The sequence below is a fragment of the Cynocephalus volans genome, chromosome 3, assembly GCF_027409185.1.
Source record: "Cynocephalus volans isolate mCynVol1 chromosome 3, mCynVol1.pri, whole genome shotgun sequence".
Classification (NCBI taxonomy): domain Eukaryota; kingdom Metazoa; phylum Chordata; class Mammalia; order Dermoptera; family Cynocephalidae; genus Cynocephalus; species Cynocephalus volans.
In genome coordinates, this window is record NC_084462.1 from 139460160 (window position 1) to 139748517 (window position 288358).

Genomic DNA, 288358 nt, shown 5'->3' on the forward strand with positions numbered 1-288358 from the left:
GCAGAATGTGTAGGACTAAGGAAAAAATGTGTGGATTTAACCCTGCAGGGAGTGGAGTGCAACCTGAAACTTACAGTAGCTAATGTAAGAATGGGTTCAATAGTCTTAAAACACCTGCCTTTACAGACAGAAGATGTCTACATGACATTTTTCCGCAAGTCAAAATTCACTGGTTGGTTGTCCTCCAGGGCAATTCATGGACTTACATCAATTTCTCAAGTGTTAATCAGTAAGATAAGCATTCTATTGATTCTGACAAAATTAAAACCTTCCCCAAATGGTTAATTTGTGGCAACTGGTTAGGACTGAGCATACTGGTGAGCCTTGCTGGTAATGTGGGCAGTCTTCATCTATGGCTTGAGCACAAAGAAAAAAAGTGATGACACCACAGTCTAGATGATAAAAGCCTCAAAGGCAAGAAAGAGCAGGATGGTTAATGACTTTCTTATAACTGCTGTACCTTGCTCCCTGAACCAGGGATAGATGTGTCCCTTAGTCTAGTGGCTTGACTTCATATCTGAGAAGCTCTGTGAAGTGGGCCTACAACTAATAAAGCCCATCTCACAAATTAGCAGGCTCTGGGAGAAACAGCATCATTTTAACTGCTCCCAAATGTTATCAAAATCCAGGGACCTTTGTAGGAAGGGAAGACACCTATATATTAAGGCAGGCATAAGGGAAGTCAAACCTAGTCCTCAATGTTCGTACCATCTGTTTGGTGGTACCTGGTATTCCTTTTGCACTGGATCATGCCTTTTATTCCACAGTACAGACACAGCTTATATTAGTAGGGCAATACTAGCTTTTGTAACAAATAAACACTAAATTTCTTTCTTTCTCTTATAATACTCTAGGCATATATTAGATCAGAGGTAGCTCTATTCCATAGCCATTTAGGGGACCCAAGCTGACACAGGTTCTGCCATCGTCAACACTTGACTTCCAAAGTCACTTTGAGCATTCTCCATCACACTCGGCCAGAATAGGGGAAAATCTAGAGAAGCATGGATGTCACCCTGAGTCAGTCACATGGTGTGGCATATTTATAAGCTAAGTCATTCACATTCTCGGATCCCAGGCCTCTTGGGGTTTTATGAAGGCTTCATAACTTGATTGATTAAATTATTGGCCATTGGTGATTAACTCAACCTTCAGCCCTTCTCCCCTCCTGGAGATTGGGGGGTAGACTGAAAGTCCCACCTGCGACCAGCCCCCATCCTGAAGCCAATGAGGGGCTGCCAGCCATCATTAGCATATGAAAAGAGTCTTACCGCTTTGGAGAGTCTAAGGATTTTAAGAGTTGTATGCCAGGAGATGGGGACAAAGACCAAATACATATTTTCACAATATCACAGGTACCAAGCAAGAAGAAAAAACAGATTCTTGGTGAACAGCTGGTAGTCTCTGTTCCATAGCTGATAAGTCAGAGAACCCTGGCGTAAAGCTCTTTTACCTGCCCATAATCCTGCCGACTGGGCCGATTGTCAAGCTAGGGCTGGGTCTGGAGCTTACAGACCCCTCAAGCCCATTCACAGACTGGGTCACAAACCCTTCACACGCCAGGCTGGGTCCCCAGACCTGTCACACGCAGGTCTATGAGCTAGGTAACCAGCAAACAGGTCCTTGGAAGCCATAGGTTGGAAAGCATGGCTGTGCGAAGCGGCGTCCGACCGAGGCAGTCACCAGCCAAGGTGGCGGCACCATGCATGCACACCAACTCCACCCCCCCCCACACACAATTTACTGAACCACCCCCAACCAGCCCTGAGGTGAGGGGAGCCTGATAAAATTATTATATTTTCCTAACAATCCACCCCTTCAGGGTCCCTCACGGTACAATCTACTCGTCCAGAATCTTCCACGATATTCCCTTAGTGAGGATAAATGACCCTTACATTCACATATTACACATTCCATCCCAGTCCCAAAAGTCTTTAGCTCATTGCAGCACCAACTCAAAAGTCCAAAGTCTCATCTGAGACTAAAGGCAAAACTCCTTTCAGCCATGAACCTGTAAAGAGTCAAAAACAAGTTTATCTACTTCCAAGATACAGTGGGACAGACATTGGGTACACATTCCCATTCCAGAAGGGAGGAATAGAAAGGAAAAAAGGTCCCAAACAAATCTGAAACCCAAACAGGGCAAACATTAAGCACACTGGGGCACCTGGACCCCTAAAGCATTGGGCAACCTCGCTCCAACAGCTCCACCAGGTGCAGCCCATTGAGCTGCCTGGTGCCTGCAGCTTTTCCAGGCTGGTGCTGCACACTGCCAGCAGCCCCATGTTTCTGGGCTCCTGGTGGCAGTCCCACCATCCTGGCTCCACTAGACATTTCCTCAGTGGGGGTTCTTTGTGAGTGCTCCTACCCCACTTTTCTGCTCCACATTGCTCCATAGATAACCTCCGCAGCGGCTCCACCCCTGCAGCAGGTCTCCGCCTAAATCTCCTGGCTTTTTCATACATCTTCCAAAATCTAGGTGGAGACTGCCATGTCTTCACTGCTCTTACATACTGCTGGCCTGCCAACTTAACACAACGTGAACACCACCAAGGTTTTTGGCTTTTGCTCTTCGGAGGTGCTGAGGCAGGATTGCTCCAGCCAGAGCAGCTGGGATGCAGGGAGCAGGTTCCCGAGGGCCGCTGTGCCCCATGTCTGTCCTCCAGGACAACTCAGTCCTTCTAGGATACGAGGGGTACTCTCCCAAACTCCTCAAATGCCCTCAGGGCCTGTGACGAGTGGGGCCCCCATCCAGACTTCTCAAATTCCTTTTGGGCATTTTTTCCATTGTCCTGGTTTTTAGCATCTGGCTGCCTCACTGCCAAGATAATGTCTTTAGCAAATAGTTTATCTGCTTCACCCTTGCGTTTTTCTCCTGCTCTCTGCTTTTCTAACTCATGGACAGGCTGCAAATTTTCCAAATTATGCTCTGCTTCCCTTTTACATTCTGGCTTTTGAATTACTTCAGTCAGCTTGGCTTACACCAGCTACTCACTCAGTCTCAGGCAGTTCAGCAGTGTTTGCCCACACAGTTCAAACAGCTGCATTTGCCCAGTCCATCAAGGAGTGGCTGCCCTGCCCCTGTGCATATCTGCAGCTCTCCTGTAACCACTGCCACCGAGACAGGTGCATAGTGACAGAGAGTAACTTTTCCACCTTTTAACCCAGTGAAAACATACTTGAAATTCTGCAGGGGCACCCATCTTTGGGTCATCTGCCCATCTGCATGTGGCACTTTTTTCTCGGGTTTATACAGCACCAGGCTGGCCATCGGGTTTAAGTGGCACCCTCTGAGCCTTCTTGGGTTTAAGTGGCACCCGTTGAGCCATCAGGTTTAAGTGGCACTTTCCGAGTCTTTTCCCTTCAGACAAACACAACATATGTTTACTATATTGTCTCTAAAGCACATTACACCATCCACCCCTAGATCACATAGTTGCAGCAGCCAGGGGCTCTCCCTGTTTCTGCTACTTTACTGTCTCAAATTCCTCATGCACAACAGGTCATGCCTGGAGATGCATGGTGTTGGCAAAATAGAATAATTTAATCAGGCTCCCCTTGCCTCAGGGCCAGTTGGGGGTGGTTCAGTAAACAAACTCTGTGTGTGTGTGTGTGTGTGTGTGTGTGTGTGTGTGTGTGTGTGTGTGTGTGTGTGTGTGTGTGTGTGTGTGTGTGTGTGTGTGTGTGGAGTTGGTGCGCATGCGTGGCACTGTGGCTTTTGTTGGCGTCTTCTCCAGCATCTGCCCGTGTGGCCATGCTTTCCAACCTACAGCTTCCAAGGACCTGTTTCCCAGTTACCTAGCTCATAGACCTGCGTGTGAGGGGTCTAGTGACCCAGCCTGGTGTGTGAGGGGTCTGGGGACCCAGCCTGGCATGTGAAGGGTTTGTGACCCAGTCTGTTAATGGGCTTGAGGGGTCTGTGAGCTCCAGACCCAGCCCTAGCTCAACAATTGGCATCGTTGAGGATTATGGGCAGGTAAGAGCTAGACAATTGGCCCAGTTGGCAGGATTATGGGCAAGTAAAAGAGCGTGACAATTGATGATGTTGGCAGGATGCCAACATTTGACATAGTGCTACACGTGGTTTTCCCCAACTCACCACTGGATTGGTCATCTTCCCTGGTGTGAGAGGCGGGAGTGGCTAATCGCTGCACATCATCCTCCAGGACATTTATCTGTGCTTCCAACAACTCTGCTTTCTGCTGCAAATCTCAATTGGTTTGCAGTGTATTGAGCAGCAGCCAGGCTCCAGTCAGTGGAAAAGTGGCCACCGGGCACCACATGCTCAAGGATAGCCACATTTCCTCCCCTTCCCAAGGGGTTTTGCATTGTAGTACCTGGTCTATGCTGCCTTGCAGTATGGTATGCAGCAACCAGATCCCGGTCAGCAGGAAGGTGGCCTTAGGGCAGAGCATATTCAAAAGTATCCACATTTCTTCCTTCTTCCAAGGGCTTTTGGCTCCTGTACCTGCTCAGAATCCTGTCTCAGACTATGCCAATTAGAAAGCTCTTTTACCTGCCCATAATCCTGCCAACTGGGCCAATTGTCAAGCTAGGGCTGGGTCTGGAGCTCACAGACCCCTCAAGCTCATTCACAGACTGGGTCACAGACCCTTCACATGCCAGGCTGGGTCCCCAGACCCCTCACATGCAGGTCTATGAGCTAGGTAACTGGCAAACAGGTCCTTGAAAGCCGTAGGTTGGAGAAACAAGGCTGCACAGTGTCCGCCTGAGGCAGTCGCCAGCCAAGGTGGTGGCACCGTGCATGTGCCCTAACTCCACCCCCACACACAATTTATTTACTGAACCACTCCCAAGTGGCCCAGAGGTGAGGGGAGGCTGATTAAATTATTCTATTTTCCCAACACCTAGGAAAAGTAAAACACTGGCTGTTAATGTTAGTGATTAGCATCAGGTTTTGTCAGGAAGGAAAGGAAAAGGGTACTAGAAATATGAAGAGGAAGGTGAAAGAACAACATCCCAGATGATGGTGGTGGAGGTGACAGTGCTATAGCTGATGGTCCATCATGTTCTTTAAGATGACTTCCCAGCAGGATGATGCTGCCCTAAACCACTCACTCAGTCTGACAAGGCCCTGCTTGTAGCCAATGGTATGATGGCTGGCAGGAGAGGGGCCAGAATCCATGGCCAGGTGTATATCTAAATGACCCACATGAGAAAAAGAAACTGTGAGCCTCAACCACAGACATCACAAAGATCGCAAAACTGACTTCCTTGCAGAATTATTTCTGAAAGGAATGATGAAAATGGTCAATTTTAGTTCAGGGAGCTATGCCAAGCTATGGTTAGAAATAACATATAGAAAAATCCAGATGTCTGCATTTCCAAGCATTCACCCCAAAGGCTAAAAGTACCATTGTCCTTCATGATCAAAGATGGCATCAGAAGGTTCTGAGTATGGCCAATCAGATTGACTAGTAAACTCTTGTTTACTTTGTGTGCAACATACACTTACAGACTGACCTGAAGTTGGACCCAAAATACTGTAGGACTTTTGACCTAAAAAAGCCACTCTATAGCTTAAGGTGAACGACAAACTGGCCTCTTAGCAGCTGCATTCTTCCACTTCTCTAATATAAGGCTTTGAAGTTTGATTTGTAATTCAATGTCCCCTTACTTTTTTTCTTTTGTTGACCCTATTTTTGACTACTTGACTTCAATTGACTGTGTAGCACTTTCCTGATGATTTTATCGCCCATTCTCTCCACATGTCCACCCCAGGATCATGGTGAGACAGCAATTCAATGCTGGCAAACCACAATCCACAACATGGTGGGAGATTCATTGTTGCCATGCTATATGCTTAGTGTAGCTTCTGAAACTACCTAACTTACTTATAGGGGCTGGTTTAAGTACTGCAGAATCAGTGTCATCAAGCCACATCTATTCAGATAACATATCCTTTGAATAGTCAGATGTAATGGAGAAAGCCTGAGGTTTGGAGTCAGGCTGCTCTTTTCAACACTTGCAAGCTCTGTAAGCTTGGGAAAATTATTTGACCTTTCTGAGTCTCAAATATCCATTCTTTAAAATGGCAATTATACTGCTTTTTATATACTTTATATAATGCTACTTTATATACCATTATAATATATAAAGTAATATAACTACTTGTTTGACTGCCTACCATATGCCAGATATATTAGACATCTTATTTAATCCTTACAACCATTTAATGAGTTAGGCATTATTCCCACACCCTTCATTTTATAGATGAGAAAGCTGAGGCTTATAACAGTTACATAATTTGGCCAAGGACATACAACTAGTAAGAAGTAGAATTGTGATTTGGATCCAGAGCTTTCTCATCCAAAGTCCACCGTCTTAGTTATTACATTACTCTTCTAAGAAGATAAAATGAGATAATTTAGGTAAACTTATAGTACTTGGCCTTCAGAAGGTACTCAAGAAATACTAGTTTTCATCCTTTTTTCCTTCCACTTTTGTTTTTGATTTCCTAAGTTATAGCTTTCCTTGCTGTGCTCAGATAATTCATACTTTACTTGTATTTGGCTTACTTTCATTCACATTCACTTAGTCAATAAATATTTACTGAGTATCCACTATGTGTCCTGCCCTATATCAGACACTGGATATTCAGTCAAAAATACAAAAGACACATTCCTCCAACCTCAATGCACTTACAGCAATGCCAACAGCATCCTCCAGGAGTCTCAGAATATGGAGGCTGAGCCACAATGCACTTCTTTAAGATGGATTAATACCACAGCATTTGCAACTATAATATTATGTTACCTTGGACACCAGGCAATTAGCAAGTAATTAAATCTCCCTTGGTCTGAACACACCTGCAAACAAACTGTCTGCTAAAGTTGTGTTACACTCACTAATTAGCATGAGTTGAATGACAGGATAATCAGAAAGAAAATACCTCCTCTTGGCCAACAAGAGTAAATGATTAAAAAGTGGAATGTGCTTTTAACACTTTTTGTTTGGGTTTATATTAACGTAGAGTAGGTGGGCTCATTATTTACCAATATTAATGTCTCCAGCAATGAATGTGCCTAAGGAGAACTGACATATGCTGATATTTATGTTCATCCTTTTGACCTCACAAAAACTTTGAAAATAACTGTTGCTTAGTCACTATATGAATGCTTCAACAGTAACAAGTAATCATCTTTAGAGCTAATAATGACTAACACCTGATTAAGTACTGGGATATACATTCTTATTCAAGAAGTCACAATTTTATTTTTATGATCACCTACTACAAGATACTATAAAAAATGGAGGACTCTCACCCAATTTCCCTCTGATCCATTATATAACCTGTTTGAAAGGAGTCTGACATCAGCCTAAATTAGTCAGGATAAATTAACTTTTTGACTATGGAATACTGTTTTTAATAAATGGAGAGAAATATCCAGCTGATCTTTAGAAATTATGTTTCTCCCTTTTAAAATTCCTTGGCTCTTCGATTCGTAAATTGCTTTAAAACTTCAGTGAGAAGTATCATATCATTCCTGTGTTATCCCCCATTTAGGAGTCTACGAATGTCTCTCAATTGGGGACAAAAAGTCACCACCTGGGCTGGGTGGCTGTCTCATTGTGCATGCACTGCTGGACCTGTCAGTGTTGAGTCAGTGGTTCTCATCCTTCCCCCCAGGGCCCAGACAGGCTTCAGCCTTCCTGCCTTCTAGAAAAGCCATGAGTCAGGGCTGCTGCAGTAACAGAAAGTTAGAACAGACTGAGGACAAAGTAGGACGTCCTGAGAGCACACTCTGGGTTTTTAAATGTCTATTATTCCAGACATTTGCCAGCCTTTAAAAAAAAAACTCAATGGACAAACTTCAGTGTTCCAAGCTCTAAAGGAATTTACCTTAATGCTAATGCAAAAAAATTCCCCAGCCACTCATGAAACCTTATTAGACAAAGTGGAGCATGCCTGCTCTCAAAGAAGAAGAAAAAAGACATTATTTTCTTTTTTGGAGATTGTGTTACCCTAGAAAGGGAATGCATTTGAAGTAGCAAATGTAGACATTTCAGGCAAATGTGTACTTTGTCTTCAAATGAACAGCTTTCAAAATGATCTTGGTTAAGCTCCCTTTTATTTTTATCTTTTATTCCTCTACAATGCCAGCTGAGGTTACCCATCTCCCAACAGCTACCAAATGGACCAGTAATTGTAAGGCTCGGTGATTTAATTAGACTCATTCTAAACACTCACATTTTTATCAATTAGTTAATGGGCTAAAGAGAGTCTCTTTGTTGGAGCCAGGTCATTTGGAAGCTAGAGGCTTCTTGAGGGCAAGAAGCTGAAGAACAGCAGCGTTAATATCTGTAATTAACCTCACCAGTCCTAGGTTGTTCAATTAGGAATGACCTCCCTTCCCTTCCATATGCCTTTCGTCACATGGGGTTCTAAAGTGAAATAATCACTGAAGAAAAGTGAACCAAAAAGAATGCTTCCAAAAAAATCAGACCTGGATAAAAACAAAACAAAACAAAAAGTTCCCCATCTCAAGTACTTCTCAGTTATTTATTCAACTAGAGTTGTTAATTGGTGGCATTACTAAAAATAATAATGCTTAGTTTTTCAGATCAGCAATGTTCCCAGTAACAGATATTAGGAAATCTTTTAAAATAGGGTTTTGTTTTATCACACAGGCCAGTTCTAAAATGGGAATGACCTGCTGTGCTTCTGAAAAATTTTAACCTTTGATTACATTTTGTAAATTATTGCCTTCAACTTTTTTGGCTTGAAGAATTCCGATTCCTATTCCCCTGTGAAAGAAGGCTTCCATCTTCTGTTTATGGTTACAATAAATAAATACTAGATGCATTAAAGCAAAGATTTTTTGCTTCTTAACAAGCTAGGCATCTCCTACTCTTGTAAGAAATACATGAGCAATCCACAAATTGTAAATACTTATTCCCATTTGCTGATTACTGATAAAATTTGAAGCAGCCTTACACATAAAGACTAGTATTGACAAAACAAAATTAATCTGTGAGGAAGGGATAAAACAATTTACAAATTAAAATATACAAAAGAACACATGAATGATCTATCACACAAAAAAATCCACACTTTCAAAGAATACACCATTATTTTTCATTTCTAACTAAATCTTTAAATCTCTATTGTTCAGCATCATCACCATTTTGAATTTAGAAGAAAAAGATATATTCACTTTGAAGCCAAACACATCAAAATAGTAGCAGTTACAAAGATAATTTACTTGTTTTCTGCCTGGTTAGAAACCATTCACAGACAAGAAAATAAAGGACTGAATTTTTGAGAAACATGCAAAACAGAGAGAAAATGACACTCGTTTTGAGGATTTTAACAAGAAAGGAGCATGGACTGTCATTTGAGAAAATCGAATTCTTTCAGACATTCATCACAAACTTTGAGTCCTATCTATTGCTCCCAATCATCAAAATTAAAGACAACAGCTGGTAAAAAGTAGCAATTCCTTGCTCCTACTGTAATTGTATGCATGTATCAGTGATGGTGACCAGTAGCAGTTTACGTTTATTGTTATGGTCAACAATAATATTGTGCATGGTCAGTAAATACGCTGCTCTGCTGTGCTTCATAAATGTGCCCTTTGTTTCCTTCATCATTAGGCAGTCACTCACTCTGTACAATGTCCAACTTCCAGACAGGTGGAATAAGGAGGTGGCATCTGTCTAAATATTGAATGCCACGCTTCCCCCATCTGCTGTAATAACAGTGCTGGGTCTGCTTGGCTTCAATTATCCTCTTCTGCATACAACCAGTCAGCCATATGCCCTATATACTGCACGTGCCACCAGAGCGACAGGGCCTGTTTTGCAGCCTTTGAGCTAGTAGCCAAACAAGTGAGGAAAAGATGAGAGGAAAGACAAGAAGTAGAGGTTGGAGATCAAGCAAGTGCAGGAATCAGCAGGTGATGGTCAATACATCCACTGAGAGCTGCTCAAAGAACCAATAGAAAAGGCCTTCAAAAGTCAATGGCCAGCATAGAACACATTGCCAATCAAATTTTACAGGGCATACCTTCCAGGCTAGGCAAATAAGAAGATTTAGAGCACATGGCAGTTCATCGTTTATAATCCTGTCTTAACCCAGCATGGCTTAGTGATAGTTCAGTGACAGATGATGAGCACATGACAGCTGCAGGATCTTATACAAACGCATACAGTAAAATTAAAATTAAATTAGTGACACACATGTACACATTGGTTGTGCAACAGTTACACAATCTGTTCAGCACTCCTCGCAGACTCTGCCACTAGGTCTTCAATACAGGGTACCGATAATGCACTTTCAGAAGGCACTCAGGAGTTGGTCCTGGCTAGGCAAAGCCCTTGCCTTGGGCAAAGGTGGAATTCAAAAGGACTCTAAGGCAGATAAAGATGTTCAGGTTCCCACCCACAAAAATGGCTAAGTTTAACGATGTTTCCAATTGGCCTAATTAAAATTGACTGAAGGTTTTGAGTACTTGAAGGAAGAGAAGGAAGGCTAGCAAGTGTATTGGGCCTGGATTAAATCATTAACTCTCTTGCTCCTTTCATCTGTAATCTGCTGATTTTATTACTGACAAATTTTATATGCCTTTTAAAAACATGAAAGCCTATACTTGAGAGTTCTAATTTGACTGTAACTTCTATTAGTTTAAATGTCTGGATCCTTTGCTACAAATCATGAGTATTCTTTCATTCATTCGTCTGAAGATTTGTTTTAGGTAATTTATCATAACAAAGGATCTCCCAAATTGTGTTTTTCCATGAAACCTTACAAAGATGTTATATATTTTTAGAAATTTAAGTTTTATTTTACTATTTTTATTCTTTCTTTAGCTCAACCCATTTCAAAAGGATTTGTGGTGGCTATGTTTTATATTCACATTTGCTTCAATTCAGATTTTAGTAAAAACCACCATGTTGGCAAGCGAAAATGTTAGATAAAAGAAGAAAACAGCTTTAGTTCTTGAGCTGCTTGTCACACCTCTGTAAAATATTCTGTTTGCACCTCATGAAGTCCAAACAAGAGTTCTGAATGTTTATAATCATTTTCTCTATACATAATTATTTTATAAATCATTTCTATATTTTAATGTATAAAATAACTCATGAAGGTTTTTTTAGGTTAAGGAAGTTTATAAAAAGTATTAGTCGAATATGAATACCTGTGTACAATATGTGATGATCAAATCAATTCAACTCTATACCACAAAAATATGTATAATCAATTGTTTCAATTTAAACAATTATTAGAACATTATATCAAAATACATCTTTGTAAGTAATTATTGTTAGTCCCACAGCACCTCTTTGAACACTGTGATTGACTAATGTAATAAAGCACCAAAGGGATAAGCAATTTGACCAGTCACATGTAAAGAAAACGTCAGTGCAGTTAAGACGCAAACAAAGGACTTAGTACTTTGCCTTTCATATTTTTATTATAGACCCAAAACCTCACCTAATTTAAAGTTCCTATCTCCCCTTTTGGGTCTGCTCCTCTGCTTTAAATCATCTCTGTCTCCCACCCTGCTACACATGAAGGAAACCTCAGGATGAGTGTAAATATGTCTATGAATAAAGAAAAAGCCAACAAGTGTGAAAGCCTGACTTCTAGATGGCTTTGGGGCCATTTCTAAAAACTTGAAAGAACATATTTTCCTACATGAAATCTTACCTATTAATTGTAATGATGTTTCAGATATGGGATTTATTAAAGAATTTCAAATCCCCGTGAGGTAGCAATAAAATCACCTATTTTCCAATTGAAGAACCTTTGGACATTTCCTCCTCGATTTCTATGATATGCAGTTTCCCTTGAGGTCAAGTTCTATTGAGTTTATATACAAATTATTACATGCCCCAGTTAAAGAGATTTCCTGGAGTCATTCTTAAAAAAAAAAAAAGAAAACCAAAACAACAAAAACCCCCACTTTCATAAGTAACTGTTTTGTTTTTATTGTTACTGTTGTTTAAACAAAGTTGAATCCCAATTCTCTGTCCTGTTCCCAGAAGGGTAGTCAAATAAGTTTTAGTATTGGTTATATGTGTTGTGTGGGGGTATAGTATAAAGTATGGAAAACATTTAATTCTACGACATTTCTACATTTAGTATAACATTGTAGAGCCCCTTATTTGAAAGTGAAAAACAGATGACAATTTAAAATCTATATCACTAAGCCTTTCTTTTGTACACGCAAGCAACAGGCTGAAAATCTGCCTCCTCCAGGGCCAAATATTCAAATTAGATTTCTAGTTCATCCAAATCATGAGTGTAGTCTGTGTACCTGTGAGCACAAAAACCGTTTAAGGATTATAGTCCTAACCTGTGCAAGGCCTTGAGATCTCCAGACAATCAGCAATAAGGATGTGCACAGGAGGAAGTATGTTTTTCTTTCAAAGGGTGGAAAAAGTAGAAAATAAACACTGATAGTAATTAATATGCACATCCAATTAAAAAAATACACAAGTACATTTTTGATAAATAACAGTCACAGAAAGAGAGCATCTAGGTGTCAGACGTCATCAGATTGTTGTAAATGTTGTTCACGGGACTGAAAGTCAGAGTTTCAGAGATGAAATGCCCTACCTATAATGGGAAATAATAGCAGTCACTGTGGGTAGTCTCAAATGTACTGAAAAATGATACAAATCATGAAAATTACCAAAAGAAATCATAAACACACATCATTAGGTTGATTATATTGGGTTGATGAAGTAGCCACCTATGGCATTGCTAAGACCAATAGGGACAATAGTTTCCTTTGGAGGGAGTTCTGTGTTCAGGTTCCTCTACAGCCCACTCCTTAGGATGAAGCTCAAATCTTTACTGGGTAGGCAGTGGTGGGAGGAAAAGGGAGGGTAGAGCATGATCTAAGTCACTAAGCAAATCTTTTTTTTTAAAAAAAACCCTCCTCATTATTATTATTATTTCCAGCCCCAGTTCTTCATTAGAAATAAAAGAGTTGTATTTAGGAGCCAAATCTGAAATGATGAAAATCTTTAGAGGAAAAGAAGAAAGAAAGATTTAGCAGTTCACCCTTTTATTACTGTTATGATTACTCTTTATTACTTAGCACTTACACGGCACTTTATTTTTTCCAAGTGCTTTACAATCCTTAATTACTTAATCTTGAAATATATTTAGAAAGGCACTTGAATTTATTTGATGCTGCTATTCAAAACCTATTTTGCCCCATTTTCAGCCCCTACTCGTGGCAGTATCTTCCTGCTGATAATTGAGGTGCTGGAAGGGGTGGCTGATAAGAGGGAACTCCTGAAGAAAAATGGAGGGGGAGAAAGGAGAGGAGAAACCAGCCTGTGTTAAAATAACAATAATCAGCACCGACTACTACTCTCTGCTTCTCTTTGGCATTCTTTGCCAATCCTGCGTCTTTAAAATTTTTAAATAATCAGTAATTTAAAAAATGCAATAAATATAGATTATGTATACCATACACATAACAGATTTTTCTAACTGAATTATGTTGCTTGTCATGCAAATAAGTAGTCCTTAACCAATTAAAAAACAAAGGCACGTTGTAATGTAGTAATGGAAATTTCTGGAGGCCAGCTCTTAGGTACGGGGTCCTTAAAGACAGAGAAGAAGAAAGAAAAAGAAACACCGAGAACAATATCATCATTCTATCAGCAGTTAACTTGAGTCTACTTATGCATGATCAAAGACTACAAATATGGTTTAAACAGCATGAAATAATCTCTGGGTTTACAATATGAAATGATTTTTAAAAGCAAAACCGACAACAATCCTGGTGCCACTATGTTCGGAAACTAGAGCCTAATTTTGTGATGCACAGCCAAGCTGAGGTAGTGGTAGGGAAATTAGGGTTAAGAGGCTAACCTACCTCCCGGGTTCTCTTTGAAGATTTCTATATTCTGGGGGAGATGGTAATGAAAATATTTTACCTCCCCTATTGCAATTAGGTCAGTGGGCCAAAGAAAAAAGCTGCTCACACCACCACATGCAAATGCAATTGCAATTCCAAAAGAGGCAGAAGAGACAGGATTCAGCTCTATCGGCTGCACTGGAAAGGACAAGTCCAACGGTAGTGAACAAACTTCCTTCAGAACAGGTTCTTCCTCTGGCACGTTGACAAGGGAGTGAGCGATTAAAAGAAGCAAGTCTTCCCTTCCTCCTTAAGCTTCTCACACATGAGGAGTACCCCCACAAACAATGAGAATGAGAAACCCAAAACAAACCATGCCCAAAACTTGGAGATGAGGGTCAGTATTTATAAAGATGACAATTATGACCTTTGCATCTAGATTTCTCTGGTAAGAAAAGAAAGTTGCAACTGGAAAGATCCATCTACTTGGTTGCTTTGTTGTTTGTTTTTCTATTTTCATTTCTGACAGTGATGAAGCAAAGGAGTGACACATAGAAAATTTAGAAACCAGAAATTTAATAAAACAGTTTTAAACATGACAGCATTTATGAAAAAGATTAATTACTAGGAGTAAAGAGGCCTGATGCCAGGAATTTATTGGATTGATACAAATACGATACCCTGCTGGGCTGCTAGGCCCATAAAATGCAACCCTAATCTTCAGGCCTATTATTGTTTTTGCAGAAACAACAGGATTCAGCCATGACAACAAAAGGGTATACAACCGAGTTTCAGTAGGGGGAAAAAATCACTACAGCCATGGAAAATAAACACAGTTAGAGAATCTGTTTGTGAACACCTAACCCTGCCTTCTCTTAAAGCACCAGTGTCTACGGAGTTGAAGGTGCCATTGTTTTGTTTATCTCAGAGGGCTGAAGGAAAGAACCAATTAGTAAGAAGAAATGGGGCCACTAACTGCATAGCCTGTAGTTCTGATTGGCAGTGGACAGAGAGTTTGTCCTGTATTTGGGAAATAATCCAGCTGCTTTCTTAAATAAGAGACTTACTCTTGTAAACACAGTAGAAGACTTTTGCCTACATTCACTATTTTAGTTCCTTGTAAACAGTTTTTAAGCCCCTCTCCCCCTTATGGTCCTCCTTATGCATCTTGCCCATCTCTTATAATTGATGTGTCTGACATTCAGAAACAATTTGTGAAACCACAAATTAGTCATGGCAGGAACAAGAAAAGAAGCTCAACTGGGCAATTGGATTATACTAACCAATCAGACTGGTGTCTGCCTTTGTGTTCGCCACATTGATGGTAAAGAGAAAGATAACTTTCATAACTAGTAATTTGAAGTTTACACCACTTTCACATTTAAAATCATACACATTTTCTGGGGACCAAGTATAGATGACCAGTGTGTCATCTATATTTGTGTGTCATAGCATCTTTGAATTGTATGAATGGGCATATGTAAAATCACCTACCCTGAGTGCAACCTGTGTTTACATATGAATTATCTTCACATTCTTCATCATCCAAAGGGTTTGTTTATAACATATGGTGTCTATTTCACACACTAACAGTGACTTTTTAATTTGAAGTCAGCCACAATCAGTGGTCCTAAATCCTCACTGTCTCTGGGATTAATTATGGGCACTAGACAGCAATAGCAATCCTCTCTTCCTGATAAGCTCCATAGACGAGTTGGCAAGAGGAGAAAATAGGCCTTTCAAGGTTAAAGAGTAACCAGAGTTGACATACACAGGCCTTTTATGGCACCCATTTGAAACTGGAATATTAATGATAAAACTGCCTCCATTATTAGGGCATCTTAGCAAGACATACATGTATGAAATGTCATTTCTAAATGCTTGCTTACTTTTCTTTACAAAGGTTTCTACTCTTTTCTCTCAGTAGAACAATTTATTTATTTATTTATTTATTTTTTAATTTATTTTTTTTAATTTTTATTTTGTCAGTATACATTGTGGCTGATTATTGCTCCCCATCACCAAAACAGTAGAACAATTTAAAGAGTCACATAGCTCTGCTTCTGCAATTGTTAAAGAAACAAATAAACAAAACAACAACAAAAACCTATAATCAGAATATTGGACCAAGTAGCAGCCTGTGTGTTTCCACACATGAGTGGCGTCACACCTTAAACCGGAAACCTACAGGAACTCAGAGTATATTCAGGACACATTGTCTCACTGTGGATACAAGGAATTCACTGAGGTCTCTGCCCACAGACAAATAGAGCTGCCACAGTGTAACTTACAATGTACCTATGTATGTTCCCTGAAATTTCCAAACTACAGATGGAATTCCTTGTCACAATCTCTCAAGCAGACTTGTTCACATACTAAATGTTCTAACCAACTTACTGTATTAGGAATGTTCTATTCTACCTGCTCATCACCTACTGGAAGGGGTCAAATGATTTCTAGTGATCCTTTCCAGTCCTGTTTTTTAAAATCTAAAATGTTTTATTGAAGCAGGCTGATTGTATCATGGGTATCTTGTGTGTGTATTCACCTACAACATGCTGGGCACTGCACTGGGACTGATAGTACAGTGGTGTGAGAAACATTGGGGTTCCTGCCTTCAGGGATGCCAGATGAGAAAGGGCGCCAGATCATTCAGGGGATTGGGGAAAGTTTTGTTGAGGAAGTGACTTTTGGGTTGAAATCTTGAGGAGTAGGAATTACCTGGATGAAGGAGAGGAGAGAAAATGAAAGTCAGCTCTCTGTAGGCCAAGGGCACAGCATGGACAAAGTTCCTGAGGTGGGTCAAGGCAAATTCTTTTAAGGAACTGAAAGAAGACTGGTCGCTGGAATGCTGGGAGTGAGCAGTGCCTGGTGCGAGATGAAGCCACAGATGTGGGCAGGGGTCCAGCTACAGGGTCTTCATTGATTACAGAATCCCAGAGCCTTTTTTCTTACTAAGTCATCTACTCTGTAGAGTCTTTCCAATTACATTGTGAACAAATTTAACTATCCCAAAATACAAATAATGTAGAACACAGAAGCCTAGGGTTTATAGTCTGAGCTGTTCAGACACCCAATTCCTGCTTTGCAATTTACACCAAACTTTAAAGGCTTAATCATCTAATAAATTTAGAACTGTAGCCTAAATGTTCTCCTTGTGTGTACAGCAGGTAAGTCTCTTTGAGTTAGGGACTTTGTAACATGCAGATAAATAAACTCCTTTATAATTGGACTATTTTCAATAGAATTTTGGTCTTTTGTGAAAAAGACTTTGGTTCTGTCATAGCTAAGAAATTGTTTCTGTGTCTTCTTGTTAAAATAAAACACCCAAGAGATATTTTTAAAGGTAAATACCAGCAATGAGATACTGTCCCACTAAAAATGGGCTAACCTCTTACGAGATTGAATTAGCCTGCCAATGTGGACAAAAGGATTGAACTAGTTATACATACACAATTATGTAAGGAATAGTTTTATGGGTCTTTGGAAAGTTGACTCCTTGGAGGGCAACACAAGGAAGCATCATAAATAAGGATGTGCTGACTGTTACGCTTGATTCGAACATCACTAAAGAAAACATCTTTGTTTTTCATAGCCTAATTATATATGGACATTTCTAATGTACAAGACAATATTCAGCACTAAATTTTGCTGTTTCTCAATTCATAAATAGCCTCCAAAGCATTGACTCTTCACTCTTTATTGATTCTTCTAGGCCTCTCCTAAGCTCTTCCAGTTCTTTCTGAGGTTGGAGTTCTTGTCTCCCATTGTTGACTATATCTTAGTAATGAATATGTATTCAGGATTTTTAATAAATTGTTTTCTTGCCCTACATTCTGTTTTCTCTTATTCAACCCTCCTCATTTTTAAAAAACATGGTTTTGTTTGTTTTTCCTGAGCCAAATACTGCTTTTGCATAAAGGTAATGTTCTTTTTGTCTATCAAATAGGCACTCCTGTCCCTTTCTGTCATCTCTTCAGCACTGGCACAGGTAGCAGCAACTGAACAGTCCTTTGGACTTTGTATTAGTTTTTAAAGTTCATCAGTGATTCTTAGCACCCTTTCTCTCAAGAGTGGGCTTAATTTTCAGAAATAGGAACACAAACGTCATTCTTCAGTTCCTAAAGAGTAACCATAACAGTATGAAGTCATTCTTCAGTTCCTGAAGAGGAACCATAACAATAAAACCCATTCAATTTATCCACAAGCCACATTTACAGCTTGTTAATTACATAGCTCTACAGCAACCATCCAGGCTATGGGCTTTTTGGCCATTTCACTTTTTATTGGCACTTTCAGCAGAAAAAGAACAAAAAAACCCAGAAGGTCTAAATTCCCAGACAGAAGCCTTGGCTCTTCCCCTGTGTATTCAGAATCTTATAATTTTTGGAATTGGAAAAGGTTTTAGGGATTACTTAGCCTATCCCACACATAAGGAAACTGAGGCCTGGGACCCCATGTGACCCCCGAGGACACAGGGCTGACACGGTGGCAGTGTGGATTAGACCTAGACCACTGACTCCTGGTCTGTACGGGAAGTACTTAAAAAATCTGTAAAGAGCTTGTGTTTTTTTTGGAGGGCAGAAGAAAATATATTTGAAATACTGTAGTGAAAGAAGTCTGGTTCCCAACAAGATGGCAAGCAACACAGAATACTGTCTTTCTGCATGGAAACTCAAACCCTGGAGGTGCCACTGAAGTGAGAGGGAGACTGATGAATCAAGAACTTGAATCCCCTATTTCCCCCCTGGATAGATCAGTAAAGGGAATGGAGGGAAGGGAAAGCAGACAGGTCAGGTATCACAAACACATGACAGGCTTGGGAGGGAGCACTTTGCTGCTGTGCACTTTTTCTTCCCCACAGTGTCCTGGGGAGGTTCTGTGCACAAGCCATCACTAACTACCCAGGGAAGAAGAATATCAGTGGCAGCCCAGCACCAGCTGGAGGCAGTAAGGATAATATCAGGACAGTCTGGAAGCCTGGTTGCAGTGAGGAGCTAAAACATAACTTAATCTATAATTTTCTTGAAATTCCAATCAAAATTCCAGGAGGACTTTTTGAAAACTTTAACAAACTTATTCTCACTTGAATATGGGAGAATAAAAATCTGTGAATGACTAAGATACTTTTGAAAAAGAAGAGCAAAGAAAGAGAAGCATGATTCACCCTAGAGATGTATAAACGTGCAATAAAGCCTTGGTAATAATAATTTTTGTTTTAAAAAAATAGTTGTGTGATAAAGGAATAGATCAATGGTTCAGAATAGAGTCTAAAAATAAATAGTTAAATAAATATGTAATAAAGTTGTACATAAATATATGTATTAGTCCACATTTCTGTTGCTTTTAACAGAATACCTGGAACTGGGTAATTTATAAGAAAACAAAATTTATTGTTTACAGTTTCAGAGGCTGGGAAATCAAAAGTCCAGGGAACACATATGGTGAGGGTCTTGGTGGTGATGACAGTGACCCAGGGGTCTTACATGGCAGAGAACGGTGGAGCAGAGAGAAGCTAACCTCTCACATGCTCTTTTTAAAGCCCTCAGAACTATGCCCATGACCACCATTTTTAATCCATTCATTACAGCATGGTCCTACAACCTAATCACCTCTTCAAGGTACCACCTTTCAAATAACATAATAGGATTTCCCACACTCTTAACACTGTCACAGTGGAGGTCAAGTTTTGAAGGGACACTCAATCCAAAGCAATACATGATACCTCTTACAAACTGAGAACTTTGTATATAAGAAAAATGTCATCACAAATCAGTGAAGAAAAATGGGTCATTTAGAATATGATATAGTGTTGGAAAACTGATTCACTATTTGAAGAAAAATAAAACTGGATTTCTACCTAAAAAGATGAACTTCAGAGAGAATTAGAGATCTCAATGTGAAAGATAAAACTAAAAAATAAAATAAGAAAAATGTTAAAGAATATCTTTGTGAACTAGAGTGAGAAAAGGTTTATTTAAAAAAATTTAAAGGTATAAACCATAAGAGAAAAAATTGAAGGACTTGACAAAAAACATTTAAATTGGAAATTTTTATTTAACAAAAGACCCCACAGACAAAGTTAACAATTGGGTGACATATAGGTAAAATATATTTGTACTGAGTAAAACCAAGATATTAATTTCTAGACTATACAAAGAATTCCTGCAGATCAATATGAAAAAAGATGAATCCCAATAGAAAAATGGTCCAAAGATATATAAATATTCATTCACAGTAAATAAAATTCAAGAGCTAATAAATGCATGGGAAAGAAGGCAACAACACTAGTAACTAGGGATATATAAATTAAAACAGCAATAAAATAACTTTCATATTCATCAGATTAGCACAACATTGGAAAGTAAGATAATACCAGGTGTTGGAGGCTATATGGGGAATTATGAATCTTCATGCATTGCTGGTTGGGAGTGTAGACCAGTACAGTTAAGCTAGAATATAACCTGACACTATTTATGATATATACCTGAGAGAAATTTTGACATGGGCCCCAAAATGATCATATACAAGGATGTTATGGCAGCATTTTCATAACAATGAAGAGTTGGAACAAGGTATACAAAAATAAGGTAGATGCATATAATATAATACTATGTAGTGAACAAAAGCAATGAGCTATAAGTACTTACAGCAACACGGACAGATCTTAACAACAGCGTGGAGGGAAAAATTTGAAGTGGAATGAGATCTATAGTACTACATCATTTATTTATAATAAAATCATACATATATATTTTTAAAAAACCCACACTGCATATCTTTCAAAGATACATGCATATCCAAGGAAAAACATGATCTGCATCAGAGAGGGTGCCAATGAAAATGGAGGGATAAATGGGAACGAGGTTGGGGGTGATGATGGTGCAATGTGAACTGAAGAGTAAGATTAACTCAACTGTTTGCACCTGAGGTTAAAAATAAACTTCGTCTAGTAGAAAAGTTTAACTTTTGTTTTTAAATATGCTAAGAACAACAAGGAAAGGCATGTTGTAAAAATTAAATAAAAGAATCATTTTGGACTTTTATCTAAAAACTAATGTTCTCAAGTATAGACAACCCCTACAGCCTCATAAATTCAGCATCATCTAAGGAGTGAATCTAAATGTTAAGCATTTCTTTATAAAGTCTATCTTGTGGCACTGGTGTAGGGAAACTTTACATCTCTAAAAAAGTGTGCTGAACATTTTAACAGCTGGAATAAAAACTTATGTCTGTTCTTCAGGGCTAGCATCAGAGAAAACCACTAGAAGAGTGACATAGCAGTTTAGGAATGTGACTAAATGCCATTCATGGTGCATATAGCTACTCTAGGAGATTCAGCATATTTGCACCAGGGACAATTCTAAAGGTCTAAAATATTAGAATAAAAAATTTGGGAATCCATCTCTCTATTCACTTTACTTCTAATTTTGCTATTAGCATAACATACAATGCTTAAATAAAGTATCATTTGAAAAGTACTTTCTATTTCAGTGATTCGCAGCTATTACCATAAAGCTGTTCAAATATAGATAGTATAGTTATAACTTCATTTCAAAAAGACTTTATTTCTGAAGGAATTTCATGGTACATGCAGCATGGCCCCTGTATCTACAGAAGGGACTGAAAATGAATTACAGGCCTGTGAGTTCTGCCCCTTGTAGCTCTGAAGTCATTTGCATGGTATTGGGTGGTGTCATACGGCAGGGTTATAGATCCCTGAATAGCATTCGGCTGCTCTTCTCCTTCCAGCCCTGCATGGACTGTCACCAGTGCATTACTAATTGAACATGATGGGCAGTAGGTTGATTAAAGAGAAAATTGCATTCTACTTATCAAATGCTGATTAGCATAAGTAGCACATGGGCTTGCTTTCTCTTGTCCTATTCAATAAACATTTCATTAGAAAAATGAATTCTGTCACTTGGGACATAGGGCTTTTACTCATAAACTTCTTACTTGGCCTGTAATATTCAGAGGAACTTGATATATAGTCCACAGTTTGTGTGTTGCCATATTTATTTGAAAAATTCCCCCAAGCAAATCTTGGCCAATCTTTCCCTTTTAAATCTGGAGAAATAAACAAGAGAAATTATGTGAGGTCCTGGCTGTGAAGAGCAGCTGACCCAGGCTCTCTGGGCAACAGACCAGGGCCCTACTGTGTGGAGACCCAGGAGCCGAGGTGAACTCCTCTCAGAAGACCTTGATGCAGGCCAGCTGCAAAAAACCCAGGAGAACTCAGCACCCTGCTGTAGCTGCCTGTGCTCAAGGCCTAGTCTGGATATAGCTGTAGCAACTTTCCAAAGCGGCTGTGAATGCTTCCCAATCCCTGCCTCCCATTTCCTCTAAACAGACTTGGAGAGAAGGAAGTACAAAGGAAATTAGAGGAGTAAATAATTGACTGTTTCCCATCTGTTGTAGCCAGTATGTTTTGGTGTTTCTGCCCAGCTCACAATGGTTCCCCCACTTCTGGAAACAGTTCTCCTATCATACCTACCTGCATAGTAACATGGATTATACTTCATTACTCACCAGGATCTTCGTTGATTGGATTTTAGGGGGTGGGGCACCTGTCTCAAGCTGGACCAATTTAAGTCATTCCTCAGAACTTGGAACTGGGTCAGAGGCAGCAAGCTAAATTCCACTGGTACTTAGAATCATAGCCGGTACACTCAGAAACTGTGAGGAGGCTGAATTCCACCACATGGACCACAGACACACAGAGAGAAAGAGCTGTCAGAGAAAAAGCAAACAAGAAAGGAAGTATAAAAACCCAGAAGAAAAAAGAAACATAGAAATCCCCTAGGCTTTACACTTCAGCTTCATGAATGCCTCCTGTATTGCTGAACTTGAGTGTAAAAGAAAACCCATGGATCTTGAAATATTCTTCCAACTTTTGCTTAAACCAGTTTGAGTGATTTCTTTTCCATGCAACCAATGAGTCTTGATTAATCAATATAACATTTTTCTTCCAAGCAGCACAAAGTGACTGAAAGAGGGTACCATAAATTATTGATATCCTTAAGAAGCTAGTGCCAAGATGTCCACAAAAGTCTGGAAGATGGAAAGCAGATGGCCAGGCAGTAACTGTCTCAGCAAAGCAATGAAAGTAAAAATGTTAGCACCTGCAAAGGAGAAAGACTGAAAACAAGATCAAACAAAACAAAAGCAAATGGATTTGTGCCACAGAACCCAAAAAGGACGCAGGATTCAGAGGCACAAGATATTATTAAAAAGAATGAATTAGTGGTGAGGCTTTTACACTAAAGAATACAGTCCTGCATGTGGCTGCTCATCTAGGAGTCAAGTGACCAGCCTTCTCTCACACTGGCAGGAGACAGAAGGGCTACTCTCTGAAGAAATCCAACCAGGGGGCTGTGGACATGGGCTCACCAGGCAAGGAGGAAGGCAAGGTGCATTAAAAGACAGAAGGGATAATTGACAGTTTCATGCTGAATCGAGACCACTCACCCCCTTTTCCTGCTCTGCCAGAATGCCAGGTGTATGCCTTGTTTTTAATACGTTAAATATAGTCAGTATAGCATGGGCACCAACTAACTGGAAGGGACACTGGCCTTTGCATTGAGGCAGGGTCCTGCAGGCTTTCACACCTTTGTTACTAGATTGTGGGAAGTAGGGGCTTAGATGGGTCAGTGTGGCTGAAATGAGGGGCAGTCTGGGAGCTCAGGGCAGTGGCTACATGCCACTAATAATATGAATTTCAATATTTTAACAACCAATATGGCTGCACTGGTGTGTACCAGCTGAACATCATTCCTGTTCATACTCAACAGGCAGCGGCTGGCAGATTTACTCAGAGGGTTAGAGCACAGCCTTGTAACACCAAGGTTAAGGGTTCAGATCCCCCTACTGGCCAGCCACAAAAAAACAAAAGAGTAAAAATTAACACTTTTTGATTTAAACATACTCAACAGGCAGGAAATCAGAGAATTCATCTCTGCAGAAACTGAATAGACCCAGAAATAAACACTGAAAACTTAGGATCCTCCAATACAAAGACCAAGTAATGCCCAATCATCCTACAGTGAACCCTAGTAGTCAGTAAAACTCTACCCATGCACATAGAGCTTCCAATCAGTCTTTAGTATCTCATGTTTAAACATAAATGGACATCCAAAGATCACTGTGCTTTTGAGTAAGACCTCTGCCATTAAAGATGAAGATCAAACAACAAAAGTATAAAACTCAGAGGAAACAGAGCCAAGGCAGAAAACGGGGGAAAAACTTCTCCCCAAAAGTTTGATTACCATCTTTAGAGAGCTAAGTGAGGAAATTGCAGCCATAAAACAAAAACAACTGAAAAGGCACATTTATTCATTTACTCATTCATTCAACAATTATTTATTGAGCATGCATTAGACATTCTTCTAGTGATTACATCCTATTTTCTACTTCTTAGGTTTTTCTCTAATTGGATGGCTGCCTGTCCCCCACCTCCCATCCATAGCCCTAGAGAAGCCCTCATCACCTCTCAGCTGAACTTTAGCAGCTAATTTCTAATTCACCTCCTTGCCTCCAGTCTTATACTCCTACAGCCCACCATTTACATTTAGCATGTAAACTCCCAGGGTCTATGGGATCTCCACACTCCAGGAGAAAAGAGCAGAAGCCTTAGCTCCACATACACAGCCCCTTTTTATCTGGCCTCTATCACTGTTCCAGCCTTATTTACCACCCCCTCTCCTCAACTCAACAATACCAAAGCACTTAAAGTTCCCCTTACATCTTTTTACATTTCATAGTTCCATGCCTTGTAGTTCTACCTGAAATCATCTTCCCAACCTTGTCCATCCTTCAAGCCTCACTTTGAGAGGCACCTTCTCTCATCTCACCCTCACACCAGACAGCACTGAATACCCTCTACACTATACTCACTATACTGTTGACATATGCTATTCCCCTTGCATGGCATAGGTGGTTTACATGTCTGTTGCTGCTCCTCAACAATGTACTCCCTGAGGTCCAGGCTTTGTCTCATTTGTGCTTTGGATCCTTATGACTAAGTCCAGGCCTCAACACCTGGAAGAGAAATGTTTTTGACTGGATAAATAGATTGTTGGATGAGTAAATTTAGGAAATGAGCTAGGTCTTATGTGATGAGTAGAATCTGAACTGGTAGAAAGAGGAAGGCATTCCAAACAGGGAGAGTGTAATGAGTCCAGAAACAGAGGTAGGAATGGGCACAGTGAAAACACTACCCTACCTAGGACACAGGATGGATGTTAAACAGAAGCGAATCATAAAGGTCTGGAATAAGGAGTTTGGTTTAGATATGGGAGAGAATAAAAAGCCATTTTTTAAATGATGGTTTGTAGGTCTTTAAGTAATTAAAGCTATGAGTTAGACTTATGTGTCTGTCATGAATCCAGTGTGTTTCCAAAAAAGTAAAGTGGGAAGGGTGGCGAGAGCAACATGTATGAACCTTTACTGTGTGCATGGTTCTTCATTCAGTATCTTAGCTAAGATTCATTTCAATCTGATGAGATATGAGTCATTATCCCCATTTGAGAGATGAAATAGTAAAGAACTTGACCAATATCGTGGTAAATGACAGTAAATTGAACTCCAGATATAGCTTGCCATGAAGGTCATATTCTTTTTGTAGCGCTGACTGATATAAAAATCTAAGCTTTCCATACCTGACCAAATATATGGAAAATCCTCTGAAATAAACAATATTTAAATTATTTTCTGGGTTTTAGATTTGGTTTATTTCAATTACAAGTAAGCAAGAAAAACACATGGCATGATAGAATTAGTTTACTTCTTTGGCCTTAGTTTTCTCATCTGTAAACAAATGAGCTAATAGTGATTATCTCATAGAGTTGTTATATGGACTAATAAGTTAGTAAATTTAAAGTACTTGATATGTATCAATATTTGATAAATACTAGCTACTGTTTTTATATTTCTTTTACTAAACCAATAATAACATAATATCATTTATGTAATAATTTTAAATAATCATTTAAAATGTTCTTTTCTGGGCACAAAATTCCTTCATACCTCACATTATATATAAGAATTATTTTGTAATTTGACATTTTAAAATAAATTACAAGCAATATATAACTGAATCTCCTTTAATACTCTTACTATAAATAGCTGTACTACAGTCAAATATATTAAAATTACTCACTAGAAATCAGACCAACTGTTTCCATCATAGTGATTTTCTAAGATACTGCATGAAATATAAAATCAGACACATAGTGATGCACTGTTTTTGAACTTATAAGCCCAAAAGGTGTCACAACTTGTTTACTTGACAGCTCAGCCATCAATTTCAGAAAGGCTAAAATGAAAAACCACCCAGGTTACAGTTGCCTTGCAGGAATCCCTCTGCTATAATCTCATAGTTTTTTCACCTAATTAATTTCCCCTTTCCTTGTACCAGAGTTTCATGAGTGTATCTTGTTTGGAGGAGATTAAGAGTCACACGCTTCATTAGCAAGGTGTAAATTATCAGTGAGGCCCTCTCCATCCACCTGCTTAATCGGGTTAATGAAGCACCTCTGCAGGGCCTTCCTAGGGCCGCCCTCACCGAGCTCTCTGCAGGGTTTACCTCCCTTGGCTGCTTGAAAAGCAGGGAAGCGTTTAAAGGTGCTATTGGCTCACTCTGTTTCCAACAAGGGAAATCCTGTCTCTAAAGTTCAGCCTAGCTTCGGTCTTTTGAAAGACAAAAATGTTGCTTGGGGAAAATTACCAACAGGTGTTTTTGCTTTTTCCTTTCTGTCCCCTGCTTTTTCAGAGAATTTACCACAAATGGGGCTTGAGTCAACTCTTGAGATTAGGGTTGTGACCATCTAGTATAGAGTCCCAACTTCCTTCTAGGCCTCTGGAATATCAGTGCGAATGTCAGGAAGGTAGCTTTTGTCATTGTTTCTTCTGATCATCTCAGTTTTTGAGATTATCAGGATAGCTTTGCTTTTACATTACTTTTTTTTTTTTTTTTCGTGACCGGCACTCAGCCAGTGAGTGCACCGGCCATTCCTATATAGGATCCAAACCCACGGCGGGAGCGTTGCCGAGCTCCCAGCGCTGCACTCTCCTGAGTGCGCCACGGGCTCGGCCTGCTTTTACATTACTTTTAAGTGCTTGAGTGTTGACTTAAAACCTCTGCTAAGAAATTTTTTAAATTGTGATACTTCATGGTTATCTATGTTTAAGCTGGTCATTTCTACATTATCTTTACTCATAAAGGAATATTCATAGTAGTTTTTCCAGGCTCTCTGGGAAATCTGCAAACTGACCTGGGGCATTCTTGCATTAAACCTGTAAAGAAAAAGAACTACAAGTGTCTAATGTAAACATTTACTGGACGACTCTTAGGCTCTGGTCTACTCTCCACTGTAGTCTTTTCTGATAGGTAAAGCTGGCAGCTTCACAGTTTCCTCAGGGCCACACATAGGCTGAGTGGGACAAATGTGGGAATAACCCTTGGGATCCTTCTTTGGCATCCCCTCAGGCCAAATTTTCAATGAACTTAAAATTAATTAGAAGCCAAATTTGGATGTTAGTGACAATCTTGGGAATTTTATCAGAAAAAGCAGCTCATTGTGCTTAAATCCCTTAGCCTTCTGAATTAAATCTCTTCTCAGAATTCACCGTTATCAGTTCACTGAATTGCCCAACCCCAATGGCCAATAAGAAATGTTCTTGTTCCTGTTTTCTGAAACTCCATAAAATGCAAGAAAACATGCATGGAGGAAAAAATCCTTTACTAGATCAAGTTCTCCCTTTCACCATCTGTGTACACCTTGATTCAAAGTGAACTGTGGGGGAGGGGGAAGAAAAAAGACATGAGTAGAAGGAGACCTGTAAATACATTCAACGTGTGTGCTTGTTTTGATTACTCAGGAGGAAACCACTAAGAACAAGCATGCTAAAAGGTTTAGTTCCTTCTGTGGTATTTATGCTCTTCAGTTTATCTAACCTTTAGCACATTGAAATTTGAGCTTTTAAGACCATGTCTCATTTGGTTAACAGCATCTCTTAAACATAAACATACACACACGGATCATATACCTAAACATACACGCACATGGACCACACACACATGCACAGACACACATATACAGTCCTGTGCTTCACAGAAATCTTTTCTTCAGTCTCTTATAATAGGGCCATTTAAGGTGAATTATATGAATGAGCAGATTGGTCCATCTGTAATGTCAACACTGATAATGCAAATATAGTAGGTGATTTTAGACATGTACAATTTTTCTTTTATTATTAATGGAAAGTTAATCAAATGACAGCTGAATCTGTTTCCATTCAGCCTTGTAAGACAGTGTTAATGTTGAGATCTGTTTATCTTCACTCTCAGTCATGGTTACAATTATTATGTTGTTAAGATAAGAAACCTTTACATTTGCAGTAGGTACCTCGTTCTTCCTTTATAATCACTCCCATTAGTCACACTATCCACTTCTGATGTAATAATTCTCTTTGTAGCTGTGTAATCTCTAGAACAACATTCATTAAATGCACCACACTAACCTGAGTGTACACAAGGCACCAAGAAGCATCTGGGGCTGCTCAGTGGTCACAGGAATAATGGATAGCTCTGCCACCCAAACATGCTACAAAGCAATGAATTGCCTCTTCTTCCCATAAGAAGACTTTTGCCTTTCTTTCCTCATAAACAAATAAATTCTCATTAGCTCCAGCATAAATCTAAGAAGAGAATATAGCCTTAAATTCCGTATCTAGATAATGGCTTCACATGGGACATGCTCTCTGATTTGCAGCTTTTTCACATAATGTTTTTGAAGGCAAAAACCAGCATCTCCACTAAAATTAAATTTCCTAAACCTGCAAGCACTGGCCATATTTGGACCATTCCCTACACAGGAAACCATATATTTCAGCTCCATAGTAATTTCAGCAACTGTTAACACAGACTGACAATTATGGGCATTATAATCACTGTGCAAATAATATCAAAGGATAGGTGAGAAACTGGATATTTTGGGAGAACCACCTGCAATGTCAGATGATTCCCAAGAATGTGAGTGTGATCACATGATGTTCAACTGCTCAGAAGCTATGTAAGTTGACTCCATACTGTTCTTTTTCATATATACCTTGGTATGTTTCTAGTCATTGAACTTTTGATAGCTACTCATGTTTTTATGCTTTTAAATTTTTATTAATTAATTAAAAAGCAAATGCAACTTTGAAGTCTTTTGATTTTCCACTATCCTGAAAACACACACTGACTTTTCAGGTAAGATTATTTCATTCAATTATGATAAAACTCCATATTTCTAAGTCTGCACTAGGAAAGAAGAGAGAAAGAAAGCATATGATTTATGAGAATGGGACTTGCACACTGAAGGTAATTTTGAAAACTGAAACTTTCCAGCTTTAGATACTTTTACCAAAATTTTATAGTGGTTGAACCCAAATCACCTTCATTCATTTATTTATTCAACATTTGATAAATATTTACTGAATGCTAATACTCTGTGCCAGACACTTCACTAGTCATATATAGATAAAAGACAATCCCTACCCTCAAAGAGATGGCAATCTAACAAGGAAGACAGATAAGCTGTTACCACAATGTGTGGGACCAGTGACAGGGGTAGCCCCAGGATGCTGCATGAGCACAGGGAAGGGTGCTCACTCTGACCAGGGCAGGTTAGAAATGATTAGGTTTCCTTGGAGAATAGAAGTAGAGGATTTTAGAGTAGAAAGATATCTTAAACTTCCTGTAATTCAACCTCCTTTCTATAGACTATGGAAATTCCTTCTACAAAACACATGACCAAAGTTTCATCCTGTTTCTGCTTGACTAGTTCGTAGATGAATTGCTCACTACTCTGCAAATCTCTTTATCACAGTATTTGGAGGCTCTCATTGTTAATAAATTATTTCTTAGAATAACTCAAAATTTTTTCTCCTTCTTAATTCCATCTATCACCACCCTACCACCTTTCACTCCAGAAAATAATTTAATTCTCTTTTCTTTTTCTATATCTCACATATTTGAAGATAGTGATCATATCCTCCCTATTTTTTTTTCTTCAGATTTAAATATTCCCAGTTTCTTTTGATATTTCTCAGATGAAAGAATTTGCAGGTCACCATATTTGTCAAAGTCTTTCATAAAGTGTGAATCCAGACCTGGTTGCAACTCTGAAGTTATGACCGGTACACTATATTTCTACTTATTTAGTCTACCATTGCATTTAATGTTTGTTTCTTGGTGGGAAGCTCTGATTTTTCCTGTATCCCAACAGCTTTTACTTTTTCTTTAAAAAAAATTTTTTTATAACTCTTTAGGTGATCCCATCAAGAGCTTTTCAAGTCAAAACCATTCTTTTCCTGCAACTGCTCCCAAAATCTTCTCTTCTTACTACGTACTCTCTCTTAAAGGTGTCAATAAACTCCCAAGCACCTAGACTTGAAAACTTGAAGTCCTCATATGGGTACTTATTATACCAAAAGGTCTTCAGAAAGTTCATGGAAAGATTCATATTATTAATTCCATTTTTCCACAAACTTTTTGATGTACCCTTGGTATCTCACTTGGAATAGTTAAACGGCTGCCAACTGGTATTTCTGCCTTAAATCTCTCTCTGCTATAATCCATTTTTTAGTAGCCACAAAGTAATCTTCATAAGGTCAGCCCTGATCATGTTACTCAAAGCTCATATATACTGTATCTTCTTAAACTTTCCCTGCACTTCTAATGGAAAAAATTTTTCCTAACCAAATATACATATTTACTTGCCACATTATATTTGTAATCCTATCACACTATTTGGGTAAAATCTGCAATTATATTTACAACCTCAGTTAATACTTCAAGTTAACTTTGTTTATTACTCATATTCTGTGTATTGATATTTAACAATGTAGGGCCCAAAGTATTGTTTTTTACTCTCAGTCCTTCTTTTCCTCCCATTATTGGGCACTTTTTCCAGTGAGACTTTTCTTCTAAGGCCACAACTGTTGTTCTCCATAGTAACAAGGAAGTTTTATATCATAAGAGAAATAGAGAGAGGTGCCACAGAAGATGCAGAGTGAAATAGATTGCTTCTAGCTTGGGGGCTGTGACAGACAGGAGGAAGGCCCAGAGTAATCTTCATGGAAAAGGCAGAATTTGGGTTGACCCATAAAGGATGGACAGGATTTGGGGACAAGAGAAAGGACATTATTGGTGTTGGGATTTGCAAAGAAGAATGAGAGTGGGCAAATAATTTTTTTTTTTTTTTTTTTGTCTTTTTGTGACTGGTAAGGGGACCGCAACCCTTGGCTTGGTGTTGCCCACACCGCGCTCAGCCAGTGAGCACACCGGCCATTCCTATATAGGATCTGAACCCACAGCGGGAGCGCCGCTGCACTCCCAAGCGCCGCACTCTCCCGAGTGCGCCACGGGGCGGCCCAGGCAAAGAATTTTGATAGGTCCCATTGCCAAGAATATAAAGTGCAATGAGAAAAGGGAGATAAGGCCCTGTGAGGAAAAAAGGGATCAGATTATGGTGTACCTGAACACCAGAAGGATATGTTTGATGCCATTAGAATGACAAATTTTCAATTTAGAGTGATCAGAATACCATCTGTGCCTCCAAACGTTGGATTGCCTGTTTCTTCAATGTCAATAAAAATATGAGGGTACTTCAAAAAATTCATGAAAAAACAGAATTAAAAGATAATACAAATCTTTCCAAGAACTTTTGGAAGTATCCTCATATACACAGTTGTCCCTTGATATCCGTGGGGGATTGGTTCCAGGAAGTCCCATGGATACCAAAATCCGCAGATGCTCGAGTCCCTTAAAATGGGGTAGTATTTGCATACAACCTATGCATATCCTCCTGTATACTTTAAACCATCTTCAGATTATAGTACCTAATAAATGTGAATACTACATAAGTAGTTGTTATACTGTATTATTTAGGGAACGACAAGAAAAAAGTCTGTACATGTTCAATACAGATGCAATTTACAAAAGAATATTTTCTATCCAGTTGGTTGAATCCATGGATGGGAAACCCACAGATATGGAGGGCTGACTGTACTAGGTTTGGGTTTAAACTGTGTAATTTGTTCCCATTTGGATCAGTTGAAGTATGTAGCAGATAGTGGGTTTGATGACCCTTGCCATACATCAGTGTATAATATAGGAAGACGAGAACACCTCCCAATTTGCCATCACATGATGACCCCAGGTACAGACCCCTTTGTACTCCTTAGTACAATGTCACTAACCATCACAATGTGTCTATTCCTCCTGGGGACGGTTACAGAATTTCTCCCAAATGCTAAGGTTTTTATGTACCTTTTAAGATTCCTCCAAGCATGCTTTTTGCATCCTCTTCTGAAAACCTCTGGGTTCACCCTTTAAAGGAAGAGCTTCTTACCTGTTGTATGGCTCTAATACTGCCAAGTTTCTCCTTCTCCCCCTCATCCCCTTAATTGTACTCTTTCACTACATACCTCTTGCCACTGACTTTTTGGCATTTCTGTGTACGTGGCAATGTTTTCCACCTGACTGACTCCTATCTATGAACACTCCAACCTCTCTAAAAAGGCTGACAAGTTTTTTTTTCCTTAGATCATGGATTTTGAACCTGAAGTTCACAGAGCCATCCCCTCCACCCCCCACACATACATATACAATGTGTTTGCACATAGAATTCTGGGGGTTCATGAACTTGGATGGAAAAAAAATAACATCTATAATTGAATTAACTTCTCATGGAAGTTTAGCATTTTCTTCCATTGTGAATATAGGCAACAAAGTACAATATCTTAAATACCTGTGACTTTGTCTTGAACAGAGAAAGATCACAGATATTTTCATCATATTTCAGTTGTTGCATATATGTCAAATATTGTTTAGACTCATCAATACTTCAAAATTAAAGTTATTGTTATACTCTCATTACTATAGTTTATTATTTAAAGCATTAATTTAAAAAGGCATATTTTACTATATCATCCTTTGGTTTTTATTATTTTGACAGCTGTATTTCAATACAATTGGTTTCCTTTGTAAATTCTATGTAATTTTTTGCCTTTAAAAACATAAATCTGAGGAGGAGTCTATAAGCATCACCATACTGCCAAAAGAGTCCAAGGCATAGAAAGGGATTAGAGTTCCTGCCCTGGAAGGAGACCCTTCTGTATTTAGAGTACATATAATTGGTGAATACCCTCGGCAGGAAGACACACTTAGCAGATTCCTAGAACAGGACCATTCTTCCACCATCAGAAAAATGGCTAAGAGCACGGGCTGGATCTGAGAGTCAGGTTTCAAATTCCAGTGCTATCTTTTCCTGGGGAGATAGCTTTGGATCCATTCCCTAAATTCTTTGTCTATGTCCTTGTCTAAAAAACAGGTTGTTGTAAATATTAAATGAAGCTTTATATCTAGGTAATTAGCGTGGTGCCTGTTATATAGTAAGCATTCAATAGATAAATAACAGCTATTATTAATGATAATTGTCAATTATCATAGTTGATAATAATATTATATAATAATAGCTGTGATCCTTTGTAACTTCCTCCTTAATTCTGTTAAGATAAACATTTTTTTAAAGTTTCTGATAGACTATTTTTTAGAGCAGTTTTAGGTTGACAGCGAAATTGAGCAGAAGGTATAGAGATTACCCTCAAGATATGTTGTTGTCTAAAAACATTATTAAAAGTCTTCTGCAAAAGAGTAATAATGAAAAATTCAGTTCAACTCAATTCAATATATATTTTTAAGAAATTATTGTGTGCTGGGCTCTATACTGGATGCTGAGATTATCAAATGGATGAGGTCTGGCCCCCTGCCCTTCATAGCTCATGGTCTAATTGGAAAGACAATTACATAAACAAACAGTTATAATAACTTGTAATAAGTGCTAAACATCAGCACTTGTAAAGTGCTGTGAGAACTTGGTAGACAAGGATTAGTTGGCCAAGGAAGGGGTTGGCTGAGCTGGAAGGCTTCACAGAGATGGTGATATTTGAGCTGTCTGGAAGGATGAGTAATGCTTTAGCAGGCAGAAAGAGTATAACATGAATCAAAGCACAAGTCAGAGAAGTGCCAGGGAATGCTAAGAATGACATTTTTGCTAGAATGTAGGGTATACGGTGGGGAGTAAATAGAGATGAAGCTAAAAAGGCATTTAACATCTGGGCTGGCCAACTCTTATAGAAACTTGCTACTCAAAGTACGGTCTCAGGATCAGCAGTATCTGTATCATCTGGGAGATTGTTAAAAATGGAAATTCTTGGGCTCTACTCCCAGACCTACTAGATCAGAATCAGCATTAATGAAGACCCCAGTTGCTTTACATGCACACTAAAGTTTGAAAAGCAATATTTTAAAATCTTCAAGGCCAGGATATGATGTTAAACCTTTATTTTGTGGTCCTTATGTGTTACATTGATCTGGTTTCTAGAAGGTAAATCTAATAGCAGCATAAACAGATTGGAAGGTGGAGAGCAAAAAGCAAGGAGGTTGGATAAGAGATGCTGCCTTCCACTATACCCTATGATGAAGTTTTTACTGGTCATCCTCTCCAAGTGAAACTGGCAACCAGTCCTAGCTTCATGGCTATGTTCATCTACTCTGAAGACATTTCCCATCCTATCTGACCCAGGAAGAGTAGGAGAATAAGGAGAACTAGAACTTAGCCACTAAACTAACAAGTCCTAAATATACTGCCATTACCACCACACACACACGGACCTCTTTTCTTCAGGAATTTCTTCATGGAGTAAATTGTGAACAAAGGCAGCGAAACAGCAGATGCAGAAGAAGCAAGGATTTGAGACTAAATTAAAGAAAGTGACAAAAATATAATCTCACTTTATTATTAAAGAAAATATGAACATTTATATAGAAAACTATTTTGTAACTTGATTCGAACATTCAATTTCATTGTTACATAACAATGTGTTGGGAGTGTGCTGACAGCATTGGCTATTGACAAGATTTAGGAATGTCACTATAGATTGTACCATTCTGAGAAAGATTTGGGAACAGTCTGGGCACTCCCTCTCAGACACAGCTATAGAAGCTAGACAAAGCTTTCCAATGCCAGTAGCATGTCTGGTTTTTTAAGACATGTATTTTCACTTTTTTTTTCCCCTAGTAGGATTATTACTAGTAGAATCTGCTAGGATTACTACTAGACCATGAAAAATAAAACAAAACCAAAAAACCCTCTACTATTTTCCTCAAGCCAACTAGTTTCTAAGTTTAACTAACTAGCAGGTAAGAACTTGGGCACTCACCTGGCATATAACTCATGTTTTCTTCTAGCTTTAAATACAACAAACAAACAAACAAAAAACACCATAACCACCACCACACAGATTAGTAGATTAGTTAAAACATCTTCCATATTTTACCAAGTCAGCTCACTTCCAATAAATCAAGGACCTAATAGTGACCACTGAAGTTTAAATTGGGACCTGACAACAGTACTTTTTTCAATTAACTTTTTAAAGATAAAGCTGTTTACCATTCTTCTCCTGTCCCTATCTCCCCTGCCTTTGTGACCAGGGGAAATGCTGGCCATCCTCTGGTCCTGACAAAGACAGAGTATCAAAAATATGGTGAGCTTCATATGGACTTCCAAGTTCATACCAGCTGTAAAAAGGGAAATATTAAAGCCACGGCAGTCTTTTTGCGAACACATTGATGCCAGGCATTACAAGAAGGAAATCTGCATTGGCAGGTTTTGTTATTTTTAAACTTGACCCTGACAATACCTGCTGAGCTACCTGTGCTTTCTGCCAAAGATGTGTCAGATGAGGCAGGAAGTTTGCACACCTGGTGAATTCAACCTCATAATACCATTTGGAGGTAGGAAAGAGAGAGAGAAAGACAACTACAGAAAAAGAACAGGGCCAAGAAACAGAAACTGGGTAGGAGGAGGAAGAATAAAGAAACAAACTATTTGGAGGAATTCTTTTATGACATTTTTCAAGATCACGTTACACCACAGGGACAGTAATAATTAAGTATAATAGCAGACCCAGAGTGTGATAACAAACCACTCTGGGTTTGAATTTTTGTACCTGGAACTCAAAAGGAAACACTGCATCAGCCACTGTATCTCTTAGATTTTGGTAACCTATTTGGCTGGACTGATATTCTGAGGAATTTCCAATTGCATGTAATTAAACATTAAGTGTTCTCTTAATAGACTGTTTTTCCAAAACGGCATTTCTTTAATTTACAATCAGTACATCTGTAGAAAACACTAAGTAATTGCTTTTGCTCATTCCAGTGAAAATTTGGCCTTTCCTTTAACAGCCCTGGGTTTTTTGTTTGTTTGTTTGTTTGTTTTTAGTAGGAGTCAGTTTGATTGAGGCAATTGGAGAGGGTGAGTGAGGGGCTGTTTCAAAGACATTCAAGCCAAAGCCACGCTTGTTAGCAGCAACTGTCACATAACAAGGCCAGGACACGTGACACCATATGGAGCTTCAGCAGCCACAGAACTTGAGATCCACGTATGTTCTCAGCACAGAGCACCTTGTGTGCTCTAACCTCCCTCCACACACCCAGAGAGGAACTGGGAGACTTGGGTAAGTAGTATTACAAATTGTGCCTCCATTCTTTAGAGTGCCGAATTCTATTCAAAAATGTTTTGGAAAAAAAATGTGCTTTCATTCATTAGGGTGCTGACAATCATTAAGCTTCTGGTGTCATTTCCATTTCCACACACCCTTAAACCCATCAGTGTTTACCTTTCGACTCAGAAGTTTCTGGTTCCTATAATCAACACTCATCATTATGTTCTCCCTTAAAAACAAATGCGAGCTCCATGGAAGCTAAACCTTGTGTGTTCCAGACGTAGAGTGGACCCTCAAATATTTGCTAAATGAATAGATGCATCTTTATGACAATTCTAGTTTTCCTAAATTCTAAAAAAAAGTTCCACTTAAGTGGAAACTTAATTTTTAAGTCTGACATCTGAGGACCCTTTCCTGTAGCCATTCTAACGTACACTTTAATATCTCTTGGGCCAAAAAAAAAATTATGACTTTATTATTCATGTAATTGTTAGTAATGCAGTTAGTGTCTGCTGTTTGGAGAAATTTACAGCAGACATGAGAGGCTGGCAGTGTTCTTGGTTATTCTTTCAGTCTCCTAAGGAGGTCAAAGCTCAAGTGTCTTCAAGGCAAATACTGACACTTATTAAGTAACTACATTTCCTCGTGGAACAAATGCAAATCCACATGAACCTACAGAAATCCCTTTGGCAATAACACCATTAGTGACATAACTGGAGACAAAATTGAAAAATAAGAGTGGTGTTTAATAAGCATATAGTTAGATAAATTATAGATGGAAACTCAAACTTAACAGATCATTTAGTAGTAAGTCCATTCATTAGCTAATGCTGGACAGTTCCCCAAGGTTTAATTCCAAGTGTATTTCCTTCCCTAGCTTTGAGGGAGGTTTTGGTGATGGGGAGCAATAATCAGCCACAATGTATATCGACAAAATAAAATTTAAAAAAAAATAAAATAAATAAAATAAAATAAAACTTTGAAAAAATAAAAAATAAAAAAATAAATGTGCTACACAGAAATATCTGCCACTCCCCTTGAGGGACTCTTCTTGTGAGAGGTCATTGAGAGATTTCTTGTTTTCATCTCTGTACTCCAAATTAGCCCTTTGGATGACCCTGGAAAATTCTTCTGCCTGCCTGGTAGGTGATGGGCTTTTCAGACACTTGTAGGTGGTTGTCAGGTCCTTGCTCTGTCGCAGACATCACAAAGGAAGTCTCACCTCCCTGCCTGTGTCCTGAGACACATTTTGATTTTGCAATCTTAAACAAATTGCTTGCTTGCACAGGCCTGTGTGCTGAAGTACTGTCGAAGCCGCTGAATAAAGAAGGCCTTGCTCTTTGTAAATGTGGTCCATTTTACCTATTCAGGCTTTCTTAAGATATCAGCCCCTCTAGCCACTTACTCATTTTCTTCATAATTCCTTAGAGAACTGAATTGCCGTCTTCAGTAAATTCATTTCAACAAATTCATTAGCCTATTCTCTTCTCTTTCTGCCATCATCCATACTGGTTGGTTTGTATAAAGTCTTTTTTATTCCCAATCATTTTCTTACTTCTTTTTTAAACCATAGCCCAATTTACAAGGTCTTCCTTACTTTATTATTATTAAACTGCTTTACCTTGTCTTTCTTATTAAATGCCAGTGTTTAGGCGGGAAAGTGTGAAATGCATCGGCATCTCTGTTTGAGCCATATTTAAAAGGAAATTAAAACCATGTTTTGACAGTATTTTTAGAGATGGGGGCACAATAAACATTGCCCACAGACTGAATTAACCTACATTATATGGTAATAAATAAGCTAGTATCATTCTCGATGACAGTGAAAGCAGGTTGGTGATCAGAGTGCTTGGAAGTGAGAAAGAACTACTGCAGTGAGGCAAAAATATTTTAAATCTCAAATGGATAAGACGTGAAATATGATTTAAAGACTGTAAGGTGGTTTGTTATGTTACAACTTGATTCCCTTGTCAAATATGTCTTTGTTCTTACTTCCTTCTTGCAGATTTCTAAATTCTTATGGTTTCTTTGATTATTGAATAAAAGATATGGACTATTTGTGACAAAGGCAAGCACAATACAAAATGAATTTAACCATGCAGATATGGTTAAATATTTATAGTTTGATATGTGGTATACAGTATAATCTTTCTTCTTGAATTTTTCCTATTATATCTGTGTTTCTGTCCTTTTTAGTAGAATAGTCAGCATTAGTTTATCGAGGCTTCTGACTCTCACTCAGTTTTGCCATCCTGGAACTGACTAAAATAACAGTGACAATAATGATGATAACACTAGCAGAGAACATGGATTGGGTACTTCCTACCTGCCAGACACTGAGCTAATCCTCATAACAATCTAGGAAGTAGAAAGTGTTACTTTTCATATTCTATAGTTGAGGACACTAAGGCACAGAGGGCTTAAATAACCTTCATAAACACACATACCTACAATATTATAGAGCGCCTTGGATTTAAACCTGGGCAACAATAGAGGTTGAATGCTTCACCACTATCCTAAACTACTCCCCTGGTGAAACTAGTGGCCATTTTCTTACACGACAAAATATGTACTAATTTAAATTTTCTAAGTCACTGAAAGTCGTATCTCTTTAGTTAATAATGTTGTATGAGGGTTTCTATAATATTGGGAGAGCTGTATACATAGGCAAAAAAAAAAAAAAAAAATCCAATTTGTATATGAGGTTGGGGTAAAATGAACCAAAGCTCAGAAAAGCTCAAAACACTCATAAAAGATAAGCAGGATGAGCACAGATTGCACTTCTGCAGGGGGAGGTACAGATTTCCTTCGGCACCAAATCTACTCAAGTTATTAATGAAACACACAAATGTAAAAGTTCTAGACCTAAAATGAAAACTGACCTCTGGGAAGTAGTAAATTTGCCAGTTTGGACAGATCTTTGAAAGGCCGAGTAAATCACCTAGACCAATGCCCTGTTTATTAGTTTAAGATACATGCAAGTCATTTCAGTATGGGACATCAATCCTATCACCATCATTATCATCATCAGCATCATCATCGTCATCATAAAGATGTGGCAGTGCTAGGCCACAAGAACTCAGGCCTTGTCTCCTCCCCTTCTAGGCTCCGGGCTCTACCCAGACCACCTCATGGAGCAGAGACTAAGGAAAGATAGTCCTGAAATTGTAATCTCTTCCAAATACTCTAACTGCAATAGTTTACCTATTATCTGACCAGGCAAATGCTGTGACTCTCTTTATGCTGTCTGAAGTTTACATCAGCAAGACACTGAAGCCAAAGCCAGTCTGAAGCAATAACAATACTTCAATGTTTATTCCATGCCCTATTTCCCCACAATCACTTAGATAATCATACAGTGTTACAAAATGCACCACTTTATCAGTCAATTAGTGACTTTTTATCATGTCCCTTTATCAACTGTATATAATATACCCATCCTGTGACTACTGTTTCCCCATTAGTAATTATAGCTTGTGTTTATTTAGTGTATCATTTTTGGGAGAAGATACCAAACAATGGAGTAGGGTTTGCAAATACCAGTTAATTAAAAAGGTAGGGCAGGGGCCATTCAGTTAACTCAGCTGGCTAGAGAATGGTGCCGATAACACCAAGGTCAAGGGTTCGGATCCCTTTACTGGCTAGCCACCAAAAAAAAAAAAAAAAAGGCAGCAACAAAGGATCTAGGAATGAAGTTATGGAACAACATAGTGGAATGGCTCTTTGACATTTTTATTGAAGACCAAAATTCTGCATATGTCAAGTTGGTTTTTGACCTGTTCAAAGAAGCTTATTGCTAAAAAAATCTAAAATAATTTGTTTTTATTTTTACCATCAATAACCCACTTCCAACATATGAACCTTAAAAAATGTATTATTAAAATAGCTGCAGTATTCTGAAACCTCTTCAATGCTTTTTTTTAATCTGTAAATCCTTTCGAGGGTGATCCAGCAAAATCAAATAGAATCATTATGATTAGGATATTGGTGTAGCAGGGGCAAAATAATTCCACCAAGCAGTAAAAGCACATTTCTATGACTTCAGGCTAGAGCTGAATACACTGGGATATGAAGCTAAAACTGTTCACTCTACATATTTGCGAAGTGTAAATAGTTCCCCCACAGGCCATGTAGTATGGTTTCCCTCTGGACACCAACACACAGGATAGCTTTTGTCTACCAGTACACCCTTTTCCTTTACTCTCCATTGTTCCCTCCCACTTTCCCCTGCCCCTTCTAGCCCTGAACTGATGCCAAATGAGTATATGGTGAACTTTACCTACCTTACAAATTGCAAACATAAAGCCATTTTCAAAACAATAAAACCAATTCTAGATAGGACTTTTTTTTTTATGTTTTAAAGGTGTATTTTCCCTGTACTGTTTGGCAAAAACACCCATTTCCAGAGGCTTTTTCTAGTCATAGTCACAGTGATGTTATTCAAAGTTTATTGGGCAGGGAACACATACAGTTACCTTTCCAACCTTTCTAATTTGTATTGGATTCTAAGCTCCCACATCTTGGCTCTCGGGCATTTTCCTTGATAAAGCCCTCCTACCTTCCAGTCCAACAAAGACCAAAGACTTTGGATATGAAATTTTTAAAGTAACCACTGGAGAAGAGGCTTCAATTGTATTGGCCCAACTGGCAATCTGTGGAAGGCCACATGAATTGTTCAGAGATAAAACACCCTTGCCTTTCACCTTGCGGTCACCAGTTTGAATCAAGCAGAGATTAACAGTGTCCAAGGGTTGTTATCATCTGATGATGGCTTGGGAGCTGATATGAAATAAATTGCTAGTATCTTGCGTCTACTTGCCTGGGGTCGCCCAGTTCAGTCTATTTGAGGGACCAGATCCAAATCTTAGCTGCAATGGTTACTCTAAATAGAAGCTTCTGCACAAGGATCAAATGCTAAATAAACCCACAGATTATGCTTCCTTTTGCACTAATGGAAGATATCCTTTCAGACAAGGTTGGAAGCAAGCTGGGGAGTTATGGATGGGGAAAATAGGCAAGGTCTGTGTATTCTGAACAACAGGCCTCTGAGTAATGTAAATTCTATCTTGGGTCCCTTGTAGGTTATTATACCATCTGATCTTGAATTCCTCACTTGGATGGTACACTATGCCTTCCTTTTGACTCAGTCAGAAGGTCTCACCTACCTTTTTTTTTTTTTTTATCCACCTTTGACAGTTATCAAGCATTAAGAGAAATAAAAAACTTTCCAGCAGAAAATTTGCACACCTAGAGAGAGAGAGAGAGAGAGAAGACAGAGAGAGAACAAATTCAGACTAAGTTTTTCTAATTTTTAAGGCCAGATGCTTGCTTTTTTGTTGCTGTTGTTGTTTGTTTTGGCTTGGTTAAAGAGGCTTTTTGTTCTAAATCATTAAGATATTTGATTACGTTTTCTACCTTACATTTTATGTATAGATATTACTAAGGGTTGGAAGGTTAGCTCACTTGGTTAGAGCATGGTGTTGATAACACCAAGGTCAAGGGTTCAGATCCCCATACTGGCCAGCTGCGAAAACAACAACAACAACAAACAAACAAAAACTATAAAAATCATTCTTGTTTAGTTCTTCTATTAATTTAGAATTTGTCATATATAAACAGCCTCATGGACAATAATTCAAATTAGGCCTAACTGGATAGAATTTAGAAATAAAAGGAACTTTGGGGATTATTTTGTTTTAAAAAAATCAAAGTTTCAGAAACTTAAGGGTACATTTAAATTTTATAGAGCTGCCATCTTGTCCAGTTGTTACCCAAGTTCACCGTTCACTAACAACATAAGCATCATAAAGACCAAATGGCTCTTAATTCTGGCTGGTTACAGATCCTTTTGTGAATTTGATTAAAGCTGTTGATCTTCTGCCCAGAAAAACTACACTGCATGCACAGACACAAAAAAATTGCATACAATTGAAGGAATTCATCTATCCATAGACAACTACCTCCAATGGATGCCTGAACCACAGGTTAAGAATCTCTGAAAAAGATATCAACTCTGGAACCTTTTATCAAAAGTGTGTATTACATACTCCACATCCTTATCAATACATATGAAGGAAAAGAAAAAAAAGGACAAAGCAATAAAGATGAATGTTTTATCAACTCAAATTTGTCCTTGAAAACAGTGAATGAATGTTTGTACCAAATTTTCCACTTTTCTCCCATCTCAAAATCAGAGGGCCCTAACAAATGGACAGTTTGAAGACGAAACAAAGGCTATGCTTTTGGTAAGAATGAACAAGTAGACTGTTAGCCTTCTAAAGCATCAAGTGGTCAATAAAGCATCAAGTGGTCAACTTAGACTAGAATTAAAAATAGCATCAATTTAATCAGCAAGAAGAGCTCTGTTGAAAGATGCATTTTAATTAGAGACTTGCAAACCATTTAAAATTAATAATATTAATGTGATTCCTTTTCTAAAAATTATCTAATTTCATTTTAGACTGCAATTTAAATATATATATATAATATATATATTATATATTATATATATATATTTATATTTTATTTTTGCCCAAACATTTGCCTCCCATAGAAACATTTCCCTAGCATTAAACAACAGCGATAAGGTTGGTTGGAAATCTGGAACCAAATATAACTCAAAGGTCATCAAACTTACTTGGATTAGTGGCCAAGAAGGATGGGGGGGAGGGGAACTCTATACGAGTATGTGCAACCATAGTGTTCAAAAGCTCTAACTCAAAATTCATTTTCGGCCAATCGTTAAACCAGCCATCTAAACGGGCCCTGGCTCAGGGTATCCCACCTTGCGTGTCACACGCCAGGTGAGGCCTCGACTTGGCACCGGAAGCTGCCCACAGCGGGTCGCCTAGGTCCCAGGTGCCGGCGTGGACGCACTTCCGCAAGGGCCCAGGGACAGCGCCGGCTACGTCTTGCGGGCCCCCGCACACTCGGTTCCGGGGTGCAGGCCCAGCCCGGATCCCAGATGTAGGATTACGCCAGGCCTGGAGCCCTGAGGTCATGTTCCCGCGTCTTTTTACCACAAGGAGCTGGAGGAAGGAAGCGTGGACTTCCGACAAGCCCAGCATGGGGTCGCGGTCCCAGCGTGCGTCGAGAAGAGCCCTCCCGTCGGCCTGAGCGAGGGAGAATCGTTGCCTTCCGGAGTCTCTACACCCACACACATCACACTCATCCTCGTAGAGACCACGGAATTGGTTGAAGGAGGCCTGTCCCGGTGTTCCCCGGGCCTCCCCGCTTCCGAGCGCGGCGGCGCGGTGCTCTGGGGCCCAAGCCTTTGCCTCCGGTAGGCCGGCGCGACCCCAGTCTGCCGCTCCGCAGGGGACCTGGCGGCCCTGCCACGTGCGGCCGCGAGCGGGGCTCCGGGTGCATAGGTTCGAGGCCCGTTTCCCAGCGCGGTGCGTGTCGGAGGCGCGGTTGGGGGTCGTGATCCCGGTGTTTCACACAGCTGGCCAGAAAGCTGCCCCTCAGCCTTTCCAGTCGCACCATGTCTCTCCTCCCCCGCCTCCCCGTACATTATCTGGACTCTCCAAATGACATTGGTCTGGGGGCACCACACACGGGAAAGGGAGGTCCCAGGGGCGATGCAGGTATGTACTTTGCAGCCAAAGAAGGCCCAGCTTTCAAAGACTTTTCGCTTAGGTGGTTTGTTGGGTGAGAGGTGGGTGAAGAATGAGAACGCGGTGTCTTTGCCAAGTTTTCGGAGAAACCCAGGAGCCCGCTCCCTCCCGAGTGCCGCGGCCGCTGCCAGCGGGCCCTCAGCCCTGTCGACAGCGCGGAACCGGGACCGCAGGCTTCCCGGTCGCGGGGAGGAGAGCACCCCCCCCCGAGTTTTCCCACACGTGGGGGTCCGGTAGGGGCGAGCCGAGCAGCCACTGAGGGGTTGCGCTCGGAGATGGCCCGAGGCAGAGAGGCGCGGAAGTGCAGCTTGGGAGCCCCGCACTTTAGGGCAGCATGGGCATCCGGGGCGAGGGCCGCGGTCTGCCAGCGCCACCGCCTTTAGGGCATCGCTCCATTAGAACCAGGGAGGGGAGGGGCAGTGGCCGGTGACCCTCCCCCTTACGTCTAGAGGTGACCTTACGACAACGGGAAGGTTTTTCTCTGTCCAGACACCATGCGGTTGTTAAGTCGGTGAAATGCAGAACAACACAGAGGTCTCAGGCTCTGCCGGGACGAACGCCTCTTCTTAAGAGCATCGCAGCTAAAAAGTGGTTTGGCTGTAAGCCGATAATCGGGTAGATGTGGTCGGACAACCACTCCAGAACCTCGCTATTCAGAGACCATGCTATCACACACGACATCCATTAGGCCCTAGTAATCGGCTATAAACACACTTTAGAGCCATTTGAATGTTAAGGAGATTTTTATTAATGGTCCATGATCCTAAAGTGTGACTATTGGTTCTAGGAACAGATTTTAACAACTCAAGGCTTTGATGAGTAATTTTCTGGTTGCCGTGTAGCCCAAGGCCTCTGGAGATTCCACTTGGGAGATTGGGGGTAGTGCCAAAGGGAGAAACTTCACCCCACCAAGGACCTGTCTCTAACAGGTGCTTTGAGGCCTTTACCTTGGAAACTTGGGATGGAGACTGAGCAGTCACCCAGAGAGCAGTCGCTGCTGCTCCTGTGGTTCCCAAAGTCTCATTTGCTGATCCCTCCATGGGTAGTTCAATGGGGGTTTAAAAAAAAAAAAAAAAAAAGCAATCGGCAATTGTATGGCTGCTAGAACCTGGCATCTTATTTTTAAAGGCTTCGTCTGGAAATATCTTCCAGTGATGTCAAGTACACTAAGAAATCCTTAATCGGAAGGCCCCGTTCCCACCCTGCAGTAGGCAAATTAAGGCGGGACATAGACATTTTTGTGTGTGTGTGTGTGTGGTGCTGAAATAGACTTCGATTCGAATTTTGCCTACTTACCATTATATTTGCTGTGGGATTCTTTTTTGTTTTCTTTGTTTTTTTCCCAAATACCATGTTTCCACTAAGAATTAAAGGTAAAGGGTGGGGAGATTAAGGAATAAAAGTGAGTCATAGACCTCACACTGTTTGACTTTCCCTCTAGGAGAAAAACAAAATTTGAAGTGACCTTCCCCCTAGTGATATAGCCTGGCAGCCCTGGCACCTGCAGTTGTCTTTGACCAAATGGGGTGGACTTGGTAGGGCTCTTTTATTTGAATTTGCTTATTGTTTGTTTGCAGTCAGCAGCAGGTTGGTTTTAAAACATAAAACACACTGCTTGCAAGAAGGGAAGTCTAGCAGATTCTCTTTAGCATTGGGGGGCCTCCCTTGGTTGTGAAAACTATTGCGTAGCAGAGAGACTTTCAAACCCTCGTCTGATTCCTCTTCTCCAGCCACTGCTGCATACAGAAGCTTCTTCCAGTTCCCAATTTGGTTCCGTTTCCTTCGAACTGCTTCCGTCAGAAAAACTACCCTTTCCAAATAGTACTTACATTTCGTTTTAATCAAGTAAAAAAAAAAAAAAAAAAAAATTAAGGTGTCATATTGCTATTAACAGGCAGTTTGGAAGAGATGCTCCAAGCAATCCTATACAACGTGTCTCAATACACCGGAGCACTACGGTTTCACATGTAATGTTAATTCTGTCCGAGGCAAATCCTATAATCTGTGCAGTTTCAGAGCCTAATACCGAAAAACACCGGGGTGGTTTTGTTTGGCGTTTTCCTCTCCCCAACCCAGGGGAAGTCCCAAGGGCTCCCCATCTTTTGTATCATACTAACCCAAGGATCAAATGGGGTGACTAGGAGAATCCCGTTTTGTCAGAGCACCCTGTGCTGACAGGGTGCAGACAGTTTAGGAGAGAAAAACAGAGGTGCTCAGGGCACTGGTTACAGATCTGGGCATGCAGATGCGTAATGGGGCCTTGGATTCTTTATTGGCCCGAAAAGGAGAGAGATAGCTGTGCTTCCTAAAGGTTCCGAAGGAAGGCAAGAACCCAGGAGGACGTCGTGACTGAATCCAATCCAACATCTTCCCGTTCTGCTTGTTTTCTACCACGTCCGCTTTCATATGCGTGGGATACCCAACTCCTTTGTGTTCCTCTTTTGAATGATTAAAAACATGTCTCTGTACGCAATAAACCACTACCTAACACTGGCACGCCTGGTTTTGGGTTACAGTTTTGTCGGGGTAACAACAGCGAGGTTCTCAGTGGGTGTGAGATGCTGGTTCGAACGTGTGGTGTGCGCGCCAAGGCGGGCAGCAGCTACGCCCGCTTCTGGTTAAGTGGAGGCGGGCACTTGACTGCAGCCCCTGCCCTGCAGTTAACCGGAATGAGCTGCCTGGCGAGTTGGCGCTGCCCCGGACGCGGAAGGGACATTCCCAGTCCAGAACCGGCCTCTGGCCTTCAGGGCAGTTGGGTGCTGCGCCCGGCCCGAAGATAAAAAGAGAGGGCGCTCGGTTAAAAATGAAATGTAGGAGGGTGGGAGAAAAGGGATGAACCAAAAGTAACTGAGAATCCCTCAGGCTTCCCGCCAAAGCTTCGGCTCGGTGCCGGGGCCCCCAGCGGAGAGCCGAACTCTTCCAGACCCGCCAGCAACTGGCTTTCGTGGGAGGATCCCCGGGGGCCCAAGGCAGGCCCAGCTGGGCCCCGTCTGCTCGGCACGCAGGAGGCCGCGGCCGTGGCGGGGGCCCCGCGGCGGCGGAGGCGGCCTCGCCCTACGCAGCCGGGAGGAACGGTTCCCTCCTCAGCCGTGTGCGGCGCGTCCTCTCGGGAGACGTGGAAAGCGAGCGGCCGCGGGCCGCCCTCTCCTCCGATTTCAGCTTTAAGTTCTTCGGGCGCAAGGAGCTCGCCTCCCGGCCGGGCCATCCCCCCAGCCTCCGGCGCCGGCCTGACCCCTGAGCTCCGCCAGGCCGTGAAGTTCCCTAGCCATGGGCGCCCCAGCCCGCGGCTGACGCGGAGGCCTGACCGCAGGGCTGCGGCGTGGGTGCGTGGGGTGGAGGCCGCCCTCCCGTCCCCTCCCGTCCCGTCCCCGCCGGCGGCGCCGGGGCCTGCCGACCAGGCCGAGTGCGGCGGGCCGCGGCCCTGGAGAGGTGCTGGGTTCCGACCCGGGCCGGAGTCAGACCAGACAGAAGGAGGGAAACCCGGCAGACGAGAGCCTGGCCTGCAGGGCTGCGAGCGGGGCCCGAGGGCGGCAAAGCCTGGGCAGCTGACTCCGGCCTCGGCCCAGCTCGGGCTCTCCCTGGCAGAGATGTGAGTGCTTTTCCCACCTGACTCCAAACGGGCGTCCGACCTTAGAATACACGGCCCGTGAGAAAGAGCGCGGGGGACTCGGCGGAGGGCACGGCCGCTCTCCGGGCGCCGCCTCGGCCCGCATCCCCGCACCACGCTCTGCCCCGCAGGCCCGCCCTGGCCTCCCTGGCGTCTCCCGCCTTTGGCGGCGGCCTTGCGGAGCCGAGGTGGGGACACCCACAGGAACGGTGAGATTAGAGGGGCGGTGTGGGACAGAAGTTGAGGAAACTGACCACTATCTAAAACCTGGAGGTTTCGAAAGCCGGAACTTCATTGATTTGATTTTTTCTTCTTATCTGTGAAGGGAAGAAACAACTCCCAAGGTGAAATACAAAGGGCCAAGAATCTTTGTGGGAAAGATAAAGGTTTGGGGCAACAGATCACTGTAAAGCAGACCACCCCCACCCTCACCTCTGCCCTCCCAAAAGAAGATTATGTTGCCGTCTCACTTCTTGGGAATTGCCAATATGCGGTTGACCCCGCTGGAGGACGGCGTCATTTTTGTACCAGGTATCACCATTCCTGGGCTTATCATCTTCATTAGATCTGGTCTTGACTAGGGGTGGTGATCGTCTTTAAGCCAGTGCTTGGCACCCGGCCCCTTTCCCTCCCTCCGTTGCCTTCGGTCTGGGAGAATTCATTTCCGTTTCGCCATCAATTCCAGGGGATTTAACTGCGTGGTCTCAGTTAAACGAAGTTGTAAAGATGATAGAAAAATTAGTTTCAGAGGGTGCTCAACGCCTCTTCTTTCTGACTTTCTCCTTTTTTTAAGTTTCAGGAGAGAAATTGCAAACTGCTTGTTTGCTAAGTAGTCTGATGTTTTGTTCTCATTATTGTTTTTAAAGAAAGGGTAATCTTTCCCGACACTTTGTGGGGGCATCCTGAGAAGTGAAGGCATTGTAACAAATTGGATATTTTGAATCTACTTACGGTTGCATGAGAGAAGCTGGGAAAATCATAAAGCAAAGACTCTCTTGGGCACCCATTTCACTTTGGTGTAAACTACAGTAGGATGAATGTTATCAGCAGTTACTGGAAAATCTTGCCATCAGATTGTGCCTGAAGTGTTGGTTGTAACCTACTGCATTTCCTTTAGCAATAAAACTATATATTTATTAGGCTATTTATTTATTTTTATAAATAAAAACTATTCATTTATTAGATTACGTGGGTTCAAGAGAGCATGCGCAGCCAGGGACAAAAAAAAAAAAAAAAAAAAAAAAAAAAAAAAAAAAAAAAAAAATCAAATCTCCAGAAAACAAAATGGTTGCAACTGTTAACCTTCATTTAAAAAGTTACAATCAAGAATCACTTAATTTTGGTCAAATTTAAGAGTATAAGAAATTTAAAATGAAACCAAATATTGCTTAACTTGAAAAGCACCATGATCATTGGCACATTTGTCTTTCCTGATGACTGGTTTACAAAATGCAGGTACAACTGAAAGGGGTCTTCCCTCCCCCCCCCCCCCAGCACTTTCTTTAAAAACAAAAACAAAAACAAAAACAAAAAAATTGACCAGGGTGCCTTATGTTCAACTACTAAAATTATAGGTTTTAAAACTTTTCTGAAACTCTTTTGTTCAGAAATCATTTCTGCCTGAATTGCTTTCAGATTCTTATTACATGGCCTCTCATGTTTACCTCAGATTTTTTGGAAGTTTAAAAAAAAAATGCCCTTAACCAAATAAGAGAATAGAAACACAAAATTCTTGTCATTTTCATTTTCTCAGACACTCCAGTTCTTCTCCTCCCTCTTAAAAAAAATTGATCTATTTAAAAACATAAAGTGCCTAAGAAATCATTTAAGTTTGCAGCAACTAGGTGAAAGCTAGGAGAACAAGATCTTAATGATTGTTAGGCTCTCTAAATTCAATTTCAGAGCAATCCTGATGAAAGTCACAAAAAGTTTTCATATTACTGTTATTCATATTTAGTTCATCCATAGATTAGCCAAAAAAAAGTGAAAATAAATAAAGTTTGCTAATTTCACCTCTGCCCTAAGAAAAATATGTTTTGGGAAGGAGAGGCTTAATGTCGGCTTCTCATTCATAAATAGTGGTGTAAAATTAAACTGGACCCAATGTTGTGCTAGAACCATTTTAATATAATTATACATATCTGCCAAATCCAGGAAGGAAAGTTTTATGCATATATAACTTTTCCAGTTAACATCTGCAAGCATAAACAATAATGATCTCAGTTTAAAAATTCATCAGGGTCAGAGCAATTGACCAATGTCTCTTTACTGCTAGGCTTACCAACAGTAAATTACAGATGAATTAGTGTCCTTTCGTTTCTCTTCTCTTACTCTCCTTGTCCAGACACATTTTGTCATAAAGTTTCAGTGCAGCTCACCTCCAGCCAAAGGTAATCTTTTTAGATCAGTACTCAGTTGCTCTGAATTTTGTTTATAATTATAACCTATTTAATCACAGAAGAACCCCTGAAGAGGTGGAGTTCAAGGTTGCATACAATAACAGGAGATCACAGTTTTGAAGTCTAGCACAGATTAAAAACCACAGATGTACCATTTATAAGACACACACTGATTGTCTCTTAAACTACATATTGACTCCTTATGAACATTATTTTTTAAATAAAGTAGTGCATCTAGGACAATCAGTCACACAATTCACACAGCCCTGAAAAGTTTTTCAGTGCCAACTACCAGTTGGTCATGAAACGTGAATGAGCTTGAGACACTGTTCATTCCTAAGATTCAACCAAGGATTGGCTAAAACATTGTAACACCTCTGCTTAAGAAGGCTATGACCTTCCCTCCCTTCCCTCTTGACTTAGTTTTGTTTGATTTTGTTTATTTTTGGTGGTGTTTGGTTGCACATGGCTAGAATATTTTTCATCACTTTGCAAATTAGGAAAACCAATGACCTAAAACTATGACAGGATCATAAGTAGATTGATTTGTCCATATTGGGTTGCTGGTTGGTAGGCCCCTCTAAGGCCCTTCATTTTTTCTTCTATGCCTCCCGGAACTTTGATCAGATGAGTCTGAGCATCATCCCACCTAACTCTTTTAACCAATGCCTGGCTAAAACTGGAATGTCCAGCCCAGTATATTTAAAAATCACCCACAAAAAGAGGTTCTACAGGTCTTCACAAAACCTGGAATTTCCATGAGGATGTCTGATCTTTATAATCCAAGCAGTCAGCATTGAAGTTAAGCTTCCAGGAGGCTGTTTGGTCCTTATAATCCAAGCAATCAGTGGTTGAGTTAAAACCCAAGCTTGAAGCTCCATATCCCTGGGTGGAAAGAGAAGCTGGGGATTGATTGAGATGGCTGGTGACTGCATTGGTACCCATGGGACTGAGTGTGGCCCCTGGTCCAGGAAGCTGGTGATGCATAGGGGTCAAATAAGATCCACAGTCCATGCCCCCAAAGTAGGAAGTTGAGCCAGCATATCCTTGACTATAACCTGAAGCCTGAGTATAGGTCATGGGATAGGACCTCTGCATGCAGGAAGAGGAGGTGGACAAGGGATCTGACAGTGGGGAGATGGAAGCTGGGCTCCAGATAGACACAGGAGCACTGCTGCTGGCAATGGTCAGGACTGAGGTGCTAGAGGGGGGAGTGAATTGGCCACTTGTTCCACTCTCTGAACTCACTTCCCGAGCTGGAGATGTCTTCTTTTTGGCAGGTCTCACTTTGTTTTGACCTCCATTCTGCTGTTGCTGCTGCTGTTGGCGGCACTTGGCTCTTCGATTCTTGAACCATACCTTGAAAGGGAAAGAAACTTCTTTAACATGATTTCAGTAATTCCTCAAGGACAAGACTGGCCTCCAGATTATAGATCTGTCCTACATGGACAAATCAGCTAAGCAATCTCCCCTGCCACTGAAGACCTATTATGTGGCACTCTCATATATGCTCCTGGAATCATAAGAAAGTTGGGGAGGCTCTGTCTAAAAGCACTTTGCCCAGCCTTATTCCTAGCTCAGAACAATAAAAGTTAAAAGAATCCCCCAAATCATATGGCTAAAAATTCTACACCTCACTTTCCTACCTTATTTTACTTCTAATACACACAGACACATAGACCCAACTATATTTTGGGACACTCTCACAGTAAAATGAATGTATGTATGTCTTTTGGAGGGAAACACAAAAGAAGTGTGGGAAACAATTCTGCTACTACACGCCAACAAGAATAGCCTAAATTCAAATGGTTTACAGTTCATCTTCCAGGAGCAACTGCTAGCGTGGAGGCTGGTTCCGTCACCCTACTTTCTGTCTCTCCTAGAAAGGCTCACTTACAAAAGAAAACTCCAAGGAAAAGACATGATCCAGTTCATGAAATAGATCTGAAAGCCGCTGTTTGCTCAAATCTTCTTTGCGGTAAGCAGAGTGACTTGCATGTACTGTGCTTTGAGCTCCAGCACAGACCTCCCTACTAGTCTCCAAGACTCAAGTCTGTGGCCTTCAGGACATTGCCACTCAGTGCATAGATTCAGTTGCCTGTACTATGTTCACCGGCTTGTCAACCTAATCATCTGCCTGCAACTTTGAAAATTCTCTTTACCGGCCCTGTTTATGTTCTCAAGTGAAGGGGCTGTGTTTGGTATGTGAGGGGGCTTATCAGAGAAACTATTGGCATTTTCTAGGATATGAGTCCTTAGTTGTTGTCTTCTTGAATAGGCTTTCTGTGTGGGTGTAGTAACTGTGGTAAAATTGGTGCTTCCAAGGCTAAGCTCAACACCACCAACCATCCAGAGCCATTTGTTTTCTTCTAGTGAGGACTCTGGCTCAAGCCTCATGTGTACTAAAATGTCCTCCAACCCACTTTGAAAAAGCCTCTTTCCTGATTCACACTCTTTGCCATTCACACTGATGTCTGGCACTTTCACAAACATGGCCTAGCTGAAGGAGAATCCCATGTGTGTATGTGATCCAGACAACTGAGTAAGGGGCATGCTCTCCAGGCAAGTTGGGGTTGACTTTTCCTCTCCAGCTTAGGGTCAAGTTTAGGGAGACTAAAGCAAGGGGGCAGTTGTCACTAGGAATATTATGTAGACACTTTATCTCTTAAATGGCCCAGAGCTAGCAAATTCTATTTAATCCCTAAGAAGTCAAAGAAAACACACTCTTATTGTGTTGACTTATTTGGTAAAAGCACCAGCTGCTTCTGTAGCCTGGCTCTGCCACCAAACTTAGGTATGACCTTGAGCAAGTCATTTACTCTATTTCTTCATCTGTAAAAGTATTTGGACTGTCCAGGAACTAAGGTGCTTTCAGCCCCTAAAAAGTCCATGAAAAAAGGGAGGATTTCCACATGGGGAAGGGAAGGGTTAAAAATTCCATCTGACTACTCTTGAAACCTGCCCAAGGCTGGATCTGTCTACCAACAAAACAAGTGTTCTAGGACTTTGCTTTACACTGCAGCTAAATTACCACTCTTACCTTGCAGTGTGGAGGGTCTTACCAGAAGACCGTTGCTTATAGGATTAGGTGGGGATGGGGAGGCAGAAAATGGTGCAAGAAGAATAGTTTACAGGCCCCGAATGAGCGTCTAGAATGAGTTTCAAGCCTTCCTTTAGGTCTCCTGGGTTCTCAACATGCACCACGCTTGGGGGAGGGTTGGCACAGTCAGGAAGGTGGCTCGGTCTACATCTGCCCTACCTGCACCCTGGACTCGGGCAAGTTGATTTTCAGCGCTACCTCCTCCCGCATGAAGATGTCTGGGTACCGGGTCTTGGCAAACAGCGCTTCCAGAACGTCTAGCTGCGCCCGAGTGAACGTCGTCCTCTCCCGACGCTGTTTCCGGGGGGTGGCTGCGGGACAAGAAGCCCAGGGCCCTTTAGGGTGGGGGAGCAGTTTCTCAGTCATAGGGGTTTCCGCGGATCTTCTGACTCCCCGGTCCTCCGCCCCGCAGCACTCCCCCGATGCTCCCAGCCCTTCAACTCAGAGCCTACCAATGCTCTCCCTACTCCGGGTCCCCTGACACACACTGCCCCTTCCAGAGTAGATCTCCCACTCTGCCTCACGTCGGATATCCCTCCAACCAGGGCGTCACTTGGAAAGTTAACAAAACAAACAAAATAAAAGGAAGCCAAAAACCAAAATCCTCCAAAAGTATCTCCCAAACACAACAAGAACAAAAAAGTCATCAGTGAAGTCAAAGGACCTCCGAGGACAGGCAGCTTAGACTGACGTGGAGAATCTCGATTTTGCTCCCGTGGTTTTTAGCACTCCAAAGGCCTTTGTTCCTCCATCTTTAAAATGGGACATTGTTCATAGGGGTCTTCAGGAAGTGCGTGGAAAGATTCATCTTATCTTTTCATTCAATTTTTTTCACGAACTTTTTGAAGTACCCTCGCACTTCTACAAAGATTTTTTTAAGAAACCAGATCTGATCGGAAAAGAAAGCACCCGCACCTGGGGGAAGTCAGACCTCCCGGGATTTAAAGGCGCAGGGCCTAGAGGTCAGAGGGGAAGGCCCAGCTTGGTGGGGACAACTGCAAAGCCCAGGACGTTAAGGATTTATGGAGAGAAAACCCAGCTTCTCCAAGAAGGCACTTCCGAGGAACTGGACATCGAGATTGTGTAGGAGCCTCTCGCTCAAGTGACAAGGGCAGTAACCTTTCTCGCCCCACTCCAATGCGTGTCCCTTATTCATTCGCATTAAGCATACAGCGATGTGATTTTCTGCAACTGTTGCAGACCCAACCACTCATTTCGTCCCAACCCCTGTTCTTTCCTCCGTCACAAATACCTGGTGGCTTTGAGCTGCTTCTTTGGAAGGAAAACCCAGTGGGGACCTCGCCTAGAGCTGGAGTGAGGCCAGCGTGACCGTCAACCCCGTGCTTGGTGCTCGGAGGTAAAACAGTGTCACGTCCCCGCGGGGCGAGCGTGGGGAAGGGTGAGGGGGGAATGCCGCAGGGCTCACTTACCCGGGTAGCCCACGGAGGGGTGCAGCAAGTCCATACCCGAAGTGGTCAGACTCAGCCCATTGACTGCGTAAGGCGGTTGCTTAAGATAAGACATCATGCTAAGGTTGTTTGGAGGCGCAAAGTCGGCCCAAATCGGGGGGACCCAGCCAGAAGGTTTCGATTCTCCCGGGGTGGACAGGTTCAGTGTCCTTGGTGGGTGGGTTTGGAGTGGTGGAACTAAGGGCAAAGCAAACAAACAAGCAGAGGCACTGGTTTACTGCTTCGGAGGCAGCAGCTCTTCCACGTTCCACCACTAACTTAAAAAGAGCCGGGCTAGGCAAGGCAGAGGCTTTTAAGGACTTGCAGACCCCCCCCACCCCCAGCTGCTCTGGAACTAGGGGGGTGGAGGGAGACCAGATAAACCTGTCTTCCCCACCCCCACCCTGAACTTTAAAAAAAAAAAAAGTACCCGAAGAAAGCAATTACAATCTGCCTTCCCCAAGAACAAAACCCCATGCCTTCAAATGCACACATTGCATTCCTATCCCTACATTTGCATAGGACTCATTGGCTGGCACTAGCTAATTGTCTCAAACAAAACTTGATTGGGGCCATTTGCAGAGACAAAGAACTCTTTGGCTAAATAAATAATGCTGATAACAAAGCCCATTGGTGAGAAACAAAGAAACAATTCAAGAAATCTACCTCTCCCCAGACTGTTGCCTTTCCACGGCAGAGATTTTAATTATCTTAGCTTTTTACCACTTTCAACTACTGGGAACCTAAAATGTCAGTGCATTTAACATCTAAAATACCAACTTACTAAACAACAAACTTGGGAAAACTGCTCAAACACTATTATTCCACATTTGAAGTCATTTCCAGTAATCATTTTCACCTAATTAGTAGTCTGGGTAATTAGATTTCTAGGTAAGTAACAGATTTATTAGGGTTTTGAACAACCTTGATCATATGTGTTTAAAGAACTAAAGCTAAACAAACAAGTATTTAACTTTTAATAGACACCCATCAAATATTTAAACATATCGCAGAAAAAGTCTTCAAGATTGGCACAGGGCTTGCCAGAAATTCTGAAGTAAAGTTAGAATCCCACCAATCAGATAATGACAGGACTCCACATTTGCAAGTAGAAAGGGTGCGCATTTGTAGTGCAAGCCGCTCCCATGTTGATTTTGATGTGTGGAGGCTGCAGATCCTGCGGAGGCAAATTTTCAGACATTTGGGTCCTCAGCAGCTGCAGCAGAGTTTCCTGTTAACTCTAACTGCCTTTTGCACATTTTAGTTTTGAAGAAAGTAGATACACAAACACCCAGAGTTGTGAAACTGATAGAATTCTCCCTACCTTTCAAGTTTCCTACAATCCTATAAGAAAAAGAGCTTGGGGAGGGAAAGAAAGGAAGAAAAAGAAAAGTTATTTACTTTCTTCAGCTGAGTTCCTCCCCCCATCCTCCCCAGCAAAGAGATCCAAAATAGACATTAATACAGGCTGGCAGTCTGCAAGTCTTGGCTTTTATTTTCCTAAAGTGTGGCACTTATCCTGCAAGGATCTCTACTTTGAAACTTTGACACTATAAGAGATTGCTTCAAAATGGCGGATACAAGATTAGTTCTCTCCTACTTTTACAAAGGTCTTACTGAATTTTGAGGACTCTGAGTTTTCATATGTACATTGCTTAAGACATCAAGGCACCAAGTTCCACAAATGGAACTCGGTAACCGAAACTTCTTTCTGATTTAAATTCAGAGCACAAAAGTCATGCTTTTCCACCCTAAAATCTAATTTAATGTAATTTTATAAATGTCCTTCTTGGAGGAGTTAGTATTATTCAACAGTAAAACTAATTTAAATTGCTCTTACAACAAAGAGTTCATATTTTGTATTCTTTTCTATTCTTTTCAAGATGCAGTTATTTAGTGGCTGTCAAAATGATACTGCTTTAAAATACTGTTATTTATTTGTTTAAATAGTCTCTAAGCTGGAGTTCTTTTTTTGCTTAATACAGTCTTACTACTTTGGAAAGTTCCAAACTGCTATAGAGAAATCTAAAATCATATCAGATGTACACATGAGAAATATGGAAGTGTTCTTACATGTCGAGCTCTCACCCAATTAGAAATGCTTGACACATCATACAATAAAGTTGCATATTCCAACATAAAAGCAAGTAACAGACAGAAAGCACCAGGACCAAGACCCTTCTTGGAGCTCCTTTGCCTTTACCATCACAAAATGCCTAAAATTCTCAGGACAGACTATTTTCACTTTTACTCCTGCATCCACTTTAAAAGAAAAAAAGCAAAAACGAAAACAAAACCACGGGTGCTCTCCACAGCCAGCCTAGGTATGCACTCCCTGAAGGAGGGACCATGGGCCGGCCCTTCATCTAACTTTCAAAGCCCTTGAAAGGACGCTTTTCTCCTTCGCTCTCGAAGCCGAGTCCAGAGGGGGAAAAAGAAATACCTTTCCCCAAAATAGAAGCCTCAACACGGCTCCTTAAGAGGGGGCCTCTGCAGATCTCATACCTAGCAGCGGACGAAGGTGGCGCGGCGGGTCCCCGCGGCAGGTCGGCGCGCGCACCTCCGGGCGCGAGTGGCTCGGTCCGGCGTCCCCGCCCGGCAGCCCCGCAGCCCCGGCGCCCGAGGTGCCGCTCCACTGCCCGCGTCGGGCCGCGCAGCCTTATATCTAACGGTCACTTCGTGCAATCTGTCGCTTCCCCCCTCCTCCCCCCTTGTTTTCTTTTCTTTTCTTTTCTTTTTTTTTTTTTCAAGGAGCCCATCTACCAGTTGCTGTGTTCTCGCTCAACAATAATTACCTCGTCCGAGAATTAATTATAATAAATGTTTTCTTGATAAACTAACGAGATAATCCGAGGGGCACACGTCCCTTAATTACAGGCCGCCGTGCTCAGCTCTGCTTCTCGTCCGGCCTGATTAATTTTCTGCATGATGGAAAGGAAACAAAGTCGCGCACTGGCGACCGGCCCGCGGCTGGGCAGAGCGCGCAGAGGAGGAGTCAGGAAAGGAAAAGCTGTGTGGGCTCCGCGGAGCGCGGCCGGCGCCCGCCTCCCTCCGGAGAACTCCAGGGAAAGTTTCGGGCCTCGGGGAATCAAACGACTGTGCCACCCGCGAGGGAGGGACGCAGGAACGTGCCAAAAGGGTTGGCCGTGACCATTAATATCGTTAGGAGAAAGCCCCGGTGTTAGCTCTACGCGGAGCTGTCCGGCTGTCTACCTTACTCTAGGGGAGGAGTTTCCTCCCCGACTCCCCTCTTGTGCTGCTAAGTTTTTGTGACTGGAAAAAGTCCCGAGGGGAGCAGGAGAAATCCCGATCCCCGAAGCTCTAGGACGGAGGGGACAATTTCCAGGAGCCACTTCCCCGTCCCCTCCCCAAGTAATCCAGCACCGCAGGGTCCCCGCAGCTCCGCCTGCTCTCCCCGCACGCCGCTTCTGTCTGCAAGAAGCCAACTCGGAGGGTTCTGCTGAGAAACTGGGGTTTCAAAACCCGTGTCCTGAAATCGGACACAGGATTTCAGTAGTCACTTGAACGCATCAACACGCAGACTCCAGAGCTGGCGGCGCGACCCGTCGCCCAGGCCCGGTGCTGGCAGAGAACTTCCGATGGTTCTCACTGCACAGGCCGACAGCAGAGGCCGAGCCTCGGAGCACCCCTCGACCCCAGCCCGGCCCCGAGCCAGGACACCTCAGTGTCCCCGATCCTGGGAAGGGAGTGTGAGAGGGTGCCCCTCGGCTGCCCCAGGCCGACAACAGATAAGGGGCCGCTGTCCTCAGAGAAAGGATTCCTGTCCCTGGCTCAGCCGCGGCCTCGGGAGGAACGGGGGCCACTCGCCGCCACTTCTGCCCGCCCCAGATGCGCACGGAGGGCTGCATGGGGCGGTCCCCGAACCGTCCACGGCAAAGTCACATGGAAAAACGACTCTTCTACGCTCACTCGGTCTAGTGACCCGGGTCTGGGATCGCGACAACCGTGGAGGGTGCGGGTAATTGCACTCCCAGGTTTTTTGTGGTTTTGGGGTGGTGGGGGGTGGGGGTGGGGGCATTAAAAAGAAAAAGGAGACCTGGAGGCCTTTGGAAAAGGCCGAGGACAGAGCTCCTCTTGGCCGGAGGAGACGCCCGCGCTGCCCGCCTCCTCGGTTATCCGCTCGGGTTTCCTCCGGCCCCCGCCAAGCCACCAGCCAGCCGGCCTTCCGGCGCGCGGGCCCAAGGAGGCGCCTACCTTTCATTATTGTTTTAATCTGTCCATCTGGCTATCTGCATCTTTTTGTCTCGGACTCTAGAAACATCCCGGGGATCAATCCAAACAACCCCAACCAAATCTGGGGACCAAACGCAAAGATCGCAAGGAGAAGCCCGGAACGGCGTTGACATGAAAACAAAACCACAAACAAAACCTCTCAAAAACACCCCCGATTGGCCTCGCAGGGTTTCGACGACGTTTTCCAGAAGCGGCGCGACCCCCAGGAGGACTCGCTCTTCCTCCCGCCCACTCCCGCCCTCCTCTCCAGATCGCACATTTTTCACAATGATCGTTATTACACCTCAAAATTTGTAAAAGAAAAATATACATCAGCATTCGGAAGAACTCCACGTTGGCAGAGGTGCAGCGGCCGCTCCATTTGGAGGTACTCGGGTGATGGTAGACAGACAGAGGGACACACAGATAGGGATATAGTTGGACAGGACAGACGGACACTTACCTTACAGCCGCATGCGAAGTTAGAAAAAAAAAAAAAATCAAGTTATCCTTCAAAATTCCAAATAGCCAGCTATCCTAAAAGAAATCAAGAGTATTGAGTTAGAAACCTTGCAGTCTTCACCCTTCCATCAGAAGTCAAACGCGACCAAAAAAAATGTTTTTAAAGAACAGAAAAAGAGGAAAGTGGCTAGAGTTCGAAACACGCGTGGGCCCCTCTGCAATACATACAAGGTAGACGTGGTGAGTGAGGGCTGCTCTAGCGATTTTTATTTTTAATAACAGTGGAGGCTGACTTGGAGCTGAGGTCGGTTCCGCTCTCAGGGAGATTTGCTGAGAAAGCGCCTCTCTGGCAACTTTTTGACGCAAACTCTCCAACCAATGGCAGGGAGAGAATGATTGACACATCTAAGCCAGAGGGAAAATAATAAAAACACACAACAGGGGGAGGAAAACAGGCCGCTGCTGCACGGGGGGACGAGCAGGCAACAAATCCAGGCCTCCAACATTACCAGAATGTTCTTGAAAGACACTGGGCTCCGCTTAAAATACACATTATGGACCGGAGCATGTGAACTAATTGTTTAATTAAAATGATAGACAGGGAAGCCTGTCCTTACCTTCTTTTCCTTTTCTTCCTTTACTCTTTCCTTTCCCTCTCTCTTTTTTGTTTTTATTTTAGGAAAAGGGAGAAAGAAAACCCATACAATGTAAGATGGAAAGATATTTTTAAGTGAAGGCTGGAGAGGGCTGTGGTTGGGGGGTAACTGGGCTATGGCATTCAACCTAGCATAAGTATGTAGATCACAGGCAGAAAGCAAGTCAGGCTGAAGCTTAAAAACAGGACTGTGCCGTCTCAAACAGGGCCAGACCACGCTGGGACCCAGACAGGGTCAAGGAAGGAGGCCTGGGAGTGAGGTGTGGACATGTAGGGGGTAGAGAGAGAGATACACAAGTCCAAGAACAAACTATTTTTAAAAACTCAGTATCCATTCTTTACGCCCTTAAGAATATCCCCTGATCTGCAAGCAGGAGACCCAGGCTCCCGGTATCTGCGCAGGGTTTTTGGAGTTGAGCAGCCCAGGGCTGGCTGCAAACAACACGAACCCTCGAATCTAACCCCAGGGCCGGTTTGGGGGAAGCAGCTGGGGCCAGGTCAGGCCTCGCGGATGCGAATGTGCGGTCGACAAGATATCGGGGACGAACGGGGGAGGCCCCCGTTGGAAACAGAGTTTCTGCGTTAGGACAAACGCCACCAAACCGCCCAACGCGGCGAGGCCTGGAGCTAACTGGGCTGGCGCCGCCCGAGCTCAAGGCTGAGAGCTTGGAGGCTGGGAAGCGTCGGGACCAGGGACCTGAGCCGGAGACAGCGAACCCCAGCTCAACTTTTCCTCCAGGCACAGAGAGAGGGGACCGGACAGCTTTCAAAACGGATCTGAGTCCCTAGAAAAGCAGAAACAGATTGGGCGGAGTATGGGGTTGGGGGTGGCAAGTGGAACTGCAGAGTGTGTGTGAATGGAGGTGGGGGTGGGGAGGAGGGTGGGGGTGGTGGGAGCCGAAGACAGCTCTCCCCTCACAACTCCAGGGCAGGGAAAGAAAAATACAATCCCTTCCTACCCCCCACCCCCACCCCACCACCGCGGCAAGTGGGCCCAAAGAAACAGCTCGCTGCCTTTAATTTGGGGACCTATGTTAATGAAGTTGGTAATTAATTCGTCGCTTTGTTGTCGATTCTTATACTGTATGTGTAATCAAATGTGGCCGTCCTTGGGATTTACAGCAATTAACGAATTACGGGAGTGCGCACAAGGCAGCAAGCTCTCGGCAGCCGGGCTGGGCTCCGGCTCGGTCTCGGCCCGGGGCTGCCGCACTCGGCCGCCGAGGCCCCCTCGCAGGTGTCTCTAGAGCTTTGGGCCCCGGCGGCCCCACGAGTCCCGGAGCGGCCCAGGGCCCGCCCAGCTCTTCCCGGGCCCTCCGCAGCAGCGCCAGTACGAGGAGAACCCCTGGCTGTCGCGTTCCCAGGAGTCAGGACTTTCTGGGGGCCTGGGCTGGGGGGAGGGTGAGTACGGACCTTTTCTTTCTCACCCCACCCCCACTGCACAGAAACACCTGGCGACCGCCCCCGAGCCTTTAATTTGGGGTGTGTGTGTGTGGGGTGGGGGAGAACAAGTGTCCCCAGGCGGTCTGGCCCGCGTCGGAGGCACTGGTCGGGTGCGCCTGGTCAGAGTCACGATGCTTTCCATGAAAGAAGCCAAATCCACCCCAGTGCTCTGAAGCGGAGTCTCCTTCCTAGCCCGAGAAAAGACAGTGTTTCCCCCAGTCTGATCACAATGATGTTTAAAGCATCAAAGAGCGAAAAAGAGAAATAGACGTTGTGGGTCTGGCGGAGGGGAAGGGCCGGAGGGAGGCCTTGAGAACAGTGTGTGGGGGGTGGGGGGTGGAGAAATAACAGGGCGCCCGCCTGTGATCTTCACGAAATAAATGAACAATTTTGCGCCGGGCGATACATCGGCTGTAGGGTCCAGTGTCGTGGGAAAGCCCGATGTAGAGGTTTGCGATGTCCTCCCACATGGGCGGGGGGGGGGGGCGTTGAATCTCCCGGAAAACGTCCCCATTCGACAGGGGCAGATTTCTGAGCGGTGGGGCGTGGAGGGCTTTTCCCCTTCTGGAGGCCTGAGGCAAACTCCCGCTTCTCCTATGCCCTCTAGTCTAATAACTTCGCAGAAATACGGGGCCAATAAACTACGAGTTGGAAATGGACAGTGTTAAATAAACAAGGGTCTCTTTAAAATTCTCATCCACTTCAGATGTCTAAAGTAAGATTGTGATGATTTTGTCACGGTTTGGTAAATTTACCCCTTTAAGAGGCTTTCATAAATCCCAGAACACACCTTCAGCCAGATTTGAATATAGATTTAGGTTTTAAAACCCAGAAGCTGGAAACACCGCTTTATCAAAGAGAATTTCCCTTTAGCTTAGCAATGTGCTGAAGCTCTTAAAAGATTGGATCTGAGAGAGAGAGACAGAGAGCAGAAAGAGAACTAGAGAAAGAGAGATGCAGATGGGGGGAAAAAAGACTTTCTTTTTCTTTCTAGAGGAATTCTGCCCAGACTCTGCAGCAGTTGGTAGCAGGCAAGCTTTCTCCTGGGTGTCGCCTGGAAAAGTTGCAAAATTGCTCTTCACCTGTAAGAACATGCTCTTTATCTTCCAGTTTCTTCTTGTCAGTTCGGAAATTGCAGACAGCCTGGCTCAGGTACAGTCCCACAAACCCTACTCTAGGTCAGGACAAAAGCCACTGGCTTTGGGGGGGGGGGGGGTTGGGGTGTTTTGCTGAAAACCTTAGATGCTTGCTGGGAGAAAAAGACTCCTTGGATGAAAAGTATAACTCATGATTTTTAGTAAGTTCTTGAACTTCTAATATGATTATTATCTATTTGTTGTATTTCCTCTATCTGTATTAACTTTTTGTGTGTGTCCCGTGTCTTTAAAATTCTTTTTCTATGAATCTAATTTATGGTAGCATGCTTTGTGTTTTTAAATAATTTTTATTAACAAGTGGATGGTTCTTAATTGCCGCATGTACAATTATCTTGCTGTGCTATAAGATGTAAGTATTCAGAAGCTAAATTAAGAAAACCAATACACAGAGACTCAAATTATTTGTCAGAGCTTGCATGCAATTTCCAGAATACGGCTAATAATCATATTTTCAAATCTAGATTCACGTCTGGCACTAACTGGGCTTACTTTATCCAATTCACATGCCAGGCCAGTTTAAAATATTCCAAACTTTCCTCCAAGTTTATTAACTATGGGGGGGGGGAACAAATGAGGGGGAGGGGAGTGGAGAGAGAGATCTCTGGATTCTTCCAGGCTAATTAAAAAAGAAGAACAAAACCCATATTCCGTGAGAACACAGCCTCTCCGGGGGAAAGGAGCCAGTGAGACTCCCTGAACACTCACTTCAGAAATATGAAGATTAATTTTCAATCTTTTCAGTGATTCAGTGGACAGTGGGGGACCACATTTTGCTTTAGAACCACCACAATATTTAGAAAGAAATCATTTTTCATTAGGTTTTTAGATATGTCTGTATTACAAATTTGCCCAAGATTAACTTTAATTAATTTTTTTAAACTAGGATTTAAGATTGGCAATGCAGACAGAATTTGGGGGAAAATATAAGGCAACAGATCACTTATGAATTAAGCTTGGGTTGCTCATTCCCCGCATTGCGGTCGCCTCAGAAAAGAGGGTAAGGGAGAAAGAAACAACTTCAAAGATAGGATTGTGCTGTCTCGATAAAAGAGTAGGAGGCAAACTCCAAATGCGAAAAAGAGGAAAAGAGGACCATGTTGTTCCGGAATGAAATGGATTAAGATTGTGTGACAAGTGCGAGATGTGGGGCTGTGAGACATTTATGAGCTGAGTGAGCTGGGAGCTATGTGTCTATCCCTGAGAGTATGGGGACAAGGGTGTGTGCAGAGCAAGGCTAGGGTAAGGGGAGGAAGGGCATGTGTGAGTGTGAGAGATAGAGAGAAGTGTGTGTGTGTGTGTGTGTGTGTGTGTGTGTGTGTGTGTGTGTGTGTGTGTGTGTGTTGGGAGAGTGTGGATGGGAATGTGGATGGATTGATGAAGGGTGGTAGCTGTCAGTTTACATAATTTTCATCTCCTGGTCCTGAAGTTTCCTTGAAATCAATTCTACTGCAGGCAGCAGCCTTGAGCTTACAGAGTTGATATAAAACAACCATTACAGTCCAATATCTTGCCTGTTTGCAAACTTCATTTAAAACTGGAGGAAAAAAGACCCAGGAACGGTTTTGTAAGGAAGGAGAAAAAGAAGAAAAGAAAACCACAGTGAAGCTTTAAACTAGTTTGGATAAATCTCTAATCTTTTATTTGTAACCTTTTACAAGCTTTATTTCCCGTATATGAAAAGCTTCTTTTATATGGGCACGACAGACTTTTCCTTTGGATTTTTAATTAGAACCCATCAATTGTAGCCATATTTAAGAATCAATATAAAGTAATCCTTCGAGATGGGATAAGGTTTTAATCGAAAATCTAATTTCCCACTCTTTGCAGATCATTTTAAGGGGCGGTTGATTAAGAAAAAGAGAGTTCAATTTTTAAAAGACATAACACCTAAAACCTGGAAAAGATCATGTCTGCAAGAAACCAACTGATGTTGCCTTAGAAAGAAAAAGTCTGGCCGTTGTCGGGAACTTTTTTCTTCTACTGAAAATAATTTGACTCGTTTTTCTCAACCACTATTCTCTAATGTGGCTCTTATGAAGTATTCACATTAAATGTGGGAGAGAAAAAGAGATAAATTATTTGAAACAGTATTTCATATACAAAAAATAGCAGCTTAAAATTTTTATTAACAAAGAAAACAGATCTTAACAGATCTCTTTCACTACATGCTCCCAAATTCCTAAGATTAGAGAATGAATAACATGTACTTTTCATTTTTGCTCATGGGTGCAAACTTTCCACTTTCATATCCAGGAATGAATATTTCTGACCAATTTTAAAATTTCAAAATAAGGATTTTGCAGTTTAATTTTTTTCTTTACAATTGAAAAGTTGTGTATTACAAAGGCATAGAATTTTAAACAGTTCTATCAGACTCACTGGCTTTCAACTTGTCTTTTTAAAATAAGGAAAATTAAAGCAAGGAAGAAAGGAAGGAAACAAACACATAAATAAAAACTAATTTTAGATGCACAGTCCAATCACTTTTTGTTCCTGATTTATTCTAGCACATTACCTAAATATGAATAGTGCATTTTCAACATTCACTCCAATAGTTTGAGATAAAAAAAAAAAAAATCTGTAAACTAGAAGGGACCCCCGCCCACCAAAGTTTATAGGTGTATTTTCAGACAGTCAGTATACTTGTTTTTATTGTTGTATCTGTTAAGTGCATTTGAAAAAATGAACTCATCGTGTTTGCTTTTAAAAATCTGAAAGGAGCGGGTTTGAACATGTGTGATACCCATGCTTTTATTTACAGAAATTTCAATTTATTTAAAAGCCTGGCATTTAATGTACTACATGACCGCATGAATTGTAGAGAAACCCTCTTGTATTTCTCCATAATCGCGTCTAATGAAAACCTGGGATTTTCCATTATTAAAAAAAAAAAAAGTGAAAATATAATGTATCTTCATTAGGAAAATTGACTGCTGTGCTCACGACAGTTCTTAATTGAAAAGGCAACCTATTTTAATGGTGTGGTTGAGAAGAAGATTACATACTTTATCCAAACACAAAGACAATTAATAATGAGAAGCAGGCTGCTGCCATTAACTCTAATGCAGTTGCATCAATGTCAGTGAAAAGTGCTCATACCTGAGATACACGGTGCAAACTCCCCGGCTCCCTCCTTCCCCAATTCACTCACTCCTTAATTTGGGTTTCTTAACGTGCAGGCGCCAGGGCCGGCTGTGGTCGGGCGGGCTATTTTCGGGCAAGTGCAGCGCGGGGCCGCACGCCCCTGCCTGCGGGTCGCTGGGTCCCGGGCGGCGTCGCCCCGCCCGAGCCGCCGGGGCAGCCCGGCTCTGCTCGCAAACCTCGCGTCCTCCTGCCTGAGCGCGCGGAGCCGGGTGAGGGCGGCCGCGGCCCCTGCGCGCTGGAGGATTTGGAGGCTCAGAGCCACCTGGTACATTTTGAGAAGTTCAGCAAACCGGACTGGGCTGCCGCGGAGGCTGGGCTTTGCTCTGATTCATTTACGGAAAAGTTAGCGAGGAAAGTCTTGTAAAATTGAGGGTATGTGTGGCGGGGACTGTCTAAGCGCACATCGTGATCCGGCGGAGCATCCACGTTTTCCAGTGCGCCCCCTCTCCAGCTCTCGGGCCAGGGGAGCAAGGCGTGCGTGTGCGCGCGCGCGCGTGTCGCTGTGTCTGCGTGTGTGCTCGCGAGCGCGTGTGTGTCCGGGGAGGGGGACATCCCGACCTTTCCTAGACCTTAGCACGTCCCGGCTGCAGCCTGGGAGGAAACTGCGCCGGCCTCTGGGTTTTTCCTCTTGTGGGCGAGGCGCGGCCGGCTGAGAACTCGCGCCGGCCTCCTCGGAACTGGGGCGACGAGCTGGGGGAGCCAGCGCGGGAAGGGAGACCCCAGGCTCCCGCCCTCGGGGCGGAACGAGCAGCGATGCTTGATGCCGGGCCTGGTCCTGCGGTCGCTGGCGCTCCCGGGTGCGCGGACTCGAGGGCGCGATCTGCCCTCGAAATCCCCAGGCCTCTGGGGCGGGTACAGGTGGGGGAAGGGGCAGATTCTCAGTTTGGGTCTTTCTGAGGTGCTTCAGAGCTTGAGAGGGACTGGGCCCTTCTTATTGTCCTACAGCCCTCTGAATGGGCTCTGCCCCTGTCCCTTCCCCAGAGCGGTCTTCCAGACGAGGCTCAGGCAGCCGGGAAAGGGGAGTCCCCCATCAGTATGGCTCCCCACTCCCTGCACCCCAATGTGGGCTAGGGCGCGACCAGGCCTTCACTTCCCTTTGGTGAACCAAAGGGTGGGTGGGGAGCGCGCACCTTCGGGGAGTTCCTGAGGCTTCTCGCTTTGACCAACCATGCGCAGCGCTGGGAAGACACTTACTGCGGAGGTCTGAGCCCATGGGAGGTGTCTAAGAGAGAAGAGAGGCGCACGTAGTCAGACTTCTGAGGCTGCCCTGGGGACACTGGCACACATCCAGCCTCGTCGAGTAGGCAGAAGCGAGGACCCCATCCTCCAAGGCCCGACTGGATACATCCCCCACCCTTGAGGTAGCTTCAGGAAAGCTCCTTCCACAAATACATGCTTCCCTCTGCAGCCCTCAGTGCCCCTCAATCAACCGTACCCCACTTTCCCTCTGCTTCCGTCCATTTATCTACAGGCCTCCTGCAGACTTGCCACTTTTATGCTTCTGCCCAGGGGTTAGGGAGCCTCTCAAAGTCTCTAAAGACAAGAAGGCCTGGAGTTTTCCCTGAAGTCCAGAACTTCTGCTTTCCCTTCCCTAGGCCAGGTGGGTCCCTGGAGCATTTTAACCTTCCTTTGATGAGAATCAGCTATCAGCTACTTGATTTGGCCTAAGAACTTTCTCCCCTCCTTCCCCGCCTCAATCTATAACCAGCTTCCCTGCCTGATGTTATCTGGAGTTTTTCCTGTTCCTTTCAAATGCCTTTTTCAGATCGCAAAATTTGAGGTGCTCCAGTTACTGTTTATCAACCAAGCCCTAGTTTCTGCTTTTGGTGAGACCATGTGTCAGTTGGGTGTTAAGGAGGGGACCGGGTCTCCTAGATCAGTAAGAAGTGGTTCTTTTTTAGGGGGGGAGGGGGTGGATAGCTTAAACCATAGATAATCTTACTTGCCCAACAACATAAGAGCAACAACAGACTCTCTTGTATTTGTGGATCTGTTTCTTGGCATTTAACCTATGGATGCTTGGAGGCATCTTTATTAGCATGTATCTGACTTTGGATAGCCACTCAATAATGACATTCCTAATCATTTATTGAATACCATTTAAGCTAGTTCAGCAACAGACACTAACTTAGCCTAAATGGCAGTTTTCTGGCAGCTTGTTCAACTAATGAACAAGCAAAAAGTGAGAGATACAATTACTTTTAATACTTAGCTCCTGAATTTGACCATTAGAGTCATCACTTAAAGGACACACAGACCACACTAAATGTAGATGGTATGTTCTGGGTTACTTTCGGAAAGGCAGTTTCTTTTCGGTTGTGCTCTTGTATTTGATGTACAAAATATGTCAGAGAAATACAGAAGAAACATCACAGTCTGTAGATATTGAGTAACAGAATCATGGGCTTTAGTTTATCCTAACGTTTTCTTACTGTTTCAATAACAGAAGCAACAACAACAACAACAATAGAAGTAGCAAAGACCTGGGTGAAGGCTTTTTCTAACAATGAGACATTCTGTAGACACAAGATATTCACCAAGGAATTGTCATCGCAAGTAAGCCTTTCTCTATGCTAAACAATTGGAGGAAAACCAACCAATCCCTTTATCATTAAGAAATATTTTTAAATGTCCTGGTAGTTGGCACTGGGTAATCATCTCTGGAGTCCTAATGAAGACATTTTAATAAAAGCAAAAAACACCTTACATTAGACCATATACTCTTAAATCTGATTGTACATTTGGATCAATTTGGTCTAGTAACCACGGCAAACATCTTACGTTAGACCATATAGTCTTAAATCTGATTATACATTTGGATCAAATTGATCTGTACAATCAGATTTAAGATTATATGGTCAAATTTATCCACCTCATTTATCTACATTTGTCTATTTTTCATGTGCAAAAATTTCCACCAAAGTCTCTGATTTATCTAAAGATGTGCGATTATCAATTATCCAGAGCATAAGAATTTTTTAAAAAGTTGACTGTAACATGAACACACATTCATTCATTTATTCATTCAACAAGTGTATTTGGGGGCCTAGTATATATATGCAATTTTCAGGAACTGATCATGTCTAGAGACTCATTCTCAGGACTCAGAACTGAGTTATTTTTTTTTCTCATTTCACAGAAGCAGATAGTTATAATAAATATTTGATCTAAAAGTTTACATCAGTCACTCTCTTCTGGACACAAATTAATCCTGGAGAGATTTGTCAGTTGCTTGGAGTTGTAAGTACTTGTGTTTATCATCCACAGCAGTGTTCCTAGGGAAAGCTGTAGGAGTCGTTTGTATGAACTGACAGAACTATATGACTCTTTATGTCCAAATTTGATTTGTTTCTAAAAAATGAAATCAGAAGACAACTGAGTGTATGATTTTTTTGTGAGTTTAGATAGATTATGTGCTCTTCAGTAGATATTTTTTTGGTAGGAATAAAAATAAACTTCAAATTTAACTCTATATTCTTTTAGCCAATATCTAAATGATACAGAGACTATATGTGTGCATACTGTCATTACATTCTTATTTCTATTTTTTCTAATGCAAAAAATGTATCCAAAATAATTATAAATATGATTTACTTTTTAAAGCCCCCTTTCTGGGCTACAAACAATTATTGTTTATTTATTTGTTTGTTTTGGGCCCTTTTAGCTTCAGCTCCTTGCCAGTCCTGGAAGTTGATGTGTTAAAATTTACTTCCCTTAGAATTTAGGTCTTCCCAAGTAACAACTTACACTCAAATACAGTCTTTCTTATCAAGATTCTCTCCCCCCAACTTTCTTAACTTTTTCCCCATCTATGAAACGTTGTCATGATTTTTTCCATAGGTGATTGATGAAGTTATTGAATGTGGTGATCAAATGACAGATTAGAAGTGAGTCCCCATAGAGGTGGCTGATGAACTCTGGCAGGAAGAATTAAATGCTACCTTTTATAAAGCAATCTTACTGTTCTATCTGTTTTTGGACACACTAGTCTTTGAGCCATGTCCTCGTCAATAGTTATTTTATCTTTTAGGTATAATTTGTGGGTCATGGCACTCATGTATAGCCTATGGTCTATAGAGAGGGCATATTGATTAATGCTCTTTATGCAAATTATTCAGAAGATTGAGGGTTTTTTCCCTCTAAAAACATTCAAAAACTCATTCTTTACTTTCCAAACTTGTTCTTTTTAATTTCTTTCACAGCTAAGAGGATATGAGAGCCCCTTTGTTCTGGAGCTGCTGATTCTGGTGTTCAAGGTGTTTATTTGTTCCAGGGACTGAACTTATGATTTTAAAGTGCCATAAATTCTTCAAACTAAGCTCCTATAGTCCTTATACCACCTTACCAGCTTAGATTGTGTGATCTCAGGAATGAAAAAAAAGTTTCCATGAGATTAGGTAGCTATTCATATTATAAATATGAATTTATTAAATTTAACTGGCAAAGAGATCTATAGCAAACAAAGAAGGTAAAAACACAGGCTTAAAATATTCAGGACTGAAAATAGAACATTTAATTTCTGATTCTCTCTGCAGGTGGGGTATGAAATAAAATGCTGTCATTGCTGATGCCAGACTGCTTGCCTATTTTTACACTTCCATAAGGAGTGTGGGCAATGAAAAGGGATACTTATTGAAGTATAACTGGGCTTATGTAAAAATCCACTAGGCTTAAGGAGGGCAGTATTTGCCTTATGAAAGAGAGTGGGTTTCTTGGTGCCCAAAAGGTGTATGAGGAAGATGGTGAAATGAAAAGGAGATGATAATTCAGACACTCTATCACAGCCCTACCCTGTGACAGACCCAGAGGCAACTCCAAAGCCACCAGGGCAACTGCCTGTTTGGTTTGCCAAAGAGCCAGATGCTGTTGCTTGGAAGAATCTCTTCCACAGCTTGATGTCTGGGTCCTGTGATTGCCATCCAAAGAACAGTGGTGGGGCATGCTGGGATGAATGCAATCCCAGCATCCCACTACGGTGTTTTCTTTTTAAAAAGAGTCATTTCAAATTAAATAAGTTTTTTAACTTACATGTTATTTTTGAAAATTTAAAAAAGGAAATTGGAGGATAATAGTACAAATCAAAGCTGCAAATTTGAATAAAAAATTCTCTTAAAACTTAATTTTGTTTATGGGTCAATTTAATTATCCTATGAGGACTGGGACATTTAGAAGAAACAAAAGACCATCTACCATTCACAGTGATGAAAAAAAATCACTGCAGTCTAGAAGAATGGTGATGCAGATAATATTTATTATTTATGTGATTAGCTATGATCACTTTTAATATTTATTTACATGAAATAAACATAAGATATTCAATGTTAGTTATGCAATAGAATTATGATTGTGAGCACCAACGAACATGTGTTTAAATAAGAAAGGCAATAAGAAGAATAATTGGTGACATTTAAGGGAAAAAATCATGCCTGACTGAGTGTCTGATGAGTTTCTAACATCTCTTCTTAAATATCAACAGTATTGTCACATGAAGCAACATCTCTCCTTTTCAAAATATGTTCTGATATTTGCTGTGTTATAGCTGAGTGAATAATAGCTGGTATATGTCTTTGAGTCATCCAGACCACTTCAACAAATAAATGTAATTTGATTCCAGTGCACAACCAAAATCTTTGCTCTTTTTGTGTAATTTTTTTTAATTATAGGATTTTTTCCTGTTAATATTTTCAGACTTTGCCTAATAACCTGATAGTAAGTGCCTGAAGGCCATACTAAATCTGTAATTTCTTTAATCATTGTGATCAGGGTGAACCATGGCATGATTAATGTGGCTAGGGTAATAGGTAATGGTTAAAAAGATAATCAAAATATTTGGATAGTAACAACTTACTAAAGAGTAATGTTTTTCAACCTGGAGTGATTTTTCTGCCCAGGGGACATTTGGCAATGTCTGGAGACATTTTTTATTTGTCACAACTGTCACCTACTGGGTAGAGACCAGGGATGCTGCTAAACATCTTGCAATACACAGAACAGCCCCCACAACAAAGAATTGTCTGATCCAAAATTTCAATAGTGTCAAGGTTGAAAAGTCCTGATGTGGAGAAATGGATAACATATATAATAATGTTGACATTTTTAAAAGTTTGATGACTACCAAAATGTAGACAATTATATAGTATCAGTAATCCAGATGAAAAGTAAAAATACTCAATCGCTCAAATATTTTTAAACATTTTATGTTTGAGATTGTATAGACAAAGCATAAAGGCATAATGTTATTGTCATTTTTTTGTAAAATATATTTCTCATCCTCATTTCAATTCTTAGTTAAGCACACAGTTAGCAACATTTTGATGAAATCAACAACAGCTGTGAGTTGTCATGCTCATGTTTCACGAACAGGATAATAATCCAGCAGGAAAAAAATATTAAAGAGTTTTAGTTTTTAACCTTTTTTTCTATTTCTAAAAGTGTTTTCCAAAAAACCTGGAAAATACACAAACTTATAAAAAGGAAAATGAAAATAATTTTTAATCCTACCATCTTAAGTTTTTAGTTTCTTTACACTCAAACTTGTGCATGTGGGCATTGAATTCTTTCTGGGGGGTCGGGGCACAAGAATCGAGGCATTGATTTCTTAATACCGGAACAAATACTGCTTACCGAAATATTTCATTATAAATAAGTTTTCATTATATGAACTCCCTGTCTAGCATATAAAGAGTAAAATTTTGGGTTGTTTTCATAATTGTTCTGCTGATACCAGTTTGCCTTTTGTGTGTGTGTGTGTGTGTGAATTTGTTGAAATATTTCTTTTTCTCTTTCTTGCTTGCTTGCTTTCTTAGTAATGTGTTCAGTTGTACTAAATGGAAGGCATCTCCCCATGGAGAAGCTTGCTTGTACCACACCTGCCTTATCTGTTTATATCTCATAGACGGCCAGTGACAAAACTCATTTTGAGATCCTGTTCTGCTGTTATGGAGGAAGGGGCCTATCCATTCACCCCAATGTTGATAGGAGGAGAATGGTAACTACTCTGGGCACCATCTGGAGGAGTTTTCCTTTTCTTCCAATCACTTATACTCTCATAGATATAAACAGATCTGCAGGGCTAGTATTCTCCAACATTACATATGACTTGTCTCCATATAATTTTTCCTTAACTTAGATGTTTATAAAGCAGAGCTAAAGTTGTTCAAGAGGTAATAATTTTGCCTCAGTTAGATTTTTGTGTGAAGATACTGCTTGTGCAAGACTATGGGAGTAATTAGTTACCAGTGGGCCTTATGGGTCCAGCAGGGGGACACAGGCACAGAGCCCTTGTCAGGAAATGAAAACAAGAGAGAAGGATGAGGAGGATTGCCAGAAGGTGAGAGCAGTCCAGTACGAACAAGTTACAGAAGCAAAGAGGACAAATAGAACTTAATGGAATAAAGCACAGCCTTTAGATAACAAATTGAGCACCCATCAGTTTGTGTTAACATTTGGGCAGTGCTAAGGTCTGAATGTTTGTGTCTACCCCCTTGCCCCCACAAATTTACTTGTTGAAATTCTAACCCCCAAGGGGATGTGGTGTTAGGAGGTAGGGCCTTTGGGAAATGATTAGGTCATGAGGGCAGAGCCCTCATGAATGGGATTAGTGCCCATATAAACGAGACCCCAGACAGACTCTTGCTGTTTCCATCTTGCTGTGAGGACAGCAAGATGGTTCAGTCTCTGAGCCAGAAAGCATTTCATCAGCAGACACCAAATCTGCCTTAATCTTGGGCTTCCCAGCCTTCAGAATGGTAAGAAATAAATTTTTGTTGTTTTTAATCTACCCAGTTTATAGTACTTTGTTATAGTAGCCTGAATGGATAAAGGCAGGCAGTTACATAAGATAGGACTTTCGCTTTATTTAAGCCATTAATTTTTAGGTTCCTCCTCAATCCTACATTACTTCATGTCAGGGAAGCAGAGGGAAACTTGGAAGTGTCCCATAATCTTCAGGGTTTATCTTCCCCAGGATTTTAAAACAGGGACTAGCCAGCTCTCAGGTTACCAAAAGTTCTGTCTTATGCAGTCGATAGTGACAATGTTATGGAACCCTCCCCCGACTTTGATATAAAGCAAAAGCTCCACTGAACAGTTTCTAGAGCAAAACCTCTTCCCTTTTTCATGAAATAGATCTCACTCTTGGGTGATTAATAGATGGCAGACTCAAACAATAACAGTCCTGTCTGGGGGTGCTGCTTATTATTATTATTTTTTTAACATGCTCTGACCAACAGGATTTAGAAGACACCCACCCTCTTATGTCTATTTCTACCCTCTTAGGAAAAAGAGCATTAAGTAGACTTTCTAAAGGTTACAAAAGAATCAACTGAAGAGAAATAAAACATACTACAGAATGAATAATATGTCAGTAAAAGATAATATAAAGGTACGATTGAAGTATGGATCCTTTCATTACCATAAGGAAAGGATGAACCCTTTTGCCAGGAAGACTACAGAATTATCTGTCTGGGTTCTGTTTTGAGTCTTCTTCCTCATCAAATTATTATGGGTCTCTGCTGGGCCTCCTCTAGGTCCTGTACTGTCCTGGTTATATCTGAAGTTAGCCCATGCCAGCTTGTCCACTTTGAATCAGGGCTGACTTAGAAATTACAGAGAAATCTCAGTTTCTGGATGTTACTTGAAGTTTGGAATTTAATGCTGAGTATCTTCATCAACTTCATTTCTACATCTTGAACCATTTCTGTTTCTATTTACGTATGCAAATGTCAGGGATGGACTGCTCGTTTAAGTCTGTAGTTGTCATTAAATTTCTATGACTGCCAATGACAAAGCTCATTTTATCTTGTTCTGCTCTTATGGAGGAAGGGGTCTATCCATGCAACCCAGCGTTGATAGGAAGAGAATGGTAACTACTCTGGGCACCACCTAGAGGAGTTTTCCTTTTCTTTCAATCACTTATATATCCTTGACTTAAGGCTACTTCTTGTCATATTCTTATAACAACACACACTTTCATCATTAACTAAAAAAGTAACTGAGGAACCGTGTGCTTACTTTTCTACTGGTGTTTTGCATTTTATATGAGGCCCATTTGTATGTGGTCTATATAGATGACATCTAACTTCTTCCCAGAATGTTTAAAAAAAAAAAAAAAGGAAAGAAAAAAATAGAGCACGGCATACATGGCCCAGGAAGCACTCTACTCGCAGGATTGAGGCTGAGTATTAATGAAAGTACAGAATCTACTTTGGTCACTGCTCTTTAAAATACAAAGGATGTGGAGAACCCAAAGTGAACAGGGAGAGCTATTAAGATAGAAATGTTTTACAGGCATTTCTATGAGCATAGCACATAGTTAAAGGACAGGTTTGTTAAACTTGAAGAACAGCTAAAGTGATGACCCAATTAATGTCTTTACAAGTGTAGATGTTTTCTATAAGAGGAATTTTGATAGTAGTTCTTTATGCCTTGAGAGACCAAAGATAGTGAAAGAACTTAGCATAAGAGCTATTTCTGCTGAACACACAAACTCACATTTTCAAACTTAACCATCCCAGTGGTAAAACACAGGAATAATTTGTTGGTGGCCATTATGGAATCTCTCTGTTTGAAGATCTCTGAGAAGAGACTTGAAAGCTGTGGTTAAATAGTTTTATTTACACTTGCCTGAAGGTAATCAGATGATTCCTTAGGTTTCCTTCCAGTTCTTATTCTATGATGCAAGCACTATTTTAAAATTAATTTTATTAATACCAGAGGGAAATATTTACTCCAAACTAGTAAATCTTAGGAAGGCCTTCTCATGTTTTGAGGCTATATAAGAAGTTTATGTTGTAAAGATTTACTAGCCTTGAAACTCTCCCTTGAGAAAGTTCAGAATCCCAGATTGCATAGTTTTATGATATTTTTTGTTTGTACTTTAAAACATTTTTCCTTGTTCCTTATAGTCTTAACATTGTTTACAATTTATTTACACTTTTATTACATGCCATAGGTTATATTTTATCCTTCAGATATGAACACAAATATTTTTTAAAAAATCTCAACCATTTGTTATATCCTGAACTCTTTTTAAAAAGTTAATTTTATTGTTTGAATTATCATACAGTACAATTGACATTTTTTAGTGAACAGTTCAGTGAGTTTTTTAACATACATATAGATTCATGTAACTACTACCACAATCTGGATACACTGAACTCTTTTAATGTAATACACCCTCCACATTTTCACCCTTTTGCCACTGAAATCAGTTCTCTAATGTAATTGCTCAATGAGTTTATATCCAGCAAAACACATAGTGGAATACATTTACTAAAAAAAATGTGAAGTGATGAGTTTATGCATGATAAACTGGATCCCAAAAGATCCAAGTTGCTGAAACAGGCCCATTATGTTCAAATGAATTTTATACAGTTCCTTGTTATAATAGCTGTCACATTAACAGATAACAACACATGTACATATATATATCAATATTAATATCAATTCTTTGTAGTTGTGAAGACTTCATAGTGTCTCGTAAGGTTTTTAACTTTCTAAAATCTTACTTGAACTATGACAAGGATTTACAATCAGATTATAATTTAGGGTATTTTTACTTATTTACTTGGTGTAAAACCTACCCTGATTATGTTTTATTTTATTCTTTCTTTAAAAGTTGCTTAGGACAGATTGTAGAAGATATGACTTCTAGCATAAGTCATCAAAACAAAAGAAACACTTTACTATACCAGATTTATGTAGCCTAAAAATACTACATTCATGATGAAAGAAATTGATTTGGGGATTCTAACCGTATTTTTATGGTTGAATTCAATACAATAAAAAGTTTTCATCATTCTGACTTGTGTTAACTTCCTAGGAGGAATTAATACTATATGCAGTGACTTTTTGATAGGCCATGATGAGTCACATCTTTTAGCAATGTCAAATTTGCTTACTTGTTTATAGATATATTTGTATAGCATGCTAACAATTTGCTATAAGCTGACTTTGTATATACATACAGAAATAATGATAAAGATAAGATAGCATTGATTTTTGGTTATGCTGTCTCTACAGATAGAGGAAAAGATGCATTTGTAATTTTCAGATAGCTAAATTGAAAAAGTCAAGGATTTAAGCTTCAACAATTACAGTCAACACCTTGAATTGTATTCGGTTAAACATGCTCCTTTCTATCTTTTCTTCAGAAAGCAAGGTTATTATAAGACTGTAAACATAATACGGTTAAAAATACCTGGAAATTTAGTACTGGTGTCAGAAAAGATACCACATAGTCAAATGTAATGAGGTTGGATTGTGCGTATTCCTCCAATTTCAGTCATTTGCTTTCAAAGCTATTATTTCACCCTTAGTGATAACCTCTCTTCAGTTTAAAAAAAAAATTACCATTAACATTCACTCACTTTTTGCAGGTTTTGAACAATTTTTAATCCAACAAGCTATTTTGCTTTACACAATAGATGTGGTCTTAGCCAATAATCTTCATTGTTAACAACATCCAATGGCTTTTTAACAATTATATGACATCCATTGTATTCCATTTTCTTTCTATAGCAGTAATGCTCTCTAAAGCACTCCAACTAGTAAGGTACACAAGGTATTGCTTTCATAAAGCTATTCTAGCTGTCTCTGATTCAATTATTCAACTCAAAGACTTCCTTCAATGCTTCAAAATTGTCCTGATAACTTCTCCATTTCTGATGTTAACCTGAGCTGTCTGCAGTTGTTTGGATTGTAAAATGTTTACCTATTTTGCTTGTCTTTTAAAACCATTTTACTTGTCAGAAAAAAATGTTTTCAGATTTTTTTAATCGTTAAGAATGACCATAGAAGTTATAAGTGGTTGTCACTTGTATAAGTGTAAAGAAGAGCAGCTTGGGGGGAAAACTGTTGGCATCTCTACCCATGAATAAAGCCACATATTAAAGCTCAAACTGTGCACCCCGTGCCACTGGTTTCTGTTGCTCACCACCCTCCATCTCCTTGTTTCCAGGAGTAAATCATATTTGGGTCATTTGATTATTTACTTATTATCTCTAGAGGGTAGGTTTGCTAGTACTATCTGAACTCCAAATACACTCGAAATGTGATAAAGGTCAGAAACTAGAGAGGATTAAACCCCTCTACATTTTATAGTGACTATTATATTTACCTTTTGAAAACCCACCTGGCTGGAAATAGTGTTGAAGAATAGTAGAAATAATGTTGACTACATTATCAAAAGGGAGTCAGTATGTAGTTCTTTGTCACTAATTATTCACAAGTTATTTCTTATCTTATAAAATAAAAATTTGGAGTTAGTTTGTGGTAGTTTTTTTTTTTTTTTCCCTTTCTTCCTGAATTTTTAGGTATGGAAGCCATAAAATCTCTCTGATAAATTAAATTCTATAATGACTGAAATGATGAATCATTTGGCTGAAATGATTTTTTGCCTTTTCATATCCCTCAGGGTTGGTAGTTATAACTCTCAATCTGGCCACACCATGGTTGAGGTTACAAACAGTAAGACCCTGGCATTCCCACCACAATCAACCTACTGTTGCTGTCATGGACCTAGCAAACTACCAAACAGTAGTTTTTTTTTTGTGGTCATTTTTGTGACCGGCCCCACCGCGCTCAGCCAGTGAGCGCACCGGCCATCCTTATATAGGATCCGAACCCACGGCGGGAGCGCTGCTGGGCTCCCAGCGCCGCACTCTCCCGAGTGCGCCACAGGGTCGGCCCCCAAACAGTAGTTTTTCATGGAATATCGGCTATCCATTCACTAATTCACCATTATTCTTGGTGAACACTAAAAGTTATGCTAAAAGGATGCTAATGAGATAATGGTGCTGCTCAAGCAAGCATGGCTCAAGGAGCACATCTTTTGTGGACATCTCTTGAGTCTAAAGGGCAAGGCAGAAGAGTCTGAGTGTTACTTAAGGAAGACCACTGAGGAACCAAGATCAGGCTGCACATATCTGTGTTAAGTGAGTTGAGGGAGATGTGCTGCTCTGCCCTTTAGAAAGACAACTACTCAGGGAGTCATCTAACCTGTTCTTGAGGTTATCTGTGTACACCTATCTTTTCATCTTCACTTCATAGAGGTAACACACTTCTTTTCTCACCAACATGTGATAGGCATATGTCAGCTGGCACCCAGGATGTTCAGTAGGACAGGGAGTAGATAAGCAGGTGGAAAAGCTGGGACTTTCTGAAGAGATTGACAGCTTGTCTATTCATCCAATTTATTTAATTTTTTTGCCAGTCTGATTGAGGTATGCAAAAATATATCCAGAAAAAAGATTGAGAGTGGGTAGGGGTAGAGTCTGATATGACTGGGTCATCAGAAAAGAAACTCAATAATAAGTGAAAAAGAGAAAAGGAAGAAAAAAATGAAAATGAAAATTTCAGTTCAACTAATCCAATTTTTCTTTGAGTTCAACTAATTTTTCCCAGAAGAATATGTGGGTTTAAATATATAAACTATTTTAATATAGACAAATTAATATTATAAATATAGGTTCAAGGTGAAACACTGTGAGAGTAAAAGAATGATGAGTACTATACTTGGTTATGTATAAGTACCAAATGAAGTTGAATTTTCTTAGTTGAGGAACCATAATGCATAGAGATTTTTTTCTTCTGTGAATTATAAAATGTTAATTCAGGTATGGTAGTTCATGCTTGGTTTTACCCCTTCTTTAGCAAATGCTTACTAAGCACCCAAAGTGAGCTAGATGCTGTGGGGGCTATTCAGAGGCATTACCCATGGGAATACATAGAGGCAAAATCCACAGTTGCTGCCCCTGTCAGTCAGAGGGGATATATGGTGCACTCAAGCATGGTAATTGAGGAGAGTTTAAGGAAGGGACTATTTACAAATGTGTTGGCAAGGGTAAGAGAAACCACAAAGGATGGTGAAGCACATGAGACTAGCAAAACTCGGGAGTCATGACCACACCTAAACCTGAAGAGGTAAAGCGAAGGGGTAGCTACTGGAACCCACAGTGAGCTGTAGCTGTAGTTGTGTCTGTAGCTGCAGGAGAGGGCTGCTTGGTGGGAGCTGTGGCCTTCAGGAGATGAATGCTGACACACTGTGTCCCAGCAGGGAGGGGACTGGACAACAAATGCTACACACTTCTCCCGTCCTCTGATTTCCTGCTGGTGGCTTTCATTGGTTAAACTCAACCAAAAGCCACAGAACAAGGAAACCCATTGACATAATTCACAAAGGTCTGCATCCTGCTCTACAGAGCAGGGTGGAGAAGGTAGAGGATGTTTCTAGAGGGACAAACAGCATTTCCAGCACACTGACTGGAGACACACATGGAAAGAAAGTTAGCCACAAAATAAGGTGACAATATAATAGATGTCACAGATAACAAATGATGAGTGGTATAGACAATAGATTCTGCATGTGGTATAACTTATGGAAGACCCCTCAAAAGGAAGGAATACTTCTTTGTTTGGGCCCTTAAGAATGGGTAAGAATTAGGTTAGCAGAGAGGAATGTGGAGGGTAGGGAGAACAGTTAGGGAGAACAGTGGAAACCAAGGCACAGAATCAGGAATAAATGGGGTACGGTTGGGAACCAACTGGTTGAAGCACAGACTAGGCAGATGCAGGAATGAAAATACCAGGGACCTTCTGTGAAGATAGTGATCCATGTTCACTTATCAAATTTTTTTTCAGTATTTTTATTAGAATACCTGCCATATGCCTTGTACTTTACAAAACTTTTGGAGAGAAGAAGACATCAAAGACAGTATATCTGGCCCCAAGAACTTTCCACTTTCACTTGGCATGAACATGAAATAGTGAGCTAGTTAACTGCAAACAGCCAAAATGCCAAAGTGAATGGTACTTGGGGTTCAAAAAAAGAGTGATCCAGAATGTGCAGTTCCTGAAGTATGATAACATTATTATTATTATTATTATTATTATTATTATTATTATTATTATTATTATTATTATTATTATTATTATTATTAATTCAATAAACATTTCTGGAGTGTTTACCATGTACCAGGCACTAGCCATTAAAGATACAGTTCCTTGGGGTGATCCAGTTCCAGAAACCAACAATTAACTTTGACTCAGCCTGAATGTCTCCTAGTTAGACAAGCACTAAATGGAGTGTATTCTTCCAAAGTATATCCTAATGAATCCACAGCAGGTGCTCACTAGATATTTGTTGACCAAGTGAATGAGATAAGTAATTAAAATGAAAAAGTGTTATAAATTTCTATGGTATTCTGAAACAGTGCATAAGATGGTCCTTTATATTGATTTCCACTATGAAGGCAGGAAACTGATCTGTCTTGTTTACTGAAATAATGCCAGGTCCTAGCACAGAGCTGGGCTCAGAGCTACAGCACAATCTATAACTGCTGAACAAATGCTGGGATAAATTTTAAAATGAATGCATACTTGAATAGAGCACTTCTACAGTAAGGTTGCTGGGGGTGGTGAGCCCATGGGGAGTGTAGTTAGAATACTTTTAATGACTACCTGTCAGAAGTGCTTCTTAACTTTTCCTCAGTTTAATTTCCTGTGAGTCCCAGATGTGCAATTGTTTAAATAGCTTAAACATAAAGGTGGAAGAAAATCACCTCCTGCATCACCTGTGAAGAGCAACGCATGGCAGATGCAGGGCTCTGTCTCCACCCTGCTGTCCAAGTTGTGCATACCTGTGGCCAGCCTCAGTGCCACTCACTGCGGTGTAGGTGGCTCTTGGGCTCCTTTTACCTTTGTTCTTTTCTTTGACTGCTCTAACTTCTTTTTCCACCACCATTAAAATCATATTAAGTCCTTCTGAAGTGCTTCTCATAAACACCAAATGGGAAGTACAACTGTGAGAACAATTATCTACCTGTGTGGAATAGGTTATTATTTTAACTTGTAATCTGAGTGACATTCATTTTAGAGAAGAGAATACTGGGGTGTGCACCCTCCTCACATGCCCTATTTACTCAACAAGGACCATAGTGCCTTTTATTTCCCCTTAATAGGTAGCTTTAACCCCACCCTTGTTAATTATGATACCTGAGCATATATTCCTAGTTACTGGCTTTTAAACATTACATTTTTTGTTTTCCATTGGACACAAATAGGGATCTAAGTTTAAACATTTTCTGGCTTATAGAAGCTGAAAGTCAGACAAAATTAGTATTGTCAGAGGATGGATATGTGATTATTTTAACCTTAAAGTGGGTGGGCCTCTTTGTACAGTGAATTTCAGTTTAACAATTCCTGCCTCTGTGAGGAGATCCAAGGCTTTCAGGTGTCTCTAAGATCTGGGAATACCCACTGCCATCCAATTGTGGGTGAGGTGCTGCGTGCAACAAATCCTTGTGTTTATATTTAGAAAGAAATAGAAAATGATTGTTAGTGCTGATGGCACCCTACTGGCCCGAAGAGGGAATTTGTGATGAGGGGGTTTTCAGAATCTTGTGCCTGAGACAGGATGAATTCTTTTCACTTGAACAAAAGATTATTTATGATGAAAACCTTAACCCATACACTCTAAGACAGACTGAAATATAAAAGAGGCAAAAGAAGTCTGAAACACATGGATGAAAAAAATATTTTAAACATGTGTGCTAGGAATAGAGTTATGCATATGCTACTTTCAGTTCTGGGTATTTGTTCCAATTTGTGAAATTTTTTTCATGTTTTAAAGATTTTTTTCCTGCTAAATATACCTAGATATCAATATGTTGATGTCTCTGCCAGTTCAGTTTCTAATTATATATATAATGTTCTAAGTGAGTTTTTTTTTTTTTTTTTTACTGTAGATTATAAAACTAAACTGACACATTTAGGTTTTTTTCCCCATAATGTTTATTGAGGAAGCTATATAAAAATAAAAGTACATGTTTTGAACATAGTGAACATAGCTGATACCACTGTAGCATTCCAATTTGTGGAAAACCGATATTTTTTTTCTTTTGAAAGTTTGTACAGAGATTAAAAAATCTGCTCTGGGCTGAACTATGAGACATGAAATCTTAATTGAGAAGTATAATTGGGAATTATTTAAACATTTAAAAAATGTCTTCTGAACTTCAAGAAATTACCAATTTGTAAACAATAAGATTAACTAGATTTTTGTTATTTCCCATCACTTTAATCAATATGTAAGAAATAAAGATGGTTACTTTTTTGACTGTCATTGGGCAAGCCCTAGACATTTTAGCAAATAAGAAAAAAAAAAGGGGTGACTTTATGATATGATGGTTTAGGCCTTTTGAATTTAATTTATAGTATATAATAATATTAAATAGAAATTTTAAAATAATTATTTCAAAAATTATCTCTAATTCTATATATGTTTAGAGAAGGCAAGATGGCAGTAATAATAGATCCAAAGAAGTAATGGCTTAACACAACAGAAGTCTATTTCTTGCTTATATCAGAGTCCTGGGCAGATGAACAGACTGGTCAGTAGCTCTCCTCTCTGCACTCGTTTAGGGTACCAGGTTGACAGAGTTTCTTGTCATCTTCAAATTGTGGCTTCTGTAGTCATTATGTTATCTCTATCACAACCAGCTGGAAAGAAGAAAAGGTGCAAAAGAGTGAGAATGGGAGTGGATTATAGGCCAGGCCTGGTAATGGCACAAAGGACTTTTGTCCCCATTTCATTGGCTGGAGCTCAGGCACGTGGCCACCTAACTGCAAGTGTAGTCGACTCTTTTCCTAAGAAAAAGTGGATACAGATTTTGGTGAATGGCCAATAGCCTCTGCCACAGTCTAGCACCTTCTAGCCCAGCAGAGGGTGTGATGCAGAGTATTCCCTCCATTAACATTTGTTGAATTGAGTATGTGCACATTTCCTTCTTGCACATGTGTATGTGTTTCTATCATGTAGTGATAGACTAGCCACGGTATTTCCTGTTTTGCTACTGACTTCACAGTTTATCATTTGCTTAGGTAGTTAATTTATATCCCAATTTGTTACAAAAAGCATTAAAGATACAATAATGTGGCAAGATGAAATAATTTGTCATTAAGTAATAAATATTTTTCTATGCTTCTGAATAGCCTTCATAATTGCAATGCTGCTGTTGAATTTATTAATTCTTGCTCCAATGGTGAACATACTTTTGCTTTCATACATATGATATAACTTACCATAACTTTAAAGTGAATATTTTTGTGCACATCGATGTTTATTTCATTGAAGTAATTTCTTAGGATAAGTTTCTAGAAGTGAAAATATTGGATCAAAAGGAATAAACAATTGCAAAATTTTTTTGAAGTATTTACAGTAATGGTAGAAATGAGTGCAAAGCTCAGTGAGGTGGCAACCTCATCAACCTGAATGATATTTGAAAGATGTTTCACTGCCTAAAATGTGCAAAGTGGTACTAATTGTTTTAATCTTGATTTCTTTGATTGTTAGTGACATTTCCTTGTACTTTTCTCCTCTTTTGGGAAGTAGTTCTTACCTATTTAGGCTCGATGACTTGTTGGATGCCATCATTAAAATGCTACTTGGAAATAAAATTTATTTTACAAATTTTAGGAATTTAGGGTTCTTTATCTAGAGTCTGGGTGTTTCCAAGAGTCCACAGATATGCTTCAAGTCATTGTGATCCCCCCCAGAATTTTGGACAAAATGTTGTGAATAGACACTTTTATACCTTTCCTGGGTATAGAATACATATATTTTATCAGATAAAATATTACTTCCTTCTGCTTCCATTTTACTTCCTTTCTATGAGCAGCATAAGAATTTGGGTCTTTCAGAAATAGAAATATTAAATTCTGGCTTAATTTTACTGTTGGACTTTAGATTCCATTGGATACTACTTATATATCAGAGATGCCAGATTTCTGAGTTTTAAGCAGAATTAAGTGCTAGTTCAAAAAACTCCTTGACATTGTTCTTGGAAATGATTTCTTGGATATGACACCAAAAGCACAGGCAACAAAAGCAAAAATAAACAATTGGGACTATCTCAAACTAAAAAAATTCTGCACCAGTAAAAGAAACAATCAACAAAATGAAAAGGCAACCTGTGGAATGGGAGAAAATGCAAGGGTACTTCAAAAAGTTTATGGAAAGATTCATATTATCTTTTGGTTCTATTTTTCCATGAACTTTTTGAAGTGCCCTCGTATTTGCAAACCCTATATCTGATAAGGGGTTGATATCCAAAATATATAAGGAAATCACACAACTTAATAATAACAACAGAAACAACAAAAAACAAATAACCCAGTTAAAAAAAATGGGGAAAGAACCTGAATAGACACTTTCCCAAAGACGACATACAAATGGCCAATGGGTATATGAAGAGGTGTTCAACATCATTCATCATCAGAGAAATGCAAATCAAAACCACACGAGATATTGCCTCACACTTATTAGGATGACCATTATCAAAAAGACGAGAGATAGCAAGTGTTGGCGAGGCTGTGGAGAAAGGGGAACTCTTGTACACTGTTGGTGGGAATGTAAGTTGGTACAGTCATTACGGAAATCAGTATGCAGGTTCCTCAAAAAATTAAAAATAGAAATACTGTATGATCCAGCAATCTCACTTCTGGGTATATATCCAAAGGAAATGAAATCAGTATCTCAGAGAAATATCCACACCCTCATGTTTACCACAGCATTATTCATAATAGTCAGGATATGAAAACAACATAAGTGTCCATCAATAAAGGAATGGGTAAAGAAAATTTCATTATATATACATGTAAGTCCATTATATGTATGTGTGTATATATATGTATACATATAAAATATTATTCATCCATAAAAAAGAAAGAAATCCTGCCATTTCTGACACCATGGATGAACCTAGAAGACATTATATTAAGTGAAATAAGCCAGAAACATAAAGACAAATACTGTATGATCTCACTGATATGTGAAATCTAAAAAAGTCAAACCCATAGAAGCAGAGAGTGGTTGCCTGGGGCTGGGGGTTGGTGAAGTGGGGAGATATGTTAGTCAAAGGATATAAACTTTCAGTTATAAGATGAATAAATTCGGAGGATCTAATGTACAGTGTGGTGGTTATAGTTAATAATGCTGTATGGTATACTTGAAATTTTCTAAGAGAGTAGATCTTAAGTGTTCACACACACACACAATGGTAGCTATGTGTGGTAATGGATATGTTAACTAACTTGATTGCGGCAATTATTTCATGATGTATATAAATATCAAATCATCATTTTGTGCACTTTGAATTTTTACAATTTTTGGCAAAACCTCAATAAAGCTAGAAAAAATAATTTGCTTTAAGTGAGATTTATGTAAAGTCCATTTGTTTTGCTTGGTTATTAAAAAAAGTGCTAGTTCAGTGGAAGCTCTTCTTTTAAATTTTATTTTATTTAGATCCTATGGCTCTGACTCACAGATACTGACTGTATGTGACTAATATTTCTGAGCTTTAGGAACTTTTGACAAAAGTTTTGACAATAATGTGTTGTTATTTTTGAAGGATATTTCAAACATCAGAAGACAAAGAAAAAAATAGTGGAGGAAAAAAGACAAACAAACAAACAAACAAACAATATGCCAACAAGAGAAAGCTCTGGGTTCACAGTAAATTTTAGAAATAAACCAAGCTTGGAGGTGGAAGTAAAGAAGAGTTAGAAACATGAAGTGACATAGGAGAAAGATGTACATTTATTGGTCCTACGCTTATAATAAATGAGGAGGTGAATGATTACATAGTGATTTCATCTCTGAGTAGAAATATGTCCCATTAAGATGCAAGCTCTGTGGTGGCAGAAATCTTGTCTGATCATTAATATATCCCCAGCACTTAGAATAGTGCCCATATAGTGGTGAACATTTAATGATTATTTATTGAAAAAAAAATTAGTAAGCTAAATAATTTCCAAGGCAAAAAATATATACCTTGACATCTCATTGGAAAGGCAGCAAAAGAAAAATGAAACAAGATGGTGCAGGGACCATTGACTGACTGATTGATTCAACACATGTATTGGGTACGCACAAGTATTCTAACATGGAGATTACAAATGGCTCACAGTCTTTTAAGGTCAGCGGCCACACCAAAAGGAGGCTTGGAAGAGGAGGGAGAATTTTATCCCACTGTAATCTCCAATACTATCTTTCCCTTAAATAAGTATTCTCTGAAAAGAAAAATTGATGTCTTTATTAATCTTGAATAAAGCATGAATAAAAGCAACTTTAGAAAACTTTGTTTCCTTATGGATTTTTAAATGTACTCCTACAATCTAAATAAAAAGAAAACATTTACTATTCCTACAAAGATTTATTATAAGTCCCTTATATTTCTTTCCTTCTACCCTGGTTGCTCCTCCTGTACAGAATTCTGGAACTGTCATTGTGTAAGACAAAAAAAAAAAAATAATGACATGAATAATTATTAGGTAGGAATATAGAAGATAGGAAACATTAGGGGCCCTATGAAATATTTAGGTAAGGTATTATGAGGGTTTGGAAAAAGGAATGATCATCCCTTCTATCAGTCAGTGTCTTTGGTTGCAAACAATAGAAACTGGCAGTGGCTAATTTCACAAAGGACTTCACTGGGAGGGTAGGAAGTTCTTTATTAAAATCAAAAGATAGAACAAAGATAAATTAAAATCACAAGATAGGACATTGGCAAGGACTGGAGCAAAGCTGCTGCAGAGATCCAGGAGCAGCAATGATGGATGAGTTCTTCAGGGCATCAGTGAGCTCCAGCTATTTCCCATGCTTACATTACTCAAGAATCAAACTGGAGGGAGGGAGGGAGGGAGGGAGGGAGAGAGAGAGTGTACAATTCTGTCTGGCTTAGTGAGTGTCACATCTCCATTCCCTTACCAGGCAGAAGGCTGGGACATTGTGAGTTGTAGTTCCACCAAGATTTGCATGCATCCCCAAGTTGTAGTTCCACCAAGATTGCATGCATCCCCAAGATTGATTTCATCCCCAAAGAAAATCAGTTTATTCTAGAAGAATCAAAATCATTCTAGAAGAATGGTGAATGAAAGATGCCAGGCTGGAAACATGTCATAGAAATCCTCACAAAAGAATTAGCATTGGAATTAGGCCTTAAAAATAAATAGCATTTGAATGTGCAGAGATGGGGAGAAGGGTTAAATTTGCAGGCAAGAGATCATGTTATGAACAGAGACCAGAAAACGAGGTCTGTCCTATAGAGGTATACAGGGAAGAGAGAATGGTTCAGTTTGGATAGAGTATGGGGTAAGAACATACCACAAAGAACCATGAATGCCAGCCTAAGGAGTTCTGTTCTGTAAGCAATGGATTTTATTCTGTAAGCAATGGATGGACTGAAATTTTTAAGATGTAATTAGATATTGGAATTAGCTGTGTAATTTTTCTTTTTTTTAAAGGAAGTTTCCTTCAGTGATAGGGGAATAGGTGGGAGAAGAGAAGAGATCGGATGCAGGAAGACCAGTTCGGACATTATTTCAAAAGTTTTGTCTAGAATTACTAAGGAATTGAACTAGTAAAATGGCCATGGGAGTGTAGCTGAGGAGAAAGGCACAGGAAACGTAGTAAGGGGAGCATTTAGTAACAAAAGCTTCCTCTCAGCCAGTCCCACATGAAGTAAAGCTAAATGTGGGACTGAAGATTCAGTTATCAAAATCCAGGAAATATTGTTCACAGAAACACTAACAATGCAATTTAGCCACTGTTGCTTTCCAAATTCTTTATCAGTTAATCAAATATTCTTCACGATTAAAGTCGAGTTATTTGAGAAAATTCCTAAATGCGGGAATGTGATGATATTGCTTCACTCTTCAAAGTGGAGGAAATGAGTTTGAGCAATATCTTCCTTCTCCTAAAAACAACAGGAAAGATACTATAGGGCAGGGTTTGGCAATTTTTTTTTTTGTAAAAGGTTATATAGTAAACATTTTAGACTTTGTGGACCATACAGTTTCTGATGTAACTACTCAGCTCTGTGTGAAAGCAGCTGTGACTAATATTTAAATGCATGAATGTGGCTGTGTTCCAATAATATTTTATTTATGGACACTGAAATTTAAATTTCATATAATGTTCTTTCTTTTTAAAAAAATTTTAATTGTACATATTTGTGGAATATTGTGTGTTGTTTCAATACACACATATATTGTACAATGATTCACTTAGGGTAGATAGCATAACTATCACCATAAATTTCATATAATTTTCACATGCCATGAAATATTCTTCTTTTGCTTTTTCTCTACAACTTAAAAGTGTAAAAACCATTCTTAGCTCATAGGCCATAAAAAAAAAATTTTTAAAAACCCACAAACAAACCAGGCAACAGACTGGATTTTGCACTTGGTATGGTGTCATTGTCTACTACCACAGCTCTAGAAACCACAACCAACATATCTTTCATGAGTCAACAACAATATGAACCTATTCTGAAAATAGTAGTTAAACTAGGAGAGGGAAAATATGAGAATAAATTAACATGTCAATAATTTATTCTGCTCTATTTGTTTTTGTTTCAAATGAATGAAGTTTTCCTTTTAGCTTTCCTTCCTAATGTAGTATGGTACTAATATTTGTTGAAATACAGCTTAGGCTAAAGCAATGGAGGCATTCTAAAACACAATGGTTTGAACAAGGTAAAAGTTTATTTCTCTCTCAAGTAACAGTGTGAGTATAAGTAGTCTAAGGCTCTCAGGGAGGCTTGGTGGTGTCAAAGGCACAGGCCACTTCTATCTTTTGGTCTAATGTCCTCAACCCATAACTTTCAACCCACAGTCTAATAAGACAGCTCCTCCAGCACCTAACATCACATTTGCATCCCAGCCAGTGGGAAGGAGAGAAGGAAGAGACAAAGGCCACACCCTTTTCCTTTAAGCACATGACCTGGAAGTTGTATATATTATTTCTGTTCACTTCCCACTGGCCAGAACGTAGTGATATACCTACAGCAAGCTGCAGAGGAGATGAGGGTTGGAAGTGATCTTTATCTGGAAAGCCATGTACCCAGCTAAAGTTTGGAATTCCATTCTTAAAGGAAGATGAATAGACTAGATATTGTAGGGATACTGGAAGACAGCATTCAGTCTCTGCCAAGTGGGTTGTGTATTACCAAATAACATATATATTCTATACAGAGATCATTTCATTGCTTCAATCAGGGGAAAGGAGTCATTCTAAATATTTTTAATGATTAATTTAAATCCTCAAAATGGAAATCATTTATTCTTTTGGCAGCTTCTTTTCCAGGGCCTTTACCTAGTGGCTTCCATAAAATGAGAAATTCATTAAACAAATATTTTTGAGCACCTATCGTGCCAGGTATCTTTCTATGCAAATAAGCACCCCCGTTTCTTATACTACACACAACTTTATTCTAACATACCATCTCTATTGAAGACATTGCCTTAAATGTGTAGTAAAGGCTCCTAAAAGCACCGGGAATGAGAGTTGAGAGCCATGCTGTTAGAATACAAAGTGACGGATGGTTGGAGTGGGAGGTGGGAGGTTCCAGCTTTTCAAAATCTCCGTCAGCCCTACAAATTCACCCACAGTAAACATTGACTCCAAACAACAGCTTACTTTTCTGTGCAAATGTAGTTTCAAGATTGCCACCCTTGCACCTGTCCTTTCTAGAAATTCTAGATGACTACTAGTGTATTGGGTGAATTGAGACTGATATTAAGGTGCAAACTCCCAACTCTTCTAAAGGGAAGATACAGCAGACCTTGAAATAAGCGCCCACCTGCATGTGTCACTGTCTTTCCCAAGCTGTAATTTCTAAAAAGGAAGAAAAGCAAGCCAGCAAACACGAAGCACTCCACTGGCATAACTTCAGCCTGCTTGTGATTAAGATATTCTGCTTATTGTTAGTCAAAGATCTAGCCTGCCTTGCAACACATAAATAGATGCTCTCTTTCTCAGCTGCCGGTGCGCATCCTCTTACATGTCCTTAGGGTGCTAGAACAGCAGGACTTCTCTAAATGGTTCTAAGACTTGAAGAACATGAAAAGAACCAGCGAAGGGCTCCTGAAAGCATTTACAGTGATGAGTAATATGTATCGACAGTACATTTTTCCTTTTCTTGCCATAAAGTGAAAGTCTTTGTGCATCGCTTTCCGTTGTTAACACCAAGGGTAATCGAGGCAGTGGCAGCGTGGCCAGCAGCAGGAGATGGCTGAAATTAATTAAGTGAGGCAGTTTGGACTGCACGGTCCTCTCTCCTCAGCCACTCCCTTATACTTTAACTGGCTGGGATTTGAGGGGCATGGAGCTGGAGGGAAGAGTGATGTGGCCACGCATGGTAGAAAAAGTGAGAAGTATTCGTTTGGGGTTTAGTTGCTAGTCACGTGGTTGGAGAAGAAGCCATCGATTAAAAAAAAAAAATCCTTCTGGTTTTTACAGCAAGAATCAGAGCAATTGTGTACCTATACCAGCTAACACTTACTGAGCGCCTGATATATACCAGTCACTGTTCTATGGGCTTTACATCTCATTATCTTATTTGATTCTTACAGTATCTTTCTGTGGTAGGTGCTCTTATTATGTCCATCTTACAGCTTATGAAACTGAGGCTGGGAGAGGTTAAAGCTTTAAGCAGTAGGCTCAGAATTCTATCCTTGGCAGTCTGACTCCAGAGCTGGTTTGCTATCTATTATGCTACACTGCCTTGTAGATAGTCAAATGCCTGATTGTCATTTCTCTCTAGATTTACATTTTCGATTTTTGTCACAAAGGATGTTATAGATTTATATTTCCTAATTGAAAAGGAAATGAAGTTAAATCATAAACAAGACAATGCTTGAAAAGTATGATGTTTAAAAACTGCAAAGAGTTTGTGCCTTTTTTCCCTGACCGCCTGCTAGCACATTTCTTGCTATAGGGTAGTACAGTATGACAGTACTAGATTCTACGTAAAGCAATTTATTATTTTTTTAGAAGTCATAATGGCCTTGTTTTCATCTTAAGAGTTGAGAGTGGCAAAAGACTGATAGCACCCTCAGAAGCATGCACTCAGCAAGATTCCCTAAATAGTTCTTTCCCCTCCAGTCCTGACCCAGTAACCTCTGGGCCATTCTATTCCCTGGAAACTCCTGTATAGGGCCCTGAAGAGTATGCTGATGCCTGCAACATCCTTTTAGGATTTGAAGACCTATAGACAAATGGCTCCTGGGGACAGGGAACATATCAAAACGTAATCCTTACTCATAACAGAATTGAGTTTGGTTAACCCAGCAATCAGGGAATGAAAGGTGAATGCATTAACCTACCATGTTATCTGTATAGGAGTTTTATATCTTAAATGGAACAGACATCCCTGCAAAACAATAACGGACTGAGATTAATGAGTTACAGGTGACCCTCAGACATGGGAAGGTTGACTTTGGATAAGCACCCACAAAGGTCAAGTGCTTATCTGAATTAACCACAAGTCTTGGATCTGGGGTAAAAATAAAGGAAGAGAAATACCCTAGAGAGAGGTTTTCTTCAACCTGAATTTTCTGTTCTTTCTTACCTTCTGCTACATTCTGCATTGCACTGGACCAGCCTTTTTCTTGTAGCACTGCCACATACATCTCTGGCCCAAACTAGATCTCAGCATTGTGGAAATAGTATGAAAACCCACAGCAACGTTTTTCAGGCTTTTAGGGTTTCAAGATGTGTGTTGTAGACCAATTATTTTTGCTAACATAGCATTGAGTCTTTTTGACAGAAGCTTTATAAAGGCAGGATGGAATCTTTACAACTGTAGTCACTTTTGCCTGGTACTGATTGGAGGATTTGCATTTTGCAGTGCAAATGTGTGGTGGTCACGATAACTTCCTGTGTTTATTGCTCTCGTCCTTGTGCCAGTTTTAATATTTCCATTTAAGATAGAATAATTTAGCTTGGTTAATTAAGTGGAGTTGTATACCTACTTCGTGTATTCCCCACAAACAGTATCTGCTGGGCCCTAACTCAGGATCTTGCCAGGAGGGTGAATAGACTGGGAGAGGCCCATGGGGGTAGGGGTGGACCCAGCTCAGACTTTAGGAAAAGTCTAGTGTAGAAAGTTGACTGTTCACATGGGAAGGTGAGCACACACTCACCTAGATACAAAACACCAGGGCATCTCTACTGACAGAATCTCAGTCCAGGTGTGTTGTCAATAATAGAGTGATACAATGATGCAATCCTCAAGTACCCCACCCCTGCCAGAACCTGGAAATGAGGGAAATAAGAAGACAACTGAGAGCAAACCTTTAAAAACAGCATAAACTAAAACAGAGCATAGGTATGTAAAGTTATCTTAGGGCCCTAAGAAACCTGATCAAAAGCATGAACACAAGCAATGAAAGAATACGTTGATCAGAAGGGAGTCGGTCAACCCTGAGAGGTCAAAACAGAGTCCTGAAGCACAAATTAGTGGCACTGATCCAAGATTTGTCCCTGGAATACTGGATCTGGCCAAAGTCTTTCCAGACTGGGTTGAGTATCAACTAAATATTCATTCATACAAATCAGTATGGAGTTTCTGCATGCGTCAGGCATTGGCCAGGTTCCAGGAGAAAGTGCTAAGCATGGAGATGACCTCTGAGCCAGGTACAGACTAGAAGGAGAGCACATCAACAGAATGGAGGAAACTTTAGACGGAGGGCTTGTGGGTCCCCAAGGAAGGAAGGATGCGCAGGAGTTAAACCGTGGAAGGAAATGGGTGTAAGAAGAGTACTTCAAATAAGGCAGCACTTGTTCAGGGAACCAGGCTGGAAAGATTTTGATTTGCAACATATTTGAAGGAAGGAAAGAAAACTAGAACGGCTAGACCCAGAGTGGTTTTAGATAATAATAGATAACATTTATTGAGTTCTTAGTAGTTGCCAGACACTGATGAAAGCACTTTACTTTCCTAATTTTTATCATAATCTTGTGAGATAAACACTGTCTTTATTCCTATTTTGCTGAGGAGGAAACTATGGCACAACATAGATAAATAAATCACCTAAGCTGGGAATTAGAGGAACAGGGATTTGAACCATGGAAACGTGGTCCCAGAGCCCACACCCTTATCTGGTTCTTAATACGAAGGGAGAAGCCAAAGTAGCCAGACCATTGTAGGGCTAGTAGGTTGAGGATTTTGTCTTCTCCTAAGAAAAATGTATAGGTTTTGTTTTGTTTCATTTTTTGTTTGGGGCAGCTGGCCAGTATGGGGATCCAAACCCTTGACCTTGGTGTTATAATACTGTGCTTTAACCAAATGAGCTAACCAGCCCACCCCCAAATGTACAGTTTTAAAGGAGTGACTTGCTTAGATGTGTGCTTTGAAAAAAACCACTCTGGCTGCAACGTGGAGACACACTCACTTACCTACCATTTATCTAAAACTCAATTATGGTTTTACTTCCTGTGTAAGTCTGCGGAGAAAGATCATATGCACTTCAAGAATATTGCTCACCAAGACAGCCATCTCTTATTATAAATTAATATACTAGCTTTTGAGCATGATATGGTCTTTCAATTCTTGATTGTAGGAAGAGAAAATGTTGCTCATGTGGTTTTAAATATTCTAGTTCCTGCAACATTTGTTCCTTGATGTTAATAAAAATGGCACTCTGACTTAATATATCAGACTCATAAGATAGGTTTAGCAGTCAGCTCTAGGAAGACTGATTAACTTTCTAAAAATATGAAGTTGCTGGTTTGCAATACTAAGGATCAGGCCTTGTCTAGCCATAGTAAATTCACCAAAGTAATGACTTTGTCCATGGCTGCTCAGGAGGGAGTCTGCTGCCTTTTCGCCAAGGGTGACTTTGACAGCCCACAACACCCAACCTCACTGGGGCTGTGCACAATAGCCACAAGGTGTCTTTGTCTTCTCCTTCCTCTTTTCTTCCTCCTTCTCCTCCTTCTCCCCCCACCCTCCATACAAGTTATTCAGAAACCTAGGCAGGTAGGTAGAATTTGGAAAGTCCATCAGCAGGGATCAGGCTCAGAGCACTTTGAACCAACAAGAATGATGTAGGGCCTCAGACCTCAAGGGATTGTGATATCAGACAGGTAAATAAAAGAGAAACTTACTTATAACAGAGGAGCAAGAGGGAATCTATATTTTGGTTTCACAGTAGGAGTCCAGGTTAACAGCCATATGGGCTGGAGATGTAAATCTGGACGACAGTGTAGAGATGGTATTTAAAGCCATGTGCCTAAGATCTTCTAGAAATTGAATGTAGTTAGAGAAAACAAGAAGTCTGAGGTCTAAGCCCAGAGGCAGGCAGATGGATAAGGAGTCACCAGCTGAGGAGCCTGACAAAGAAAGCCTGAGACATAGGAAGAAGCTCAGTAGAGCCTGGTATCTTGGAAGCAAATTAATAACTGTCTTGGGGTGGGGGCTGGGGGTGCTGGCGGAAGCAAGTGCTCAGCTACATGAAGTGTTTAAAGTACAAGTAAGATGGGGATTGAGAATTGACCAATGCAGTCAACGTTAAGTAGTTCTTGGTGACCTTAACCAGAGCAGTTTTGATGAAATGTTTGCAGTGGGGAGGGGGGCCACTGATTAGATTTAATTCGAGAGAGAACAGGAGGGGAGAAATTACCGGTGATTGGACACAATTTCTTTCAGGAGTTTTGCTGTCAAAAGGAACAGAAATGGAACAGTAGCTAGAGGGAGATGCAGCATCAAAAGATCTGTGTCTTTATTTTTATTGAAACAAACAAGAGCCTGTTTATGTTATAGCAATGGTCCAGCAAAGAGAGGAAAACTGACGATGCAGGAGAGACTAGAGGGATCTAGTGCAGGAGTTGGGGCACTGGCCTTGGCTGGGAGTCCTAATTATCCATCCAGAGTCAGGAAATGTGGGTAACAGGCTCTGACACTGGTCGATGGGGAGATAAGATGGTGAGACATGTACATCTTTCTAGGTGCTTCTATTTTCTTGGTGAAATAGGAAGCAAGTGAATGGTGGTGAGTGAGCAGGTTGTGGAGGATTAAGGAGAAAAGGGATGAAAAAGTCATTGAGGAGAGAGGGAATGAACTAGGACAATGAATGATAGCTGGACAGCATTAATGGCTCCCCGGAGGTTATAAGGACCATGGGTTTAACATGAGAACGATCAGCATGGTTGTGTGTTTCTTCAGCACGTTCAGTTGCAGAGATGCAGGCATGGAATCAGCAGAAAGCTGGATTTAATCAGGGGTGAGAATTTGCCAGTACAATGCAGTGAGAGAGGAGCAAGGGGGTTGAGGGAGCTTGCAAGACAATAATAACAATGATGGATCATGGAATTTAAACACAGTAAGGAGGAGAAAAGTGAAGACACGAGAGGGTGAGGACAGTAACAAGATGGTAAGATCCACCTTGTAGAGATTGTAAGTCCCAGTGGGGTAAAAAAAAATAATATGCATTCCAAATGGCATTTTTGGCCTTTATACTAATAAATCTCTCAAAATCTTGATGTTTAAATTTCCTGAAATTTTGATGGAGATAATAGTAACACACACACACACACACACACACAGAGCATATGTGCATTTTTCTTCTTCTTTATAGGAATTAGAATAGTGCCCCATGCCCAGGTGTGCGGTATGTCAATGATTCTTCAAAGGTTTTTGGAGAATAAGAGGAAGGCCACAGAGAGGCCAAGATCAGGTGAAGGGCTGGCCGGTTGTTCAGTTGGTTAGAGCACGGTGTTATAACACCAGGTCAAGGGTATGGATCCCCATACTGGCCAGCTGCCTCCCCCCGTCACACCCTCACAAAGAAAATTTAAAAAAAAAAAAGATAAGGTTAAAAGTCAGGAAGGGAAAAGGTGTAAGGAAAAGCCTTTCAAAGACAACATTTTACCTGACAATTTAGTTTATGGATGATATCAAGAAATGTCATTGTGGTTAATATGTGGTAGAAACTTGATAATCACTTCATTAGGGAATATGGCTCTGAAATGCTGACAGATGTCTTTGTGTAGAGACCACAAGATAGGTAGTTACCTGAAGCTTATCCTGAGGTAATTCTCATGTTTATGGATTAAGTCAGCTTCCTGCCCTCTGCCCTCTGGTCATCAGCCAAGGATTATTTGTAGTTTAGACTTTTATATCAGAAATGGGCCTTTTAGATCATTTAGACCAATCCTTTCAGTTTACAGATGATAGAATTGAGGTTTAGGTGAAGTCTATGTTCCTCTATTCTGCGGTGACACAGAAGCCGTATTCTGGCCTCCGGCTGTGATCAAAGGCAGTCTTTCTTCCGTGCTCCTGTTGGAGACTTGTTCCCTGTCATGGCTGCCCTTGTCCTGTATTAAATGTGCGTGTGGTTTGCCCTCTGATGGGGATGCCCTTCCAATGACCCAGGAAGCAGTCCCTAGCACAGGCTCGCTACTTCCTACACTGTTATGCATGGGATGAAACAAGATGTTTTTGTTTTCATTTCTTAAGTTGGATATAAACCTTATTCACAAGAAAGATCAAGGACTGGGGATGAGGGGGGAGCAAGGTTTTCAACCTTTTTAAGAATACATTTTATACAAGAGAAATAAAAATAATAACAATGAACTATGTTGGAAAGAGCTTGGATTTTGGAGTACAACAGTAATGATAGTAGTATATACTGAATGTTTACTCTCTGCTGGGCATTGATTGTCCTTTCTCACATCCTGATGTCACTGATTACTAGCAATGTGGTCTTTGGCATGTTACCTAATTTCTTTGAACTTTAGTATTTTTTTCCAACAAAAATATAAGAATACTAATACTTTTTTTCATGGTTATTATTATAAAATGTTCAATTTGATAGGCATGTGAAATTATCTGGCATATAATGGGTGCTCAGTAAATGTTAATTGTTCTTTCTGCCCTTCCCCTCAAGGTTCCTGAGGTTTAAAAATACCTTTCCAGGTTTTGAGCTGTTTAAAAATTTCAGTAGCAAGACTAAAATGGTTATGATTGGAACCATTTGATACTGTGTATTCTATTTTGTAATGTAACCTGATATCAACAGCCAAGATCTTTGTCCCTGAAGGGAATTTCAATATTCAGCAAAGTGGGGCTGATTTAATAGCCATTAATTCTGAGGGTATGTTCAAGTTCAAAGTCCATCTGCTTTAAATGTAAATTGCTCTTTTTAAATGTATTTTGTACTGGAATTTAGGAACAAATGCTGTCACTTTTCTCTTTCTTTGCATGGGATTGTAGGCGCCTTTATTATCACAGAGCCCTATTATTGTGATACCTCACACAGGAAATGCACACTCTGACATTAGGCACCAAATTGCTGAAATATCCTGTGTTTTCTATTCATTAAAGCCCTAAAGCACTATGTGCAAATTCCCTTACTTTAATTACACACCTCAGGGATGTGCACGCCAAAAAAGGAGCCAGTCAGACAAAAAGCCAAGTCTCTGCCAAAAAACCCCAGCCCCTTAAACTGGTAAACATTTATTTTCAGCTGGGAAATCTGCTATTAATTCATATAGTGACTTTCCCAGCTGAAATAATGAGCCAAGCCAAGTGAACCAAATGTTCACAGTGAGCAAACATGAGCAGTAGGGAATCAGCCCATCTCTTATTTACATGTTTGTTCCTTCAGCAGTTAGGGAACATTTGTACATTTCCCTTTTACCTGGGAGCAAACCAGTGTTGATGCTTCAAGTGTCTCAGTTTTCAAACAGCTTATAGACACCAGAAGAGGAAAAGCACCAAACCAAATTATTTATTAGAGCTTAAGAGTGAATTCGCCCCACCAGACTCACCGACTTTCCTATTTTACTGAAGGCCTTAGCAAATCAGAATTAGAGAAAACACGAGATTTTGAGGGAAATGCCATTTCAGGATTTTTTTGATAAACAAAAATTCTGAAGTTATAAATAAAAAAGTATACTTATAAAGCAAATTAGGGGTTAAAATACATCATAAAAGGTTTTTTTAATTTTTCAGAGAATTTTTTCATTTCCATTTAATTACAACATGTAATGTGGAAAATAAGAAAAGAAATAGCTATCTGCATATACAATATGCATATGACAAGATAGAGTACTATTTACACTTTCTTTTTAAGGTCTAAATGCCACAAAATGCACTCAGATTCTATAAAAGTAAGTTGTCCTATATGTGTAAAACTTAGAATTAAAAGCAGTTTGTATAGAATAGCATTCATAAAGCCTTCATGGAAAGCAAAGAAGGAAGGAGAAACAGTTAAATTAACACTTGAAATAGCAAAATAGAAGAGCCAAAAAGTCAATATATTGATTAATTCCTGTGATGATACAGAGTATCTACTTAACAGTCAATTAACATTTTAACATATTTCTTGATATAAAGGAAGTTAGAAAGAAGTTCCCAAATTCATATAAAGATATAATCAATAATTGGAGGTTTAATGCCTCTCAATATAATCTAGGTTGCAGAGTTTTAATCTATTCTCAAAGAATAAAATGCTTTACATTTTAATGAAGGTGTAGCTTTGATTTAACAAATATGGGAAAAAGTAGCTTTTAATTCACAGCACTTTAAAAATCAAGGTTAAACACCTCCGAACCCTTTTCCTAAATGAAATTTTTAGCAGATGCATGATTCTTTAGCAATGAATAAATGAATAAAATAAAACGTATGAGATTTTTTCTTTTCTTTCTTTCTTTCTTTTTTTCTTTCTTTTTTTTTTGTTCTATAAGAAGAAGCAATGCCCTATTAATTTTGACAGACAACTTGGCATTAGCCATTTTAAAATCCAACATGGGATAAAGTTATGCATTACTAGTCTCTACATTTTTGTCAAGAGATGAACATTTTGCCAGATTTTTAATAATATGCCAAGAGCTTTGTCAGTCCGTTTATTTAGCCCTGCGTGGTTATGCCAGCTTTCGTCCACCACCCCACTGGGTGTAACACTGCCCGTCACAGCTCACATAACTCCTCCCCTGCAATTAGACAAAGTCAACACAGCAATCACTCCCAACCGCCCTGAGCTACCTGCACTATCAACAGTGCAGATTCCGAGGCTTAAACAAGCTTTGCTTTGTCACTGCCTTCCCACCCCAATTAGGACTTTTTTTCTGCCCAGGCAATTTAGCACCAACACCATGGGTTGACCAGATAACTCTTTTAAAAAGCGCGTTTAAATCATTCTTCTGCCCATCCCCCTCCCCCAGTCCAACCCAATCAATTCTTTCTCCACCTCCTTTCACTACTTCCTCCAGCGCCATTCCTCCCCGCCCCCCCTTCCCCCAAAAAAGCACTCTCAGAAAGAAATAGGAGTCTTCCAGGAGGCAACTTGCAGTCCCTAACTAGTTACCATGCCGACTGGAGCCTGTGCCCTGGAATGTGCTGCTGCCACACTGAACTCAATGAAAAGATGAAGAAAATGTGCAGGCGATACTAGTTTGGCTGAGATGCTGGGGAATCTGAGACAGGGCTGTTGGTATGGAAGGATCTCACTGCATGCAATTTGCAAACATGCCAACTCAATAGCATGTGATAGGCACTGGATGGAATTTAGAGGTCTTGGGGTCTTAAAGGGCTGGAAAGGAATAGGGAGATGAATGGGGGAAATCTGCCCCATGGAACAACAACTGCCCTTCAGAAAGTAATTGATCAATTTTAATAAGAATCTGTTTAAAATGCTAAAAGAAATTAAACTTATTATCCCATCTGTTCTAAGTCCAATGATGACTCTTTCTTCTTAACATTATCTGCACCATACTTTTGACTGGCTATTTAAAAAATTTGACTTTTTGTCCTAAAATTCAGCAGTGGAATTCATATGACACCATGACTGTGTTGTCAGGAGCTCTGATGGAGTTGTAAATCACAAACAGTATTTCCTGAACAATTGCACAGAGCAGGGGATTGCTGTAGTTTTGTGTTGGGAAAGGTGGAGGCAGAAGGAAGCCCATGAAAAGCAGAATTCTGAGAGTTGAAGAGTTCCATGACCTTTTCATCCAGATGGAAGCAGATTTGGGTCTACACGGGGGAACTTTTAGGGAGTCTCCCTTGTTCTGGAGAACTGGGCTACCACGAGATGCTTCTTAGTTTAGAGGTGTCCTAGGGACATTAAGAGTACATGCAGGACTACCACGGGGCTAGGTTCACTTCAATAAAATTCTTACCCAAAACCTCTCTTCTTGTTCCACGTTCATGTGAACCAGAGAATACTTTGGACATCCTGGAGTGGGTGGGGACAATTTTCCAAAGTGAAAATGATTCAGGATTACTACTTACACCTCATACTCAGATTAGTAAAATTTCTTTCTTCTTGTCTTTTCACCCTTCCACATCGATTGATTCCAAACTGTCCTGCACATCGCTGGCAGAATAGTTTTCTGTGCTTGCCAATTCGACCCTGTCTTTTCATTGCCCACAGCCTCCCTATGGCTCCTCATTGCCATGGCAACCACATGTCCTGGATTTTTCAGGACATTTTTTATTTCAAATATTCTATCATGTGGTCAAACCATGTGTCAGAGTATATGCCAAAAGATATGTCCTGATTTGAGTTTTGAAATATGGTCACTCTACCTATTGCTCCCAAGATATAATGGTTGTTTGTCCTTCCCTTTTCTAGTTTGCTAAAAACACACAGTGTTATTCTTTTAATGTAGTAATACTGTTCACTTGGATCATACATAATATTTTGCAGAGTACTTTCACATAATCATCTCAATGGATCCTTTCCTACCTGTGAAGTAGGACAAGATAGGAGACATTATTTTAATTTTACAAATGAAAAAATTGGGACACAGAGTAGTTAATTGACTTTCTCTCATTTCCACAGTGGCAAAGTGACTAGAATCCCTGTCTCCTGATTCTAATGTCTTTTTTCTCCAACATGCTGCTTCCATACATAAATATAATGCTTTATACTCTAGGTTTGTTTGCCGTTGATGTCCCTGAAAGACTGTCTTTCAGGAGATCACTTGACTGTAGAAGACCACCTCTTTTCTGATTTATGCATTACATCAACTCATGAGGTTGAGCAAGAGTTGGGGGGAAAGGCTTTAAGATGGAAGAGCTGGTGGGATGAGATGTTAATGACCAATGTCATACATAATTTAAAAGAGAAAGAGAGAGAAAGAGGAAGAAGAAAAAAGAGAAAAGAATTCCAGGGAATCTGTTCAACAGTTATGTCAGTAATATTTCTCAAAAATAGGTTTATTTAGCACATCTTAGCAATGTTTGTAAACACCTGCTTCTTAATATTACTAAGATTTCTCAAAAATAGAATTATTGTGTTAATTTTTTCCTAGCTAATATGTTGCATGGAGCTAGACAGTCTATATGAGAATAAAAAGAAAAGAGGAGGAAAAAGGAATATTATTATTAGCCTAATGATTCATTTATGTATTTAATAATTAATTTGACAGATATCAAGCACCGACTCTGTGCCAGGCACTATACTAGAAGCTACAAATGCAGTGGCGATATCTTGGACTTTATCGTCTGGTGATAATTATTGATTGCGATAAGTGCTACAAAGAAGATAAACAGGATGACGTGATAAAGAGAACTGCGGGAGGCCGGGAAGTACTAAGAAGAGCTACTTCAGATGGAGTGGTCAGGGAAAGCCTCTGTGAGGAGGTGGGGTTTAAACTGACACTTGAAGGGTGATACGAAGCCACATCACGCACAGAGCTAGGGAAGGAGCATTCAGAAAGAGGGAGCACGAAGCACAGAGCCTGTTCTTGTTACTCCATGTGTCTGCAGCATAGGGACCAAGCTGTTGTGGGCCGGGGAAATGGGCTGAGGTGAGGCTGGAGTTTTACTGGCTTTGAAGGCCATGATAAGGGGTTGGGACTATATTCTTTTTTTTTTTTTTCCCCTTTTTCCAAAAGTCACCATTGAACAATTTATTGCTCAATATAGTCAGAGTTAGTAATCATGAGACCAGCAATAATAGCTAATGTTTATTGCTTTTTGTAATAAATACCAGCTATTTCATAGGCATTATCACATTCAATGCACAAAAACAATCTTTAAATGGTTATTGTTATTCCCCATTTTAAAAATGAAGAAACTGAGTCTTTGAGAAGACAAGTAGCTGGTGAAGGTCACATAGCTAGAAGTCTGGAGCCAGGATTCAAACCCAGGCCTAATTTGACTAATAGGGCTAGTGCGTTTTTTCTTTCTTTCTTTCTTTTTTAACAGTGAGCCTCAAAGGTTGGTTGGGAATTAAATTGTTTTCTGTGAAATATAATTTAAAAATTTTCAGGTATCATCTAGGGATCAAAAATGTCTTTTTTTTTGTATGTATATAAAGTGTACAACATGATGTTTGATATACTTATCTTGATATATATAGTGAGGTGATATAACAGCCAAGCAAATTAACATACCCATCATCTTATATATTTGCCTTTTGCATGTATGTGTGCATGTGTGTGGTAAGAGTATCTAAAATGTACTCTTTGGGCAATTTACCAGTATACGATACAATGTTATTAACTATAGTCATGTTGTACATTAGATCTCTAGATTTATTCATCCTAACTAACTGCAACTTTGCACCTTTTGATCTACATCTTCCCATTTTCCCCTGTACATGACCCCCACACCCCCAGTAACCACTGTTTTGCTGTTTCTATGTATTCTTTTTTTTTTTTTTAACTTAGAGAATGTTATGCTGAGAGTTATAAATCCAACACAGAAAGAAAAATACTGGTTGAGACTAAATTCTAAGAGCAATAGAAAGTCACTGAAGCTGTTGAAGAGAGAGACTTTTAGATAAGATTCTTTTTAAGAAAAAAACTGCTCCTGAACCCAATTCTTATCCTAAAGGTCCAACTGTACAGAAGCAATACTGTAGGTGAAATATCAAAACTCCCAGGGCTATTTGTGCAGCATTATAAAGTTCTTTACCCTCTAAAAATGTTCAGAATGGAATTATAGGCTAGATTTCAAAATGTGGGTGAGCCACTCATTCATTAGCATTTTATATACCAAGCACTGTGTTGTCTAGGCTTCTTAACTCAAGATCAATAAAATTGTCCAGAAATGGGAATGTAACCAAGGTTAATTTGAGGAGAGGACAGGAGGAAAATAGGAATAGGCAGGCAGTTTTTTTCTGGCTAGACAGGGATGGTGAGGATTTGTTATTAAGCAGAGACGTGTAGAAGATTCTAATTGTTGTTGGTATCTTCAGTTTTAATGTTTTGCCAGGAAATGGACAGGAGGAGGCAGTGGTATGTGACTGAAGCTGTTCTGCATAACAGTGTACTATGGAATCAACTCACCAGGCTGGGACTTTAATTTGACTGTGACTTTGGTCAGTGCAGAACATGTGTGATACGCACCTCTTTCTATTGTGATCCCTGATTATGTCTGCAAAATAACTACTTCAATGAAAGGCGAAAGTTTTGAGTCAATTATCAGATGCTTTGCAATGGTCAGACATAATGCACAATTCATGACTCATGGATTTCAGTTTTCAGCTATATGTGTGGTGTTAAGTTGTGAGTATTCGGTAAGGACAGTCACAGATGCATATGTGACTTTCGAAGCTCGCCCGATGCACAGTTCCACAGTGTAAAGTCAGGAGTCTTCCTTTTTTTTTTTTTTTTAAATGAAATGTTATGATTGTCACTCTATATTCTTTATTTGTTGGAAATAAAGTATTAAATCAAATTGGAAAAGGAGTGATCATTGGATAATTTATAATTAATTTTCTACAATGTTGAAAAGAAAAAGATGCAAAGCCAATTCAGTCTTGCAATCATAGTTTTTCATTCTTGAAAGTATATTTTGAAGAACACACATACAGCGAAACCAGACATACCATAGCTAGTCAAGAATCTCTATTTAGGAATGTTTCCTAATGGAAAAAGTCAGAGAACTGGTTCATTTGAGTAAATGTGGCTTATCTTTGTGCTATTTCCAGAATGATCACCTTAGATCTATTTTAATAGTCTTACAATAACACAAAGATTCCATGTTACAAAATAAACCTTAGGACCATCTGCAGTCAGGTAGGCCTTAGCATGTATTCATGTAGCAACCTCAACTACCTAACTATTCATTTGATAAAACACATGCAGCAAAAATAAACATTCTTTGAAAAACATTGGTTTTCCCATTTTGCTCTTTGGATTTGAGTCTTTCAGATTACATAATATAAGGCAAATGCTTAAAAGCCAAAATATACATAAGTTACTTCACACTATCTTTTATTGCTTTTTATTTTTAACTCTGTTGTGCAGTTAATACTAAGAAAAAGTGTAAAATAAAAAAAAAAAAAAGAAAGAGGCATACCTATATTCCCCAGGTGTTGGCCTGTACCCTTAAATTGCCAGTTATTAAAATAAAAAACCAAAAATAGAAATATTTTTAGATGAATGACTACAGTTTTCTTTCTTTATTCATTAATAAATAGCTTTGAGTGCCTACTGTGTGCAAGGCACAGGGCTAGGATCTAGGGATACAGCATGGAGAGCAATCCAGTTTATTTTTGGAGGGAATTTGAAGGGGCAGATATGAGATAGGAAGCAAGCCAGAAAGGACAGAAGGCTTCAGAGAAATCAGTTCTTGGGGTATTGCTGACAGTGATTTTTAAGCATGAAGTAACAAAGCATGAACATTCTTCATGTCAGTAGTTATGATGTTCTGTTTTTAAAGAAATTTCCCTGAAGTTGCTTTATCACATGTCTTGCAATATATGACATTCACAGTCTTTGCCTATGTCACCACCGAATCAGCAACTAGCATTAAGCTCCTTTTTCTTTTCCGTGGACTGATTTCAACTAGCAGAATTTTGTAGGTCCTTCTGTCTAAATGTTTTGGCATATTTGTGTACCCCTCAGAGTACAACTTCCTATGAGAACACCCTAAGCTTCAATGCTTTAGGACAGAGATGGTGGTAAGATGGGAGATAGGTTGAAAGAGGTTGAAAATTTTTTTGGAAAATAACCTCTCTTCCTGAATGCATTTTCTTCCACTAGTCTACATTCCCTTGGATCTGTTCTATTTCTGCCATTTAGTGAAAGCATCACAAAAGATGCTGGCTGCCACTGCAGGGAGAACAGAGAGTTTTGGTGACTCAGAAAATAACCATATGGCATTCAAGCTTCTTTATTTTGCCCAAAGAGAGCTCACAGTAATTCAGTCATGAAGTTTGCGCACTGAGACAAACACTTGTACAACTGGAACAGATTTACACTTGCAATTGTTTTCTTTGTTTTCTATTCAAATGAATATGATAGAATTTCTTTTAAGAAAATTCTCAACTCTCTCATTTTGAGTGATTACTCTGCCAAATGTTTTGGAGACTTTAAAAACGGGTGCCTGGGTAGGGTTGCCAGATAAAATACTGAATGCTCAGTTAAATTTGAATTTCAGATAAACAACAAATAATCTTTTAGTATACATATTGTCCCATGCTATGTTTGGGACATGTTTATACAAAAAAAAAAAAAATCATTTGTGCCATCTTGTATTATTTGCTAAATCCAGCAACTCTATGCCTGGGCAAGGGGCACTAGAGTTGTCATATTATAGTATGAATAGATATATGAGGTTATAATTTTAAAGCACTGTTTTTGGCACAATTTTGGTGCCACCAAGAGTAGCACCATGAAAATAGTTTATCAAGTACTCACATGCTTATCAAAATTGTGCTGGTTGCCATGCCAAGTTAGTTAAGTGGACATGGTCCTTTCAATCTAGAAAGACAAATGAACAGACAATATCAACAATGAGAAATCAGATAAAAAGAAAAGGAAACATTAAAAAAACTTGACAGACATCAAAGGAGTATATACAATAAATAAAGTACTTCTATTATCTGGATATCTCGTTGTTAAGAATTGACACAAGACCACAAACATTTCACAGAGGTCACTGGGCAACTGTTGACATCTTCTGCTTGGAGGCAAAACAATGACTTAGGAGTGAAGGAATCTCTCCTTCATTTAACTCCCAGAATCACACCAGAACTACCTCAATGCCTCATCTCTGCAAGACATTTCATGGGATTAGAAAATTATATGGATCTGAACTTTTTAAGAGAAGAGAACAGAACTGAGGTTGCAGGGGGTGGGAAAAGGGGAAAGGGAAGTGGGAAAGGGAGGAATTGGTAAAGGGCCATGAAAAATGATTACGTTCTATAATCAGGAATATATTAATTACCCTGATTTGAACATCACATATTGCACACTGGTGCTGATATTCAATGCTGTACCCCACAGATATGTACAACCAACTATGTTCCAATAAAAAGAAAAAACTATGTGGATATGTAAAAAGGGATACATACACACATACATTACTATACACATGTATAAATAGATAAGAGAAAATGCAACCATCAATGCAATTGGAAAATTCTCACATATTTACTCATAACTGAACTGATCAGTTTGCTATCAATAACTAATGGGACTGATAACTATATTCAGATAAGTGGTGCAGATGCTGCTTTGATAACTAAGATAACTGAAATGACCCAGTCCATTGTGTTGCAATCTAGTCTTATGGTGAGGGCTCACTTGGCAACCAGCTTATCAAACTTTAGAAATTAACTTTAAATGTTTAATTCAAAATGTCTATATGTAGAATTGAGACAGCCTGAGAGGTTGTCAGGAATTATCTGAACATATTCCCATATTTTTTTCTTATTACAAAAATATTATATAGCCATTATAGAGAGTTTAAAAAAACAGATAAATGGGGGGAAAAAGCCATGATAATCTCACATATTTGAATTAGGAAATGATCTATCAAATTTCTATCCAACACCAACGTTAAACATATATTATTATTACTTGATTTATATTTACAATTTTAAGAATTTTCTATTATTTAAAGAAATAAAATATAATAGATACTGCTAAAAACCCATCTCCACTCCTTCTCTTTCCTTCTCTTCCCTGGGCAACCACTGCCCTGAAATTGTCGTGTGTCATTCCCATGGATGTTTTTGTGCTTTTACAATATGGGTATGAATACACAAACTATTGTTTTCTTTGTTAAAAAGAAAAAAAGAGGAATACTGCACTTATGTTTGGAATTTGCTTTTTTCACCTACCCTCATGTTAATACATGTAGATATAAGGCATTCATTTTAACTGCTGTACAGGATCCCAGTGAATGAACGTAGCCATTCCTATAATAAGGGACAATGAGAATGTTTGCTCGTCTTTCTCTAATAAAAACAGTGTAGCAACGGGTGACGAGTACATACATTCAAGATTTTTTTCAGAGATGACACCTAAAAGTATAATTAATGCAAAATATGGAAACCTTCAGTTTTCCAAGTTTTGAAATTACTTTTGAAGAGTTATGACACCAATTTATACTTCTACTAGAAATGTGTAATATCTAATTTCCCCACATCATTAAAGTGCATTGTCAGATGTTAATGTTTGTCAATCTGAAAGTGTCTCATTGATTACTTTTATTTCCCTAATTGTTAATGAAGTTGAGCATATTTTTCATGTTTATTTATAATTCAGGTTTCTTGTTCTATCACTTATTCATATTTTTTTTGCTTTAAAAAAATTTTTTTTTCCTACTGGATTTTAGGAATTTTTTATATGGCTGGGATACAGATCCACTGTTACATCATTTGCAAACATTTTCTTTCAATCTGTGGCTTGTATTTTATTTTGTTTATTACATCATATGAAATATTTAAATTTAAAGTAGTAAAATATACTCATATTTCCCTTTAAGGTTTGTGCTTTTCATGTTTTATTTAAGATTTCCTTCTTTGTTGTGATGCCATAAAGATATTCTCCTATATTTTCATCTAAAAGTTTTATAAACTTTTTTTTTTTTACGTTTAGGTTTTTATTCCTGGAATTAATTTTTGTTTATGGTATGAGATAGAGGTTCAATTTTGTCTTTTTCCATATGAATTTCCAATTGTCCTAGCACTGTTTGTTGCTGATATCTTCTTTCCCCGTGGATTTATAAGGTCTCTGTTATATCTCAAGCATCCAGATAAAAGAGAACCTGTTTCTGGGCTCTCTATTTCTGTTCCATGATCTATTTGTCTATTGCTGCTTTGATGTCACCCTGTTTGGGGTAAGCTCCTTCTCCCATTCCTACCTCCTCCTTCTTCTCGGGGATTGCTTAGCCTCTCTTTAGGTTTCTAGCACATGCTCGGGGATTGTCACATTCTGTGAAAAATCATGTTGAGATTTTGACTGGCATTGCATGTAATTTTTGGATTAATTTGGAGGGATGCAATCTTACTATTTTGCATCCTTTCACCTATTAACTTGGTATACCTCTTTTAGTTCTATCATGTTCTTTAATAAAGCTTCATACTTTTTTTCCATGAGTTTTTTCTGTTTTTGTTGCATGTTTTCCCTTGGTTCCTTATAGTTATATAAGGCTATTGTAAATGGAAAATATTATACGACATTTTTCAATTGTATGCTGCTGTTGTATAGAAATGCAATTAATTTGGGCATATTGATCTTATATTTGGCAACCTTGTTGAACTTTTATATATAGGTTTTATTGGAACCAACCTTACTGTCTTTGAATACTGATAGGTTTTTCTTTCCAATTCTTATACCTTTCGTTTCCCTCTCCCTGTCTTACCATGCGGCTAGAGCAGAAAGTACAGTGTGGAATAGCAGGGGTGATGGTGAGTATCCTTGCATTATTCCTGATTTTAAAGGGAATGCTTACACTGTTTCACCATTAAATATGATGTGTTTGCATTGGGTTCATGAGGTCAAGCAAGTTAGATAATCTTTCTAGTTTGCTAAAGAGTTTTTGGTTTTCTTCATTTTGTTTTGCTTTTAAATGATGGGGGATTGAATTTTATCAAATATTTTTTGTACGCCTGTTGTGATAATCATATGGTTTTTCTTATTTAGCCTATAATTTTATTTTTATGTTATCTTTGTCTGGGTTTGGTATCAAAAATGACAAGAATACTAACTTCAAAAAATAAGTTCAAAAGCTTCGCCTCTTTCTCTCCTACTGGGAACAGTTTGTATCAGAGAGAGTTTATCTATGTTTTGAAGGTTTGGTAGAATTTTGTAAAACTGTTTGAGCCTAGTATTTTTGTTTGTTTATTGTGTGAATAGATTTTTTACAACTGATTCAATTTTTTAAAAATGTGTGGTCTTTAGTTTTCTGATTCTTCTTGATTAAGCTTTGATTTTGTTTTCAAAGAAAATGTTTCATTTTGTCCATGTTTCCAAATTTTTGCTATGAAGCTATTTGTAGTATATTCTCATAATTTATAAAATCTCTTATTTATCTGTACTTATGTTCTTTTATTAGTTTATTACTTGTTTATGACTTCTTCTTAGTTTTTCTTAAACAGAGATGTTTGTCTTGCATATAAAAACAGAATAGGGCTGGCCTGTTGCTCAATGGGCAGAGCATGGTGCTGATGGCACCAAGGTCAAGGGTTCCAATCCCTGTACTGCCGGAATTTTTAAAAAATAGCTTTTATTTTTGTTGACTCCCTACATATTTTATTTATAACAAATTTCTTAATTTCTGCTCTTATATGTATTAAGAATGCTTTAATTGCATTACGCAATTTTTTAAAATCACGGTTCACTTCTAAAAATATTCTAATTTCATTATAATTTCTTCTTTAACTCATGAGTTACTGCAAAGTGTGCTTTTAATTTAAAAATTCAAGAATTCTTTTGTTATTATTTTTTAAAGCTGCATTGTGATCAGAAAACATGATCTGTGAGATACTGATTTTTTGTTATATTTGTTTTGTGGCCTAATACATGGTTAATTTGTGTAAATGTGCCATGTGGGCTTGAAAAGAAAGTATCTTCTCTAATTATTGGTACACAATTCTCTACACATTTATTAAATCAGGTTTACTAATTGTGCCATTCAAGTGCTAAATGATCTTTCTAAATTTTTAGTTTTCTTGATAATTATAGGAAAGTTAGTGTTAAAATCTCCCTCTATGATTGTGGATTGATCAAATTCTTCTTGCTATTCTGTCAATTTTTACTTTATTTGGAGGCTATATTACTAGGAACAATTTATAATTGATATATCTTCCTACTAATTTTTTTCCTTTAATCATTGATTAGTGACCTCTTCTATCCCTAGCAGTGCTTTTTGCTTAAAGGTCTCTTTTATTTGATGTTGAGATAGGTGACTGGCTTACCTACATTAATAGGTGGCTGGCTTTTCTCAGAGCAAGTGGTCCAGGAGAGTGTAAGGCAGAACCAGAAATGTTTTTTATGATCTGGCCTTGGAAGTCACATTCCATGTCTTTCATGGTATCTTATTAGTCACAGGGACCAAATGGGAAAGAAAAACAAAACGGCGTGAATACAGGGAGGTGAGACTTATTGGGGGCCACTTGAAGGCTGGTGACCACAGTTACCTTTATTTATTTTATTTTATTGCCTTTTTTTGTTGATTGTCTTCTTTTTTTTTCATAGTTACCTTTTAAAATTTAAGAAGCATACTTGCTTTAACAAAGTTAAAAGTTAATTAATACTCCTATCTTATTTTGAACACTATAATGATCTTAGAACTTTCTAATTCTGATTACCTACTTCAGTCTTATTTACTATTGTTGTTGCTCTTATTGTATGCATGTGCATGTGTGTATGCATGTTTAACAGTCAATGTTTGTTTTGATTTCCCCATACTTACACACTTATTTGTTCTCTTTTTTTTCTTGCATCTTACTTCCTTCCTGATTAATTTTCCCTTTCTTCTCCTATAGTCTATCCCTTGAAAATTCTTTCAATAAGAATCTATGAGTGATAAACCCTTATAGCCTTTGTCTCAAAATATTTAATTTTACTTCCATTTTCAAAGGATAGTTTAGCTGTGTGTAAAATTCTAGGTTGATAGTTATTTTATCTTAATACTGTAAAGCCATTACTCCATTTTCTTCTGATTTCCATGTTGCTTCTGAGTATTCTGCTTTAAGTCTGTCATTTCTTTTCATAGGTAATCTGTCTTTTCTATGCAAATTCTCTCTCTCATGTTCTGCATTTTTACTTCAATGTTCGGGTACGGATTTATTTTTAATTTTCCTACTTGAAACTCACTGTGGTTCTTGATTTTGAAAATACATTTCTTTTCATACTTCGGAAAATTCTCAACCACTATCTGTTCAAATAGTGCATCTCCCTCATTCTGTCTTGTGTATCTTATTGGAATTCCTATTGATAAAAAGGTGAGAAATACCAGAAATTAAGAAATGTTGAAGTATTGAGAAGGTAATGAGAAGGTTTAACATTCATCTCTCTGTGCTTCATTCTGAGAGTCCTCTCAAATTCATTTTCTAGCTGATTAGGTCTTACCTTACCTGAATCTAATCTACTATTTTAACAAATTCATTGATTTTTCTAATCCGTGAAAATTTTATTTTTAGACGGCTTTTTATTTTTTTCTCAACTCTGCCTATACTTTTTTTATAGTGTCCTGTTTTTGTGATTTCAATTCCTTCTTTATATGATTTAAAATATGCTTATACCATTGTCACTCCTATTACCTGAATTTCTTTGGGGTCAAATACTGTGGGTTTTTAAAAAAATTCTCTTCCTGACTTAATTATAAGATTGTTTATGATGTGCTTTGACTGTGACTTCATCTCCATTGAGATTTTATCTGTGGGAAACCTGTGGGGCCTGGGTTAAGGTGTGTTTTTCTGGACCAGGTACTTTTGCTGATGATCACTCAATGATCACTGGATCATTGAGGGTCATCTCAAAGGTTGACTGCCACTAGCCAGGAACCACTTTTTATGTTGCTTCCTACACTTATGGGTTTCCCTGACCTTTGTGGTATGAGTTTTAGAGGAGGTTATTTTCCCAGCTAGAGCTGAGGATGACTCAGATACATTTCCCTACCATCTCTCAGTGTCATTGGGTAGATTTTTTTTTATTCTAGTCATTCCCTTCACTGAAGGTCAGAGTCATGGTTTTATGCCAAGATCTCAGTTTCAACTCCTTACGTTATCTAGCCCCAAACCTTGCCTTGTGTTTCTATTTGGGTATTGAAACTCAAGCCTCTGAGTTACAAAGGCTTTTACACTCCCTCTCTTTCTTAGATGCTTATCTATGTATTAAAAATACATGTGTGTGTGTTTATGTAGCTTTTCTAGGTATTTATAGGAAGAGGGATTGCAGGTCATCTAGTTTTCCACCTTTCCAGGAATTGTGTGTTGCTCATGTTCTGTTTCAAGAAACAGAAGTCAAGTTATCAGCTTGTGCCTGAGCTGCTTTGCACACCTGCCATTCCTCCAGCAGGAAAGAGGGGGAATCTCAGGCAAGGCTTGAAAATGGCAAAATTCACGTTTGGCACCTTCTCATTTAAAGCATTCTCTCCTATCTCTTCTGTCCTCTGCAGCATCTCATTTGTCCTTCCTCGTTGGGTACTGCACTTCCAGAATACTCTAAAGTCCTCCTGGGACTTGTCATTGCTGTGCTTTACCCTCTGCTTTTTGTGGAAATGTGCCTCACCAGTATCTTTGCACTGTCCAAAGTGTCCAGGTGACAATTAGCTAATCTGATAAGCTCATTCATGCTAATGTGCTAATGAAAGAGGACCACGAAGATGGCTGTCCTTCCCCTACCTCCTGATCAGGAGCTCCTCTTGTCCTGCCAGGTAACATATGTGCATAGCAGCAGTGAGCTTCTGGGACCGCGACCTGGCTTTAGAGATCTAACCTGGAGGATTGATGTTAATGGAATGAGATTTTTAAGTCAGGTAGGAGGGACAGCTGAGTTGAGGTGGGCAAGAGAGTCAGGGAAAAATGACCCTCAGATCGTGTCATCGGACTGTCTACTAAGTGGTGGTTACATTAACTCTTTCATGACTAAACTGCAAAGGATAAAGAGAATTTTTCAGAATATCACTTTACTATATCAAAATTATTCTCACTGGAAACCTCTCTACAAAACATGAACCAGAACTCAGCAGAACCAAAACATATTGGGTTCATTGGTGGACATTCTGCTATTTTCATTTGGCTGATTCCCTAAGGGATAAACTACATCCCTTTTAGGAAATGAGCAGAAAAGAGATGGGTCCTTAAATTGGGGGCAGAACTTCCAGAGTTGGCTTTAGACAGAATAGAGAAGGACTGGTAAATTTTTTTTTTTCATCTTCTGGGACTCATTCTGTTGGGTGTCAATCTCTGAAGAGCTAGGTTGTCAGAGATGACAGGCTCATGGGGAACTTCAGTGGGATGGCTTGCACCTTTGAGTCCCTGAGAGCAAGCCACGTCTTGTGAGGAAGAATAAACAGGTATATGCTTATTTCTCTTTTGTTTCCCTGTATTTTCACAAAGTAAATGTTTTGGCCTAGTTGTTACTGTGTTATGGGGTCTACTGAGAGGGTAGACTTTGGTAACTGTGTGTTTGTTGTGCTAGTGGTAACTGTAACTGCTTTGAGGACCCCTTATTAGATGGAGTACTGTGGCCTTTCCTCCCTTTTGCCCTTCCCTACCCACTCTCCACGCTGTCCTGCTGGCTCACTCCACTGGAGACTGACCCATATGGACGGCATCAACATGTGCTCTTGCCCTTTGGCTTCAGGTTGGGTTTGGCCAATGGGGAATCCTGGTAGGAGTCTGGAGGGAGGGGGGGGAGCAGAGTGGGAGTGGGGCATTTGTACTCTGGGTTCCCTCCCTGCAGGTTTGTTACAGGCTGGCTCTTGCTTCAGTGAAAGCCTTGCCTCTTCGAGAAGCACCTCTCTGCACGCCTTCTCTTTCTTTGGCTTCTGGCTATCTGCTCTTTCCACCCTAGCCCTGGACACTTCTCTCTCCCTGGTGGTTTCCTTATGCTCTGCCCAAACCTTTGTAAAGAGTCCCTTTATTAAACTCTCTTCAAATTGTCCTAATTTGAGTGTGCCATCTGTTTCCTGCTGGGAAGCTGACTGATAAAACACCCAAATGCTTCTTTTTATTGTGTTTTTCTTTTTTCCTTAAAGTAAGAGGTATTTTTTTATTGTGGTCAAATATACATAAGCATAAAATTTACCATTTTATCCATTTTTAGATGTACAGTTCTGTGGTATTCAGCACATTCGCACTGTTGTGCAGCCACCATCACCATCCGTCTCCAGAACTTTTTCATCTTCCCAAACCAAAACTCTGTATCCATTAAACAGTAACTTCCCATTACCCCTGCCCCCCAGTTCCAAGTAACCACCAGTCTACTTTCTGTATTTATGAATTTGACCATACTATATCCCTCATATAAGTGGAACCATACAATATTTGTTCTTTTGTGTCTGGCTTATTTCACTTAGCATAATGTTTTCAAGATTCATAAAAGGTTTAAATGTATTGATGCTGTAGTTGGTTCCATAAGGGACAACATTAGTTCCCTTCTATAAGCTTATAAAGCTTTGAGATATTTGTGGACAACTTCTCACGAATGTCTGCTGTGATAGAATCAATGTTTTAATTCTTTGGTGGTAAGGAATCATTGATTCTTTGGTGGTAATAATCTAGTTTCTTCTTGAGAGAATTTTGTGGAGTGAAAACAAACACTGACCACTGAAGCCTTGAAATGATATCAACCGTGCACTTGTTGTCATATTGAAGAATGTACTCTAACATTGGTAATCCTTGCAAGGGTCTTTAAAAATATTGTGGACGATCTCTTTCTTCCATTTCACATTCACAGGCATTTATGAGTACTGGTGTAAATACTGCAGAATCCAGAAGTATCCTGAACATGAAAGATCTTTTGAACATGACTCAGTTTCTAAGCTACACTGTCACATGAATAATAAAGATCACTTTTATCATGTGATGTGGACTGGTTTAAAGATTGTATTCTAATGGACTGCAAATGATGCCATGTTTTACAGAATATGTGAGCAGAGCAAGGATATAACCCCCAACAGCCTGAAGAATGTTTATTCTGTCTCAAATTTGAATTTCCTGTTGTATGCATTTGATTAATTCTGTGGGTAAAAGTATTGAGTCAGAGGATGTTCTGATTTATATATTTTTGCATAACAAACTGTTCTAAATGTAGGGCTTGAAACCAATATTATTACCTCTCACAGTCCTGTGGCTAGGCTGGGCTTAGCTGGATGGTTCTAGCTTGGGGTCTCTTATGTGGTTGTAGTGAGATAGTAGCTGGGGCTACAGTCCTTTGAAGGCATCTTCATTCCTGTATCTGGCATCCGGGCTGGGAGGTGGCTGGAACAACGGAGAGCTGATCAGACACCCATCTCTTCATGCATCCTTTCCACTGGCTAGATTGTGCCTTTTCATGGCATGGCAGCCTCAAGGGTGTCAGACTTCTTACCACTGGCTTCCCCTGGAGCGAGCGTTCCAAGAGGTCCTAGGCAGAAGCTGCAAGGCTTTTCATGACCTGGCCTCATAAGCTCCAGACATCACTTTAATCACATCCTGTTGGCTAAGCAAGTCACTAAGGTCAGGCCAGATTCCAGGGGAGGAGAATTAGTCTACACCTCTCAAGGGGAGAAGTAGCAAAAAATTTGTAGCCACCTTTAATCTGTCCCAGGGAACACAGGTCTTAATCTCAATACTGCAGCTCGCAAACTCTGGGAGCTTAGACCCATTTGTCATCCGCTCTTTCTGAGAATTAGTTTCCTCATCTGTACAATGCCCCAAATTCAGCAAATGATCTGAAAGACTCTTTCACTTCAAAATTATGAGGGTTCTCTGCCTTCAAAGTATAGGTAACATTTACAATAAAAGCTCCTCTGTTAATTTATCTGGAGTAGATGTTTTATATATAGTTTCAATGTCTAAGATCCCCCCCCCCAACCTACGTAAATATAAAACTTGAGTCAGCCAGAGATACCAATACAAGACATCATTTTGAATTTTCCAAACTTCTTGGTTTTAACAATGTAGTTTATAAAATGCCAGTGTTAAACAGAAATTATATTTCTGAAATGTAAGGGGCAATGCCCTTATTGAGCTGTAGATTTTTTAGGTGTAAACTATAGTTCTCTAGACAATGGTAGCTAGCAGTGGTGCCCTTTCAGAAATCTGATGCCCTTCAAAAGCTCATACCTAGTTTTAGGTGAGGCAGCGACAGTGACATATATAATTAAGGTGAATGTTTGAGCCTGGTAGATGGTGAGGACACCTTCTCTTTAGGATTCTCCATTCTGTTTGTCTTGTTTGTTTCAAGGTAGGGTGAAAGCTTTCAGCATATGAATTCCAGCAATAAGACTGACCGTTCAGCTTCCAGGGACAAAAAAATAGCCCTTTGAAATAGAAGCACTCCTCAGGTTCCTAGGTAAAGCCCTTTGTCAATTGTATACCAATTACACCTCAGAGTTCAATTTCATTGCCTGCACTGCCCCATTTTTAAGACCAGAATCTCAGATATGTTAATGTTTAAAACCAAAAAATATATAAAACACAAAACAAGGAGTTCATAAGCCTGCTGAAAAAATTTAATTAGTACAAATGAGACCATCTTCTGCCCTACTTCTTTCAAAATAAGCTAAGGTGACAAGTGGTACTGAAATATAAAAATACCAGAATTCTCTGCAAGACCTTGTTGGTTACCTCCCCAAGAGCAACTCCTCTTTTCTTCCTTGCATGTAGGACTCTGATCTAGTCCCAGAGTCTACCCCTATTCCTAATTTAAGGTGAATCCTGACTGGTATAAATCAATTATGGTGACTGTTGAAATTCATTAGTTTAGGGGTGGGTATGTAATCGAATCTGACCATTAAGATGTAAAGGGAGGTCTGCTTGGAGCCTCTGAAAAGGTAATTTCCTTCTCAAAATAGCACACAAGAAGAGACATTCCTCTTTGCCAATGAATGTCATCATATCAGAATATAATTCCCAGACTGTAGTTACTGCAGCCATCTCATAACCATGAAAGTCCAGGCAGACACACTGAAGATGGCAGAGCAGAAAGATGGAGGGAATCTGGGTCCTTGATGTTGCTGAGTGGAGAATTCAGCCGGCCGCAGTGCCACCTAGCTCTGAATGTCTCATCATGTGCCATAGTGATTGCCCTCATTGTGTAGGCCAGCTTGATCGAAGGCCTCTGTTACTTGAAGCTTACAATATCCTAATATATCCCTTTCTCACACATGGCAAGCAGGTATTGACATACCTAATATCTCCACTTCACCTGTGCCTGGCGCTGGCCCTGATATCTCCTGAGACATGAAAAAATAAGAAATACATAGTGACATAACTCAATGGGATTGTATCCAGAGGTTGTATGCAGGCATGACTGTCCTGACACAGCACAAAACCCTAGGAAGAGAATGAATGCGATGATAACTCTGACAGCTGACACTTACTGAGTGTGTACTCTATACATAGACACTGTGGTAAGTGCTTCCCATGTCAGTCATTTCATCCACAAATAACCCTCTGAGGTCGGTGCTGTTATTATTCTGAGTTACACAGGAAGAAAATGAGGCACAGAGTTAAGTGACATGCCCATGGCTGCATCTCCAGTAAGTGTTGGTCTCTAGTAAGTTATTCAGACTGTCTACTTGAGAACGCACAATCTCAATCATTGTGCTCCTGGGCCTTTCTGCTCCAGAGGAAGGACAGAATCAGCAGCCGGCATTGCTATCGGCAGCCCCAGGGGAAGCAGAAAGTTCTTCCTGTTTTCAAGGGATTTTTGTGAGTGGCAATAGCCGATTTCAAATATCTATTATTTGGGGTCATTTACTTATTCAGCAAGTATTTATTCAACACAAACTATGTTGTAGGCCCTGAGTATTTAAAGATGAAAAAAAACCTAGATTCTATCCTCAAATAACTTAATCTTGTGAAGGGACGTATTCTCAATGACACATTTATCAGACAGCATACTCAGTGCTTTAGCTGAGATAATAATAACTAGCTTAATGAGATAATAATAGCTAGCTTTTGATTATGAGGAGGTATTGGAGAGTTTTATGTAACACACACACACACACACACACAAAGCATCTAACACGTAGTAACTATTTGTCCCACAATCCCTATTATGCTGATGAGGTAAACAGGGGAAAGTTCAGCCCAGTGTTCACAGTCGGTCAGTGATGAGCTGAATTTGACTCTAAGCAACCTTGCATGTGCTGGGGACCACTGCCCTGGGGTTGTGCAGCTCCCTGTGGGGCAGGAGGAGGAACTGCTCCCAGCTGGACACGGCAGTAGCAAAGGAGGGACCTGGAATGCTTTTTTAATTTTTTATTTTAGTTTATCAACAATGTAGTTGATTTTCAAGTCCCTTTGCCAATTCCTCCTTTCTCTCCATAGATGGAATTACTTTTTAACTGGACCTGAAAGAAAAATGCCAATCTAGGTGCCATGAAAGGTAAACCAATCAGGAATTTTTAAAAAAGAAAAAAAAGGAAAGAAGGGCATTCCAGGCAGAAAAAAGGTAGGAAGGCTTCAAGGAACCACAGGATGTTCACAGAATAGTACATTTTTGGGGCTCCCACATAGTGTGTGGGATGGAGTGACAGGAGATGTGGCAGGTGGAAGTCCCTTTTGTATGAGAAGCCTACATTTTGTTCTGCAGACAATAGGGGATATATTGAAAATTTTTAAGGAGGAGAGTGGTATGAGCTTCTTTTAAGTGATTTAAATGAATAGTAAAGAATTGAAGCCTTGGAAGTTTAAGATGTCTAATACAGAAAGATGAGTAGGGAGAGGTCCATGGAAGGGTAGCCTCAGAGAACGCCCTGGAAGTAGGTCAACCTACTGAGGGCTGTACTGTTAGCCAGTGGCCAAATCCAGCCTGGGAGTCAGGAGTGGTTGTTACATTTTAAAAAAGTTGTAAAACAAACAAGAAGAGCAAAGGAGAATATGTGGCAGATATGACAGAATATGTGGTCTGCAAAGCCTCAAATACTTACCGTCTGTCCCTCATACAGAAGACATTTGCTCTAGGTTAAAGCTGGTGGTGGTGGCAAGAGGGGGAGGTGAGGAGGAGATCAGGAGGAAGGTCATCCTTAAAGCCCTTGGTGGGATGAACTGATAGGAATCCTGGCCAGAAGCGGGTGGTGAATGAGAGAATAGGCAATGCTGTCAAGGATGGATCAAAGAATTCTGGTTTGGACAACTGAGTTTACAGAAGCATCATTATCCAACACATGAAATGCAGGAGGGAGCATCAGGTCAGGGGCAGGAGAGCAGAAAGATTCTTTGATTTGGGACTTGTTGCTATGAAGTGTCCACGAGACATCCAGGTGGAGATGACCAGGTGACACATTTCACTGAATAATGCTTCTGTGTCTGTTCCTCTGTGATCAGGAATATAGATTCTTTAAGGGCAAATATCATACAACTGCTGGCACACAATAGGCTGCTAATCAAGTATGTTGAGTTCACTAAACTGAATCAGACAGTTGAATTTAGGAGACATGGTGTGAGATCCAGATTGGAGAAAGAGTCTTAGGTAATAGTCTTAGGTCATACTGAAGTATGAGGGTTGATGGCATATTTAATATATACATTAGTGCAATATTAAGTTATATCTTTATTTGCCTTTGCTCAGCTGTCCACTTAACAGTAAGCTTCTCCTGTGGCAGCATGAATCACTTTTGGTTCTATTCACAGAGAGGCAGGAGAGCACAGCATTTAAGAGCCTGGGCTTGTAGCCAGGCAGCTTGGGTTTGAAAAACCTCTTCTCCTACTTTCTAGGTGTAACCTTGAGCAAGTCACTCAACTTCTTTGTGCCTTTATTACTGATTTATAAAATGGAGATAATAATACCCTTTAAGGGGTTGTCGTGGGACTTACTAATACACGTATGTGTTTAGAAAGAGCTACAATCTGTTCCTGAAACAGCCCCCAGAGATATCCTTTCAAAAAAAAAAAAAAAGTCAAATAATGTCAGCCTGCTGATGAAAACCCTCCAGTGGTTCAGGATAGAGCCAAAGTCCTTACCATGGTCTATCACCTGTCATACCTTACCTCCCTGACCCCATCTCTTTCTGCTCACCTTGCTCCAGCCACACAGGCCTCCTTGCTGCCTCACCAGGGACACTCCTGCCTCAGGGCCTTTGAGCTCACTTTCTTTCTGTCTGGAGCACTTTTCTTCAAGATATCACCAAATCGTGCTCCCTCACCTCTTTGAGTCTTCATTCAAATATCACTTCCCTTTTCTGAACAGCATACCCCTCTCTCCTGGATTCCTTCTATGCTTTCTATTTCCTCATAACTCTCACATGCTAATATACTATATAACTAGTTTATTATCTGCCTCGTGCCAATAGAATGTAAGCTTCACGGGGACTGGAATACTGCTGCATTTGCTGAGTGAATGAATGATGCCTACCACGTTATTCCCAAAGCATCTGGCACTATGTCCCGCGTGCAGTTGATGACACACAGCTGCCTCTGACTCCACATCTCCCCAGCAGAGCCAGCTCCTGCAAGGTTGAGAGGATAGGGGTAAGAGCAGGTTTATGGATAACCCCCTACCATCCATAAATCCTGAATGAGAGTTTCCATTCTATTGGTCTGGACAGCCATCTTGTTAAATGCATGTATTTGGGGGAAATAGGCAAGAGACAAATGCTTCATGAGAGTGCAGAACCCGTTTTGCAGGCTTTTAGAACTAATTTAACAACCCAAAGAAGAAAATTTGTGTATACACAGTAACGCTGTTCTTTTGATATTAAATTAGTATTAAAATGGAATGGAAACTCCTCTTACATTGAGCTCCTATGGAGATAGACAAAGCAGTTTAAGAGAAAAAGCAGCTGCCCTCAGCAGTAGGCTCAGAAATGTCAATTTTAATTAAAACATTTATTTTCAAATACATTTCATGGTTCATATATAGTGATATGTGTCTACCTCACACAAATATTCAAACTGCTGGGATAAGGAAATTGAAGAAAGGCATTTTGATAAAGAATATTAACAGTATGATCAAAACAAAGAAATGCAAAGAAAAGAAATCCACATCATGCTTTAGCTTTTCTTCAGTCCACATGTCAGATTGCTCCCCATGGATTGCCCACTGCTGTATAAAGCCCTGAGGACCCCATCACAGAAATCTGGGTGTTCATGGGTCATCGTGGGCATTGGTGGGCTATTCCCCTCACTCTGTGTGAGGGCTGTTTTGTGTATGGATTCCTGTTTACTTCAATACAAGAGGCTGTCTCTCAGTGTTTCTAGACCTTAGCTGGAAGAAAACAACCAAAATGGTCAACTTATGGTTCAAAATTCTCCCAAACTGTCTTTCCCTGAGTACTATTTTGGGTTTGAGTTATTAAAGCTGCAGAAAGGTGTCCAAAATTTTACAATTACTTTCTGAGCTCACCTCTCCTATTGCTCTCTGCCCTGCAGAGCTTATGCACCTGCCAAACTTCTGTTGACTTCCCAGGGAAACCAGTCATGACTTCAGCGTGGCCAAAAATCATTGAAATAATAATGTGGCCAATTTAAATAAGCAGCAATTTAGGCTAAGACTTTCTGAAAATTTTGCTCAAGTTTCTATGAAGACTTTTATGAATACATTTTTATTTACCAAAATTTAGCTTTGGATTATTGACATAATCTGTGTGTGTGCTATGCTTAAAAAAAAGAATTGTCATTAGGTTAAAATCAAAGACAACTAGCAATATTTATTAGTATAATAAGTGTCCTTTATCTTGTAATCTGGTGAGTGCATTTCTGATTAAGGTGTTTCCTAATATTCGAGAAAATTACGACACATAAATACAGTTACATTGATTGAAGCTCTCAATATGCTTTTAACCTCTTCAAAGGAGCCATTAACATCACAGTCAGAAACACATAGTCAAGTCCAGAAAATGTATGCATGTATTGCAATTGGCTATGTATGCCAGGGCTAAACACTTTTACAAATTATTGAGTGTTCCAATTTATGAGTTGTGAGAGTTTGATTTTGCATTTAATGATGTTCATAGTATACTTTCAATTTTATTTTTGAGTTCATTTCAAAGTACTTTTAAGTTTTTCACTTTGGTTTAAAAAATATACTGAGTTATAAGCAATACTTTATTAAACCCAAGCATTTTGTTTCTCCCTAGAGTTATATATATGTGTATGTACAAAGGTGCTTCAAAAAAGTTTGTGGAAAATGGAATTAAAAGATAATGCCTGGCCAGACACACACACACACACACACAAAAAACCAAAAATCTTCCCATGAACTTTTTGAAGACTCCTCATATTTGTGTACACAGACACACACACGCACACAGCATTTTAATTAAGAGCTCTGATAAAGGAAAGGAAACCCTGGCCTTTGCTCTCAGATTGCGAGTGGAAGGGCTGTTTGTTCAGTAGGCTGTCTGGCGATGACATAGGGGTGTCCTGGCAGAGTTGAACTGAGTTCAATGCCACAGAAAAGTACATGGATAAAGCTTAAGAAGATCAACACTGGGATACTTAACATCAACAAAAGAAAACAAGACACTTATTAAGGATGACCATGTCAAACCAGGTGCTCTAAGAGTTTTTATTGCTTGTCTAGTTCCACCAACACCACTTTGAGAGAGGCACTATGTGTTCCTATTTTCAGATGAGGAAACTGTCACAGAAAAGTTCAGTGAGTTGCCCCATATCATGTAGTTAGTAAAAGATGGGAACCCAGGCAGTCAGGCTCTACCATTTGTCTTTTTAAACACTTATGTTTAATAAAAACATGTGCCATTCTAGGACCTTCCTTTCCATTGGATGGTGTTTGGTTGCTCAGAGCATCGTGGTTAAAAGGGCAGGCTTTCAAGCCAATGACAAGGTTCCAGTTGTAGCTGCTCCAACTCCGGCTCTGTGACCTAGCAGCAAGGTACTTAACCTCTCTGTGTCTCAGTTTTCTTCTTGTTAAAATGGGGATGATGTGAGGATTAAATAAATTGGCACACAGCAAGAATCATAAAGATTGGTTGTTGCTGTTATTAGTTCTACTACCATCTACCTAACAGAGTAGATTAAGAATACATTGTATTTATAGAGGCCAATAAAACTTAACACATTTGCACAGCACTTTTTATTTTATTAATGAAAAAATAGGAAGAAAGTTAAGTAATGTGGCTACCCTCTTTTTTTTAAAGAGGAAACTAGATTTTTATTCAACCTCTGATTTTGGTATAAATCTGGCATGCATTTTGATGTAACCTACCACTTACTATTAACTTTAGCCTTCAGATCTCCATTCCTTTTTTCCTTTACTCCCATTTTTATGTTAGTTCTCTTTCTAACATCTTCTGAAATCCAGTCAGGGTTAGGTTAAACAAAGCCAGGTGTCACAGGAGAAACAATAAAGGATCAGTTTCCTAGGATGCAATGAATTTATCAAGGGAAAACGGCAGAAGTCATGGGTATCGTGGGCAGCATTGGCCCTGGTAAAGTGCCTGACACAAGCCTGTGGGAAGCAAATACATTATGCACTCCATGTTTATGTTGTTTAGTTAAAAAAGAAGAGACACGATCTTCAGATCCAAAGGATATGAAGAAATAAAGAGCTTCTTGTCCCAATTAGGCACCAGGGTGGAAGCCATTTATTACCAATATAGTAGATATGATTATTCTCCACATCAGTAGAAATCTTTACACCTTGTAGAAGGGGCACCTATACTGTAAATAATTTAACCATGATGAAGCAGTGAGAAGCATCATCAGTGAGAGGGATTCAACCAGCTAGCTGCTGGCTTGTATTAAAAGAAGTAATGTAACAATGCCTTGTTGGGAAGAAGTTGAAAACTGTAGGTGTATTTACTTGCTCTTTCTTTTTTTTTTGCTTGCAATTTTTTTTGTTAGTGAAGTACAATTTTTTTTTTCTGAAGCATTTGATTGATTTAAAGTAGCTCTTGTCATTGTCATTAAGCAATCTTTGAATTAACCTTCAACCATGTATCAGCAGCTGTTCAATGGAAGCAAATGCATTATGTATTACTGTTTTGGATATTAGTTTTGAAAGAGCCAACTATCATTCTCAACATCAAAGAGTGCCCCTTATCAAGGACTTGGCTGAGAGGATAAAGCACTGTCTATTTACCTTATGACCTTGGTTCCAATCCAGGTCGTATTGCCAATGAAAGGAGTTTTGTGATGTCAGCCCCACACAGGTAGACAGCAGTGCATATCACCAAGAACACAGATTGGCAAAACTGGAATTTTCCTGCTGAGGAGAGACCTAAGGCTGAAAAGAGTCCAGAGACATGGAAGTGAAAAAGCATCCAGCTCATGTGCCATCCTAGAGATGGCAGTCTTCTCAACTGGACGAGGTAGCTCAGAACAGCAATCTGGGGATGTGCTCCAACCTGGCTTTCAGATAAAGAAATCTGTTTTCAGAGCTTGCAACTCGTCCAAGTCTATTTTCCAAGCCAACACCTCCTCTCCAAATCCTCCCCTCCCCCACCACTCTCCTTCCAGAAACAAAAAGCAGAAAGTCAAACGGAAGGATTTTTAGGATGCCATTTGTAGATCTAGGGTGATGGTTTTAATTTTTCAAAAGGATGATTGCAATTGAGCTGATACGTTTCAAACTCTCTTTTAAAAATTAAGACTAAAAATAGCTAGTTATTATGTTCTCAATACAGTTTTTTAGTTTACATGGTTAACTATTTATTACAATTATGCCTGTAGCATTGTATTCTCAGGAAGAAGACACTATATCAACTGTAAGAAAAAGTACACTAGGCTGGCTGTTTAGCTCAATTGGTTAGAGCACGGTGTTGATAACACCAAGGTCAAGGGTTCGCATCCCCTCACCGGCCAGCACCAAAAAAAAAAAAGAAAAAGTACACTAAGTAGAAAACTTTACTGGGCCCATGAGTAGTTTTAAAATTTTTTAAATATAATTTAAAAATCAAATTATTTAAAGATAATATAGTTTGTATTTGATATATACATTTATTTAATAATAGATATGAGTATATATCTCAAATGTATAGTATCTTATTTTAGACAATTTCTCTTTGCTCCTGGACACTTGATCACTTCCTTTATTTTTCATTCTATTAGTTTACTAATTTAATCATTTCTAGGTCTTTTCAAGAAAGATTTTAGTGATTGCAGAGTAAAATAGTATATATTATAATCTTCTTTATTTGTTATGGCAAGATGGCAGCATTCCAACATGTGGTTATACACTATACTCTTTATTTCCAAATATAGACAGATGAGGATAAACATCTTTACCTGAGTTAGAACACTCAGCCAGGCAAACAATGTGAACTTCTATGATACTGCTATTAGAAGCATTTAAGAGCCTGTTCTACATACACAAATATTAAGTAACAGCAGCTATTTTAAAAGCAAAGGCACATTTCCTGAGTGGGGGGATAGGGCATTGCCATGGGTTTATGTTTCTAGTAGAGGAAAACATCCCTCACCCATAAGAACTGAAATATGACTAGAGCCACCCATGTGAGGGGAAGTCTATTCTCACCTTCTACGTAGGGTGCACGAGTGCACTGGAGCCTCAGGCAGTCTAGCACAACTTGCTCCAATGACTTCGTATGGTGAGTTGAAGGAAACACATGTTTGGGAGGTTGTCAGGACACAGAAAACTGCATGGAGCTGCAGACATTCCAATGGTCGTGTCTAGAAAGCAGGTCCCCTGATTTTGCAGGAGGCTGTTGGTCCTTGGTGCCCAGCATTCCCGTAACATCCATTGGGCTAAACTGGCTTCTCTCACATGCATGGAGGGGAGAGCAGTAAAAGAATACAAGCGCAACAGACTTTTATTGTCAGCAAGCAAGAAGGGGCACACATGTGCCAGTTCATAAATTACTGTTTTCATTAAAAAGGAGTTCACAAATCAGGTTCCACTTATCATTGTTAAAACCTTAACATTTTTTTAGCCATATGATTTCATTATATGAATTATGGAACAGTAATAGAGTAATATTACTCTTAAGCCAGCTCACTTAAATTTAAGACATTCAAGACCCAATAATGCACTAGGTTCTTTAGTTCAAGTTATGCAAATAATATACATTTTTTATTCGACTTCCCGCCAGGTTATACATGTATTATAAACACAACAAAGGCCTCTTTCTTGTACAATATATTACTCAGAAGCTGGTAAAAAATGGAAGCCAAAATATTGTGAATTACATTCTTATAATGGTTTGGCTTTCTACTACTGGCTGACATATTTTAAATGCTAAAGAGAAGCTGGGACTGGAAAGCGAGAAATGTTGACTCACTGTTACCTACTACTGTTGTCATTCATACCAGTGTTTTTCAATGTCTAAATCAGATTATTATCTTTGTTTTCTTTAGAGTGGAACTAGCAGATCCAGCTTTGCTACATTTGGAAAACCAGCGGGGGGAATAGTCATCTCAAAAAGACAAAAATAAAAGAAAGGACTGAAACTTAACATAAATTACCATGGCTGTCCCTGAACTCAAAACTGGAGAGAAACTTTTTATTTTTTTTTTTTTTACAAAAAAGCTTATGATAGATAGAAATCAATATGGATTATTTCACAAGCATCATTTCCTAAATATTTAGTATAGCTGCATAATGTTCATACATTTTAAAAACAGAGCTACTGACATACTAATTCCATTCAGGCATTAAAAGAAAAAAAAAAAAAAAGCAAAAGTTTAGAAAATTAGAAATACTGCATTCTGTCTCAAGACAAAAATATTTACAGACTTAGCCTCAAATGTATACGCAAATAATGAGATGGCTCTGTGTCCTTCCCAAGGTTTCCATGTTCCCATTTATGCCCAGTGTAGTGAATTGATACTACTTCAACTGCATATAATAAAGCTAAACATACTATGGATTTTTCAAAAAAGTGAACAGGAACATGGTTATGTGTGTCTCTGAAATATACTGACTAGTTCCATTATAATCTCATACTTTAAAAAACACATTCCTTTACTAAGGGAGCTTTACTCGTTTATGCTGGGCAAATTGAAAACAAAAATAAGTGGAAAATAAGAAATTCAGTCCTTCAGCTTCATGACGTAACATGAGCTCTGTGGGAACGAGAGAGCATGCCTTTATACTTGCATGCAATCTGAGCTCAGTGGTTTTGAAAGCTCTGAAGTCCTCCACAAAACTCTTTCCTCCCTTTTTCTTCCCCTAAAAAAAAAAAAAAAAAAAAAACCCACCTCAACCAATTTATATAATCTCATCAGCATTTCTAACAGAAATTCTCACCTCAAATTCCTTCCTGTGATAGAGTGAGTAGAACCAGTCTGTGGAAATACTTGGCAAATTGCTCCCAGCCTCTTGTTTAATTCAACAAGTGTCAGTTGTGCTCCTCCTGAAAGCATATAGTTCTTCCTACATGGCAGAAGCAGACACACTGGATGGCAAGCAGCGAGATTTCAGATGGTGTGTCATCTGTTTAGAAGCTGCCAGTCTCCCCCTGGATCTGTAGACGGCTCCTTTCCCAAATAAACGTAGGCACAGAATCACATCTATTGCTGAAAAACACCAACAGTAATGATGTGAAAGATTCAAAATTGCCCTCCATCAGATTGCTATTAAGAAAAAACGATTGTGAGGTCAGAATTATTTCTTAATTGCATTTCACACCTGGTTAAGATAGTGTATACAGCTGCACGGAGATGAAAGGAATGATTGATCCTTGAAAAGAGAATAGGTAGGGTAGGCCTTGGAGGCTGGAGAGCAAGGCACACTGGGGTGAAGGGAAAGCAGAATTCACTTTTGGGAGAATTAATTTCTTGCCAGCATTTGAAAAAGAGGAAGGTGGCTCTGGAAGCAGCCTTCATTCTCCAATGCTGACTGCAAATCCCCCACCAAAACAGTCTCACTGTAAACAGCAGATATTTTAGAGGCAATTAGACTTCCATGTGCCATGCACAACAGCTGGGAAGAGTTTCCTAAGTTTTCTCTTTTTAATTTGAGTGGAATACTAAAGAAATAAAATATCCTGACAACTTCTAGCATTGTCTTGTGACTTAAAAAAAAAAAAATCAGCTTGTGAAGTATCACTGCTCTGTTTTAGTCTAATGCTACTTCTATCTTTTATCCTTTTTAATTAGAAGGCAAATTCTCAGACCGCCAGGCCTAATCCCTACACAGTGGAACAAAGCCCAGCAAAGCCTTTGAACACTGTTCAGCCGAGCAGCACAAACCCTAGTAACTGTTGGCAGTAGGGGCAGGACTCTGACCCTCATCTCAGCCATTCTCCTGCAGCTCCTGATGCTCCCTGCCCTTCAGAACCCTATCTGTTGTTCTTCTGTTTAGACTGAAAAGACAAAAGAGGAGACAATGTGGGAAACCTAGAGGATTGGCTAGGTAGGATGCAGGGAGCTAGTGATGGATAGGGGCAAGTCAATGGACTTTCACGGGAATGGACACAGTGGGGAGAATTGGATCACCAGATTAGGTCTTTAGGTTCAAGAAATTTCTTCATCCCTCACTAAATCTTTTCATGAACAATGCCACTTTTTAAACAATTGTTGCATTTCCAATTACTCCAGGAGTGTTCAAACAAATGCCTCAAACCCTCCATGAAAAGTTTGCTCATATTTTAAACTTGCCAGATGAAAATCAATAAAACAAATACCCCCCCAAATCAGTGGCAGACACATCTCCAAAGTATTTACACTTGTAATAATATTTGAGTCAAGAGCATAATTTGAGCTCACTCAAGCAAAACATGCAACTAGACAGAAACGTGAATTTTCAAAGCTAATCGGAACGATCATGAATCAAAAAGCCAAATTCCGAGTATGCAGATATGAAAAAGGATTGTTTGCATTTCCTACTTTGGCTAACCGTGAATTATTGAACAGTGAAACAACAGATGCTACTACCATTCAGCAAAGTCTTCCAAATTGTTCTTAGATGGAGCTACGTATGCGTGGGAATTGCTGTCTGATGCCAGGATGTTTGAGAGTTGTAATGGGATTTCTGAAAATGAAAGACATTTTCTGTTTTTTCAGGTATTTGGGATAGGCATTTTAGGGGGAAAAAAAGAGGAAAAAACAAAAACCTTTTATTGGAAACATTTTTAGCAGTCTCTCAGATTCTTAAACACAGCAGGTTTCATACACTCACTTTCATTTTCTCCTCTTCTCATGTCTCCAGAAACACCAATATATGTAGTGCAATACTTAACCCAATCATCAGGGTTGTCTTTGTAACCAAACATAAAACATCTTACTGATCCAGCTTTGGGTAATAACGAGGTTAATTTAAATCATAGGAAAGAATGCAGTCAGGGGTTTAGATGAGTGACAATAAAATAAATAAATAAATAAATAAATAAATAAATAAATCCAATAAATGAGTGCATTTCATCATGTAATCTTAAATTCAAACTTAGATCTGAACAACTTTTAAGGAAGCTTCCATTTTTAAAGCTCTCAGTAAGGACAGATATCTCAAGCTTTATACTTAAAAAAAATGACTGAAATTTTTAAGAGTTTAACTTTGATTTTTAGCATTTATTTTGCGAATATAGTATATGCTTATTCTATTAAAGGGACATCAATCAATGTAATTATAGTTGGTTTCTATATAGTGTCTATTATTCAAATGACACAACCGAATCCCTTCCTTAACATTCTGTCTTTGTGTTGCATAAACAAATCCTTTCTCCAAGTCCGAAGTGGTAAAATAGGTGAAATGCACAAAGATAATCAAATACAACTACAGATAATATTTTGTAAAGGATGATGTGGTAATATTGACAGTTTTCTCTCGGCCTACTTTTAGGTTTGTTTTTACCTTTGATTTCTTAAAAAAAAAAAATACAAATATAGATACTTACATTGATGCTCTTTAAACACACCTATGTTCATTTTTTTGTTTGTTTTAAATGAAACTGTCCGAAAAATTAGGTATGTTAATTATTTCAGGGCTCCCACTAGTGATCACAATTGGCAAATAAAAACACTAATAATATAAAAAACACTCTTTGTAAAGAGAGAAGCCATTTAAATAAATTACCTCAATGTTTGTATGCATTTCACTGTCTAATGCTGTAATGGAAATAATCAATAAACATTTGCCTAAAAAAGAACAAATTCATGTTTGTTTGTTTTAATAATAATTTGAAATCTTTACCTAGTGGGAAATGATTTCTTGTCCTGCATGCACATGCCATCTTTTGCACAGATTTTGAAATCCTATGGACAACGTGCTGTAGCAATAGTTAATTCTACGTTTCCAAAAGAAGGTTCTAAAGACCCAAGACAGTCCTGGAAATGCACACAAACCATAGTTAACTGTAGTTCCCCAGAATCAAACCTTGCATCACTTCTATGTCAGGGGATGGCTTTTTTGTTTGTTTTTGTCCCCCATCATTCTCATCTACCCACTCACCTTAATCATGTTTATGAAATAATTTTACTAGAATGAAATAGAAAAGAATCTAGATCAGAGGAATCCAAAGCTTCTGAAGACAGTTTTTTCTTTTAAGAAACTAAGATTTGCATGAACATCGATAATGCAGTGTACCTAGTTATTAAACATAGTTGACTATACTCATTAATATTTATTAGAATATGAAAATTAAAATAACTCCTATATTTTTTATCCCTTCTTTTTTAGAATTCATGTAATTTAGGTGTACATAATAGGTTTGAGTGGATAGGGTTGCCAAGGTTTAAATATTTTTGTGGAGGTTAGTTTTTGTTATTGTTATTCCATTTCTTCCACTGAATTAAGCTTTCTTTACAAAGAATAAAACCTTAGAGAGTTTCTGAAACTTATAATGTAAGTGACCACAAATACTAAGTTCAATCAAAACAAATACAAAAAAAAAAAAAGCCAGCCCTTAATTCTGTATTCTGATCCATCAATGACTGTATAACTATATCATTAACGATGTTCTCTAACTGGGGAAGTCTCTACCCTAGAGTGTAAAGGATCAAAGAAAACATTCTTTTCTGTCTGGTACACTTAGTAGTCCTGCCTCCCAACAGTGGGATAAAAGGAACTTGCTAAACTGTTGCCATTTTGCAACATCTGCTATAATTCCCCTAAATCCAGATTTGTCTGACACAGAGAGGCCTGTTCTTACATCATTGCCATGTGACAGTATAACACCAGTCACATCAAGCTTGAGGATTGCAGCTTCAGGCTATGATAATATGAAGAAAACCTTTTTGCCTAGGGCAAAACACTTGTAACCAAGTATTATTCATCTGGCCAATTTAAATCTTCTCTCAAAAAGGTACCCAGAAACATATGCAGTATGCCTTTGTAAAAGGCTGGAGCAGCTCATAGGCAAATGACCTGAACCAAGAGTACAAAACCTAATGTCCTGATTAATTACTGCTAAGCGGCTCTGATACACAGAAAAGAGAATGCTGGTACTAATCCTTAACCCTGTCCTACATTCTCAAAATAGCCCAAACAGTGCTGACAGTTACAAAAACAAACCTGTCCATGGTTAAAAAAAAAAAGTTTACATTATTACTTGGTGTCCTCCACCTTATAAAACAAGGACGTGGTTCCTGTCAGTAGACAGATTAGGAGGTTAACAGTCCATGGGGCTTCTTGGGACAAGACACAGGCTTATAGAAAACAATGTGAGGGAGAAAAAACACCCCAACAACACGCACGGAACTCAAATGGAAATATTTTGGGTGTTCTTATTTTCAGGGTTCAGTTTGCAAGAGATTGAGCTTTTCTGAAAATTGTTTCTTAGAGTCGAGCGACCTCAATACAGCAATGCTTTGTTGATTAACCTGGAGCAGAGAGATTGCTGTGCTCAGAATCTCCTTCGAGTACGATGTTGAAATTCCTTTTACCTGTAAAAACAAGCACATACTCATATTCCACTATAAATATCAGACATTTTAGAATTTCAGACTGTTTGAATTGTGAAGCTATGTTGGCTTCATTAGTCACTCAAATTATAGGTACCTTTACTAATAAAGCAGATATTTGGAGTGGAAAACGTTCCTTTCACTTTTGCTGAGTAAGAAATCAATGGCTAAAAGAAGAAAGTCCTGTATAAGGGAGAAGGAAGTTGCTTATCGTAGCAATTAAAAAAAATTTTTTAAGAATCAAAAGGTCACTAAAATGCCGTTCATCTTACTATCAGTTGTAACACATATCATAGGTAAATAGTATTAAAATACTTCTCTTGGGCCTTATGTAAAACGCAGCACTTTGATAGCACTAATTCAAAACAAATAGTAAACCTTATCTATTTTGAAGATAGCCCTTAATTTGATTTTTTTCTACAGGCACACTCCAACCTCAGTTCTAGGAAATAGTATGAAACTAATCAAGTTCAGAGTCCTGAAGGGCCAGCCTTACTGTTGTAAGGGTCATTTTACCCATGGGGCTGCCCCTAATGCCAAGGAGAGGACACATATTTTCACCCGCAATGTACTCATTATAAAGTCTAATTCCATTTTAGATTTTCAGGAATATTTCTATGTGTAAGCACGTTATTTGTAGACACAAGTATTTTCATGTGCTACAGCAAACCCACCCAGTGTTTAGCAGACTGCACAGAAAACAAATTTTGCACACGTCCATATCAAACATGATGCTGGCAGCCTGAGAAAATATGAGATGTGTACTCGGCATCACGGCCTGAGTTTTGATGGTCTGTGCTGTTTTTAACGGTACCAAGCACTTGTTTCTCTTTAGACAGCCCCTTTTCTTCCTTTCCCCTACCCATTTTCTTTGCCTCTCTCTTCCTCAACTGGTCCCCAAGGGATTCACTTTGGTTTCCCCTCATTCCTCACGCCTCTGCTTTCCAAATTAGAGTGACTCACCTTCTCATTAATGGGGGTGTAACTTTGGAGTCAATTCATCTTGGTTAATAACATCTCCATAACTCTGAGTTATGTCTGCTTCTGAGCATGATGACTTTTGATGGAGATCATCCTTCCCTGAAATCTGAAGCTCTGACTCTACTCAGAGGCAGAGTAAAGAACCAAATCACTGCTTCTCTGGTTTGGGCATCCAACTTGACAAACCTTTAGAGGAGAAAGAGTTACTTTATTATCACCAAAATGAACATAATTTAGGGGGAAGTTTCTCCTCTCTGGTTTGCTGCAGATTTTTTGCAGACTAAAAAAGAAAAGTTAAGAAGTTTAAAAATCACTGCCCTTCCTGCAATTTGAACTGAATGTTATTAGGGATTAGAAATAGTAAAGTATTTTGCATTGTCTGGTTTCCTTTTTACTGCTCGGTCTCCCTGAGACACTGAAAATACAATACATAAACTTTACATTACGGAGACCAAGGCAGATTTAAAACCTGGCTCTCACTTATCAGCTATATGGCCTTGTGTGAATTACTTGACCCCTCTGAACCTCAGTTTCCACAACTATAAAATGGAGGCAAATAAGACCTATTTTACCAGGTTGTTGGGAGGATTCAGTGAGAAGATGAATGTAAAGTAACCTCTTTAACCAACCACAACAATCCTATTAGGCATTATAATCTCCATTTCACAGAGTAGGGGTGAATGGTTCAGGAAGGTCAAAGCACTAGCTCAATGTCACAATCACATCATAGGTGTTTAATAAGTAGGGTCTGTTATAGTCATCAACTCAAGGAGCACGGATTCTCACCTCCCTCAGAACAAGTCCTTGTCAAGTTGGAGGGCCTTTGCTCTTAGGGGTGAAACAGCCAAGCTCCCCTTCTGACCAGCTCTTCAGAGGCCATGCCAGGAAAGCCCAAGGGAATGAAACTCCCCATTTACCAACTCCCCACTTTGTGGTAGGCATTTTTGAAATATTCCCTCTTTAATCAACCCAACAACCCTTCTGGATATCATCTTCTTTTCACAGAACAGGATCCAGAGCCTGAGAAATGTGAAATCACTTGCCAAAGGTCACAGGCATTGTGGAACTAGGTTTGTAAATCCAGGTCTCTTTGCCCTCAGGGACCAAGCTCTTTCCACATGGACTTAACTGCCCTTGCTCACCCTGGCCAGCTGCTCAGAGGCAAGGGACGGTGGCTAAGCATTGGGGGCAGAATGGCTAAACCTTTGCCAAGGGCATCCTCTGCACCAAGTGCTGGGAACATCCCTTCAGAAGTTCCTCTGTAAGCTCAGCAAAACCATCAAGTTTTCTAGAATGAAACCTAAACAGAAAGCAATCTTAAGTAAAAAATAGAAAATCAGGTTAAACTGCTAGATCAGTAAACCAAAAAGGCCAACACAATGGAAGGCATTTCAAGTTGCTCTGGCAGAAAGCCAAAAGAGAAGAGAGTCAGGTAAAATTATTTCCAGGAGGAATAGAGACCTAATCGCATATATTTTTAATTGCGTGTGTGATAAAGGATTTAGAAAACCGGGTTAGTAGTAATGGAGACGTTTCTTACCTGCTGATTCCTGCTGTTCTTTCCCCGCTTTCCCCTCCAACCCAAACTCCCCACCTTCCCTGACTCACTAGCGATTCTGAGGAGACAGAAAATGAATTTAAAGAATCCACAAGGGTGCTCTATATGCTTGCCTTCTCCAAGATCCTTGGGTGATTAAAGAAATGTGCATATGAATCACCTGGGGATCTTGTTAAAATGCAGATTCTGGTTAAATAGGTCTTGGGGTGACCCCCGCCCTTCTGCCTTTCTGGTAGAGTTCGGGTGACATAATGCGGACTCCTCAGCTGTGTATTGACTCAGTTCGACTTCTTGAAAATGTCAGCGCAGCCCTTAGAGTTCGAGGTATCCTTGCTGAAGCCGGGCTGCAGATCTCAGAGGAATTCCAGCCAGAGAGTCTCTCTATGGTTGGAACAGAACCAGCCAAGTAGAACAGGCACTCAAGTTAAAGCGTGGGGGTGGGGGTGAGGATCGGTGGTATAGATTCCCACCTTCAATCAAAAAGGACAGGAAAAGAACGATTTGTTAATGACCTGATCTCTGAATAGAGACCAGACCCTGATTATCTTAACACCAAATTTCCTATTTCAATTTGAATTTAGAAGGTTGAACAATTGGCTGTTAGTAAAACCTGTTGGATAAAAGTAGGGAGAAGGTTCTGTGAGTCCTCAGGAAAGCCCTGACCACATATACCCAACACCCAGCAGGAGTTGGTGGGCCTTCCCCCTCCTCCTCTCCCATTAGTGTGACTTTTCTGGCTCTGGTAAAGCAAAAGAGAAGTCAAGTGGGTGAGTTACAAAACTGGCTAAGGCTAAAGGACATAACTTCTGCTGGAAGCAGCTAGAAGGAATTGGAAGAAGAAAACAGTCATTGAGGATAAAGTAGGCTGCTCAGAGGCTGCTTCTACCCACAGGGACTGAAAACTTTATCTGGCTGCAAGCAAGAGAGGGGTCATCACTCACATTTTTTGGAGGAACTGCTAAATCCCAGCAGCTGGGTCTTAATTTGTCATTTATTGGATGGCCCAGTCACAGATTCAGGTTAAGGCTGAGTTGAGAATATGATCGAGAACTCGCAGGATTTGGCTATGATCACTCATTCCCTGGGAACATCGAACTACATTAAATTTAAACCGACTGTCCTGCTGCCTCTGTCTCCCCACTCCCAGGCAGGAAAGGCACTTAACAAGGTTAAAGCTGGCCAGGGTGCCCTGTCGGGCAATTTGATAGGAGAATGCCAGTGTGGGTTGGTTCCTCAGCATAGCACGGTTGTCTCTTGCGTACACTTTTTAAAAGTGCTTTTGGTAGGATGGGGGCATGAGGCTATGTGTTTTGTTAAATATCAACAAGTAATTGTTTTAAATCCTTGAAGAGAAAAGGAAAATCATTTTCTATTGCTCGTTAAAATACATGATTTCTCATGAGACCAGCGGACCTGCTTCCTGTTTTCGGGAGCTAGATAGAGAGGGTGGTAGGAGAGCAGGTCATTGTAAAGCCCTGCGATTCACCCTACTTAGGCAGCTACCATTTCATGTTGCTAAAACCTCCTTCAATCTGTTAACACTTTTTTTTTTTCCCTGAAAACTTTCTTAGTGGATGTGAAGAGAGAGAGAGAAAAAAAAGAGGGGGGAGGGGAATAAAGGCTACTGTCAAATTGATTAAGTGAACACTCATTAGAGAAAGTAACAAGAGGTAAAATCTGCATATGCATTGCAGAAATGTGTCTGATCTTGCTAAGTTGTAAAAGACAAAAAGGGCTGAAACCCTCCCTCACTGGAAATACTGGAGGGAGAACTGGGGGAGGGGAAAAGTTCTCTAACAGCAACTGCCCTTGTTTATAAACACATGCTAGAGCAGCCACAGTCTGCAACGCTTTGGTACAAATTTGGAATCTTATTTTCTAGGAATTTGACTACGATTATCAAAAAGTTAACCCTTGCTGTTCCTAGAATACACTAGCCACTTTCTTCATTTCTTTTAATGTGAGTTTTATTTCCTTCTTTTCCTTCTGTTCATTACTTACAAGACATTTTCCCCCACCCCGCACACAACTATTCCATGGTACATGAAGACGTAAAGCAGTTGATTTTGTGTCACTGGGGCATAAGCTTTGTTTCTGTGCAGCATAGAACAGATTTTATTTTCTTTCTCAGTTTTAAAAGATAAACACACCATCAATCCACTACTTTTATTTCTTTGTGGTTATTGAAGGTGGGTAGAGGCAACCCTCTCCAAAGTTCTACTAGCTTACTGACTCAAACAAAAAAAATCTTGAATGGGGATCCAGATTCCAGGTAACAATGTTGATTTTGGAGCAAATGAGGGTCTCTCTGCCTCTTTAAAATGGTAACTTGGTAGTGTAATTCCAGTGGACATTTAAGCTGGTCACTTGGTCACTTAAAAACCCTTTTAAGAGGGTATTTCCAATTGTCCCCATCTGTGAGAATGGCCTAATATTATGGCCATAGCACAACCCTGATGATTTCTCTGTTAGTATGCATTTTTAAGGACAAACATTTCATAAATAATGTAAAATCTGATAGTTCTGTTCATGTTCACTTGCATGCATTCCTGTGATTAATGCTCAACTTTTCTACTAGTACAGCTGACACTCCTCCTGTCATGAAACCTAAACATAAAATTGGTTACCGAAAGAGATGATGGTGTTGACCTTAACCTACAGAGCAAAGATACTTCAGGAGTTAGTCTGAAAAGGTGAGGTAGAAAATGACATCAAATGTGCCTCAGCTGGCAAAAAACCCTTAAATTTATAGAAGTCGAAAATAAGAAAAACACAAGCTTGACATTTCTTGGGGTTAGAAAGAAGACAGCCTGCATGCTTGAGGTGCAGACCAAATTGTCTTGAAGATTTAAAAAGAAATGAATAATAATAATAATAATAATAATAATAATAATAATAATAGTGATGATGATGTTTTGCCAGAGGATGTCCTTTGAAATATCTGCAGAATGCTACAAAGCAGCTCTTCCCATATGTGGAGTTGTCTGGGCTGTTTTACACCATTATGTGCTTCGGAGATCCTTGTAATTACAAATTTAAGTCTTAAATCCTCAGTTCTTCTTTATATTTCTAAACTACCCCCATAGGTACATTTACTGCTTTTGTCAAGCTTAAACATTTCCAATTACCTCAGACTCTAAAGGGAAATGTGATGGTTAAATTCCTGCACTTGTAATGACATTTATTAATCAAGTTCTGCTGAGAAATGTTGAACCTCTTGCCTTTCCAAATCATACATTTTAATTCCGAACACACCTCCAAAGAACACTGACATTGTTTAATTAAAATAAGGGTGCACATTAATAAGAAAGGATATCATTTTGTTATTTATATATAATTTTATTTTGTTAAAAAAAAATGAACAGAGACTGGTAAGTTCCATAATTGCCCTCTGTGGTGAAGAAATAAGTGTAGGAGAGAAGAAAAGCACAGTAAGACACATATGTTAGTAAAACACTCCTTAATACTACACGAGCGGCAGAAAATGCTACTTTGCATTTGGTCCTCAACGTGGCTAACTGCAAGCTACTGAGTAAAAAGTGCACCTTTTAAACTAATTCCTTGGTCAGAAGATAGATCCACATCTAGAAGCCTCCTCATTAATATACTATAAATGGTCAAATAAGAGATTAATAGCAAAGTCACCTGCTAAAGCAACCAGGAACCTGTTGATTAACAATAAGCCTCCCAAAATAAGATACCAGATTGCAAAGCAAAATCAAGTCCCAAGGCAACAAGTGCTTCTGTAATTTATTCCTTCTTTATATGAGGACATAAAGCTCCCTTTTATAAACGTGTTTTCCAGGTCCTGCTGTGAGCTGTAGGTGTGAGCTTTTCAGCTGATTTATTAATTTTAGTTTCAATCAACGTGTCACCTGCAGACACAAAAAATGTAGGCCTCACCATAGAAAATACAATTTAAGAGAAAAAAAAAAAAAAGGAAAAGAAAAACAGGGCTTTAATTCAAAAAACTCTGCCAGGATTTTTTTTTTTTTTCTAAGATGAACACTGGAACATCTATTCTTTGAGATCTAAAATAATTCCCAGTAACATAATTAAAAAAAATCAAAATTAAACATTTTTGTCATACTTCGAAAGTCAGTCTTAGACCCAGGGAAGAGTAAGGCAAAGCTGCCAAAACAATCAGCTACTCTTGTCAGTAGGGGTACATTCTCCCCAAAGAATCGAATGAACAACACGTCCCCTGGGCAAAATGTGCAAAAAATTCTCAATTAGTTGTCTTTATTTAGTGAGCTCTATGGGGTCCTCAACCACACTATAGAATTATGGCAAGAAAGCTGAGCTCTTCACTAGCTTATTAGCATTCTCAGAGGGTCGGAGTGCTGCTGATAGCAGGCTGTTGCCTCCAAGAGCTGTTGGTGGGACCCCTACACTCCCAGGCTTTGTCCTTTTGTCCTTCTAAGCCAGCAGGAAGTACTGCCCCATGTTCCGGGCATTCTGGGATACCTTCATTCCATTCAGAGTTTGTATTACTGACAGGACCTAAAGTCTTTGTTATTGACTATGACCATCACTGTTGCAGGTTTAAATGAAAAGCAAAAGCAATCTGTATCAGTCAATTCTAAATGAAGGTTTAGGAAGCAGCCCCCTTCCAAATGAACATCCTTGTAGAGCTGGAGTGGCCTTACATGGCCAAAGCCCCATAGGAAATCCAGGTCCCGGGTTATAATCTGGCTGCTGCATTCTTTTTATCCCAAAACTACAGCAGCATTAGGCAAGGGAACGAAATGGGAGTGGGTTAATGAATATTCCAGACTGACTCCTCGGCATATACATTTTTATAGCACTCCCCTGCCTATTGACCTCCCCTCACCCCTAAATGCACCTACCCCTAACTGCCCCCGCCCAAGAAAAAGGAAAAAAAAAAAAAAAAAGAAAAAAGAAAAAAACAAGAAAGAAGAAAACAATGAAAAAGAACTGGGAGTCAGTATTAGAAATGCCTTTTCTAAAGAGGGTATTTGCTGCTTTAGGGAAAACACTATCATTGACTAAATTAACAAGTTGTCTTATCAACTGCCATAAGCCTTGGAGTCTAATTAATTTAGTACTGATCAATAGTCCTGAATGAGGCATTGATTTCTGCCTGCTTGACAGCTGAAATCACTTTCTCTGTACACCACACACAGACACACACACACACACACACACAGCTTATGCATTACCACATTAGGGTTTTCTTGCACTCATCCCATATGGGCATGAGTTTCAGGAACCAACTATAAATGAGAAAATGGGATGAAACCCAACTTTGGAAGTAAGAACAGATTTATGAGCAAGTGCAAACAGAGCTTGAGCACTCTCTGCCAAAGTTCTGCTTTCTTAGAAAATGTCCTTTGAGGGAGATAAAACATTTAAAAAGAAAAAGGGAAATAAGAAACTGAAGAGCTTTGCTTAAAATAGATAGTAAATGCTTTAACTAGTCATAAAACATGCAATGAAGGCTTGAGTTATTCAAAGAGACTCTTCTGTCCCTTATTTCTAAAATGCTGATGATACTTTATTAGAAGTCTTCTGATCCAAAGTAATAAAAACAGTAACGCTATCTGGCCAAGGCAAGAGCAGATGGTGAGCCTCTGAAAAGAATGAAAACGTGTGAAAGAGCTACCCCAGATTTGTCTCTTACTACTGGGGTTGGTGAGCTGGGGGTGGGGTGGGGATGGAATGGGAGGTCTCTCACTTACCCCACCCCCCAAATTAATGACAATAGTATTCATCAGGACAGCATTGGGAGGAAAATAATGTGAGCGTTTGACTTTTTAATTTTTATCTGGACTAACGATATTTATTCTCTTAAGATACATATTCTAAATAAGGGCTAGGTTTGAATTAATGTTTTCGTATTCTCTGATGACACACCCCTGCATTTTCTTTTGGTCCCCTCCCTGTTTTCATAGCAGTGCATTTTCATTGTGTAAGCCCTTCGTCGAACACTCCTGAAAATCCCGGGATTTTACTTTTAGGCCTGGCCACTGGGCAATTTTTCTTCCCATTGCTTAAACATGACTAGAAATAAGAAGTACAGCAAAAACTTTTCAAATATTTTAAAGACGATGCTCCAATTTCAAACACACAGGGAAGGAAGGTAAGTAAGGAGTTCGTCTACCTCAGAATGATTTTCTATGCAATAAACACCACCGGAAAAAAGAAAAGGAAGAGTGGAGCACTGAGAACATGAACTGCCTTCTTTTTACAGGGTTGGAGAAACTATCCCAAACGATCAAAACAAAACAAAGAACTCACATTCTTTCCTGTGCATTTATTTAATACCATTTGCCTTTTTGAAAATTTCAAACATATATATATACTTTTTATGAAAATAAAAGTCTCACCCTTAATCTCTTTGGGGCCTCCATGAGTTTCTATAGCACTTTACAAAAGATCTTTATTGAGGAAAGGATTGGACAAACTTTCCTTATATGTGTGGCCCACACCATTAATTGCCCCATCTCCTTTAGTAAGGCCTTATTCCTATGTAAATACCCTTGCATAATGTTACAGGCTATTGTTAGGCCAGCGCCAGTCAGTCGCCACTTATATGCATTTTTACTTCAATCCGCTGCTCAGAGAATGAAAAGATGTCTGGACTTAAGCTGTTTACCAACTGGGCCGAAGCTACAGAGCGGCAAAACTGAAGAAAGCCCCAAGCAACTGCAGGAACAAGCTTTCACAATGCGAGCAGCCATTTTCAGTTGAGTTATTAACCCACCCTGAAACTCTTGTAAGCTATGCCTTTTTTAAAGAACAAATGTGCTGAATCCAACATGAATGAGCCAGAACTATGAAGAGAGAAATCCTCTAAAGAACTATTGAACACAACATAGGTTTGTAATCATTTTGTCTCAGTTGCCTGCTACCAACAATATCAAGGATGATAACGCTGGCTCAGTTGTGGCAATTGTCTCATAATTAAACAATAGTGCGGGATAGTAAAAACACACATGCAAGCAACACTCACTCCGAGTCAGAAAACTGTGCAAGAGATGAGAAGGCTGAGTCAATAGCTCACCGCTAGCTTCTTACCTTAATTTGGTCACTAAAACACATTCATCTTTAGTGAGAACATTGGAAAAGTGCTTCCAAATCCAAGTCTATCTGTCTGATTCTCCCAACCTTATGTGGCTTCATCGTTGCTTAAATTGAAAAAATAAAATCATTTTTATTTTATAATTGTAAAGAACCCCTGGAATGACATACGACAAAAATAAAGGAGCAAAATTCTACCAAAGGAAGCTGGCTTTTTCTCTGCAAAATGTGCTGCAGGCAAAGATCATTGTACTTATTTAATGGCACCACAATCTGAGTAGTGTGGTGTTAGCCTAAAGAAACCCTTGACTATTTGCATGCTTATTAGAATCCAATGAGTACTTAATAAGTGCATGCATACGACAGAGGAAACATCTCATTGCATAGTTAGTGCTACAGGAAAGATGGAAAGACACACACATACATCGAGGAAAGCAGTCTTGAGTTAATTACCATCACAATGCAATCAAGTACAACAGTCATAGCTGAAAACCATTTCTATTAAAGCTGCTAGACTCAACCTTGCCTCTGCAGGTCAGCTACGGCACTGATAACCTTTCCAGCAGACAAATACACATAACATTGCCTCATCTAATTAAAAGCTCGGGGAGGTGTAGAAAAATACCAGCACATTGAATCGAAGCAAATGAGTGCTGCCTTCAGCTGATGAAGCTACCATATGCCGCTGCTGTTTACTCTGGAAGGAAACTGAGTCACTTAACATTTCAATAGGTTAATCAATTGACAATTAAATGGAGAAATTGGTTAACTCTGAAAACAATTAACATGACACTCCATTAAGTACACTTTCTAATTGCCACAGCTGAGAGTGGAAATTAACGTGCATGTTAAAGCATCTAACTGGGGTGGCACTGTTTTTTTGTATTTGAGGAAATGGAATTAGCTGAAAACTCGGGTTTTATTTTTATAGATTAGACAGTAGGAATTCTATCATCAACTGCAGTTTTAGCAGAGGGGAGCTATGTATACTTTTTCATTCTTTTAAGGGCTCACTTCAAGTTGTTGAAATAATTAATTTGCAATAATTAATTAAAATAGCTCAAACCCCTCCCACCAAATTACGGGTTGGTGAACAAAATGAGAAATCTCTCCCTTTGTGCATTTTGTGAAGAGAATTACTTTGCAGGATCAGGTATATTTCTAACCAATACAGCTAATTGGCCAAGATTTCCATTCTAATTACATGCACATGTCTTAAAATCACAATTTTTGCTGAACATTTCCACAAACGGTTTCTGGTTGTTGGTTGTATCCTGATCCTTACTGTAAAATGGTAATAATCGTGTTTGTTAGTAACAATTTTAAGCTGGAATGCCCAAGTTTGGATTTTTATAAATTAATTCACATGATGAAGAATATTCATTTACAAACAAGGTAATAAACTTAGGTAAATCGTAAGTGTTTCTGGTATATATTAAAAGCTAAATACGTATTTTTGAATGAATGAATATCTTTAAGAAGTCATTAGCAAAATTATCTTACATAGCACCTCACCCCTCTTGGTAACCTTACTAACCCTGGATACGCAAAGATGAATTGGATAAATTCTACTTTGAGAGTCTGATGATCTGCAGTGGAGAGAATGTCATTTAAGTGGGGGGTAAAGGACCTAGTGCCCTATTGAAGGCAGGAGAGGAACACTAGGGAGATTTAAAGTTTTCTGATTTAGCCATCTAGTTTGGTAGAGAGGTTGTTAATCAAAATAGAAGTAAAGAACAGGTTGGGGGTGGGGTGGGGATAATAGATAATGAGTTTAATTTAGGACATGTTGAGTTAGGAGTGCCATCGGATATCCACGTGCAGATGTCAACTAGACAGTTTTATATAAACATCTGAAACTTGTGGACTAGACATGTTTAGGAGTTGTTAGAATACGGGGGTTGCCAATGACAGGGAAGTGGATGAGATTACCTATGGAGGACAGGTAGGGTAAGAAGAGAAGAGGGCTGAGGACAAGCGTGGCTAACACCAGTGTGGACAGGGTGGACAGAGGAAAGAGTAAGCAAAGGGGACTGAGAAGGAAAAGACAGAGGAAAAGCATGAGAATGAGGGGAGAGTGGTCATGGAAGTCAAGGGAGGACAGAATGACTAATACCCAAGGGTCAAGTTAGACGAGGGTAATTTGGAAATACTGGCGCCTTAGCGATGGTTATTTGGTTGGCATGATAAAGGCTCGAGTCAGATCACAGTCCCTGGGTGAGGAGGAGAGGCGCTGAGTGTGGGCCACCTTGAGAAGCTTGGTTATGAGGGACAGGCAGAGAGCAGTGGCTTAAGGATGTGAAGGCAGTTTCATTTGCTTACGTCTGAGTTCAGCAATGACCAAGGACAGGGCTATATTTGTATGATCCAGAGTGGGAAGATGGGGAGGTTCCAACTGCTGGCTTCTGCGTGTGTCTTTCTTTCTTTATTTCATTCTTTCTTTCTTAAGAAGTAGAAGATGAAGTCTGGGGGCTTTCAAGAAGAAAAAATGGTTTGGAATTGCTGCTGAGAGGCCTAGAAGACAGATGTGACTAAGATGGATAAAAAGGATTATCACTGAAAGGCTAGCTGGAATTGGAAACAATATTCTTGTGGTCATACTCATCTGTGTGGCAATGGGGTTTTTCTCTAGGGGCACTCCTTCATTCATATATTTATTCATTCATTCTACAGATATTAATGAATGCTTGCCATGTGCCAGGCACTATTCTAGGTTTCCATGACGCCGTGATGAATAAGACAGGCAATGACCCTAGAAAGTTCCTGTTAAGGATTCTATTTTAGATGTGGTAGTTTCACTCTTAGGAGGTGACATTTGAGCCTTTTTTTCAAGTATGGGAAGGACCTACCCATCAAGGATCTGGTGGAAGTACATTTTAGGAGTTAGGAGAAGAGAGGGCTCCTCAAGATCCATATAACCTATTGTTTCCTACTTCATGAGGTCTTACTGTTGTAATATCCATGTAGAATGGATTATGTGCTACCTTGAGTTTATCTTTAGTTATACATGTTTTTCTCCCCAGTCAGTGGGGAAGCTCCCTGAGGACAGGATAGTATATCTTTGTTGTATGTAACCCTCCAGGGCAATACTGGTTATAGGGCAGACACTTGAAACACTTGTTTTCCATCCTTAATTAGTGAGCAAAATGAGTTTTATGAAATACAAATTTAGTAGTTTTAACCTTTTGTTAGTTTGTTCTTAGGATCTTTGAGTGGTCTTTAAGTAAGAAACCCATGCTTGTGGCACAAATGCTAGTTGCCCTGTAAGGTCTTTTTCTTGTATGGTAATAGCCCCAGATTTTTAATCTGGACACAAGATTATCCAGGAAAAAAGTAAAACTTCCCAGTCTTCCTTACAGTTACTGTTGTCATATGTCTAGGTTTTGGACAATGGGACACGAAGGGAGTGATGTGTGCAACTTCTAAGAAGTGATATTAAAGGGAGAGCATGTCCCTTCTCCTCTTCCCCCCTCTGCTCCATTCCTCAGTCCAGTTGCTCAGAAGGTGAATTGTGATGGCTGAATTGCCATCTTGGACCATGCGGATGAATGCCACACTTGAGAGTTAGCAGGGTGGAAAGTGAGAACAAGCTGGGTTGTGGATGCCAAGGAACTGCCATACAAGCCTTGAATTGCTTGCACCTTGACCTTTATGTGAGAGAGATATAAACTTATATCTCATAGAAAGCATGCTTATAAGACGTAGGCAAGTCATTATTCTAACTGTCCTGTGCTATGCTGCACTGTGCTGTACTGTCCTATCCTACATTCAAACACATACATAGCTAGTGACCATTCAGCAACCACTGCTTTTTAGTTGTTAGATTGTGTGACAAATATCCTTGTCATAATATTTTAGGGACAAACTTATTCCGAATGAGCAGGTAAATTTCAGCTACGTGCAAATCCCAAAACAATGACTGTCATTCTATAAAACAAAGCTCTTTCTGTGTCCAATGGATGACCGCAATAAGTCAGTTTTATTGTATACATAGTGCTGTGGCATATCTGTGCCCAGTTTTCTTATCAATGATATCTTGTCCATATAAACATATGAAAATTCTTACCTTGATTAGCCTTTCTTATGGGAATGAGTAATCAAAAACATAAATTTTGCTATATTTTCATGTTAACAGGCACTGAGATGTGATAAGATTCTAATTTGGGTTTTTTTTTTGTTGTTGCCATGTCCATTGACCACAGGTGTTTTAGACCAAATCTATGGGCCTCTCCAGACTTGCTTGTCTTGAGTGCCTCCTGGGCTCTCTCTGCTTGCTCAGTATGGAATCTGGCCACCACCATTGTCACTGCCATTGTCTCATCTTCTAAAACTGCCAGAGCTTCTAAAAATTCCTCATTTTTTACCTGGCCTCCAGCACACCTGGCCCAACAGGAGCCACAGCAGCTCCAGCACCCAGACTTGACCCTACTGCACCCACAGAGGCTCTGACCCCTCTCATCACTTTGGACCTGGGTGGATCACCACATCTCGCAGTATGGAATTTGGCTTCTCCAGCAGATAGCCAGTGGAGCTGGGCTATACATTTGAGGAGTGTATTGGTCTCATAGGGTCAGCTATGGCCAATGAAAGATAGGGAACAGCAGGGAGTTCCATGCAGCCTTCCTGGAAAATGCTCCCCAAGACTGAATGACTGGCTGTGTTTTCTTATGAAGCTGTGGTCAATTTACAATGTACCACCTTTTATCTGCTTTACTTTCTTCTCTGCATCACTTCCTCTTTCCCCCCACTCTTAATACCCTGGGATTATACCTTCCAATAAAGCCTTAGGTCATAACTTTTGCCTTAGGACCATTTTCTAGGGACACTAGTTTACCAGAAATGTGATGAAGATGGTAATGGTAGCATCATTACTGAGATTTCAGCCCATCCTTTCCAAAGAGAATAGAGCCTAGGTAGAAAGGCAGGAGAGTACAGTGAGAACCACTGCTAGCCCGTATTAAACTGTTGTGCAAATTAGAGCTGACGCCTCTGGGTATATGTAGCTCATGGGCACATGGCTTATTGCACAGAATTTGGGCTGGATTTGAGCCCTGACTTGTCCCCTCAGCTGCATGCCTTTATGCAACAAACAGCCTATACAAACATAAATATAGTCTTGAGCATAGTTGAAGTATTATACAATTTATAAAGGAGTAAATTCAGAGACCTCAGTTTTTCAAAGCACTTCTAAGAGTGCCTTGCTGATGTGGTTATATCCAGTTCTAAACAAGAGATACATTTTACCCTTATTTTTTATAGTTCCTGATGATATGATAGCTTATCTTTCTTAGAAAAAAATCTTAAATGAGTCTTCTCCTTATTAGGTGGGTAGAAGAGAGATGAGTTGGGCTGTGCTATAGCTAATCAATTCATTTCCCATTACAATTTGTGTTTAAAATGTTCCAGGCATTGTACTACATGTGGAGCTATAGTGAGGAATAAGCACAATTTCGTATACATTTATAGCATTACCTAATAACCTAGGATAAGGAGCCGGGAAAATGAGTGATTGTGCTTATCCAGTACTGTCAATGCCTTTCCCACTTTTCTATAGGTACTCAAATTTTACCTACAACTTGAACCTGGTTCAAGGTCTCTATTAGTTAGGTCTTCAATACTCTCCTACCACTCAGCCCCCAACACTCTCATGGAAGCACTTGGATTTTCTGCTTTACCATTTTTGATAAATTTGAGATCCTCCCCAAATGGAATAACAATAGCTATTCTCTTCAATTTATCTGCTATAGACAAACCTCTCCTTCAAAATATTGGAAAACTCACAGCTTTACAGATGGCAGGTGGAAGATACTTGGTAGAATGGTGGGGAGAAGGGAAACCCAGCACCTGTACATAGGGGACACTGAACAGACCAACTGGAGACCCCCTCTCTATGCTTTCTGTAGTAGAATGACCTCCTCAGCTTTCCTCAGTTCAGCAAGCATTTCTTCATTGCTTACCATACTCCAGACCATGTGTTACTGCAAAGGTGAACGAAAGTTTCTGCCCTTGATGAGCTTATGGTCTAGCAGGCAAATGAAAGCATGAGCAGACAATTTCGATAATGTAACTGCTACGATAAATGTATGTGGAGTGTGCTATGGGACCACGGGGCAGGGGCAGTTCCTCCTGCCTTGGGGGTGATGGAGGGCTTTCTAGAGAAGAAGACCCGTAAGCTGGCTCTTTCGAATCTGTCACTCAACGACTATTTCTAACTTGGCTCTCTATGTAATCTACCTCTCTAGTATTATTCCTTGTTAGTCCTTCCCACTCCTATCCTACCATTTGTACTTCTAAAAACAAGCTGAGCTCCCTAGCCTACCATTGTACTCTGCATTTACCGCAATGTACTCCTAAGATGATATTTACCACATTTTTTCCATGTATATGTTTGTTTTCCTCCAATAGACTGTAAACTCTTTGGGCAGAAGTCATTCATCTTTGTATCCCCAGGGACTAGCATTGTGAATGGTCCTTAGCTCTGTAACTTAAGATTTGATGGATGAATGATTATATATAATATTCTATGGAAACACCGATGATGGAGTTATGCACTATGCCATTCTCACTGAATAAAACATTTGAAGCATTATGTTAACATAGCAAATAGGCATCTGTGACATGTGAGAAGATTTGAAATGGGCCAGGACAGAGCTCCTACTTAGAAGATGCCTGCCAGGATCTCAGATCTGCTGTGTTAGTTTGGCCACCAACTCAATGCATGTCAGGAATTGTTGAAGGTTTTATAGATCATTGAATTGAGTCAGGGAGAATTTGCTTTCGTTAAAGTTGTATTTAGGTTAATTGCTCACTTATTAATCCAACAGATATTTATTCAACACCTACTATGTTACTGAACATTGTTCTAGATGCTGCAGAAACAGTGATGAAATTATAACATTTAGGGCAAAAGAGTTCATGGGGAATAGGACAGTGGCTCTCAAAGTGGGATCTTTAGCTTTAGTATCACTGGTATTAGTCAGGGCTCTCCAGAGAAACAGAAACCAATAGGAGATATATCTATATCTATCTACACCTATATTTATGTGGGTATATATATATACACATGCATATGTATATATGTACATTTATGTGTACACACACACACACACATAGAGAGAGAGAGGTTAATTAATTAATTTATTTTGGCAGCTGGCCAGTATGGGGAACTGAACCTATGACCTAGGAGTTACAAGGCTGTGCTCTATTCACTTGAGCTAACCGGCCAGCCCCTAAAGAGAGTTATTATAAGGAATTAACTCATCCAACTATGGAGACCAAGAAGACTGAAGATCTGCAGTTGGTAAGCTGGAAACTGAGAAGAGCCAGTGGTGTGAGTTCCAGTCCAAGTCCAAATCTCCCTTGCTCAGCCTTTTTGTTCAGTTCAGACCTTCAACAGTTTGCATGAGGCCCACCCACATTAGGGAGGGCAATCTGCTTTACTTGGTCTACTGACTCAAATGTTAATCTCTTCTGGAAATATTGTCTCAAACACACTCAAAAATGATGTTTAACCAGATATCTGGGCACCCCGTGGCCCAGTCAAGTTGACACACAAAATTAACCAGCAGGCTGGCTGATCAGTTCACTTGGTTAGAACATGGTGCTGATAACACCAAGATCAGGGGTTTGGATCCCCTTACCAGCCAGCTGCCAGGAAAAAAAAACAAAAACAAAAAAAAACCCTTCACACCACCCCAGATCTACTGGATCAGAAACTCTGAGGGTGGGGCCTAGTAATCTACTTTAACAAGCTCCCCAGGTGATTGTGGTGCTGAAAACCCCTTCAAAGTCTAGTCCAAGTCCACTCTGGAGAGACCACCTGTGTCACACAGCTTCTAACTGGTCCTCTAGATCCACCCTCGAGCAGCTCTTTGCCTTGGGGGATGAACATGTGTGTCCAGCATCAGTGGTTCTCATGCCCTTTGGCTTCTGGTTGGGCTCAGTCAATGGAGAGGAAGGGACAGGAGTGAGGATGGGGTGTTTGGAATCCTGGATGCCTTCCTGCAAGATTATCTCATGCTCACTGTGTCTCTCAAATCAAGCCCCTGTTCCTCCTGAGGAGGCCTTCTCCTCACTACTCTGGTTCTAACTCTGGTGGTTGTTCCCTCTCCTCTCCCAGGTTGGAGATGATCAGGGCTCTCTGTTGTTTCTACTCCTAGATTCACACCATGGCTTGTGGGACCCCTATTCCCATCCCTATTACAAATCTTCCCTTTGTGAATAAACTCTCCATGAGTTATCTTGAGTGTCCTTTCTGTATCCTGTCAGAACCCCAACTGATACACCATTTAATTCTACCATTTAGTTCAGCTCTTACCATCTCAGGTCTGGTCTCTGCAGTCTGGGACCCATCTATCCACTAGAAACAGTCAGCACAGTACCTAGGGCCATGATACTTTTTGGGGTTCATGAAAATATTTTGATTTCTTTTAAAATCAGAAGAAAAAAATTGATATAATCCAACTTGGATTGTATTTGTCTTTATACTGATACAGTTGTAAACTTTTTTTTTTAAGTGGGGGAAGAATCCCACAAAGGCAAGAGAGCCCATGAAAGTCACATGTGGCCCTGCTGCAGTCTCTTTCTAATTGACTTTCTTCCCTTCATATTATCCACCTCCCTGACTCTTCTATTCCACCCATAAAGTATTACATACACGCATGTATATGTTTGTCCCTCTAAATTCACTCCCCACTTCTCTCTGCTTTCTCCATTCCATGCCTAGGAGGGAGGCTAAGGCTGACCTCTTTGGACTGCATTATTCATGCTTCCTTGCTGGGTGGCTTCTTTTTGGGGACAGTCAATAGGAGGCATCAGCAGGAGATCAGAGGGTCAGAGGAGGGAGAAGTCGGGGTATTTATGCTCCTGGCACCCTCCCGGCCGGTCCATGGGTATGCAGCAGCTGCGCTGGCTCTACCCAAAGCTGCAGCTTCTGTTTGTGAACCATTTCTCCACCACAGCTCTTTCCAGACTCCCATAACCACTCTCTCCTCTGTCCCCTCCAGGTCTAGGGTGGTTTCGGCTCTTCATTGATGCTTGCCCAGTGGTACCACACCACCCCTTGTTAGATTCCCTGAACTCTTTGTTAACAGCCTTTATAGTTTCTTCATTAACATGCACACGGACCTATTTTTAATTGGTAGTAGAAAAGCATAGCAGTTTTGATTTGTTCATTTAATGTGACATCACAAACATTTCCCAAGGTTTCTACAAAGTCTGCACAATGACTATGTCATGGCAACACAATATTTCACCTTATCGTGTACAATAATTTCCTAATATATCTTCCCTTTCTTTTTCCTTCTTCTTCCCTTGATTTTCCTTTTTACTTTCTTTCTTTGATTCCATTACAGATAGACAAAATAAATATTCTCAAGGTGCAGATTTTTCCTGTATATAGATTTTTACTCTATGTATGTTCTTCTTCTTTAGATTCTGATGCCATCTGTCTTTTAACCACATTTCTACCCCTTCTAAATTCTTCTGTAGGCAAATAGTTGTGTTCACTCTACTTGAAATGTAGTTACACTCACCTGGCAATAGACATTTGTTTAAACTATTCACTTGAAATATTCTTGTTGCCTCAGTTTTTCAAATGTCAACTTTTCTATTCAAAATGCTTTTCCTTTTTTGAACTTTCTTTTGAACTAACCTATTCAAATAATTATTTGGTAATTCATGAATTTTATTGTTATTTTGAAATGTCATTTAAATCCTTTCGATTATTTAAATTTAAATATATTACTATCTTTTCTCACCCACCTAGATTATTAATTTATTGACAACAGAAATTATTTTCTTATATCACTTTATGTCTCCTATAGGGACTTTCATGTGGTAATTGCTAAATAAACATGAGTTAATTTGAAAACTGTTGGCATACCCTATATAAAAGATAGACTTTCAAAAGCCTAGATAGGTTTAAGTATGATTAAACTGAGTACTGTGTCCATTCCTACAATTACAAGCCATGGCTTTGCTACATGATGCTTGGAATTCCAATATTATGTGAGGGTGTTAATGTTCTTATGTGTCGCTAGGAGGGGAAATGCCTTAAAAGTGTTTACATCTCTCTAAGCCAAAGTGGAGCACATGCGTGAGAAAAAAGCACCTCAACAATGTAGATTTTGAAGGAAGTCTAGTGGTAGTAATAATAAGCTTCTGATTGCTAATAACAGAGATTCTGAGTCATTCAGTAACATGTTGCCCTGTTTTATTTTCATCATAGCATTTTATTACCTCCAATTATGTTTATCATATATTTTATTATTTGCAACAATAATAAAACCTTCTTTACCCCAACTAAGATATGTGCTACAATGAAAGTAGAACTTTTCCTGTTTTAAATTCTGTACTGCATCCCCAGTCCTAGAATAAGTCTGGCATAGCGTAGGCACTCAATACATATTTGTCGAATGAATGGATGAACATTTATTAATATTTTACAATTTTTCAGACAGTGCTATAAGTGCTTTGTATGACTTATCTCGTTTATACCTCATTATACCCTACTAAATGGGTACTATTCCTATTAACAGAGGAGTAAACTGATTCCCAGAGAAGTTAAGGAGCTTCCAAGGTTATAAATCTGGTAGCTGGGGAATCTAAGACTTAAATCCAGGCAGTCTGACTTTTGAGACCACAGCCTTAGCTATTGTGTTAAATTTTAGTCAGTAAAACATTGGGAAATAGCAACTAGCACTTGCTATGTGCTTCTAAAATTTATGAGCTATTTTCACATCTATTTCCTCCTTTAATCACATGCAATGACCTGAGCTAATGTTACCCTTATCCCTACTTTACAGATGGGAAAACTGAGAGATGAAGCAATTTGTTAAAGGTCACAGTGCCATTATGTGGCAGTCCTGGGAATTAAACCAAATCTTTTGAGTCCAACTTCCATCTGTCCCCTACCTAGTTCCTGCCAACCACCATGCTACAACTTAAATATGGCCAGAGACCCCAATTTATGGCTTTAGACATATGTGAAAAGAAATTCTATTTTAATAGTCTTTATCAAAACAATTATATTTAGTAGTTATCAGTAAAGCATTTTATTTTACTATTCACTAATTATATTTTAGTAGGTACACAGTTGTTACTAATAAAAAATCATACATGAGTTCTAAATTTGAGGAAATAGTTCTCAAGCATTGACCTTGGAAGAATATGACATTAATAAAATTTTCACTGATAACTTTCACAAAGTCTGCACAATCATTTGTTCAGGAGGCTTTGCAGTATGTATGAGGGTACTTCAAAAAGTTCACAGAAAAATAGAATGAAAAGATAATACAAATCTTTCCACAAAGTTTTTGAAGGGCCCTCATGTTTGTTTTATACATTGAAAGAGATTTACTTGGAGATAATGCTTATTGTTACACTCACTTAACTCCTCCTCTTCTCCTCTTCTCCTATAACAGGTTATAGCAGATGGTTCCAAGGTGGATTTTTTTTTTTTTTGGACAAGTTAAAAAATATAATACACATGATTCTGGCAATTAGGACTAATGGCATGAATGTAAAGAAAAAAGAGGAGTAGCAATAAATTTACCGAGGCCGAAGAGATCAAGAGGCTGCAGCATCACTGAGGGAGGCAGGAGACAGGATGGAGAGAAACTTGACACTAAGTGCTGGAGGGTGGCCAGTGCAGTGACAACAGGAGAAAGAGTGTCAATCAAAGATGATGCAAACTTCCCAAGTATGAAGTTGTGGGGTAATGGTGAGGGCTGAATAAAGAGTAGATTAAAAAATATGTCAAATTTTTCTATAGGGTAATGGATGAAGAGATATCCTCCAGTTGTGGATGGCAAAAAAAGAAAAATTGCTATTTTATGTCAATTTAAGATGGTATAATAACTGTTCATGATATGAAGAATAATTAGCTCTGTAGCAGGAGATCCAAAGAATAGATGAAAATGACTTGGAAATCTTAAGGGACAAGAAGCTACATATGATTTAATATAGAAGTTGTATCATTAAATAGAAAAGTATTACACTTTGACTTAATAAGAAGGTATTGCTGTTGTCCATTCAAACACTTTACTATTTGTAAAGCTTTTATAGTTTCTAAGCAGATACTGGCCTACTCAATGTTAATCCAAGATTCACCTTAGCACATGTGGACCTGCCCACCGCTTCCTCAACATAGAGATTTGTCTCTTTTATGAACATGTCTAGAACTTATTTTCTACACCATTCACTTGGAATTTTTCATACCTAGACTTTTAATTTTTCATACTTAACTTTTTCATTTTTACACATATGCACCGGGGGGAGGGGTATGTATGTTTATTCACAGTAACCTGTCTTCAGAGGTACCTACCACATGCTTTTTTCTAGAGCTGCAGGCTTAGTTTGGGGGCTGACATATTTGTTACTCAGTTATTAATTGCTGAGTATTTTAGTTTTGGTTTCAGCTGTTGTCTTCACAGCCAGGAAAAGTTGCACTGAAAACCATGTGGTACAATTTACAGAAACTTGTGAGTTGCAATTTATTCACATTTTTACTTCTTGATTAAATGCAATGTGTCCTTTTAAGTGAGACATTTGATAAAGACTGGGTTTTGAGGAAGCATCTCCCCCCCCCAAAGGGTAGGCTACCTTTTAGAGGAGATCCCCTAGACGCCAAGGTTGCTAAGGCAAACCTTTGCATATACAAATTTGGGTCAATGTGTTGACAGGATGTCCGATTTGTGTAGCTAATGGAGCTTCAGCATGAATATTAAGCTGTATGCCACTCCATTGATGCCCAAATGAACCTGTAGGTGCCTATTTGTGCCTGAGACTATTGGAGTGGAAAACAGAAGCCCTTCATGTGAAAACCTGACCAAGGTCCACAACCCAGCCTTGATCAGCAGTAATTGGTTTCCAGCAACAACTGAAAAGTAAATTCAAAGAGATCTGAATGGCAGAGCCCTGAAATCTTTCCATCAAATAGCCTGTAATTTCATGTTGCAGTTATTTTCCTTCATAGATTTAACCATGAGTGTTTCAGAAGTCTTCACCAAGGCATAGATCAACAGAGTTGAGTGACAAAGAACTAATAGGACCAGCTGATTTGGAGGGAGCGAATCTTTTGTGTTGCAAAAGATCTCAAATATTATTTAGTTTATGGAAACATATAAATTTCAGTGAGACAATAGGATATGTGACAATTTTTTTATTAAAGTACTTTCTGAAATTATATTTCACAGCTGTGAAAATTTTATTTGAGATTGGACATAGCAAACTTCAGATGACTTTTATATTCTTTGAGAGATGGACATGTGAGTTAAACAGTATTCACCATAAGCTCTCATTTTAACTGCTTAAGGTTTTACTACCTAACATTGTGTCAACTAATGCTTCCACTAACGATCACTTTTGCATGTGTATACTACAATTATAATTGATGTTATAATTGATCATAATGATAACTTTAAGTCATTTAAAGATCTTTTAAATATCAAAGACAGATTCAGTTTTATACAAATCTAGTTTTATTTAATATTTGCTTTTAATTATAATTTCATAACAATTGGCTGTAACTTCTGCAAATTTGCCAGTGACTTGGTAAAAATTTATCGTCACAAATTTATATTTAACAGATGACATAATCAACTTTGTCGATGTATCTTTTCTCTTTGTTGATCAAAGCACACATAATTTTAATTTTTATTTATTTTTAACATGAATCAAAATACACCAATAGGAAAGTGTTGAACTTAATATGTTTGTCAGAAATTCATAAAAATCCCATTTTACAATAAATTCCTTGACTTTATTCCCTCAGAATTGATTCTAATGGCTTTTAAATGTTTCTGCAGTGGAAAAAAGTTAACTATAAATAAAAATAAAAATTCCAAGTGAATACTGAGTATGGCAGAATTAAGTACCTCAGATTCCATTTGTTTGTCTTTACAATCGTTGTGCTGTCATTGTTTATTTAAAATCTATATTTTATACGCAAGAATAGATACTACCACAAAGATGGGAGACAAACTACACCCAAAGTAATCTCAATGGCTCTCAATGATTATAAAACTGACTCCCAAAATGAAAGTGTGTAGCTGAGCCCATGTGTGTGGACACAGTGTACCTGGCGGTTTTCTGAATTAGCTTTCATGTGGAATACAATGTTTATAAAGCCTAAGAAATATAAATGTACTAACTTGAAGTGTACAGCTACAGAATTAAAACTGAACAGTAACCACAGAAATTGTTTAGAATTTAAACAATATTTTTTGCAGGGAGGAGTATTTTATTCCTGACATTTTTGGAATAGTCAGCACCCGATGATGATACTAAAAAGCAGATGGGCTTTAAGCTGGTTTTAATACTGGTTTTCTACTCTCTGAAGACAGTGCCTCAGTGCTTGTATGGGACATTGGGGCGGGGGTCGACCACTCCCCTGTCCCTCCTTAGGTTCGCCACAGCTGTGCTGCTTACAAAGCCCATATGAAGCCGTGTTTCTATTTTCTACTGGCGTACCTTGGTGTGTAGCTTTCAGAATTTTTTTTTCAGTGTATTTCTTTTCTTCTACCATGCTTCTTCTCAATATATCAGCAATCTTACCTTTGTTTAGTATTTCCAAATTATTAATTGTTACTCAGAAAGCTGTGTACTGTTTGATGGAAATTAGACCTATAGATAAAATACTGATTTGTATTTAGCATGTATTTGTACATTAGTTTAAAAGGAATAAGGCCTTTTAAAAAATAAGAGTAAAAGAGATTAAAGAAAAGAATGTGGCAACATTCCCAACAATTTTTTTGTACGTGTGTATTTGCCAATCATCGAGATCAACTTATCATATCCTATCTCTTTCATGGAGGCACAAAGTAAGAATCCTTCACAAGAGAGCTCTCTTCTTATTTCTTCATCCTAGGAAATAAGTATGCATGTAGATTTTTTCTTACATTTATCAGTTTTTTTTCTAGTTGGTATCCCAAACAGCATTATACTATGCATGAGTCTGTTTTCATTTGACACTATTGTATTTTTTTTCCTCTGTAAAATTAATTCCTCCATAGCATCTGAATGGGTTTTTTAAAAAATCAATTAGCATTTGCTGGGAAAATCTTTTGCTGTCTTACATAGAATAATGATTTTTTTTTCATCTGTCGAGGGGGTTATTAATAAATGCCACCAGTGGGGTTACAACATTCTCTGGTGTTTGCTTTAGGGGAACAAGGGGATTGTCAGAAATCCTAGCCAAACTGAACCATAATTAGAGAGAAAATGTTAGCAATTAGAACTATACGTTAGGCTTTAATTTACTACCACAGAAAAGTCAAGGGTGGCATTTCTATTCCATTTTTAGGTGCAGCCAGATGGATTGTTCATTACAGGATAATTTCCGCCGACCCTCTGCATTTCTCAGGGTAACAAAGCCTCTGAGAGCACTATGCAGCCCAATGGCTCAGATTTTATTTTATTTTTTGTGGGGGTGGAGAGTGGGGTAGGAAGGAGGTTGAGCAGTTATCAATTTCCTACATAGTCATTGACATTATCGGAAATCTTTTTACATGTTGAATAATTTTAGGCCAAGAAAGCAGTTTGGGAACACAAGCACATGAGTATAATTTACTTTTCTATTTTCCTCTACGTGTATTTGCACTGACATATTTCAACAATCTTTACATTAAATAGTTCCCCTTTTCAGTGTTTCTACTTCTCACACCAAAATAATGTAGCTACAATATAATTACAATCCAACTCTAGTAAAGCTTCTGAGAGTACAAGGTGATACATTTTTGAAGATGAAGGATACACTTTCTCATTTTTTGTTTTTATTTCACAATCAAATGACATTTTTTGTTAAATGATCTATCCAATTTTCTTTTTATAAAATAAATTTTGGGCCAAAATATTAATGATCGTTAAGATAAACGTATCTATTTTAGGGTTAGCAATGTTTTTATAGGGAAAAAAGTCTTCTAGTTACTTTATATTATAATTAATCAAAATCAGGCACAGTTTCCTTTGCCTATGAAAGTGTAGTTAAAAGTAACTTTTTAAAGTTTTTTTTATTGTGGTGATACGTATAACATACAATTGACCATTTTAATCATTTTTAGGGGTACAGTTCAGTGGTACTAGTACAGTCACATTTCTGTGCAATCTTCACCACTATCCATCTGCAGAACTTTTTCATCTTCCCACACTGAAACTCTGGACCCACTGAATAACTACTTCTCATTCCTGCCTCTCCTTAGGAAGGTACTTGACGTAGGAGGAATCATACAATATGTGGCCTTCTGGGTTTGTTTATTTCACTTAATGTAATGTCGTCAAGGTTCATTTGTGCTGTCAGAATTTCCTTCCTTTTTAAGGCTGAGTAATATTCCATTATGTATATCCCATGAAGGTACCTTTAATTTAAACAGTTCGCACGTATTTCCTAAGGCTGTACCTCTACACTTTAGTCTTGTTTGTGTTCTACTATTGGCAGTTGGTATCTGCTAACAAAGCCTTGCTGGCCTCACCGTAAGTGATGTGGCTGACAAGAAGGGTTGGCATGTTTTTCCCCACGACAAGTTTACCATTGGCAGTTCAGACAATAAATGGACAAAGGTAGATATCCAGTCTTTCCATAAAAGATCCATTTAGAGAGCAACCATACAAAACTGATTTGAGCCATGATGTGGAAAGAAAAGCAGTTAATTTTATTTTGATTCTTTTTTTTTTTTTTTGGCAGCTGGCCAATAGTGAATCCAAACCCTTGACCTTTGTGTTACAACACTGTGCTCTAACCAACTGAGCTAACCAGCCAGCCCTAATTTTATTTTCAGGTAAATGTTAAGGCAGCATTACTAAAAACATTTGCATCCATAATTTTCAGTGGCTGAAAAATTCAGTCAACTAAGTACCTTAAATTTTCTCTTTAAATTAAAGATTCGAAGAACCGGAAACATTTTCCCTCTATTTCATATTATAGCGGACTTCAGCCAAAGTTGTCCATGCTTCATAAGGAAAAACATCAACACAATAATACCATACTTTCGTCAATTGAAAATACCAGAGTTCTATAACAGTGTGACAGGAAGTGTTTTTCACTCATAAAAGCCATATTATGTAAGCAAAACATTACTGAACTCTTAATTTTTAAATATTTACATGGCAAGAGTTTTACTTAAGACTATTCCGCCTACAGTTAAAATTCATCTATATAATATCACCTTTCATAAGGTAACTTATAAAGAAAAGGAGAGGAGATGGGAAGACTTCACAGAAGAAAATTGAGAGTCAGGGTTTTAAAACTATTGAGTACTTTTTTCATTCATTACAAGAAGCAAACCTATAACTTTTTTTTTACTACTTGAAATAGTTCCACCTTAAAGATTATCAACTTTGAGCTCTGTTTTCTGACCCCAATCTTATTTTTCTTTTATCTCCCTTTTATTTGATTCTTCTGAACCTGTTCTTTGTTTTTATCATGGACTCCATTCTCTCTCTCTCCTTTCTCCTTCCCTCCCTTCTCTTGATTTCCATGATCATTTATTGAATGAGAGGTTATTACATGCCAGGTGTGACACTTGGACATTCAAAGATTAATACGGTATGTTTACCGCCTTGGAAGAACACGCTGTCTGGTACAGATGTGTCCTGTAGGTGTCCTCTCTGTTCTACTGATACTAGATTCCTGTAGTACTGAATCGAGTAGGGTTCTGAGTGCAAGTCTAGATTTGATGAGAAAGGTGATGTCTACCTACGGCCTGAAGATGGAATAGTTAGTGTGTGTGTCATGCCTTTGCAAACCTTCAACCCAAGAGAACCAAAGTTTTCCCAGCTCCATTTTTTCCCCATCCAGTCTGACCCTGAAATTGAGAACTTCAAAGGATGCTTTAATTATCATTCAAGTACACCTCAGCTTCTATTTCCTCCAAGTGCCCACCAAATCACGAATCCCTAAATCGTGTTCACCACTACCAGTTAACCTCTTTCTCTTATTTTTCTAGGTTAGCAAGTCTTGCTGGAAAAAGAATGAAACCATTCTGATTCAATTCATTGCAAATTCATGCTACCAAATCTTACCTCACTCTTACTGCCACTCTGTAATCCTTTTATTAATTTATTGGAGACTAACAAGTTTCTTACATTGATTGTTTGAAAACTTTTGTTTGTATTTTTGAAAAATCACTGTTTGATCTCCCTTTCTCTTTGCTCTCAGAAGATAATCTTGCCTCCTGCTGCACTAATAAGTTCAAGGCCATCTGTAATCTCCAGCTTTCTACTCCTTCCCTCAACCTTTTCTGTTTTCCTCCATCCATCGCTTCCTCTGCTCTTCTCTTTCAGATGAAGAGACGTCCCTCTTATTCCTAGGTTGAACCCAGCTCCTTCAGGGCTTTTCTCTGTAAGTTGTATCTTCTTTTCCTTGAAACCCTAAATTCCTTGTCACTGGTTCTTTAGTTTTGAAAATGTAATAAATAAAGCATAGTGATTAATATGACAAATATAATATTTCCAACACCCCAGATCAGTGATTGATATTATGATATATTGGCTTATCTTTTTTCTAATAAAAAAGTGACAGATGAAGTTCCCTTTGACCCACATCCTCACTTCTATCACTTTCTTTCCCTTCCCAGAAGCAACCCTATTATGATTTTTGCATGTATTCTTTAAGGTCATTAAAGAATACATTTATAAATACATAGACATAAATAATATGTAGGGTTGTTTAGTGAATAATTTAAGAATTTACATATTTGATATTCACAGCCTACTTTTTTCTCCCATGTGATGTTTCTGCCTTTTACCCATGCTGGTATATGTAGGCCTATTTGTAAGCTCTGTGAAGGCAGGAACTTCGTCCTTGCTCATTCCTCAATTCCCAGCAGCTGGAACAGCATTTGGCATATAGTAGACACTCATATTTCTTAAATGAATTAACATGGTTCATTTTTAACTGTTATGCAGTAATCATCTGTATGAATATTCCACAAATCACATTTCATTCATTCACTCCCCTACTGGAAAACAATTTAGGTTTTTCTCACTTCCATGCTTCTTATTACAAATACGGTTGTGGAACATCCTTGCACAAGTCTCCTCGTGCCTGTGCTTGAGATTTTGTTGGGAGTCTTTACCTAGAGTTGGAATTGCTGGGTTGTAGGAAATAAACTTTAAACTTTGTCTAGATATAGCTAAATTTCTCTTCAAAGTTTCCTGGTTTTAAAACATGTTCAAGAATTTCTTTCCACACTTTTTTTCTTTTGAGCGCTCTATACCCTGGAGCAATAGTTTTATTCTTTCTTTAAGCATTGCAACTTTTCAAAATGAAATTAATGACTCCAGGATCTTCATACCCAATGCTTGAAAGAGCTAACCTTTGACTTTAAGGTTATTTTAGCCACGTAGTCTCTCCTTTCAAAGATAATGTATATATGCATATATATGTGTGTGAGAAAACAAAATCTGACCTACTTTAAAGAAACTTACTGCAAACTATTTTGTTCTGTAATTATTTGAATATATGTAATCTCTTTATAAATAAATTTTAAGGGCTTCAGGGGCACAGGTTTTATTTTTTTTAATTGAAACATAGTTGATTGTGCATATCTGTGGGGTACCACGTTGAATATCAATACCTGTGTGCAATAGGTGATGTTCAAATCAGGATAATTAGTGTAGTCAACATATACTATATTAATTACCATATATTAGTTAACATATTTTTAATATATATTACTTAACATATATTAGTAGATTCAACATACACCCCTTTCCCACCTCTGGTAACCTCAGTTCTGGTCTCTCCTTTTGAAAGTTCAGTGTATTATTTTAATCTTTTTTTCTTTCTTTCTTTCTTTCTTTCTTTCTTTCTTTCTTTCTTTCTTTCTTTCTTTCTTTCTTTCTTTCTTTCTTTCTTTTTCCTTCCTTCCTTCCTTCCTTCCTTCCTTCCTTCCTTCCTTCCTTCCTTCCTTCCTTCCCTCCTTCCCTCCTTCCCTCCTTCCTTCCTTCCTTCCTTCCTTCCTTCCTTCCTTCCTTCCTTCCTTCCTTCCTTCCTTCCTTCCTTCCTTCCTTCCTTCCTTTCTTTCTTTCTATTTCTTTCCTTTTAATTTTTTTTTTAGCTCCTTCTTAGGAGTGATGACGTGGTATTTTTCTTTCCATGCCTGGCTTATTTCCCTTAGCGTAATTTTCTCCAAGTTCATCCATGCTGTTGCAAATGGCAGAATTTCATTCTTTTTTATGGCAGAGTAGTATTCCATTGTGTATATATATCACATTTTCCTTATTCGGCCATCTGTCGATGGACATTTAGGTTGTTTCCAACTCTTGGCTGTTGTAAATAGAACCATGATAAATATGGGAGTGCAGGGATCCCTTTTACATGATGATTTCCATTCCTTTAGGTATGTACTGAGCAGTGGGATTGCTGGATTGTGCGGCAGTTCTATCTGGTATGAGGAACCTCCATACCATTTTCCATAGTGGCTGCACTAATTTACAGTCCCACCAACAGTGTAGGAGGTTCCCCTTTCTCTGCATCCTCGCCAACATTTGTTATTCTCTGTCTTTTTGGTAATATCCATTCTAACTGGGGTGAGATGATGTCTCAATGTGGTTCTGATTTGCATTCTCCTGGTGCTTAGTGATGCTGAGCCTTTTTTCATGTGTCTGTTGGCCATTTGTGAATCCTCTTTTGAGAATTGTCTATGCAGCTCCTTAGCCCATCTTTTAATCAGGTTACTTGTTTTCTTACTGTTAAGTTGGTTGAATTCCTTGTATATTCTGGATATTAATCCCTTGTTGGATGCATAGTTTGCAAATAAGTGCATAAGTTTTATCTTCCTCAACTTCCTATACCCGTAACACTTAGAACTTAATGAATGGTGTGTTTAGAAACAAAAAATGTGAAACTGTGAATATTTATATTTACAATTTCTCTTCACCATATTCTGTAACTCAAATAAGTATTTAATTTCTTCACAGATGCTCTAAGAAAAGATTTGAAAAAGTTAATTTCAGGAGATAATACTAAAAGATTATCCTAAAAGACTGGTCGTCTTCAAACTGCTGCAGGTGTACTCCTGGGGGTATGGAAGATGTCTCAAGGAGTAGCCAGGCAAGGAACATTTTCAGAGAACCAGTTTCCAGTTCCTCATCTTCTACATTACCCTTTCATATATTTTTCTTTTTCAAGTTGTATGATTCCATTTATATAAAGTACAAAAATATGCAAAACTAGTTTATGCTGTGACAAATCAGAACACTGATACCCTTGTGAGGGCTGTTAGTGATGGGAAGGGCTTCTGAGGTGCTGGTAATGTCCTATTTCCTGACCTAGGTGCGTTCAATTGTGCGACATTCATTAAGCCATGTACTTATGTGATTATGCATATTAAACTTTAATAAAATATTTTAAATGGTTTATTAAAAATCAGAAAAAGGAAACTTAAGAAGTATTAGATATTTTTGTTTTATAAACCATGGGGAAAAAAGTACTCTCACATGTGGCTGGTAGGAATTAATAAAAATGGTACCTTTATGGAAGGAATTTGCCAAACCCATCAAAATTACAAATCCATTTACTGTTTGCCCTTTGACCCAGCAATCCCAATTGTAGAAATGTACTCTAAAGTTATGCTTGCATATAGAACTGACATATATTTAAGGTGAACTATTGCAGCATATTTTATAATAGTAGAATATTGAGAACAACCATATATTAATCAGCAGCTACTTCAACTTTGGTACCACCACACAATAGAATATGCTGCAACTTTCAAAAAGAACGAAGAAGCTCCCTGTGTATTGATGTGGAAAGATCTTTGGATATATTGTTAACATTTTTTTTTTAAAAGTAAGGCACAGAACAATACAGATAGTGTGAACTTTTTATGAGAAAGGGTGAAAATAATAATACCTATATTGCTTTATTTTTATAAAGAAACCCTGGAACAATAGCAAAAGATCTAATAATAATAGTTCCTGAAGGAGATAAGTGTGGGGTGACCAGCCATCCCCGTTTGCCTTGGACTGCCCTGGTTTTTTTTTTTTTTTTTTTTTTAATTTTATTTTGTCGATATACATTGTGGCTGATTATTGCTCCACATCAACAAAACCTCCCTCCCTTCTCCCTCCCCCCCTCCCCCCCAACAATGTCCTTTCTGTTTGCTTGTTGTATCAACTTCAAATAATTGTGGTTGTTATATCTTCTCCCCCCCCCCCCCGGTTTTTGTGTGTGTGTGTGTGTGTGTGTGAATTTATATATTAATTTTTAGCTCCCACCAATAAGTGAGAACATGTGGTATTTCTCTTTCTGTGCCTGGCTTGTTTCACTTAATATAATTCTCTCAAGGTCCATCCATGTTGTTGCAAATGGCAGTATTTCATTCGTTTTTATAGCTGAGTAGTATTCCATTGTGTAGATGTACCACATTTTCCGTATCCACTCATCTCTGCCCTGGTTTTAACACTAAATGTCCTGCATCACCAGCAAATCAGGACTGTTGATCACCCTGGCAGGGGAGACAGCCATGGGGATGGGAGAAATATCTCTCTGTGTATACCTTTTCATTTCGTTTTTATTTTTGAGCCAGGTGAATGTGTTACTACAGAAAACATTTTTCAAGAACATTCTATTACAGAAAATATCAAATATATCTAAACAGACAGAATAGTGTAAAGAGCCCCCACACAACCATCACATATGTATACCTCTATGTATCTTATGTATCATATATTCTGTATATCATATATATGTCTATATATAGACATACAAGGGTTTATGGAAACATGGAATTTAAATAGAATATGAATCTTTCCATGAACTTTTTGAAGACCCTTTATATATGATATATGTGTATCAGTATATATATGTATGATATATGTGTGTCTGTGTATATGTATGTATACATATACATAGAGAGAGAGAAAGAGATTTATTTTAAGGAATTGGCTCATGTAACTGTGGGGGCTGTCAAGTCTGAAATCTGCAGGGTACTCTGGCAGGCTGGAGACCCAGGGAAGAGCTGACATTGCAGTTCAAGTCTGAAGGCAGTCTGGAAGCATAACTCCCTCTTCTTTGGAGGACTTCAAGTCTTTTTCTCTTAAGGCCTTCAACTGGTTGGATGAGACCCACCCACACTATAAAGGGTAATCTGCTTTACTCAAAGTCTGCTGATTTAAATATTAATATCATTTTAATATGTCAATTATATCTCAATAAAGTAATAAAGTAAATAAAAATACCTTCATAGCAATATCTAGACTGGTGCTTGACCAAATATCTGGGTACCATCATCTAGCCAAGTTAACACATAAAATTAACGAGCACACTAGGTGATATGTCTTTTAAACCTCTTTTAATCTATGGATTTCCCCAGCTATCTCCCCCTCTCTCTTTTCTTCTGTAATTTATTTGTTGAAGAAGCTGGGTCTTTTGTACTGTTTTCTGTTTTTCCTAATTGTATCCTCATGGTATAGTTTAACATGTTTCTGCCTTTGATTTTTTTTTTCCTATAAATTAATAGTTGGATCTAAAGGCTTGATCAGATTCAGGTTTGAAATTTTGGGCCACGCTGCTTCATAAGTGGGTGTTGTGTTCTTTTATCAGGAGGCACGTAATGTCTGTTTGTCTGTCTTTTTGATTTAGCAATCACTGATGCTCAATGCCTACATTAATGAATTCATTAAAAAGATTGCAAAATGGTGATATTCAATTCTATTATTTCTTCTTCACATATTAGAAAGAATACTTCCAAAAAAAGGAATTCTCCTGATATACCGTTTATGCTATACTGAAGTTCTCCTGATATACTATTTATACTGTACTGGTGGTATTGCATGTGCAGGAAAGTCAGGATAAATGCTTGTTTTTTCCCTTTATTTACCAGTTTTCAATAAATGAATTGGTTGACCAGCATCCTCTAATAGTAACCAGTTAGTTTGCTTCAATGCCATTATGAGTTCTTAAATTTGGATACATTTGATGGGTTTCAAACCGTACCCTTATTGATGCGCAAGTTGTTCAAGCCTTGGCAAAGGGGCGTGTCTTTGAGTTGGCTCCTGGGTCTTTTTGACATACCCTTAATAATCTTCTATATTTTCCTTGCCATCTGGTAGGATGACAATAAAACTCCAGGCTGATCTTGTACATTTTCTGTCTCAGACTTGAAACCAGCCATTTTCCTATGAAGTTGTCCTTTCTCTTAGTGGAAAATAAAATTTCAAGTTCACTATTTGGATGGATTCTTATTATTATCACAAGGCTATTCTGATCCTTTTCAATGGATAGAGTCAGAAAATTTTTTAAAAGATAAAATATGCCATTAGTTTATACTGATATTTCTTTTTTTTTTTCTTTTTCTTTTTTGGTGGCTGGCCAGTATTATGAGGATCTGAACCCTTGACCTTGGTGTTATCAGCACCATGCTCTACCAAGTGAGCTAACTGGCCAGCCCATACTGATATTTCTAATTCAGATTCAGGACTATCAGTTTTGTTATTCAAACTCTTCTATTTTACATCTGTATTTCCTTTTTATCTCACTAAGAATTCCAGTTCTCGAGGATACCACAGATGACAGAATTAAATTGTCAAAAACGTTCTCATTATTAAAATGCTACATTATATAGAATAATAGCACTATAGCTACTACTCACAGTAAGTTACTGTAAAGTGTTTGCAGTTCTCCTTTGCTATTCTTTTTGTCCTGCTAAAGACTGAATACACATTTAAATTAATTTATTTTGTATTACTTTTTATTTTTAAGAATTGCTTTAAAATTATAATTTTGTGTGCTTCCTGAGACATATCTATAAAACAGGGTATATGCAAAGAAGTCTAGTTTTTTTTTCTTTTACTTCCATCTTATTTCTTTGCTAACGTAGTAGATAATCATTTAAATAATTTTGTGCTTTATCCTTCCATTGTTTGTTTTACTACTGTAAGCAGATTACACACACACACATAATTTTTTTGAGAAATACAAATGTACTATAATTACTCCACTTGGAGAATATATATATTTACATTTATATTTATATTCATTAAATTCAAATAAATAAATAAATCCAAATGAATATAAATATATAATTAAATTTTTAAAAATAATTTATTTTATTTATTGAATCAAAATTGATTATACATATTTTTGGGGTTCAACACTGAGATGTGTTGATCAAATCAATATTACTAGCATATATATAGTTATAAATTGTAATTATTCTTTATGCCCCTTGTCCAATCTCTCCCCATCCCCCTCTCCCTCCCCTCCTCCGCTAATTACCCTAGATTTCTTCTCTCCCTCTGAAAGAGTAATGGTTACTCTGTTGATTTGTTGCCTAGATGATCTGTCCAATGCTGAGAGATGTGATCAGGTCCCCCAATATTATCATAGAGCAGATGCTGCTTCTGTCACTCTGAAATGGGCTTCGTGGAGAGAGAAATCCTCTTCTTTTCTTTGGTCTCTGCTGGTGACTCTCCTTGTGTCAATGCACGCCAGTGGCTGGCAGACCATCTGTATGGTGGTTGTGATGTCTAGCCACTTTCGTGGCAGCCATGGTTATTGTGGTGACTGTGGTGGGCCACCTACAAGGAGATGATGTTTTTGGCATGCTCTTTGACACTGGGTTGGGTGTGCCTCGTTGTGGGAGGGGTGTCTGATTCCTGGCTCCATACCTCAGATCCCTGGGTGGGCCCCAAGGTGCTGGTGGTGTGCTTGGGCTGGAACTAACTTTTTGTCCTTTGCTTACTTCTAAAATGGGGGACTTTCTGTGGGAACCAGAACTTGAGCTGTGTTGTTGAGGTAAATTGCTGCTTTGTTGCTGTTTTCCTAGGGAAGGCTTTTTATGTAGCTCAGGGTTTAATGGTTGACCTTATAGGTACATCCAGCTCTCCAGAGACCTGGTGGATCTGGGTTGTGTAGAAGCTCTGATTTGGGCCTGAGTTTTTACATCAAACTGCACCCCATGCAATTCTGCATTCCCAGCCAGTCTCCTCTAAATGGTCCTGTACTGATTGGGGGGTGGATCAGCTGTCCTTGCTGTGTCCCAGTGTTCTCCCAGTGGGCCTATCTCCCTCACTGCCTATGCTCCAAACACTTCCCATGGGACAGACCCTTGTGATGACTCACCTGCCTCTGAATGGATCCCTTTTTTCAGTTGTTCTGGCTTCTTGCTCCTGAGTGGGTCTATGGGAACACTAGCAGTAGTCTTGCTGTCCTGGGGGCAGCCAAGGCCCTCTTCTCCCCTGCTGCCTCCAAGCAACTCCATCTGAAGGGCACAGCTGCGGCTTCTGCTGGCTCCTGCTCCGTGTGCTCAGCAGCTCCAGCCTGGAAGCAGCTGTGGCACGAAATGCTCAGAGAAGTTTTTTCTTTCTCTCATTGTGGTCTCTCCCGCCTTCCTGTGCTCTGTTGTTCTCTCCTCCTCTTCCCCTGAGCTCCAGTGGCACCAGCTTGGCTGATGTCACATTTTTATCATTGTAAATTGGTTGCTTTGTGAGAGAGAGTGCCACTGGCAACTGTCTATTCTGCCATCTTGACCAGAACACCTATAATTTAAATTTAACAATATATCCCTAAAATCAATCCATGGAAATAGGAGTGTATAAGGATATTCCTCATTACTTTGGATAATACTTCATTGGATGGTTGTACGATAGCTTGTTAAAGGAGAATAATGGTTTTTATATGATTTTATTTGTGAATCATGTGATTGATACCTAGGTTTTCAAATTTAAAAACTTTTTAGTGGGCCGAGCCCGTGGCGCAGTTGGTAGAGTGCTGCGCTGGCAGCGCGGCGACGCTCCCGCCGCGGGTTCGGATCCTATATAGGACTGACCGGTGCACTCACTGGCTGAGTGCCGGTCACGAAAAAACAACAACAACAAAAAAAAAAAAAAAAAAAAAAAACTTTTTAGTTTTCCATAATTCTCTTTGTTTAATTGTCTCTGTCAGAGCTACAGATTTACTTTGGATTCTGTAGATTGAAACATCTTTTTTCTCTCACTTTTTATATCTCTTCCATGGCTCTTTGTACCTGTGCTGCTGTGACCTGGCCACACTTTCACCTTGAGGCTTTCCACTTATGTCCATGAGTCAATAGAAGTGGCCTCACACTACTGTTCTGTTAAGCTTGTGCAATACATGTGCCTCTGCCCCCCAAATCACGTACCTCATGGAGCTTCTGTGCCCTCTGCCTGTCTTAGGCTTTTTTCCCATTACTCCCATATGTATTGAAAACTTCTTTTGCAAGTTTATTTTAAAAGTTTTTAAAATTTTTTAAAAATCTGATTTGAAAATATTATCACAGTTGGTTTCTTTTTTCATTAGACTTTTGGCACTTTCTTCCCTATTATGAAGAATTTGATCAAGAAAATCCCAAATTTACTTCTCTATATTTTCACTAAATAGTTGTTCTTGAATTTCCAAAAATGTGTCTGGTCATAAAATCCAAAAAATCTCTTAATGTAATGCATCCATAGGTACTAAGATCAACTCCAATGTCCTGGTTCCTAGGACAATTGTATGCTATTCATCAATATGATATTGACAATCTCTGGGAAGTGAAGCCCTAACCAAGATTTTGAACCCAATAGGATCTTAGTGATCTCTTAAGATGTCACAAAAAATTTTTTTAATCCATTCCTTTGAACTTTAACATAGCAACTTTAGCTCAGGTATGATCCAAAGGCTTTAGTCTAGAACAGCATTGCCCAGTAAGATAGCTGCTAGCTGTATCTAGATATTTAAATTTCATTTTAATTAATTAAATTAAATTAAATTAAAAACTTAGTTCCTCAGTCACACTAAACAAGGTTCAAATACTCAACAGTCACATGTGATTAGTGGCTACCATATTGGAGAGTGCATATTACAGAACATTTCCATCATCACAGAAGGTTCTATTGGATAGAACTGGTCTAGAAAGCCATAAATGTCTCTGAAAGAGGCAACACAACTGCATGATTTTCATGATGCTCCTGATGAAACTTAATGATGATGATGATGATGAGAGTTTCAATAACAATAAAAATTAGTACCCTTTGTTTTTTATAATACACCAGGCACTGTATTAATCCCCTTTCATAAACATCTCATTTTCTCCTCTCTTCAGCACTGTGCCAAAGGTGTTATTTATTCCTCTCCTACAATCAAGGAAACTAAAGATTTGTGGATGTCCAAGATCACATAATTAGTATATACTGGAGCTGGGGGATGGGGTTCAAGGCAAGTCTATCTGACTCCAAAGCCCATGTTTTAAATCACTCTACCATACATTCTCCCTTATTAGACGTTGAGATGACATAAATTATGAATGATGCAGTTATGGATGCATAACATAAAACCTCTCCAGACTGTGACCATTTTCAGCAAAAAGAGCCTGAAATCAGGTAACTCGAAAGTTGTTTTTGAACATAAGGAAATATCTTAAAGTCATACTGATGTAAATGAAGGATGCAGTTTCCTTTTTGAAAAGAGTCTAAACTGGTGTCGAAACAAACCTGGCCTGAGCCACCCCTCATTTGCCATGTTAACATTAGACTCTATAGCACAGTGATTAATGACTTGTGTTCTGCTGTCAGGCAGGGCTGCCTTTGCATTACTCAAACTTTGTGATCTTGAGCAAATTCTTCACTAGTCTAATGCATTATCTGTAAAGCGGGAATGAAAGTGATGTTTATCACATTGGGCAGTTGTGGGGATTAAAATGAGATAATGCCAACAAAATGCTTAGCATCATATATGGCTTATGGTAATTTCTCCTTAAATGATACTTTTTTGTTATTATTATTGATTAATACATTGCTTCTTTACAATTGAGATAGGATTCCAAATAGATGGGCAAGGACAGGAGGCGTCTGTGGCCAGGGTGAGGCTAACGGGCCTTATACTAGTTGGGGGCCCATATTTAGGCCTTCATTGGTCCCATACAAGTCACCCACTATTGTTAAATAAGATGACATGTGGCTTACAGTCTATTACAAAGAAAGAAGTACCAAAAAGGATCACAAAAGGCAGGGGTTTTGCATAAACTGAGCTAATGACTAGATCAAAAGTTCTCAGCCATCGCACCACGTTAGAACCACTTGAAGAACTTTTGAAAAATAATCTCCAGACTAATTAAATCAGAGTCTCTGTGTATGGAGCCCAACATCAGTATTTTTTCAAAAGGATCACCAGATGATTTTAGTGTGCAGTTAGGACTGAGAGGGACTTACCCTGATAGTGTTTAAGGTCACTTCCAACTCTCAGAATCTCCAACAGAGGCCTTCAGGCACAAACCACTTCAACCTCTGGTCCCCTACCAGCAAATGCATCTTCATGGGCAACTCTCTCCCTTTTCTAAAGATGAGGCATCTTTTTCCTTGTAAAGCTGAAGGTTTCTAACCACATTTGTGTCTTGCCTTATTGAGGATCAAGTTCTATTATCTCTCTTCCCGTATCTTCAAGGGCTACTTCTCCCAGCAAACAAACATATTCAAGCTATTCTCGTCTTGAAACACACACACACACACACACGCACGCACGCACGCACGCACGCACGCATGCACACACGCACACATACCCCAAACCAAACATGCCGTCTTGTGAATCCGTGTGAAGTATTGATACATGCTACACTTCATAGTCCTTAAGTTCATAGTCTAGCCTCAAGAAAAGCTCTCTTCACCTGCTGTCTTCACAGCCCACTTCTTACTTAGTCTCCAACACACTGCAGTCTGGCACTGCTCCCATATCCCTGAAGCTGCTCTCAGCAATGTCATTAGAACCTCCACTTTATAGTCCTCACCTAACAAGACACAGCTGCCTCCACTCTCGCTTTTTTTTTTTTTATGGTTAAATTCCCATATCATAAAATTGCTATTTAAACATTTAAAAATATGCAATTCAGTGGCATAAATACATTCACAGTGTTGTGTGACCATTACCACTACCTAGCTTCCGAACTTCTTCATCACCACAAATGGAAACCCTTTACCTACTAAGCATCACTCCCTACCCTGCATTCCCTAACAGCTCCTGGCAACCACTGATCTCTAGGGATCTGCCTGTTCTGTTCATGTCTGTGATACTCTATGTGGTCTTTTGTGTCTGGCTTCTTTCACTCAACATCCTCTTTTCAAGGTTCATCCACGCTGTAGCATGTATCAGTATTTCATCATTTTGATGGCTGAATAATATTCCCTTGTATTAATATACATTTTGTTTATCCATTTATATATTGATGAACATTTGGGTTGTTTCCACCTTTTGGCTATTGTGAATAGAGCTGCTATAAACATTCATGTACAAGTTTTTGTTTGAACACCTGTTTTCAGTTATTTTGACTATATGCCTAAGAGTGAAATTGCTGGGTCATATGGTAGCTTAATGACTGTTCTGCTACCGGACTACAGAGGTCCATCCTTTAGAGAGCACAAAACCGCCAAGACCAGGGTAGGAGGAAAAGGCTTTATTACTTGCAAGAAAGGAGAACATTGGGGATTACTCCCAAAGCAGTGTTTCCCTGAACAAGGGGAAGGGGTTGTCCTATAAGCCAAAGTTCCCACCTAACTTCCCATTCAAGTTCTCATTGAGGTCCTCTCATGTAAATGAAAGGTACAAGCTTGTTTAATTTGGATTGGTTGACTGTGGGACCTAGTTCACTGGTCAGTTCTGAAGCCAAACTTGCATTTGGGTCCAGGAAAGAATGTAATCTTTAGGCAACAGCGGGACCTCAGGAAGTTGTCACACAGGCTAAACCTTGAGCTCTCGGCTAGTACTTGTTACAGTCTACAGGTGGCAAATTGAGACTTCCCCATCATGGCTGACCCATGACATAAAACAAGGACAGGTAGGCATGGAAGTCCTAGCTCTTCCTTGGTCAGATTTTAGCCTTAAAACAAGGCATCTCTGGGGCCTGTCCTTAGGTTTCAGCTGGTATATTTGAGGACATTTCAGTATTTCATGGTTCATGACTTTCTGCCACCTTCTGCAACAACAGAAGCTCAGAACAAAGTGTTATGACAGGTTCACTTCCCATTTCAAACTTTTTAGCGGCAGTGAGTGCCTGGCCATTTAGGAGACCCCGGACCCCACATTACATTTCTGCTTCTGATGTTCCCTCCCAGTTTATTCTGCACACTTTCTAATCAAACCAGATCATGTTATTTGAAAACCTTCATGACTCTTTGTGGCCTATGGAATAAAGAGTACATTCTTAAGACATTCTTAAGCATGGCATAAGATGAATTTTGTGATTTGTCCACAGATTCCTCATCACACGTCATCTTCTACTACTACTCTAATATGTTATGTTCCAGCAATAATGGTGGTGCATAATGGTGCCTTAAACAGGCCAAATTGTATCATATTTCCATGTCTTGGCATGCGATATTCCCTCTGCCTGGAGCAGCAACTCTCTTCACTTCTCTTTGTTCTAATTCATTCTTCAAGTTTCATCTCACAAGCTGCCTCTTCTATGAAGCCTTCCCAGACTTCATCATAGAGCCTTAATTCCCCTCTTCTATTGCCTTTGTACACTGCATGTACCTACAGTATAGAGATTAACTTACTGTAATTAAATGATTTAAGTATATGTTCTCTCATGAGACTGTGAGATCCTTGAGGACAGGGACTATGAAGGCCCAGGGCCAGATGTACAGCATGCTGTCAAATGAGTGGCTACTCAATACACGATTATGGAATGTTGACTGAACTATAATATTGATCCTTCCATTAGTACAAATGGTACAACAGCTGTGCTGAATTACAAAAAAAACCTTGAGCAAAATTAATTGATGGTTATATGCAAATCCTTCATCATCAGAAAATATCATGTTGCCTGTCATCATGAGAAGAACCCCTAAAAGTCAATATAAATGGAACATAAAGCTTCATTAGCCTCCCACCTTTTGTAAGCAAGCCCTAGGTATTAAATCATCTCTCCAGGGATAGAGTTTTTTTTCCTTTAGTATTAGTGATTGTCTCTCTATTTAGAAAAAGTTGGTCAAAACTTTTATGCTGTATATCTCACAAGAACTTTTGTATTAAGCTTCTCCAAGTTATCCCCCAAACAAGGAAGGGCATTTGATAACTGCAAATAGCTATTTTAAAACTCCACATCAATACTTTTTTTATAGTATCAGATTTCTTAAGGAAATACATGATGAATTTCCTTTATTTATTTGAGAACTATATTTGGCTTAACCTCAAAGCATAATGCCTTTATTTTATAAGCAAGAGTTACTGCATCTTTCTTGACTTTAATATCATTGTTTCTTGTTTGTGGGCTGCCCTTCTTGATAATGCTAATGGTGAATGGATAAAGTTACTTGGGAAAGAGATTTCATGCTATTCTGAGGAAATGTCAGAGTTGAAAAATCAGCCAGAAGTAAAGACAATATTGCCCTAAGCCTAAAAATCTGGTCATTCTATCACACTGTTAGTGCCTGTACTTACTGGTCCTTCAAGACTCTGAATTGGGGTTGAGAAAACTAAGCTGCCTTCTTAGCTCTCAAGGGTGGTGTGAGGATTAAGGAGATAAGAGAAGAGCTCACCAGTAAACAGATTGGAGTTTCTCTCCTTTAATGGCTAATGCAGAACATTTTGGTGAAACGAACACGTTTCTTATCAGACAGCTGAAACTTTGTCCTCTAATGCAGCTTGGATGCCATGCAGCAGCAGTAGGTCTCCCCAAGCAGAGTTTTACCCTTGTTTTCATGACACTGGTGAAGAAAAAAGAACTGTTGTGTTTTTTCTACTAAATTAATCTACCTGTGGGGACCCATTTGGAGAGAGAAAAAATGAAAAACATGAAGGAAAAGAGAGAAGACAAAAGAGTAGAGAGAGAGAGAGAGAGAGATGGGGTGGGGTGGGACGGGAGCAGAAAGGAAGAAGAAGAAGAGAGAGACAATCGAATATACTTGGCGGATTCTCTAGTAGCTTCCACGTGCTCAGAGTAAGTGGACATAAATGAAGCTGCTCCCTAAAGTTCTCTCATGTTATTTTGCCTTGAACATGGGGTAAAATGTCAACATTTCTGCTAGAAAATTTCATACTTAAGACAGTATATATTGTGGCCTTCACTTATTCATAATGATTTCAAAGATTTCGAATAGGAGCAATGTTAAAGTGCTGACTATACTCATATTAGACCATAACACCTTCCCGTGAGCAGAACAAATACAAAGGCAAATCTCATTTTTATTTCCAGAGTACGGTGCCATTTTCAGAATGGATGGAAGAGGTCCATGCCTTTTTCTTTTCCTCTCACTGATGTGAATGTGCGGTCGGAACCTCCTGAAGAGGCGAGCTTCACAGACCGAGGCTGACCAGGACCCCAGATAGCCAGCATTTGTTAAATGCCTTGTCAGCATCAGTTTCCCCCTTGTCTCTTCCCAGCAGCCCCAGTTTCCTTCCGGGGATCCACACAATCTCGGGGAAGCTGACCTCACTGCCTCCGGTTCGGGGGTGAAACAGATGACCCAGGCAATCGTCACAGCTCGTCTTGACTGCAGTGATAGAATCAAGCATGTGAACTGAGCGAACCACGCAGTGACTATGGGTTTTTCTGGGAAGGCTGGACCAAAGTTGCTCTCTCTGACACAAAAAAGAAAGCATATGACTTCAGAAGCTGTGAACAGCTATCTTGGGACTAGGAATGGAGCCAGCTTTAAGACAGCACTGACAGGGAGACATAGGAAGAACCCAGGTCCTCTGAATATCCTTGAGGCATTGGATCAAGCCTCAGCTAAACATCCTTATCTCTGGATTTTTCCATTATGTGAGCTGATAAATTTTCTTTACTGTATTATTTACTTTCCATCTGGATGTGGCTTAAATGTTTTCCTTCCAGTAAGGGAAATGTGCTGCCACAAAGAGCCATCGAATGCTTTCTGTTGTAAGAAATGATGACCATTCTTTCTGATAGGTCATGGGACAGGCAGCAGCAGGATCTTACGTCGGGAAGGCACTTTCAAATATAGCAGAAAAGAGAGTATCTTCAGATGTTGGGCTAGGGTTTTTAGTGTTCTTCCAAGAATCCCTCTTGCCATGGGATGTTAAGCCCTTTTTACGATTAAAATTCTAGCTATTTCAACTTGCTTCTGATATATTTATCATCTATAATATGTGAAAGAAATTGATGTATAAAAGTTCACTAAGTAAAAAAAAAAATTACTAACTAAAGAAATAGCCTAACATGAATAGTAGAGAAGTTCATTTGAACTAGGGTAAATTTTCCATGTTCAGAAGCTCAGAAAAGGCATAAAATTTATTTCTATTCCACAAATATTCCTGGAGCCTAGCTTGTGCCAGGAATGCTGTGAGATACTACAGATACAATAGAAGCAGGTAAGACATAGTCCTTACCTTCAAGAAGTTTATAATCCAGATGGCAAGGACTAGACGAGGGCTTAAATTAGATTAGTAAGAACAGCTAGTATTAGCTGCCATTATGATGGAGTAAAACAAATATCATAATAAAAGTATAATGTGGTATAGGGTTTGAATGAAGGAGAAAGACCACATTATTGGGGGAGGGTGGGAAGGGACAATGAAAGGTTTCATGGAGCTGTTGACATTTGATCTGGTCCATGAAGAATTGCTGCTTCAGTAAATCCCTGCCCCTGGTTGCTCCTTCTCATAGCACCCTGTCCTTGTCTTTCTGAGCAGCCATTCAGTTAGTATTTACGTATTTATTGGCATGTTAATGCATTTCATGGTCTATCTTACTAGGCTGAAGAATCCATGGGGCGTGATCCGTGGTCCACTCTGATTTGTTTCCCATTGTATTCCCAGCATGTATCTCAGTGTCTGGCACATAGTATGTAGTCAATAAAAATCTGTTGAATGAATAAATGAATGGTCAGACGAGTGATGGATAGTAATAGATACCACTACTGAATGCCTATTAGGTAACACACTGTGGTAAGCATGTAGATTATCAAATTTAATACATTCAACGACAATATCACTTTTATAGAGAAAGAAGTAGAGCCTTAGAAAAGACAAATAACTTGTCCAATGTCATATAACAAGTACATGGCTAAAGCCATACCCAGGTAGGTCTAACTCCCAAGTTTGTGCAGTTCATCACTGCGCAGTATTTGCTCCTGTTTATTTGGTACTTACTATGTCATTTGACATGCTTTATCTCATTTCATTACCTCATATATTTTTAGCAACAACCCTGTGAATTAGGTATTATTAACTTCATTTATTAGATGAGAAAGTAGATTAGAGATGTTTGTTTATTACCTCAACAAATATTTATCTGTCTTCCCAATGCCAGGCACTGTGCTACCCATGGAGATAAAATGGTGAGTCGAGTAGACATTATCCATGCCCATGTGGATTGAGTAGTTTGTGGTCTACTGGGGGAGGCAGATGGCAATCAAATGTGTCATGATGGGCTGTGGGAAGTGCTTTGAGGGAAAGTCAGAGGGTATCAAATGGGGTGTCATAACAGGGACCAAGCATGGCTTCCACATGGGCCCATTTGACTCCAAAGCCATCAATTTTTTTTCTTTATAACACTTAAAAAAATTATAACATGGTGGAGAAGACTTGCCAAGGCAAAGAGGAAGGCTAACCATGGTCCCCAAAGTGCATCTCTCTGGTACGAGCAGAGAATTAGAGAGACGTGTGTGAAAGAGGAACGTGAGCAGAGGCTAGAAAAACAGTGGAGTGGTGAATGTCAAGTGAGAGACAGTCCTTGGTTCAGGAGACACCAGGGAGCCACTCAAAAGGACTCAAATAATTTTCTATCATACTTGCATTTTAGGAAGAGTAATTTACAAAGCAGAAACTGCTAATATTCATAGATCGAGAGGGAGAGAGAGAGAGATTATTAGCAAGGTTAGTGTGGCACACATAGCACGAAGTTTGAATTTATTTTATGTCTGTTTTTAGTTGGTGTACTAGTTAGGGGACAGGGTTAGCTGACAACACAGGGACTTCAACAAGATAGAAGCTTATTTCTCTCACATAAAAGTTGAGCTGGGATGGCAGCTCTGTTCCAACAAGCCAGTAAGGGCTCTTTCTGTTTTGATGTGAGGAGGGAATGAGCAATGGCCAAGCTCTGGTCGAAGCTTCTTAAGGACACACCAGAAGGCAGCCCACATGATTTTGCTCACCTCCCCTCGGCCAGAGCTTAGTCTTTGGCTATGGCCAGCAGTTAAGAAGGCTTGAAAATGTCTATACTTTTGTTGGCTGTGTGCTTGAGGGCAAAAGTCTATGACTATGGGGCAAAGGGGAACGACTATGAGGGCGTGGCCGGTGGTCTCTGCTACACTCAGTGTGCTCTTCTGAGAAGGCGTGATTTTGATGGTCCGTTTATTCCCATTAGAAAAAAATCTGAATTTTAAAATAATGTTGATGGTTACTATTGGTCAAGTGTTTAAAATGTTTTTCACAGCAACACACTGTACCTCACAAATACATACGATGAAATGTTTTTTTTGTTTGTTTTTTTTTTGGCGGCTGGGGGATGTAGGGATTTGAACCCTTGACCTTGGTGTTATAACATCATGCTCTAGCCAACTGAGCTGACTGGCCAACCCAATGTACAAAAAATTGTTTTTCCAATACTATAGAAAGCTAAACAAATTTGACTGCTTTGAACCCATTAATAACCAAAAAAATCAAAATCCATTTTAATCCCATAGGTAACTATTTAGAAGAACTATATTTAAAAATCAATGATCTAAAAAGTGATAAACTGAGTCATACGTGATCCACCTTTATGTCCCTAAGACTACGAGAGACACTTTTTGACCCTTTAATATTTATGCTGATATTATTGATATTAATATTTTAAATTAATATTTCAAATATTTTTATTTCTCCCTTAGTTTCCCATTTTAAAAGGACAACCTATCTTCAACTTGAAGATTTAAAATTATTTTTACCAAACTTAAAGAACCAGCAATTGAGAGAAAAATGCCTCTCATTGTGTATGAGGTATCCCCACCGTGGCAGGTCCTCCTATGAGTGTCATTTCTGTCCCCGGTGCATGATGGAATGATGGATGTGAGTTGCCTCCATCATTCCGTCATGCACTGAGGACAGAAATGACACTCATAAGAGGATGAAGAAGGGACTGATACTCTTCCTACATCATAGCTGACAGTAATCCATACTACTCACCCCACAGATTAAAGCACTTCTGCTGGCCTGGGCAGCCCTTAATTTTAGTTCATTTTCCTGCACCTATTTATGTGATAGCTCATTAATTGCCTCAGAGCAGAGAAAAGTGTTTCCTTTAAGAAGGTTAAACAAAGAGTTTATTGACATATGTGAATTGGTTAAAGAAAACATTATTAAGTAAAAGGCACTTATTTAAACACCAAATTAATCATTTAAAGGCAAATTAGAGGTCATATCTCCTCCTAAATAAATAATGTTAACCAGTAATGAGATATCCATTTTAGATTATCCGTACATTTTCAGGTTCGGGCTGCTGGCTGAACTGTGCCTTAGTTTTCCAAGTTGATATGATTACATCAATGTTTTAAAGTTTCAATTATATTTTATCTATAATATGATGCTATTTTTCATTACACCATTTAAAAAAATTTAAAGCTTCTCTTTCATGCCAGCTGAAGACTCCTCTGCAGAGGTGATGAATTGACCTCCGGCACTGGCTCCAGTTACTGAACTTATCACACAGCCTGGTGCACGCATGAGTGTTCTTGGATTCGCCCTTGTTGATCTGGCTGGGCCGCAGGTAACTTTCCAGGGTATTAGCTGGGTACGTGTGCACGCACCACACCTGCACCTCTTTTAGAACTCCTCTAGGTAAGCGTTGGAGACCAAAGAGAAAGGCACAGTGATTTTGTTGTGGGGAAGATAGTGGTGTCACAGCTGCCTGCCCACATCCAGCACCACACCTCTTCCATGCAGCCACATCGGCAATGCCCGATATCCTGCTCCACTGCTGGGCTCACATTAGCCTGCCTCCAGACCACGATGACTTTGAGTGTTGACAAGGACCACAGATTCACACTCCAGACTCTTCCATAGTGAAACCGACACTGATGCCAGCAGCTTTGTTGTACACAGCACTGAAGTTTTGTTTGTCCCTGACAGGAGTCAGGAAGTTTAAGGTTTAGTTAATCAAATCTGAACTTAGCCCACCTCTGAAGATATGACCATCAAATGGTCCAGCAGATTCCACTTTTTCTCAAAATATTTTATTGTGTACTGGTGGAGGGGATGGAAGAAAAAGACTCCTAGTGGACAATAATTTGAATTGATGAATATCTTTTTGAGTGCCTGTTCCTGTCTGATTTTTTAACCCTGTTTAAATCAATTATTCTTGCTCTTATAATAATTGTTTTGATTTTGCATGTTTTATCAATGAATACTGCTCATTTCAACTCATCGCCGCCCTTGTTTGGCAGCCTATGATTTTTGAAGCCATGGGTCCAAATTGAGGCTTTTTCGCCCTGAGATAACTGTGGTAATATCATCCAACAAGTTAAGCCTAAATGTTTCCACCACATACTAATCAAAATTATGGTCTATTCCCAATCACATTACTTCTTTCTTTTTATAAACAATGATGAGAGAATCTGCTTATGACAAATTCTACATCAGAAAAGACGTATCTCTGTGATGTGGGTGGGCAACACAATTTAAGATCCTATGGGCTTATGGCCAACCCATTATTTTAAAGATATGAAATAGTAAAGGGAAAAATTGGCTCAAGCAATCCTGATACTGCTCATTAACTGAGAGACAGAAAGGAATAAAATAGGAATTTCCTGATTATTTTAGGTCCTCTCCCCTAATTCCCCACTCCACACCCCTCCCACCATCAGACATTTAGATTGAGAAAGAAAGGCACTTTGTGTTTAAGGTTAATCAAGTTTCAGTACAATTTTTTTTTTTTTTTTTTTTTTTTTACAAACTAGAATCTCACTAATCTTTTTTTTCTTGCTCTAATGTGTGGCTGTTGAAATCCTCAGCTGTGATAAATTAAGCTACTTATTAATCTAATTATCGTACATTCATCCTAGAAACTTTCATGTGACTTGAAAAGGCTATTCAACCTTTTCCCTCCCCTCCTAGAAAGGGCTCAACCTTGCACCAATTAAGATCATTCTGAAGTAAGGCTTTAAAAAAGCTTTCTCTAATCACCCAATGGAACATGGACCAGTGGAAACCAAACTCAGAGCTCTGGGAAAAAGTTTAGCATTCCTTTCTGTCTGCCAACTTTTATGGTTTCATTGCACTGGGGAGGAAGACTTCATTTTCCTATTTAGTTGTTCTTTTGCTGACCTCCAAATAAAGTCCATGTAATTACTGAGCAAATAAAGTTGCAGCATGTGTTTTAAAAATCAATTGCCATTCTTGGACTATAGAAATGTAACAATGAACAGATTTGCCAGAAAATGTTCAGCGCCAACCATATGAACTAAACCCTGTACTGTATCTGTATAATGGAGTAGTTTTGACCCGTAAAGCACATATTTACTATGCAGATTTTTAAAAGGCCTTCTTTTATGACTTATCTATTGATATTAAAATGTCCCCATCCTAATATAGGTTCAATTTAGGATAGAAATATGTTGCAAATGTATCATATCTTAAACATCCATTCATTTTCAAATGCCTTACTTTTTTTTTTTAAATGATGGCATAAATGGAGCTATTTTACATTCAGATTAAACTAGCCGTTAATTTGAATGCAAAGCAGCTCAGTCAGTGTACAGGATGCAATTTCAATGACAGGTTTACCCCAAGACAGAAAGCAGGAGAGAGTCAACATGGGGAAGTCCATGCAGTTTGTCCCCTACTCTTGGTGCCTGGCAAACTTGCTCACTGTGAATAGTTTTTGAAGTGAAGATTAAAAGAGTGGAATTATAAAGTATAATTACATTTTATTGAAACTCTAGAAATCAGAAAAAATTCAGCAGGAAACTTTTAGTGAAACATGATGTGTTGTCATTATCATTAAAAGATAAAAGTTCCATACTGTTTTTATCTGTTTATTTGGAAGAAATCCAGCCTTTACAGTTATGCAGGAAACAAAAAACGGGAATGCAGGAGTAATTATTAAAACTGTGTGATTTGTTATCTCAGCTACTGTCTTTCCAAATGGTAATGCGATATCAGCAGCTGCAGACGGTCGCTGATTTCCTCTATTAGTAAACAAGTGCTTTGGAGACCTGTGTGAGGCACTTTAAGCTCGCTACTCCCCGAAGTGCTGTCAGGCTTAACTACTAATCCATGGTATTTCAGAGCACTGGAAATTCATCTTTATAAAACCTGAACAAAAAAGGGAAAAAAGCCTGGAGGGCATGAGCTCCCTCTGGTGAGACAAATGACATGTTCATTTATTAATGAAACAATAACCCTGGAAAGAGGATCAAAGCACATTCCATCCTCACTTTACAATCCCCAATTTTCTCAGGCCAAACCATTTAATTGAGCCACGACAATGGAATACTTAATTGTTGTCTTAAAGTTTTGAAGAAGCGACTTCTTCAGCATCAATGTGCATTTCAGGATTATTATCCAAATATAGTGCAGCCAGATTGAAGGTGGTGGAATTTGATTCATCCTACATTGGGGGGATCTTTAGCTGGCAGAAAAGGTGTTTTCCTGAACATGCTTGCAGTGTCCACCACCAATGCCTCTTGCCTGATCACTGTCCTGGATGGGTTGTTTCCCCATGATGGGTGGCTTCCTTTTGATGAAATAAATGGCCTTATTTGTGGGTTATTTGATAACACTCAGGTTGTCTTCGACATGCTCCTTGTACCTGGGACATAAATAAAGAACAGGGAGGAGCCACTCCAAGAACCCAGAAGTTTAAGGAGTTTGGTCCTGTCCAGCATGCAGCCCCATGTTAAGGCTTGACAGGCCCATAGCACCTGCAATGAAATGGCAAAATCAACTACTGTCCCTGTGGGCTATTTGCTCATTGTGTTTGAGAGTGATTCCATCCCACCAACAGACACACAAATAAAAAAAAAAAAATTAAAAGGCCTGTGTTTGATTTCTACATATTAACCCTGAATTGCACCCAGCATTCTAGTTTAATATCTTTTGTCTGTACTTGTTCAATAACTTTTCTGGAGTTTACTTGACTATGCTATTTTTCAAATTAAACCAAACTTTCAGGAGAGTTTTAAGACATAGAAATGGTTGGGGGCTCGAGGGGAGGAAGGATTGGTTAGGAAATGCTTGTCGATTTATTGGGCAAAGGAGGCTGTGAAGATTTTGTATGTAATTTCTAGGACTCACCTGTATTGCACTCAAACCTTCTAGGCCAGCTTAACTCTAGGCCCAATTTTCTATCACATGGTGTCATTTAGAGTTTATAAATGGACTTTCTTTTACTTTGCACCTGTTCATATTTATTCGTTAGGAGATCCATTATGCCAATAAAAACCTATAGTCAGAAATGAATGCTGTGAGCAATAAAAACACTCATGTTTCTAAATTCTTGAATATCATCTATCTTATTAAGCCTTACTGTGAGATGGAGAGTGTATTTTGAGATGATTTTTATTATCCATACCTAGGATCTTTCTTTCTCACCTGCTTTTGAATACCAGCCTTATAAAAGTCTTTCTTTTTGCCCTATATTAGTAGACTTATTAGTAAATATTACACTTGTGAGTATTTTTATATTAAATTTTAGTAAAGTACTTAGGAAAGGGTAAAGAAAGTCTTTATAAAGAAATTTTTATTATAAAGCCGTTACTTTGAAAAACTTCCATTTAGTTTGGCCCTCAGTAATTTTCTACAGTGTAATTGTCTGGGCTGCACACAGGGGAGTGACAGTGATTCAAAGCATGTAGTACAGCTCTCCAGGAGCCTTTGGGAGAACATGGAACCTTCTAAATCAACAATCAGAGTGGGGACTGAGCGAACAGCCAAAGGGAGTTTCAAATGGAAGGTCTGCACCTGCAGAAGAAACAATTATTTTTCCAATCTCCCCTTTGGTTATCTTCCATCCTTAAATACAGAGAATTTATTTTCAAAAATACACACGTAGGAAGGGCTCATGGGTTTGGTAAGCGTTCAAACTGTCATAACATTGATGGCCAAACCATAAGTTTTATACAAGCCAGCGTTGAGACAGAGCAAAGACATTCATATCTGCTGAAAAGATGTATTTCCACATCTCCATGAACACATTCAATTAATATTTATATCATTCATTCAGCCTGTCAATTAGTCACTCAATGACTGTCAATTGAGGATCTGTCTCATAAACATAGCAACAGATACCAGTGAGGTTGTATGGGAACTGAAAATTATGTGGGGGAGAAAAACAAGAGCAGGATAGGAGATAAAGAAAGTGGAGAAAGAAATGTATTTCTTCTTTGACATTATTTGGAAAAAGGATGAAGACCCTTTGGTTTGTGCCTGTTGAATATATGATGGAAATATTCATGCAACAGTGTCTATCAAGCAGCTGCCACATCCCAGTAACATGTGGACTACTTACACACAAAAAGGCACTGTCTCTGTCTCCCAGGATCTTCATTCAATAGTCTAGCTGGTTGCACATGATATGCATACATAAAACAGTTAACGTAAGGTGGGTGGCTATGTTCTAGACTGAAAAGTGTAGATAACAACCACAAGGTGGACTGTAAAGTTTGAGTTATTATAGTTTTCATGATGTGGTCAAAGAGGATTGTCTGAAATTTGGGGCTTGGTCTTCTCATGTCCCATTCGCTGAGAAATGTGTACTCTGACGAGAGGCACGCAAACAGGTGCATTTATCACATGTGGCCCTTCTCATCTCCTATCCTTATGAACTTTGTTCCTTGAACAGAGAAACGAGCTCATTATGAAGAGTTAGTGAAATGTTTGATCATTTTTACTATCTGTCATAGCAGATACATAAACTGATACTCTTGCTATAACAGTGAATAACTCCACCGTTCTTTAAACTTGCAGGATGGGAGATTACTGACATACTTACTAGGAATTTAAATTGCATATGTTTATATGGTTACATGAAGACCTTTAATGAGCACTAAGAACTGAAAAGAACTGTGGTGCTCCTTGCCTCCTTCTCTGCTCAAGTAACTAAAAATGAAAACAATACTAACCCACAAATAAATGTAAGGAGGAGTAAAGATGATTTTTTTCAGGATGACTACTTAGATTATTTTAGGATTATTAGGATTCTTTAACATATTAATTATAAAGCCTAAAATATTTTTTTCTTCTTTCCCTTATGTCTCTGGTGTGCTAGGAATGGGTAATTCTGAACCATTTCTGCACCAGACTTTAAGCTGTGACTATTTTTCTCTTCTACGTTTTACTAGTAAATTAGCTATCAGAATGCCCTGCTATGATTTCAAGTTCTATTTTCTTTCTATTTCCTCAAATTCTGCTGGTAGCAGACAGAATCTCTAATAACATTCTTAACCAGTTTCACTTCAGGGCAATTATTTCTTTTTAGTATTCCAAGCTCTAGTGAAATTCTCTCAAATGTAACACAGGGGTAAGGAATATGTATTTTCTCCCTAGGTTCTCCGTCCTTTTCATTTTATCACATGTCAAAGGAGCTTATAGGGTAGAATATTTAGAAAATATCCAAATAGTTCTGGGTAAACTGTTCAAAATAAGGCCATGGCTCTTTATTTAAATGACACAAAACAAGATGTTGTGCTTACTGACTGCTATTTGTTTCTTGAACTTACTAAAGAAGTAAATGATAGCTCAGTAATTGCTAAAATAATTTGTAGCCGATATTTAACAAAGTCAAATGATAAAGCCTAACCCAAACTATTTATGAGTATTTTCTTATTCTCAAGGTTGAGATTTACATTTAATATTACTAAAAATTATGTAATATTTTATAAAAAATGAAAAAAAATATTTAAATAATATTACCTTATTTAATATTAAGTACATTTTAAATAATAGGGACAATTTTAATTGGTAATTTAATACATTTTTTCTACTTAAGATTTATCATTATCTAATATCTAAGATGTTACATAAACTAAGTTACAAAGTTTCTACCATGTTTTAAAGAAAGCAGTAACATAATAAACAGGTAATGCTCACCCCAATTGCCCCTGTACTCTCCAGTCCCACTGGACACATGCTTTTATTATAAGTTAATTTTGTTGAGTATGTCCACATGACAGCATAATAGTATGAATATGTGAAGCAACAGACCAAATAGACACAAAATAATTTATATTCCCTGTTTAAATAATTTCTGATTGCATTACATCATGTGCTCCTATATGTGCTGTGTTTACATCGGGGGTGAACCGTAGGTAACAATATAACTGTGATGTTCTCAGCTTTGGGGAAACAATATGGCTTCCACAATCTATTCCTGGGGAATGCAGAGGATAGTCTTTACTACTCTGAGTAGCTTAAATACCAAATGTATTAATCATTTGGAAATTTGTTGCTGTATTTCTAAAATATAACTGGCTTATCTAACATGATGGATACTGGATGTTAATTTTATTTATTTATTCATTTATTTATTTGCACATTTAGGTCTATATTAGTGATCAAAGAGTAAAAGCCCTTAGAATATCCTCAAAAAGAGAATATAGTCAGGCAGAGAAGCAGATATAGCATATTTGTACCATCAAATGCAGACCTAGCCAGAGATAGGCAGGCCTTGAAGTAGTTTCCCAAAGACCACTAGAACTAGGGGCGGCCTCTCAGCGGACCAGCCTTAGGACCGTGAAGGGTAGCTCATGAGCATCCCTGCCCAATTCAACAACAAGGAAAAACTGAGAGCTTGCACACAAAACAAAAATAACTTTCCCAGACCAGAGAGAAAACACTTGGCATTCCTGAGGAACAGATGCTTGCTGGTAGAAGTTTACGATAATAAACTAAACTGGGTGAGTATTTCCTAAGAAGAAATATTTAATTATCCTGCTCACCATTATGAGGAATTTCTGCCACTCTTCAGGTTATTATACAGTAAATAACCATTTTTCTAAAGGACAGAGCTGTTTTAATTATATGACAATGAATGCATAATTATTATGTTTGTTAGGAATGAATCACAAGACAACAGACTTGATATTGCTGCTCTGGTTAGTGCATTTTAATTACTTTTTCATTTATTTTGCATATAAAAGCTATTTGCTAATTGTCTTTGCTGTAAATATGCAAAATATAATTAGTCATTCATAATTCTTTATGTGTTATCTAACTGTACATTTGTTTCTGAGGAACATATATTAAAGTGTGAATATTTAACGGGCTTTTTTGTGTGAATTCTTTTTTTTTAAACAAAGTTTTAAGTAAATATTAGGCACGCAACAATTTTAACCCTATTATTAAGGAAACTTTGCTGTGAAAAAAATGAAGACTGAGAAATATGTAGTTATGAAGTGAATGCCAAACTGTGTGAAATTTTTAAAACCTCCCCTGTGAAGACTCTGATGATGACGTGCATTATCTCTTGTTAAGCCTTTAAATTAAACTTTTAGATAATCACTCATACAACTCCGATAAATCTTTAAGCATTCCCAATTTCCACTGAAGTTTTTACATACTTGTATGGATACTCACCAGAAGGAGGAAAGAAATCCATGGATGTGCTGCTCAAACATGCAATTCTAAGTGCTCCAAATATATTGCTTCTATCTGTTTACAACTTGGGCGAACACTCTCAAAACTTTAAAATCTTAACTCTGAGTACTATATAAAATCTACGTAAAGGGCAATATGTGAGAAGCGTGTTTATTTTTAATAGTTCATTCTTCAGCGACTGTAGTGAGGATGTGCTGTGGGAAACCCACAGTGCGGTTTCCTGCAGACATACTGGCATCTCAAAAGTGAACCATACTGGCCAGTTTTTCAGTCTCAGACACAATTTTCTTTTTCTTTTTTTTTTATTAGTTGGAGACAGAACTTGGACTAGTTTTTTTCTATGACTACCACTTCAGTAGGAGCTAACCTTGCTGGGAATGTCTTCATGTGCTCAGATTCATGACAGTGACCGACTGGTTAAACGGACAATGTGTTTTCAAAATGTACAGATATCAGGAGCATCAACCCATGATTAGAATTTTTCTTCTCACTTGTCTGCATAAAATCCTGCCAGTCCATCCTGCTGATGCATGTCACATTCCACTTTCTTCACCTCGAACATTTGATGTACTAACTGGTTGTACTGTTAATCCCATGTCATGACACTTCTATTCACTTCTGCTTTTCAACTGAAAGCAGCTTCCTATGACGATAAAGATAGGTAAAATCTATTGTAAAGAGGAGAATAACTTGAATGCAGCTATCATATCAAAATGAAAACACACTTCTGCTCTCTTCACCCACTAGACACCCTGAATACTTTTCTAATGATGAAGTCTAATAGGATAACAGATGAAAATACACCTGATGACCATTTTTTTTTCTTCAGAAGTAATCCTACGGTATAATTCTGTAATTGTTCCTATTTATGTTTGGCAAATCTTTAAAAAAATGAACATACATAAAAACAGAATGATGGCAGGGTGTGAATTAGAAAAGAACTAGTAAACATGCTTCAGAAAATTGTACCATGAATAAATTATATTGATCCCCAAATATTTCGAAGCATCTTTAAATAAAGTTTTTGAAACCAGCATTTGCAAAAACCATAATTGTTATACACTCTTTGTTTTTATTGTGGCATTTTCCTTTTGTTCACTTGAATTTAATTTAATTTAATTTTTTTTAATTTTTGCTTTCAGCATAGCCAAAAAAAAAAAAAAAAAAAAAAAGGTGAAATATATATTTAAAATAGCATTCCACTTGTGTACAAAAGTTGTAGGACGAGTGCTCTTACTACCAAAACCCCAATCATAAAAGCCTGGTGTCCTATAGCGAAATGATTTAGTTGGATGAGATTGGGAAATGGAGAATACTGAGTAAAAAGATAATCATTTCATTCTACAATCTGAAATAGTGAAATACACATCTGTGAATCACTATAAGAGAAAGTTTATACCTTTTATGGATGTACTGATAGCTTTAAGAAGGTTTGCAAATTAAATTTGCAATCATATTTCCAAATACTTTCATTATCACAAGAAAGAGCATAAGATTTTGTTTATAATTTTGGGTAAACCTATAGTGTTCTTAGGTGACTTAAATATTAGGCATGGCCAGAAAAGTTACTGTTTTTTGAAATGTGACTAAATGTTCCAAGAACGACAGATAATAGTCCTCAGGGAAAAAAATCTAACTTCTCATCTTAGCAAAAAAATAAATTTGATTATATTGTGTGTCATACAAGTATTTAAAACACTGGAAAATTCTAGATTTGCTTTGGGTGATAACAAGAATCACTATCTGTCCTTCTTTACAAGAAGTTTGAGAGGATAATCACTTGAGGGGCTTTTGGTCTTTTAAAAATAATCCTTATCAAGCACCTATTTCACAGAGAATCCTGTCAGAATAATAAACACAGTCTTTCTGGTAGCATTATACAGCAAAAAATTCAGAAGAACGTAGATGTAAAGACTGACTGATATTGAATAGGTGATAGGAAAGTAAAAGCTTTCATAAAAGCTTCTTATTAGTGTGTTGACCAAAAAATTTATAGTCTTTTGTATTTTTCAGTGTTCTAGATATTTTTACATAGATTTTTCCAAATACACTATAATTAAAATCCATCTTTACAAGATCTAAGAAAGACAACATCTTTTTCTTGTGGGTTCTGAATTGTACGTTGCAGAAAGGAACAATTCCATTGGCCTTAGTCAATTAGCTGCAGGATCTCAGTGCTCATTTCTAATGTTAAAACACTCAAGGGAAGGTATGGGAAATGGCCCATGGAAAATGTTTTAATCGTGTTTATAAACCTGTGGAGATAGTAAATAATTCTTGCAATGAAAACCCTTAAGACATTGTTGGAGGAAATATCTGTCATCTGATGCTATCTGATTGTTCAGAGGATGTGTGCATGTGTGTGTGTGTGTGTGTGTATACGCACACTTTATATATATATAATGTATATCTACACATACATATCTTATGGACAGTCAGATACACACACATACATACAATATGTATACACACACACACACACACACACACACACACACATACATGCCCATTTATTCTAACCTTCCTTATGGGGAGACATGGTTTGCTTTAAATCTATCAAATAATGAAATATCCCAATGATAATCAATATGACCTCCATGAATTCTTGTTCCTTTATTTTCACACAGTCTGTTAATTAGAATTTCAAGTCAGGACATAAGAGATTAGTTCATTTATTATTACTTTTTTTAAATCTCAAGCTCTACTTCCTTTCTCTTCTCCAAAAATTTTGCAACCTTTTACAGTCTATTCAATTTCTGACACATGGTGCCATTATTTGCCCCTGGAAAAATGGTCTTCGATGAAACATCTGAAGAGCCAAACTAAAATATCCTACATCCTAGAAATAAAAACAACGTCTTCTGTGGCTTTAGACAAAGTCTTTGGACCAGGGGAAAATTATCTGCCTAAGAAAAAACAAACACTCCTTCTACTCTGTGTTTGTGTTTGCATGGATCAATTGTGAGACAAACAACATTCATTGACAGTCGCCGGCCATGAGTCTGCCTGTTTGAAATACCTTAGTCAGGAGAAGTGCCACAAACTGAACCGAACAATCTCTCACAAAACATCTGCAACCATCTGACCCTGGCCTTAACCTTTAAATCTATCTTTTCATATTCATCTCAAAAGACCTTGTCAATGGCCAAGGAGACTCAAGAAAAGGATTCTTCAACAAACAAAAAAGATACAGAGGAAATTCAACCCAGATTAGGTGGCAGAAGATAATACAGTTTGCTCATTTTTATTCTGCTGCTCAAACTGGAGTTGAATTCATTTTCACTTTATCTTTATTCATGTTATTTAAACATAACATTCATTAGGATTGTGAACTGCAACAGATAGAAGAGAACAAAACTCCTCGCCAAATTTGTTGGGCATCTGTTCCCACTAGAGGCGGCCCTTTGCCAGCTCTACATCATGTCATTTTTTTTTCCCCTGAATTCATTTCAAAGTCAATCCATCAGTTTATGAACTGTTTGATCAAACTTGTCATTAACCAAGTGAAACATTTAATTTGTATTAACAAAAATGGGACAAATAATTAGTCCAGGGATTAACCATTTTCCTTTTTTTTTTTTTTTTTGCATTTTATTTATCAAATGTGTTCATTGTTGACATAACTTTTTCGTGTGACACTATATGGTTTCTCTGGAAATAATGGGAAACACTTTCAAAAAGCGAAAATGCTTATTAACTGATGGTCATTTAAAAAAAAAAACTCATGCAAATAGCTGAATCTTATAGCTGCCACTAGTAACCGTTCATTTCTAGTCACCATCTTCATTGAGATAGAAGCAGAGGATCCTCAAAGGCAAAGAGACTGAATGAGCCGAATAGCCAAAGGCTTACAAGGAAATGACGGCAACTACGTGAAGTATCACAGGAGATTTTATTTCATTTTTGAATGAAACTAGCATTTCATCTTGGCTTCCAACCATACTCTAACAAATGGCATAAGTAACTTACCACAAAGACCTCTCCTTCTTCCCACATTTGCCTGCAATGTTTATTTCAGTATTTCCACCCCAAATTGCTATTTCTATAACACCTGATTTAGAAATGGAGCCATTGATGTTGGATGGGATTTTTGCTCTCAGGAAGACTTAGTCATCATCTCTTGCAATTGCCATGACCGTGACCTCACTGGGCACTTGTCAGCACAGCTATGACAATTTGTTAATGAACTGTTTTTGTTTTTAATTACTTACTTAATTATGGAGCACCAACATAATAGCATTTCTAATTTGTACCATAATTGCATGCAGAGATGAAATGTTGGTATCTATCATATGCTTGCTTCTAATCATCTCTTGTTCATGGAATACTTTCCAAAGAGATATCTTCTTTAATATGATGATATGGTACCAGTTATCTGAAATGTACTCCCCTTAAATGCAATTGTGTTTGTAAACTAACTTCAGTCTTTCTCTCTCTCATTCTTTCTCTCACTGAGTGTACATATAAGTGTATATAAAGTTACTTAAATGTTCTCTATTTTCAAGAAGATGAACATGAACATGGAAAGATCTATTGTCGCCTACATAGTAAACACTGGCATTTTTGACAATGATATTCATGACTACAACAGTTTTAAAGAGTAGTTTGTAAAAACAGTCAATTTAAATCCTATGAGGTTCTCCCTACTATGGCTTTCGTGTTATTGCTGTTGTCTAGAATCTTCAAGATTTACCACTGGTGTGTGTTGTGCGAACCAGTTTTCAGTATGCTTCAAATCCATCAGGGGGAAATGATTCAAAATGGAGTCTGTAGTCATGAATTAAGTTTGGAAAATGCAGAGTATTGAATCAAGTTTGTTATGACCTAAATTTAGAAAATTCAGAGAATTAGACCAAATCCCTTGTCAGATAAAGAACAAGTAAAAACCGGGCTTCAGAAAGGAAGGAATGGTAGAGGCCACTGAAATCACCATTGACCTATGCCCTTCTTAGTGAATTTTCTCCTTTACAGTTAGTTCCCGTGGAAAAATATATTGAATACAAAACATTAGTTATGGGCTCAACAGCACAGTTCAAAACATGTGTAGCTGACGTATGTTTTCCACCAAAAATACAAGTATTGGCCTTTTCATTGTCATCTGCACAAAGAACTGAGTCCTAAAATCCTTTACTCCACTAAATTCTTAATAAGTAAACTGAGACTAACCCTCTAATACCAGATTTGTTAAACAACATGATTTAGGTCCTTGCTATTCATGCACCTTGTACAACTAAAATGACTGGTAAAGCTAGAATCATGAAAGAGTCATTTTATGTAGCTGCTAAATTCCTCTCAAATCTCCTTGCAACTTAACGAGTAAAGAAAGCTCAATGTGTAATGCCGGCTAATGTGGTTTATGCTAGAAAATAGTATCAACCTATCTTTGTAGCTTATCTAAGCCAGGATAATACTTTTAGCCTTTATAGTAGACCCAACTCCATTTTTTCAACTCTTGACTATGTATTTCCTGAAATCCTTTTCCAAAGAGTTAAATTGGATGTGAAATCTGTACTAGGCTATGGAGCTGTCTTTGTTCTAAGTCTCGCCAGCAAAGCCTCGCCTCTGTATCACTTTCACTGCGTTCTGATTGAGCTTGACAGTGTGACAGGAAAGCAAAGGGAGGCAATTCCAAACTGAATGCGAGTCTTTTTCAGCCACACAGCAGCCTCCTCCTTAGCCCCTAAGAAAAAGAGGTAACAGATGCCGATAGCAAAGCATCCCTAACAAAGTCTTAACTTTGATGCAGGCAGAAGAAGAAAAAAATGTAAAAGATTGTCTCAGTGCAGGAAAACCTTGAATGGAACACAAAGGAAGCAAAATGAGAAAAATCATGGTGCAGAAAATGGCTGGGAGAGTTATGTAGCTATAGTGCCTTTAAGAAATTATTATACTTTTAAAAAGAGGTTAGGATCTTCAAAATCTACTCTGCCAGGTATGGTGCAATTGGAATAGTTGCATTATATAAGGCCTGAGCAAAAGGTCATTAATGATACTGTGGTTGCTTGATATGGAGGATCTTCATGGCACTGAGGCACTGTCCCTTGGGTGGAAAGTAAAACTTTATGAAAGGACAACTTTATAGTATAGCCATTACCTTTGTATTCTGGAGACCAGATCTTTTCTGATTGAACAAAGTACTTAGTAGTTATAATTTTTTACTTCAATATGTTCTATAATTAAATGTGTTGGAGCATCATTATTTTATATTGCTTTATACTATCTAGGGATCAGCATCTGGCCTCCTCAAAGAGTGGCCCTGGAGGAATATTGACCTTTGAAAGTGAACTATGTTTAGTTGCATAAAAAAAATTTATTGTAACACGTAAGTACTGAGAATATACTTACACTCATCCCTCTTATACTAGTTTACTTACTAAGGAATTCATTTAAAAATATCAATATCTGTGCAATCTGTCTCAATCCTTGTGGCAAGATCATGAATCAAAGCAGACAAGGTCTATCCAATTGAAGCAGAACATTGCTAACACCCATATAGTTCTAAGCCCATTGCTAAGATAAAGGCTGGGAAATATGAGTGATCCCCTCAAATTCTCGTATAAACCCTCAGGCTAGAACATCAGATTTTGAGAGTTTGTAGAAAGAACTCACTCCGCTGAGGTTAGTAGAAGGGGGAAAAGGTGGGGGGCAAGCAAGAAACTGGTAAAGAGCCACAAAAAAATGATTATGTTGTATGATGTTGAATACACTAATTGTCCTGATTTGAGCATCACGTATTGCACACAGGTATTGACATTCAATGCGGTACCCCACACATGTCCAATCAATTACGGTTCAATTAAAAAAAAAAAAAAAAAGAAAGTAAAAGAAAAGAAATAACTCATTCCTTTGGTGGTGGGAGTGGGAAAACCGTGTTTCATAGTCCTCTTGTTTGTATTTTTCTTCATTTATTTTGAGACAAAAAAATCAATATGATATAAAGATTGCTATAATCTAACATGTAAAATGGTGGGGAGATTTAAATGAAAAATTTCTTCCTTGATAATCCTCAGAGGCTGATGTGCTTAGTAAAGCTATGTGAGTTCAAAACTCAGAGACATGATAAACATCCCTTAAGGAGTTGTTACTGGCCATCGTGAAATCTATACACTGGAAGTGTTGCTATGGCGCTATGATGAATAAAGCAAGCACTAGCCCTTATTACAGACTAACCCTATGTGAGACCCTGGTTGACTATACCAAACACACTTTTTTTTTGATACTAATATCACAGGGAATTTTGAAATTACAGATTTCATGGCATTCTTTTTCCTCTGGAAATGTTATGACTATTTTTTTCTCTCAAATCTAATAATGCTGTTTTTGGCTCAGGTCGAAATGTTTCAAACTGAATACTTATTTGAATAAAAGGACAGGTAGAGCTCATGAATATAAAGTGTGGCCAGGCACATAGTTGGAGCAGCATTCAAGCTATCTGTATGTTTTGCTAGAATTATGGTTGAAAATGTAAAAAATATAAAAGAAATGAGGAAAACATCATGAAAATACCAGGAGCTTTAGAATTCTTAGTTTAACATATAAATGATTATCTTTCTGTCTGTGCTAAAATAAAAGATATATAAATTTAATTGATAATTATATGTTGAGTGCGAATATTGTGGATATATGCACAGATGAATAATTCATATATGGGACACTTGTAGGTTAACATATGTATATATACAAGTTCTCATACACTTAATTGCTTGGAAATTAACAGTGACTTAAGCCATGTCTCTCATACTCACACTCATATACAGGTTATACTACTATATTTTTCACATAATTAATGTTGTCTGTTTATATTTAATGTGATTTGATTTCCTTTAGAGATAGCTAATTAGATAAAACAGGCACTATGAACCAGTTAAATCAACCACCTAATCTTACACATGAAGCATTAAACAGAGAGGAAGCATCAGCAATTAGCAAATTGCTTTGATGTGACTAAATACCTGGCTCTCTGCATCACCAATGTTGTGGGTCTAAGTCCCAGATGAAGCTGCTGATCTAGACATGGTGAATGTAAATATAATCCGCACGTATTTTCTCATGTAGCTCATTTTTTGAGGATAGCAGATCCATTGAATTCCAGAGACTTAGGGGGCTGTGGACAAGGTGTGGAGGTGGGAGGGGGACGGAGAGAAGCAACCCCACTCTCCATCGGGAGATCTTTGTTTCCTTCCTGAAAAAGACACTGCAGATACAACACATTTCTAAAATGCAGCAGGGTGTTGCACTACGTAATAAAATGATGAAAATGCAGACCTGGTAGGTGATGGCAAGGAGCTAGAACTTATCCCAAGAGGAGATCTGGCCACAGGGCCAGTCTAACATGCATCTGATCAACTCAGGCAGAAAAACTCACATATGGACTTCTTTGCTGCCTGCTTGACAAAATTCCAATATTCATCCAGGATGTGGATGGAAGAACACATCTTTTTCCCGATAGCACGGGTGTAACTGTGGGCAAAGCCATATGGAGAGAACCAACAGACATAAAGAAAAATGCAAATGCTTCAATATGCAAATGCTTATTTAGGAAAAGAAAGTCAATTTTTTACTGTGTGCTTGTCACTGTTCCAAGTGCTTTACATGAGTCAACTCATTTAATCATCCCAAAAGGACATGTAAAGAAGGTTATTATTTTTATCACTCTCAAAGAACAGATGAGGAAACAGGCAGAGAAAGATACGTCAATTTGCCCACAGTCACACTGCGGCAAGATGGAGCTGGGATGTGAGTGCAGGCAGTCTGACCCCTGCACCCACGCTCTCACCGCTACCCTTCAGCTGCCACAAGCCTCCATAATGTGAGAAGCCCATGGTGGAAAATAGAAAAAGAAAGGAGAGGTGCAGTGGGAAAAAACAACCACTCGGACACGAGCATTTTGAAAACCAACTAAATTTATGGAGGAACTGATCATGGTGTCCAGATATGGAAAGTGAAGAGTTTTAGGTGTGAACACTATGAGGAATATGAGCCCCCAAGAGATTAGGGAGGAGGAGGAGGGGACAGACAGCACAGGCTAAGGGCATTTGACTGATGGAACTAGAGACTAATTTCTGGGTACCAGGCATGTGTATGAGCTTCATTGTTTTAGTTTCCTTGACAACATGGGGAGGGAAATGTTAAAGCCTCATTTTAAAAAAATTTAATAGACTATCTTTTAGAGAGGTTTTAGGTTTACAAATGATCTGTGCAGAAAGTACAGAGAATTTTTCTAAAAATATGCTTTACACGTCATGCTCTTCATCAAACTGGTAAAGAATTAGTCATTTAAAATAACTCTAAAGAATAAATTGGCAAATTAGTCTGAAGAACATCTTAACCCACCTACCTCACTGAAGCACCGCTCTACATTTGCTAGTTTGCCTCTATCACGGGTGTCACAGGGGTGATGAGCACTCAGTGTATACCTTACATTTGCTGCTGAAAGAGAAAAAATATTTTTAATTAGTTATGCAATAGATGTTCTTTGATCACTCAATACCTGGATCATGTTCTTTATCATTAATTTAAAGTTTTAACCTTTGGCACAGACCTATGTCTATACTGAGATACTTTTCCTTGGCCTATTCATAAGTTAAGAGAATAAATCTCACTTACACTTGTCAGGTCATTTAAATTATCCATGGCAGAAGAAAATTTGACACCATGTAAAAACGATCTATTATATAGCAAAATAGTGAAAGTAGCTTGAGAATTACAATTTGGTGTTATCTTTACCCAGTTTTTTTCTTTCTTTTTCTTTCTTTTTTCTTTTTTTTTTTTTTCAAATCTTTCCCTTCTCTTTCCTTTCTCTTTTGAAAATTCCAATACTTTTTTTTTTTTTTAAAGATGAACTGTAAACCATTTCTAATTTCCTGAACTGTGAACCAGTATTTCCAGTTTCCCTTTGGGAAGCACCATTTGACTCTCCCAGAGGTACCTCAGACCCCAGTGAAAAGTATTTTCCATGAATCCAGCTTCTTTTCCTCAATTTTCCAACATAGGAAGGAAAGATGCAATACCTCTTCAGTTGCCTGGTCCAGAAACTTAGAATCATTCTCAGTCCAGTCCCTCAGGCTTTCTGTATTTGTCCATTAAATAATCTCAAAGTCCTATTAACTCTACCTCCTAAATAACTCCAGTTTTGATTCCCCTTTTCTCTATTCCCACTGCAGTTCATTTATATTCCAAGTCCCAGGCACTGTGCTATGCACTGGAGTTCCAACAGTAAGCAAATAGATGAAGTTCCTGCCCTCAGGGACCTTACAATCCAGTGGGAGGTATAGAGGATAAACAAGGCTATCTGAAGGAGCAATTAGGGAGCCGTAGGTGTAGTGAAGATAAAGGACTGGGTGATGAGAAACAGGGGGTTAAGATCTCAAGGCACGGCCATTTGTGGAGTGGACATGGAAGGAAAGGTTGGAGGATGTGAAGGGTGAGCCATCTGAAGATCTAGGGGAAGATCCCCCCTGGCAGAGAGAAAAGAAATTGCAAGGATCTGAGGCAGGAAAGAGCTTTGAGAAGGTTGGTGGATCTGGAGCAGAGTGAGCGAGAGGGGAGTGTTGAGGTTGATGAGCTAGGAGGGGCTGGGCTGGTGAGGAGTTGGAATTTTTTCTTTAAGTGTGATGGGAAGTTATTGGGTCTTGAGGAAGGGAGTGGCTTCAGTCGATTTGCATTTATAAAAGGCCACCTTAACTGCAGCCTGTAGAAGGTTGTTGGAAGGGAAGAGAGAAACCAGAAGTCAACGAGGAAGCTGCAGAAGTCCAGGCAGGCGATGAGGTTGCTGGTAGCTGTGGAGGTGGGGAGAAGTGGTCAGACTCCAAGTGCAATTTGAAGGTAGTCAGTAGAATTCACAAATGGATGGAAGGGGTAGTGGTGAGAGAAAGAGGACAACCAGAATGAGCCCTAGGTATACAGCCTGAGCCAGATGCCTTAATATAATTATTAAATGATTCATCTTTTTGACAATCGGGAAAATCACCTTTCTCATGTATTGAGTTTCCTTGCAAATTTGAATCTGTTTCTGGATTTTCTGCTCTGTTACTTTGATCTTTCTATTGCTGCACCAGTACCATACTCTTTCAATTCCTAATTAAAACTAATTAAAATTATTAATTTATTATTGAAATTAACATAAAATTAATTTTCTAATCATTCTTATTTCTCATCTCTGCTTTGATTATTCTCACATGTTAATTCTACAAATAAACTTTAGAATCACTTTTATCAGGTTTCTCAAAAAAGGCCTGTTAGGAATTTGTTTTCATATTATATTTATAGTTTAGTTTGGTCTGTGATGATATTTTAAAATATTTGTCTTTGAACACTTAATGTCCCATAGGTTTTATAATTTCCTTAATTTAAAGCAGACACATTTCTTTTTCTTTGTTTTTTTGGTGAATGGGAAACTATTTTGTTAACCTTTGTAACAAGTTATTGCAGGCAAGTAAGAAAGTTATTCTCCATATTTGTATTTTAAACAATCTACTGAATTGTCTCATGTTTCTAATAGTTTTTCAGTTGATTCACTTGGGTTTTTCAAGACTATAATCTTTATAATCTGCAAATAATGATACTTCTGCTTCTTTCTACCTAATATTTATGCTTCTTATCTCATTCTCTCATCTAATTACATTGGTGAGCACTTTGAGAACAATCATTAAGTAATTGTGGTGATAACAAGTACCCTTGTCTTGTTCCTGACTTTGATGAGATTATTCATTTTTGCCATTAAGTGTTGTGTTGGCTCTTAGTTTGTGATGCACAAGATATATATGAGATATGTTTTTAAATTTATGGCTTAAAAAGTTTTGTTCTATTACCACAATATTAAGATATTTTTAAAAATCAAGATTTTGGTTTTTGACAAATATTAAGATAATCATGTTGTTTTAATTCTTTGACCTATTTATATGGTAAAGTCTCTTCACAGATTTTATACTATTGATGTATGGAATTACCCCCAATTTGTTATGATATGTTTTTACTTCACTGCTGTATGGTACAGTATGATAATATTTTTTTTTGCTATTTTGCATTTTATTTATAAATGAGATTAGTCTGTAGTTTTTCTTTTCTATGCCATTGCTGCAATCCTTTGGTATAACTGTTGTCCTGCCTTTGTGAGAAGAATTCTTCCCTTAAACTCTGATACAATTAAATGACAAAATTCTTTCAATGCATGGAAAGCCATTTGGTCCCGGCCTTTGAGTAGTACTTTAACTACTATATAGTGGCTATGTAGGTTTTCTATCACTTAAAAAACAAAACAAAACTACAGTTTTGTAGATTTGTATTTTCTTAGGAAATGGTCCATTTTACTCAGGTTTTGAAGTTTTTTAGCACAGGGTCATAAGTACTGTTTAGAATTCTACATAAAGTTGGGATTTGGTTTCTTTAGATTATTTTAGGTGTTTATACCACTTACATTTATTGTTATAGCATATATATTTGGCCTTATGATAGTCTTTGTATTACACATTTTATGGGTTTAATGCTTTCTTTCTGCCTACTGTGTTACTGTCTTTTGTAACAGCAGAGATTGTTCATCTAGGAGTCTAAACATTCAAATATCAGAACTGTCCTGTAAGTCTGCACTGTGATGGTGGCCCAATCTAAACAGCATAGGCAAGATAGAGGTTATAATGGATGAGAAATAGCTTCTGGAAGTTCTTTTATGTTGTAAAAAATTTCATAAATTTTATGAGAAAAAGTGGTGATTTGTTACTAAGCAGGAAATGTCCTGTGTGTACATACTGAGAAGGAAACTTGAGAAGGAAAAGATTAGCAGAGGTCAGCAGATATCTCTTTCCAAGAGAGCTTGTTGTTTTATTCATTTTCTTTTATGGTTTGTAAAAGTTGTTACAACATATCCTGATCATTAGTGATTTTGCTACTGTGAGGGTACTTCAAAAAATTCATGAAAAGCTTCATATTACCTTTCAGTTCTATTTTTCCATGAACTTTTTGAAATAGCCTCATGTATGAAGATCCACTAGGATCTCTTAGTGAATGCAATTTTCATGGATTTATATTCTTGTATGAATAGTTCTTTCTTCTTCCTTCCATTTTTCAGGAAATGGGTGTGCATTTCACAAAAGTATTACATAAGATACATTTATTATGTTCATATTGCTGAATACTTAGGATTTTACATAGTGCTAGCTTTTCTGCTTTTAGGTAAGCCCAGATATTTTAAGTTGATGCAAAACGATGACAAATTTAATATTCAATTATTTGAAATGATGTATGTATATTACTTATAATAAAATGGATATTCGAAATATACACATTTTTAAAGATCATTTTTTAACTTGCCTTATTTCCTAAATTACATACTATATTTATGTACAAACATTTCCTTGATTAACCAGCTCTCAGAATTACATATATATACTGCCATTAATATGAACAAGTTAAGTTCTGTAAATTCTGGATAAAAGACCTTCTGCTGTAAGTACTCTGTGTTTCAACCCCTCCAGCCCTCCTCCTACCAGCACTGCCAGCATTATTTGATTGAAAGGATGTATTGTTTTTTATTTTACCAGCAGTGAATTTTATAACTTTAATATACGTAAGTCTATATTTCTCAATTATCAATTTCGAAAATTAAAATTTCTATTAACTCCTTGTTGAAGATGAGGAAATTTGCTCACTGCACATCTTTTTAGCTTCTCTTTCTCTCTAGTTTCCTGATAATAGCAGTGGGACACTGAGTTCATTATATTATTTTTAAAAATATGATTTAGCTTTTATTTTAAGATTTTTAGGATTTACTTTACATTTTATAGTGACATAGGTGTACAAAGCAGCATTATTTACACTTAATTTGGTGGGTTAAGTTTTATGTTTACCAGAAGTCTTTATATGGCAAAGCTTCTCCATCTCTGAGTTTATTTTGGCTTATTTTGGGGTTGCACAGATTATATCATCAAATAAATTTTTAGGAAGAAATTGTAGGTAGTATGTCTTTTGAGTCTTTACATATTTGAGAATTTTGTTGTTATCTTTACATGTTGAACAACAGCATGTCTGAGCCACATGATCTTCCTCTCAAAATTCTTCAATCATTGCTCCCCTGTCTTTAGCCTTAAATGTTGCTATGGAGTGGTCTGAGGCCAGCCTGGGCATTTCCCTCCTTTGATGTGTTTCATCTGCCTGGATGTTAGAAGGATTCTTTTTCTATCCTTGAAATTTAGAAATTTTAGTAGGAAATATGCCTTGATTAATTATGATTATAGTAATTATATTAATCTGATTTAGCTCTTCCATGATTTCATAAAATTTTTCTTCTACGATATTCTTGAATATCTATTATTTTCTCTATTTCAGGGAGAACAATTATTTATATTTTGTAACTAAGTTGGCTAACTTCCATATCTACTAACTTCTCTGTCAAAAATTTTTTTTCCTCTTAATTCTGTGTGATTTTCCCAAGTCTATCAATAAGATCACTAACTCAGTTTTCTGCAGAACCAATTTTGCTCCTTGGTGTTTCTAAATTATTTATTATTTCTGCAATGAAATTATTTTCTCCTTTACCTCTGTCAGTTCCCTTTAAATTTCATTGTTTTCTTATCCTCTTATCTTTGATATCATCTTTGATAGAGTCCATGTTCTCTAAAAGAGCATTTGTTTTATCAAATTTTCTCCTGTTTTCCATTGCTCATTCATACGTGCTGCTTCTTATATGTCTTCAGTAGTCTGTCTTTCCTTCCTTCCTTCCTATATAATAATCATTGCACAGGCCACATAACTTTTTTCCTCCCTTTAAACTCCAGGGAAGTTTCATATTCTGGCCTGTGATGTGCCCCCAAATAGCGTGGGTGGATTCTTTTTTATTTCCCTTTCTACTTACTTAGGCTTTATTTGACTTCTCCCTTGGAAAATTTGCTTGAGGATGGGATATAATACCTTGGTGCTTTTGCTCCTTCTTTTCCAGCAGCCTATAGGGAGTGATAAGGAGGTGCAGGGACTTGAACAGTTGAAGTAGGAAACTTTCTTCTCTCTCACTCTCTCTTATATGCTCTGAGTACTTCTGTTGATGATCTAACATTCCAAGTCGAGCCTTTTTGTTAAGTTGGGGAAATATCCATTTCTGCCTTTAGTCTGCTCTTGGACTTTGCTCTCCACTGCAGAGTGAACCAGACAGTCCTTTTTATATGAGGCCTTGTCTTAGGCAATTTTTAATTTTTGAAGACAAATTTTCTTTCTTTCTTTCCTTCCTTCCTTCCTTCCTTCCTTCCTTCCTTCCTTCCTTCCTTCCTTCCTTCCTTCCTTCCTTCCTTCCTTCCTTCCTTCCCTCCCTCCCTCCCTCCCTCCCTCCCTCCCTCTCTTCCTCCTTTTCTTCCTTTTTTTTAATAAAAAAAGTGTCCAAATGGGCTTTATTTACGACATATATGATTACAGCTGACTTTATCCTCTAGATCCTTTCTGGTCTTTGCTCTCCTCTGCACACCTGCTGGCTCCTACACAGGCCTCAACTGAATCATAGAGACCAAGTGGTTTCATCCCTCGAAGGGGAAGATGTTTCTTTTTTCCTTGTTTCCTGCTATAGATTGAATGTTTGTGTTCCCTCAAAATTCATATGTGGAAACCTAATCCCAATGTGATGGTATTTGGAGGTGAGGCCTTTGGGGGGTGATTAGGTCATAAAGGTAGAGCCCTCATGAATGTGATCAGTGTCCTTATAAAAGAGACCCAAGAGAGTTCCCTTGTACCTTCTAACATGTAAGGACACAGCAAAAAGACAGCCATCTATGAACTAGACAGCAGACCCTCACCAGACACCAAAACTGCCAGCATCTTGATTTTGGACTTCCCACCTCCAGACCTATGAGAAATAAATTTCTGTTGTTTACAAGCCATTCAGTTTGTGGCATTTTATTATAGCAGCCTTAAAGGACTAAGACAGTACTCTCCATTAATCCTAGAATTGAAGTCACTGTTTGGCATGCTAGTTCGCTGCATTCATAACAGAGCTATGTTAGGGTCAGTGTCTAGTACCCACTGCATGCTCTGCCTGAAATCAGCACAACTCTGATGATCCAAGCCCTGGGGATGAGTCTGTTTACCAGCCAGCTAACTTCTCTCATATGGCCAGTTTCCTCATAGGATTCCCTCTGTTCTTTGCAACATGGCCTCAGTCATAGCCACTCTGGTTTATCAAATATGTCACAATACCATTGAACCTCTGGTAGGCAGCAAATGTTAGTCTGAATTCTATTCCTTTTCTCCTATGGGGCTACACTAAGTCTACATGTATGTAGGCTAACTAGATTCCTTTGAAAGCATCCATGACCCAAATTCTTATAAGAATGTTGGAGGATCAAAAATCTCCACACATTAACTCTAAGCTCAAGGTCCTGGCATGTCTTTTATTTATACCTGGCATGCCGCAACAAAGTTGCACATTCCAACAGAATGTGGGATTAGAATGATTTTTGCTCCTGCACCCTCCTAGCCCTGCAGGCTTGAGCAGCCAGTGGCAATGCCCACATAGTGTGGCTGTGACTCGGTCAGCCTAGGGGGTGATTAATCTCTCACCATCTTCAAATAAGTGAGTGTTGGGCTTGCTGGCATCCATATTTTAGCCCCCTCTCTTTCTCCAGGGGCTAGAAAGCCAGGCTCACTTGTGCAATAAAGAGAACATAAATATTCACTGAGCTCTACTCTACTATGTCCCAGGAATTATTTATGGTACTGGCCCTGTACTTGTGAACAAGAAATCAGTTTCTGCCCTCACAGAGCTTCCACACTAGAAGGTGTTCCAGGCTAGTGAGGGTTCTAGGCTAGAGGGAGAGGCTCTTCCATGCTACAGAGTTTGCTTTCTTATAGTTTGTATGTAAAGTCAAAGGTGTGCCTCCTCAAATGGGAGCAACAGCAGGGATCTGAATTGTAGCTGTATGAGTTCATCTTTGTTTTGCAGGCATTAACCCCCCGCCCTTTAAAAAGTAAAGTTAAAATATATTTTCTGAAGTTAATTCATATAAGAGAAAGTTCTGGAAATGCTGCCTGGTCCTACAGGGCAAGTAAAGCATTAGCTTCCCTCCCTGAGGCTTCATTTCAACACTCCACAGTTCCATTTGCAACCTGTATTTTGAATCTGATTAGTTGCATAATAACTCTTTACATTTTTATACACTGTGGCATCTGTCTTTGGATGAGCTTAAAGTGTTTTACAGCCATTATCTTATTAACCCTCACCCTGCGGAGTGTTGGGGGTGGCATGGCATATATTATTATCTTTGTTTTCCAGAAGGGCACATGATGGCACAGGGAGTTTAGGGACTTGAGCAACAGTGCACATGAAGTCGGCTGGAACTAAGAACAGAAACAAGTCTTACAGAGCAAGATTTTGTTGCCTTTGCATCAATCTGTCTGCTTCCCCCATCAGAAAGAACAGAATGGCCTTGGTAGTACTATAGGATTGATCTTCTGTAGAACAGAATGGGTTAAATATATGTTTGGAGGAAAGAGCAGGTGAGATTGAGCTCATGATTGTTTTCTGCTATCCCTGAAATGGTAATCTTTTGTTACTGTTTTTGTATTTTTTCACTCAGTTTTAGTTAATTATATACATATATGTACTTATCATTATGGTTGTTACTATAATAATTATTTTTTCCATTACTCAGTTCTAATTAAGTACACTACCACATTCATTACCCTCCTATCTCTGCTCCACATTTATCTCTTAACATGGCAGAGATTATCTGGCAGAAATTTTTATAGCAACTTTCTTCTTCTGACCTGGGCTGAACAATTAGACTTATAAATTTTGAAAATAGTTATTACCTACTGTCTTTTGGAATTTTCAACCTCTTCAGAAACCAAAACTCTTGGTTTATTTAGTTCTCTCCTCCTCCACAAAACAGGGAAGATGGAAAACTTCAGAGACTGAAATCTCTTCTATTCCTAGATAATGTTGGCCTCAAACTAAAAGTAGATAATCAAAATAAGAAGAAAAAAAAATAACTCAACATCATAGGCAATGCATATCAATCCATGCAGAAGATTTCAGGTTATTAAAATATTAAAAGGTAATTTCAGTTACTGGGGATCTGAAGAAGGTAGGTAGCTCCAGGGTTTGAAGGTACTGTGGACTCTGAAGATTCTCAACAGAGAGGTGAAGTTGGAGGTCTTAATACATGCCAGTGCAGAAAAATAGGACCTGTAGACTTGAAAACCACTCCCAGATAGGATTTGGGGGTGGGGCACACGAAGCTCTGTTTTTCACATTTTGAATATTGCCAGCATTCAGCAACAGGGAGGAAAACATATAGAAAAGAGACTGGCAGAATTTTTCTGAAGTTCATTCCCTTATTTATTACCTTTCCATCTAATGGAAAGCCTTACTGAGAATGAAGTTCATATCAAATTCCTATTTCTCTTTTCTCTCTTTGAATGTTTCCAGTTTAATTCAGGCGTATGCATTATCAAACATCTGTTTTAATTACAACCATTGTTAAGGTAGTTAATCAGTTGTCGTCTCTCACCAGCCAAAATCCTATATTGCTAAATTTTTGTACTATCAAAGATAAATAAATATAAAAGGAATTCTTGTGAATATCAGTGAGAAAAAATGCATGCAACTTCTTTGCTCACTGATGCAACCAAAACACCCAGGAGTTATTATAATGTGCATTCCCTTGACACAGACTTTTATTTCATGCAAATGACTGTGATTAAGATTCAAATACTTTTTTTCATTTTCACACATTACTTAATCAATGTGAAGTACTGTGTAAAAATTGCATCTCTTCTTAACAGTGATTTTGACCAAGTCAAGTGTTGCTCCTAGAATTATAATCCAGACTTGTGATTCAATTATCATTTAGAGACTTTCTAAATTCAAATTAAGTTCACTCTTTCTTCCTCCTCCCAACACTGTAAACTTAATATCAGTATGGATCATTTGTAAGGTGTGATCAAAATAACTTTCTATTGCAAGGAAATACACAATGTGATGTGTGCTTTCTTTCCCTTTACTTGCAAAAAAGCGCAGCAATCAATAGAAACTGGCCATTAAAATGTATGAAAATGCACAAGGTTTAGCCATTTCCATTTATGTTACACTTAGCTTTTAGGGTGAGTAAAATTGGCACTCCCCAGAATACTATCTATTTAAACTCATTTGAAACAGTTGCACAAACCACCATTTAAAAAATTAAAAAAGAACTCATGAGATACTTAAAGTTTGGCATCCCTATGTGATGAATTAGCTGTTGGACATTCAAAAAGCACATTCTTATAGGAATCAACAAAGAATGGATAAAATGAAGTATTATTCCAGAAGCCATCTAGGTAACTCTCATAGACTATAAAATATTGATCTATTTACAGTTTACTCCACCCAAGCCAGAGGCTGAATCTTCTTTTGTTATTGTCTGTGACCATCTTTTTCTTGCTCATCTGGCATTTCATTTTTACTTGAGGAAAAATTTGATTTTGCCAATGACTAGAAATTAGGCTTTAGAACTGACAGGTTTGGGTCATACCATCCCCACCTATTTTCTTAAAATATGTTTTATAGCTTGAGTTTCTGTACCCTCTGAGTTGAAAATAAAATCCGATTTTAAATTGTTTTTCTTCTTTTAACATTCACACAAAATTCCTTCTTTTTTGTACAGTTGCAATGGGCAGAGAAAAACATTGATCTTCTATTCTTTATGGTTCCTAGAACACAACGCGATCTCTATGCCAGAGCAGAATTTGTTGAATTTGAGTCATTTTTTTGAGAGAAGAAGCATTTGCATGTGATGGAGTTTGATGAATTCAAACAGACAGTCTTTGAATCTTTTTAGAAGTTGTTTTTTGGACATTCTTCTGGGGATGTCCTACCTCTTCTGCCAGGGAAGATTGAGGGATAATTTGACGATATGAGGGTCTCAACTTGTAGATACCCTGGTCAGTTGGTACCAAAAGTCTAGGCCTGAATTTATCAGAAGACTAGAAAACATCTGTGAAATTGAGGGGGTTCTGAAGGAGGCTGAATTATAAATGGCTGTAGATTTGCCTGAGAAGCAGAGAACCGAACAGACAATTTCTATTTATTCTGGTCCCATCCAGGGGGGTTCTGAGGGGCTTTTAGGATAAGGCTTTGGGGGAAAAAATGAGATTGTGTCAGAAACTTCTGGCTGGGCCCCCATGTTGAACTCCCTCAACCCATAGTAACAGACACCTTGCTGCCCAGATGACTGCCCAGAATAAAGGCTACATTTTTCCCAGGTGCCCTTGTAGGTAGCACTGGGCCCATGACTAAGTTCTGGCCAATGGAGTGTAAGCAGAGTAGAGGTCCAGAATTCCTTATCCCCCAAATCTTTGGGGCTAGATGTTGTTTGGAATTCAGGTTTTTCCAGATTTTGAAGGCAATATGATGCATATACTGCTTATTATGAAATATCTCCATTGGAGTTGAGGGAAGGACCTCACAATCAACTGCAGCAAGTCATAATAATATTCGATCTAAGTGGGATAAATGAAGATTATAAATGTCTCGTATCAATTCAGGCTAGGTATTGCCTGTAAGTGAGTTTTTGTTGAAAACTAATGAAAATCTTGGGTTTTTAGAGCTTTTCGGATTGTAGAATTATGTATCATATGGCTGCTTCTGAAAAACTATAGAGACAGCTGATAAATGTCCTTTGCCCCTTCTGTGCTCCTTCCTATGTTCAGCCTCCTGGAATGTGATGCTTCCCTAGATCATGAGGACTGTGGTTACAAAGGCAATCTAAAACTACCCTTGTTTGTTATTTTCCTCAAAGAGCTATTATTTTAAAATGTGAGTATTGTTATGTTTTGTTGTATAATTTAATACTGAACACTCATTATGTGCAATACACCATGCTAAGTATCTCATTTAATTCTATTATTAATTCTATTTTACAGATGAAAAAACTGAGGTATGGAAAGTTGAAGTAACTTGGCCCAGGACCACAATCAGTAAGTGGCAAGGCCAGGGTTTGAAACTAAGCAGTCTGATGCCAGGGCTCCTGTGTCTGTCCATGGTACTATTTCTACTTTCTTTCCATGAGACCATAGTCACCGTATAAAATATGATGAAGACTCATTGTAGATACATGGGTCAAGCTGCACGTTTCTCTGTTGTCCTGTAATTGCATTTTTTAGATGCTTTGTTGGGTCATCGTGCTTTTTTTTCCCTGCCCTGTGTTAGTTTGACTAGGTTGACTTGCAATTAACCAGTTTTCTAACCATGCCAACAATGGACAACCCCAAAGGAAGAGGGTAAAGCTAGAAGTTAGTGGTTCTCAATAATCACGCTAACACGTACAACCACAGCTACATCATGATATTAAAACATCTTGTCAGAGTGGCTTATAGATATCATTATTTTATAGCCATACCTCCAGGCCAAATTAAAAGTGAATATGAACTTTGGAAAATCAGTTAATCTGACATCTTGGTCATACTTGCTGGGTCACCTGTGTCTCATTGGAAGTTTTGCACACTCAGTGGTGGTTGGTGACTTTTTACTATTAATACCCAAGCACCAAAAGAAACCACAATCTAATAGCAAAGCAATCCCACCTCAAATCTGAGATGACTTTAGAAGTTATGAAAGTTATTGTTATTGTGCTCACAAATAACTGTGATTATATTATTAACATTTCTGGTACAATTACCTAGAAAATATGAAAAAAACATGTAACTAGTTAACAATAGGGAAAGGCAATGCTAATGGAATTGGCTTTGAGTCCAGAGACAAACGCATGACTTAGCGATTCTCAGTCGCAGAGATTTGGCCTCAACTTAGAATAGCTGATCTCAAGTATTACTCTGGCAAATGTGATAAAACATTAACAATTGCTACATGTAGGTGATGAAAATAACGATATTCATTATACTATTCTTCCTTTCATGTAAGTTTGACAATTTTTCTTTTAGAAGTCAGAAAACAAAAACCAAGGGAAAATCTATTTAAATAACTTTAGGTTTCAAGATGGCGGCGGCTGCGGCGGCTGGCGCGGAGTAGCTGAGGTGGAAAAGGTGGCCACTGGGCCTCAGGCAGCCGGGAAACTTGTGGACCTTTCTCTGGCCATCTCTTAAGGGAGGACTGCTGCTGCTGGCCGGTCGTGGGGGCTCAACGCCACTTTGCCCCCGGCAGGAGAGGCTGCCTCATTTACAGGCAACAGCTTTGAAGTGTGGAGCAGGAAAAGAACTGATTCTTAGCTGCAAAAGCGAGTCTTGAAACAGGGAACACGGCGCCAGGGCTGCTGTGGATGCAGCCAGGATCCCGGAGGCTGGGGCCGCACTGAAGGCGGCCAGCTGCCCTATCCAGGATTCGAGGTTTCAGGCCGGCATTAAAGAAGACTCCTGGGAGCGCCCGAGCGGCGCCGCGACTGAACAGCCCGAGGCGGCAGCGCCGAGAACACGGAAGGCAACAAACCAGAGACAGAGCGAGCGCCCGACCTGGCACAGCACTGTGAGTGATCCCTGGCAAAGCTCTGTTCGGGGGGTGGATGCCCACGCGGCTCCCCGCCTGCAGCACCAGGCCACTCATTGCCCCGGTGCTGCCTCCATTTTCCCAGGTGCGGGCAGCTCCGCCCTGCTCGGCCATCACTGAGCCCTCCCACTTGCTTGGCCTGGCGCGGGGCTTTCCGGACCCTGCGGGCCGACCTCCTCTCCCACTCCCTCCACGGTTCTCTGGCAGGGCTGGGGGTGTGGGGCGTCCCGACCAGTTTTGGGAGGGCTAGGAAGTACGGGCGGGCCGACTGTCACTCCACCACACCCTGGACTCCGGCCCCGGTAAACTTCCTGTTACTGGGAGGCAGATACCATCTCTGCGACCACCAGTTTGGAAAAAAGCCTAACGAATTTCTGGTTGGGAATAGTGTGGTAGGAGAGTTCCCAGGTCCGCTTGAACCTGCCGGAGAGCAGGCTGCAGGCGGGCACTAGATTCGGTTTATACCGGGGGGATACAAAGGTGAACAAGACCCGAGAAAGATCTACACAGTGCTACAAAGGCACCCAGAGAGACTGGTCGTCTGTGCCTAGCAGAAACCTGGTAGACTTCCTGGGCGAGGCGGTGCTGAGCAGGGTCTTGAAGGCCCAGCTGATAGACGAGGGGTGCAGAAGACACGCCCCAACCCAGCACAGTGTGCACAGAGGGGGGAGACGTGCGGCCAGGGAGGCGGAGACTCGACAGAAACCACACACCCGGTGGGGTCGCCACTGCACGATCTAACAGCCTGGGCCAGAGCACACTGAACGGGGAGAAGTCCTGTACAGAAAGTGAAAGCTCAACAGAGATCACACACCCTGTGGTGCGTGATCCACCAGCCCAGCAGAGTACAAGCTGACCAGAAAGGTGGATCCCCGGAGAAGCCCAAGACCCGAGGCAACCACACACACAAGACACTAGAGGCCAACTGAGCAGTCACGGCGGGAGCCATACCAAATTGGCAACCACAGCAACATCCTAGTTAGTCATTAGTCTTAAACCGGTGGACTGTGAAACCCCCTGCCACAATGAATAAACACCAAAAAAAAGACACCAGAAATACAAAAAATCAAGAAAGTACACCACCAAAAGTTAATAAATCTCATACTCTAGATCCTATAGAACAAGAAGCCCTTGAAATAACTGATAAGGAATTTCGAGTGATAATTCTAAGGAAACTGAATGAGATACAAGAAAACTCAGCTAGACATCATGATGAAATGAGGAAAAGTATACAGGATCTGAAAGAGGAAATATACAAGGAAATCAATGTCCTGAAAAAAAATGTAGCAGAACTTGCTGAACTGAAGAAGTTATTCAGCGAAATAAAAAACACAACGGAGAGTTTAACCAGCAGGCTTGTCGAAGTTGAAGAGAGAACCTCTGAACTTGAAGATGGGCTGTTTGAAATAACACAAGCAGACAAAAAGAAAGAAAAAAGAATCAAGGACATGGAAGAAAATCTGAGAGAGATATCAGACAACCTCAAGCGCTCAAATATCCGAGTCATGGGTATTCCAGAAGGGGAGGAAAATGGAGATTCCATTGAAAACATATTCAACAAAATAGTGGCAGAAAACTTCCCAGGTATAGGAAAAATCACAGATCTTCAGATCCAGGAAGCTCAACGATCTCCAAACGTATTCAACCCAAAAAGGCCTTCTCCAAGACATGTCATAGTCAAATTGGCAAAACTCAGAGACAAAGAGAGAATCTTAAAAGCTGCAAGAGAGAAGCGTCAAATCACCTATAAGGGAGCCCCAATCAGGTTAACATCAGACTTTTCATCACAAACCCTAAAAGCTAGAAAGGAATGGGATGATATTTTCAAAATACTAAAAGACAAAGATTGCCAGCCAAGAATACTCTACCCTGCAAGGCTATCCTTCCGAAATGAGGGGCAAATAGTATATTTCTCAGACAAACAAAAACTGCGGGAGTTCACTACCACAAGACCACCCTTACAAGAAATCCTCAAGGGAGTACTGGGTTTGGTTCCTGAAAAATAACTACCACTGCCATAAAAACCTAAGAAAAATCTAAACCCGCTAGTACAATAAAAATGGCATTCATGAAGAGAAAACAAGCTAACAAAAACACTATCTACAACCTAAGGAACCAACAAACAAAGAAACCAAACAGTAAATCAGAAAGCAAGGAACAAAAGACACCTAAGACAACCAAACAACCAATAAAATGCTAAGAATAAATCAACACCTTTCAATAACAACTCTTAATGTTAAAGGCTTAAATTCCCCAATTAAAAGACACAGACTGGCTGACTGGATCAAAAAGCAGGACCCAACTATATGCTGCCTACAAGAGACCCACCTCACCCATAAAGATTCACACAGACTAAGAGTGAAAGGATGGAAAAAGATTTACCATGCAAACAGAAAAGAAAAACGAGCTGGAGTGGCTATTCTTATATCTGACAAAATAGACTTTAAACTAAAAACCATAAAAAGAGACAATGAGGGACACTACTTAATGATAAAAGGACTGATCCATCAAGAAGACATAACAATCATAAATATGTACGCACCCAATGTTGGAGCAGCCAGATTTATAAAACAAACTCTATTAGACCTAAAGAAGGAAATAGACACTAATACCATAATAGCAGGGGACCTGAACACTCCACTGTCAATATTAGACAGATCATCTAGGCAAAGAATCAGTAGAGAAACACAAGATCTAAACAAGACTCTAGACCAATTGGAATTGGCAGATATCTACAGAACATTCCACCCAACAACCTCAGAATATTCATTCTTCTCATCAGCACATGGATCATTCTCCAAGATAGATCACATTTTAGGTCACAAATCAAGTCTCAATAAATTCAAAAAAATTGGAATTATCCCATGTATCTTCTCAGACCACAATGGATTAAAACTAGAAATTAATAACAAACAAAACTCTGGAAACTATACAAACACATGGAAATTAAACAGCATTCTACTTAATGACATATGGGTCCAAGAAGAAATCAAGCAGGAAATCAAAAAGTTTATTGAAACTAATGAAAACAATGATACATCATACCAAAACCTGTGGGATACTGCAAAAGCAGTATTGAGGGGAAAATTTATTGCATTAAATGCTCACTTCAGAAGAATGGAAAGATGGCAAGTGAACAACCTAACACTTCACCTTAAAGAACTAGAAAAACAAGAACAATCCAATCCTAAAGTTAGCAGACGGAAAGAAATCATTAAGATCAGAGCAGAACTGAATGAAATTGAAAACCAAAAAACAATTCAAAAGATCAACGAATCAAAAAGTTGGTTTTTTGAAAAGATAAATAAAATTGACAAACCATTAGCATGGCTAACAAAAAAAAGAAGAGAGAAGACTCAAATAACAAAAATTAGAAATGAAAAAGGCGATATTACAACTGATTCATCTGAAATACAAGCAATCATTCGAGACTACTATAAACAACTATACGCCAACAAATTTGAAAATCTGGAGGAAATGGATAAATTTCTGGACACACACAAGCTCCCAAAACTGAACCGTGAAGACGTAGAAAATTTGAACAGACCAATAACAATAAAGGAGATTGAAGCTGTTATCAGAAGGCTCCCAACAAAGAAAAGCCCAGGACCAGATGGATTCACAGCAGAATTTTACCAAACATTCAAAGAGGAATTGACACCGATTCTTTACAAACTATTCCAAAAGATTGAAACGGACGCAAATCTCCCAAACTCATTCTATGAAGCAAACATCATCCTGATACCAAAACCAGGTAAAGATATAACCAAAAAAGAAAACTACAGGCCGATATCCTTGATGAATATAGATGCAAAAATCCTCACTAAAATACTAGCAAACAGAATACAGCAACACATACGAAAAATTATTCATCACGACCAAGTGGGATTCATCCCAGGGATGCAAGGTTGGTTCAACATACGCAAATCAATAAATGTGATACACCATATTAATAAACTCAAACACAAGGACCATATGATCATCTCTATAGATGCTGAAAAAGCATTTGATAAAGTTCAGCACTCATTCATGACAAAGACCCTCTATAAGTTAGGTATAGAGGGAAAGTATCTCAACATAATTAAAGCCATATATGCCAAACCCACTGCCAATATCATCCTGAATGGGGAAAAGCTGAAAGCTTTTCCTTTAAGAACAGGCACTAGACAAGGATGCCCACTCTCACCACTCCTATTCAACATAGTGTTGGAAGTACTAGCCAGAGCAATCAGAGAAGAGAAGGAAATAAAGGGCATCCAGATTGGAAAAGATGAAGTCAAACTGTCCCTGTTTGCAGATGACATGATCCTATATATCGAACAGCCTAAAACCTCTACAAAAAAACTGTTGGAATTGATAAATGATTTCAGCACAGTAGCAGGATACAAAATCAACACACAAAAATCAGTAGCATTTCTTTTCTCCAATAGTGAACATGCAGAAGGAGAAATCAAGAAAGCCTGCCCATTTACAATAGCCACCAAAAAAATAAAATACTTAGGAATTGAGTTAACCAAGGAGGTGAAAAATCTCTATAATGAGAACTACAAACCACTGCTGAGAGAAATTAGAGAGGATACAAGAAGATGGAAAGATATCCCATGCTCTTGGATTGGAAGAATCAACATAGTGAAAATGTCCATACTACCCAAAGTGATATACAAATTCAATGCAATCCCCATCAAAATTCCAAAGACATTTTTCTCAGAAATGGAAAAAACTATTCAGACATTTATATGGTACAATAAAAGACCACGAATAGCCAAAGCAATGCTCAGCAAAAAAAATAAAGCTGGAGGCATAACACTACCTGACTTTAAGCTATACTACAAAGCTATAATAACCAAAACAGTATGGTACTGGCATAAAAACAGACACACTGACCAATGGAATAGAATAGAGAATCCAGAAATCAACCCTCACACTTACTGCCATCTGATCTTTGACAAAGGCACCAAGCCTATTCACTGGGGAAGGGACTGCCTCTTCAGCAAGTGGTGCTGGGATAACTGCATATCGTTATGCAGGAGAATGAAACTAGATCCATACCTCTCACCATATACTAAAATCAACTCAAAATGGATTAAGGATTTAAATATACACCCTGAGACAATAAAACTTCTTAAAGAAAACATAGGGGAAACACTTCAGGAAATAGGACTGGGCACAGACTTCATGAATACGACCCCAAAAGCACGGGCAACCAAAGGAAAAATAAACAAATGGGATTATATCAAACTAAAAAGCTTCTGCACAGCAAAAGAAACAATTAAAAGAGTTAAAAGACAACCAACAGAGTGGGAGAAAATATTTGCAAAATATACATCTGACAAAGGATTAATATCCAGAATATATAAGGAACTCAAACAACTTTACAAGAAGAAAACAAGCAACCCAATTAAAAAATGGGCAAAAGAGCTAAGTAGGCATTTCTCTAAGGAAGATATCCAAATGGCCAACAGACATATGAAAAAATGCTCAACATCACTCAGCATCCGGGAAATGCAAATCAAAACCACATTGAGATACCATCTAACCCCAGTTAGGATGGCTAAAATCCAAAAGACTATGAACGATAAATGCTGGCGAGGCTGCGGAGAAAAAGGAACTCTCATACATTGTTGGTGGGACTGCAAAATGGTGCAGCCTCTATGGAAAATGGTATGGAGGTTCCTTAAACAATTGCAAATAGATCTACCATACGACCCAGCCATCCCATTGTTGGGAATATACCCAGAGGAATGGAAATCATCAAGTCGAAGGTATACCTGTTCCCCAATGTTCATCGCAGCACTCTTTACAATAGCCAAGAGTTGGAACCAGCCCAAATGCCCATCATCAGATGAGTGGATACGGAAAATGTGGTACATCTACACAATGGAATACTACTCAGCTATAAAAACGAATGAAATACTGCCATTTGCAACAACATGGATGGACCTCGAGAGAATTATATTAAGTGAAACAAGTCAGGCACAGAAAGAGAAATACCACATGTTCTCACTTATTGGTGGGAGCTAAAAATTAATATATAAATTCACACACACACATACACACATACACACACAAACGGGGGGGGGGTAAGAAGATATAACAACCACAATTATTTGAAGTTGATACAACAAACAAACAGAAAGGACATGGTTGGGGGGGAGGGGGGGAGGGAGAAGGGAGGGAGGTTTTGGTGATGGGGAGCATTAATCAGCTACAATGTATATCGACAAAATAAAATGTAAAAAAAAAAAAATAAATAAATAAATAAAAATAAAATAAAAAATGACTTAACAATAAAAAAAAAATAAATAAATAAATAAATAAATTAAAAAAAAAATAATAATAAATAAATAAATAACTTTAAAAATTAGCGTTTTAAAATGCATTATGTAAATGAAGTTCTCCAGGCACTTAATCCTGAGCTGTCCAATACAGTAGCCGCTAGGCATATGTGGCTATTTAAATTTAAATATAAATCAATTAAAATGAAATTAAATGAAAAACTCAGTTCTTCAGTTGCATTTGCCACATTTCAATTACTCAGTAGGTACTGGCTATGTATTTTTTTAAAGCATTTTTTAATTATGGTAAAATATGCATAACATAAAATTTACCATTTTAACAATTTTTAAGTGTACAGTTTAGTGGCATTAAGTGCATTCACATTGTTGTGCAGCATCACCACCATCTATCTCCAGAGCTTTAAATATCTACTATATTAATATATATAATAAACTATTTAAAATATATATAAGCTTTTAAATGTATATTTTAATTTTAACCATTTTTATCATGGTAAAATATTTACACACAATTGTATTAAGAACTTGTTGAATTTAATGCGATTGTCTGTTTCCAAATTTCCTTGAAAATATTGGCTTGCTACGTGCTTATCATTATGCTGATTGCAAAGAGTTAAAGAAGTAGCAAAAACCTAAGACACGAGAAATTTAAAGGAGAAAAATTGTGACTTGTGAACATTGTACCTTATCTTTTTTTCTGGAAAGGGGAAGCGGGAGGAACTCCATTCTTTAACTGTATGAATTAAAGAAATCTCACTCTACTCATGGAATCCCAGTGCTCTGTTCCTCTTGAGCACGATTTGAGTGACAGAGCTCTACTGAGCACAGGCTTTGATTCAGTCAACAAACATTTGTGGAGAGCCCATCCGGAGTCAGGTGCTGTGTTGGCGATGGGAAAATACGGTGAGCAGGATAGGCAAGGCTCCTGTTTTTCATGGAGCTTCCTTTTTCATGTGGGGAGGAAGACGTAAACTGACCAACCAATAAATAAACCAAAAGGTATCAGATGGTGAAAAATGCTGTAAAGAATAAATCACGAAACAGGGTGATGTGATAGAGCTCACCAGGAATTTATATCTCATGTGTTGGAAACCTCCACTGACTCTCAGTCATGTGTCACCTTCACAAGCAAATTCCAAATTAGATGTGCATCCGCTAAAAACAACGAACAACAAAATTCCCCAAATGAAGTTTGAGTTCTACTACCTTTTGTTCTTCCTGCCTCCTGACTGTCACTTATTGTCTGATTCTGCTGAATTACTTACTTAATAAGCTTGGGTCATATAAATTTGGTAATTGTTCAGGTAAGTCAGACCTTATCCTTATGTTTGAAAGAGAAGACACCTATAGCTTTTTGCAAAAGAAATTTATCCAGATTGATGCTGTGCCGCAAATTGAACCCCAGGTTTTAAATGAACAAAGAAAAAATCTGAAAACAGAGAAGAAAAGCTCCAGATGTGTCAGGCAGCTCTGTGTAATGTCTGTAATTGTCTCCTCAAGCCCAGTCAAGATTTGGAGCAACACAGGCTAATGTTTCCACCGACTCTTTCTCCACTGCATACAGACAGTGGGTATTTCTCAAGTTTCACCTCCACCCCAGGGCAAACACCGACTGGCTTGCAGAATGAGGAGTTGTAGGAACATAGAGGAGGGAGAGGTGAGTCAGTGCAACTTTCCTCCTCTCAGCGAGAAATAAACCAAAGCATTTCCTATGTTTCCATCATGTTCACCATCTTATAAATTCTATATACCTAAATCTATTACTGCTCAGGAGAGAAATAAATGTATAAGACATATTTAGTTTTCATTGAGTAAAAGTTTAAATTAGTGAAGTGAGCAGTGATCTCCCTGTTTGTCCATGTAAAGGGAAATAAGCCAGCTCAGCAGTGCTAGAGGGACATCTGTAGACTTGGCTTCACGATCTTGTTCTGACCATAAAACCTTAATCATTTTCAAGCCTTCTTGATTATCCTGCCTCTTGAATACACACCTCTGTCAATGTTTCATCTTTAAGTTCTGTTTGTAGCCTTGAAAACAGCCTGGGGTAAATAGCAATTTTCAGATGAAGAGCCACAGAATGTGGTTTTCAATTACTTTCTCTACTATTTGGGTGACTCCCGAGCTGGGGTGATATGATTTTGAGTGGATTTTTAAATGGTAGTAGTGATGGGGTGATGGTTAATATTTATTTGTAAGGTTTCTTAATCAGTTGGTAAGATATTTCACTTTTATATATTTCTTAGATTTTGGAGAAATAAATTCCCAAACTCAATTTCTTAGGTTTACAAAATTGACCATGATGCAAACATCCTTCACTAAAATTCATAGGGATTTCTTCAGCATTAATAGCAATAATAACAAAAACTAATATTGTGCTTACTATGTGCCTAGTGCTGTGCTAAGATCGTACATATATTATCTTGTGTAATTCTCACAATAACCTCCATGTTAGTAATGAGAAAGTTAAGGGTTAGAAAAGGGCAATAGTCAGCGAAAGCATGAGCCAGCAACTCTTTGTCACATGTCCAATGTTGGCAAGGAGGTCAGGAGGCTCAGGAGTCTTTAACTTACCATAATCTCCATCAGAACTGCCTTCTCCAAGCCACCCAAATAAACATTTGATCCAGGTAAGGACAGTGTGTTGCTAAGTAAATGCAGATTGCAATCCAGAAGGCCATCCCTGGTAGAAATACCAGAGCTGTCACTATATGTACACATGACTCTGACTGCCAAATTCCCTTTTATGAAGTGACCATCAGGTTTGGAATGCTAGATTAGGAAATGTATGGGATGAAAGGGAAGCAGGAGACGTGAAAGGAGCCCAGGGCAACACTGCAGCCTGGGATGATGGAACAACAGAGCCCTGGGCCAGGTGGACCTGCCTTCTACTCTTGAGTCTTACGTATCAGTTCCTTGGCCTTAGACAAGTTGCTTAGTTTCTCTGGGCCTACGTTTATTGGATGTAAAATGAGAGGTTTGACTTAATGCTATAAAATATGATGATTCCATAGACCTTGTCTTCCAAGAATTTACCATCCAGTGGGGTGATGAGACAAACTCAATATTTAGGAATGTTTTTCAACCTTATATTGTAATTGCTTTGATGTGCTTTTTTTTTCCTGCTAGATCTTGGACCCGAGGTCTGGGGGCACATTCTTTGTTTCTCCTTGGGGGCTTGGCGTACAGTAGGCATGTTAGGGGCCTCGTAAATGTTTGTTAAATAAATGAATGAATAACATCATGACTGAGTATGTGAACAAACGCACAAATTTAATTTCCCAAAGCAACAATATATACAAAATGACATCCAGCTTCCACCAATGTTAATGTCCAGGTCTCATTTTACATCATTGATCCCCATGAGCAGACCCAGTTTTTTATGGAGCCTAAAGTTTTTGTACTATAAGACCCACTCTTTAAGAAGAATTGAAAACTGTGAATATAAAATTTGGTACAGCTCCTTGGAAGGGGCCTGTGCAGGTGAGGAGCACAGAGTGTATGCTTTACGAGCCCCGCAGTCAGCCTGCCTCTGCTGACAGGCCCCTTCTCACCGTGTTCCAGGCTCACCTGCCTTCTCGCTCCCTCAAGAACTTGCTCCTACCTTAGTGCCTTAGCAAGTGTTCGTCCAGCCCCACCCACTATGCTCTACCACAGTTTCTTGATTTTTTTTAATTGTGGTAAAATATGCATAACATAATATTGGTCATTTTATCCATTCGTGAGTGTACAATTCAATGGCATTAAATAATTTGCAATGTTGTGCAACCATCACTGTTCTCTATGTCCCAAACTTTTTTTTTTATCATCTCCAGTATAAACTCTGTACCCACTAAATAATAACTGCCCCTTTTTCTCTCTCCCCCCGCCCCTGGTAACCTCTCTTCTACTTTTTATCTCTATGAACTTGCCTATCTAGTTATCTCATATAAGTGGAAACATATCACATTTGTCTTTCTGGGTCTGGCTTATTTCACTAAACATGTTTTCAAGGTTCGTGATGTTGTAGTATATGAAGGTACTTCAAAAGGTTCATGGAAAAGTAGAATTGAAAGACAATACAAATCTTTCCACGAACTTTTTAAAGTAACCTTGTGTATCAAAATTCCACTCTTTTTTTATGGCTGAATAATATTCCTTTGTATGTGTACACTATATTTTGCTTATCCATTCATCTGTTGATGACCGCTGAGTTGTTTCCACCTTTTGGATTGTGAGTCATGCTTCTGTGAACATTGACATACAAGTGTCTGTTGAGTCCCTGTTTTCAGTTCTCCTAGGTATATATCTAGGTGTGGAATTGCTTGGTAATATATTGGGCTTATGTTTAGCTTTGTGAGGAAACACCAAACTGTCTCCCATACCGGCTGTATCATTTCACATTCCCACCTGCAAGGCATGAAGCTTCCAATTTCTCCATATTCTCCCCAACATTTGTTATTTTCCTTTTTTTTTTTTCGATTAGAGCTACCCTAGTAGGTGTGAAGCAGTATCTCCTTGTGGTTTTACCTGACGATGTTTTTAATAGACTTTAACACTATATGAACTTCTCTTGTTATTTTGCTTTACTTAGTTTACCCATCTGGAAGTCCATGAAGGCAGGACCGCTTCTGTTATGTTCACTTCTATATTTGCAGTATCCAAAACTGTTCCTGTTACATGTAGGCATTCTGTTGAATAAGTGAATGCATGGATGGTCACCTTACAGAATAATATGGTTATCACTGCTAATTTTTAAAAAAAATTTAATTAATTAATTAATTAATTAATTTTTTATTGGTTATGAAAATTCATGGGGTACAAAGTAAATTGTCACCACTTGTGCCTAAAATGTGATGGCCAGATCCATACCGTCAGCATGCCCATTACCACAAGGTGTGATTATACCCCATGTGCCCCACCTAATTATCCCCCCAATTATCTCCAACCTCCTTCCCCATCCCCCTTTCCCCACTCCATTTTGTATCCCTAGGCATGTTCTCTCCCTCTGCAAGTCCGATGCAATTTATTCATCCTAAGATCAATGCTAGAACAGCAGCACATGAATTAGTTAGCAAGTCCATAGTTTGTACAGGCATCAGAGAAATCCTTTTGGTAGCCTTGAACCAATGAACACCATTATCTTAAGACTTTTGAAAGTGAAGACTAAAGGCAATTTAAATGAAACAATGTATCATAAAAGATGTGCATGAATCTCAGCTTAAATTCAGTAATTAGAATTAGAATTCAAAGTTAATCAATTAATAATTTTTGTAAAGCTTGCATGAAGAATTGTACTCTGCTTCCTTTTCAAGATGCCCAATACTGAGGTGGCATTGCACCAACTGCAAGTAGGAAAGAAAATATTGCATTGGGGTGTTGGGAGGAGCTATGTCACAGAAACCCAAGCCCTAAATTGCTAACTACTGAGTCAAGTTGGGTGGGTTGATATGAAAGTCACGGCACTGCCCAACTTTCCCTTTATAACTGTAGGAAGAACAAAATTTCATCCCTTAAATGAAAGTCTGAAAATTACTGAGTCATTCAGAACAATATGGAATCTTAACTCAACTCATGGCTTCTGTGCGTTTTATAAACACACAATTTCACAACTGAAAGCTTTCTACAATTTCATTTCCTATTGCTAAGAGCCAGTCACTGGATGAAGGAATCCTAGAAATGGCCTAAGGAGCTACAGCAGACAAGCAGGACCTGTGTGCAGCGTTGCATCATAGCGAGTTGCAAAGTACACTGCAGTGTGAGACACTTGCCCACGCGAGCACCACCCAATTGCATATGATGTGTTTGCTAATGTTTCAAACACAAACCAAATCATGCCTATTGTGTAGTTCACAATTGTTTCTGGTCACACTTTGAGTTACTAAACCAAGATGCATAATAACAATATTTTGAAATCGTGACGTTCGTGTTTCTGAAGAACTCAGGATTTTTAACACATGGTAAAATTAACAACTGTAGGACTTTTTCAAGATGGCGGCGGCTGCGGCGGCTGGCGCGGAGTAGCTGAGGTGGAAAAGGTGGCCACTGGGCCTCAGGCAGCCGGGAAACTTGTGGACCTTCCTCTGGCCATCTCTTAAGGGAGGACTGCTGCTGCTGGCCGGTCGTGGGGGCTCAACGCCACTTTGCCCCCGGCAGGAGAGGCTGCCTCATTTACAGGCAACAGCTTTGAAGTGTGGAGCAGGAAAAGAACTGATTCTTAGCTGCAAAAGTGAGTCTTGAAACAGGGAACACGGCGCCAGGGCTGCTGTGGATGCAGCCAGGATCCCGGAGGCTGGGGCCGCACTGAAGGCGGCCAGCTGCCCTATTCAGGATTCGAGGTTTCAGGCCGGCATTAAAGAAGATTCCTGGGAGCGCCCGAGCGGCGCCGCGACTGAACAGCCCGAGGCGGCAGCGCCGAGAACACGGAAGGCAACAAACCAGAGACAGAGCGAGCGCCCGACCTGGCACAGCACTGTGAGTGATCCCTGGCACAGCTCTGTTCGGGGGGTGAATGCCCACGCGGCTTCCGCCTGCACCACCAGGCCACTCACTGCCCCGGTGCTGCCTCCATTTTCCCAGGTGCGGGCAGCTCCGCCCTGCTCGGCCATCACTGAGCCCATTTGCTTGGCCTGGCGCGGGGCTTTCCGGACCCTGCGGGCCGACCTCCTCTCCCACTCCCTCCGCGGTTCTCTGGCAGGACTGGGGGTGTGGGGCGTCCCGACAAGTTTTGGGAGGGCTAGGAAGTACGGGCGGGCCGACTGTCACTCCACCACACCCTGGACTCCGGCCCCGGTAAACTTCCTGTTACTGGGAGGCAGATACCATCTCTGCGACCACCAGTTTGGAAAAAAGCCTAACGAATTTCTGGTTGGGAATAGTGTGTGGTAGGAGAGTTCCCAGGTCCGCTTGAACCTGCGGGAGAGCAGGCTGCAGGCGGGCACTAGACTCGGTTTATACCGGGGGGATACAAAGGTGAACAAGACCCGAGAAAGATCTACACAGTGCTACAAAGGCACCCAGAGAGACCGGTCGTCTGTGCCTAGCAGAAACCTGGTAGACTTCCTGGGCGAGGCGGTGCTGAGCAGGGTCTTGAAGGCCCAGCTGATAGACGAGGGGTGCAGAAGACACGCCCCAGCCCAGCACAGTGTGCACAGAGGGGGGAGACGTGCGGCCAGGGAGGCGGAGTCTCGACAGAAACCACACACCTGGTGGGGTCGCCACTGCACGATCTAACAGCCTGGGCCAGAGCACACGGAACGGGGAGAAGTCCTGTACAGAAAGTGAAAGCTCAACAGAGATCACACACCCTGTGGTAAGTGATCCACCAGCCCAGCAGAGTACAAGCTGACCAGAAAGGTGGATCCCCGGAGAAGCCCAAGACCCGAGGCAACCACACACACAAGACACTAGAGGCCAACTGAGCAGTCACGGTGGGAGCCATACCAAATTGGCAACCACAGCAACATCCTAGTTAGCCATTAGTCTTAAACCGGTGGACTGTGAAACCCCCTGCCACAATGAATAAACACCAAAAAAAAGACACCAGAAATACAAAAAATCAAGAAAGTACACCACCAAAAGTTAATAAATCTCATACTCTAGATCCTATAGAACAAGAAGCCCTTGAAATAACTGACAAGGAATTTCGAGTGATAATTCTAAGGAAACTGAATGAGATACAAGAAAACTCAGCTAGACATCATGATGAAATGAGGAAAAGTATACAGGATCTGAAAGAGGAAATATACAAGGAAATCAATGTCCTGAAAAAAAATGTAGCAGAACTTGCTGAACTGAAGAAGTTATTCAGCGAAATAAAAAACACAACGGAGAGTTTAACCAGCAGGCTTGTCGAAGTTGAAGAGAGAACCTCTGAACTTGAAGATGGGCTGTTTGAAATAACACAAGCAGACAAAAAGAAAGAAAAAAGAATCAAGGACATGGAAGAAAATCTGAGAGAGATATCAGACAACCTCAAGCACTCAAATATCCGAGTCATGGGTATTCCAGAAGGGGAGGAAAATGGAGATTCCATTGAAAACATATTCAAAAAAATAGTGGCAGAAAACTTCCCAGGTATAGGAAAAATCACAGATCTTCAGATCCAGGAAGCTCAACGATCTCCAAACGTATTCAACCCAAAAAGGCCTTCTCCAAGACATGTCATAGTCAAATTGGCAAAACTCAGAGACAAAGAGAGAATCTTAAAAGCTGCAAGAGAGAAGCGTCAAATCACCTATAAGGGAGCCCCAATCAGGTTAACATCAGACTTTTCATCACAAACCCTAAAAGCTAGAAAGGAATGGGATGATATTTTCAAAATACTAAAAGACAAAGATTGCCAGCCAAGAATACTCTACCCTGCAAGGCTATCCTTCCGAAATGAGGGGCAAATAGTATATTTCTCAGACAAACAAAAACTGCGGGAGTTCACTACCACAAGACCACCCTTACAAGAAATCCTCAAGGGAGTACTGGGTTTGGTTCCTGAAAAATAACTACCACTGCCATAAAAACCTAAGAAAAATCTAAACCCGCTAGTACAATAAAAATGGCATTCATGAAGAGAAAACAAGCTAACAAAAACACTATCTACAACCTAAGGAACCAACAAACAAAGAAACCAAACAGTAAATCAGAAAGCAAGGAACAAAAGACACCTAAGACAACCAAACAACCAATAAAATGCTAGGAATAAATCAACACCTTTCAATAACAACTCTTAATGTTAAAGGCTTAAATTCCCCAATTAAAAGACACAGACTGGCTGACTGGATCAAAAAGCAGGACCCAACTATATGCTGCCTACAAGAGACCCACCTCACCCATAAAGATTCACACAGACTAAGAGTGAAAGGATGGAAAAAGATTTACCATGCAAACAGAAAAGAAAAACGAGCTGGAGTGGCTATTCTTATATCTGACAAAATAGACTTTAAACTAAAAACCATAAAAAGAGACAATGAGGGACACTACTTAATGATAAAAGGACTGATCCATCAAGAAGACATAACAATCATAAATATGTATGCACCCAATGTTGGAGCAGCCAGATTTATAAAACAAACTCTATTAGACCTAAAGAAGGAAATAGACACTAATACCATAATAGCAGGGGACCTGAACACTCCACTGTCAATATTAGACAGATCATCTAGGCAAAGAATCAGTAGAGAAACACAAGATCTAAACAAGACTCTAGACCAATTGGAATTGGCAGATATCTACAGAACATTCCACCCAACAACCTCAGAATATTCATTCTTCTCATCAGCACATGGATCATTCTCCAGGATAGATCACATATTAGGTCACAAATCAAGTCTCAGCAAATTAAAAAAAATTGGAATTATCCCATGTATCTTCTCAGACCACAATGGATTAAAACTAGAAATTAATAACAAACAAAACTCTGGAAACTATACAAACACATGGAAATTAAACAGCATTCTACTTAATGACATATGGGTCCAAGAAGAAATCAAGCAGGAAATCAAAAAGTTTATTGAAACTAATGAAAACAATGATACATCATACCAAAACCTGTGGGATACTGCAAAAGCAGTATTGAGGGGAAAATTTATTGCATTAAATGCTCACTTCAGAAGAATGGAAAGATGGCAAGTGAACAACCTAACACTTCACCTTAAAGAACTAGAAAAACAAGAACAATCCAATCCTAAAGTTAGCAGACGGAAAGAAATCATTAAGATCAGAGCAGAACTGAATGAAATTGAAAACCAAAAAACAATTCAAAAGATCAACGAATCAAAAAGTTGGTTTTTTGAAAAGATAAATAAAATTGACAAACCATTAGCATGGCTAACAAAAAAAAGAAGAGAGAAGACTCAAATAACAAAAATTAGAAATGAAAAAGGCGATATTACAACTGATTCATCTGAAATACAAGGAATCATTCGAGACTACTATAAACAACTGTACGCCAACAAATTTGAAAATCTGGAGGAAATGGATAAATTTCTGGACACACACAAGCTCCCAAAACTGAACCGTGAAGACGTAGAAAATCTGAACAGACCAATAACAATAAAGGAGATTGAAGCTGTTATCAGAAGGCTCCCAACAAAGAAAAGCCCAGGACCAGATGGATTCACAGCAGAATTTTACCAAACATTCAAAGAGGAATTGACACCGATTCTTTACAAACTATTCCAAAAGATTGAAACGGACGCAAATCTCCCAAACTCATTCTATGAAGCAAACATCATCCTGATACCAAAACCAGGTAAAGATATAACCAAAAAAGAAAACTACAGGCCGATATCCTTGATGAATATAGATGCAAAAATCCTCACTAAAATACTAGCAAACAGAATACAGCAACACATACGAAAAATTATTCATCACGATCAAGTGGGATTCATCCCAGGGATGCAAGGTTGGTTCAACATACGCAAATCAATAAATGTGATACACCATATTAATAAACTCAAACACAAGGACCATATGATCATCTCTATAGATGCTGAAAAAGCATTTGATAAAGTTCAGCACTCATTCATGACAAAGACCCTCTATAAGTTAGGTATAGAGGGAAAGTATCTCAACATAATTAAAGCCATATATGACAAACCCACTGCCAATATCATCCTGAATGGGGAAAAGCTGAAAGCTTTTCCTTTAAGAACAGGAACTAGACAAGGATGCCCACTCTCACCACTCCTATTCAACATAGTGTTGGAAGTACTAGCCAGAGCAATCAGAGAAGAGAAGGAAATAAAGGGCATCCAGATTGGAAAAGATGAAGTCAAACTGTCCCTGTTTGCAGATGACATGATCCTATATATCGAACAGCCTAAAACCTCTACAAAAAAACTGTTGGAATTGATAAATGATTTCAGCACAGTAGCAGGATACAAAATCAACACACAAAAATCAGTAGCATTTATTTTCTCCAATAGTGAACATGCAGAAGGAGAAATCAAGAAAGCCTGCCCATTTACAATAGCCACCAAAAAAATAAAATACTTAGGAATTGAGTTAACCAAGGAGGTGAAAAATCTCTATAATGAGAACTACAAACCACTGCTGAGAGAAATTAGAGAGGATACAAGAAGATGGAAAGATATTCCATGCTCTTGGATTGGAAGAATCAACATAGTGAAAATGTCCATACTACCCAAAGTGATATACAAATTCAATGCAATCCCCATCAAAATTCCAAAGACATTTTTCTCAGAAATGGAAAAAACTATTCAGACATTTATATGGAACAATAAAAGACCACGAATAGCCAAAGCAATGCTCAGCAAAAAAAATAAAGCTGGAGGCATAACACTACCTGACTTTAAGCTATACTACAAAGCTATAATAACCAAAACAGTATGGTACTGGCATAAAAACAGACACACTGACCAATGGAATAGAATAGAGAATCCAGAAATCAACCCACACACTTACTGCCATCTGATCTTTGACAAAGGCACCAAACCTATTCACTGGGGAAGGGACTGCCTCTTCAGCAAGTGGTGCTGGGATAACTGGATATCGATATGCAGGAGAATGAAACTAGATCCATACCTCTCACCGTATACTAAAATCAACTCAAAATGGATTAAGGATTTAAATATACACCCTGAGACAATAAAACTTCTTAAAGAAAACATAGGAGAAACACTTCAGGAAATAGGACTGGGCACAGACTTCATGAATACGACCCCAAAAGCACGGGCAACCAAAGGAAAAATAAACAAATGGGATTATATCAAACTAAAAAGCTTCTGCACAGCAAAAGAAACAATTAAAAGAGTTAAAAGACAACCAACAGAGTGGGAGAAAATATTTGCAAAATATACATCTGACAAAGGATTAATATCCAGAATATATAAGGAACTCAAACAACTTTACAAGAAGAAAACAAGCAACCCAATTAAAAAATGGGCAAAAGAGCTAAGTAGGCATTTCTCTAAGGAAGATATACAAATGGCCAACAGACATATGAAAAAATGCTCAACATCACTCAGCATCCGGGAAATGCAAATCAAAACCACATTGAGATACCATCTAACCCCAGTTAGGATGGCTAAAATCCAAAAGACTATTAACGATAAATGCTGGCGAGGCTGCGGAGAAAAAGGAACTCTCATACATTGTTGGTGGGACTGCAAAATGGTGCAGCCTCTATGGAAAATGGTATGGAGGTTCCTTAAACAATTGCAAATAGATCTACCATACGACCCAGCCATCCCACTGTTGGGAATATACCCAGAGGAATGGAAATCATCAAGTCGAAGGTATACCTGTTCCCCAATGTTCATCGCAGCACTCTTTACAATAGCCAAGAGTTGGAACCAGCCCAAATGCCCATCATCAGATGAGTGGATACGGAAAATGTGGTACATCTACACAATGGAATACTACTCAGCTATAAAAACGAATGATATACTGCCATTTGCAACAACATGGATGGACCTTGAGAGAATTATATTAAGTGAAACAAGTCAGGCACAGAAAGAGAAATACCACATGTTCTCACTTATTGGAGGGAGCTAAAAATTAATATATAAATTCACACACACACATACACACATACACACACAAACCGGGGGGCGGGGAGGAAGAAGATATAACAACCACAATTATTTGAAGTTGATACAAGAAACAAACAGAAAGGACATTGTTGGGGGGGAGGGGGGGGAGGGAGAAGGGAGGGAGGTTTTGGTGATGGGGAGCATTAATCAGCTACAATGTATATCGACAAAATAAAATTTAAAAAAAAAAAAAAAAAAAAATTAACAACTGTAAAGGAAGCAGAGGAGGGAATCAGATGTGCTCCTGAGTCTGTAAAGTGGACAGAAGACATCTGTATTAGTTTGTTTCTGTTGGTTATAACAAAATATCTAAAGGGAGAATTTATAAGAAAAACAAAATTTATTTGCTTGCAGTTTCAGAGGCTAAGAAGTCCAAAGTCCAGGGAATACATCCTGTGAAGGTTTTCTTTGGTGGTGACTTCAGTAATGGCAGGGTATCATATTGTGAAAATGGTAGAGCAGAGAGAGAGAGATTCTCCTCTTGTTTTAAAGCCCTCAGAACCATGCCCCTGACCACCATATTTAATCCATTCACTAAGGCAGGTCCTACAATCTAATCACCTCTTCAAGGCCCCACCTTTCAATTACCATAATAGGATTTCCCACCCTCTTAACAGTCACAGTGGGGGCCAAGTTTCTAATACATGACACTTGGGGGACACAATGCAAGCTTCAGTGAGTTTGGGGGGGACATAATTCAATCCACTACAACACCTAAAGACAGTTGTCCTAGCCAGAAGCAGATTTGCCCTGAAGCTAATAAGGTGGGGGTGTGCTTTAGGGCCCCCAATCTACATACGTGCCTTCCAAGGGCAGAGGTGTGTGGGGGGGCGATGGAGGCAATTTTTTTATTGCATGTTATTTTCCCCAAAGAGACTCTCAAATTTTATGTGTCAGGCCCTCTAAAACCTGGATCCACCCAGCCTCTGCTTTTCCTAGCCTTTCTCAGAAATTATAAAATATGCTTTTATTAGCTATTTTCTATAGAGAAGCATTGACAAATACCAGCGAGGTTTTTGGCATCCCCTACAGGGCCTAGCACTGAACTGTCCACTTTGTAGGGCTCAGTAAGCATTTGATATGTAAAATTAAATAAAGTACTGATAAAGTTGTAGTGTGTGTGTGTGTGTGTGTGTGTGTGTGTGTGTTTGTGTGTGTGTGTGTGTGTGTGTGTGTATGTATCTGATATTCATCTTAAACATTTGGCTTTGGATGTTCAGGGTTTACTTATCTCAAATAAACCCCCCTGACATTTTTACCCAGAAGACCTCTATGGGAGTAATTGAATGTCTATCAATGAGGACCAGTGACAAGGGACTACAGGAGTGAACTGTGCTTTTGTTAGATGACTATTTATAGAAAATGACTAATGAAATAATTTCCTATTTGCTTTTTTTATTTAGCATCTACACCATTATATTTTGTCTTATGTCCTGTCAACTAAAAAAATAAAAATTTGTAACTTTTAATTGAGATATTATTTATTTCTACCCAAACACGGCTTCAATTAAAATAGATCTCTACAAACTACTTTGAATGTACTGCAAATCTCTTTGCCCAGTTAAAGTTGACTAATTGGGGCCAGAAGTGAACATTTAAAGATGGCAGTAGTTCCCCCCCCCACACAGAAAAGTGCCTCTTTGGGTCCTCCCGGACCTTGAAATTCAATCAGGGAAGAAACATGTTTGCCATGAAAAATCCCACCTAGTTCACTTCAAGTTATATAGTTAATGTCAGTGCTCTCAGGTGAGGTTTCGAAGTGATGTGTGGAAAATGTTCAAAATAATCCATGTCTGACCAATGCTTTGTAAACCTCATCACACAAAACAGCAGCAGCGTCGCCAGTCCCTAAGGTCTGTGTCCTGCACCTGCCTGTATTCCTGTGAGCAGCTCACTTTTTACAGGCTGAACAATGAAACCTGACCGTCCAGTTTTAGACTCCATCATGCGTCTATTAGGTAGGAACTTGGTGTGCATTTCATATTTCTATCCTTTCAGCATTGAAAATAGCATTAGCGGGGAAATTCAAAAGCAAGCAGAAAACTGGCATAGCTAATTTAGGCTAATTAGGATGGCGGAAGCCGAATTCATACTTCAGAGCTTCTCTGCCCTCCCGTGTCTCCACCTGACTGCTTTGTCCAGCAGCAAACCCAGGAGGCACTTCCAATTACACCACATCCTCTTCAGACACCAAACCACTCAAGCTAATTTTATCCTATTAAACAGACTGAAGGATCCAGAAGAAAGGTTCTCTCTCCCTCCCCAAAAGCTTCAATTACCAGGGTCCCTGATTATCATCGCTTCAATCCTATATGCTCTGCTAAATACTTTTTTTGCTTAGCATTGCCTTCTTGATTTAGATGAAAAGCAAATATTACGAGCATGTCTTTACAGCCCTGGTAAAGTGACATTAGGAATAAAGCTAAAGAGAAGCACCCTGCTTATTAGTGTGGTTAATCAAAGTCAAGTTTGAAGTTTCTGAAGACATTGGAATCACAGAAATCTCAGCACCTCTCTGAATATTAGCATTTAGAGAAAGCACTGAAGACATATTTTCTTCTCTTTTCCCTTCCCTCTCTTATCCCTCCCTCCCTTCCTCTTTCCTCTTTTCCCTTTCCCTTCTTTCTTCGATTCCTTCCTTCCTTCTTTCCTTCCTCTCTTTCAAGAATTGTTGCAAAGGTTACAAGAATCCAGCAGAAGAAAATTTGCAATTCATGGTAATAAAAATGGAATAAGAAATTTGGCCATGGAAGAAAATGTAAGAAGAATTAGTGAGATGGATAACTTAGGCATTCAGCATTTGGTCTACTTCTTCCGAGCAAACACATGTAAATCTCATATTTTTCATGACACATATATACCCAAAGAGTGACGGTTACAGCATACAAACTTTTAAATTCTAAATCCAGAATCAACTTTCCACTCAATTTTGACCCATCAAAGAAGTCTTAATCTGAAAGATTTTAATTTTTTTTTTTTTTTGATTACTGCAAGAATAGAACAGTGTTCTAATTCCTAATGTAAAGTCCTTTGCAAACAGTAAGTTTAAGACTTGGAATCAAAATGGAACATTTAATTGTTCTTGATTCTTCCTTGGAAAAAGATTTATAAAAGCCACCTTAAAAAATCCTTGCTTAAGAAGACATGTCAAGTAAAGATATATGAATTTACATGAAGAGGGTTATGGTGTCTGAAAGACTTGAAAAACTGTTTTTGAAGTTAAATACATCCACTGTGCAAGCAGCGCTCCTCTCCTCAAGGACAAGAAATAGGTTTGACAAATCTTAAAAGATACTCGTATAACAAAGAAAAGTTTTCCACCTTCAATATTATCCAGCTGCCTGGAGGATCCTTTTGTAATGACAGACATAGTGATTTTTCATTTCTCCTAGAAATTTATTATAACTTTAAAAAAACCTTTCCAAGATTGGTGGTGGGCCTCAACGCATTTGCCAGTTTTAATTTCCAAAAATCTCATCTATATTCTGTGTAGTCAGTCCAAACGATTGAAATTAAATGTTTTCTTTTTGAACGCTCTCTCTCCCTTAGCAGAAAATCTACCCAGTGACTCCTGTGCAATTGCCACTGTTTCAGAGGTATCAGAAAGCCATTGTCTTGGGACAATCATTCCTCCTCCGCCTAAAAAAGAAACACCCCCTAAACAACAATCCATCCAAACCCTGTTTGGGCCAATTTTCTTAATGTTTCAGCAAGGCTTAATCTGTTGGCATAAGCAAAGTCCCATTAACAGCTAAAGTGACAGAGCCCACAACTCACTGTGCTGACAGTAAACAAGGAATTTGAGGAATGGCTTTTAAACAATGACTAAGCCTCAAGCCATTTTGTCTTCAGACCTGTGAAACTTGTCCATGCCAGAGCTCCTTCCTTTCCACAGCCCTGTTTCTACTTAAAACGCACCTCCCTTCCACTGTCTTAATGGTAGCTGATTAGATATGTCTTGATGACTTCACTGTCCCCTGATTGGCCAATGAGGACCCAGTCGATCTGAAGATAAGCCGCTCATTATTATTTTTTAGAAGAACAAGCTTTGATAAAAACTAGAAAACGGGTGAGTTTTCCATGCTGAATTTTTCTTGGGATAACCTCCCATGGGACAGGCTCCTTTGGGTAAGAGCAGGGACTTCCTGACCTCCCTTACAGTCTGCTGTGCCTGCAGAGCAGAGAACACAATAAAACGTGTGTGCATAGACCCCCTCACCGACAGACTCAATCCCACAAGGGGCGTCAAAGTGTAATATTCGGAAGTGGCAATTCTTCTCTTAAAATATCTAACTTCATTTTGGAGGCTCTCTAGGATGTTGTATCAGTGTATTACGTCCTCCCCTATATGTCCCCAGCCAGCCAGCATTTTTGTATTTGTCACCTATGCTATAAGAAATAGCCAACAGTTTCATTTCTTCTACCTTTTTTGACCACCCCTCAGCCCTCTGCTCTCTCCCATCAACCCCACCGCCCACCCACGATTTACAAACAACAACAAAGGAGAGTGTTCTTTGCTTTGGGATCTTCATATGATTCCCGGATTAAGGAGATTCCCCAGGGGATCTGGGCTTCTCATGGGGAAAATTTTCCCTAGTGATCTTTTTCATGTGAGCTCAAATTGCTTACTTAGCCAACAATAAACCCCAATTTTTTCCCCTGAACCTGCCCCTTCCCTCTGAGATATCACACACATGACTGTCATATGTGCTGTCCAGGATGTGGAGTAGAAAGGAGCTGCATTAAGAGAGCGGTATGCTGATACACTGAGATTAGACTTGTAAATAAAGAGGAAAGACTGTAAATGGAGAAGGTGACATAGCTGGTAGGGAATTTGGAAACTCCTTTCCCAACCCCTATCAAATTAAAAAGCATACAAATTTAGAGGCAGAAAGAAAGCAAGGAAGGTGAGGGAGAGATATATTTCTTTAACCTTTTAGCAATGTTTAACAAATGCCTACTCTATGTTAGATGTTGTGTATTGTGTGTACTAGGTGCTGGGGTTATGAGTGTGGCAAGATATATTTACCTATCCATAATCTGGGAGAGGAAACAGACTAGAACACCAATCATTACTACCTGGTGTGTTAAGATGCTTTAGGAGCCCAGAGGGGAAACCCAGAGGGAGGCACCTGAGCCATCTGGGGGTTGGGGGGGTTGGGAGTTAGGAAAAGGCTGTCCAGAGAAGAGGGTATCTTAGATGGGTGTCAAAGAGCAAATGGAAACTACTAAGCAAATGGGGACAGGGGTTTCAGGGATGCAAGGCGTGATAAGAGGGCATTTCAGAGTAACAGAACAACCAGGGGCAGCAGCCCAGAGATAGGGTGTATTTGGAAACCGTGAGCATCTTGGCACTGTTAGAGATTCAGGGAGCCAAGAGTAAATAGAGTCCAAACTCTCAAGTTATAGGAGCCTACATATCTATGAAATGTGACTATAACTTATTTTCATATCTCATCTATTTCAGCTTTTTAAAAAAGATTTAACATTCTAAGATTGTGGTCTTACCCAGATAACACTACTGTGGCATCTGAAAGCCTTGTGATGTCAATATGTCTCATGGCTAGAACCATAAGTTATCTTCATAGTTATAGTTATTTTCAGTGCCTTCAGTGTTCAACTCTAAGTCTAAGCTCCTTCTTCTCAGAAACCACCCCTTAAACAATGGTGTTGTCCAGGGTTCTTGTCTCAACAATATTCTCACTTTACCTACTCTCCCTGGGCATTTTTTTACCAAGTCCATGGCTTCAACCAACACTATAAACCAGTGACTTCAAGTTATACTGCTAATCCAGATCTTCTCCTGAGTTCCCAGCTCTTGCTTTGACTCCTCAAACTCAGTGTGATCAAGATTGGACACTTCCTCATGCAAATCCGTTCCCCTTTAGTCCCAGTACCGTGGAGGCACCATCTTCCATCTAAAGCTGGAGGCACCTGGGGATGATCTCAAACTTCCCACTTTCCCTTGCCCCACTCTCCCTTCTCCCATGCACACATTTAAATCCAAAGTCCTATCTTCTATTTCTGAACAGCTTTTTCATCTCTCTCCTCCTCTCCGTCTTGGCTTACCACTACCCTAGAGCAATTCAGTCCACCAATTATTTATTGAATGGCTACTACATTTTGTGTATCAAGTAGATAAGATGTGGCCCATTGAGGAAGCAAAGTAGGTGATGGGTTACCCTCATTGCTCATCTCTCTGCCTCCATCTTGTCCCCTTCCTGTCATATAACTGTCTGCTCAAAAAATTTCAATGGATCTCATTGTCAAAGATCTAAATGTCCTAACATATCAGCAGCTTTAAGGCTGGGTCCTGACTTTCTGCCTATTATCACCTCTCCAAGCACTCTACACTACAGCCATTCTGAAGAGAGTGCATCTCTCTCTCTCTCTCTCTCTCTCTCTCTCTCCGTGTGTGTGTGTGTGTGTGTGTGTGTGTGTGTGTGTGTGTGTGTGTGTGTGTGTGTGTATTTAGTGAGTATGTTATATTCTGGTATACCTCCATGACATGTTGTTTCCTCTGTCTGGAATACCCTAGCAGACTCAGAAAACTTCTTCAACCTTCAAGTCTTAGCATTTATACAACCCCCTGTTCTTGACTGTCCCCCAACCCCCTGACTGTACTCACCAGCACCTTTTCCATCCTCCTTTTACACTTTGCATAAACCTCCTTTAAGCAATTTCTATATTGTGTTGTAAATAATTTCCTACGGGTCACAGCTGACCTCTTGCTGAATGTTAGCTCCATGCGAACGGGGTCTATGTGTATGTCTACATCTCTGTACAGAGGCTGAAACAGGGGGAGTGCCCTGTGCACTATTCAAGCTCTTCTGCAATGACATCTTGTTAAGTATGTGCCTCAGGACCTCATGGGGAAGGGGCTTGTGAGGAACCCAAGCGATCCAGCCCCTGGCTGCTCTTCAGTTGCAGAGATACTGGGGACTAAGCCCCATGGGGTCTCTGGGCACACATACCTCACTCCCCTTCCAGGAGCATCAGGAAGCACCACCCAGAAGGCAGTGCCTGCCACTGTCTCTTGCAGTCAGTTCTCCAAGGGACATGGTTCATTTCCCCAGGGCCCTTCGGCACACGTCCTGTTGCTCCTCCTGCACTCCAGCCAGGCATGGCCAGTTCTGTCCCTCAGCCATCTCAGAATTTCTCCCCTCTGCAGCCTTGCTCATATCCCTTGGCCTGGTCTGCCTGGCTTTTGATTCTACTTCTGAATTTATGCCCAATCATTGTTTAAGACTTAACTTTAAATCATTTGTTCACAGAGTTTTCTCTATCCTCCAAATTGGAATTGTCCCCTCCTCAGAGCATGTTGTTCCTACTTCACAGCATTAATTGCACCTGCTTTCTGTCCACACCCTTCCTACCAGCTGACGAGACTAACTCAGAGTTGCTTTCATCCATCAGGGTCTAGTACAAAGTAGGTGCTCAATCAGTTCAGGTCTCAGTCTAGATATGAGCTCTTCCAGGGAGCCTTCCTTGACTTCCTTAGGCTGGGTTATGTGTCCTTTGTGTGTTTACCGGTGGCTTCTTGTATTGTTCGTGTCAGCGTTGGGATGGCAGGGATTGTATCTCTCTTGTCCATAGTAGTATTCCCACTACCTAGCATTGGTCTGACCTCAATAAATATTAGCCAAACGAATGAATGAACCAATGATCGGATATGGGTTGTTGAATGAGGAGAACCAGAGGAGAAAGAATTATCCTGGAGCCTGAGGAATGGCAACCTTTTTAGATACTTGGTCGAGTGGCTCTGTGCCTTTATTTCACTCTTCTGAGGGATGCTGGAAAATGTGGATACTACTTTCAAAGTAAAGGGGTGTCCAATAATTGTTCAGAGACAACGAGGAGTCCTGGCTGACCGAGGAATGGAGCTGGATGTGGGGGTGGTGGGAGGGAGTTGGTGGGTGGTGGAGATGCAGCCACGGTGTGGCAGCCTTAACTCCCCGGCTCACCCTTCTTTACCGATTGGTGAAGACTGCCCCCCCCTCCTGATATGTATGTCCTTTCTCCAACCTCTTACAATTTAGGCAAAAAGTGATGTGCTGTGATGGGCTGAGAGAGGTCCTGGGATAGATTTCCCCATCCTGAGAGCATGTCCAGCTCTTCATAGATTCAACCACAGCTGCCCGCTAGCTGAGAAGCTACAGAGAAGGTGGTGGTTGATCTGAGGGCGGGCAGGGGGTGGGGAAGGAAAGTGGTCCATCTCCAGTTGGAAAGGGAGTCTTTTCTGGATGAGAAAGTATGTTTTTCTTTTTGATTTTAAAGGTTATTTAAATTTTGTAGTCAGTCTACCTTGTTCCTTTTTCTCGCTTAGCTGTAAGCCTCCAAACTTCACATGCACAATTTTCACCCCGAATGGGAAAAAAATAGACCATATTGAAAAGTGAAAATGAAAATTCATCACAAAACCTTCCCAAGAGCTGTATTATTAAGGCTACCATCATTCAGTTGAATATTATGAAGGCAAAAAAAATTAAGGTAGAGATTGTGAACATTGCTGCTCTCTTTCCCACCCACGATTGTAAATGAATGTTTTTCAGGCTTCCCCATCCATCTTCATTAACATTGTGAGCAATTTGTATTGGTCCCACAATGCAGCATCTTTACATTGTGCAAATGTATGTGATGTTCTGAAAATGGGCAATTTAATATGAAAAGCACACCATGTCTCAGATTTTTTTATTTTCTAAATAGTAATTTCTGTTAGGAATTATTCTATGATTTGTGCATAATTCATGCAAGTGGTTATTTAAATATAAATAGAGAAATCTGTCATTTAATATTGTGCCTGCCTCTACTTGGGTTGGCGTTCCCACTTTTTAAAATAGTGCCATAAATAAAAGATAAAGACATCTTTAAACCACACACTAGTCAGAAGATAATTGAGCCTGTTTGTTAATTGTCATTCGAGTGACCTCCAATTAACTTTCTTAATATTTTCCAGTTTCTTTAAAAAGAAACCTAAATAGGGTCTTTTTGTGAAATGTGTTTACAATATAATGAAAAACCTCTTTGTTTACCTAATTAAGACTATGTTCTCCCAGTGGTAAAGACAAAACTCCCTTCTCTGGTGACCAACTCACTTCTGCTCTGCAAATGCTAACTTTTGACACTGAGCTAACATGGGAGTGGTTGGGATATGAAGCCCTGCACACATGGATGCAGGCCTGAGATGACCATTTTATAGCTCCCATCTCTCTTTTGCAAAACCACCACACAGTTGTTTGCCTTGACAAGTTTCATAAAAATTAAAAGAGACAGCATGAGAAAAAAATGTATATTGTAATTAACCTTCTTTACTTCAACAAAATCTAATTTAGTGGCAGTGGATTTAGAGTTAAAAGTCTTGTGAATGTCAGTCCAAAACATTGCTTAAATAAAAATCCTAAAACACTCATTAACTGAAAAATAGACCCCGAAATATGGTGATGAGAATTTATAAATGAAAAAAGAAATCATATCACTCCTCTCCAGCCTCTGCCTTCTGTTTTGTCATCCTGTGTACCATTTCCTCATCTATTGTAGTCAAAGCCCTGTGAAGAATTTTCCAGACCAAATTTACCTCTATGAGTGTGAGTGTGAGCCTAACTTAGAATAAAGGTGATATTTTCCTATCCCTGAAAGATGTCTTCGCTGCAAGAAGTAAAAAGAAAAAAAGTGAAGACGTGTGTGTGTGTGTGTGTGAGAGAGAGAGAGAGAGAGAGAGAGACACACACACACAGAGAAGATAAATTGGACCTCCTGATGCCAGTTCTTATGTTCTGCTCATTCTCAAATCTACATCTTTGGTTTAGATCTTTTCTCCCTTTGTGCTTCCAAACTTCTTAATGGCAATAGGCCTTTCCACTTGGGGATCCAGTTTCCAATTAAAAGCAAGTATGCTAAAACTCACAAAATTATTTTCTGACTTTGTCTCCCTTCTCAATTTCATCATTGTCTTGAAATTGAATTTGAAGTATTCCTTTTCCTCTGTTGTTGGAGTCAACTGTGTTACCAGTTCAATCCCATAGACACTTCCCTTCACAACTTTAAGACATTTCAGCATAGGAATTGTATGCCTACAAGCAGGGGCAGACATCATCTTCATACATATCTTTTTGCCCATTTTGCTCTGTCCCAAACAATCCTAGAGAAGCTTATTGACTTTGAATACTGGGCAGAGCTCTGGTTTGGGACTGAAGAAAACTGAGAGTTCTAGAACTCTAAGTTTTTGCCATTAACAGTGTAAGTCATTTCACCTCTCTAGATCTCTGTTCTGTCATTTGTAAAATATCCTTTCCAGCTCTCACATCCTATAAACCAGAGTTCTGGATTAAAACTCCTAACCAGGATTGTAGGGTCTTATGACAATTGCTGTCTGTCTGGCCCTATTGACTCTATATTTTCCTCTGTCTCCCTGTTCATATGTGTCCCACTATATAATAACCCTGCAAGCCTAGATGTAGTTTGATATTTTCAATTCTGTTGAATATGTGAAAGGCTAGTGTAGTGTTGTGGTTAAAACAGCTTGAGTCAGATTACCTGGTTTTGAACTCAGCTTCACCATTTACCAGCTTCATGACCTTGGGCAAGTTATATAACCTCCATGAAGCTCAGTTTCCTCATTTATAAGATGAATATAATAATAATAACAATTTCATAATAACAATAATTTCATAGAGTTACAAGGACTAAGCAAGATGATCATTGTAAAGCCATTAGAGCAGAGCCTAGACCTTGGTTAGGGATTAATAATAGCCATTAAAATGAAATAATGTCTTGTTTTCACATTATAGATTAATCAGTAAAGCATACAAGAACATGCTGGACATAAATGCTCATAATATCATTATTTTTTAAACATTAACTATAATGCCTGTCTTTGCAGGTATGCTTGAGAGGGACCAATGCTTTTACCACATCATAAAAAACTTTACGCATGCTTATCTTATCTTCATCAGAACAATTTCTGCTCCTAAGAGTCCTCTTTCTTAATAGCTATGTACACATACCATGTCAAAAAAGCCAGTGGATTCAGTCCTGTAGAGTAAATGACATTTAGAAAAATTAAAAAATAACTTATACGGGGTCTATCTGCAAAAAGTAGTTTAAAAAATTCTAGTTGTATACATTAAAATAAACTGATATTTTAAAAATGTGAACTATGGCATTATTACAAGTTTAAAGGGCTAAGACTCTTTGTCTCTAACAGGAGACATGAAGTTGTTAGGTTACAGTCATATTTAACACACCCATATATTGGAGAATCTTATTTGTGTCTTTGAAAGCATAGCTAAACATAGTAACACAAAATTATTTGGTAATGGTGTATAATGAATGTATGGCTTTAATGAATGTGTGGTATTGAACTTGATAGGTTGTATTAAATAGCTCCTGCCATTGTGGAGTTTAATTTCAGAAGGGACATTATGGATATATCACAGAAAGGTCAAGTAGGTTAATCTGAATAACATGCTAACACTATGTACACAATGTAAAAAGTATATGCAATATTCTGTATTAAAATATCACACTACTGGTGATACACTGATGAGCTAAAAATATTACAGATCCTGTTGAGATTAGCAAACTATATTTTGATTAAAAAATTCCTTTTTTTTTAAAGCTCCAACTTGATATTAAAAAAGGTTTTCCAGTTGTTTCTCTGCTTATGGTCTTTATAAAACTCTAAAATAGAAAGTTTGCCCTCACCCCTCCTCTTTCCCTCCACTTATTACCTGTGTGTGAATTCTCAGTCCTGTGCTGAGTTCTCACTCCTGGCCATGACCTTCCTTTCTCCGCCCACTCCTGATAGCGTGCCATTCCGGGGTCCAGAATAACTTCAGTGTTGCTTTATAGGACACCCTCCACACCTCAGTGCCATTGCTCTCAAGGCCTTAAGGAAACCCCCCTGAGCTCACTTTTAGCTTACCCGGCGGTGAGTATTCTGTGTTTGCTTGCCATCACATTTTTCTGAATTCATCAATTTGGACTCTAGGTTTAAGTATCGTCCTCTTACTGTCTAGACTACTAAGAGCCATGTTTCTGGGTGCTGTTACCCAGAAAGGACATCCGAATCTCTGATATGTGTGGGTGTAAGTGGGCCTGTGCCTGAGAAGGATCTAGGGAGTGTGAGCGGAGCAGGTGGAGGAAACAAACAGCTTGTGTGAATAATTAAATAGTTAATGACTTGGGGACAGCAAATCACAAGTTTGATTAAACTGTGTCCTTAGAAAATTATCATGAGTGTTAGTGACTTAAGACCTGTCTTAACTCATGAGCAACTGTATATGTAGCTAGTTCCTTTCAGGCTTCAGTATTTCTGTCCACAAGTAAATGTCAGAGAAAAATACAGACAATGCAAATTATAAATACTGAATTCACAAAGAGTGCTTTTTGGAAGTATCTCTATGATAATTAAAAAATAAAGAATGAGAGCCTAACACATTTTTTACAGTAATTTTATTTTTATTCTTTCTTTTTTGCCCATGTTTCTAATTCCATGCATTATCTCCCATGGAGACATAACTGATGCAAACTAAAGTGATTTTCCCTAAATGAAGACAGCACAGTTGAATTCTATGAACTACCTAGGTTCATGGTTTGTTTCTAGCCCAGAGAAAGACATTTGACCAAAAATTCCAAACCAGGAGCAATAAGAAAGAGCCAGAGCTTTGTTCTCTAATTCCAAGGAAAAACTCAACAAACATTTACCCCACTACCTTGAGGGTTATGAAACTCGAAATAACTGCTTCCTATGGACCCAAGTGTCTGTGTCTCTTGTTAATGGCTAAAACAAGGTAGTTTTGTTTGTTTGTTTGTTTGTTTGTTTTTTAATTACTGTCACAAAGATAAGCTAAGAATGTCTTTAGGAAATGTGAAATGAAGTTGAACCAGAATGAAGACTGGGGTTCTGTGTTTTACTTGGGTGGAGGGCAGAAGGGCAAGGTGATGCAGTCCACACATAGTGACAAAAATGAGGTTAAGTATGAACTATTGTAGTAAAGAATCCCGAAGAACACAAGCTGACATTACAGCACCTCCTCTGTTATACAAAAACATCAGCTACCTTAAGAAATTTAAACTGAGATACATGCAGATAAGCACTTTTAATGAGTATTTTGTTCATTCTTAAAAATATACGTTTGGAAAAAAAGTTCTTTCTCCCCTCCACCTCCACTCTCTATGTGCTTCTAAAAGCCTGCATATCTGGAGATATAAATAGATATCCAGGAAGCCAAATATGAATTAATTAGAAAAGTCTGCTTTTACCTACATGCTGTATGTGAAACTGCTTAAATGCACAACTCCACGAGAAGCAAAGAGGACAGGAGAGGAGAGAGATGAGAGGATAAAAGGTAGCAGTCCAAGACTTCCATCTTCTTACTTCACAGAAACATATTTAACACCCACCAATTATAAAGGAAGTTTAGACAACTTTAAGCGAGCCCCGCAGAATTATTCACTAATAGATCCAAAATGTACCTTTTACTGCCTTCAATGTCCCGATTACATTTTAAATCACAAAGTACCTTCTGCAGAGTGCAATATCATCGTGTGAAAACCACACATTTCCTTCTAGTTCCCCCGTTCAGAAAAGTTCTCCGTTCACTTAATCCTCAAACTGATTTCATCGGTCTAAAATTTTGAGCATGTTCCACTACATAGTATTTCCCTCTAAGAAAATCTGAGACAATGACCAGAATTCATAGTAAGTTTTCCCATTCAACCAGACATTTCTTGAGGGAATTGCAAAGGCTCTGCAAAGAAACAGTTAATATGTATATATCTCTCTGAAATTGGCAAATGTCTTTTATTTCCTCTAATATTCTAGCCAGAGATCTGAGCTTGTTTTTTTTCTGTCCATAGGCTCAAAAAAAAAAAAAAAAAAAAAAAAAAAAAAAAAAAAAAAGACTGTATTCGCTAATTATACATACTGAAAAGAATTTGGTTCAGTGTAAGATGATCCCAGTGATATGCTAATCCCTTTTTCTGCTTGGTGCTGCCTGAAGCTTGTGTCTAACATTTTTTTCAACTGTATGACAATAAAAGTTCTGGCAACAAAAGAAATAAATGGGCAGCTAAAGAAGGTATAGCTAAACACATGGCAGGCCGCCTCTCCCCTCTCCTTCTGGCTGCTCTTTTGTGGGCTCCAGTTTGGTATCCTCAAGTCAATAGCCGAAATCCAGACACCTTAGCAACTTAGTATGACACCCAAGCCCTCTCTCTTTACATTCATGAATAGTCAGCACCCAGCAGACAAAATAGAACTAATCTTTTTTGACAGAATTGTTCAATTTTAGAGGAAAAGCTTTTGAGTCTTCCACACATTTGCAGAATATGAGACAACAAAAGCCCCAATCAAATTTTAAAAACAACAGTGTCCAACGGGGCTGGAAAAAAGTCTCTTTGAATTAAATAGCACATTCAGGCAGTCCCAGTGGTCATAAACTTAGGGCAAACATTAATTTCAATATGTGAAAGAGAGAGATAAATAAATGGAGAGTATATCCAACAGCCCTATTCTGGGCTTCATTCAGTAATTCCTTCTGCTATGATACATGCATAATTTTTTATATATTTTTTAAAATTTATTTTTCTTCCCCCCTTTTTTTTTTGCGTAGACTAATACAAATATCTTTCCTCTTGAAAATAATTTTGTTTGGGGTGCCCAGCGTGTCTCGGTTTAAAATGCTTTTTATCCAGCAGCCTTTTATAGCCCTTTGAAAGCAATTTTACCATTTAGAAATCCTGTAATATATCAGTCACAATTCTAACATGTGCTAAAAATGAACCTTCTCTCCAACCCTCCCCTGTTCCCTCCCACCCCCCACCCCCCCATTTAATACACGGCATCTCCATACCTTTGGAGACAATATGAACAAGAAGAAAAATCTACCCAGTTCATGGCAAAAACAGAAGTTAGCAACATGGTCCATGCAGCTGCAACACTGCATTTAAAATTCAGTTTCCTCATAGGAAGAGGGCTAATCCTGCCCCCGTAATTCCCTACAGCCAAAATGTGCCCCCTCCCCACGTGACAGTGCAATGCAAAGACACTAGCACGCTTATCTTGCCTAACCAGATGGCCGACTTGGATCAATGCACACACGCCACGATCAATGGGAGAGATAAAGAATTAGGAAAACAGTGGTACATGCTCCCAGAAAGCTTGTACACTGCATAATTATTTTATGATTCTACACATGGCTACATGTGATACTGAAGTAGAGAAGGAAAGGATAATTAGAGTGCCAGGAAGAATTTTGTAGTAGACTACACTTTGTCTGTCAGCACTTCCTACTCTAGCAAACTCACTGCCCTTATCTGAAAGTGAATTTAGAAAACATGAGCAAAAATGTCAGGGAAGGTATTTCCATTTTTGCCAGGTCCTGTCGCATCCCAAAGTTTAGTTCAAAGCCTGAGGAGGTTTGCTGGAATTTGGATGTGTCTCTTGTCATTAGCCACCCCTAGCTGCCCAGTCAAGGAAACCCACCAGATAAAATTTGTATGGGGTGCAGACTGTAACCAGGAAGAATTCATTCTCTGAGTGATTCAAGTTCATTCAGTAAAACAGAGCAGGACGAGTCATTCCCTTAATTTCTGTTTCCTGATTGGCTAACCAAAGCAACGTTTTTGAGCAGGTTAGTTGCACATTTTTAACTAAGAAATAAATATGGACCTACGTCCCTGTTACCCATCCAGGTAGTAAGGAAAATATATGAGGATGTGAAACTGCAAATTGTTGCTTTATTCTGAATTCAGACCAAGATCATAAACCAGAACAATAAACTGCTACAAACCTCCACTACGGTAATGTGTTCATCAGAAAAAACTATGTTCCTCTGCTCCTAGCACGTCATGGGCACTGGATAAATGATTGTATTATTGTTGCAAATGATAATAATGCTTTACTCTGTACTATTCCAAAATTTTATTCTTTTAATAGTAATATTAGGTTCTCCTTTGGATTTGAGACTCAGCTTGCATACTAATCAAGACATTCAATGAACTTTTTACACATTTTTTAGATAAAAAGAGACAGAAACTGGAATCTGGAATTAGACACAACTCTCTAGCGCTATCAACTTCAAAAACCCTGCAGGTGAGCCAATCGTTTTAAGTAGTCTATTACATTCAAAATAGAGTAAATATTCAATATCCAAATAATTAAAATTAGTATAAATTAATTCCTAAGGATAAGCAAAATATAGTCTGGTTAAAAATTCAGAGGAAAAAAAAAGAAGAAATATTGACAATTGTGAAAAGCCGTAGTCATCCTCTTTCTAAGTTATGTTAGTTGGGATAAATATGATGCTCTGGATTTTTACATGATTCATCTGTTCTCTGCCACGTTCTCTGTAGAGCTGTTTCGTTATCTCTGACACAAAATGGATAGCCATATATAACTAGCACTTAGTTTTGCTGCCCATAATCAGATTTGGAGAGAAATCCTGGTTGGAGATATGATACATATTACCATATCTATTTTTAGTTCAAAACTCTCAAAAGGCAGGACTATCATTTTACCTTTTAGAGCTTATTCACTTTTCTTTGAGACTCAAAAAGAAACGTGTAAACATGCCCTTTCCAGCAGTATGACAGATGCGTTCAAGGTTCCTCTTGCTGTAAAAATTGATTCTTCATGTACCATGCTTTATATCATGCTTGTGGGAAGTAAGGGAAACCTTTGGACATTGGAAAGGAGAGGAATCCATGAGATGGAACTGGAACATTTGAGTAGAAAGAACATGTGAGGTTTCTTTGAGAGTGGGACTGAGATGGGTTCAACTTTGGGCTGGAGATAAGATTGGGTGGTGGACCTGAGTCCCACCATTAAGCCAGAAAACCTGGAAGGAATAGGTGTGCTCTCAGCTCCGTAGTACCCTTGACTCCCTGCAAATCCCATCAAGAGTAAACAGTCATCAGGTAAGATTCCCAGCTTTTCAAGGGATTAAGATGAACTTAATCTATTACAATCAAAGATCATCAATTACACGAGGACATAATCCTCTATAAGTGAGAATCAGTACAAAACAATAAACAACGGACTTAAATCTTCTAGCATGAAATGATCAGAATTTATCAGCTATGGAATGCAAAATAAACGTGTAAAATCAACAGTAAGAGACTACCAAAAACGACAAGACAGGTTTGAAAAAGAACCAAATAGTACCTCATTTTTTTCAAATTCATTGAGGAATAATTTACATACAATAAATTGCACCCATTTTAAGTGCACAATTCAATGAGTTTTCACAAAGGTATATATCTGTGAAACCATCACCACAAGCAAGATATAGAATATTTCCATCAACCAGAATGCTACCTCCTACTTATTTGCAATTGACCCCTTCCTCCACCACTGGTCCTGAGCAGCCACTTATTTGGTTGTGTCACTGTACATACTTTGCATTTTCTAGAATTTTATGTAAATGAAATCCTACATTATGCACATTTTTGGATCTGGCTTCTTTGATTCAATATAATAACTTAGGGGTTCTCTGATTTTGTTTTGTATATCAATAGTTCATTTCTTTTGATAACTAAGTAATATTCAACTGTTTAGTTATATCACATTGTGTTTATTCATTCCCCAATTAATGGACATATGAGTTGTTTCCAAATTTTGGCTTTTGTGAATAAGGATGCAGTGACCATCCACATAAAAGTCTTTGTGTGGACATATGTTTTCATTACTCTTAGGTAAACATCTAGTAGTGGTATGGCTAGGTTATATGGTAGGTGTACGCTTAACTTCTGAAAAACTGACAAAACGTTTTCCAAGGTCATTGTTCTGTTTTGCATTCCCACCAGTAGTGTATGAGAGTTCTAGTTGCCCCACATCCTCTTTGACACTTGATATTGTCTGTTGTAATTTTAGCCATACTGATGATTATGTTATAGAATTTCATTGTGGTTTTAATTTGCATTTCACTATGATGAATGATATGCTTGTTCACCATTCTTATGCCTTATTTTGTGAAGCATTTGTTCAAATTTCTTGCCCACTTAAGAAAAAAAATTGGGGGGGGGGGTTATTGATTTGCAAGAGTTCTTTTTGTATATTGGATACAAGTCTTTTTTCATGTATATAAATAATGAATATTTTCTGTCATCTCATGACTTGTCTTTTTACTTACTTAATGGTGTATTTTGAAGAATAAAAGTTTTTAAATTTTATTGAAGTCTAATTTATCAATTCTCTATTTTTTAGTTTGTGCCTTCTTGTGGCTTAACTAAGAAATGTTTGCCTATCCCAAGTTTGCAAAGTTTTTTTCTCTTACATTTTATTTTTGAAGTTTTAGCTTTTACATTTAGGTATTGTGATGGTTAATTTCAGGTGTCAACTTGACTAGACTAATGAATACCTAGAAACCTGGTAAAGCATTATTTTGGGGTTTGTCTGTGATGGTTTTTCCAAAGGAGATTAGCATGTGAGCCCGAATGGACTAGGTGGGAAAGATCTGCCCTCAGCATGGGTGGTCACCATCCAATGTACCTGGAGGGGACAAAAACAGAGGAAAAGGTGAATCTCTCTCTCTCTCTGCTAGAACTGGGGTATGCTCTTCTCTCCTGTCCTTGGACATCAGAACTCCATGCTCTTCAACCTTTGGGTTCCAGGACTTACTCCAGGGGCACTTCTGGACTCCCAGGCCTTTTGCCTGAGACTGAGAGTTACACCATTGGCTGCCCTGGTTCTGAGGCTTTCAGACTAGAACTGAGCTGCACCACTGGCATGCTGGGGTCTCAAGTTTGCAGACAGCCTATCATGGGACTTCTCAGCCTTCAGAATTGCATGAGCCAATTCCCCTAATAAGTCCCCTCTTGTATGTCTATATACATAGCCTATAGGTTCTGTCTCTCTGGAGAACCCTGACTAATACAGGTATGTAATCCATTTTGGGTTAACTTTAGTATATGATGTAAGATAAAAGTCTATTTTTTTTTCACCTGTACAGATAATCAGTTATTCAAGCACCATTTGTTGAAAAGTTTTCCTTTTCCTATTGAATATTTCTGGTGGTGCCTTTGTTGAAACATGAATTAACTATATATGAAAGTCTGGTTCCAACTCTCTATTCTGTTCTATTGACTTATGTATCTATCCTTTCATCAATTGATTTTTGTAATTTTGTAGTAAGTGGAAATCAAGTACTGATATCCTCCCATTTTGTTCTTTTTTTAAAAAAAAATTGGGTTGGCTATTCCACTTGGATTTTCTTATGAACTTTAAGATCAGCTTGCCAATATCTGCAAGATTGCCTACTGGAATTTTGATTGGTATTGTTTGAGTCTATAAATCAACTTGGGGATAACTGACATTCTAAAAGTACTGAGCCTCTCAATTCATAAACATGGTATATCTTCTTCATTCATTTAAAACTTTAAAAATTTCTTTTAGTAATATTCTGCAGTTTTTAGTGTAGAAGTCTTATACAATTTCTGATGATATTATTCTTAAGTATTTTATGTTTTTGGATGCTATTTTAAATGGAATTGATTTTTTAAATGTAATTTTTCAATTGTTTGTAATTAGAGTTGATTTTTTATATTAACTTTGTATCTTTTGACGTTACTAAATTTACTTATTAGTTCTAGTAGTTGTGTCTTAGATTCCTAAAGATTTTCTATATAAATAATCATGTTTTCAGCAAATAAGGAATTTTATTTTTTCCTAGCTAATATTTATGACTTTTATTTACTTATCTCATCTTATTGCAATGGCTAGGACCACCCAGTACACTGTTGAATAGAAATGGTGAGATTGAGCATTGTACAATGTTCCCAATCTTTAGGAAAAAGCCCTCGGTTTCTACCATTAAGTATATTAGCTTTAGGTTTTCCATGGATGCCCTTTGTCAGATTGAAGAATTTGCCTTTTCCTAACTTGCTGACAGTTTCTTAAAATCATAAATTGATGTGGAATTATGTCAAAAGTTTTTTATGACTCTATAGAAATTATTACATGAATTTTCTTCTTTGTTGTATTAATATACTGATTGTGCTTATAAGATTGATTTTACATATTTAAACTACCCTGTATTCCTGGGATAAAATTTCTTCATTTGCAATGTACCAGTTTTTTAAATATATTGTTGAGTATGATTTACTAATAATTTTGTTAAGAATCTTTGCTCTATGTTTATGAAGGATATTAATCTTTTCTTTTTCTTTTTCTTTTTCTTTTTGGTCATGTCTTGATATGATAGCTGTTTAGCACTGTACTTATTTATTAGCTCTGTATATTTATCATGACACCTACAAGTGCCCAAGTCTGTTACAAAATATAAAAGATATGGGCTCTTAAAGGAATTGCTCATTAGGAATAAACTGTTAAGAGAATGTGTCATTAAGGGCTCTGCTCAAAAGTTCACAGAGAGGCCTTTTACAGCCACTCTATCTAATACAGTACTAATACAACTAATACAGATGTCCACAAATCCTAGTTTCTTGCCATATTTTATTTTTGTCCATAGCACTCAGAATTACCCAGCAAACTGTAGAAGTGCACTTAAAAAAATTCATGGAAAGATTCATATTACCTTTTAATCCTATTTTTCCACTAACTTTTTGAAGTACCCTTGTATATTTACTTGTTTATTTGCTTATAATCTCTCTCCCCCACTAGCATGTAAACTCATGAGAAGAGGGTCCTTGCCTTTTTTTTCTTATCTTGGCTACTCATCTAGGATGGATTCCGGTAGGCTTCCTCAAACATCTAAGATGTGGAGAAAGACGTGAAGAGAAATGGAGAACTGGCTGTCCAGCTGAAATGAGACACAGAAAGATTGTGTGCTCTGGAATCAGACTGCCTAGACTTGAATCCTGGCTCCACCATGTATTGACTACATGTCCTTAGGCAAATTACTGAGTCACTTTTTGACTCAGTTTTTTAATCTGTAAAATAGGACGATAGCAGCACGAACCTCAATGGGTTGTCATAAAAATTAAGTAAATCGATACATGTGAAACATTAAGAAAATGGCCTGACATGTAATAAATATTCTCCAAATGTTTGCAAAGTGATATGCACACATTTTAGGTTGCCAAGCATCCTGACTGGGCCCTTGGGTCAGAAGTGGGGCTGTCCTTCGCATTGCGCATTCTTTTGTTGTGCGCATGGCCAATCGTATCTGCTTGATGATTCTCCCCATCCATGCCTCTAAGAGTTGTCCCTCTTCTAATCAGGATAGAAGTTTGCATTATAATTTGGCTTCTGATAGGATGCTCCTTTGCTTCTGATAGGATGTGCCTAAGTGGGCACAATTCAGGTCTACCCCAGTCTAGGTGGCCTAGTGTACACTATAAAGGAATTATACACAGAATTACTACGATTAACTTAGGTTTGCAATGGTCTCATTTCCATACAAATTCTCCTCCCGTGGAGTGTGGATGGTAGATTTATAGCTACATACGACTAGGTCCTGCTCCTGTGTTTTTCCAGTTCTCATCTGCTTTGTCCTTTTCTGTCCTGACCTGAGTTGTCCTCATCTTAGGTCCCATGCCGTCTTAGGTGAGCAATTGACATCTTCTGCCAGGGTACTGCCTGTGGTTGTCTAGAGGTTACAGGGCTTTACTGACTCCCTCTGTGAATTGCTCTGTGTCCAGTTGTAGTACAAAAGTTTGCTGCCCTAACAGCAAAAAATGTCTTCTCAGCACCGCACTCTCCCGAGTGAGCCATGGGCCGGCCCTGTAACAGCAAAAAATGTCTTCTGTTGCTGCAGCTCTTTCTATGCTTCCACCATCTCTTTGCCATGTGCCTGCCATACAATGCTGGGCTTCTTGCACCTAGCTTATCAACTCCATGACTGTTGAGCGAGAAGCAACCCTTTCTCAGTGGAGGAAACTATTCATTAAGTCCATTTCAAGTAGAGACAATATGAAGAATACTCTCTCCTCCTGAAAGCTAAAACAAGCTTTACTGTGTTTTTTCCATTTTCTACTTCAGAGTGTTCTCTAAGATGCACCAAAAACCTAGATCAAAGATGCTACCCAGCAGTAAAATGCTACCTACTTATCTACTAATTTTTTGTCAATAATGATATGTGTTACATTAGCAAAAAAAAAAAAAAAAATGTCTAGCCAGAATTTATGAAAAATTAAATCACTCAGCCTTTGTTCCCATCATCTTTATGGGGCAGACCAGTTAGTCACAACTAGGTTTAGTGCTGCTGTCTTCCATCCTGGTGGTTCTGTGCTGTCTAGTTCTTTTGACTCCCTTGAACATTTACCACCAACTTCTGGAAAGCCTCCTGAGGTATAAGTCTTAGAAGACCAATTCTAAATTCAATCCTTCTAAAATCCTTCCTAAAACTCTTTAGATTTCTGAGCCCTGAGTGGAAGATTCCAAAGAGACTGTTCCATGGTCTAGTTAAGGATTGGCCTCAACTCTACAGTGTAGATATAAAAAAGAAAAAAAACTCCTAAATAAACTCTGAACCGGAGGTGTGGGGTAGACCTTAAGGTCTCAGAATGATAAGTAACTGCTAATTCCATGAAGTCTTATCTTTCATTTAATAGAATGACAATACTAGTGATGTACTTCTAGATGCACTGAAATGCTATTTCCTATGAAGATCCACAAACATATAATCAAATAAAAAAAAAGAGTAGATTTATTATTCAATAATCTTCAAGATTCTTTACATATTTGCACTAGACATATCTATCATTGCCTTTCCTGGCATGATCCCTGCTTGGAGGCCATGAATTACCTGAATTACACTAATTACATGAATTACTTGAACTACATGAATTACCCACTGCTACTGCTGATGACAAAGGTTAGACCATTGACCAAGGGGGGCCAGTCAAATTCTTTATCTCATGAATTTGAATCAAGAGACAAAAAGAATAACTGCTAGAACTGGAGGACTGTGTGGACACAGGAGGGGTGTCCATGCTCTGCCATGCGTGAGATGACTAGATGCTTCAAGTCAGTTGACATAGAGAAGCAGGCAAGTGGAGAAGAAGCCAGGCAGAAGTAAAGGCGAGAGATCCTGCAGCCCTAAGAGAGACAGAACAGACTATTTCTGAGGACTTTCTAGTAGCTAAAATACCACGCTCGGCTTCATTTCCTATCCTTGGAGTCTGTGAGAACTGGATCTTTACAATAAACTGCTTTTTATTTGCATTAGCTTGAGTGGGTTTACGTTACCTGCAAACAATAGGGCTTTGAAAACAGTGTCCCTTTCCATGATTGAGAGCAGGCTCAGTATCTCATTCAACCCTATAGACTGCCCAGAAGAGCACAGCGTTTGCCACAGAGCAGGGACTCAGCAAATTGCTTGAAATTCATGACTGTAACTGCCTCCTTCTTACTTTCAATCCTATGTGTTTTCTTTTTTTCGCAGCTGGCCAGTATGGGGATCCAAACCCTTGACTTTGGGGTTATAACACTGCACTGTCACCAACTGAGCTAACCGGCCAGCTCCCTTCGAAGTGTTTTCTACCATACCATTTCACTCATCCTTAGAACAACCCAGTTTAACAAAAGAAAAACAAAGTTTCGAAAGCTCAAACAGTCTTATATGTAAGAAGAGTTATTGAGCATAAAGTGACTTCAGAGGCAACTGGAAGGGCTCGTATTCACACATCTCTCTCCCTTACCTTGTTAGTCTCTGAAATACTATTAGAATTATTTGCAAAGTCATTTTGGTATTCCTGGTTGCTAATTCAAATACAATACAAATATCTAGGCCAATATTTCCCAAGTGTGTTCTGCAGAATTCTAATCTCTTAAGAACTTCCATGATGAAAATGAGGTAGACAAATAAATAGGGAGCCACTGTCTGCTATATTCTCATCTTGGAGATTCACGGAGCACTGCCGCATGCTAAAGGCTCTGAGAAGTCCCACAGTAGAGAAACCTATTTATGTCGGTTTCTTTGGAGGTGAGTATGCCATAGTCATTAAGTACACCGTCTGGCTTAAAACTGTGACTCTGCCACCCATGAGTGGTGTCACTTAGATAAAGTGTGGATAATAGTAGCCCCCAGCTACTATTATCTCATAGGGCTATTGAGAGAATAAAATAAAACAATGAATATAAAGCACAAGCATCTGATCAGCACAAAGAAACACAGATGTTGGTTGTTTTTATTATTTATCATAAATTTAGGTACAGCCCTCTCTCCAATCCTAGTACAGTGCCAAACTTACAGTAGGCATTTAATAAAAAGGCCTGTTATTTAATTAATCTAAAACGGAGATGGCAAATTTATTTTCACTAACTCTCCTGTTTACGCTGTCCCCTTTCTATTTGAGATCAAGAGAAAAATCTTGATCTAGAAAAAGTCCCAGAGAGTACAGACCATCAAGACGTTTCAAAGTAGCTTTAGAGTTAGTCTTCAGGGCTACGGAAACACTTTCAGTGCTCCAGAGATGGCAAAGCTGAAAGTAAAAGCATCCTCCCGCCACCTCCTACCTTCTTCAGACTCTGAACTTAAGGCCAAACTCTAGCACAGGACTGAAGACGAGTAACACAGCAACAGCCCTGCTAGGTAGGAAACAAAGAGTGAAGAAGCCGAGACTGGTTCTCGCCTTACTGCAATTTTAATTGCTTTGGGGTTGAGGCCACGCACAGGGATATAACTAGTGTTATCTCCGTCTTACGTAAGAAATTGGCAGCATCCATTCAAAAGAAAAATGATAATTACTCAGTGAGAAAAAAATGTAAAAGGGCCTTCACAGTATTGTTTCAGAAACACCCCAGTGAAGAACATGTAATAAGGGGTAAACTAACCCTGCTGTGGCTGAAGTTTGATAAACATCTCTAACTCTCCACCCGGTCTCCAAGTGTTCCCTTCTCATTAAATCTGTCATTGCTCTTGTGGCTAGCTAGCACTTCTCCTTTGCTCTTCGTAAGACAGACAGATAGATTCTCAGATAGACAGATATATCGAGAGGAAACTTACAAAGGCCATTCAAACACATTAACTTTCTAACTTCCTTATGTGTGCTACATCCCCCATCACTGGCAGATGCAGGAAGGCAGACAGACTTTCAGGACTTGAGAATGAACAGGGAGAAAAGCAAGAGTACACAGCTAAAGACAACATGCGTAGCAGTTAAGAGCACACATTTCAGAATGGGAGAGACCTGAGATCTCAATTATAATCCCACTGCACAGTAACAGGGTGACATTTGGAAAGACAGTTAACTTCCCCAGCATCAGTTTTCTGAAGGTAATGACATCTAACTTTCCATGTTGTTCCAATGATTAAATGAGATGGTATATGCAAAACATGTAGCATGGGCCTGGTACATAGCCATGATAGTGAGTGTTTAGTGCACACGATGTGCCAGGAATTGTGCTAAATGCTTTAAATGCATTATTTCTCCTAATCCTCAAAATAATCTTTCAGGTGAGGAATCTGAGGTTTAGAGACTTTAGGTAATTGGCTTGAGGAAGTGGGAGTGCCAGGCTTTGAGTCTACATCTGACTGTCTCTAAAGACCTCACTCCTGGCTGCCGTGTATAATAGACTCAGATGGTGGTTACTTTATTTACTGAGAACCCACTGTGTGCCTGGAGCTTCACACATTTCAAAAATAACTCATTTAATATTTGATACACTAAAAAAGTCAGTTTTGCTTCCCATTTTGCAGATAAGGAAATTAAAGCATCAAGAGATTAAATATGACCCTTAGGCAGGTCTGGCTTCATGGACCCTATGCTTAGCAGGTCCCCATGCTTGTCCAATGCTCTGCTTTGGCCATCTTGAAATTCTTAAATTTTTTTTTTTTAATTTTTAAAATTTATTTTATCTTTTTAAATTTTAACTTCTCAATATACATTGTAGTTGATTTTCATGACCCTTTACCTGTTCCTCTTCCCCTCTCCCTCTCTCCCCTCCACCCCCGAAATTCTTAAATGTTTTTGTGAAAGGGGCCCCATATATGTATATTTTTTAATTGCTTTTTAATTTTTGCACTGTGCTCTGCAAATTGAGCATCCAGTCCCACCATCAACTTTTTCTCTCTGCACTGTAGTTCTGAGGATTGTGGAATTAAAGCTGAAGTGAGAGGGTTACTCCTTTCTCTGAAGGCAGCATTAAGAGCACCATATTGTCAGGATCCTAGAAATGGAAGCCCACAAATAAATGTTTGCAAGTACTGCCTAATGACAGGGCAATCCTACAAAATGAATGGAATGGTAATAGAATTCAAGTAGGAAATAAAAAACATGCGTTTACACTGCATTCTTATAAGTACAGTACTCTTTATAAGAAGGGAAACTTGCTCTCTCTTTCTAAGTGTTCATGGCAACAATACCATAGACTATACTATCAAGGAATAAATGCCCTGGACACCACCACCCTGGCTAGTAAGTAGAACTCTGGAGAAATGATGCCAAACAGATAAGAAGGGAAACGTTTATAATGGTACTACGGCTAAGATGCTGACAACTGAATGTGTGTTGTAGAGTAAGAATGTGCTGTGGGGACTGGTAGAGGGAGAGCACCCGGCCACTGTCAAGCCTTGGCACAAAACACCAAGAATATCTCCAAGTAGGAGAAACTTTCAGAGCACTTTTCCTTTGTCTTCATCTCTTGGTTCTTGGTACTTAGGCTTCTTCTCTTCTGCCACAGGAAGGCTCTCTGCAAATGGCAGAGAAAATGGCTGCTGCCTATCTGAGGCTGGCATCCTCGAGGATTGTAAGAGAGACCATGTCTTTCCAAGCCTCCCTATTTCAAATCATACAAAAGACTGGGATTGTCCTACTTGGGACAAATACTCTTTAGACCAATCAACCTGACTAGGGTGGGGTAGGGACACTGTGATTGGTCAAACCTGGGTCCTATGCCCACCTAAGAAGCCAGAAGTGTGTGGGACACTCTGGTTGACAAGGCCACCAGATAGGGTTGCCCCATTTATTCGTATCTTGTTAAGCATCAAGTTTATTTGAAATTCAAATTTAGCTGGGCATTTCCTATTTATCTGGCAACTTTGCCACCAAAATCACATGGACGGGGGTGGAGCAGTTCCGGACACAATGAGCGGGTGTGGTCTAACAAAAACAGGACTAATTAAAGACAGAATCCAGTTCCGTCCTGTTGCTTTCAGACTGAGGCCCAAAAAGCTAGATGTCAGTCCCAAATTCCAGGGTAAAATGTGGTCCTTTCTGCCAGAGTTTCAGCTATAGACCTATTTTCAGGGTCAAACCATTCACCAGTGAGGTAACATAACCACTTGATGCTCTAAATTGGTAACTTTTGCCACCACTAATTTCTATGTCCAAAAGCTGTTGAACTTCTACTTAAAACATTAAATTCATTTTTCTAGTCAAATGAGCATTAATAAATCTACCCAGATCACAATGCTTATGCCATTTATGCACTGAAATTTGTTATGTTAAAAGTTCAATATAACGTTTTGGTTTTAAATGGCATGAAAAGGCTAGTTGTCCCTTCCTTCCTTCCTAGGAAACTGGGATACAGTTTTTAAAATGTTGAACAAAATAAAAAAAAAATTTTTTTTTTTTTTTTTGGCCAAAGGCCTATAGAGTCAAATCCTATTGCAGAAATTAATCTATTTAATTAAAAAATATTTAAGGATACTTTAGCCAATGGCTCAGATATTGCAAACAATACTGGAAATAATTGAATTATGGTACAAAAGGAAAATTTGGATGACCCCCTGAAATATGTTAAAATGTAATTTATTCTTGAAAATCAAGCTCAAGCATTGTGACATTGAGGTATATTTTAAAATGAAGATAAAAAATTTCCCTTTTCTTCTCTCTCAGTCTCTGGCAGTTTTTTGCCTTCCCTCGGATGCTCATCCTCATGTAAAACATGATAAAAATGTGAAAAAAATCTAGAACAGCACTGTCCAATAGAAATATAATGTGAACCAAATATGTAGTTTGAAATCTTATAATAACTGCATTTAAAAAAGTAAAAAGAAACAAGTGAGAGCAATTTTAACAGTATGTTTTATTTAACCTAATGTATCCAAAATATTTTCATTTTAACATGTAGTCAATACAAAAGTTATTAATGAGCTATCTTATATTCATTTTATACTTACAGCACATCACAACTTGGATACCAACTTTTACTTAGAAATACTTGATCTGTATTCAGAGTTCATAAAATTTGCAGGGGGAAAGTACATTCATAAACCCAAGTCGTCCCCCAAATATTTAACAATTTCTCAACAACTGAATTGGGTATTGTTTTTTAATTTGAATGTAAATTAATTACAATTAAATAAAATTTAAAATCCGATGTCTCAGTCACAATAGCCACATTTGGCTACCACCTCTGGCTAGTGGCTGCCATAGTGAACATCATAAAACTAGAGTCACTCCACTTTCTAATGGGATTTTGAAAAATCATTCTAACTTTAAGTGAACCACATTTGAACAATTTCTTTGCGTTTTTAAGAATTTTCACTGTGTTGGTTTTTTATTGCTGCCATAACAAATTACCACAAACTTAGTGGCTTAAAACTACACAAATTTTTTTACAGTTCTGGGGATCAAAAGTCTGAAACAGGTTTCATTGAGCTAAAATCAAGATGTTGGCAAGGCTGTGTTTCTTCTGGGGGCTCTGGAGGAGAATTCATTTCCTTCTTCCAGAGGCTGTGTTGCTTGGCTTAGGGCCCCTTCCTCTGTCTTCTGAAACATCAACATCACATATTTCTGACCCTTCTTTACTTGTCAGATTTCTCTCTGACCACATTTTAATAGGTGTGTGGTGTTAATCTCATTATGGTTTTAATTTTCATTTTTTTCCCATGTGATAATTCGATATCTGTATATCTTTTTTAGTAAAGTGTCTGTTAAAAATCTTTTGCTCACATTCAAAGTTTGTTTTCTTATGATTCAATTTGGAGAATTCTCATATTCCAGCTATAAGTTCTTCATCAGATATAAAATTTGCAAATACGTTCTCTAAGTACGTAGCTTGTTTTTCCATTCTCTTAAGAGTGTCTTTCCAAGAACAAAAGTTTTTAAGTGTGAAGTCATATTTATCAACATGTTCCTTTTTGGATTATGGTTTTGAATGGCACATTTAAGATATCTTTGCCTTGCTAATGTCACAAAAAATTTTCTCCTTTGTTTTCTTCTAGAGGTTTTATAGTTTCACATTTAGGTCTATGACCCTTTTTGTGTTATGTTTTATATATGGTGCAAGATATGGATCCTTTTTGTGTTTGTATGTGAATATCCAATTGTTACACCATTTATTTTAAAGAGTATCCCTTCTTCACTGAATTTTCTTGGCACCTTTGTTGAAAATCAGTTGGTTCTATTTTTGAACTCTCTGTTCTGTTCCATCTTTATGCTATTGCACTGTCGTGATTACTATAGCTTTAAAGTTAAAGTCTTGAAATTATATAAGTTCTCCGAATTTGTTATTTCCCAAAGTTCTTCAGACTATTTTAGGTCCTATAAATTTTAGAATTAACATGTCAGTTCCTAATCAAAAAATTCCTGGGAGATTTTAATTGGGATTGAATTGAATCTATAGAACAATTTTGGACAAATTGACATCTTAACAATATTGTGTCTCTGAACCACAAACGTGTATCTCAACATTTATTTAGGTCATATTTAGTATTTCTCTGCAGTATTTTAAAGATTTCAGTGTAAAGGTCTTGTATGTCTTTTGTCAGATTTATTCCTATTTTTTGATGTTTTAAAATACAGACGGTCTCTGACCTACAATGGTTCAACTTAAGATTTTTCAACTTTGTGATAGTGCAAAAGTGATACACATTCAGTAGAAACTGTAATTAGTATTTTGAATTTTGATCTTTGCCCAGGTGGGTGATATGCTGTGTGATACTCCATCTTAATGCTGGGTAGCTGCAGCAAGCCACAGCTGCCAGTCAACCATGAGATCACGAGGGTAAACAACCAGTTCTACACTCTACAGTGTACTGTATTCACTAAATTACATGAGATATTTAACACTTTAAACTAGGCTTTGCGTGAGATGATTTTGCCCAACTGTAGGCTAATGTAATTGTTCTGAGCACATTTAAGGTAGGCTAAGCTGTGATGTTCAGTAAGTTAAGTCTACTAAATGCATTATTGTATGTTCAACTTATGATGAGTTTATTGGGACATAACCCCATCATAAATTGAGGAACATCTGTATTCTCTTTTGGGTTTTTTGTTACTAATGTATACAAATACAACTGACTTTTGTATACTGATCTTATACCCTCCAACCTTACTAAACTCACTTACTAATTCTAGTAACTTTTTGTAGATTACATCACATGTTCTACATTGATGATCTCTGGATAAAGAGAGGTTTACCATTTCCTTTCCAATGTTGATGACTTTTATTTCTATTTTCTTGCTTGATTGCACTGGTGAGAACCTCTAATGCTGTACAATACTGAATAGAAGTGGCAAGAGCAGACATCTCTGTTTACGCCTGAGCTTAGGCAAAAAGCATTCAGCCCTTCATGCTTCACTATGTTAGCTGTAGGTTTTTCACAGATGTTCTTTATCAGGTTGAGGAGGCTCCCTTTTATTCCTAGTTTGCTGAGAGTTTTTTGTTTTTTAGTTAGCAATGGATGTTAGATTTTGTCAAAAGCTTTTTCTGCATCTACTGACATAATCATATGGCTTTTCTTTTCTAGCTTGTTAATATGATGAATTATATTGACTGGTTTTGAATGTTAAAGCAAGTTTGCATTCCTGGGATAAGCCCCACTTGCTTATGATACACTGTCCATTATATATAATAAAATATGCAAATTGTTATATTTGATTTCCCAAAAGTTTTCTAAAAAATTTGTATCTCTGTTCATAAGGGTTATTGGTCCATAGTTTTCTTTTCTTATAATGACGTTGTCTAGTTTTGGTATCAGGGTAATACCGTCCTCATAGAATGAGTTAGGAAATAAATTTTCTTTAATTTTCAGGAATAGTTTATATAAAATTGGCTATTTTTTTTTTCTTTCTTAGAGTTTGATTAAATTCGTGACCAAACAATCTGGGCCTGGAGGTTTCTACTGTGAAACAATTTTAACTGTAAATTTAATATTTTAGTAGAAATGGGGTAGTTTGTGTCTTTCAAGGGATTTGTTCATTTTGGAGTTTATTGGCATAAACTTTTACTCTCTATTTAATACCAGCAAAATCTCTATAGTGATGTCACCTTTCTCATTCCTGATGTTAGTAATTTGTGTTTCCGTATTCCCCTTCCCCCCATCAGTCTAGCTAGTGGTTTATTGATTTCATTGATTTTTCTCAAAGAATCAACTTTTGCTTTCATTGATTTTCTCTATTGCTTTGCTGTTTTCTGATTTCCTTCTAATTTTTATAATTTACTTTTTTATGCTTACTTTGGGTTTAATTTCTCTCTTTCTTTTCATTTCTTAAGTGGAAGAAGTCACTGATTTAGTGCTATAATTTTCTCTCTAAGTATCGTTTCGGCAGCATATCACAAATGTTGGTATGATGTGTTTTAATTTTCATTTTCATTCACTTCAGAATATTTTCTAAATTCCTATTTGATTTTTTCTTTGACCTATGGGTGATTTAGACACATGAGTTACATTATTTCCCAGTAGTTAGCAATTTTCTAATTATCTGTGTTATTGATTTGTAATTTAATTTGATCATAATCAGATAACACACTTTGTATGCTTTGAATCCTTTAAAATTTATTCAAGTTGTCCCAGAGCTCTCTGATATGCCAATCTTCTCTTTGTTTTTCTTTCTTTTTTTAACCAGTTTTTTTCCCTCTGAGTTTAATTTTGGATCATTTCTATTGTTATAACTTCACATTCAGTAATCTTTTCTTCTGTAATATCTAATCCATTATTAATTCTCCCATCCCCAATGTATTTTTAATCTCAGACATTGTAGTTTTTATCTCTAGAAGTTTGATTTAGATCTTTTTCATATCCTGTATTTCTTTACTTAATATGTCAATCTTTCCTCTACTTCGATGAACACATGGAATACAGTTATAATAACTGTTTTAATCTCCTTGACTACCAACTCCATCATAGGTATCACTTCTGGGTCAGTTTCCATTGATTTATTTTTCCTCTCATCATAAGCTATATTTTCCTGCTTCTTTACATGACTTGTAAGTTTTTTATTAGACACCAGTCATTTTGACTTTTACCTTATTGGATGCTGGATATTTTTGTATTTTTATAAAAGTTTTTGAGCTTTATTCTGCAATGAAAGTAAGTTACTGGGAAACAGTTTGATCCTTTCAGGTCTTGCTTCTTGGCTTTGTGAGTTGGGATCAGAGCAGTGTTTAGTGTAGGGCTAATTCTTCCCTACTGCCCTTCAGAGTACTCTACCAATGCCTCATGGATCATGAGGTTTTTTTGTTTGTTTGTTTGTTTACTATGGCTGGTGGGAATAGTATGTATTCCAGGTCCTGTGTGAGCTCTAAGGACTGTTCCCTCTAATCCTTTTGAGTTGTTCTCTCAGCCTCAGTTTCCTCACATGCATGTGCTGATAATTTCTCAGCCGGTGACTTGAGGGAGACCATCTGCAGATTTCCAGAGCTCCCTCTCTGCTGCTTTCCCCTCTCCTGTACTCCGCCCTCTGAGCTCTCACCACTTGAGCCTCCCGGGACATTTTTCTTTTTCTCCTCAGCTTAGGAAGAACGTGGGGCTTTGTTTGAGTTCTCCATCCTGTGCTATGGCCCACATCTCTGTCCAGGCAGTAAGCAAAGACCATCATGTGGCTCGCTTCTTTTGTTTCCTGTCTCTCAGGGGTCGCTGTCCTTTGTTACCTGATGTCCAATGTTTTTATATGATTAGTTTGTATATTTTGTCTGTTTTGTTGTTGTTGTTGTCATTGTTATTTCATGTGGAAGTTTAAGTTCTATCCCTATTACTCTATCTTGGTCACAAATGAAAGTCTTAAAATAGAGATTATTTTATTATATACTTCTTCCATTAAGGCATTATTTGATCTTTTATTTTTGAAATTATATTTATATGTACATTTTATTATCTATGAGTTTTATTTCAGGATACGTATCAGTCAGAGTCTACTCAGGAGACAAAACCACACCCGTTACTTAAACAGAAAGAATTTAATACAAAGAATGGTTAGCTACACAAAATTACTAACTCAGTAACTAAACAGGTAAAAAGAGAGAACTTTCACAGATATAGCAACTATTGGAAATAGCTGCTACTACTAGTGCCAGGGGAACAAAGGGAAAAGGTTGGAATTAATAAAATGTAGCAACTTAGAGGTGAGCCCTGTGTAAATGAAACTCAGCTCTCTGAGAAAAAAGCACCGCTTGCCTAGTGCTATGTCAGCATTTGGAGGAGGAGCCTTGTGGGGCTGGGATCCAAACCCTTGAAGAGAGAATGCTGGCTGGCTGGTGTCTTGAGCAGGAGTGTGGCAAAAACTGATTTAATGAGTTGGGAAAAGCAGCAAACAGGACTCAACCACTGGTTTGGGAAGGAACTGTCACTCCCACAGGGAAGACACAAGGCTGGGAGATGCTCACAAGCTGACAGGAAGCCCGCAGGAAACAGGTAGAAAGGAGAAAGATTCTTCTTCCTTCCCTAACCTGGCAGTATCTCTTTAGTGCTCCTTATTGGCAGACCCTAATATAAAACCAACAAATAGTTTAGAAGTGTGGTTTCCAGAGTCCCAGATCCAGTACCATAAAGCAAAGTATAGAACAGATTTGGAGCTGAGGAAAAAAGACGGCACCATATATCTTACAGATTTGAACTGTATCAGTTTAGCTAAGCTGAAGCTAGTTTTCCAAAATAACCTTCTCTGAACAATTCCAGGTTAGTACTGGTCAAAAAACAAACAAACAAACAAACAAACAAAAACCCGACTTGTGAGCCATCTGCAGGGCAGAAGTGAAACAGTGGCTAAATATTCTTTATATGCTCTGAAGGTTGGAGCAGAGTAAGGGGTGCTGTCGCTTGTCACCTATGTGGTCACTTATCTGCTGGTGTACCAGGTTGGTGGGAGCAGCAAAGGAGCCTGAAGTGACCCTAGCTCTTGCTACAACCTCCTTCAGCTTCTCTGACACCTGGGCCAGGTGCATGTTTAGCTTCATGATAAACTGAGCTAGTTTCTCCTGTAGGACACCTGCATCGTTAAAGGTGGAGGCTTGGAGGTGGTGAGAGTAAACATGGCTTCTAGTCCATCTTCCTGTTCTGGCTCAGCCTCATAGATTCCAGTTTGTCCTTACTGTCCTTATTTCATATCCATCTTCATTTCCCAACCACTTGCCCTGTGGACTTGAGGTTCTAGCACTAAAAAAACAACAGCTTCATATAGATTCCCACCAGCTCCTACAATTCCTAAGGTCAATAAATCCTTAATTTTATACATGCATGCGTGCACGCGTGTGTGCGTGTGTGTGTGAGAGAGAGAGAAACAGAGAGGAAGAGAGAGAGAGAGAGAGAGAGAGATAGAGGATATACAAATCCTAGTGATTCTGTTTTTCTTTTCATTGAACCCTTATAGATACAGTATAGTAGAAGAGGCATTAAAACATGTTTTTTACTAAAAAGGCATCAGTGGTTCTCACAGAATTGAGACCCCCTGTTTTAGGACACTCTTTGGCTATACCATATGGTCCTGACAGGGCTGTCAGTCATAATGATTCTCATCATCGCCAGTTCTCTAGCCACGGGATTGTTCATGGGTGAACAAGCTAGCAGTACAAACCTTGCATGAAATTGCATATATGGAAGTTAAGAAAGGTTTTTCTTCCTTTTTTAAATCATAAACTGTAAGGGTATCAGTGTGAGTTAGCCAAAGCCATCCTTCTAGCCATTTGGACTCAGGCTGTTCATTTTGGGGTTGTTTTTTTTTTTTTCTTTTTTATCCCCAGCAGAAGAGCACGAGATTAATAGGAAAAGCGGAGAAGCCAGCAGAACAGAGAGCCAGAGAGAGTGTGAGCAAAGACCTCTGAATCCAGCTGTGCCACTGTACTTCCAGGTCCCTAAACCAGTTAACCTCCCTTTTTCCTTAAGCGAATTTGAGCTATGGGCTTCAGTCACTTGCAACAAATGATTTCTCATATTATATTCACAACCATCTTGTGAGTTGTGTGATTTTTTTTCATTTCATAAATGAAGACTCAGTGGTCCAAAGAGGTTCAATGACTAATCTAAATTTATAAACTATGATTTCTAATGGGCCACGGTGAAACTTTTATTTACAGTTCCAGATATTATAATGACAGAGCTAAATATATTTTTACATGCCTGCTGAAATGAGTCTAAATTATGCATAGACATAAAATTAAGTGTATTACATTAATGAAGAGATAGTCTACAAGGGTTATTAAATTTTTCCCACTATAAGGGGATACCTCCTCAAATTGCCTGCTTTAATTTTTGACATTTACAAATTATCACTGAAACCAGGGATCAGCAAACAAGTCAGTGGCCAAATCCAGCCTGCCACTTGTTTCTGTAAATAAGTTTTATTGGAATACAGCCACGCTCATTTATTTATGTATTGTCTATGGCTGCTTTTGCACTACAATGGCAGATTTGAGTAGTTGTCACAGAGTCCATATGGCCTGCAAAACCTAAAATATTTACTATTTCACTCCTTGCAAAAAGTTTTCCAAATCCTAATCTAAGCCATTGATGAAATCAATGTTTTTGTCCACTTAAACATGATACTAGTAGCAAAGCATTTCTTAGCATGCCAGACAATACGTATCCCTACAATACACAACCCAGTCCAGACTGTGGGCATGCCAACACGTGTTTCTTAATGTTGGTTTACTTAAGCTGTGCCCAAATCTTAGGAACTACATAACATCACCAAGCAAACAAATTAAAAATAGCCTGGTACTGGCATTCTCCAATCTGGATTTATAAATTCTACTACACCTACTTTTTCATGCAGTATAAGCTAAACTTAAGACTAGAGTATATCCACATATTCCTTTAAATGTTAAATTCCCTCAAAATGAAAAGACTAGTCCAATAGCATAATGAACAGATAGTAAAAACTTCAATACATATACTATGGAGTAAAGCATGTCTTATTGATTATCAAAGTCAGTTGCACTGGGGAATTGGATTTAATTTTTTATTCACTACCTTTAAGTCGCACAAAATTAGTGAGAGATTCTGGCCAAATGATTTTTAATAATATAATTTTTCCAGAAATTGGCAAATGAGTATTTTACAGATATTTTAAAGCTCTAAGATTTTTTTAAAAATTCCAGAAACTATTAAGGCTTCCATGTAGAAAACTAATATTAGTGTTTAATTTTCGGTACTCAGGCAAAAGCCATCACTCTTCCTTTTTAGAGGAGGCTTCTAGACTGCTCCTTTGGCTTTTTAATGATGTCCTTTTTATTGCCCTCCATCCTGTGGGCAATCCTTCTCTTTACCCAACCAGAGTCACAGCCAGACATACAAATAAGAGGAAGGCAAATAATCACGTATGTTATTTGTAGCTTAAACTAATTCTGAAATTTGGGCATCTTCCCTTAAATCAAAAGCTGACCACTAAGGAACAACAAACCTGATGATAAAGCTTTCTCCTTTTGCTTTTCTTTTCTGTGAGCAGATGAAGAGCTGTTGGTATTCAAGTTCTGTATAGCTATGAGGGTGACAGAGAAAAGTGTATGAGACACAGGGGAGAAAATGAGAGAAAAAGGGGAAAGATTCTTCTAAGCTAATCAGTGACCAGATTCACTGATTGTTAGTTAATTGAAAAAAGCAGTTTCTGTGCAGACACAGAAGTTTTTTTCCATGTTGGCTATGTGGGTGATTGGTGATAGGGGAGAAAGTTAAGGGCTTAAATAGTGAGAAAGAAGTCTTCATGTTACCAGTTTCTATTAGACCTTACTTTAATTGGACCATGTACAATATGCTAGTGCTTTCACTTAAGTGCCTTGGTGGGTGTTCAAGTGGATTCCGAGTGGAGATTTCACTTAAAGAATATGAAAGCCCAGTAAACAGAAGAACTTGCCTTAATATAAGCATACTTCAAAAAGTTTGTAGGAAAATAGAATTGAAAGATAATACAAATCTGTCCATGAACTTTTCAAAGTCCACTCGTACATCCAGGAGGTTTCTGCAAAATCAAATTCCCGGAGTTGATTCTTAAAACAATAGCCAAGTCCATTGCTCAATGGGCAAGGAAGCATGCTCTTTGCCATCAACTAGGATTCAAAACAAAACCCCCAAAAATCTAGAATAGTCATCATAGTTTTATTTGATTCATTAAAAAAATTATTGTTAATTGGTCATTTCCTTGGATACCAATACGCAACTAATGAGTCAATCGAATTTTTGGACCATTAGAAAGAAGCAAGCTACAGAATGTGACCATACCCTGATTCCCACTATAGCATCTGACACTGACAATGAGCAAGATATGTCCTACTCGACAACATGCCTGTTGAGACTTTGTCTGTTTCTCGTGTTCATAAAAGATCAAGGATCCAAACCTACGGCGGTAATGAGGCAAAAGTACTCCCAACAACATACAGTGGGAATTGACAATGGAGCAGTAAACCTGGATTCCACTAATAATGGTAGATAACTTTTCCGAAAACTCACAATGTGTCAGACACTGCATTAAGCAATTTATTTGGATTATGTAATGTCAGATTAGTGCAAACACAAAACCAAGCAACATTTTGTTTATAGGAAAAAAAATCTGAAAATAAAGCTTTAAAGGGAGGGAAGGCAGGTTCAGGCTGATAGCAGGTAGCATTTCAAGAAGGATATTCATAATCAATAGTGACAAAAAAGCACAATTTGTAAAAAAAAATAATAGTCACAAACCTATATATATCAAATATATGTAAAACAAAAACTTTCAGAAATGCAAGAACTGATAAAATTTATTGTGATTTTAAAAACATTTCTCTCAGAAGTAGAAAAAAATAACTAAGTTATTCACTGCAAAAGAAATAACTAAGTTATAGAGGAACTGAATAATATAAGCAATAAAGTAAATTAATAAAATTATGTGTAATATGTATTCTACCAATACAGAGTATGCTTTTTGTTTGACTATAAAAAGAGCAAAATTTGATGATATATTTGACTACAAAGAAAACCTTAAAATACAGAACACTCATAGGCTTAGAAATAAATAATAAACTTTCGGCCAAAAGCATCCTAACATTTTGGAAGCTAAGAAATACTCTTTTAAATAAACTTGGCATCAAAGAGAGATTTAAAATTGAAATTTCATGCTCTCTAGAATGCATGGGAAGAAGAATACTTCACATTAAATATTTTATATTAAAACAGCTTAATTTATTACACTCAGAGAAAAATTCATAGCCTCAAATTCCTTCATGTTTGAAGAAATTCTAAAATAAAATAATTTAGACCCTTTGTTATGGGCTCAATTGTATTGTCCCCAAAATTCATATGTTGCATCCTAAAACACAGTGCCTCAGAATATAACTGTATTTGGAGACAGGACTTTTAATGAGGTAATTAATATAAAATAAGGTCAGATGGCTGGCCCTAATCCAATGTAATTGGTGCCCTTGTAAGAAGAGGAGATTAGGACACACACAACACACAGACAAGGGAAGATCATGTGAGGACACAGCAAGCAGGGGGCCATCTGTAAGCCAGGGAGCATGTCTTCGGAAGAAACTAAACTGCTGACAGGTTGATCTTGGACTTCTAGCCTCCCTAACTGTGAGAAAATACATTTCTGTTGTTTAAGCCACCCAGTCTGTGGTATTTTGTTATTGCGGTCACAGCAAACTAACATGCCCATCTTAAGAATTAGTAAAAGAAAAATAAAACAAACCAAAGAATGTAAGCAGTAGGAAGGAACAAAGACAAAAGATAAAATTAATACAGTAGAAAACACTAAAATAGAAGGGAAAAAGTGAAATTGCTTCTACAAAAACAGCAATAAAAACCATATGGCAGCAATTTGATAACCTAGAAGAAATGGGTGATTTACTAACAAAATTGACCCAAGAAGAAATTTAAAACTTGAGAAGAATTATTGCCATATAAAAGATTACAAAGGTGATTGAAGATGTAACATTTAAGAAAGTGATTATTTTATAGCTGAAGCTTTATCATTTAAAAAAAATATTAAGTAGGTCATTTCAAAGAAGGCTTGTGGGGCTGTGAAGCCAGGATCTCGTAATGCTACAACTAAAGACTGAAGTTCTCCATAGCATAGCTTAGTCACTCAATAGTGCTATGTTTTCTTGAGGAGATACAAGATTGAGCCACTGATAATCATAATAATCCATGACTGGTGATGTGGGAAAGTAAATAAATGTCTCAAAGTTAAAAAAAAATTCAAAAATAAAAAAAGTATTCAGATGATTTTACAGCTGAATTTAATTTAACCTTTAGCAGAGATAATTCCAATATCATTTACACTATTCCAAATCATAATAAAAGATGGAAAGCAACCCAGTTTGTTTTATGATGCTTATAAGTTTAATACTAAAATCTGATAGATTTTAAAAAGTGATAATGGTGGGATTATAATACTATAATCTAACTTATAGTATTACTGCAAAAATTTTAAATAAAATATAAGGAAATTGAGTCCGAAGTATATTTTTAAAAAATATATAGTATAGCCATCCAAGAACACAAGGATTCAATATCAAGAACTCATAAATACATGTAACATTACATTAATTAAATAAGAAAAATAATATTCCATCAAGTGTTAAAAGATGTTTAATAAAATTTAATAGTCATTTCTAATTTTAAAAACCTCTATGTAAAACAACACAGATCAAAACTATTTGAACATAATCATAATAATTGGCTAAATATTGAATGCAAGAAAGATACTTCTAGATTATGAAACACTAAAAGACAATCCTATTGAAATCAGGTAATAAGCCAATTCAATGTTATTTTAGAGGTTCAAGAAAAAATACTAAGAGAAGAAAATGAAGTAGAAATAATCAGTATAAATATCAGAAAAAAGAAAGCTAAATGCATTTCTTTTTGCTGATGATGTAGTTGAATATTTAAAAAACACAAGTTAAAAAACTACTGAATAAGGGAATTTGATGAGGTGGCCAGTTACAATATAAATATAGCTTTTCCTTATTGTAGCAATAACAACCAAACGATGCCCGAAATTCCATTTACAACAAAGAAAAAGCTTGAAAATATTGATGCACTTATTTAACAATATAGGTGTAAAACCTATATGATCCAAGCCAAATTAAAGCCTTTTGCTTTTTAAATTTTTTTGGCAGCTGGCTGGTATGGGGATCCAAACCCTTGACCTTGATGTTATAATGCCACACTCTAACCGGCTGAGCTAGCCAACCAGCCCCCTTTTGATTTTCAAAAGACAGTTTCCAACAGTAAAGTAAGCAGATTAGAACACAATAAGATAAGCTACAGAAAGGGAGAAAGTATATGCAATGCACATATCTGACAAACAACTTTATCTCAAATATATAAATATCATTTATAAGTCAACAATAAGAAGACACACAGCCTCCCGCCAAAAGTGGGCAAAATATTTGAATAGAAACATTACAAATGAAGACACACAAATGACTAAAAAATACATTTTAAAAATGGTCAAAGTAATTAGATATCTGGGAAATGCAATTGAAAATCACAGTGAGATGTAGCTATACATTCACTAGAATTGCTAAAATTGAAAAGACTGAGAATATCAAGTGTTGGTGCAGATATAGAACAACTGGAAATCTCACACACTGATAGTGAAATTGTAAAATAGTACAACTTTGGAAAACTTTTGGCTGTTCCTTAAAATTTTAAACAAGCCCTTACCATACAACTAAGCAATTCTACTCCTAAATGTTAACTGAAGAAAAATGAAAATATGTCTAATGAATGACTGGTACACAAATGCTTACAGTAGCTTTATTCCTAATAGCAAATATTGGAAACAACTAAAACATTTATCAATAGGTGAATAGGTAAACAAAATATGCTAACCCTATGTAATGGAATTCTACTACTGACACATCAGAGAATCTGATGGTCTCAAAATAATTATGCTAAGAAGCCAGACACAGAGGTGTATATATGTATGATTTCATTTTTATAAATTATAAAAAAGTGCCAAATAATCGATAGGGACAGAGAGCAACCAATGGTTGCCAGGGTCTAGGGAAGAAGAGAAAAATGGATTACCTAGTGGCATGAGGAAACCTTTGAAGGTGATAAAAATGTCATGAAATATGAGAATTCTAGGAATAAAGAGAAGATTCTAAAAGCTCCTGCAAAGAATAACAGAAGCCCTACAGAGTATCAAGAATTGGGAGAGCATCAGAACATTCAATTTTAATGATTCAAATCAAAATGATGTCCAACCTAGAATTCTATAACAAATTACAGTAATCATCAATTATTAGGAGTTAGAAGAAGCATATTTTTTATTTCACCTTCCATGCCTGCTCCTCAGAAAGCTATTGGAAGATGTACTTCTCCAGAATGAGTATTTAAGCCAAATAAGAGTAAGATATGGGATCCAGATAAGAGGAGCTAAAATCATGTGTAAAAAACAGCAGAATTACCAGGCAGATCATGAAGGGAAGTCCCAGAATGACAGCAGTGTAGCAGATCATGGAGAAAAAAGGGATCCAAACGGATGTTTCCCAGGAGGGAAAAAATAAATTTATAGATTATCCTATATACCTGATTATAATGAGAAGAAATCTACAGTTCTACCAGAGAATTCGGGGAGGGATTAATGTTAGGTACTTGGGGAAGAAAAGCAAGCAAAGAAAAAAATGAGGCAATTATTAACCCTAGGAAAAACAAAAAGTTTTACAAAAAAGGAAGAAGAATCATAGTACACTAAGGGGATATGAATATTTATGTAGTCAAAATAGTGCAACCAAAAATAATAAAGTTGCAATATAACTACATTGGTGGAATAGGGAGGAAGGGTATGTCTGGGGTGTCGGTAGCTACAGAAGAGCTAAATCTTTGCCTTCACTAGTAGGAAGTAATTAGATGGTGTCCACAATAGAAATTTAAAAAACAATTGTATTACCATTTACTTGAGAAGTATGGATGTAAATGGCAGAAGAAAGAGCTGAAGAAATTGAGAGTCATTGCCACTGGGGAGCAGGTTCTGTGAATGGGGAAGGAAGGGGCAGGAGATTTCTATTTTTCATTGTAAGCCTTTATAAAATAATTTAACCATATTTTGATGGGAGTGGCAGAATGTTATTTCTGTTTTTTAAAGTTTCCCCTGCCAGTTGTGTGTAAGGGAAAGAATAGAAACAGGGAGAATTTTTAGAAGTTGTAGTAGTCCAGGTAGTAGATGACAGTGCTTGGTCTAGGTTGGAGCATCAGAGATGCTAAGGAGTAATTGAATTCAAGGTATATTTTTGAGGGTAAAATTAATAGAACTTGCTAATCAACTGAATATGGAGAGTGAGGAAAAAGGGAGTCATGGGTGACTTCCAGGTATTTGACTCATACAAGTAAGTGCAAAATGGTTGAGTCATTTATTTGAGTGGGGGAAGTCTGGGAACTAGATGTGGTAGAGAAATCAAGAGTTCTGTTTTGGATGTGTCAAGTTAGAGAAAGCAGCTAAAGGAAAGGACTCTGGACCAGACAGCTGAGTTGGAATCCCAGATTCACTGACTAGCTGGGTGACCTTGAGTAAGTTACTTAACCTCTCTGTGTCATTTTCCTCATGTGTGACATGGAAATAAAAATTTATCCAACAATTGTTAAATAACAACTTATTTATCCAGAGTTGGTGTAAGAATCAAACTATTAATTAATTGGCAAGGATTGCTGTGTGATTCACTGATTTATCCCAAGTTCCTAGACCAGTGCCTGGAACAAAGTGGGTGCTCGATAAATACTGTGGAACAAATGAATGAATGTTTATCACACATCTGAGAGGAGATGTTGACTAGACATGGAGATTTACAAGTCTGGAGGTTGGGGCCAGACATAAATTGGGAGTCATCAGTGAATAGGTATTAAAGTTAAGAAAGCAGCTATAATAAGAGAAAAGTCCTCCTTCAGACCTTGACACATACTACGGAGATAATCCTTAACTGTCTCACAATAGAGAAAAGATAGTCCAGAAACAAAAATTTATGCATTAAGAGCACATGGGAAGAAGCAGATTATTCAAACATACAATGGAGTTGGGGGAAATAATTAAGAATTGGGGAAAAGAGGGGTACAGAATCCAATTAGATCCTTATGTCACATCATAATAGAAAAAATTCAAAATAGGTTAAGGAACTGATAGTAAAATATGAAAACAAAAAGCAAAAACTGTTGAAGGAAATATGGGCAAATATTGAAACTGTTCTTGAGGTGGAGAAGAACTTACTAAATGTGAAAGCCATGGAAGAAATCCAAAGAAAAAGGAAAAAAGTAGATACTTTTTTTTAATAGATAACATAAAAACTTAAACTCCTGAGCATTAAAACTTTACAAACAAAATAAAGAAAAGGACAAACTGGCAAAATACATTTTAAAATATCAGGTAAATTATTAGTATAAAATAATTATAATTTATTAAGAAAACTATAAGCATGGTAATAGAAGAATTGACTGAAGAGATAAATAGAAAATTCATGGAAGAAAACTACAAATAACTAATAAACATATGAATAATTTTAATTTCTGTGGTAATTAATCAAAGACACATAACTGGGTAGAAAATATTTTTCCATATCAAATTAGCCGAAATTTTAAAAATTATAATATTCAGTGTTACCAAAGATGTAGGAAAATTGGTACTCATAATACATTGTAGGTAGGAAAACTTTCTAGGTGGAGTTTTGAAAATATATATTGAAAGCTTAAATATTTTAGTATCTTTTATTGCAAGGGTTTCATTTTTAGGAATATATTTTAAGAAAAATTAAATATGACATTAAAAGTAATGATGTTGATCTGTATTTTTTAATATGAATGACGTCCACAACACTAATAAGAGCAAAGAGCAGGTTACAAAACAATATATACTGTGGTCCCAATTTTGCTCAAATATGCTGTCTGAAAAAAGGTCAAAACGAAATATATCAAAACCATAAAAATAACTGTATTTTAGTGGAATAATTTGGGGTGATTTTTATTTCAAATGCATACTTCACATTTTTCAAATTTTCTGTAATGAACATATATTACTTCATAATTATAAAACATTTAAATTGAAAATGCAATGTATAATACTATTTAGGATACTTCTATAGAAAAGCTTACTATTAAGATTCAAAATTATGCTTAATAAAATTTAATATTATAATTGAAATTCAATCAAGATAAAATAATAGATCTATGCAAAGATTGTCAAAGAATGTTAAAAAGCCATTAGGTGAAAAGTTGATGTGGAACTTTATAATGGATGTATCAGTCTGGCAACACCTGGGCACTCAGATTAACTTTAGCATCGCTAAGAGTGGGACAACTAGATGTTAGGTGTCTCGTGATGTGATGCAATAGGGTGTACATAGCACCTCCCATGAACATGGAAGGAAGGAGGGAAGGAAGGAAGGGAGGAAGGGAGAAAGAAAAGAACCTAAATTTAATCATGGTTATAGAATTTTCAGTTTACAGAAAATTCAGAGGGATAGAAGAATAATCCAAACAATGCCAAAGGAAGCTAATAACCAGAATGTTGGAAACTCAACAAGATAAGTGACCCAGTTCTCTCAAGAACTAGAAAAAAAAGGAGTAGGGAAATGCATTATAGATTAAAAGAAATATAAGAAATACAACAATCAAGTATGATTTGTGAGTACAGTCCTTTTTTGATCCTGATTTGAACAAATTATAAAAAGTTATTTTTTAGATCAGTCAGAGGAACTTAATTACGGGCTGTGTTACATGATACTAAGGAATTTTATGTTAATTTTGTTAGTTGTGGTAATAGCATGCTATGTTTAAAGTATCCTTGTCTATTAAAATATAAATACTGAGGTATTTGTGAATGAAATTATATGATGTCTGGAATTTGATTTTCAATACTACAGAATTTAAAAGAAAAAAAGGTGTTCATACTTGGTGGGGGAAACTACACTGATGAAATAAAATTTTGATGATTCTTGAAGCTTAGTGACAGCTACATTAGGGTTCAATAGATTATTCTCTCTAGTTTTTGTATTTTTAAAAATATCTCTAATTAAAATTTAAAAATAAAATGTTAAAATTATTAGCACAGACTTTCAGCTGAATAAAATAAATATTTCTGCTCATAGTTTTGGCATGAGTGGGCATTGTACAAGTTTGCTAATATGAGCTTTAATTATTCTTCAGAAATTGAAATCTTCTATCTCTGACTAGGACAGATACATAAGATATAAGATACTCATATCTGGGGATCCTTAGCTTACCCTGTAGATATACACAGATTTTTGAAAATGGTAAAGAAAATTTAAAAACATCCTAAGACTTATGGGAAGAAATATGTCTGAAAAGCCAAAGAAGAAAACATAAGAACCTCTTAAGACAAACATACATTCTCTATAAGGTATTTCTTGAGAATGACAAAGATGTTCAAATTCCCTAAGAAGAAATAAGCATTGTCCAACTTCTTGCATGTCCAAAGGGCAGCTTAGTGGAAAAGAAGGAATCTTGAACATTTTTAAGGTTTCCTCAGTCTCCTTCCAGTATACTGCGTGTTTAAATCCTACAAGATGTTCTTATTGACCTCTGAATCAGGAGACTGTAAACTCAGCTCACGTTTTCCGTCGGGCATGGCTAGCCATCACACCTTGAGTGTCCGTGTCACGAAGGCAGGGACCACGCTGCTCAGAGTCACAACCACAACCCCATCTCTGCCACAGTGCCTGGCACAAAATAAGTGTGCAATGAATAAATATTATTTGACTGATTGATCGAGTACCTTTTTTGGTTATAAAATTATTTCTCAATCTCTCTACCCTATTCTATATAATAAAGGTTTGTTTTTACTGAGAAATGGTAGATGAAGGCTTTAGACCCCCTGAAGATTAAATACTAAAACCCCCTAACAATGTTTTTGGTCTTAGGAGACTATGTGAATTTGAAGGACATTTATAACGCCTAATAAGGCTCTAGGAAGTTAGCCAAGAACTCCACCACCACCAGGAGTTTTGAAACATTGAGAACTTTTCTCCTGGTGTGTTTAAGAATGTTCAAGCTCATTCTGCACAAGGAACGGACTGGCTTATGTTGACACTTCTGTCTTTCCCCACCTCCCCCCTAAGCAACATGGCAGTTTCTTTTCAGGGTCATACACGATTCCAGCAGCCTTTTTGGTGTGAGGAAGATAGCCCTACATGCTTTCCCCAGCTCACACGGCTCTAATAAGACACAATCCCCACAATACAGTACAGTTTCCCAGCAGGATAAAAGCTGGTTTCTGTAAGGTAATATTTCTCTCTTGAGAAAGTATAGTTTGTAACTCTGGCACTGTCAAATTTCCAGGTCATCTTTGCTTGCTGGGAAAAAGAATCCTTAGGAAGAGAAGTTGCTCCCTGGAGGGAGAAGAAGGCAACCATCGCCCCCTGAACTGACCCCGTGTCCTGGAAGGATGACGACAATGGGCCCCAGGGAGGCTGCCGAGCCACTGGGCAGAGGAGGCTTGGGTGACCACAGAAGGGAGGATCCCTTAAATGGAATGACTTACATGGCCCTTCTGTAAAGCTCTTGCAAACTGACCAACGCGGTCACCAACTATGATCTGATCATTTTCAAGTTGTTGAAGTTGCTCAGCGGATAATAGGATATTGTACTGGCTTTCTCAAATACACACACAGAATCATTTAATGCTATTTTGAAGGGCAAAGGAAAAGCGATCTGACAGCCCTGCAAGTGAACAGAGAATAATAACAGCAAACATCAGACCCTCCCTCCCCACTGCCAGACAAACAGCTCTCTCCCCATCCAAACCAAAGGACGACGGTCTCCTGTCCTCTCCTGTCTTCCTGGTGGGGAGAACACGTGGTCTCTCCATTGTGATACAATGGGAGACCACATATCTGCCTTGCACTCTCTCCATTTAAACACTCTGCTAGCCCATTTCTTTTTTGCTGGGTCACATCAGAAATGGAAGAGGAACTGTGCTAAGGAAAGGACCACCTTTCCTTTGACACAAACCCTCGCTCCTTAAAGTACATGCATGCTTATCACATTTTAGCTTCACCCTAGTCCAGAGAACACGTCAAGTCAACTTCTTACTGGTTTTGGAGTTTACCTTAATTTTTCGAATATCTAGATAGACCTAGTAAAGGGAGAAAAAAAAATCACTTCACGTAGAATTGCATCTTGGACGGCTGATTCAGGTTGAGGTTTACAACATCATTATTTGGTCATATTTACCAAATGTCTTACCTGCTCTATTATCTGTTTTTTCAGATGTGTGCTGTTTTTGATTTTTAATTGCTGTTATTTACCAAATGTCTTATTCATTATATTATCTGGTTTTTCAGATGTGTCCTCTTTTTTATTTTACTGTAAAAAGAGTCTAGCCCAGCAAAACTGGTGACTTGCTTAATAACTCAAGAACTGTCAAGTACCCTGTACAGGTTGAGCTCAGAGTTCCATAGCAGTGACTGGCGTGTCTTTCTATCTTCATCCTCACAACCAATGTTTTTTATAAGAACCAAACAATTTGCCTTCAAAAGAAAATTTTAAACACTGACAATTTATTTGATAAAGATCAAGCATTCTGTTGTATCGAATGCCTTCAAATATTCAAAAAGACTGTTTCAGTGGTCCCTCCTCTCCCTGTTCAATCATTTTCTAAAAACAAACAAACAAATAGACCTTTGAAATATTTTATAATTTAAGGAAGTTATATTACTGCTTCAATTTCCCATAAATATTACTTAATATGTCCATGGAGGAGTTAACAATAGAAACTATTTCTAAAAAGTATAAAGTCAATGATAGATTGAATGCATATAATATACTCTATAGCATTTTGGATATTTACATTTTACATTTTGTCATCCTTTTTATTCCCACTTAAATACTGGACAGGAAAATATTTTGGCTTTCCTATTCTCTTCTAAGAAAGTCTAGGCTGCTTAACTTGTGGCCAAGCACAGAATTAACTAGAATCCTGTAGTAATACAGCTCACTGTATAGATTCAGATAAGCTATGGGAAAAATCCAACAAAAGGTCCTAACTACATAGAGAAAAAGTCTACAGTAGAGCACATTCTTATTTTTTCTGCCCAAGTCAATGTTTACAAGGGAATGTGTTGTTTCCTCTTAAGGCTTGTCCTTTCTTTGTGCACCAGACTTTGGCCAACTATATTATCATTTGAGTTTTAATCAGCACTCATAAAATACATAAGCTGCCTCAGTCCGTCCAGGCCACTGTAACAGAATATCATAGACTGGGTGACTTAAACAACAAACATTTATTTCTCACAGTTCAAGAAGCTAGAAGTTCAGGATCAGGGTGCCAGCACGGTCGGGTTCTGGTGAGGGCCCTTTTCCTGGTGTTGTCCTCTGTGCACACAGAGCAAGGGCTCTCCTTTCTCCTCCTCTTTTTTTTTTTTAAGTTTCATTTTATTTTTAATTGACAATAATTGTATATATTTATGGTGTACGATGTGATGTTTCGATACATGTATATATTGTGGAATAATCAAATCATGCTACTTAACATATTCATCCCCTCAAATATTTATCATTTCTTTGTGGTGACAAAATTGAAAATCCCCCTTTCAGCTATTTTGACATATGTAATATATTATTATTAACTATGGTCACTGTGCTTGGCGAAAGAACACCAGAAATTATTCCTCCTATTTAACTGAAACTGTGTACCTGCCTCCTTTTTATAAGGACACCAATGCCATCGTGAGGGCCTCACCCTTATGACTTCATCTAACCATAATCACTTCCTGAAGACCCCACCTACAAATACCATCACATTGGGAGCTAGGGTTTCAACATATAAATTTTAGGAAGACACAGACGTCCAGTCCATAGTATATACAATAAATTTATAGGTTCTTACAGTTCTGTTAGGCACCTTTCACGAACCCTCAATTATGAGCTCTGCGTGTGTGTGAATGAGCGTGTGCGTGTATGAGCGTGTGTGTGTATGAGCGTGTGTGTGTATGAGCGTGCATGTACTCAAATTAGCAAAGGGATCTTTTGGATTTCTTTGTTTCATAACTAAGACCTGATTGTTCTTAAAGCCACATGTATTAAGAAATAGCTTCATAAAAGCAATTTAACTGGTAATTAAATTTAACTGGTGGTTAGACTATAGATAGATCAGAAACTATTGTAAGGGTTTTACATTTTTTCTTTTTAACTTTAAGGCGGCCCCACAGAAACTAGAAGTCTATACTTTCATATGTTCAGATTTAACTCACTTCCACAAATATCCACTGGGGCTAGGCCCTGGGGTTCAGAGATGAATAAGACATGGTTACTTTTTAAGGGCCTAACAATCTGAGAAGAAATCAGTAAAGTGAGAGCCAACAGTAAAGCAATGTAGGAAATACAAAACCATCAGCCTGAACACAAGGGTCTGGGAAACCATGAGAGCAAATGATCTCCCCCTGGAGAATGTGCGACAAGATGCTCCATTCACCTTCCTGGCTGCTTCCCAATATCTACTTTTATCTTTGGGTGGGATTGTGAGGGACTGACCCCCCACTTTAGTTCTAGAGGTAAGTTTCCATAAGTGTAAGCCACTGCACACAATCCAAGCTTCTGTTTGAGTGATCAGCTCAAAAATGGGCTCTATTATTTTCCATTGCTTAGAGGGACCAGTTCAAGAAACTGATGGTCCAGTCGGAGGGAAAGCTATGACTTTTTTTTTGAAAGAAATCCCTGCCCCCCACCAGCCCCACTATTTATTTTATATTTTATCATCAGTCTCCTTATTCCCCTTTGCTGTTTCCGTCTCCCAGACCTCTTGGTGTTTGAGAGACCCATGGCTCAGTCTTTGGTCTTCTTCTCTTCCCTACCTACACTTGCTTCCTTGGAGAATCATCCAGTCTATGGCTTTAAATATCATCTGCACTCTTTCAATTCTGAAATATATATTGACAGTCTGGACTTCTCTCCCAAATGCAGACTCAGAGCCCTCAGCTTAATTGACACCTACACCTAGATGTTTAATGGAATTCTAAAATTTAACATGTCCAAAACTCAAGTCTGGATCTTCTTCCTCAAACCTGTTCCTACCCACAGACTTCCCCATCTCAGATAATGGCTTAGGATGAAAATCCTGGAGCCATTCTTGACTCTTCTGTCATCTCCCTCATCCACCTAGGAAATCCTGATAACACTATGTTCAGACTCTTTCCAGAATCTCACAATGCCGCATCACCTCCACTGCTACCACCCTCTTCCAGCTATTATCACCGTACACCTGGATTATTGAAAGAGCTTTCTCAGGGGTTTCCCAGACACCACTTTTCCTCTCCTACAGTTTATTTTCAACACAGTAGCCAGAGAGAGCCTCTTAAACGTTGAGTTGGATCATTTACTCTTTGGCTCAAAGCTCTGTTGATGCAAAGCCCTTGCAATGGGTGCACATGATTTGGCTCTCTGTTACTTCCCAGATCCAATCTCCAGCTGCCCTTCCTTTATCTCCACCCCAGCTACACTGGCCACCTAGTGCTGTTGAGACATGCTGGAATGCTCCAGCTTGGAGCCTTTGTGCTGGTTGTTTCCTCTGCCTGGAATACCCTTCTCCAATCTATCTGCATGTCACACTCTCTCATATCCTCATGATTTTGCTCAATTACCACTTTCTTGATGAAGCCTTCCCTGACCACCATATATATATTGCAACCCATCACTTCCCACACTGCCAATCCTCCTTACTCTGCACTATGTTTTTTCTTTTTCCATAGACCTTTCCCCCATCTGAATGTATGCTCCACAGGAAGAGGGATCTTTATCAGTTTCATTTTACTGCTGTATCCCAAGGGCCTGGAACAGTGCCTGGCATGCAGTAGGTGCTCAATAAATATTTGTAAAATAAGTTTTAAAAAATAGGAACGTCAGTTTGAGAGCAAATTCAACACATAAAGGAAAGAACTAAAAGAACTGGATTCATAAGCCCTGATCAAACCATGTCTGAAGTTCACATTATAGCTGGACTTTTCTCTGTATCCAAAATCCACCGTTAGATTTTACTTTTTAAGCCAGTTTGAGATCAGTTTTCTGTTACTTTCTAGTAAAGGCATCCTAAGAGATCCTAAAGGTAAGGTAAATTTCAGAGACCTCATATGAGGAGGACCATAAGAGGTGAAAAGGCTCGCATACTCTTTCACAGCCATTGCACTTAAAAAGAGTAATCTGCACACCTTGTCTACATTTCCTCATCTACTCTAAATAGGCGTCCACACCTATCACTGCAATGTAACTGCCGTCACTTTGGTCGGCAGGATCTTCTGATGGGACATTGTTCAACTCTTGTCTTGTTTTGTCTTCTCTGCAAACTTATCCCCACTCACCTCTCCTCCCAAGGCTTCTCTTTTGCCATTTTCTCATAGATTTCCCACTTTCTTCCTGGAAACTCCTTAATTCCTCCATGATGGAGGCTGGACATCTCAAAAAGGTTGGCGCTCTCCAGGGCTGTGCCCACAGAGCACATCGCCTCTTACGCCACTGTCTTCCTTACGCCATCTCATCCGGTCCCGTGACTTCCATCACATGTAGTTGATATGCTGTGAATTCTACATCCATCTCAGACTTCTGACTACATGAGCCACAGATTACACAGCCTAGCAGCCTAGCCTCTTAGATCTTCCACAGAAATCTACAGCTCAATAAATAGAATTTATTTATTCCAAAATACACTCCTGCTCTCATATTCCCTATGTGAATGACCCCACTTGACTCCTCATCCTTTCTTTTCCTCCACTTCCAGTTGGTTCCCCAGCCATTTATCCTTTAGATGAAAGCAGCTGCTTCCTATCTGGGCTCCCAGCCTCTAGTGCCATCTCCTCCACTGCCAATCCTTTTACTAACTGGTTTTTATCACTGGGGACAACACCCCATCTCAGGGGCATTTTGAAAATGTGTGTGTTGGGGTAGTGTATTTTTGGTTATCAGCAAGATTGTGGGGCAGTGTGAACATTTAATATAATAGTCAGGGTGCAGGGAAGCTAGACACCCTGTAATACTCAGGGCAGACCCATGTCCCACACAGTTCTCAAATGTCCTGCCAGACAGTCACTACTGCAGTGCTGCCAAAGCAATTGCATATTGAAATAATTTTCTTTTTATTTCTTCTTTATAATTAGGGCATTAGGTTGATTTATTTTTTTAAAAAAGTTATGTGTAGATAGGTTGTGTTATCCATGAATTTAATTTCAACATTATAAAAATGATGGCAAGAGCTATTTGCTATAAAAAGGCAGCACTCCTTAGGTAAAGTCTAGAACCACCGATCTATACCACAGGTTGCCAACTGATAGCCCACACACCTAAGGTGATCTGTGTGGATGTGCGTTTTGACCTAGGTTGCCAGATAAGATACAGGACACCCAGTTAAATTCGGATTTCAGATGAACAACAAATCATATTTAAATATAAGCATGTCTCATGCAATAGTTGGTATATACTTATACTAAAAGTTGTTCCTTGTTTATCTGATATTCAGATTTAACAGAGCATCCTGCACTTTTATTTGCAAAATCTTGCAATCCTAGTGGTTGTTGTTCCCCCCACCCAATATCTAGTTGGCATTTTTTTTGGATCTCCAGATTTCTCTCAAAAAGCAGGTCTAGATTTAGCCTACTTTCTTTCAGGGGAACAGTCAGCTGGAGCTGAATGGGGGCTACTCTTTTTAGATGGGGCTTCTCTCCACGATTCACCAGAGCCCCTAACTAATATTCTCCCCCATGCCGTGACCGAGCAAAGCATGGCCGCTCATCAAAATATTTACTGTTAGTAACTCTCACCGCTAAAAGGAAAGTGAGGTTTTTTCTTTTACTCATTTATCGTATCTATTAAAAATGGAAAAATAAAGGACAAAATAGGGCCACAAGTTTCCATAAAAAGAAAAAGAAAATGGAAGGAAATGCATTTCTTTGAAGAAGTGTAGAATTTTCCTATGTGTTTTCTTACCTTGGGCCAGCTTCACTAAAAATCTGGGAAGCACTGAAGTTTGTGACATCTTGCCTAAACTATTTTCAGATTGATTTAAGCAAAGCTGCAAATATGATTATGTCACTTCCCTACTTAAGTCAAGAAATCCTTTAGTAGCTCTTCATTTTCTCTAGTTAAAAATCAAAAATCCTTTAACATGACCCCAAAGCCTCTTCTGGCCTCATCTGTCACTCCTCCCACTTGCCCTCAATCAATCCACTTTTAAAAGTTTTAAATTAGTTTCATATATTCCCTAATTCTCTTATTCATTCTTGTGTGCCTAGGAAAACCTCCTCCTCCTCCCCATTTTTCAAGCCCTAACTCAGGCACTACCTCCTCTGAGGAGCAAATCATCGTTCTCTGCACCTCGCTCCCCCACCCCCCAATCTGGGGCAACTCTCTGCTATGAGGTGTTAAAATTTGCCCACCCCCACTGTATTATAACTGCCTTGTCATCTCTCTGTAAGCTGTAAGATCTTACATCTCTCCACCAGACTGTAAGCTGGTTAAGGTCAGCGACCTCGATTATTTATTTATTTATCTTATTTCCCTTTGTAGCCCCACAGCCTCCACAATAGGAGCTCGATATATGTAGAATCATCTAACAAATAAATGAAGAAAGGGAATTCCAGGTAAAAGGAACAGCATGAGTAAGGCACAGAGGCATGACGTTGCCTGATGTGTTGTGAAATAATGCGAAGTTAGATGCTGGTGTCATACTTGGTGACATGGTTGTGGTCAAATAAATCTGGAAAGGATATGATATCAGATTGTAATGGTTTTGTAAAACAAAAGCTAAGGAAGATAGGCTTTCCTCCATTGGCATTAGAAAGTCAAAGATGGGTTGTCGAGCTAAGGCTGAGTCTGGAACTCACAGACCCCTCAAGTCCGTTGTCCAGACTGGGTCACAAACCCTTCATACGCAGGTCTCCGAGCTACGTTACTGGCAAAAAGGTCCTCAGAGCCATAGGTCAGAGAGCATGGCTGCGCGAGGCAGATGCTTGAGGCACTAAAAACACCAGCCAAGTCACAGGGCTGCGCATGCGTATTAACTCCACCCACACACAACTCGTTTACAAAGAATGTGCTGCACCACCCCCAACCAGACCTAAGGCAAGGGGGCCTGATTAAATTCTTCTATTTTCCCAACATGGGTTAAGGAGGGAAAACACACGAGCCAATGTAGATGGCAAAACCAATCATAAAGCAGAAATTCCACATTCTTCTCTTTCCTCTTTTCCTTAAGTTAATTCTTTTCTCTAGCAGTGATTAAACTGGGAAAATGGAGAGAGGGTGAATGGGAGAAAAGAGACTGTTGTCATGAAAAAAATACAGGAGTTAAGAGTCAAACATACCTGAAGCTTAAATTTTGGCTCTGTGTGAATATTCTTAGTTCTTAATTTCTGAAACCATTTCCTCATTTAGAGATGTTAGGGTGAGGGGACAGTACCAGCCTCTTACCTGCCTCACAGGCTATGAATGTTTAGCTAAAATAATGTGTGCAGATAGCCAAGCACAGGGCTTGTACAAAGTAAGTGTTCAAAACATGCCAGTCGTCTTGGTGATTGCCATCTACAAGTGGCCTCCGCGGGCTGCTCCCGAGAGGACAGCGGAGAGGGGAGGCCACCATCGCTGGATCTGATCAGTGTTTGTGATGCCTCCCCCATGACACTAATTAAGTAACATGACTTTTACCTTACATTGGCTCCTTAAAGTAACAGCTTTAGGGCTAGTGGTGTGTAAAGAGTCATCAATAGGCAAAATTGTGTTGTGTGTATGTCACCAGGGGTCTCCCTGGTCCCCGAGGCCTTCATGAGGTGAGACACCCTGGGGAAAGCAGTTCCCATCCTATCCCTGACCCCTGGGCAGCTGCTTCCCCATCTCCTAATCTTTTCTGTCTATCTTCTGTTCTCTTGGTTCTACAGCGGTGACCGAAGGCAGGCTGACCAGTTCATACACAATGAAGGGGACAGTGGATTCATGTGTGATTCCTCTTACATCCTAATCCAGTCTTCTGTGTCTCCACATAAAGGAGTGAGTGTTGTTGGGGTTTTGGGCACCAGGGCAGGTGTGAAGGAGGAAGCTGTTCAGAGGAACCCTGGAGCTCATCCCTGAGAGCAGCTCCTCCTGCATTTGTTTCACTTGGGGACTGCAAGATTTCCTTTCATTCTGAAGAGGGAAAAAAGAAGTTTGAAGATCACCAACCTAATTCAGATCTTATGCAAACTATTCACTATAAAAAGGCAGCACTCGTTAGATAAAGTCTAGAACCACCGATCTATACTATAGGCTACCAGGAGGTAGCCCACACACCTAATGTCATCCGTGTGTGTGTGTGTGTGTGTGTGTGTGTGTTTTGACCTAAGGTTGCCAGATAAGATACAGGACACCCAGTTAAATTTGAATTTCAGATAAACAACAAATCATATTTTAATATAAGTATGGAAGAGGAAACTGAGGATCAGAGAGGTTAAATGGGTTGAATGAGGCCACTCAGCAGCAGAATCAGGACCTCCCAGGTCATGCCAACTTCTGGCCCAAGGCCTTTCTGCTGAGAACACCCAGTTTCAGGAAGTCCTAGGGTCCTGCCAGGGACATGGCTATGCTGGGAGAGGCACCCTTGGCTCAGACCACAGTGGGACTATGGAGCAAGCTGTTAGTTGGAGCCACGGCCAATTAGCCAGGGCTTCCCCTGACCAGCCCTGATCCACCTGCTGGGTTAGGAATGCAACTTTGACCAGTGGCCAAGAGCCCAGGGATACTTCGAAAGCTCAAACTTGCCGCACCTGCTGGTGAGGCAGGTGCCCTGAGTGCCCTTTGCATTTTCACCATACTGCAAACATTGCCACATAATCAGGGCAGAGTTCGTTTGGGAAACTCTGTTTCTGAAAACAATTTTATTAATAGAAATGAAAGAAAGTTTGCATTTTCTAAAGAAGGAGAGGTGAGAATCTGTGATCCCTAATGGAATGATTGAATGAATGAATGAATGGATGAACACTGCTGAGTGGCTATTTGCTCCAGTGGCTCTACAATGTGCTTTTGAAGTTCTAATTGTAATCTCATTAGTTTTATGTGACCCAAACCCCTTGCCGAGCTAGGTCTTATCCCCACTTCACACATGAGGACACTGGGGATCTGAGATGTAGCATTTTGGCTGGTGGATAAGGTCACTCATACAGACTCTTCTCTTTCTTGCCAATTATTTTATGTGTTCTACATAGACTTACTGAAAGAAAGTGCTGTTTCAAATAATACTGTTCCTCTGAATACCTAGGAGGATGGGTGGAAGGGTTTCCACCCTGTAGAGTTAGGGAAACTCTTTCCTTGAAAAGGGGCCTAGATGCATTCAGTTTCCTTTTAATCTCACCACTTTTCTTCATTTGCCTGGGGCATTCCATGTGGCTCCTCCACATGCAGCACATCTGGTTGCCCTGGACATGATTATGGGGCCTTACTTGGCTACTGATCTGAAGTAACTCTCCCTGATTCACCTGTAGAAAGAGAGTGAACTGGTTACTCTCTCTCTTTCTCTTTTTCTACACACCACCTATATATACCTATATACACATGTGTGTATAAAACATTTTGTGGTAGCCATTAGTATGGTGCACCAAATATTTCCAGCTCTTTGCCTCCTGGCCTCTTGTAGGTAGGTGGGGTCATATGACTGGTTCTGGCCAAGGAGTTTGATGAGAAGTGATATGTATCACTTCTAGACTGAGTCTTTAATTGCTGGCATGAAACCCCCTAGAGCTCTTTTCCTTTGCATGTGACCAACCAAGTCTAAGAGGGTGGCTGCTCCATCAGTCAGATCCCCAAATGACTGTGAAGACCTGCAGCTCCATTCCACTAACCTATAGTGGACATAAGCATAAGCAAGAACTGTGCAGATGTTTTAAGCCCTTGAGAATATGGGGCTGTTTGCTAATGCAGTCTAAGCAGCCTAGCCTGGCTGATACACGTTTATAGAGCCAAATGCTTTTTGTGCATATTCCATATCTTCCTCTAAATTAACCTAAGAGGTAGGTAGGTGCTATTGCTATGCTCATTTTTTGGATGAAAAGGTCCTGGCTGAGAGAAGTTAATTAACTTGTCTATGATCACCACAGATGGCTGAGAGTTTTACATGCCACATCTCTGTGGCTCCAAACCCTGGTCTCAATCAGCACTCCACCTCTGTTGTCTCTGCTGAGGTGCTTTCTGAGCCAGGAGGAAAAAAGACATTTGTTATGCATGCTCCTCAAACACATATTTGCTTCATCATGTCACTTAACACATAATTTAAACTTTCCTATTGTATTAAAAATCCACATTTTAAAAAAAAGAAAATCTGTTTTTTGACACACTTATAGCACCATACGTTGTAGTTTAATGATTGGTATTCTATCACTTTCTAGAAAATATGATCTGGCAAGTATAAATCTTTCTCACAGCAAGCAGCCCTCAGCTAAAAAAATTAGTTTTATTAACCAAAAAATCATTCTTAGAATTGATGGCTGTGTAGATGACCTTTGGCCTACTGTAATATAGCAATGTGTCTACCACAGTAAAAATGCCACAGTAAGACAGGTCTCACAAAAGGCAATAAAGGGACAACATTCCAAAGACAAATACACTTGAGACCCATATGACAGCCATGAGAAGGGAGAGTCATCAGTTATAAGAAAAGACAGTGTTTTGGCAGCCTCAGTTACTTTAACTGACAGGACAAATAAAACTAATGTAAATTTTTTTTTTTTAAAGAGCAAGTCATAAGAGTGACAAATATAAGTCAAAGTTAGCTTTGGACTCTGATTTAAATAGGCTGGGCGACCCTCCTTTTTCAGTGCACTGCGGTCTATGTTTCCCTGCTACAGATATTATTACTTTTCTACTCCTAATTTTTCTTTTGGTTTTTTGATTTAATCTGTGTTTTATTGTGCTTTTAATCCTCTCAGACTTACATTGCCCTTCAGACATTCTCTTTGAAGCTTCTGTTCATTTGGGTATGCTGGTGGTTAAACGCAAATCCTCCATGACTTTAGTCGGGAATATAGAGAACAGTGCATTAAAACAGTGATTGTTGTTTCCAATGCAACCTATTCTAAAGAGATTGTGAGATGTCATGACTTTTAAACTTTCCAAATTTGAACCCCCAAATATTAACACGACTTACTTTAGAATGCCTGTAGTTAGTTTCACGGAGGCAGGAATAAAAATCTTTCTGAAGATGTCTTCATATTTATTCTGGGACTAGAAATAAGAACCCAAAATAAAAAGTCTTGGAAAGTTTAAAGAAATCTTCCCTTTATTAGTTTCTTGGGAAGCTTATCTATTAAAATGCATCGAGTGTTATAAATACCCTCCTCCTGATTATAATTCTTACGCAGCATATCACTTCTAGAATTGGGATGAGCAAGTTCCACTTTATTTGCTGATCAAGGACAAGGGTATTGGGATTTTTGTTAAAGCACAGGACATAAATCCAGGGGCTTTTGAAATCTTTAGTGGCTTAATGTTCAAAACTTTGCTTCCTCGAGATGAAAGTTCAAACACAATTTAGGTCAAAGGTTAAAGAAGTCTGCCACTTCAGTGGACAGATAACGGTTGTGAAGGTTTCAGCTGAGGCCTGGTGGCTGAGACAGGCAGGGAAGATAGAGCATAAAGGAGACCCGGCTCCACCCTAGTTATCTGCCCCTGATTTTCTTAAGAACTAATGTTCATTAAATTCCTCTCCCTAAGTAAAGAAGAAAAATTCACAACAACCCCCAAAATAAATCCTACCTTTGTTCTGGCAAACTAGGTCAGCATCCTCCGTTCCTGCTGTTAGTGTTCTGCAGCGTGGATTTCACAATGAATCACCAAGTATTTATGAAACGCTGCTTGATTAAACTTTTCCTTTTTCCCCGTCTGTAGGCTCCAGTGTCTCATAGTCAGAGAGAGATCGAGTTGGCAGGTGTTTCTCTTGGAAGATTCCTACGTGAAGATGGCAGATCTGAGGTCTACCTTTGCACAAGCCTGATTTGTAACTGCAGCATCCCAGACATCCATGCTGCATGCAGGGATGCCTCCGCCACATAAAAGCAGCTTAGCAGCATGGAAACTTTATTTTTTTACAACCCGTTTTAATGGGATTGGATTCAGTGGTATAAATTTCACTAAGCCTCCTTTTAAGAAAAGAGATTCATTCACATTTTCCCCAGACTTCTGGTTCTCTCCCCAAACTGATCAATATTGCCATTTAGCAATTCTGTGTTAATTGTAAAGCCGAGATAAGGATTTTCTTATGTAAGCTGTAAGACAATAGTGGTCTTTGGATATAGTTCTAAGGCATCAAAGAAGAGTAACACAGACTATAGATGTCAGTGCAAACACAGAAAGTAAATCTTTTCCCTACACAAGCAGATGAGGTGGTATTCATGATTTCCTCCACGTGCATGGCCTTAGAGATGGAGACAAGGGTTCCCAGGGCAAGATTTTTGTAAAGGAGGACTCAATAATCAGTACAAAAGATGATTTCACGTGTGTGGTCCTGTTGCTAGAGCCAGGGAATAAGAGCTAGGAGTTCTTGGGTCTTGTGATTACATCTATTGCCAATTCACTGTGTACTCAAGCCTTAGTTATACTGCACCTCCATGTTTCATGACTGTAAATGAGTGTCACTCAGCCAACAGGCAGTGTAATAAACCTGTGGGAGGGGCTGTGTTTCCTCTCCTCATTAGCTGGCCACTTAAAAATGCCTTTACTGGTAACTTTTCCTGTTAGCATGGTAGGAATCAGTGCAGGGCATGGCCAGGCATGGAGTTGGCACCCCAGAGTGAGCAAATATTCTTCAGGTCACACAGCCGTGACCCCAGTTCCCCACTCCTTTTCTCATGTGTCCCCAAAGCTTTCTTGAGCTGTGTTGGAAAGAATCAATGCCATTGGTTAGAAGCG

At 38.9% G+C, this 288358-nt stretch overlaps 1 protein-coding gene and 1 non-coding gene across 3 annotated transcripts; one reads left to right on the top strand and one right to left on the bottom strand.

The window, feature by feature from the left end:
- Positions 1-50761: 50761 nt before the first annotated feature.
- OTX2 (orthodenticle homeobox 2) lies at positions 50762-54650 on the bottom strand. 2 transcript variants are annotated; one of them, XM_063091805.1, is made up of 3 exons: positions 54554-54650; positions 53283-53434; positions 50762-51382 (listed from the first exon to the last, which is right to left on the bottom strand). In XM_063091805.1, exons 1-3 carry the CDS (start codon positions 54648-54650, stop codon positions 50762-50764), a joined length of 870 nt encoding a protein of 289 aa, XP_062947875.1. The 2 variants fall into 2 exon arrangements, with proteins under 2 accessions (XP_062947875.1, XP_062947874.1); XM_063091804.1 differs by having other exon boundaries at positions 53283-53458.
- Positions 54651-267484: 212834 nt separating this feature from the next.
- LOC134374419 (small nucleolar RNA SNORA25) lies at positions 267485-267613 on the top strand. The gene has a single exon (XR_010023267.1). It is a non-coding gene; the product is annotated as a small nucleolar RNA SNORA25 (small nucleolar RNA).
- Positions 267614-288358: the final 20745 nt, after the last annotated feature.

Bases quoted from the DNA above. Each gene is read 5' to 3' on its own strand.
- OTX2 (XM_063091804.1), bottom strand. From the start codon at position 54,650: ATGATGTCTTATCTTAAGCAACCGCCTTACGCAGTCAATGGGCTGAGT. The intron at 53,459-54,553 runs GTAAGTGAGCCC...CCCACCCTAAAG, and splicing joins CCCCTCCGTGGGCTACCCGG to GGCCCTGGGCTTCTTGTCCC. The intron at 51,383-53,282 runs GTAGGGCAGATG...TTCCCTTTCAAG, and splicing joins TGCCCGAGTCCAGGGTGCAG to GTATGGTTCAAGAATCGAAG.